The sequence below is a fragment of the Cyanistes caeruleus genome, chromosome 5 (genome assembly GCF_971803275.1).
Source record: "Cyanistes caeruleus chromosome 5, bCyaCae1.hap1.1, whole genome shotgun sequence".
Taxonomy (NCBI): domain Eukaryota; kingdom Metazoa; phylum Chordata; class Aves; order Passeriformes; family Paridae; genus Cyanistes; species Cyanistes caeruleus.
In genome coordinates, this window is record NC_141705.1 from 38532126 (window position 1) to 38757132 (window position 225007).

A 225007-nucleotide genomic window follows, 5' to 3' on the forward strand; every position below is an offset into this window, starting at 1 on the left:
CTGACTTTGGAGACTTTTTTTTTTAATGTAATGTTGATAAGTTGTATCTCTGGTAGCTTTTTATTTTGTTTTCTAGGAACTTTGTTCCTTCTAGCTCCTCTTCCTTTTTTTTTTGACTGACCGATAAATAATTAAATCATAATCAGCAATGTTAAAATCAAAATCAGAGCAAGCCCTTTGGTAAGGTTCTGCCAACCTGTATGATCAGGTATGCTAATGTGATATAACCAATCCCCTCCTATTATTCATTTGGACCCAATTCCAGATCTGGAGTCAAAGCAAAATTCTCCTCTGGTTACTGGCCAGGTCTGTTTTAAGATTGAATACTTTCCTGAAATTGCATACACATATCAGGTCCCTCAACTCTGAGATCTGTAGATTTTGGCAGAACAGAACCATTTAATTATAAAAGTTCCAGTGAGCCTCGAGAGTGACCACTCTCTGTGGTGGTGCAGCACACACTCAGCCTGTGAGGTCAACAACAATTTCCTCTGTTAGGATAAATTAGGTGTGCCACTTGCACCCCAACAGCACAGCAAAAGTGCAAAACAGATTCCCCAGGTGGACAAAGCTTCCATCCAATTAATTTAATTTTTACAGTGGTGCAAAAGCAATCTGCTTTAAATGAAATATAACGCTGCAATATTGTGTTAAGGATCTGATTTGGCTCTCACCCATGCTTAGGTGAACTTGCTGTTTCATGGGTCTCACAGCAAGGCAATATTACTCAAATGTGTTGTAGACTATAACCAAAGGCCAGCAGAGAACAGAAAATCTGCTGTGTGTGCACCTACCTTGCTTTATTCACTTCAGCTTGACCTCCACAGCTTGCATGTAAGGCAACCATTTTAACTGCTTTCACTGATGACTTTTATTCTTTATAAACTTTTTTTCTCTTTTGTTTGGGGGTTTTTTAAGGACATGAGGAAAGCCTCTCACGAATGTACCTTGCTTTCCCTCTTATCTGAGCGTGATATTGATCACAGGATTTGGTGAGCTACAGACTTAAATTCTCCAAGAGCCTGTCAGCCATGCAGGCTGTACCAGTACATTCCAGAACGAGTACATTCCATCAAAAAAACACTTCATGCTGAATTTAACACTAAAGAATAATACTCAGCAAGACACCAGCTCTTTATGTAGTTAAGAAGAAAACTTTACGATATGCTCCAGGAAAAGTAATTTAAATCCAGTCAAAAAAATGCCACAGTCAAAAAAGTTTGTGTCAAATAGGAAGCAGAAAAGTATCATCTTCACCCTGATGGGAATGTTGCCAGTAAACACACTGTTACTAGACCTCAAAGCTGGAACTGCACATGTGGAGAGCCCACACGGCTTTTCACAATTTCAAAAATCAAAATAAATTATTTTTTCATTATTTTCTTATTGTTAGGCTATTTATAAGGCATAGTTCTCTTATAAGGGAGGAGTTCACTGCATATGTCATTTTTCATTGCATCAGGAAAAATCTCTTAGGACTTGTAAATAGCTGTTTTAAATAGCATCTGATAGCACCACGAGGCACTGGCTAGGATTATGGCCAATGAGAAGATAGAACCCATATGGTTCATTTATCACCAAGATAATCATTAAGAACACCTTCTGCATTTTCACCACTCTGAAGCATATGAGATATACAAAGGAATAACCAATCAGAGAAATAAAATCTAACTTTGTATTTGAAGTTATGGCAACTAATCTCTTCTGACTTCTACATATTCCATGTGAAAAAATCCCAGAAATGCTGTGCTCAAGAGAAATGCTTTTGAGTATTGACCATAAAGACCATATGACCATAAAGAATCACAGGGTTTTGGAAATACACCATAACGTGTTGCCCGCAGTCCAACCTCTTCTTCATCCATTCCTGCTGCACTATTTAACATAGGATAGCAGGATTTATACAGGGGCTCTATGAATCAACAACAACAAAAGAAACCTTTCCAAAAATGAATGATCTTGGCTCAACCCTGTGGTTATTAGAATAATCCTAAAGGGGAATAAGAAAGCCAAATTTAGAGAAAAGAAAGGCTTTAGCAAACAGAGAGAGATAATATTATGGGGAGACCAGAACAGAAAAGTAGAAAATAAGATAGCATGGAAACTTGAATTTGCTCTCAGCCTCAGACTTTCCCAGCTCCTTTTGATTAACCATGCCAGGGAGACAATGATTCTGCTGCTGCTTGCTTTTCCTCTTAGAAATTCAAGCACTGGAATTCCACCCAGCTGATAGATTATGTAACAGCATCAAGAATACACATTTTATTTTTTTAAGTTTAGTAATATCTCTGCCTGAATTTTGTAGTAAATGACCTTGGAGAAAATGTTTGTAGTTCATTTGTTGATCAAACAATGTGAAAAATAAGCCAAAAAGACAGCAGAGCAGCATTATAAAAAACACAGAAATTATTAAGTTTTTGAACTTCACACACATCAGCTATCTAAAAATATATATATATATATATATGAGTAATAACAGGGTTGTTAAAACAAGCACAGAGACCTATACAGACATTCGGTTTTTATTTTTATAAAAAAAGGTCAGATTTATTAGTGCCAATGTATGTTCATAGAAGGAAACAAAAACTATGCTAATTTGAGTAGCAACTTACATCAAAGGTTATCAAAATAATATTTCTCGTAAGTGAAACATAATATTTATTTAAACTTGATTCTTGCAAACTAGAAGTCCTTGTTATCTGTCTATGAAGCCTTTAAAGAAAAGTTGCTACAGTCAAACAGGGTCCTGATAGAACTTGGCACATAAAGAAACAATTCCATATTCACCCATACAATACCTCTCACTCTCCTGGAGCACTCATTCATACAATACTTACATAATGCATATACATTATGACTAGAGCCATGTTTGGCCTAAAGCACATAGAATATCTCAGTTCTAAATGTAACATATCTCTACATCAAAAGCAGGTCACTGTATTTACAGCAGATGATCTCTCTCTGCAGATGGGGCTTTTGCTTGAAGATCCTTTTGTTAGCATATACTAAGATGCTTGAGTTGTCAGATTATTTATCAAATTAGAAGTGTATCTACAGGAAGATCTGTCTGATTGTGTGCGAGGATTCTAAGGCAATAATAGTAGTTGTTCCACAGGAATAGCACTGCCATTGCAACCCACTTTCCATCGGAGCAGTAAAGCCTTCCTTCTCCAGATGCAGCCAGGTATAGTGAGACATTCATGATCTGCAAACTGTTGGCTCAAAAGTCTAAAACTTCTTGGTTTGTTTGTTTTTTTTTAATGTTCATGGAATAGCACCATAGGAATTCACACTTCATATCAAAAAAATCCTGGGTCTGTTGTTTTGTTTTGCTTTTTTCACCATCACGGGTAGTCTTACTCTTAGGAAAAGAAACTAACAAAAACCTCTTTGGGAAACTTGTCTTTTGGATGCTATTGCAGCTTCATTTCAGAGTAACTGAATCAGGCAAATAGCTCATTCACAAAAAGGTCCAAAGAAATAAAGCTTAGCAGTGGTTTCAAATGTACTGCTGAAAACAAATTCAGTAGGAGGACTTTCAGAGGATCCTTGACTACTTCTCTTTCTCATGGATACAGATTTTGATTCAGGACAGGTTTTAATTTCAGTCTCTTTCTATATTCAGTGCAAAATAAGAGCACATCATCAGAGATAGCTTACTTAACCAGTAAACCAAACATTTTCAGATGCTTACACCACTAAAATTCAGTCAACTGGCGATTGGTCACTAGTGATGACTGATGTAACAGTTCAGAGTTCTCAGTCATTAGTAAAACAAAATACTCTATAAGATCAGTTATGTTTCAGAAGTAGGATTTTCCAGTTTCAGAACACTGACAACCTGATATGACAGGTGAATTTGTAAAAAATACAGAACAATGCAGGAAGGCCCTTCCATTTCATATCTTCTTTCAAGTCCTTGTACGCACTGTATGCAGGATTCAAAGTCAAAGCAACTAGAGGGACAGTATTTTGAGTGTGTGACCTAAAAGAGCCTCTTTTCCTCCTATACACCATACAATTGTCAGAAGGAAGAATGGTCTGCAGGGTCACTTCCCCTGAATGAAACTGATTGAATCCACACACGGCTCTAGCAAATATACTAAACCATAAACAAAAGCTTTTATACTCTCCCTGCATGCCAAGTCCTTTCACAAGGTCTGCAGAGACAGTCAAGTATGGAGCCTGCACATCATCATCTTGACTATTCCACTGGGGTAGGTGATTTTATTCTTTTATTTATTTCAGTCTCTGGTCTTATAAGCCAGCATTTCAACTGAACTTATATTAAATGTTTGTGCTAATAACTTCAGTTTTTAAAAAAATGACACGCCTTCCTTCCTTTTCACTGTGCGTTCTTTCTTTCTCACTCTTCTTTTCTGGCGTAGAGGTTCTTGTGTTATTTTTTGGTGTGCATGCTATCTGGGTATTTTATACTTCTGTATCGTATATGAAATCCTTTCTTGTTGATTGTATCATCAGTGTGAAAGTGAAGCAAAAGGTACTCTCTTGCTGAATAAATTTCTTCTGGTGGCTGAAATAAATGAATGAAAAGAAAAAAATTATCTGTCCATTCTTTGTATTCATTCACTACTTTTTTTTTTTCCTTATGAATATTTCTCTTTTCCTGCTACACCACATCATGTAATTCCACTGTGTCTCATACAATGCCATCTGACATCATCAGACAAAATATTCCATCTCATTGTGCTCTCAGTTATAGGCTAGGAATTTTAGAGGCAGACTGAGGAAATAACCTAAAGTCCTAGTTTTTCTCTAGTTCTGCTGGAGCAAGAAAGTGACTGAGCAGGACCATATACAATATTCTAAATTTAGATAAATAACAGAGGCCAATACCTATTTTCTATCTTATTCTTCACAGCCTTCATGATGTCCTTTTTTACTACTGAAGCACATTGATCAGAAGTATCAGCTGAATTACCAAATCCTCCTTCTAAAGTTGAGAAGGCAGTAACGTGTACTAACAGACATGTTTTTCCCACTCCAGTTTGGATCATTTTGATTTTTATATTCAATAGCTTTTCTACTGAATTGCGTCTATCCTATGTGGCATCTGAAGCCATTCATTTACATCTTATCAAACCAAACCACCACCACCGATGCTCAACCATTCCACCCCAAGCCCCCAAAAGAAGAAAATAATTGAGCCCATTTTTTTGTTCATTTCCCTTCTACTTGTAAAATACAGTAACTTGTAAAGAAAAACATTGTTTTGTGTAAACTAGTAGAGTTTAGACTCAGTTGTAGCATTTCCCTTAGAATACATCCCCTACAGCTCAAGTGGAAGCACCTTTTGTGCATCATTACTTAGTGTTCAAAAATGCACTAAAAGGATTTAAGCCAGTTTCCAGGTAACTTGTCTAAGATGTTTGATCCAGCTCAGAGGCTGAAAAAAGTGACACATAATTACTTAAGAACTCTTGTCATCTCGTGTAGAATCTTTGAAGCCTTTTATTTAGGCAAAGATTAGATGTTTGAAAGTGTGCTTGCACTGGCACACATATAAGAATTGATGAGGGTTTGTGGGATCATTGCACCAGTTTTCACAAGGCAGGCAGCCAACGGACCAATAAGTCTAAAATGAGAAATAGGATACAGCACTTTCAGGGTGTCATCTGGCCAATTTCCTCCATGTCTCACTGTTAAAATGTTTCAGAATACATATAGGATTTCAAGGTTTTCTTAAGGCCCATATTAATCACCCAAGTTAGGAGCACCTTTTTTCCTAAAATCAGATTTAAAAGTCAATGAGTACACTATAAATACTTCCCAGATGCCCCTAACTGCAAAATGTGGCTTCTTTCCAATTCAAAGAACTTTAATGTGATAATTTTCAACACTGGTGCATTTCCTTCTATGTAAGGAAATAAAGCTGTTAAATTTTCTTTGTGTGCTGGTAAAGATGCCAGCTACTTAAAGCTTAACATAACATACTTTGGTCAAAAAAATAGGTAAGAATAATTATTGACGAAAATATTTCAATATTGTACTATAAGCCTGCAAATTTATACATTAAAATCTGAAGGAGATAATCTAGCATCTTCACTATAAGGTGTAGAAACTAAATCTCGCGACTCGTACCTTCCTCTTACTCATTCTGTAGAAACGAAATATAAAAAGGTTTATACCTAACTTACCCCAGATCCACAAAATCGACCAAGTCTCACTGCTGTCTTATCATGACCATCAAAAAGCTCCACGTAATCATAGCCACAGTCTGCCTCTTCCTCAACCTCGAAAGTCTGGAACATTAACTCGACGCGAGAGCCGCGCTCGGCCACCAGCAGCCAGTCGCAGTCTGCCTGGACCGGGTAGTTGTTATCACCAAACTGGGCGTGCGAGTACAGGTCCTTGGGCTTGAGCTCGGCTTTCAACCGACCGCCACACTCTAAATGGAGGGAAAAAAGAGATGAAGAAACTCACTCAGTACAAATCTATGTTTTCTTGTCATAGATGCCCAATCTCATTCAGGCTGAGTGGGTTCTAACGCTGCAAGCGGTTCAACCAAGCTGAGAGCAAAGTACTACACAGTACGACTGTAACCCCAATCTGAGTTTCCTTATGTAAGCTCTCTTCTATAACTAGAGAGACCTGAACGTAGTTCATCATATTCAAGTGAAAGACAAAGACAGGGAGCACCAAAGGAATGTGGCTCTAGCAGTATGACAGTCTTTGGGTAGGCACTGGAAAGGTTCCTGTGGCCAGCAAGGCAGTGGCTGTAAGGGTACCCACATTTCAGTGGGGACGCTTCCACAGCAGTTAATGACACCATTTGCAAGTGACAGGGGAGGGATCAACTCCAGCACACATATAATCAGTGACTGAGTGCAAAACTCTTTTGTTTCACAGTAGTGTCAGCTTTAACCACAACTTAGCACCAGCTCAATACAAAACACCACCGCAAAGTTGCTACCTTGTTTGCTGTGCATTCCATGAGCAGGCCTTTCTCTGCAAAAGAGTGGGCTAGGAGAAAGCTACTGCTACCAGAGAAAGTCTTGTAGCTGAAAGCTTGTTCTTGAGGCAAGCCTTTGGCAAGAGAGCCATGCCTTTTGTCAAAACCATTGTTTTAGCATAAATCTCTGCTTGTACGCAGTTGCAAAATGGATGTAGGGCTTTAGAGCTTGTTTATAACTGCTCAAAGAGTTTAGAGTTTAAATACGACTTAGTTTTAGTGTATAGGTGAATAAGGTGTACAATATATAAATAAAAGTGTTACTAGAACCCAAAGAAGAACAGGTGAAAATTGTACTTAAGAGAAAAAACACTTTGTTTCCAAAATGCATCATGTTTCCAAATGGTGGGTGGAGGTGTTTTTACTTTACATGTACACAGATTGCAATACAAACAGAATCATTTCATTTTGGTTTCTCATCAAGAACAAATCATGTCTCACAGCACTTGATAAAAACATCAAGTGCAAATGAGCTTGAACAAAATACCGAGACTCACAAGTTTAGATATCATTTTTATAAATAAACAGATAATTTTATCTACATTTAAAAATATGTAGTATTATTGACTGATCATTTTAGAGTAAACTAAAACAAACAGCAAGATTCAAATCTTTCTAAACTTTGGTGAAGAGACACTTTGAATTTTACTTCATGGACTCCACCCACACTAAACATGATCTATTGCACTATTACATTGTGAGGAGTCACATTTCAGCTGAGAGTTGATAATGGTAATGACCAAATCCTTGCTCTTTAAAAAGAGTGTTTTTCTTAATAGAGAAATGAAGGAATAAAACCAGGAAATAAAAATTATGTAAGTAACCTGTTATGCATTGTCAATTTAATATGGAATTTTTCACTCTTAAGGAACAAATGAGCACATGATAAAAAATTGTCAAGAAAGATAGTTCAAACAGTTATTTCTCATTGATATTCTAATTTACTATTTATTCCCCCTATTCTGAATTTAATTTGCTTCTTTTTTTTTTTTTTTGTGTTTTTCATTTTGTTTGGGTTTTTTGTTGTTTTTAGGGTTTTGTTTGTTTGTTTGTTTTGGGTTGAGTTTTTTTATTGAGGGGAGAGGAGGTTGTTTTTGGTTTATTTTTTGTTTTTCTGGACTCTTGCCAATATTAGGAACATCTCCCTGCCTCAGACACCAAACAGCTGCAAACAAGAAAACTTTTAATGAACTGTCTGCATTCTTTCCCTCTGCATGTTACAGAGGACAGGAGCTTAAAGGAAAGTTGTAGCCATACAACCACAGAAAATGGCAATTCCTCTTCCCCTGCCCTTTTCTCACAAATTATAGCCTCATATTTTAGAATAGAAATTACAAGCCAAATTTTCATTTTCTTAAGAATTAAGCTGCAGTTTCAGAAGTCTGCATCCAGCCTGCACAAGGAAGCACTGTGCTGGGACACGTGGGCCAGGCACAGAGCAGAGCAGAGCCACGCAGCTCCGCTTGCTCAGCCTTGGTAGCAGAGCTAACCCATCACGGTTCCCACCGTGCGGGCACCGCTGCCCTGCTGCAGGCTGGATGTATGCCTCTGACTGTAAGGAAATATGTCCAGCTTGTAAAATGATGGTGATCTGGTAGCTTCAGTGAAAGACTCTTTCTAGATCAGCCAAGGCACAAAAACCCCTCTCATGTTTCATGACCTTTCTGGGGACTTTTAGGCTTCTTCTGATCATAAGAACGGATTGAGCAGTAGTTTCCTGACTGTTTAACAAGCCAGACATTTGGGAAAAGCTTAAACACCATCTGAACTAATGAAACAAGGTTATAAATTTGATTCAGCACTCCCATACTGAATTATTACAGCTATTCTGGAAGTAACACAGGCCTCTAAACTAAGTGACATCTGAGATATCCAAATTTGTTTGAGACATCCTCCCAGCACTGGCAGATATGAACAGGACCTACAGTAGATCTGCAGCCTCCTAGAGCAGTGGCTGGAAGCCAGGCACCATAAATGAAGCTGTCCAGAAGAGAGCTAGATGCCTGAGTTAGGGCAGATAGATCACTCCCTGAGCAATGATATTTAATGTTCTGGCAGGAGCACTTTTATGAATTCCTCTTGGATGGGTTATGCCTTTTCTGAGAGGGGAAAATATGATAGAATCTTCTAAAACTCTGTTGCACTTTCAAAACAGCATTTTATAAGTTTTGCTCCACCCAAGGAAGCTTTTCTATTCAGTTTTTTTAAACGTTACTGTATTTGCTGCTACATTTTTATCCTGTTTTCTGAAATATTAAATGGAAATTTTGAAACTGGATAGCGCTTCAAGCCAAAAAATGTCATAGAAGGGAAATCAACATCATCGACAACCAGTGACTACTGGAATAATAAGGGCCCATTAAATCATGCAGATGCCAGGAATGCAGCAGCAGAGACAGCTCTGGTCATAGAATCCAGCTACTCATTCACTGCTGTTGTGTTACAGCAGTCCTTTCACTGAGTGAGTTCTGCCAACACGTTGCAAGTGACAGTAGCAGTGTCCTCAGCACACCCTGGATCAAACACAACCTTCTTTTGCACTCCATCAAATATTATTATTATTAAATAATAATTATAAATAAATAGTAATAGTCTACTTCCATTGCACGCCATCAATTATTCTTTTCTAGAAAAGATGAGCTAAGGGAATACGATCCTCTGCCCATGCACTTGTATGGTATCTGTTCATTCACACATGTGCCCACAGCACAAATTCTCACAGAATTCTCACAGAGCATTTGTGTTTGGCTCAAGACTGGAGGAACACGCTGCAAGACCTGAGTTGTCCCTCATTCAAACACTACCTCCAGGTACATGGCCAGTGATGAGGGTGTATCTCAGGGAGCAGTCTGTGCAACAGCAGCTGACAGAAATCAATGTCCTCTCTTAAGGATGTAAACATTGTTTTTTATTACATTCTTAAAATCTGGGTAGATTCTATTTTATGCCGTTTCTCAGAAAAGCACATGCTTTGTCCATACTGTGAATGTTTTTATACTTAAGGCACATAAAATTCAGCAGATGTGAGGGAAAATTCAGCAAGTCATGACAAAATTTGCAATCTTTAGAATTTAGGGGGTATACATCTGAACTTTATTCACATACTGACTGCTCTAATTCTGCAAACTGAAAGTGAGGACAATAAATGAGACAGCAGTTTTACACCACCTGTTCTAACAAGAGTTTAACCTTTAACTATATACCCTGAGGTAATTAAAAATGGGTAATTATTACTTCTATTTTTTCATCTAAGGGAAAATGTTACTGTAGTAGGAAAGGCAAAACACTTCATACTTGTAAAAGAGGATTTTCCACAAGAAAAACAAACTGAATTACAGGTATCTACTTTCACTTTCAAGGCCCAGTTCATAAAGATTTCATATCATGTTGTCTACTTTCTTTCTCTGAAAGGGAAATTAAATTACTAAAGATTTTGAATTATTCAGAAAAAATCAGAAGGAAAAAAAGACAAAATGCCAGCATTGATATATATGAGGATTTTTTAGATGAGCATCACACATCAACTTGATGGATACTTTAGCTCATATCATATTACATTAACAGTGACTCATCACCTTGATTATTCTATTAGTAACTACTACCTGTCATTAAACCTTATCTCCAGGCAAATATATTTATGAAATATTTTCTGAATTATTTATTGCCTGCATAAATAAGAATGAACTCTGGAAAGGAAAGACAGACATTATAATTGAAGATTAAAATAAAGGCCAAGAAACCCGAAATCCCCTTGTTTTACTTCAGGCACTGGATGTTCAGAGCTTCAGCACTAGAGGCCACTGTAAGCCAAGCAACACCGGGGGGAAAAATCTGCACGCTGAAAATGTCACAAAAACTCTATTAATGCAATTACAAACCATTGTTTCCAACTTCAGTGACTTCTGCCAAACAAGAAAATTGAATGGTAAATATGAAGAACATTATATTCTAAAGGTCCTGTGAAAGTCTTCAATGTTGTTCTTTTCTTATTCTTCTTTGGTTTGTCTTTCCTTTTAAGCACTACAGGAAAGAAATATCTGTTTACATGAAACCCAGGTTTTTGTTTAAGTTAGAACAGGAAAGCAATGGAAATGCACCACATGTCCCAGTTAAGTGCTGTCATTACAGATACAGTGAAAAGATATTTAATCTTTTATGATCTCAGGTCATGAATCGTGAAGAACCTCATTTCTCATCTGACTTTGTTTCAACACCTTTTAATTTCTTACCTATGAGAGAAAAACAGGGAAAAAGCAATATCTAAAATATTAGAGAATATTTTCTTCAATCTCGAACTTTTCCTACTGGGCTTAAGGCTTCATTAGATGCAGCTGTTACTCTGTGAACTCATCCCTTTCCTACAAAAAAGGGTCTGTGTATCTACCACTAAAGAACAGTGGGTAAGTTATTGGTAAAAAGCATGTCCTGATTTCTGACCTGTAGAGTGAGTTGCTTGGAAGCCTTTTCTTTGAACTGATGCATCAGAAATGAAGCGGAGAAACATTTTGTTTCCAGTAGCAATGAGAGGATCTGGTATTTTATTGCCACATAAGCGTCCCAGGATTGGCGATTTTTCACTTTCACCATCAAACACTTCCAAGTGGTCATAAGCACATTCTTGATGTTGTTCTATTTCAAATTCATTGAATGTCTAGGGAAAAAAAAAAAAAGTAAAATTACCCACTGTGGTTTGTATTTATACAGTACATACATACATACATATATATATATATGTATATATATGCTATAGAATACAAGGATGCAGTTAAAATGACAGATTTAACATTACTGCCTGTACAAGCCTGTAGATTTGAATAACATTGATCTTGAGAAAGTGGAATAAAAGTTAAGACACTGAACTTCAAGAGTCCATCATCCTTCATACAGAAAGGCATTAGAATCTTTATAACCAACTACTACCTATAAGAGAATATTAAATCTAGAATACTGCTGTCTTTCTGCTGAATTTGAACTGTTTTTAGGATTATTCCAAATTTCACAGAGCATTCAAAACAGCATAAAGTCAGAAATTATTGCTTCCTTGCAGAGTTGAGAATTGATTGAAACATCTGCAAAACATAATGGCTCCCCCCGCCCTTTTTTAAAACCTACATCACACTGCAACTAAAGCCTCTGAAATGACTTTTCCACATGAAGGTTTATGCATTAGTTATATTTTCTAATCTATTATCTAGAAATCTATTTTTTTTTTTATTACAACTTAATGATGTTTTAGGTTTCACCCTTCATGCTAAGGTCCCATTTTTGCTAGCAAAAGCATTGTGAAAAATAATAAAATTGTGTTAATTGTTCATTAGAACCAACTTCAGGCATTTCCAAAAAGTGTATGCCATGCCTAACAGGGACTGTTAATATGGATACAACCTGCATTTCAGATCTGGAAGAGACTAGAATGATGTAAACAAACTTATTTCAAGGGGACATCTAAGATTTTTCAGATAAGACTTTTTTGACCAGGGCTTAATTTCAACAACAACATTGATGCTTAATATCTTAATTTCCCCTCCTGCAGACACTGTGAAAGCAGTATACATCTTTGTGAATTTTGTAGATAACAACTTACAATTTAAGGTGAAATTCAAAGTCTATTTTGTTCAACAAAATAGCATAAAAACACCAAGTACACATGATTTCATAAATAACCATACAGATGTTTATAAAAATAAAACAAAACAGAAAGCCCCAAACAAAACCCCATAACCCAAACAGAAAAGGATTAAGAAACAATAATTAAAAAGAATAAAACTGAACTATTAAATACTGAGCAAATATCATTATTAAGCATTCTCTCTGGTACACCGTAACAAATCTGACCTACCAAATCATTTGTGGAACACAGAGTGCCAAAGGCAATGGTAATTTATATTTAGAGCTGACCTAAAGAATATGATAAAGAGCTAAGACAATTTTTTTTTTCCTGGAGAACTTCAATATTTGGAATAACACTTGTGTTTTGTGAAGAGCTGTGTGGATGCAGATCCATCCCACTGTAAAAGTCTGAGGTTTACATTAAGGGACTGAAACTGCAGAGGCAATGAAAACAGCTGTACTGCAATTGCTCCTACTGCTCTTAAATTGTGGTCAGCCGTCCTACTTTTATGATGCCAACTATGTGTTGTCATTTATACCCAAGTAAAATCCAACGGATTAAGAAAACCCCAGAAAGCTGAGAGACTAACTCTCAGTAAGGGAGTTCATTAAACACAGTATTGAGTAAAGCCAGCCTGGAATCAATGGGAGCAATAGGATGATCCAAAGGCAGCCTGCAGAAATTAGTTTTCTTTTGGAGGAAAAATTTATCTGTTTTGTTCACTTCTCAACAGCATGAAAAGAAAACCCAACAAAACCAACACTCTCCAGGAAGCATATCTCACTATGAAGTGTAAGACACACTAATTATTTGTAATATTTAGCTTCTTACTGGGATTCCTAAGACTACAGAAGCACAGGTATATGTTTCATTGTGTCCCTCAAACATGACCAGAAAAAGTCCTAAATCTGTTGTGGGTATAGCAGTTGTTTCTAGCAATTCCAAAGAGAATGCAAGGAACTTGCTTTTTACAGGAAAATCAGATCTTAATATGCATAATCTTTTAAAATCTCAAAATGCCTGATATTTTAAAACATCCAAACACTCCAGTTTTTAAAAATCAGCCAGTTCCTTGCAGGTTTGAAAGAGGAGAACTAACACAAACTTCCCTTAAAGTTAAACATAACTGAATAGTTGTTGCCAACAGAGTTCACAAATGATCTAACAAAGTTGGTAGTGTAATTAAATCACACCCTCTCTTCCTGGGACAAATCCTTTTGAATTCCTACCTCACCATGACTATTTTAATCCCATGTGATTTGTCTCCTTAGTGGGAACGGTGTTCAGAGAGGTCACATACAGCTTCTGACCATCCAGCCCTTTCTATCTACACCACTCCACCGGGTAGATGTGTTGGTGGCACTTAGGGACAGCTGCCTGGATGGGACACTTAAGTCTGTCTCTTGGAAATATCCGGCTGATTAGCTCATGAAAATCAGTCTCTCTATTAGGTACATTTTCAAAGCCACCTTTATCTACGTGTTTCATTTAAAAGTTCTGAAGTGCATATCCATTCTTCCACAGGCTTCTTAACTGCACCAAATACTTGAATTTAGCCTGTGCAGGAAGAGCCTTTTCAATGATTAGCAGAGTGAGGGCAATCACAACAAAAGATTAGTTTCTATAGGCACAACCCTCTCAAAAGAGAAAGTACAGCCTCACAATTCGTGTGGTTTGTTACCATGAAGCAACCATTTCTCTTCTTGTTCAATTTGAGCAAGAAAACTAAGAAAAGTAAACTTAAAAACAGCATGAAAGAAAAAATAATGATCCATTGTGGAATTATGGTATTAATATTATTCAGATGGGACCTTGTTGTACTACACAACTTAAAGATATTATACACACATCATTTAGCAATTGACCCTAGTGGTTTCCACAGAAGAGCAGATCTCAGACTCTAAATCTTGGAGATATTGTTGAAAATTCTATCTAGTAAAATTCTGACAATTTTTCCAATTCCATTGTCAAAAACCAATTTTAAAAGAACTTTTCTTTGCAAAGTAGATCATGGAAAATTTCACTGAAGATATCTGAATGTTGGAATTTTGCCTGATGTGGGTATAAGTATTGGAAAAACTTCTAGAGTAACTGTATATATGCTGTATATACCTGGCTGGCTTTACTTTATTCACCCAGTATGAAGAATACATTCTCAGAAGCAGCAGTATGAAGGTTGCCTGAATTAGCAACGTATTTTTCACCCTTGGAATGGACAGAGCATGCACACCACTCATTCTCCACCACCACCTTCCCCTCCCATACAGTTCAACTGTTTAACTTTTGGTGGACAGGGATCAATACCCAATCCCACAGCAGCACCAGTAACAGGAGTGGTTTAGCCCCAGGGTGCAGCCAAGCCCCATACAGCTGCTTGCTCACTGCCCCATCAGTAGGCTGGGGAGAGAACTGGAAGTGTGAAAGATAGAAAACTAGTGGGCTAAGATAAAGACATTTTAATAGGTAAAGCAAAAGCTGTATCCACAAGTAAAGCAAAACAAGGAATGAATTCACTGCTTCCAATGGGCAGGCAGGTGTTCAGCCATCACACAGGCTCCATCACATGTAAGGGGTAATTGGGAAGACAAGCACCATCACTCCAAATAACATCCCCTTTCTCCTCCTCCCCCAGTTTGATATCCTGAGCATGATGGCATATAGTCTGGAATATCCCTGTGGTCAGTTGGGGTCACCTGTCCTGGCTGTCTCCCCCCAGCCTCCCATATACCCCAACTTCCTTGCCAGCAGAAAAAGCCTTGGTTCTGTGTAAGTCCTGCTTAGCAATAACAAAAACATCTCTGTATTATCAACACTGTTCAGCACAAATCCAAAACACAGGCCCCTACCAGCCACTGTGAATAAAATTAGATCTATCCCAGCCAAAACCAAGACAAGGGGTTAGGGTTTGGCTAAGGTCAGTAGTTATGAGATTGCAATATACCTTTCATCCCTGCAAGAGTATTGGCTATTGCTTTTACCTCTGAAACAGAGGCATCTCTCTCCTTAACTTTATTTGCTCCAAAACAGTTTAAAAATCAATTTATGAAGTTTAAATATATGTATTTGTTGTGGCTGACCCGCAAGTAAACTGCTGAAGAAATACTGGGGCTGAGCTGAAAGCAAAAATCCCATGGACAGGACTGTGCCTCATACAGTGGCTACATAACCTCAGTAAACCTGCAAAGCTATCCAAGCTCTGGTAGGCTTGTCTTTGGACACCAGCACTGTCCTCAGCCAGCTGGACACAAAATTCACAAATCTACTGTGGGCTGCTCTTCTACTTATGTTAAAATTTGAGGCCACTTTTAAATGAGAAATCCAGATACTCAGGGCTTTTGTATAATTTTTCCTAAAAAAAAAAAAAAAAACAAAACCCAAAACAAAACAAAAAAACCACCAAAACCAACCAACCAAAAAAGCCAAAAAAGTCCAAAACCAGGAAAACATGTACACATGTACACATATGGACAGTTCATAACTCAAAATTTTGTTTTCTATATATTTGTGGAATTTGTGTAAACGGCCTCTGCCACATTTGCCAAAACTCTGCACATATTTTATGAGTTGCAACAATGGTACAGTAAAGTCTGACAGGAGGAAAGTGTTCCTCCTGCCTTTGCTGTACAGAGTACTTCCAATCACCATAAACTTAAATCACAACTCTATGATATTGAGTAGTCCCTGTTGGCCAGAAATGGACAGGAGTCAGCAAGTTTTTAAAAATAGTTTTCCTCTGGGATGCAAACTGACAGCAAAGTTTAGTAACAGTTTTGTATCATTGAGCAGTCATTTGAGAAGCTGATTTGATGGAAGAAAAGCTAAAAAGGAAGGGAAGGCAGAAACTCACCAGTTTGACCCTCTGTCCAGGGGTGGCACTGATTTCCCACGTGCACTCCTTCCTGCTGGGATACTTGTCAGGCCAGTTGGGACTCGTGATGATGCCATTGGGACTGTGGATCTTCTGCTCACACTCAGCTGTGCCAACAGTGATAGCATCAGTTAGTCTGCACTCAGAGGTAGTCAAAAGGTACTGTTTTTGTCAGGGCACCACTAAGCGGAAAGGATTTTTAGGAAGATAGGTAAGCATGCTTTTCCCCTCAGTCCTGTGTTTTAGAGCATCAACTCAGCATGTTTCTTTATGGATTATTGTGAAACATACACTTTACAATGTATGGCTTTTTTTCAGAAAAAAAATCTTATACAGGAATAAACATAAGATAAATACTAAAAATAAATCAAGTATTTTCCCATTCCCCTCATTCTACATACAAGTAAGTGTGTAAATTCATATGAAAAATCTCACTACACCAACTTGAAAGGAAATTTCTTGGACAATTTTTTTTTCTCTTCTTGGTAATTTTCACTGCAGCTACAAAGCAATCAATTTGTAAAGCACGGTTTCTAGGTATACATATACACAACTCAAGAACAGCTAAGACTAAACTGTGAATATCTACAAAGAACAACTTAGTCACTGACTTTGGAACTAAACCACTAACACCCAGAACTAAAAGAAGACATTTTTTTATTTGGTTCTAACAATCTCAAATTGTGCTCTAAATATCAGAGAATTATATGAAAATAAAATATTAGAGTAGGCACGCAGCATTCCAAAACCAGTGAAAATGCAAATGATTCTCAAAGGGCATGACTTTACTCTGAGATTAAATCCATGCTAGAAAACATTAAGATATTACAGCAGCTCACATGATATTGCACAGTTGAGGTTCATTTGCAGAGAATTTAAGTCACAAAGCCTATTGTTTCCTTGAAGGTAGCCACACCTTGAGAGAGCCAAGAGGAATAGAGATGCATAGGGCTTTGACTGGGACTTAGATTGTCTGAATATGTTGCCTAGAACAAACCCAGAAAGGGTTGATATGGTTCTAACCTGGCTGTGGGGATACTAACTGCTTCTGATAGCAGCAAATCATGACTTTACCAGGCTTCTCTCCAGAAACTCTACCCCTGCCTTAGATATATACTTTATCAGAGCTTTAAATAATCTACATTTCACAGAACTATTGAAAGTAGCGCTCTGTGCCAATGATGGCAAGTTTTCCAAATTTCATTCCTGTGGACCTCAAATTCAGCCCACACAAATGCTGGGGATGGAGAGGATGGGAAAGGGGAGGGATGCTGTAGTGCTTCAGCCCAAATATCTAAAACCCCATTCCCAAGAACTTTTTTCCTTTATTTTGTTTGAAAGGAGAGCTGCAGAAAGCTTTCTGCAAGACAGCTGTGTAACCAACCACTCCAATGCCTTCCTACTCACCTTCCTTGCAGTCATGTTTGTTTTCATGTAGCACAAATCCATTCCGGCACTGGCAGACGTAGCTCCCTACTGTGTTGATGCACTCATGCTGGCAGCCACCGTTGTCCTTTGAACACTCATCCTTGTCTACAAAACACACAACAAGCTCAGGTGAGCACACAGCAGCCAGCAGACCCTGCTACCAAGAGGAGCACAGAGCCTGAGGCTGAGCAGGATGAGAAACAGCACAGTCACTCTTCCCAGTAAGGCACTTCTGTGGTGCCTCAGTTCTAGTCACTCTTTGCTCAGCCTGCAGCCTTGCACTGTGGCACAAAGAGTCTGTCTCATCTTTCTAGGAAATGAGCATTGGTTCCTGAGGGAGAAGAACTCTAGTAAAACAAACAAGCTAGAACAAAGGAGGAAAGATATTCACCAGCTTTTACTCTTTCAAGTGGCCTAGCTGGTAAAAGGTTCATAAATATCCAGTTTTGTTTTATTAAACAATGGTAGTGTAGTTTATGGACAACACAAATTATTCCAGCTTTGTACAAATTCCACAATTTAATGGTGATATCTTGAAAAGAACATATAGATCAAAAAAGACTTCAACTTCTACACATTAAACATGTAAGAAGAGAAAAATTTCACATAACTTTTTCTAATAAACTGGGCTTTTTTTCCCTCAGCAGAGTGACAGTGTGCTTTTGATGAATCTGGACATTACAGAACATCACAAAAAGAAAAACATGTCATTGAAAGGAAAAAAGAGAAATTGGCATTAGTTACTTCAAGAGCTACACTATAGCATGCAGTTCTGTTTATTAACATATAATCCTTCAAAAGAGCTTTTAGTGTGTTAGAAATAAAGCAGAGAGTAGTGGAGGAAATATGACCTGCATTAAACAGCTACAAATTCATTGCATGGACAAAAGCCAAACTAGATTAACAAGCTGTCATTGCAGCAAGAGGCCTCAGCTGCCACGCTTCTATGTCATTCAGCTGTTCTTGTTTTAGGTGAGGCTGGTCCCTTTAAAAGAGGCAGACTGCTCCTGACACGTATATACACATATACATGTGTATATATGTGTATACATGTGTATATATGTATATACATGTATACATATACACATATGCATATATGTGTGCACATGCATATAACTATAAATGGACACACACACACAGATGTATACATTCTCGGTTACAAAAATATATGCATATAAATATATATAAACACACACATATTAAACCTCCCCTGTATTTCACTAAATGTGCCATTTCAACAGGCCAAAGTGAGGGGGAAAAAGAGTAAAGGAATTTTGGTCATCCCAGAGGTCTGGTTGCTGCGGGTTGGAATGCAGAACATTTACACCCTTCAGTCTTATTTACCTTGGAAAGCAGCAGTTAACATTACCTCCAAACAGGGCAACATGATATTTCAGACTTCAGCAGGTACAGCAAGAATTTCTAGAGATTAGAAGCCACTATGGATAATTTAAGACTCTTTTCATTGTCTTACTCATGCATTTTTTCCCCTGCCCTTACTGATGGCTCATATTCAGTAACACAATTAAGGAAGTTTGCATTGTAATTGCATACAAGTCATCTTCCTCTGCCTAAATGTATTCAGCACTTGACCCATTGACTTGAAGGTCTTTCCATAAAAAATCAGCCTCTACTTAAAATACAAGATGATAATGTTGTAATAATACTGTAATGTTGCAATAATATTGTTGTAATGATAAGATGATACAAGCATCCACTACATTTTGTACTGTAAATCTCAAATTGGTTTGCATTAAAAGTTTCTGGAAGCTTTCTGCACACATGAATGGATCTGAAGGTAAAGAAACAGTTGAAAACATAGATACCTCTTGGAACCATCCATTCAAAGAGATACTACTTGTCATTTTGATGATGGAAGGAAGCATAGAAACTCAACAATACACTATTTATGCATCTTGCAAAGCAAGTCCCTGAGATAGAAAACCCGTCATAATTTTGCAAAAGCAAGCACTATCATAAATTAATTCCACAATGCAAGTGAAGAACAGTAACAAGCAGTTGAGAAATAGAACTAATATGAACAGGAGTCTTCAATATTCCCTCCTAAGCAATAGTATGTAATTTTCCACCAGAAATAAACAAAATAAAAGGAAGGCAAGCTCAAAATGCATTCAAATTAGGTTTTCAAGTACAGAGTAGGTTCATAAATTCTAAATAAAAGCTCTGTCCATTTTCATCATCCACCAAACTCTGTGAAAACACTGAAAAGTATTTTAACATTAGATATGCTTATATTCTGTAAAATAATCTCTTAGGAGACAAGTGCACAAGCAAATTGTCCCGTGTTGGATGTCCTCAGAAATGAAATAATGGACAGAAGGTGGAAAGGAGAAGTTTTGGAACACATTTGAACTACAATAATTACTTGTACATAGTTAATCAAGGATGCAACTGTTGAACAAGCCTTCCTCACACTTCATAATTGAGAACAGACTTTCTGTCAAATTGATTGCCCAGTTTAAAAATTTGTGAAAAAAAAACAAAAAACAACAACAATTAGTCTGTATTAGTTACAAGAACAAATGTTTTTCCATGTAAAAACAAAGCCATTTGTTATGCTGACAGATGGAAATGAGTCCCCCCAATTTTGACTGGATACTTTCTTTCTTTTCTCATTTCAGTACTCAGAAGGAAAGATTCATTCTCAAGAAAATGAGAGATTGAATCATTCTGAGTTCAAATGGTCATACCTCTGAGACCCTCAGAGGCCACCAGTCTGTGAATAATATGTACTCAGTATGAAGGGACCTGTATTAAGTCCTTGCAAGATTCAAAAACAAAAATTTTCTCTTTGCAGGCAGCTTTCTTGTCTGTGGAAAAAAAGGTACCAGGATGGCACCAGAGATGACTTTGTGTTCAAGGCTAGAAACATCCTACCTTTCTCTTTTTAACTGCTCAATGAATCACCCCCCCAAGAAAAGGTGTCCCGACAAACCTCATTTCTACATTACATCAGAATCCATGTATATTTTGAATGTTTATGCAAAGAATCAATCATGTTTCTTTAAAACACTGAAGTAAGTCTGAAACTTATGAAAAATGGAAGCAATTTAATGTCAAACTATGACTAATCCTTAGGTTATCTTCTCAGAAAATCAAAGAAAAAAAATAAAGGTATTTAAATATATATATATAAATATAGCTATATATTTATCCTTTTGGAGTTATTTAATATTTCTATAGTCTTACAGTGTGCTGAGTCCTCAGGGACTTACTCCTAAGTCTCGGTCTTATAACAAAAGCAGGAGACAGAGGAGGACAGAAGAAACACAGAGGTAGAAGAATAAAAACCTAATAATTGGAAGTTTTTTGTTTAGAAGCCAAATATCCATTTCCAAGAAGTTTTAATAAAAAGTTTTTTAAAAAATAATATAGAGTGACACCCTAAGTTTCCTCTCTTTATCAGAGAAACTTGACTATAAATATACCATAGAGTCTCTGTAGAGCAGCTAGATCCCTGCAGAGACTCCTAACTGAACTTTCTTCAGAACTCTCCCATCAAATGTAAATTTTACAGAACGTTGAAAAAAATTTTTTTTCTCACTTTCCAGTAGAACCTGTCTGGCTGTTAACACTATTTTACAGCCAAAAATATAATTACATGTTGTCTTGTAACAACATAAATACCTTCCTAATGCAGGTCATCTGCTGCCCTGTGTCACTGTTTGCTTTCACAGTTTATCACAGCAGGTTTCAACCATCCAAAAACTGCTTTCTGTCGTCTAAGCTGGAGCTGGGCCATGCTTTTTCATCTCTAACTGTGGTGCAGAATTCATCGCCAAAAGAGTTGCTGAAGAAAAGAGTAGATCTTTGGCTGTGCTTGAAGAACATTTTACAGTTCCTAATCTTTACACTAATTTGACTTATCCACCCTTCTACCTTGCTGAGCATTGCATATGCCCTTTATTGGTGAATAGAGAGCAAGGTGCAGTGTTTTTTACTCATTACATCTTTTTTCAGTATGTCTTTATGACTAAGTGCTTACACACCTGTTGTGATTTAATTAATAATATTGGTAAATCCCTGCAATCAAGTTGTATTTCTGCTCAGATATCACTCTAAAATTATTGGATACTTAAGATTAATATACATATAAACAGGCAAAAAACCCAACACTTCATCAGCTTAAAAATTATGTCATCAACTCCCAAAAGTCACAATACTTGAAGTCTCAAGTCTGCTCTTCACTGACAGATCAATAGTGTATTATGCCCACATTAAGGAATTCAGGGATAAGAAAGTCCTGACAGTCCTAAGATCTCTGATTAATTATTTGGAGATTACATCTTCTTTTTAGAAGTTCTTCTAAAGAAGAACTTCTTAAGTTCAGAAGTTTTATTTGTCTCAAGCATTATAAAATCTGTTTTAATCAGAAAACATTGTTAATCAGGGAAAGCCAGATGACACAGAAGAATGGAATCTGCTATAAATTATAAAAAATGGAAGATAGTTGAGAAGGAATAAAATTAAATACTCATATTCAGATATTTGAACTCATATCAAATGCTGGCCGGAGGGAATTATGAAGCACTCAGTAAATTTATACACTTACAGATTCAAAGACTTTTATATCAAACTATCTTTTTTTTTTTTTTTGGAAAGGGATTAAATTTATACCATATCTAGGACATATCACATATTTCTATTAATTACAAAACACATTAGTTCAAAACTATTCCCAACTAAAGAATTTAGTTTGTGATCAATGACATCACTTAAACATTTCTTTTGTCAACTAACTTGTGAAGGAAAGGTAAGAACATTTCATTCAGAACTGAAGTATATAAGGGAAATATCAGTTCTGAAGAATTACAACCCGATGCTTTGTAATCCATGACCTTTCAGTCTAGTCTTTCCCCAAGATACAGCGCTGGTGGAACCCACTCATTTAAAAAAAAGTCATTTGAGCAAAATATATAAATGCAGGTATTTGTTTGAAACCAAAATTTAACTGACTATAGATGTATAAATGACCAGGATGTCCAGAAAACACAACTTCTGAACCACAGAGCTTATATGAATTACTACGCTATTATTGCCAATCTTATATGAAATATCTGTAAGATTTCATTTGCAGTTTTTAGAACTTGAATATGTCAATATTTGTTCCTGTAAAAAGCACAAGTATGTGACAATTCCTGCTGGCACAACTAGACCTACATAAAATGACTAGTGGTTGGCTTCTAGGAGGAAGCTCTGTTGTGTGCCCATATGTATTTATTCATCAAATAATGAGTAAAACTTGAATGCTTCTTGCTAATGTAAATCACAAATTTAAAAGTATAAAGTGTTACTATGGGTAAAGATGGATCTTTGGAAGATTATGACCAGAGAGATATACTTAAAAGAGATCAAATGTTTGTTATGTCTTTGTATGAGACAAAACACTTTTTTTAGTCTTTCATAGCTGCTTAATAAAAGTATCAAAGTAGTCATAATGAGAAAATACTGAGAGTCTAAACTGTTTCCTTTGGCAGATATTTTTTCACTTTCCAAACGACATCCCTTACACATTATAAAGATTCTTATTAGCCATAGTTATTAGCTATTAACAGTAAGCAATGAAATACCATTTCATTTCAGTGTTGATAAAATATTTTGAGCAAGCAAATGCTAATAATGGTCATATATTTTACTACATGCTAAGTGTAATCATGATTCTCCAGATTCAGATTTTTTCCCTGCTATCAAAAAATCTGGGGCACAATCTAACTCCCAAATTCTTCTGTTTAACATCTGGTCTAGGGAGGTGGGCAGATGGGACTGGTGTTTTGTGTTGTTTTACACAAGGTAAGATATCCATCCTCGTGTGTTTGTGTGTGTGTGTAAACACACAGGAAAAACACAAAACAAACTTTCCCAACAGACACGGAGAGGTCTCCAGCCAGGGCTAGATTTCTATATTCCACTCTCAGTGGGTAATTGCAGAGGCCACTGTTAAGCAAATATTGCCTCACATCTTAAGCTTCACTCTTGTGTAACTTTATCCAACAGTATAAGTCCTGTATGATATAAACTTCCACCGCTCTGATGCCCCTCAGTAAAATTACACTCATAAATAAAAAGACACAGGTCTTTTTGCAAGATCAAGATCTTAAACCCTGTTCTTCTGCAAAACATTAAGAAGTGCAAAGTTTGGCACAGATGTACCCATAATGTTAAACAAATGTTGTACCACAAAGTGGTAATTTCCCAACAAATGGAATATATTAAGAGACTTGAGTAGAAAAAATACAAGCGTACACAGTGTGCAATTCGTATCACTTTACAGCTGGGATCTGAAAAAAATAGCTACAAAACTTAGGATAAAAGAAATCTAATAAAAATATAGAAATACAGTAAATTTTCTCTTGTCCTCTGTATCTCACAAAGTTTACTAGCTTCTGCTGTTATTTAAGTATATACAGATACGTGAAATATATATTCCACAGACATTACAATTCGTAATGGTATTTTAAGACAGGAGAGGTTTATATTTATGTAAATAAAACTAATTCAAAGCTACCAGGAAAGCCATCAGCAAAGAAGCCACTCACACCAAAATTGTGGCTGCTCCACCTTGCCAGTGAACGCCCAGAGGCACTTAGAGATATACAAAGGCACTTTTCTATACCTGAGAAGAAGTGTGCCTTGAAGCCTTTTTTTGAGACAGTGTTGTCAGATCGGAACTCAATTCGCATGTTGTTGTACTGAGAGGTGATAACTTCAGGCACTTCTGTACCGCAGAATTTACCGTGGAGTTTGGAATCAGAAGAAAGGCCACTGCGAATCTCCACATAATCGTACTTGCAAACCTGAGAAAAGGAAGAAAGAAAAAATATTTGGCTAGCCAAAATAAAAGCGTGAAGCTGTTTACAAATATCAGAATTCTGATTGGTATATATATTGCTGCTGAATAATAAATGAACAATACCCTTCTTCACTTTCTCCTGTTTCTGAAAGTATTTGCAAATTGGTTGATTTTAGGTGAGAATATTTTAAGGTTATTAACACATAGCTATAATATGAATTACCTTCAAACTTACATTTTTATAGATGCTAACCTGTGTTTAAATTAGAGATGCTTAGAAGCATTTCCGCTTAACGTAAAAAGTAAATTTACTTTTGCTGACAATTCCATTGATAGTAAACTAAATCCAGAAACATTCATCCTGAAAATGATACCTTATCTGCATGCTATAAACCACATACCTCAAGCCTACAAACCTTCTACTGCTTGCATTTCAAGGATTTTTTTAAATATTAATTTTCACTTAGAAAATTACAAGGTAAACTTTCATCATTACGTATTTAAGATATATTCATTTATTTACAAATATATAACCTTCCACTATTAAAACCATGCAACTTTCATTAACAGTAGCATAGCTATAATTTGGAACAGGATGTATGCCATTTTCATTAAAAGGTTAAAAATAAAGTGATATAATGTAATAAAAACCCCTTATGCAAGGCCTACTTCTCATGGTAATACCTTCAATGCATAATCCCTTGGTCAACTTAAAGCCATCCACCCAAAAACTTCTAAGCTTCTTAGGCTCAACTATCAATCATTTAATCAAAAATGTCCCAGTTGTCTGCAATTAATAGCTTAAGGGAGAACATTGGCCAGGAGGATTCATACAGAGCTTATATTGGTCCATTAAATCCAAGTTGTATTTGAAAAATTGCAATTTCTAGTAAAAAAAATGTCAGGGGAGCTGGAAGGGAACAATAAAAAAAATGTTTCGGCCTTTGTTGTTCTCTCTGTGAAATTTTGTCTGTGAAAATTTGTCATAATTTCCAGTTGGTTTTAATATAATATATTGAAGATGCAGATTAAACTTTTATTGTTACCGGGAGAATTTTCATATGTGGCAGAGTTGAAAAGTGACTAATTCAGTTGAAACTCTTTCTGTACAGTAGAAAGAATACAAAGATGCATAAAACTTGAGTTATTACCACATGCTGATCTAGATTAATTGGAAGACGTATTTATAATAATGCATGTGATTTTCAAATATAGCTCACTACACTGATAAGACCAACCAATTTCAGCAATAAAATAGTGTTGAGTTTTTATGGTTGCATAGCTTTAGATCAGAAATCAAATGTAGTTTCAGATAGATCTAACGTCCTCTATACTACATTGCACTGAAAAAAATTTGTAAGTTAAACTGCACAATGTGAATGTAAAATATTAAAATTGTAATTGTCTAAGATATATGGTCTAAACAGAGCACCTATAACAATTTTTTTTAAAAATTGAGTACTTGATAAATGTATACATTTTATATCTGCACTCAGACAATATATTAGAATTTTCCAGATATGTTTCTTCTGATTTTCAGAGGCATCTATCCTTAGTACTACTATTTAACAGTATGGAGCCAAGACTAAGTAACACATGAGATGATCAAACTCCAATTTCAGGTGTCATCATGGCTACACCACTGCCAGCGGCTTTAATTGCTGAAACACATTTAGAATTTTTCTTTCTGCTTATGTTACACATCTTTTATGACCTTAGAAAAGTTACTTCATTCCATGCCAGGTGTTTTCCTTGTAAATCTTGCTCACGTACCAATAAAGTACAAGAAAAAGGTTTTTATTACTTGTTCAAATGGTAATTAAATTTTAATTCTTTTGGACTTTTAAGCTTTTATTACATCTCTTGCAGTTCTAGTAATAATGATTACAGGACCTGAATGTAATGTATATATCACTGAAAACTGGAATTTCATGGACTGGAGAACTCACTCCAAAAAATTACAGAGGAAAAAAAAAATCTCACATTGCTGCCTCTAAAAATAATATTGAGGTATTTTGGAGAAACCATAGCTGGTTTGGTTCTTAGTTATAAATTAAACTCCAGGTTTTGTCCTTTCAAATACCTCTGCCCAAAAGGTGGGCCATCTTTATACTAACCACATTGCTACAAATTTATTTAGTCAGAAATAACATCCTGGGATTTGTGTTCTTAATGCCCTGTAAAGAATGTGCATATAAACTCAGTGGTTACAGCATGTTACGACTGGAGTGTGGTGAGGGAATTCAATGATATGACAGAGAACTGCCTACAAAGCAGAACAAAAGCTGAAAAGGATGTTGAAACCCACATTTTACTGCTTCTCATCCAAAAAGCATTGCAACCCCCACAACTTTGTTTAAAGCCATAAAGAGCATCCTTCAGCACATGGAGGGCTCTGCCCTGTTCCTACTCCTACCTGTGCAGAAGATCCCCCATGCCTCTGGGGGCTGCCCAGCTCAAAAACTGCTGCTGTTCTATTGGGCCTTATTTCTGGTACTGCTCAGTTCAAAATATTCCCCCAGTGAGATACTTGTGATTTATATGCTCCCTCACTCCATCACTAACCACAGCTTATGTGTATTCTTTGTAGTCAGTCTGTAAAGATGATTTGGTTTCTCCAGATTTTCTTCTCTTGAATTCTTTCCAATACGCTTCAGCCCCATTTGCTCTGTTTTATTTTGTTGATAAAAAAAGTCAGCTGAGACTCAGCAGAGAACATTTTTTAAAATTTTTTGTAATACATATACATTTAGATGATATGTAAAAGAGAGCTATTCTTTCCATGTTTGTTTTGAAAGAATCCAGAAACGGTCCCAAAACGAAAACAAGAATATCCATGCTTATTGTCAGCATATGAAAGGTCAGCAAGGGTTTTATAAGACAATATCTATTCTCAAATGCTTGTGAAACCATTTAGCATGTAACAGATTGTGCAGGTCTTTGTTCACGGTTACTTACCTCATTCCCTTCTAACTCAAAAAACTCAAACTTCATCGAAATACGGTATTGCGTTGGGGCAACCACCTGCCACACACAGTTTTTGTTTGGAGGGTACTCTTTTGGCCACCCTGGTGTGGTTATAGTCCCATTTAGCTTCGTCAGGAGTCCTCCACAAGCAGCTGTAAAATAAAAGAGAACATCATCTCTTGACTGACAGTGTGTTTTACTATAAACAGAAGCACACTGAGAAGAATCAGTCATTACTCATTACTTATATGCAGCAATGCCCAGACAGACTAATCAGAACCTTGCTTTATCACGCTTGGTGCAAACAAAGAGAAAGAGACAGCCTCTATCTTGAACAGTTTGCAGGTTTGTGGTCAGAGATAAGTGTCAGGACTACACAAGGCGTTATCATATTCATTCTTTTCCCTTCCCTCCAGAGACTCTGGTTATTCTCTCCCAGCCTTTCCCATGCAAGTCCTCTGACCTCACCGCCCTCCCCAAGACCTTGACCACCCTTCTTCCGACAGAGGGATACATAAGATGTGCTTCTCTCTGTGGTTGCTGATGTGGAACCAGCCCTACCTGTCTCAGCTCATCTGGCTGTAAATGCCTCCCATAACCTACCAGGTAGGGTCACTTCTTTAGAAGAGCAGTCATGTACATGTCAGTCACAATTACTTTTGCTGAAGCATGGATGTTCAATTAAAAGAGAAAATACCTCTTATTTACAAATATAAGCCAAATAATCACCTCCATAAAACAGAAAAATACTGTACTATGTTTTTGAATGCAGTTCAACTAGCAAAGGATAAACTCATTAATCTTTTCCATCTGTGCAATTTTATTTTTTTTTTAAAGGAAAGTAATGGGATTTAGAGAAGCTCTCCATCACACTCTGCTACATTGATACCATTACAGCTCTGTGACAGCACTGGAAATCATCCACAAATCTCTTTCCAAAGAGCTGAAGGGGGTAGCTCTTCTGAACTGCTCTCTGCTAACACTGGATGCTTTAAAACCTGGCTATTCCAGTCTAGCTGATGATCTCACATACTGCATCTACTCCATCTAACACAGCCAGGAGAATTCACCAGCCACTGTGTCAAGGCTCATTTTGTCAGACACACACCAGTGTTTCTCCTGGTCCCTAGTTTTCCACACAGCACACTTCTGGGTATACACATTAAAGTAATCTGATGGGAATGGGTGGACTAAGACCCTGGGTCACAACTCAAAAAAGTTTTTTTTGTATCAAAAAAAGAGACTGTACCCGGATGACACAAGCTGCCCCCTCAAATGATCCAGTCTGGGTCAGAGATTTCAGTCTCTGTATTTGATCATAATTCCATTGATCCTTGAGGCATGGGCAGGAAATGTGGAAATAGTGAAAAAAGAAAATCTTAATGCTTCCTAATATGCTGCCATTGGTGGAGACTTGGATTGGAAGACCATAAAGCAAATTTCAGTGCATGTCAACACTGAAGTGAAGTATAGGGCAAAGTTTCTGACCTAGAGGCTTCTGCTCGTGTGTGAATTAATACAGCTAGCTCACCCCTCAAAGGCCCAAACTATAATGAGGAAGTAAGGTTCACAGTGACTGCACAGTAATTTTGATTCAGCAGTCCCAAGAATTATCTACATACAGTGAGTGCCACCTCAACAGGAACAAACACATACACACTTTAAGGGATTGCCCAGGTTTTTTGTTCTACACTGCACTGCAGTGCTTTGAGTGACTTCTTTTGACAGAGTTGCTTCACTGTTTGGGTGCCAGGAAAGTATCTCTTTTCTATTTTTCAGAGGCATAGAGAAGAGTATTCTGAAGTAATCTACTCTAATATTCTGACTTGAGTCAGCAAGCAGACTAAACTCAATTCCTTACCTAAATTTGGGCTGATGATCCAAAGATGAAACCTCTGTCTTCATGGCCCCCCCCTTAAACTTATTGTCTTATTGTCTGCCTAATATGCAGACATCTAAACAAATTATATTTCCAATGTTCTCATTACTAAAGGTGGGGGAGGGAGGAAAAACAATCAAAAAAAGCTCAACCAGGTTGATGTGAGCCACAATTTAACATGCCTTTAACCTAGGACTTTCACCAGCTCACATAAACATACAAAAAACAAAAAAACAAAACCAACCCCACATATCCAAAAGCAAAATAACAAGAAAGAATTTCAAAGAAACTAGACGAAACTACCCCAAATTGCGAAAAATAATGAATTAAAGCCAGGAAATTGGAAAAAAGATAGACCAATGAATTTCATCAGAAGAAAACCAGGACTTCAAGGACTCCAGTTTTCGAAATCCATTCCCTAGTCAAACAGATTATCTAAGAATAAATTTGTGCCATCCTTTGATTTATTGGTGTCTATGAGCAAACATCAAACAATAATTGGTGTGTAATGATCAAGAGCTTATGGTTCTCTCCTTTGATATGAAATATGCAGAGAATGCAAAATCTTATCTCAGTTCAATCCTATGTTTACACAGACTTCCACTTATCTCTTTCTTTTTCTCCAAATGGTAATTTGAACACATTTTGCTCACCCTAAGAAGTAAGAAAAATTCACAATGTGACTAGGAGTGGGAAGGATTACTCTGAGCTTTGAGCTAAAATAGAGGACCTTGCTCTTCTAGACCTGCCAGCTTCTCAGGCACATCCCAGTCAGAGGTGGTCAGAGGGATCATTAAACACTGATTCTGAGAAAGTAGCACATTACTCTACTGGTAACTGTCTGCTTGAGAAACTTTGCTATGGTGAGTATGAATAGTGTCAGAAGTGATAAGAAGTCCTGCTTTGAACCATTCCTGATTGACTAAGAGCAAAATCGGAAAAATGAAATTGCTGATATGGGACGAACTGGGCTCTGGTATCATTTCTAAAAAGACAGCACTGTTTTTCTGGGTTGGGTTCCACAGATTTCATGGTGCTCAGGCAGAGCCTAAGAAACGTGTCACATTTCATTCAGGCAATGGCACTCTGAGAGCTTTAAGAGCCCCTAAGACAGCAATATTGTACCTTCACAACTCTTCTTGTCAGGACCAAGCTCGTAGCCAGGATCGCAGGCGCACTGGTAGCTGCCCAGGGTATTTACACAGCGCTGCTCACAGCCACCATTGTCAGGTTTGGCACATTCATCTTCCTCTGCCAAGACAGGGAAGAATGCAAAAATGTGTTAAATAATTACCTTCCTCAGCTGTAACTGCTGGCTCAGTATTAACCCAGATACCCATACGCATGCCATTATAAGATGCACTACATAAAACACTGTGGTTGCTGGCTAGAGGATTTTCAAATGCTAAGGTGACCTGCAATAGAGAAAATAAAAATTTGTCCTTTGTGGGGTGTGGGTGTTTGGGTTTCTTTCTTTTTTTTTTTACAATATCTACTGACAGCTGCAGAACTAATTTATAAGCACTTTGTGTGCAGCATACAGTAATTCAGGCAGCCATAATCTAAAGATTGTACAAAGTATTGAAGGAAAGATTGAAAATCCACAGTAGGGTCACTTGAAGGGCACTTTATCTCCCTCAGAATCAATCTGTACATTATCCTGAATTCATACTCAAAAACAGATTAACAGAATCCTCAAATCCTAGGTTTTTATTCTACTGATATTAAAAGGAACAAGATGAATCAGGGCTGGGGGAGGGAAAGGAATTGTGTGTTCCTCTACTAGCTCTGAAATGTACCCATGAGAGTCATTACTGAAATATTCCTTAGATGCTGGAATAGTGTTTTCTTACACCAGGACAAGTAATTTCCCAGGAAAAAAAAATCAGAACTCCTACTCTCATGCCTATAGCCCTCAGAGTTAGAATTTTCTACAATGAAAACTATCAGCTAGGATTAGAAAAGCCATGGTTTGTTTTCAAAAGAACAAAAAGGTTTTCCTGGTGGCATGACCTGCATTTCAAGCATCACCATGGCCACACCACTGCCTGTGTTCTTGACTGTGCCACCAGCAGCACCATGTGCAAATTACAAACTTTCCATGTATCAAATGCTTCAGGCATAGCTGCAGTTGTATGATACCCTCCTCTCCCCAAAAACACCCATAGCTGAAGGAAGACTAGGAGGTTATTGCTCAGTAGGATTTCTGATCTGGTTTTTTGGGCTTTTCCCCTGCTTACAGAGAGTAATAAAATGATAAAGCAGACCAATCCAGAAAATAGATTAGAAAAAAGCTGACAAGGTTTAGACAAAGTAAACAAAAAAACAGGAAAAAAATCCATTTGCAATTATACTGTTTATATTTGATAACACAATGTATAAAAAGTGCCACTTTTTGACAAAATCAGATATGCTTCAGAGCTAAGTTGATTAACTGAACCTTCAGACAGTAGAAAGTTGTGCTGAGTATATTCCTTCTTTGGACATATTTTACTAGGAGATTCAAAAACCTCCATTGTTTTGTTTTGAATAAATTGTATGCCCAGGAAAAAATATTTTAGAGAAAATGCAGTCTATTAGTAAAAAAAGATTGATAAATATTTTTAACATCCTTTCATAATTTTTCTAGTCCAAGAAGAATTGATAAACTGTTCACAACTCCCAAAATATGAGTTAAATAAGTTTTACTATTAAAACTTATTACCAAAACCATTTTAAACTAAAATAATTTTTAAAACTTACCTTTAAAAAAGTTAGCTGCAAATCCTGCTTTGTTAACAGTTCCATCAGAAACAAACTTCATCCACAGGGTATTAGAGGTAGATCTAATGTCTTCTGGCTTGTCGTAGCCACAAAAGTGACCAATTAAAGGACTGTTTTCATTTGTTCCATCTCGGATTTCCAAGTAGTCATATGCACAGTTGTCATGTCTCTCAATCTGCAAAACACAATTTTCAAAGTGATCTACCTGAACTTGATCATAAAAATCAAATATCAGTCAGATAATAAATAGAATTTAAATGTTTCAAAGTTAAGGTTAAAGTCTCTGTTTAGGGTTCAAGTAGCAGGAAGATGAACGAGCTTCACTGAATTGATTTTAACTACACTTGTCTTCTACACAAAAGAAAAAGAAATATTGAAATGTTACTAAGGACACAACAGTCTAACTGGGAAAAAACCAGTAACTATGAAAGACATGCTCACCTCTAAGCTTCCTAGTGTTCTGTCAAACTTCTACTCTCACCTCAAGTCAAGTCCTCTTTTCTCATGTACACTCAACTAAAGAAGATTAATGGCTCAGCAACAAAACAGGTCAGAAATATTCACTGTTTTAGCAATATTAAAAAGCTCCATTTTGATCAACATGATAAGGTTTTTAGAATCTCCCTTTATCATCCAGAGTAAAATTTTGTACTTTTCACTGTTCACTGATATTGAAGGATAAAGGTAAAAAATTGTGGTGCGTAAGGAATTCGATGCTTCTGAAGAAGTAGATCCAAACACACGTCTAAAATGATCAGCTCTTAAATTACTGATCTAATGATCAGTAGTCAACAAAACATAGGACAAAAAGAAACTCATTTTTCTGTGGCTGATGTGTCTAGTTTCTCTTGCACAATTCCTGATCAGGTATCCTCTTGATTTTCTGGGTCATCAACTGAATCTTTGCCGTACTGATGGAGAAACCTGAAACTAGAACAAGTGAAAATTTCCCTTTCCACTTAAACTTTCTGCTGGATGACACTCAAACACAGACTAATACATGAGTGGGCATGTGTGTACGTCTACTTGAGTAGTGAGCCTTGTGCTCTTTACATAATACTGTTTGCAGAGTCAATCGGAACAGGGATTGCTCCACAGGGGAAAGGAGCAGCAGCCTAAATATGACCGTGTCCAGAAGCTAGATAATTTAAAATGCTTGTCTTTATTGAGAGTGTGTCTTTCTCAACAGAATCAGAAACTCTCTTGTGCTGGGTCTTTTTACTGCTGGAATGCTTCACATCACTCAATCTTATTTATAAAAGAATCAACTGGATCCAAGCATTCAAAAATAATTCCTATAAGAACACTCTTGTTCAATGAACTTGCTGAATTGGGAGGAGCAAGTTTAGGGATGGAGAGGATGACAGGATCACAGTCAGGTAGAAGGGCTGGAGAAAGTCCCAAATCTAAATTAGCACATCCACATTCTGTTAAATCAATAAGGAAGTCTAAACTAAGCCCATAAAAATCTACATTTGATCTCCAGACTGAGTTTTTCTTGCACCTAAGCTTCATAGTAAGTAGAAGAATCCACTGGTTCTCTGCTCAACTTGTGCATCATGACCAACACAAAGCTCAGAAATCACCACAGACTACAGAGCTTTCACTTATGTAGGAGGGAAAATTTGGGGGTAAGGAACTGTTTCATTTTATGTCATTTTAGTGGCATCAAAATACGTCACTCACATACAATATTTCTCTATCTTCCCAACTTTCCAATTCTTCAGGCATCTACATGCATATTTTTCTCCCACCCACTCCTCCATCATTAACTATATTGCTATTTACTGTAATCTCCTAGATGTTTGCTCAGGAATTGCTTTGGGACAGAGTTTGGGAATGAGCGATGAAAGCCAGGAAGATCTGGGATGCAGCCACCGATTGCCAATTCTAGTGGCAATTGTATGCAAGTAATGTGGTACATGAGCACTGGTAAGTTTTTGACAATACCAATTCCAAATTTTCATTAATCTATATAATAAACTCACTACATCATATTCCAATTTGAAATAAAGTCTGCCTTGTTATCTCAGTAAAAATCGAGAAGTGAATTGGTCCAAAGCTTACTAATATCAATGAAGGAATTGTGCATTTTCCCTGCACATGTGTGGTCATTTCAGCACTCAAGATATTTAATTAACATAATTTTTTTCCATGTTTCCATTTCTTATGGGCAACATGGGAATTATGATTATCCATCAGCCCAGTGTTGCTGTGAGTTACACTTGCCAAATTTCTATTGAGGCGAATTAGTAATTTCTTTTCTGAGGATCACTTTATTTTGGGCAGAAGAGAACAGCTAAAAACACATTTTGTTATGAAGTTTCTAAACTTCCTAAGCCTGTAAGAATCAACCAACTTGCAAAGTGCTATTGAGTTTCAGAAAAACCTATTTGAAAGGTGGCTGTTCTACCATATTCATTATATTTAGTTTACTACTAGTGCAAATGATGCCAGTATTATCAATATTAAGGGATTAAAGGGCTACACCTATTTATAACTTAAAAGGTAAGTATTGTGGTTTTGAGAAATTGCTAATCAATGAAAGAAAATATTATAAAATTTGGGGTTTTTATCTGTACCTCAAGTTTTAAGATTATGTGATACTATCATCTGGGAACACTACCATAGAAAGATCTATTACATTTGCAATAGTCTCTTGTTCCTCCTGCTTCTTCCTATATTTTCTGTATATCTTTCTTATTCTTCCTACTTCCTATTTGTTCTTTGAGGAAAGTCTCTTCCAGTTAATGACAGGACCCCTGGTGAGTCTGGTTGTAACTGGACTGATCCCATAAATCTTTTTTACTGGACCACTAAAATTTCACAGGATATTCATATGATGCTACATGTTGATGAGGAGAAATACACAGAATGCTAGCAAATTTAAAAAAAACCAAAACCCCATAACTAAAAACTCTTTATATAAAAATGCATTTCCTATGGGAAACTGAAAGAGAGCCTCGGCTCCTGAAGACCTTGGAGGAAACCTCAAATTTGAATGGCATCAGAGAACTAAGTTGAGAAAATGACAGAAAAATTACTAAAGAAAGCACATAAGAGCAAGAAAACACTATGAAATCTAGAGAAATGGCAAGCCAGAGACTTTCTCTACATCCTTTCTCAAAAAGACCACCACATAGGTAGTTTCAGATTTAGAAAACAACAACTAACCAAACCAAAAAGACCCAAACAAAAACCCACATAAAAACAAATACACACTCCAGAGTACCTTTGTATTATAGCACTCCTCCAACAAGAAAAAATAAAGATCAAAATCAAAATCAAAGCAAGCAATCAAAAAAATCCCCTAAAACTGAACAAACAAAAAATGGAGAAAAAAGGATATGAAGCACAAATATGGGAGAAATTCTACTGCAGCAAAAATCTTTATTTTTTGTCATTGTTCATTTTTTTGTTTATAAAGTCAAACTGCAATACAGGTAAACATATGTGCCTCAGATTGTAGACTTCAGTCATACAAGATGGTAAATATGCCTAGTGAAATCAGAAGATCAGATAAATTTTATTCCCTGATTTATGCAAAAATAATTTAAATGATTGCTATCTGCACAGAGTTTAGCAAGGTCACCCAAATGAGAAAGATTAATATGAATGTGCTCTACAAACCCTCTGGATTGTGTTAGCTGGTGAGACTGCATGCCAAAAAGAGTTCATAAATAAAAAACTCAAATAAACTAACAAAAAACCCCTCCTAATTTTCAAAGAACGGTTTTATGAAGGTGACTAACAATGAAAAAGATGGAGTTACCAGTCCCAACATTTCTACTCTGACACAGACAGTGGAAATTATAGCAGCCAAATAAGAAAGTGTAATCCTGCACTCAGTGGAAAATGTGTTGCCCACAGCAGGCAAAACAAGATGACTCATTGATACAGTTGAAATTCTCAGTTTCCCTAGTGCTTCCATTTCAGAATGAAGGTTATTTATACCATTATTTTTTTCTAGTATTACATAGGGATAATGAGAATTCCTCTTACTTAACTGTACCTTTCAGAAGACAGAGAAGTAATTTTCTCACAAACACACTGCAATAACTCTCTGGCCTGACATTTACTTTCTTCTGTCTCAGCTGGCACCAAGAACTGTGATTTTTAAACAGTTTTTTGTTTTACTGGGCAGTGCACCAAGGATTCAGTCCAGAGAGGGACTCAGTATCAAAAACCAGAACACCTACCTTCAAGAGCTGGGAGCAGAAATGGAAATCAGAACCAGTGGTGAATGTCCAGAAACTCCAGAGCAGCTCCCAAAGCAACTCCCATCCTCAGCAGGGAGCCCAGTGGATGAGCAGTAAGAGATGCCACAAAGACAGATATAACAGCCTTGTGCCTGTCTGGGCTGCCTCATTTGGTGCTCAAGGGCATCTTGCCACTCTGGAATTACAGCTCAGACTCTCCCTGGAAAAGTATTTCAAGTCCCTACTGTTGGAAATTTTTATGTTTTTCTTTTCAAAACACATGAAGTATAAGCCCCAACTTGAGACTGTCTCCTGACTATATTTCTGCTCAATTTCCTCTTTCTTCTTATGAGGTGTTAGTCCACATGTTTCACCTCTAGAGAGTGCCATAATACTAAACAGTCCAGAAAAAACTGGACTTCCTAAGGCCTTAATCACCTGTCACAATAATGAACAATAATGTTCTGCTGTTTGCTAGTCCTTTGCTTCTAGTTATTTCCTTCATGGTAAGGCACAAGCATGCCATCTTCACACTTGTAAATAGTCCCTAACTTGGTGATTAGGAAAAGGTTCTAAAAGATAAGGAGAGATGGAAGTTTGATTCTCCCAGCAGTGATACTGAACTGAGTTCAAGCCATAATGCATCATATACATGGACCATTGCATCCCAACCAGATATTGCAGCAAGCCTCTTGCAGAGGAATAGGGCCATTTCCCTCGTCATCACATTAAAAAATGCTGAGCACCAATGACAGACTAGAAAACTCCACATCCAGTCAGTAAATTACATATAAGGTACTCAAAACCTTCATTTTCAACAGGAATTAAATAGAGACTAACATATTATGGCAAGTAATCTTGAGCCAGGTCATGCAGACTCAGAAGATCAGGAAATGCTGATCTTGTCTGCACTAGAACTGACATTAACTGAGTTTAAAATTTAAAAAAAGGGAAAAGGAAGTAGAAGGTACGAAATTATTAAAACTCCTATACTTTACATTCATAACTGCTGATAAAGTCTCATTACCTTATTGTCTCACACTCTAATCTTTCTACCAGTCATAGCAAAAATGTGCTGTAACATCAAAGTCTGTCTGCAAGACTAAAGCATCAGGTTGGAAATTATAGCTATGTTTACTATACCTGTGTTTATATCTATGCACAACATAAAGCAAAAAATTTAGATTTAGAAGTGTTCTTCCTGCCCTTACTGCTGAAGCATATTCAAATAAAACAAATTAGCTCAAAGTATGCTACTAAATGTATCTACAAAGTTCAAGTTGGTGTGTCATGTAGGAATAAAACAGATACATGAAATCCTACTTTTTCTTTTTTATGTGATAGTTTACCACTGTTTAGCAATGTTATACACAGCTTGACATGACACAAGTATGATGACTCACTGTCAAATAAAAAAATATTTGTTTTCTTTCCTCACTAAATATAGGTTTGTGATCTGAATATTAGCTTTAGGGTTTTTTCCTTTTCAAAGCAGAAGCCAAAAAACACAGTGTTTTTTTTTCTCCAGACACATACTCATTTTTGACAATAAGATTTAGCAAAGATAAAAAGTCCTGGTTAATTCACAGAATACTGAAGTAGTCCTTCTGAGTTGGATTATGTACTTGGTAAAATGTGAATATCTTCAGTAATTTAAACATTCTAATTCAAATATTAGTGATAACATAAAAAACCTTTAATTGTGAAAATTTCTGGGGAAGAGAAACTTTCATGGATTCTGGAGTTAATTTTTCATAGAGGATTCTTAAATTAATTCACAGGTTTAATAAGTGTTGCCATAAATTTAACAGTCACTTAGTCACTAGATGCTTGTCTGAGATTAGATAAAAGGCTTTACCTCGAATGCTTGAAAGGTTAATCCTACATTGTAGTTTTCTGACACTGTTATTTTCCACACACATTCCTTCATTGGTCTGTAGTCGTCAGGATAATTGGGAGACTGGATCTGGCCTTCATTTTTGTGAATTTCACCTCCACAAATAGCTGATAAAAGCACAACAATTTACTGTCAGTAATGACATTTTCTGTAATGTCCCCATGCCCAAACAGACATCATATGCTCTCATTCTCAAAACTAATAATAAAATTGTTCTGGAAAGTACTTAAATCTACCAAGGATGAATTATTGAAAACACAATTGATTAATTAATTTAAGCCATTATATGTATTTCAGTTAGCAAATATAATTTAGCATTTCTAATAGCTCTAAACATGTCTACAGTGTTGAGGATGAATGTGTAATCATGGATAATCTGAATCTATACATTCTACAGAATATATTTAAAAGGTCAAAATAATTAAATTTTTATTCACCCTTGAAATATACTTAATAAATATTCTTCATTAATATTTATTAACCTCTAGAAAGAGACAAATGAAGGCAAAATCTCTCATTTTATAATGATCTATGCATTTTAATCTGCATAGATTAAATATGAAGAATACTTCAAGCTTTCATGCAGTTTGATGAAACAGTTAATAGAAATAAAAAGTATTTTCACGAAAAACACAGGTTCTATTTTAAACAGGTGAATGTTGACTTGCTAATACATCCAATGTGCATGGGTGCCTTTGTTAACTATTCCCAGAGTATGTGGAAAATATGAGACAGATTTTTTCTAAAGGATAAACAGAAAGTACACACAGAAATCTTTGCAAACACTAAGCACAAGAGTATGCATATTTAGTTAATTAAAGACTGGTAAAAAATGTTTATGATTATCACCAGTGATTTCCCTGAAAATGAGCTCAGCAGAAATTAGTAATCTGATCACAGGAGGAGTTTCAGAATGCCCTGTCTAGTAGCTTAGCACCTACTGTCTCTTAGTGATGAAATACTAATTTCATATATTAATTATGGTGGAGGATGATGGATATCCAAAGGTTAATATTTTTCTTCCAGAATCAATTCCATTTTAATGCTATAAGAGGCTTACCTTCATAAATTGCCGCAAAACCTTTCCCAACCCAGTTGCTGCTGCTGCGGAACTCAATCCACATCCTGCTGTCGGTGGATGTGAGGACTTCTGGCAGTTTGTCACCACAAAACCTGCCTAAAAACATGCAACCAGTAACTGCATTTTCTGCCGCCTCTGAAGCCAAATGCTGCAAACATTTATACAAGTGTTTAACATTGTAAGCAGAAGTAGCAGAACCAGCTCAGTGGAACTATTCATACGCTTATGGTCAAGCACATGTGTTTCTGCAGATCAGGACCTAACGCACAAAGATTTTATTATAAAGCTTTCAGAACGCTTTGCTGCAGTCAGGCTCACAAGTCTAAGTATAAAACCGATGGGGAATTAATGAAAAAAATTATTGTTAGAGATTGTTTCTATACGTACAAACACATGAGTTTTGGAAGGGGAAAGTCAGTACTTATCTTAAGAAAACAATGCAATGTACATCACAGTAATACAGCTCATTGTGCCTAAGGGCCAAAGAGATTTAAAAACATCTAAATGACCTATTCTATATAACCCTCTTAAATTCTGCATAGGTAGGAAAAATTTCTGTTTTTCTAGTTGGTAGGGAACAGGAGAAGAGGACAATTACTGTCTAGTCTTAACTGTTCTTTATTTTCTGTTCAAGGCCAAGAAAACAGACATTCCTGTTAGAGAGCTGTCCTCTGTATCTGCACACTAGCATTATGGGGGGTGAAATCTTCCCACCAATGTCCTGAATTAGAGTAGGATGACTGCACCTTTTACATTTCAGTTGCAACTCAAATTTAATTCATTATTGCTTTGAGTGTCTCATCTCAAGAGCGAGGAAGGACACCCAAAGAACAAACAGAAGCAATCTACTCAAAATCTTAAAGGAACAGACACAGAGCTTGTAAGAACAACTCTACAGCAGGTGCATGTTCTCATCATGTGACCTATGAATTTCCCATCACATGCTCTGCAGAGTTATCTGTAAACTACTTCCCTATTTCTCTGCAAAAAACCTATGGCAGCTTCATAACTCAATATCCGTAAGCGAAGCAAAATCTTGCACATTTTGCAGTTGGCATCTTTCCACAACTGCAGCTGCGTAACGGCAAGCTGCAGTGAAAGGAAGGCTTGAAGTCAAGGCCATTTAGAGGGGCGTTTTCCCCATCCCCAAGTTTAGACACATTCTGGACACCTAAAACCCAAGAGGTTTGTTGTGGGTTCAACAGCAGGTCCACTGAGCCCAACGAGTGTGGTGCAGTGGACGGTGCAGCATTCAACAGTTGCATACCAAGCAGAGAGGATTTTCTCCAGTAGCCATCTCTTACTTCAATATAGTCGTACCAACAGAGACTGCTCTTGTAAAGGTCCATGGTGGTGAAATTTAAAACAATCTGCAATCAGATGAGAAGGTCTAAATAAATCGTGTGTGGTAAATAAAAGAAAAACAATCCCAACAACATTCTGAAGAACTGAAGCCAGAGTGGGCACCTGTAATGGGATTCCAACTATTTAGACATTTTATTATCCTCTCCTCAAGTATTTCTTTGACTAAGTAAAGGTTTCCTGGGAACATGAAAAGTTTATTTAATCTTATATATTTGAGCAGATTTAAGACAAACTACTCACATTTAATTGCTCACAGGGAGTTTTTTACTGAGAAATAAAAATTTGAGAATGCTAATTAGAGTAATATAATTTTAAGTATGCTACTTGATAATTCCACTGCCAATTCCTCTTCCATTACATTTTGACTATAATCAGCACTAACTATAATCAGCTGCAAATAAAAAAAATTAAAAATCATTGTTTTATTTTGGTTTCTGCTTCTCCTACTGCTGTTTTGACAAGATATTTTACTCTCTGACCCATAAATGTTGACAATGTTGGACAATAATTCTGAAAGCATTTTCACTAATAGGAAATGGTATACTATTAATGGTATCCCTTAATGATTCTTAATGAAACTATAGTAAAGCTTTTTATACAGAAATCTGAGCTCTGCACAGTTCTGGAACTTTTGAACTTGGACTCCAAGTGTTATTGAGCATATCTAAACAGGCATATTTTCTATACTCACTACAAGGACTACCCTTATATTAAATTACATTACCCCTGTTTTCGAAACATTAATCCTAAACTGTCATAAATTTACACTTTTAACACAAGGAATAGGATTCGTCCTGACCACACATTGACACAATAGCTACAATTTAAACCCTGACTGATTGGAATAGTCTTATCATCCTGTCCTTCAATTACAGGTATAAATCCAATAGAGCAGATTAAAAGTTATTCATATTTTTTATCATAAAATAATTCCCAATAATACCTTTTTATTGGATTTAGGTGCATTTAGAAAAACAATTAATCTTCTTCAGAATCAGTTCCTCAGTGTACATAAATAAATATTTCAAGCTAACTGAAATTTCTCTCTATTCACATTTGAGCATAGAATTGGTATTATCTTAGCTTTGATCCTAGAAACTAGCAATTGAAACCGCCCTTTATAAAACAAACACAAACTGCTTCACAGTAGCAGATACCTCACACTGCAAAAATACATTTCCATGGCAGCCTTTGGAGCAGCTGTGAGTGTCAGTTGAAAGGAGAGGAATTTACCCCTAGCCCAGTTACAAGGAAAAAAAATTTAACACCATAACTGGAAAAATGAACCACAGACAGTCAGATAAGATGGTTTAGTTCCATCTCAAACTTCTGTTTCATGCAGTCTTTCATGGATATTTAACCTGAGGGACATTTTGCCTTTACTACTTGGGCAGTCCTTCAGGAAGATGAAGATATAAATGCACAAATATTACCAGAATTCCAAAACCACCTATTTACCATGAGAAATATGAAGAGCTTCATATGCTTTACTATGCTTCAGTTTTTTAATACATTTCCAAATCCTATTTGAATCTACTTCAGAGGATGGCAGAGAGATCATTCTCTCATGCACACAGCAATTCTCTCTCCATGGCAGAATTTTTCTCCTTCTACTCTTCCTTCAAATAAAGAGACTACACCAGCTGCAAAAGTTTTGTTCTCCTCAAATCATCCACTTTGCAGTTCAGATTCCCTCTAAACTCCTACCTTCTTTTTTTCCTCAAAACATAAGTAGGTATCTCTGCATTTAGCCATACTGCTTGGAAATCCTGCTGCCCTCATCAGTCTCATCCTTTTCCAGCCATGCCAGCTTTACCCCCTCATCTGTGCAGTCAGAGGGGTTCACAAGGGGAAGCCCTTTTTCTTTGCCCTGATGAGATGCAGACAGCTGCTTAAACTAATCCAGCTGGCTCTGCTGGAAGCAGAGCTACAGAAGCCACAACCTATACCTCCTTCATTGCTTCAGCTCCTCAGAGCCTGGAGGTCTCTCACCAGTCTAGCCACAAGTTTTCTTTTTTCCATGACACAGCTGAAACATTGCATTTCTTCTCTGTTCTGTGTTTGGAAACTCACCTTTTTCCAAGCCTTAGTTGCCATGATAGAGTTGGCAAATGAGTGGTTTCACTTAGGTGTGATCATGTCAATGTCTCAAAGTGATGCTGTCTAAATGGAAACGGTTACAATTTAATGAGCCTCCTCAATGGCCCCTACTTTTGAAACTACATGAAATAACCTTCACAGCCATTTCTCACTCTGACATGCCAAGGTATTTGATGATACAGCAGTTTCTTAACACTGACCAGAATTCATTAGCTGTACATAGGCAGAACCCCCAATCTGTCACAGCATGATTTCTGGTCATGAACCAAACAAGTTTAAATATATTTAAGATTCTGATTTGCTATTCTGCAAAGTATTAAACAGAGCTACAGACAAGGCAGAGCTTGTTCAAGGGGACAGGATGGCTGAGAAGTTTCCCAGGGAAAACAATCAATGGGTACTTGTCAGCACAATTAAAGAATTATTGATTCCACAGCAGATTCAGTTGCAGCTTCCAAGAGAATATATCATACCTCCTACTGCCTTAGATAAAAAAGCACAAAATATACAACCTGTAATATGAACCAAGGTTTCTGCAGGTGGCGTTTTTTTACCCATACCAATCAAGGATTTTCTGGCCTATTTTAAGTCTCACAGAAAACATTAAGGAAAATTGAAACGTAGCATAATCTATTGAAAAAGGCAGACTCAAATAAAACACTGCCACAGCTGCAACTCTCCCTATGCTGATAAAATTTCTACACGCCAGGAGGCAGGATTCACCCTGGCTGGGGGCATACAGCATTAACAACACCATCCTCCCTCTGAGACTTTTCTGTGTACAGGTACACTGAGTACAGCCTTGACAGCTACAGTTTACCATGCAGTCTTAAGTCTCAAAAGCAAAAGGTGAATGGACTCCCTTGTTTTACTAATAGGAACACATGTATTTTACATTGGTTTGGCTATTTGTGATGCCTTGCGAATAAAGGGAATTCTACAACTAGTGCATGCGACTGCAGTCCCAGCCTTCATTAAATTTCTTGTCATCAAAGATCAGAAGAGTCCTTACTTGCAGAAAGGACCATGGATAGAAGTAGTCCAAACTATGCTTACATGGCAGAATGCTAAATCTCAATAAGTAAATAGAAGAGAGCTAGGCAAAGCCTTTTCAGTTTAGTTTTAGGTGACTAAAGTGCTCACTGACCTTTCAGAACACGACACGATGCACTTACACATACTCTAATCTCCACACAATATTCCTGAGATTTATCAAGGCCAAAGCAGCAAAGGAAAAAAATATGTTTAATTTTCCCTTCATTATATGAATGTGTTCTGCCTACTGAGAAAAATCTGGATGAAGTATAATGCTTGTCCAAGGTATCATGATATATGCATTAGCTAATATTTAGACCTCATGGCTGCAAGTAGGGTTCTTTATCTAAAGAATATCCTATGGGAATAGCATGGACAGAACAGACGTTTTGATACTAGCACAAATATAATTTATTCTTGCTGAACTATATGAACTCTAGAGAGTTGGGGGAAATAACAGTGCCCTATGGACATGACTTGTCATGCAGAATTTCAACTAGAAAATTCTGCTTATTCTGCCACTTTTGGGGCAGGAGATAAATTAGGAAAGGAGCCAGCCCTCTCACGTTGCTGACTTCAGTACAGGGGCTTTCCCCCACTAATATTTTGTCCAGTATAATACAGCTTCAGTGGTGGTGACAAACACAAGACTTTTTATTATATTACAAACATATTAATATTACACTGGTGTCTATAGATAGGCCTAGACCAAATTGGAGTATCTTATAAATACTTAAATATCAACATTAACTCACACATTAGTATTTTTTTCAAGAGCAAATAATTGAAGATGAACACACTTTTTTTAAATTATTTTTTTAATGGAGCGGCAGGAAAAAAACCTAAGACGTTTTTGTTGTTATCACAGTAATGTCTAAACACAAGTGATGGGGACATAAATTTACTATCTAGAGTAATTTTCATCCTTTGCACAAACATTCTCTTATTCATCTCTTCATTTATTTTCCCTGACAACCTGCTGAGCCACCCTTTTCCTCCCAGCAGAGAGTGTTTAGTTTTCCTCCTGTCACTGGCTCTTGCCCAGAGGAGGGCAAACACTCTCCAAATGACTTTGCTTTCATTCCCCACAGTAGAAAATGCCCTTACAGCTCCTCAGGATCTATTGGAACATCAAGAGTATATATTCTTGGTGTCTACCAGGACCCTGACCTGAAAGAAACATGGAATAAAGTAATATACTCAGAAGAAAAAAATGTCTATTTCATGCATAATGGGAGACTTCTGAGACAAATGACTGAAATATCTGGGGGCAAGTCCTCGGTCTTCCTATTTGAACTTGCCAGTACTGAATCTATTAGATTCTATATTTCAAATCTTTGGATTCTGTATTTTAGTCCTTAGTATTTGTCTGCTTGATATCAGCCAGTACTTCATGTAAGGAAACTTACATCCTTTTTCCTGCATATTTTGTCTCAGCTGAAGCTTTTTATCACTCCCTCTATCCTTTTCTGTTTTGAAACAGCCTGATATTTGAGTCAATAATTTAAAATAAGATCTAGCTAGCACATTTTTAAAGTGTACACAAGAAGGACGGGTTTTGTTTCAGTAGGATGACACATTTCTCTCCAAACTTTCTCTCACCAAGCCCATTTTTTCCCCCGCTCTTTTTCCCATAAAATTAATCCCCAGAAAGTAAAACTATATGTACTAGAAGCAGTTCCAGGGAACACCCACCATGACACTTTCCTTACCAATTTTATTACAGTTTCATCTTAGAAACACCTTATTGAACACACTAATAACTTCCATAGTTACAGCCCAGCTATCAGCCCCATACAGCTCAGTCAGCTTTCCATGCTTGAAAATGGGCTATTCAGGAACCTGAACCACCTCTTCTACTTTTATATTGAACCTTAAATTGAACTGGGAGCCAGTTTTAAAGGGAGCTCATGGTGCAGACATACAGCAGATTAAAATCATGCCTTTATTTCACATGGACACCCATGGAATCGATGATGTGGTTCTAATGCCACAGATCACAGAAAAGTCAACAGTACATAGTCCACGGTCCCATTTTTTATGACACACCATTATTTTCAATTAATATGCATCTTTTAAGTTTAAACAAAAAGATAAATAATTACAACATTTTGCTTTGAATATAGCATCTGTGTCTTGATAAAGGAATGTTAAAATACCTTCTCTCCTGGGGTCACAGAGATTCTCCATATGCAGTGTGTGTAGGAAGGATAACCATTTGGAAATCCAGGAGAAGAAAAGTTGCCTGTAGATTCCTGCAGTGTTTCTCCACAGGCTGAAAGAAACAAATTACAGTAAAAATATAAAATTTAATGTGCCTAACAGAGAAAAATGCATCTTTCCAATATCTACTCAGAATACATTTAACTCACTGCAGATGCAGAATGGAAAATAAACTAGTTAGTTTACAATTTATTCAAAGCCGTGATTTTAAGGCAGTCTGACATTCATTCCATTTTGTGCAGGATGTTTTTATTCCATGAACTATTTCACTTGTGTGTTGTCTGCTGACATAACCAAAATTATGGCAGTCTTAAAAATATCATTGCTGTCAATCAACTGCAATATTATACATAGAACTCTTCGGTAATTGAAATAAAAGTTAGACATCCTTTAAGAACTAAAACAAATGCTAGCACAACATGACTTGCATCAAACTGAAATTTTGTCAGTGGTTTCATTAATTTAGTCCTTTACCCACATGAAAAACTGATTTGATCTAAACTCATTTATGTTGGTAGGGAAAACTAAATCCTTTATTTGACAAAGTCTCCTAGCAAAAGGGATTTGTAGAGATATGAGTAAAAAAACCAAAGCAAATATAAAGTCTTAAAATACCAAAGGCTTTTATACTCTTTATTACTGAAAATTTTAGCAACCTTCTCTCACCTGTCAATCATGCTGTTAGATGCTGGTGGATGTTGGCTAATAAATCATCTTCACACTAAAATATAATATGGAAGTTACTGCCACTCTCTACCATTAAAACTGATTTTGGTAGGGTGTTGCACCTTAGTCAGTCATCTTTTTTGATCTTAATTTTTTTCACCCACTGATTTTGCAGACATCATACAGATATGAATTTGATATTATCTCATGACTAACAGTGTAATCAGATCTGCAGTGCTTCCAAATTACAGGGCTACCATTGCCAGCAGGTGAACAACTCTGTCATCAAAATGCCAATGAATTATAAATGTTCTGGAAAATCTTTAAATAAAAGAGGACAAAGGAAAGGATTGCTTATGACAAGGTCAGACAACACAGCTGTAAGGGCTGTTTTGTTAAAATGCATCTAAGATGTGATCGGACAACTACACTGTTATGTCAGGCGTAAATTACATTTGAGGCATTAAATATGCACTCTGACACTCAAATGGTTTTCATGATGATGAGAGAAAGAAAAGATTGGCATGGCCCTCAAGAAGCGTAATACCTAAAGCCACCATCACCGTGTCCTTTAGGAATGAAACATGTGAAAAAAATTTCCTCCCTTCGTTTAAAAAATGTGGTTTTATCTTTTAAAAATTGCAGGCAGCCACAGCAAATGACATTTCTGCACAAAGCCTTTTCAGTGAAAAGGCTATGTCTGTCATTAACCACAACTTATTTTTAACACAACAATGAATGTAAAGTCATTTAAGTTGCAGAGTCCTGTACTGGGTTCCCCCGGAGCTGGTGAACTGTGCCATAGCTTAGAGTGCATAAGGAAAGCACGTCAGAAAAAGCCAACAGCGAAATTGTTGGAGTAGAGGACAGAAGGGTCCAAAGATGAGACATCCACAAGAATCCAAGCACTCCTCTCACTCTTTTTAGAGCCCTCTCTTATTCTTCCCTTTGTGCATCGTTTCATTAAGACTACGCTGGAACATTCCATGCTTCATATACAGAAAATGTGTACAGACCTAAAACAATGGCTTTTAAGTTGCAAAAGGAATCATGGAACTTTTTCCCCCACCCCCAGGAATTACAGAATAAAGGTATTTAATGTGAAAATTTACCTTATATCCTTATTACATTCCTGGGATCCCTCTATCAAATTTAAATTATTTTCAGAACTATCTCTAAATTTAACAGAAGCATAAGAAAACTTGTAAGTAGATTGCTTCTATTAAGAATTAACACAATCAGAACTTATAAAATGCACTTGGGCTTTATGTGTTCTGCCATATTTATCTTTTCATTTTAAATTCTTGATTACTCAAGGGAACTATAACAGGAACAGCTTATGCCAATCATTAGTTGAATTATTTTCTATGGGATCTGAGCTCTAGGCTGGCTTCCAAAGCTGCAGTAGACAGGGAGATATTTGGGAATTTCTTGTTGAAAAGCACATTTCTCAATAACGGGAAACAGGTAAAATTCTATCACTAGAGAATGTAAAGGTTTTCTTTGTATTTGGACTGTAGCAACTGCAGCATTCATGACTAGGCTTATAAAATAGAATATTATAATTTTTTTGTACTGTATAATGGCCCACTAGTAATGAAATACACTTTGGGAGAAAAATGTGGAAGGAAAATGAGCGGTAGGGGCCACACACTTAAATTTCATTTTGTAGTTATTTTAATATATTTCAAGTCAGAAGATATCAATTACAACTTCAATCTTATATGGCTGTGTTTTATAAAGCATCTGTACATTTTTATTCCTTTGTTAATCGTTAACATTTTTCAAGGCTTTCTCTTATGCTTTTTCCTCCTTTCAAATGTCATGCCTTATATCAATTTTACTAGGCTAGACCACTTGCAGAAATGCCACTTTAGCTTTCCCCACACACATACTCTAGCCATAAAAGCCACTCTCTTCTGTTTTATAGCTTGAGAAGGTTAGACATCTAATAAGACTTTCCATGGTTAGTAGAGGGAAACTATTTTTGCTTCTCCTTGTAAAGATTAGCAGTGGCTGTAGGCAGCAGGTAGATTATGTGCTTATACAAAGCAATTCCAGCCAGTGTACTCTGCAACAGTGTTTAATTACACAGCCTGTGTGAGACACCTCTCTGGGCTGGCCTACACACATGGTCAAGTCCCATCAAGGATTACTGTGAAATCTGCAAATGATAAAGCCCTGATCCTTCAGGACACTTAGAGAACCAAGTCTCATTCCTTTGTACATAGCACTAGCAAATGCATACTACAATTTATGGTTAATTTGAGTTCACACTTTTCCTGTAAGTTCTTTAACACTTAGACACAAGTCTGTACAGCTATATATATATGGCAAATAAAGCCGCCCCAGAGCCCTAAAAATGCCTGCTGCTGATCATGTTCTTGTTAAGCCAAAACTTAAATCGGTTTACTACAACTCAGGGTCTTACTATTGACTTGATTCCTCTTTATAGTTATAGGGAAACTGTCTTAATATAAAAACCCTAATTCTCCTTATGCAGTGAACAAAGGCTGACTTTTGAAGGTGAATATTCTTTTCGAATCTAACAGGGATGGCAGCAAGTTAAGCCTGAGGAACAGTGAGAACAGCACAAAAAAGAGACAGTGTTCAGCTTTCATCTGCTGCTTTCTACACACACTGTCACAGACCCAAGCAATTTGTAAATTTGCTGAGCTTTGTCCATCCATCTTCTCTTCCTCTAAACAGATTTCTCCCACCAGTCCAAGACTCCTTTCCTAGCCAATCTATGCAGTCCCACTCTACTCGCTCATTTTTTTGTCCTCTCTTTTGGCATATGAGTATTTTTCTCCATCATTTTCCTTTCTTATTCTATTACTCCTATAAAATTACATATAAATGTTAACTATAACTTCTGTATAAAACTGTAGAGGCAGACCTGTGCTGAAATTTTAGCAGCTAGAAGAAAACACATTTTATCACTCAGACTGTCTGAAAACCACTGTAACACATCCAGCCTCAAAGTTCGAGTTTTATTCTCAAATACCAAGACACTCAAAATTCAAAATCAGATTGGCAGAGGAAGGACTTCAACTTAGTTGTTTTCTTTCCCTTTATTATTCCATCACATAACAATATAATTTGGTTTTAAAATGTAACAGATCCCTATCAGCAATTATGTTAAAAACAAACCAAAATTGCTGTTGCTACATTTTAGAGACCTGGCACTTACCCTGCTGCTGAAAGGCACGTTATCAAATCTCACTCTTTGGCTTCACCAGTCTCAAAACTGTTTCTTGGTCAGTAAGCCCCTTCCTGAATAATGACCCTGAATATCCTGACTAGCTAAAACACCCTGGAAGACTCAGCTGCTTCCCTGCTGTGAAGATCACCTGTGTTTTCCCAGCAACCCTGAGCTCAACTTCATGTTCATGGGCCCCAGAAAAAGACTTGGACCTTCAACTGTTTGCAGAAATAATTAGAACTCTAAACAAAACATGCACAATACTATAAAATCCTTTATCGTAAATGAAAATGCTGGAAAATGCTAATTAAGTCACTGTTTTCTGCATTTTCATCATATTGCATTTAAGGCAGCACAAATGAACACATGAAATAATGCAGATAATTATTAAGGATTGAAATATTCACTGCTATTTTATCATAAGCAGGCATCATGATTAATATCTTTTGTCTGAAAGAGAAAATAAAATATAGTTCCAAAAACAACACAGTATGAGAGATTTTATTGCTATATACTATAATGATCACTTGATTCTTTACATAAAACCAAAATCTCTATGTCTGTCTGAATTATCAGTTTCAGTATTTGCTGGAAAATTTATTAGAAGAAAAGAACTGTGCAATTTTCAGAGATTTGCTTTCTTTATTGGATTCAGTTTGGGTTGTGTTATTCAGCTACACAGCTTCTATTAAACATATTAACTGAAAAACCAGCATTTTAAATAGTATGCTATTTGACATTTGTAGAAAAAACTTCTGCTTTTTTTCTCTGTCTTAAAACTGACTTTCTTTTATGGCATGGCTCATCTAAGTAAGGCTGGAAAGACAATTTGTTTTATTCCAAAGTTTGCAAAGCTGGGTGCCAGAAAAGGAGCATAATCCTTTAACCACCATTCACCAGTGCTGCAAAAAAATATCTTACTTTTCAAGTGCACACTGCTACTGAACAACCACATTGGTTTTGCAATACTGTGAAATAAACTTTCAACAAGACTTTCATGACATTGAAAGAAATTTGAAATTTGAATGAAAAGGATATTTTCTCTGAACAACTCTTTGAACATTTGCAGAAAATATACTTTGCATCTTCTAAAGTTCTGAAAGTGCATATTAGAATATTACATACATACTAAAAGACTAGTTTATAATTTCTTTCCTTTTCTTCTCTAAGTCAATATGATCTTTAGATACTACAAAACTAGCAGTTTTACTTTTATAGACTATTATTTCCTCCAAAATGTCTTTTATCAAAATATAATTGTGTATTCTTTGTGTTTATGAAATTGTTGCTTCTCTATATGCTCTCATTAGAAACAATGCTGCCAAGTGTGTCATTTTTAAAGCACTTTCTGTACCAAAAGGAAAGAGTAGAAATTGTTCCCAAGGGAACAGCTGTTAAAGAAAAGGTGTTTAAGTGGTTTCTGCTCTGGCAGGCCCAGAAACTCTGTGCATGTTCTCAGAATATACAAGACTAAGATCCAGTGTACTTACAGCATGGAGGAAAAGTGTATTTCAGCTGTACAGTGTACACCAAATGCACATCAGAATCCCCAGATCTTCAGTAGATCCCATTGCTGCTGGTACAAACTTGAAGCAACTCCATTACTTTAATTCTGGTCCCTTTCTTTACTCTTTTTGTATTGACCAGTTGGTTAAAAGTGGCACTATATCTAAGATGAAACAGTTCCTGAGATGTCATTAATTCCCATGAGGAGCAGTAGGGATGTAGGCCTGTGTGGCACAGAGCTGGGATGTCTAGCCTCCCTCAAGGATCTTGCTGGTAAATTCTGAGATGCCATTTCTGAACTTCTTTGGTTGACACCAAAGGTTAACTGTGGTATCAGCAGTAACTAAAGCAAGGAAATTAAAACCTTTTCCTTTGAGTTTTCCACCATTCAGGCAGCACTTAGTGAAGAAAGAGCACTAGAGAACAACATGAACCAGAGTCTCTTGGTTACTCCAGGCTCGCCACTGATGTCACTGAGGCAGACAGCAACTCTACCACATTATTTTGAGATAAGAAATTAATATGCATTCAAATTATAGGATGACAGAATTAGGCAGAAGATATTAAAATTGCAAATTCATCTGTTAAAAATGTAGAAATTTTGTAGTAAAATCTAACCATCTAATCCACACAAGAGTTTACAATCTAGTTGTCCTCACTTCTTCTATTGACAAATTTTGAAAAAACATAATGGATTCACAGTCGAGTGCAATAATTCACTTTGCTCCTTCTGCACTCCACTTGAATCGAAATAAAGGACTCCAGCCAGTATGCAAACCAGAAGTGATATCAAGCATCTTTTTCTAGATGTTGAACAGCTAAGAAAAACAGATTGAAATGTCATGTTGTTTCATACAGTTCATCTGTCCTTAGGTGCTTTGCGTTCCAGTGACCTTATCCAGAAGGTTTTTTTTATGATTTGATTCCTGAGCAGCCTATGTCAGTTGCCAACACAGAAAGAGAATATTGAGCAGCTGACTCAAAAAGTTTATCATTCCTCTTGAACAACAAGTCAAACAGTTGCTAGTATGTGTTTTTTGTTTGTTTGTGGTGCAATACCTGGACATCTATACAGCTTTCTTGCCTGTGCAATATCTCCTTTACTTAGACGGGTACGCTGGCCAATGGCAGGTCGTATACCATTGTCATCACGGGAAGGGAGAATGGTATCCAGAAACATGCCCCTAAAAAAAATAAAAATAAAAATAGACCCCAAAAACCCCTATCAGGTTTCTGTCATAAAACTCTCCAAGTTCCATGAATGTACACCTGTTTTGTAAATCTGCTTTTTACATACAGCATAAATAGGAGGGTAAAATACAGCACTTTAAATTCAGACAGCATGCCGTAAAATTCCTCAGGTTGGCAAACTTTATGTAAAGTTACCAAAAAAGAATCTTCTCTCAGTACATCAATTAACATATCAGCTTTTATATTTCTGCTAAACAAGAGGGAGATCTCTTACTACTGTTAAGACTACACAGGGAAAAGACACTGCTGTTAAGTTATTGCTACATGGAAAAAAAAAATTAAAATTGCATTCAAATACATAAGTTAATCTTTGGCAGAAAATTCTTAATCACAAAGTTTCTATTTATAACAAAGTTTTTATGAGAAGGCCTATAGTCTGACTTACAAGTGAGAGCAGGTAAAGTCAAAAACATTTGCCAATCATGATTGTGTTAAGTGTTGTAAGACATTTAACTCCACTCTAGCTGCTGACACTTTCAAAACAGAAATGCTTACTTACCAGCCTTAACTTGCCTCACAATAAAATATATCAACATACCATATGTGATTTTAGTGACATTAACCTTAAATGACAAGGCATCATAGAAAAGCACACTTGTTCCAAATGTGCAGTTTATTCAAAATTTCCGAGATTTTAAATATGATCTAAAATATTTTGGTATTCTAAAATAAATTTTAATAGAGTAAGATACAAAATTACATTCTATTATCATGTTGAAGAATTTAAAAGCACTCAAATCCCATAAAATAGATGTTAACAGAAGAATATGATTCTGTAGTCTCTTTTTATTTAATTTTTTTAATTTTCACTTGTATACCTGTAGGGCTTTTAGTGAAAAGTAAAACCAGTACTTTCAGACATAACGTAGATCCAAAAATTAATGAACAGCAAGGATCTTTGTAGTTAGGAATACCATTTAGAAATGTTTTTTAAATTATAATAAATGAACCATTTTGAGTGTTGCAGATACATACTGCTCTCTTTATCCAGTCAGATTTTTTGAGGCATCACCAGAAATTCTGCAAAGACAGAATCATCTCAGGATGTTACCCTAAACAGTGAAATAAACTACATATGGCATTAATCAGTTTCTAGAACTAAGGCACATTATTCTTTGGAAAGTGATTGCATCTATAAATTATAATTCAATTTTCCATTGAATTTCAGCACAACATCAAATTGATGCTTCTCATACTTTGAAAAACTTTGAAAACAATCCTCTCTTGAGCGTCTTAGCACTTTAATGAAAGAACACACTGTAAGTTTTAATACAGCATGAACAAAATCACTGTGTAGGACTAGAACTTTATGATGTTTTGTGACTACTTATCTGGGTGGGCAAAGTCTAACAAACAGCTGGTAATATGCCTCACTGTGCATGACTCACGCTCGCAGGATGAATTAGTGCAAATCAATACCTAGCCTCAGGGGTTTGCTGGTTTTAGACAGTATGAAGTAACACCCCCTTGTACCTTGGGGCAGGGCATGTCTACTCATGGCACTATCAGTTTTTGCCAGCTTGGAAAGTGGTGAGATCAGGGGCAACAAATCAAATTACCTTGATGTTGTCATTGCCCTAGGACTCGAGGGGCTTCTGTCTTGTTCAATTACTCTATTTTATACAGGTTCTTATAATCTCTTCCTTAAGGTATTGGTATGTGTAACTGGATTAAGCAATGTGAGTAATAACTACCTCATGTGGCTCATTCCCATGCTCTTCCAGGGTGAATTATGTGTATGCTGAGTAATACAGCCTTTGGTTGGATTTTTATTTAATAATACCATTTATATTGAGAGAACAAACCAAAGAAATTTTCAAAAGTTGGTAAGGTTTTAGTGGCCCTCAATTTATTTCAAAGTAGCAGATTGTCTAGTATTTTTGCCTTAAAATGCATGAATTGGAAAAGAAAATAAAACAACAACAAATAATTAAAAAAAACCAAAAAAACCCCAAAAAAACCCACCCAAGCACATAACTTTCAAAACTAATAATTTTTGCTGGATGTTTTTGGAGGTGTCTTTTAATTTTACGTTTCTCTGGTATTTTTAGAGGATAATTAGTTGATGAAATATAATAGGAGACTTCTTCAGTTTTTCTCCTGAGTAGGGCTGACTTATAGGATCAGTTCATGGTACAGCTCCCCACAACCTGCATCCTTTCAGAGAGAACCCCATTCAGTTACTAAGGAGCTGAGAATGGATCAGCCTGCAACAGGAAAGAGCAAAACCAGGAGAAGTCTTCATAATAAGGTTTTGATGACAGTAACAATCTGTACAAATAACAGAGAGGAGGCTGGAGCCTCTGTTATAAATGCTTGACTGCAGTCCTTAGCAAAGTCTGTGGCTTGTGTGGTAGATATCCAAATAACCTGTGCTCTACCTGCACAATACATAGTTATGAAAGTCTACGCATCAAAGGAGATTTGTCTTTCAAGAACAGATCATGTTACCCATAACATTCCTAATCATTTCATTCATTTGATTTTTCTAAATTCAAATTTTTGTGGACAAAAAAAAGAAAGTGAGTATCATGGAAAATGATCCAGTTTCCAGTTTATCTTGTCTGAAAATGTAAAGGACTGTAGAAAGATCAAAAGGCTGCTTTGAAACTGAACAGAAAAGAAATGCATTTTCAAATATAATTAAATTATTTTGAGTTAAAATAAACAAGCTGTGCTTTGACTGCTGTAGGAATTCTATATCGCAAGGGACATTTTAAGGGATTTCAAAATACTTCAAAAAAGCATAGCTCTTAGCATTCACAGACAGGAATAGAATTAAAAGTCAAAAGGTATAACCTGAGACTCCAACCTTGAGAAGGTGTTCCTGGCATAGTGCATAATGCTGTCAAAGTCATATGGTTCCCCAAGGGAGTTCACCTCTCCAGGCTCCATCTTCAAAAAGTTATATTCCTGACCTACAAATGATTGATAATTATAGATTCTTTAACATCTTTTTTTTCTGTAAAGATAAAAACTAATCAGGAAAAGAAAACCAACAAAGATCCTAACTCGATGATATTCATAAATCTTTGCCATTTGGGAGAAAGTGCGTGACTTTATAATGCCCTCTTAACTGACAGGGCAGACATCTTCTGACACACACATCAAATTTGTATATTTGGATTCAGAAAGACTAGTCTCATGCAACTGACACATGAAGGTCCCACACATCATGATGTGCTTCATGTACAATCCATAAAAATTTCTGGTTTGATTCTTAATTTCTAAAAGAAATCGATTTGACAACAAAGACTCCAGAATAACACTCCTCACATATTAGACTGCATATTAAGAGTCTAAATTATGATACTAAATCCAGCACTAAACTACTGGATACTGGAGACTTTGCTTCAGCAAAGGCTGCTCTCTGAAGCTTCATGTAATGCAGATACTACAAAGTCACATTTTCAAGATACAGCTGTTGCAAACTGACAAGAGCAGAACAGGAGAAAGAGAACTATACTTAGTTCATAATTCCATACCCTAAGTTCTTTGACCTAATCAGTACATTAGCAATACAAAGCATCCCTTGCTCCAGTTCATATTCCCACTGGAGTTTTACAAAAAAGCCCTGCAGTGACATTAACATTTTAACCTGCATAAGCTGCATAATATAACAAAACCCAAATGTGTCAGTGGCCATGGCTTCCTGATCCCATTTAGTGACCCTCAGGTTCATGCCACACCACATGAAGAGGTTTCAGTCAGAAACCAGAGAGTCTGAAAGGAAGAGAAGGCAGCTGAAGATGGCACTCCAGCTGGTTTTCTTATCATAGTAAAAGAAAAGGGGAAGGGCTCTTATGGCATCTGCACAAGTCAATAAATACAGTGAGACAAGAAATCAGGTTAAACATGTATGCCCTTTAAGGACTTTAGAGACTTAAGGGAGTGTGTGTCAGCTGCCAGTCTCCTTCCAAGTCCTAGATGACGTGGCAAAGATTCATCATATCTCAAATATATTTTAAAATATTTTCTAAAGCAGCAAATACTCCAAGCTATCATTGGACAATTCCTGATTTCACCCTTTTTTAAGCATAGAATTCCTGCAATTCAAAATCAGTGTGTCTCAAAGATCATACACATTTACGAACACTGCAAATGAAACACGCCTACCTCCCTCCCATCTTCTCTTCCCAACACAAGGGCACAACAGTTAGGGTGGCAAAGAGCTGACAGCCACAGTTTAAAGCTCTCAGGTTCCTCAGATACTTTATCTCAACAGCACCAAGGTCACTGACTAAAGCTGCATGTTCTGTAGAGGGTTAGGTGAATAACATTAAACTGCAGGACCTGTGCCTGGCTGTCACAGATGCAAAGTCCTTCACCTTACCTCCCAAGTTGAAGCCTCTTTACCAGCTACTGACATATTTCTCCTTATCATTCACTAAAGCCTACAAGAGAAATGTCCTTCCTCAAGCACAGAAATATGACTTTTAAAGAGGCTTAAGAGCAGTGGCTTTTTTCAAAGTTCTTGAGCATGATTGTTATTTTGCTCATTCTAGCCCTCAATTTTAATGGCTTGCTACTCAGCCAGACCTTCGGAAAATATTATACTATAATTTCAGTATTTATTTGTAAATCAACTTGAGATCAGTCAAGGTAAGAGAAATAAATGCTATTTCAGCTATTCAGCACTTAGTTCTAATAGAGTTGAGCAGATGAAGGAAACACCAAAAAACACTACCCCCTGCCAAAACACTTATCAGAATATCTCACCAGGTTGGATGTTTTCTCTAATGATGCTGACATGGTCATCACGGTCTGGTCGTGTATGTTCATGCCAAAAACCTATCACATGACCCAGTTCATGGACAACTATGCCAAATTTATCACAGTTCTTGCCAATGGATATAGCCTGAGGACCATTTCCCCTTCGACCCACATAAGAACAGCACCTGTAATTATAACACAAACACAGATGAAAGTTTTCATACATATCTCTACACACAGAAAATTCAGTTAAAACTTGAGAAAATAGGATATAAAAATTCAGAAGTAAAGTGCACAGTGTAATTTCGGGTGTCTTACAAACTCTAGATCTTCTACAAGGACATTTTCATGTTCATTATTCGAAATGCTTATGAATGGGGCCTTTTTGATATTATTCAGGGTCTTAAAATATGTTAGCTTTGATCAAGAGAATTCTCACTGTCATGACAATCTCTTCAATCATTCTATAGAATGACATGGGAACTTGTTTTCAGCAAAAGAATAAAACTAAACAATGCTCTGATGACAGTATGCATCATCATCTCTTGGTGGGTCATTGATAAAAATGTTTAAAATGACAGGTTGCGGGATAAGCCCCTGTGATACTGTAATTTCAGTCACAGCTTGAGTCCAATCCATTTACCACAACCCTTCAAGCCCAACCATGCAACCAATTTAACTTACGTAGTTTACCATTCACCTACTATCCTGAAAAATCACCTTGGAGATTCAAAATGTTTAAACACATTTAATTCCTGTAACTTAGTTTGCAGATAAAAATTTTTATGATCTTAATACAACACATGATGGCAGAGCAAGGGATTGATGAGAATAAAGTTAGGCTAAGCACATTTAAAAGGCAGAAAGAATCCTTTTGTTTGAAACAATTTAAACACTTCTGCAGAGTCTTCATGTTTGTCACTGTGTGGAAACTCTAGAGAGAAAAATTACAATGCAGAACTAAAGAACATTAATGATTATTTATGGCTTAAAAAAATCGACAGGTTATTGAGACCTAAAATTGCATTTAACAAATTTTCAATAGTTTTAACATGTCTATTTTATTGACTTCATATACACTGCATGCTTCAGCAAGAAAAGATATATTTGGTGACCTAAAAATTTGTCTATATATTCAATATTGTTTTTTCACAGTGATACTTTGGAGATGAACAGATATAATGGAAAAAGTGAAAAAGAAATTATTATGAGTAGTACCTTCTCTGATGTCTCCTGCTTTGCTCCTATTGACACTATTGATAACAAGGGCAAAATATTAAAACAAGAATTTAACTACAGTTCCTTTTCCTGTCCTTCTTACTTCTTTCGGACCAAATGATGGAATACCTTTTTAAGGCTGTATTTTAGATCATTTCTGAAAGCTTTTAGTAGCATTTCATAAATCAAACAGATTTTTAGGTGTCTGACAAAATAATTTGACATTTTTCTCTTGTAGTAAGGAAAAAAAAAGGTTGAGCATTCTCAAATGTGTTTAATAACTGAGGGTACCTCATCTGACAGATGGCTTTTTCCAGAAGAAAATAAATTCATAGCAATGTTTTGCATAGAATTCCTCTAGATTGTCTAACACTGTATATCTAAACCCCAACATATTGGGAATTATTTTTTTAAAGCTAACCTGCACCTAAAAAGTAAGCAGCCAGAGGGTGAGAGTTCCCTTACACAGTTTACTTGACAGATTTCAAGAACTCCCTAGAAAATATAAAGAAATTTATTGAGTGTTTCTTTACATGCCAAGGAAAATAGAATTAACACCAAGTCTTAAAATAACAGCAGCAGTTCACACTTACAGAGGGTCATTAGGATTTGTTAGGTTGAATGTCTTGTCAAGCACACCAGATACATCCAATTAAGCTACAACAATTTACACAATTTAAAACAATTTAAACAACTGCACTGAGACAAAGTATAAGGAAAACTAAAATTAAAAAAATCTATGAAGTAAATTAATTTGTAATATTATGGGTTCGACCCCAGGTGTGTTTGACATAAAACCAAGATCTCCGTGCTGTATGAGCAGTTGTCACACCCCTTAAACTGAATCAACTGGCAGGTTTTAAAGCTCATCTCTTTAATCTTTATTGCACCAGACAGCATTTGGAGACAGTAACTATTTATGAATCTCTAATTCCATTTAATCAGTCTAGCTGATTAATGATGGTGAGCAATGAGAAACAAATGACAAAGAGAAAGTGAAATGAATGAAACAATATGTTCATTCTTTAAAGTAATACTATTTCACAACTACTGTCAAAAATACTCTTGATACAAAGGAGGAGAGAATCAGGTAGGGTCGATGTCCTTTTTTGAAAAAGCTGCACCCTTGAAAATGTGACAATATAAAAATCATCATAGACCACAACATCAACTTGCCATTGCACTGACTGTATGAAGGTGTGAATACATTTCATAAGCATACTAGCATCGTGTATGGTCACCTTTATGTTACACAAAGCAAGAAAAAGAGGTTCACAAAATTTCCAAACAAAATCTCACTTAGGAGGCAGAGCATTTTTCTTGGTGAGAACACTCCTTCAATCACAGATATCACTCCATCTCTACAAAGGAGAAACTGGCTATGATCTGGCTTGAAAAATTTGCCTTTTGTCAGGGAACAAGATACAATGGTGGTTACTAAATGTTCTGATTCACTGCTCTAAGAGGACTTGTGATGGCAGAAGTGTCTCCTGCTTCTTTTTCTGACCAGAGATGATGTCCACCCCAGTACTACAACCAGCACTGCTAACAGCTGTCCATCCCAGTGTGTTTTTATAAACCACCCCCAGTGTTCGTGTCAGCGCACCGTGCTCTAGACTGGCAGCCTGTGCCTTGCTCACACCATTCCTGCAGGCCACACCACAGCCAGAGGGGAAGCTGTGCCAGCTGCCAGGGTTATTCAGCACCTGAGAGCACAAGTCGGCCTTCCCCAGGCACAGATTATTTAGCACAACTTTGGTGTCTTCTCATTTTTATAAGCATGATTAAGCACCTTTTATGACATGTTCTTTAGCTGAAGTACGCTACAACAATGCACCTCAGACAATGAATTTATCAGTTTCACCGACTTTAAGTTTTAAATGCCTTTTTAATACACTAGCAAGTTCAAAAGAGGTTAAAACTCTCTTCACTCTACAGTATTTGGGGAAGCATATGAAAGAGATTTGAATTTCCTTTATCTGTCAAACACTTAGACACACTTAGAGGATACAGTAGCAATTGCAATAAGTCATCTGAATTTTGTCATAAAAGTTGTTTAACGCTTCTAATGAAGAACAAATTGAGATCAAAGGCATGCTGAGCTACCTGAACAATATGAATAATTGTTCCTTTATTTTTTGTCCCACTATGTAAAAAGAAACTTGATCCTGTACACAATAATATTTATTAATACATTGTGACTAGATGCCATCCCAATATGCTGGCTCTTTTTTGGCTTTTCATAGAGAGAAGTATACTGACTGAGTCTTTGGGCACTTCCAGTTTTATAGGAAAAAACATAAGGATAGAGAAGCAGTAGTGAACAAAGGGTGTTACAAATCTGTTACCGATTACAGTTTTATTTGCCTTAATTGATTAGATGCATAAATACTTGCTGTAGTTCATATTAGTGCTAGTGTACACTGCTTGATAGTAGAATCACAAACACTAGTATCTTAATACTTTATTCTTAATTTCACATCTGCAGTTTATGGATACAAATGACTGTCACTAATTAGAAAATTTCTAAGTACTGAGTTAGCGATTCAGCTATATTATGAAACCATATTTTAATAATTAACTCTTATCAAACTCAGGTTAAATAAACTAGACAAGCAACTTTAAGAGATTGTACAAGAGATCTGGAAAGGGAAATACAGAGCTACTTGACATCTTAAGATGTGGAAAACCTTGTAAAGACTGCAACCAGTGATGGAGTGTCCCTGCTGTAGAAAGAGCTCTGACTCTTATCCAGAATAACATCCCAACCAACCATGTGCTGAACATGGCAGCTGTTGAGAAACAGGGAGGCACTTAGGGAGTGCTTAGGTACCTAAGAGGACAGAGAGGCTACAGGTAATATTAATTAGCTCCTGCACTGGCTCAGCAGAAGTAATGACTCATCTGGACAAACATGCCTGAGTTTTGGTGCTATCAAAGAATGCTGTGGACTAGCTGAAAAAAAATCTCAACGAGCAGTGTGATTAAAGGTCTAGAAAACACTATTTACCCAGAAAGATTAAATTAATTAGGTGTTTTCTAGCCTACAAGAATATAGAACGGAGGGAGGACTTGGTATCAAGCTATATAACAGATTTATTCAAAAAGTAAAAGGAATTTCTTTTCTATGAACATAGGGAAAAATTTTAATGTCCTTTAACTGCAGTAAGAAATATCTGGTCTAGCCATGACAAAACAATGCTGCCCAAAATTCCTACATTTCTCATATTAAGGATGCTGAAGCAATGCAATTCCTAGAAGGCTGTGAATTAGTAAGTTCTGCAGGTTTTTAGAACCAAGTTAGATAAGAATGTATCAGCAACAATATAGGAATAGCTATTTCTGTCTTAAGAATACATTAGACATCTTTCTGAGATCCCTTGCAGTCTTATGGGCCTATGACAATCAAAACTTATCTCTTGTTCCTCGCTGATACGGAACCTCTCAACTTTAAGAAAGTCACGTATCTCTTATAACCAGCTGCTATATTTCAAATATGCTTTTTTAATCACTGCCCTTCTGGGATGATCTTCCCATGAACTGCTTCAAGATGTAATGCATTACACTCCAAAATATCCTTATTGTTTACAAAAGCTCAGAAACACTTCACTTGCCAGTGTGCTAATGCTGTCATATGAGACTTTTGTAGATACTGCCACCTGAATTTCCACATATATGACCAACCACTTTGTTCCGTTTAATGTGTTATGTTTTGACTGTGTGCTCTTTGGGGCAGGGTTTATCATTTAGCTTTTAATTTCAACAGCACTAAGTACAATAAAGTCTCCGCCATCTGTGAATGTTAGCTGCCATGGTAGTACAAACAATACTGACACAATGTGCTAACAAACCAACACAGCAGGGTGCCATGGGAAAGAGCTGAAGATTAGTTTCAATGCGACTGGCCATGTAGCAGAAAGTGTTTGCAGTTGGTTTGGTGTCACTTTAGTCTGGGCTCTTTCCGTGGAAAATCCTGCGTCAGCACTGGATGCTGCTGGCTAGTGCACAGCTCCTCCTCACCCAGAAAATATACATCCCTATTTATCTGGATATTCCTGAAACGACCCCTGGGCCCCCAGAAAAATCATTCAACTGCCCCTTCTGTTTGGCCTGGCTTTATTTCATCAGTGATGGACTTTCCATAGCCACACTCTTCTTTGGTTTTATTTTAAACTTGTTACAGCCTTGGTAAATTATTTGTATTTTGCGAAGTACCCTTGAAAAAAACATTAACGATAAGGGATAATATAGACTTTGGAGGTGGATACTGAGCATATTCCAACCTTCTGGGTAAAGCTAGTTATAATCCAGCCTTCCCCTGAAGTGATTTGATCTCATGAAATATCAAACAGCTTAAGGAACAGTTCTCTGGTTAGAGAGATATTTTTGTCATTTGGCTTTGGGTATTTTGAAGTTGTAGAATTTACATTTGGCAGATACCCCCATAAATCTCTTTCAAAAGTGCCTGAAAACACATATTTTTCACAGTCTTCTGTTTAAATTGCTTTCTGTCTCCATGAGTGCAAGAGAACTGTCATGATTATTCTCTTCTTTCCATTTTTCTTCCAGCTGTGTGTCAGTATCCCTGAATCTTATTTAAAGGGTGGATCCTATCTCATGGGTTGTGTTAACTAAAATCATACCCATGCTGGCTCAGAGCAAAAGTTCATTTCATTTGGCACTGTTTCTCAGGGGGATCTACAGCAAACCTACAGTGGCACAAGAACATGACAGGAAACCATGGAATAAGCTCCCCTGCTGCAAGGATCTGTGGCTCAGAGACCTTCCAGGGCAAAGGCAATGCCTTTTAAAAGTAGCCAAGGAGTAGGTTTTATTATGTTGTCCTATACCTTAAGAAGAATACAGTGGGTGCTTTAAACAGATAATTCTACATGTAATTTTAGAGGCTGTAAATTAAATACATTCAGGATCATTCCTACAATGCAAGGAGGTCACAAAACTTTTTTTCACTACTCTATCCTATTATGATCCAAAAGTTGGCAAGCAAAGGGCTCAACGATCAGGAAGCCAGTAAGATGGTGAGCTGTTTACTGCAGAGCCTGCAACTCAAACAGGAGGTGACTGTCAGAAGTACAGAATTTCCATGGGCACTATGCACTCTTCTTCTTGGGAAATAAACATAGTGCACTCCAAAAGTTCACTGAGCACTATATAAAATTAAGAATTCTGAGTGGAATAAACAGCAAACATAGCTGAGGCATTTGTGAGCAGTAATATCTGAAGATGGAACATGGTGACTAATGGAAAGCTGCACTCATGAGTAATAAAACCTGTTCTGTTCACTTTTACAAATGAATGACCCAGAAGAAAGGATTTGCAAAATGGCCATAAGATTGGTGATTAAACAAATCTGGGCATGGATAGTCTAGCAACATGAGAGTTAAAATTACAGCAAACAGCAATTTTGCTGGAAAAGGGATGTGGGGTAGATGTCCATATTTAATTTGACAGTAAATATGTGACATGGAAAAATCAAAGAATAAACAAATCATAAACCTGGAATAACTTTAGAACAACACATATGAACACTGGAAGCATCACAGAAAGAAAAAAATAAAAGTCTTATATCTGTATGCATTTATATTAAGATAATTTCATCTAGAAATAGACAAAAGAGGTGCAGCTTGACCAAGTTACCACACACACCCATTTGAATGAACTCAGAAGCCAGGCAGAACATGAGCATCATTTAAATACAGCAATTATCTATTCATTTTCCTGTGAAGCATCTATTCCCTTGTGAGTGCAAAGCTGACGGACGTGGCCAAAGGCTGAGAGCAGGACCATGTGTTCCCACAGGCGCTCACTTACCCACAGGGTCTGTAGGTGAAGACAATGTAGCTCTCCTCATCGCTGCGCTCGATGAAGGTGACGCAGGTGTACTTCTCCCAGTGCCGCATGGCCTGCTTGAACATGGCGCGCTGAGTGCCTGCAGGAACAATCCAGTGAAACCACGGGTTTTCTCTAACTGCAGCTTCCTCCTTACAAACAAGACTAGGGATACAGGCCTGGAAGCAGCCATTGAATCATAAAGCCCTCTGTGTGTCCCTGTGGTCCCATGCACGGCAGGATTCCAGCTAAAGGGATAGTCAGGCCATCAGTTTGTGATAATGTGTGCGCCTGCAAGGGGGGCTAGCACTGCCTGACACACCCCTGCAAATATAAAACCTGCAATAAGGATCACAACTATGCTACACCAGAGGAAAACAGCAGAAGAAATAGAGTGTTGCTTATGTGCCTGCATCAGCAGAACATTCACTAAGCAATTTCCCAGATGAAACTATCAAGTGAACCACATTGGGGGGAGGAAAAAAAAACCAGAAAGAAAAAGAACAAGCAAAATTTGGTAACTTTACATTATAGCTATTTATCTAATAGAATAAAAAAAAAAAGTAAAAAAATCCTACAGCCTTCAAGTCTAGACACCAGTTTAATCTAAGCCATGCAAGTAGGCATACTAGTAAAATTGTTTGATTAAAATAAGGCTGTCGTGAACAGGCACCAGTCCCCTGTTCTTTGCATCAAAATCTCTCAGAAAACAAATGATCCACCAAAAGTGGCAAATTCAGAATTTGGTAAAAGCACACCTAGATATTTGATCTAAAAATGAGAAATATATCCAGAAAAGGCCAGAACTATCCCCTAGATGCAGGAGCATTCAGGCCAACTCTGAGCACAGAAGACAACTTCAGAGATCAGAGCAATAGAATTTCATTGCTTGACAAAAGACAAGGCTTATTGACAGAGGCAGCATGTGAGAATGTATCTGTGTTGCTTCTCAGCTGAAAAATCCACAAAGAGGAGTATTATTTGACAAGAATGTGCTAGCAAAAATACACTCACCTTGCAGGTTACAACATAGGATAATTAAACAAAAAATCTAACCTTTTTAGAACTTAAAGACAACAAAACCTGAAAGTTCATAAAAATGGCAAGTTCAAATCACACCATATTCTAAAAAATAAAGGCTATTCCATTCCATCTTGCCCTTTTCTTTTATCTTTAAGCAGTTTTTTCCGAGCTTTAGAATTTATCTTTCATTATGAAAAAGGTAAAATGTTTAATATGGTGCTTTCATTCAGTTTACTACGATTATTTCTGAAGACAGTAATCCTAAAGCAAAGGTCACATTTGGTACAGTACTATTTAAATACCCAAACTGAAAGCTTGACTGTATCTCTCAGTTTGAAAGGAGTGACTCTGGTTTCTCCATATAATATGTGTGAGCATTTGCATGTTTTTCGGTTCCCTGTATTATCATGCACAATAAATAAGACAATATTTCATATGTTTTCCCTTATTTGTTTGCTTTCCTGTTTTTGTTTTAAATTATCTTTTATATCCACATTGATATTGATACATTTACATTTTTCAAGGATAACAACTGTTACAACTTTTTCTACAGTTTTCTTCTAAGATTTTTTTATATAGGGTAGCCAGTCTTTCCTTTTGTCATATACAATGTCTGTGTGTACCTATCTGAAAACCAAATTGAGGAGTACAAAACACATTTGAGTCAGTTTGTTAAGTGAAATCAGTTTAGAAAAATACATATCACGCCAGTTAAACTGAAGATATTCTTGTGCTAAATATACTGCTTTAAAAAAAAATAAATTCCTTGACATTTCATTACTTAGGCTCGTGGAAACAAATGCACAACAAGAAATATTAGGTAAAGAAATAGAGCTTCCTCTTTCTAAAATGTTGTTATACTTTTTTTATTATATAGCTTGCCTTTGAAAGCAATTAAGTATTACTAATATTTCCAAAACAGATGTACTCCAGGCCTGTTCCAACAGAAACCCTTCTAATGATTTCCATAGCACGACTTCACTTCTAAAAAATAAAATAAAAATAAAAAAAAAGGAAGGAAGGCAATTTCAAAAAATTACCTTTCCTCTTTTCACACAAAGCACAAAGCTTACCAGTGAAATTTCCACCTATTACATATGGAATGACACCACCTGGCCATATCCTTTCTGTTCGTGATGTAGCAGCTCTGGGAAATCGATTTTTCTCATTTTTCCCTGAGAATTTTATGGTAGCTCTTCCTTTAGATGTATTATTTTGCTCAAAACCTGCAATGATAATTAAAACAGTGAATGAGATCACACACACACATGAAAAAAGAGAGAAATTTTTTTCTAGCAGGTCAAACTCAGATTTCTTTATGCCCTTTCAAAGTAGGACATTGCTGTTATGTGACACTATCATCACAAAGTTTTCTAAGACATGAAGTCTGAATCTTCATTTTTTTGAATATAACTAGGGTAACAATCTTGCACATATGTTTATCAACTGGAATGCGCATTGCGTAAGTGCCTTTAAATTTCCTCATTTAATAAAATATTTAAGAAATCACACTCCCTGTGGTTTTGGTGCTGTTTTTTTGCATTTATTTTTTTTCTGGCTTTTGTTTTGGTCTGGGTTTCTTTTAAATAAACAAGGATTTTTCCAGCAAACAATGACAGCCTTTTGACAGACTCAAACTAATCAAGACATTCACTACCCCTTTCACTTTTATTGTATGATCTGGAAAAAGCAAGTACATGACCATCTGTAAAGCATGGACAGTAATAAATCATACACTGTTCATAAACTAACATTTGGAGACCCATGGGTAGGTTTTACTCATGGCTGGAATTTCTTTACAAGAGAAAAAAGTGTCTACCATTTTCAGGGATACTACCACCATTCATCCCATTACAGGCGAATCTTTCTAAATCAGCTGAAACCTACTGTGAGAACAGAAAAGGATAAGGATAGTTAGACAAGGACTTGGACAGATCAGGTGCTTCTTCTGAACAGTTTACAAGTTAGTTTGCAGATCTGGGTGGTCGAGCAAAATGGATCCCTTGAAAGGTGATTAGCAAGTCCTACTCAGTGTAGTTGAAGCCTTATGTCTTATTCCTGTAGTGGAAGACCACATTTTCCCTCTGTGAGAATCCCCTGTGGTACCAGCTGCACTGAAGTGTTAATGACTGTGTCAGAATCAGGGAGGATTCCAGGGCAGAGTCATGGTAAGGAATGTTGGCATAGCCCCAAGGCTGAGAGAGCAGCAATAGGAAGAGAAGAAGAGGCTACAGTGTGAGGCAGGGAGGAAGCTCTGATATGTGCGACCAAAACCCTGCTTTTGTGACAACCAACATGTAACTTGAATTATACCAAGAATTCTAGTGTGTAAATGAGAATTACACAACAAATTGCACACAAAGTGTCTGCAACATAGGCAGACTCTTTACAGAAAAACTATTTTTACACTTAGTATGCAGTCATTACTGAACCACATCACATGTTTATTTAGACATTTTACCATTACAAATTCTTTTTATTGGTGCTCTGCTCTTTAGAGGTCTAAGCAAGAAATTTATTCCAAATTGCACCCAAAAGATGACTAGAATTTATGCAATACTAAAATTTTAATTTTCCATTAAAGAATGAAGGTTTTATATCATAGCACCTCCACAAAGACAGTTACTGTGCTCTGATTAACACAATGTGGTGCAATTACAATGGACTTTCACACACTTTCCTTTTTGAAGTGACATTAAAGTGATGTCTTCTTGCATCAAATATAGAGTGTAAACTCAGCCAGAATTAGGGGGATTCCACTTCTATATGCTGCTCAATTATGCTACATTCAAACTGACAAGGGTATGATTAATATAAAAATATGTCTGTTGTGCATAACACATAACAAATGCTTCAAACACAGTATGAATCATCAGAATGCCCCACCTGGATCCAGAAAAAAGTAAGAAACAAACAAAATTAGCAGCTTTGCAGAATAGTCTACTTGCAGTGAAAAGACACTGTATTGACATTAGTTAAGCCAAAAACTGTGAGCACAGCCATAAAACAAAGTTAAGCAGTTTTTAATATGACATTAAATATGTGGTTTAGCTTTCTGATTTCATGCTGGAAGAAGAACTCTAAGAAAATGGAAAAGAAAATAGAACAAAGAGCTAATCTCTTCATTACTATTCTTGCACTAATAATTTTATAATTTGCTTATGCCAATACAGAAAGACTTTAAAGTGTTAAAGCACTATCATCATTAATGTTCATGATACACTATCACATCAGGCAACTTGCTAATTTAAACAGTGAAAATACCAGAGCCAAATCTTCTTATCCTCTCTATAAGCTGATAGAGGGCACTGCGTTTTTTTGACATTCCATGCTCTCCAAAGCCACCTTTAAAAAGAAAAAAAAAAAAAAGAAAAGAATTTTCAGAAGTTAAAAATGTGGAATTTTACACATACAGCAACTATATTAGCCTAGAGAGGCATCCTAAAGGAAGCTTCATAATCTTCAATAATTTTCATAAAAACATTTCAAGTATTCTTGACAATTCAATAAAAACACATGATTAGCTGAAAATTTTTCTAATATGCATTCCATGAATGTAAGCCAACACGTCTTTGTTATTCAGGCAAGTCATGACAATTACATCATCTAATTATTATTTGGAGCTTTTTTCTTCCTGGTGACCTTGACATCCTCAGAGCCATATTGATTGACAGCTAAAAGGGTTACTCTCAAAGAAATTTCCTGAATGCATGCCACAGTCTTCTCATTTCAAGGGAGAGGAAGGAGAAAAAGCAAACAGCCAAAGTTTCATCAGAAAACAAACAAACAAACCAACCCAGCAAAACTGATGCAAACTTAATATGGTTAATTTTGCCGTGAAATATTTGTTTATCTTCGCTAGCATGGAAATGGATGTCAATGCATTTTTAAGCTTTTGAAACATCTCACACTGGTGTATATTGCAGTAAGACCTGGCAGGTATATATATATGTCTGTGTGATTACAGCAGTCAATGAAAATCTAATCTAGGAAGTAGTTTATTTTAACATTTACCATGCCATTTACAGAAAAAAAACACATTTCTGCATTTACTGGATACACCCTGCTACATACTCCCTTCACAAATAAAACTTTTGTGGCTACAAGTGGCTTTTCAAACGCCAGTAAACCAGAAACAAGAACACTGACTACATTAGTTAAATTAAATAATTCAGAATTGCTCAAAGTTTTGTGATTTTACAGGTTTGCAATAGGCTGTATTTTACAAGTCACTATTTGTTATAGGACAAGAAGTTTCTAAACTACTTTTACAGCTGAAAAAGTAAAAAGATAGAAAGAAACAGACCATTAATACCTCCAACCACCACTCAAAAGGCCTTTCACAACTTTCCATAAAAACTTTTAATACCTATGTGGAAAATATATTTATTAAATAGCAACTTAAATTCATATTACAGATGAGAAAATTCCATATAAGGCAAGTGTGTGTGGCTGCTCATTGAATAACAATGTGCCTAATTATTTGGATTACACTGTCACATAGCTGCTGGCTCCCTTGAGAAAAATTTTCCAAATTTTTAAAAACATTTTAAATAGATGAGGTAATAGATCAACACATTCCTTTCCAATAAGTTATATGGTAAGTATAATATAAAGTGCAGAGGATATAACATTGATCATCATTAATTTGTCTCTCATGCTAACATCCATCTTATAAAAAAAGGTTTACAGCTAACCATTCCAAATAAATACTAAAAAATCATTAAAAGCATCAACTGTCAAACATAATAGAAAACCCCTAAAGAATCCATTAGTAACTTAAAGAAAGTATTATGCTGTATTTTTAGGGAAAAAAAAAACAACCTCAAACCACTCATTTCTGTCTTATTGCAGCCTGTGTATTTCATTTACTGAAAAACCAAAGAAAAAGTCTCTCACCCTCTTCTCTAACTAAGCTGTCTTAAATGCTACCTTGCCAAACCACATTGACTAAAAAAGTTTTAATTCCTATTCGCTGCATCTTCTCATAATTCAGGCTGGATAAGGAGGATACTTTTCACAGCTCTGACTTATAAAAATATACACATAAATGTTATCAGCTTTATTGTTGTTTCTGTTTACAGTGATTATGCATTTTGCTTGGAGAAAATGAAATATAAAAGGACAGAGCCATACTCCAAGAAGCTCACAGATTATCTGACCCTGCAAATCCAGGCAGATAATCCTCACAAAAAGGAGCAGTCACATAATGTGAATCAGAGCCTGTGAGCCTCAGGATTTTAATTAGAGTTGCAAAAACAACTGTGATTCCACCACTTCATCCTGATGGTTTACAACCAAGTGTCTAATCCTTCTACCTGATGTCACCTTTAGTCTGTGAAAATCAACCACAAAGTGTTCAGAAATCAAGCTTACAATTCATTGTCATTGTTATCTGTAACCAAGATTAAAATTTTGTTTTCTAGATTAGATATCTAACAATCCTTTTATTCCTTTTCCAGTTGCAGCCTAATATTAATGAGCTAGTTGGAAATTTGCTCTTTTGGAATTAAGGGGAGAAAAGCACCCAATGTCAAGTTTACACATCAAGAATGTTGTAAATTCAGAAAAATAAATTACATATGTGAAGTGTAAATTTGACTTCTCCAATGCTCTTTTTGGAAAGATCAAGAATGTTGAGAGTTCACTGAGAGCAGTGATGAAGTCACTAACTTAAGAGAGGTTGTTCTCTAAGGCTTAGTCCCACTGATCATCATAATTGCATTGACTCTTGTTGTGCAATAAAGTTAGAAAAAACTGATCCAAATACATTAGCAATACCTGACAGGGTGATTCAATATCCTGAATAGGATACCATCCACAAGAAAAGGTAATGTGCATATCACAAAACACATAAGAAAGTAAAAACTAAGTAATAGAATATTAAATATTATTTTAAATCTGCTTAGAAATGTATATTTTTGTGTGGCAATTTAAAAAAAAAAGTAGTAACTTTGCAGTAAAAAAGTAGAAAAGGAAGAAGAAACTGGAGTCAGCAAGCCAAAGAAATCACTTGGCTGCATCCACTTTAAAGGGAAATGACCAATGTTGTTCTACATTTTTTTCAACAAAACTAGCACCTGAGGCATCTTCAAAGGCAATTAAAACTGTTTGTTTGGAGGAGTGGAGAAGAGAGGACTAACTCTATTAACATTTTAAAATCCAGTCCAGATCTAGAAGTGATCAAAAATTTTTCCTGTTTCGGTTAAACAAGTGAATGTAAAAGGATCCACTTTATTTAAAAATAAATTTTCAAGTTGTCATGATAACACTCTAATCACAGCATCTACCTAGAATGAGTACAAATATTTTTAAATATATCAATATTGAAAGCTTTAATTCAAAATTGCTTCTTTGGTCCAAAAATTTTTTTCCACATATCAGGAATAAATTAAGGTAGCTCTGTTCAGGCACACATAAATCGTGCTTAACAGAAAACAAATTTCAATAATAAATGTTTACATTTTCTAATAGCATTTTTTCCAGACTTTTCCTCAATAAGCTGGCTTTTTTTGTATCATAACCTGAAAGTTTACAAGTTTTCAGTTACCAATTTGCAAATCACAGCCTGAAAACAAATATTTTTAGTCATTAGACAGACATCCATTTAGGCATGGATTATGTTTTCTCTCTTACAAACAGACATATTTACACATAAAATCTCTTTATATATCTGACTATCCAGCTGCCTCTGTTAATCAGATTGCAGCTCCTGGTGCTAATGCATTGTGTGTTAACAATAGCACAGAAATGTGTATTAAAATGTTTTTTAGACTAGGCAAATCTAGCAAGGATGACACATTCTAGCATTTCTTCTAGGTCTGGGTACAGAACTGGATGAAACAGTCAAAAAAGCAAAAGGAGAGGTTGCAATGCCAGACTTCCAATTCTGCCTCCAGGATACCACACGTGTTCTCCATAGTGTGTTTGGGCTCTGCTACCAGGAACTTTCTGTGATGAAATCAAAGCTTTGTACAATTTCCTTTCCCACATGACCACCTGCAGAGTAGACTCTACATTTCCTACCAGTTTCTGCTCCTCAGTTCAACAAGATATTTTTAAACAGAGATGCTGGAATGAAATTAAATATTTTGCTTCTCTTTTCCCTAAAGTGAATCTATAGTCTTTGTTTAATAACTTCTCTAAGTGTAAACTAATGTTATCCAAGACATTATACTGACTTCCCACATTTAAAATACAGACTGCATTCTAGGCAGAATTGACTAACAGGACAAATAAATTAAAACAAGGTTGAAATAGCATACCTGTATTATGGCCAAGTCTTTCATTGGAGTGCTGCGTAAGGTCAATCGTCCTGTCAATTTGAAACATTTTTAAGTCTTCATCATCTAAGGCAATATCTCCCCAAAAGACAGCTTTAAATAAAAAAGAGCTCAATTTAATTAAAGAATTATTTGGACAATAAAGCCAATCTGAAGAATAAAATGCCATGTTTACAACCTTCGGGAAAGTATACAACAAAGATAAATAGATAGATAGATATATAGATATATAGATATATATCTATCTCACACATCTTTTCCTAACTGATCTAAATTTGTATATGAAGGAAAAAAGAAAACTACTTAGTAAAAGACAACTTATTCCAAAAGCTTAGTCTATTTTGTTTCTTTGTACATTACCTAAATGCAATAACATAAATGTGATGTCATTCTATTATTATTTTTCTAGCATGTAGTTTTCTCTATGTAAATACAACAAAGCATAAAAGACACTGAACATTTGAAGTATGAATTAAAATATATGCATTTCATTTACATTTCCTAACATCTTACTGAAAATAGTAATTATTTGAAGGAATTTTTATTATGTTTCAGTTGCTTTCTATATTGCATTATGTTTTGCTCAGATGATTAAGTGCATCTGTTTTCTGTTAAACGGAGAAAAGAAAAACACTTTATGTTTTATTTTCCTCTCAGTTCATTTGCATGTTTTCCTTTTATAGTTAATCTCACCATTAGGAAGCCTTCAAATTCTTTACTTTTCAAAGCTCCAATCTTTTTTAACCTTCCTTTGGTCTTTCTCCTTCTCTCTTTTAATTTTCTTTTGCTCTATTTTCTTTCAGGTTTTTTCTTTTCTACTTTTTCATCTTCCCCAAGATATCTCTACAGCTCAGTGGACCATGATACAATCCCACTTCCAAGAACTTGGGATCTATAACCTCAAACTTTCATCTCAGCCTATTTTGCTGAGATTTTAACCTGAGATTTCCCTGCCAATTCTAACTTAGCATTAAAGCTGAACTCAACAGCTATATTCTCAATTGCTGTGAATGAAGTCAACAGAGCATGCACCAATTAACAGGAGCCAGAAGTGGTTGTTCATCATCTTTTTCCAAATTCCTCCTTTTCCTGCTCTCTGTGTCAATAGCTCTATTTTCTGTTTCCTCAGCATCAGAAAACTGGATTCAATCTCTGTCATCCTCAAATCCTTCCCTTTTTTCCAGGGAGACATCACTAACTGCTTGGTTGTTTCTACACAGCTCAACAGCAAACTGCTTTCTTCACTTCCACCCAAATAAATCCTAGTCCAAAGTCCAGCTGTTACCAAATCAATCTCTCCAGTCTTCCTCCATTCAAACTAATCATAAATATTATTGTTATTTATAAAACAGAAGAAAGTTGTAAAAGGAAGAAACTATTAACATTTCTATCTCTAGAGACATAGTGTGCCCCAGCAGAGGTCACACAGATTGCCCACACCAAACTCGATGAAGTGCTGAGGCTTAGTAGCAAGGCCATTTTTCTTTCCTGGTGATATTGGGAGTTAATGAAAGGAAGATACCAAATTAACAATGGATGATGCAAAAGATAGCCCACTGACAGAAATGCATTAGCAGAAATCACTTTGGTTTCTGTGTGTAATACTGATGTGTAAATAGGAAAACTCAAGGCAAATCAAACTTCCTACTAATAATAAAGTAGAAAAAAACTTGGTAAATATCTGCCCTAGTCCTGGTGATGCATCTTTATCACTTTTACCACTTCACTGTGGTAATATTCACTTAAAAATGAAAATACAAATAGAAACACTAATCTGTGTGAATTGTCTGACATAGAAGTACCAATTTTGTGTGTACATATGTAAAATACACTTTAGTGTTCAGGCAGTGTGTAGTTGTTACCTTAGAAAGGGAAAAAAAAAGGTATTTTTGCTGAACATCTGTAGCATTAGCTAGTTCTGGATTAGCAACCAAGGACAAGGTTGAGTTTACCAATAATATAACCACAATAATATAATAAATGCTGATAAATGTGTCACATAACCGTTAGCAACTATGTGAACAGAAGCAGCCACATTCTCTGACATCCTAAAGAAATATGACTAAGCACTAACATCAGAAATAGATAAGATTATTTGATTAAAATATAATGGAAAATTTGGAACTTTCTTCAGGCCACTGTTTTTTTTTTACTCAAGGCAATTCTGTTTTGCAGAAGGCAATAACCATGCCAAAACACAGAAACCTTGACAAAACTATCTCATTCAACTTTAGCAACAATCTAGTAAGTGTCACTTTATTTCTACTGAACTAAACCTCTGATCTTCTGAAATAATCTAACTTTACCTAGCAAAAGAAACAACAGTTAACTGGATGTTCTCTAATTTCAATGTAGTCCAAGCAATCAGCAACTGAGACAAAAAGCAGGCTGACAACTCTTTTTTAAAATTACACCTTTTTTCCAATGAAAGGTCTGCACTGAATATTAATTCTGCTTTTCAAAGCCTAAAGCACAATCACAACAGAATTAACAAAAAAAAAAATATTAAAAATTATCTCCCATAACTACTAAAAGCATCCTTTAATTTTTTAGATGCCAGTTTAAGTGTCAAAATATTTTGTAACAGCAGAAGACCATAGTATTATCTCCTGCCTTAAAATTTTTATGGCCTGAAACTATCTGAAGAAGTCACTTCATCATGTCACAAACCAATGTTAATGTTACAGAAAGCAAGCAGAGGATTGTTTGGGTATGCAAGGCATGATATTAAAGGCTTTGCTGAGAGCATGTTAGGATTAAGAGCTTTAGTAACTCCCTCTAAGGAACTTCTGACAGACTTGATCAGTTCAGCTGTTCACTCATTTTTCACACACATTCAATTCATATTTTTCATCTGCAAAATTAACAAGAATCTGATAGTCAATTGACTAGGCAAGAAAACAAAACTGAAACAAATGCATAGAAAACTTTTGAAGTGATCCAAACAGAATTTAATGTATCTCTACTTATTTAAGGTTGTGTCATATTATCTCTTATCCTACCTATTTATTCAGCGATCACAAAAACAGATGTCTTTTTTGTTTAATTTGAAAATGCAATATTGACAATAAACTTAAGAAATACCTGTTGAGAATCTGAGACTGTATTAATTGCAGAGGAAAACATTTCAAATAGCTTTTATTTTATAAAGGTTCTTAAGAAAAAAGAAAATGGACTGTTTTCTTCAATACTTGATAAAAACAATACCCTGTCATACCAGATTTCATGCCAATTAGGTTTTACTTCTTTTCTACGTTTATATGTTTTTTATGGCTACAACATGATGCACTTATGCAAATTCAACCAGAGAAAACACATGCATCTATTTCAGAAAGGTGGACAAGACCTGGTTATGCACTAAAGGCATGTTTTCCTGTAACAGTGGTGAAGGATTTTTATGGAGCAGTGAAAATGGAAAAGACACTTAACCAGCAGATGCAGATCTGCTTTCACACAACTCAAAAGCTCTCAGTTAAACAGCACCTTCAAAAAGGTATTATTTTATTTAAAAAGACAAAACACTGCCACGTAAAGCAGCTAAATTTGCAACCTGTAACCTATCAGTTCACAAGCATGAAAACAAACAGGAAAATAAGTAGGTTGTAAAATTTATTTCCCATCCAGAGAATCACACCTTAATATTGCCACACAAACCATATCAATAGAAAGGAAAATTAAGATTATCTATAAACTACAGGAATTGCAGCTGTGTTCTACTACTTGTATCAGGATCTGTTTTTTCATGATAAATAATTAGTATACATATGCAAACTTCTCTGTGCTAGTCTACTGTCTCCCAAAAAGACCATCACCACAAAAATACACAGTATTCCAAAGGAATGAAATATGCTATTAAGGACAGGAAAGAAACATAAATAAATGTATATACAAATTTTCAAAAAAGAGATTTAAACTATTTTGTGTTTATAGATATACACACATGGTATGAGTCAATGAGCATATACAGTGAGAATAAAAACGTCTTTCACAACTTTCAAAATGTCTGGAAGAAAGAAATTATTTGCTAAATACCATAGGGCTTCAATATGTAGTATGATGGCTCATTCTAGGATTTGAAATATCAATTAACATGCAAGTCTGCAAAATATAGAAAGGAGTATGTTCTTACAATTGCAATAACAAAATTATCTACTTCAAGCTTCATCACAATTTCTCCTACAATTATTTCTTTTTAAAACTAAAATCATAAGCAGACATTTTTTAATAAAATATATTCCTGCTAGCATTCATACCAATATTAGTAACAACATAAAATGCAAGTAAATTGAGATGGCTAGTGCTTGTCCCTAGAGCACAGCACCACAGCCAAAGAAAACCAACTTGACCTTGAGGTAGGTTGGGAGCACTCAGCACCCAACACCACCCAGAAACCATTCCCAGAACCTGATTTGCTCTGATGACTCCACAGGCTAGAAACATGTTCAACTGAGACCTTCTCAAACTGAGATGTAAATTGTCAACTTGCCCTGTGAGCAGAAGCAGAATTTTGACAAAGGAACTACTCCTATATTGAGAAGATACCAATAAAAGGATTAAGGCAATACTTGAAGGCATTTCAAAAGCAAAGCCTCAAATTTTGGTATGCTACTGGGAATGAAAAGCACAGAAAGTTTGTGCTTTATCCCCATTGCAGAAGCTGCCAAGAATGGACAACAAAAAATATTTATAGAAATACTAAAGAACTGCAAGGCACAAGGAAATCTGAAGAGGTCCTTTAACACCATTAAAGGTGGGATGCTCAACAAAGACCAAAGCCTGATCAGTAAATCATGCAGTAGGAGGTGCCAGAATGTGTGCTGGGCAGCTTCAGGGCAGATATTCATCTATACCCACATGTACAACACTTCTAGTTAGCAGACTCTCCTACAGCTGAGTCATGGAGCACTTCCCTGGAACAACACAGCTATGTGCACTATATTCTGTCTTGGTGAGTCACTCTATTCCATACAACCCATTCACAACCCAAATAACTGCCTCTAAATCCGAACAGAAAATGGAAAGATTAAACCTAAGTAAGTAAAGACAATTTTACCTCATTACAAAAAAAGCAACATACACTGCTGCAACCCACCTTATTCTATACTGCCATTGTCTTCAAAATATTTTAGTCTTTCTATGATTTTTAGGTGCAATACACTTTTTTTTAAAAAAAAAATTATCAAACTGAGAACAAGACAGGGCAAATAAAAAGCCAAAGATCTTGTGTACAGCTGTGAGCTTAACATTGCATGCCTTTCCCTGAATTCTATCATTGTTCATCACAAGTGCTACCTTCAGTTGTAACTGTGCAATAAATTTCCATGTTGCCATACAGAGCTCACAAAACTTTCAAGAGAAAGTTAATTTAATCAAGTGCTGAATAATTATCCAAATCTATTTGCCTTTTTATTGGACAAAATATGACACAAAAGAGAAGCTAAGTGAAACTTTTAACAGCATGAAACAGAAGACCAAGGTAGGCTACTTTCAAAGACACATGAAAAAAGAGTTAGCTATTTCATGATTTTCAGCATGCAGCATTTCCAAATCTGCACAACTTTAAGAAATTGTCATGGAAATAACAGATATATACTGAGATAACTTATATACTTGGAAAAGCTCACATGGGCATACCTGAAAAGGATGCAACACCTCTGACAGGCTGCTTCCATGTTTCCACATAAATTATATAAAATAGCAAGTTCATCAACACTCATACCGATTCTACTTTTCAAACTCGCAATCAGAAAACAATTTTCCCTAAGGAATGTATCATTTCCACTTCTATCAGAAAAAAAAAAACGATGACAGAGTACTTTAAACATCTCCAGACTGTACACCAGCTAGGAATTCATTCCTCCATACTTTTGAATGTGGCCTCCCTTGACAACAGCTCACATGGACACACAAAACTATCCAGAAATCAGCTAGCTTCTATGTGGTAGTGATGTAGCCTTAGAAGAAAAAATTGTAATGCAATTTATGCAAATCTTGACACTATTTACACATTGACAGCATTAGCTGCAACTCACCATTGTCTCACATCCATCCCTAGAAATCTTCCCAGTGTTCCCCATGCACAACATTTTGGCTTCCTTCCTTCGACCATGTCCTCACATTTATAGGAAGGATGAAGATAACATCCCTATTGGGGTACTCAGGTGCAATAGACTTGTATTAGATATCATTAAAATGAGAACAAGACAGGGCAAATAAACAGCATGCAACAGGGAACTAACTCCCTATCATAGCTCCCAAGTTACACTCCTGGAGCCCATCTGAGGTATGTAGCATTTCACTACAGCCACTCCACACTATTTTCCAGGAAATTACCACCAAACTGACCCAACTAGGACTGAAAAGTAACCAGGTAGGACCTGACTGTGTGGACACAAAAACAGCTGTAGAGCCAAAGGTAGGAGAAGAGAAATAATTGCTGGCAAGCCATCCACCCTCCCATAGAGTGAACTCATTCCAGAGAGGAGCACAGTGCAGCTGGGCTATGGGGCGAGTAACATGCAGCACTGGGGCACGCCCCGGTGTTTTCAAAGCAGGAAACACCTCTGATACAAAGCAATACTCATAAGGAAAATGGAATAACTGTGACACCCTGTATCTGAGTAGAACCTTCACTTACCAAAAGAGACACCTGTAGAGCTTGATCTCTTTGAAAGGGGGCACTAATTTGCTAAATATACTTCCTCGTGGCACAGATAAATCTCAATTTGCAGGTATCCATTTACTCTGAGCCAATTCCAATTTTTACTTTGTTCTTAATTTCAAAATAGTGATTTTTTTCAATTTCACTTTCCTTCTGCTTAGTTTTATAGTGACAATTTTCATATTTCTTTAAAATTACTAAAATTTTTTTAAAAATTTTAAAAAGCAAAGACAATTCTGACAGAAATTGCAATCTTAGGATTTTCAAAGGACAAGTTTCACTCCTAAAATTACTGCAAGGTGTTTTGAGGACAGACTCTTCAATATTGCAACAGCTACTCTGTGAAAGGTTTTGTTCTTGGTTAAGCTGCTCAACCTGGCAAGCTTCCTGACTTTCAGCAACTATTTTCCTTTTTTATGCAAGATCATCATCAACACCACATGTGCTTTGTAGCTGGTAAAATCGACTCCTCATGTAATAGGTTAACCACTGAACTGAAGGCAGAGGACACTGCTCAGCAAACAGTAAAGGTGTCTGCACACTCTTGGCAAAACAAGCAGCTACACCGGGAACTTTCTTCACCACTCAGAACTGCCTCAGGCCAGATATCGGCAAAACAAAACTACAGACAAATAATCTCAAGGAGACCAAATTACCCGACTTACTATTAATATTTCTTATTGTAATTTTCTACTATTTCAAGTTTTGAGTACACAGAAATAGAAGGTTAATAAAAAATAAATTGTAACATGAGGCTTTCCTCAGAGCAGTTATTAACCACTTTGAAAGGAAAGCCATAGCAAGAAACCAGTGACTCTTGGGAAGACCCACGAGTACCAAAAATGCAGGGTAATCACAGCTAATGTTTGTTACCACATCAAATGCTGACCTGCTTTATATGAAACCACATGCAAGAAAACCATCATTTCCTGGGCCCGTTACTCCTTCTGCCACTGAATAGCAGAGGAAGTAGAGAAAACAATTCTCCATCTTCCCAGAAAAGTGGCTCATCACCCCTAGCAGAAACCATTGCAGCCATATTAGCTGAACTTCAATTTAGTGATAGCTGACAGTGATTTCTGGCATATGAAAAGAAGGCTGACAGGTCATGTGGGTTTTTTTGCTGTCCCCAGATATCTGCAAATGCTGACTTCTTCTGCTATAGGTAACTTTATTAAGGAGGCCAGAAAAATACACCAGGGGACAAATTCAGATCTATGATATCACAACAGCCATAATGACTCCAGTTAGTCCTGTGTGACCACTACAATGCTATAATGTTCACCTTCATTTTACTTTGAAATTCTGTTATCCTGGATAGCCTTAGGGTCAAGATCTACAAAATTAATTATATTGCTAAGCTTTCTTATGATAGAAAAAAAAGAGACTCCATGAGGCAAAATTATCACTCTTAAAGTAAAACGTTTTTTCAGATATTGAAAACTCATAAACATATCAGACTGGAAAGAAAAACTTTTTTTTTTTCTGAAATTAATAAGATTTTAATTATTTCATTTACTTAGATAATGGGGAAATTGATAATTTCAAAAATAAGCCACATATAGATGAATGGAAAAAAATCCTTGTTGGAAAGAAAGTTGTCAGTCTGAGTGTGCCACCTACAAGAAACAGCTGTTAGGGCTGAGACAGACACAGCAGCTGCTACGAGGCCTCCCCAAACACAGAAGTCTCAGACTTTTTCTTTCAAACCTCAAGAAAGCAGAATATCAGCACCAAACCAAGGGAATTACAAGCTAACAGATAATGCATGGCACAAGCCAAAAGATTAGTTTAAGTAGCTAAAAAGATAGAGGTAAAATCTTTTATATGCTTTTCCAATCATCATACTTTAGAAAAGAAAAAAGGTAACCTCCAAACCATCCTGTGAGATTGAGGTATTATTGAATTGTAGGGACTTCAGAGAACAAGATTTCTTTCAAAGATGAAAAAAAAGAATTAATAAAACATTTATGAATAAATAGACTAATGCTGGTAAGGGGCAAATCAGATTTGATCTCAACTTCAATTTAACATTCCAGCCTTTCAGTAACATTAAGTTACAAAATTAAGAAAAAAATATTGTTTCTGGTAAGATGAAGGATTAAATTTATATACACTACAGGAGAATAGTAGTTCCCTGGTCTTACACCTCTGTAAGCATATTTCTCTGGGTGATTTCTTCTTCCACAAACACCAAGGCAAGTCAGATATGAATGGCTCCCCCTGAAAGAATCCTGGTACAAGGACAGCACAAGCATGGCCGAAGCCAGCTGCACAGCAGCCCTGAGGGGGAAGCAGCAGCAGCAGTCATCTGGAGAGAGGAAACAACCAAAAAAAATTTCAAAAAGGAATAGCTACTTAGATAAGCTATCTGGCTTTGGCAATACCAGTCTTCAAGAAATTCCAGAACCATAACATCTTCCCTCTAGCGTTACAGGTTGTTACCATGGAGTAGAAGTGAAGGAGCTCATTAATTAGGGAGAGAACTCCCCTAGTAATTTTGTTGTGCTACAACAATAAGAGGCCACAGCAACACTTTCTTTATAACTTGGCATCAGAACATAATAAGCATGTCACAATAATGTTACAATAAAGCAGCACTGATATATGTGGAAATCCTCCCCTTCCACTCATTCATGGGAAATGAAAAAAAAATGTAGTTCATTTTCTCACAGACAAAATCCCAAGTAGGCTAAAGTAGTACCTCAAAACCAGAAAATCCTGAATAATCATTAAATGCAACCAAAGATTTATACAGAAAGCCAAATGGTACAGAAAGGAAAGTGCATATCTAAGGGATTATCTGGCATTCTCAGGATCAAGGTTGTCATCATACCACATGTAATAAACATTGCTCCATTTGCATCATCTTATATTTAAACATGGGGCATTATTAAACTCTATATAAATAAATCCCTATTATAGGTTTCAGAAGTGATTTTCATTATCAGCTGCAGCTTCCTGTTTCCATCATTTTTGTCATGAGCTTCACTTAAGTCATTCCATCTCATATTTTAGCACATCATTCTGTGACTTGGCTCTGTGGAAAAGACAAGGAAAAAGACTAAATAGCTCTTAATGCTGCTTTTTTTTGGCAGTCATCCAGTGCTTAATACAGTGAGTTCTGGGTATTGGACCAGGGCAATTCTACATTTCTGTCTCCATATTCAGTAGTTGTCTTCTACCACATGTTTTTTGTACCAGAGTACAAATCTTAGTCAATAAAGCTAAAAAGTTGAAGCCAGATTCCTTAACTCTGTATCATCCAATTCATGTAATCATTTAAAATAGAAATGATGAGTCTCATGCATCACAAGTATTTTCCTTGCTTGTCTTTGAATACAGTTTCCTCCCTCTCCCTCCCCCTGCATTTGTAATTTAAGTGGTTGGGTTTTATTTTCCCATGGAGACTCTGCACAGCTGCTGATTATTTTTTGGACACATCAAGTAAAAGAGAAAGTGAAAAATTATCCTCAGAGTTAGTGAGGTGACAGTAAATGTACAGTGGAAAAGTATTGATGTTGTCCAATGCCTAATACTAAGTTATTAAGTAGAATTTAATACTTGGTGCATCTGATTCTTACATAGCATAATATTCTGAGCCATTTTAGCCATAAAAATACTTGAGACAGAACTTATTCCATCAGTGTAATATTTTGCCTCTTGATGGATACAATGAAACCTCATTTCATCTTTGCACTTATTTGCTTGCTCTTGAAAAGCACTATTCAGCATAACTGCTAAAAGCTTTTTTAAATCCTTGTTTCTCACCAGTAAAGAGTTTTAGCCTTTTGCAAGCACTCTGCTGCAAGCCAGCAGAATCTCCTCCCCGTTCTGAAGAGAATTATGGAGCCAAGTCCACACTTACTCATTTCCCAGTTTTTGGCATGGTGGTAATTCAAGCGTCATCCACAGAGCTTAAGTGGGGGAGGTAGGGGAGAGGACAATAAAAAAACCACACAACTTCAGCTTTCTCCTGTCCCTCTCACTTCTTTGCAAGACTCTATTTATCCCCAAACCTGTGAGGCTGCAACCACTATTGCCAACCCCAAGGCTGCCACAAATTTATTAGGTTAAATTGTGCATATTTACAGTAGGATTTACCTAAGGACTTACAGTTTGCTACTTGTTTGCAGCTGATTATCAGGCTGATGCATCACAAGGGAAATAAGATAAAATCAGTCCCATGGTGAGAAACACCTGAGTCCCATGAATTTAAATATAGACCGTTCTGTGGTGTAAAATGTGAACTTATGTGAAGAATTTCACAAATCTCGAAAGAAAGCAAACAGTTATACTTTGGTTAGGCTTTCTATTGCCATAAAGTCAGTCTCATGCTGATCCTCATTTTACAGGGCATTTTAGCTTGCATGTCAAACTGAAACACCAAAGGGACAGTTCAAATAACAGATCCCAACTTGTTCTCCATGTCAATTATTCTTCTCTTCTTGCCTTCATTAAGCCACTGCAGCTCCTTCTGTACTGCTCACCACCAGATTTCACATGCTCCTTTCTAATAGCAGCCCATATGTTAGCAGCAACAGCGTACCAGGGTCCATTTGCCATCCCACACGCAGACACCGCTTCTCCCTTTTCAACTACAACAGCCTTAATTGCAGCTGCTGTTTGCACGAATACAGAGAAGACAGACACCAAGTATTAATTTTTTTTAATGGATTTGTTTCTTAATTAATGAAGATGTTTCTGCCTAAATTAGTCTCAGAGTGTTTTCAGATGTCTTTCAGTACAATTCAGCAGCTGAAACAAAGTACGTGAGCCAAACATGATGTTTCTAGCCAGCTCACCCTGGGCTAGCATGGTCTGCTGGCTATGAGGGCTGTGTCTTTTGACAGCAACACAGTGGTGACCTTAAATAACCTCTTAATATATCCCTGGAAATAGGAATTACACAAGATGCTGAAAATACTAAGCTTCTTTCAAGCTCAGAGAAAGTACAAATATTTAATATAGCTAACATTCAGAGAAAATATGCCAAATTAAATATTAACCTTTTCAGAGGATTGCTGTTTAGCCTATGGCATTAAGGGTCTAATATCTCAAATTTTCTTGGCTATTAACATTTCAGAAATGGAGAATTGGAGTAGGTTCTTTAACTCACAGATGATCTTCTTTCTTTATGCTTTCAAAGCAAACAATTCAAAAATAAACATCAATATGCAGAAAACCAAGGAAAAGCACTTAACCAAGTAAAGAGCAGTCAGAAAATATGCTACTATATCACCTACCCCTAAAAAGTAGACCATTTATATTATTACTGTGTTTAAGAATCATTTTCATTTAACTCTTGGACATGGCGCTGGAGAAAAATCCTATATTATCAAGAGGCATACTCCTGTAAATATTTGAGAGACCTGTGCTCCACACGTGGGAGGGGAAAAAAAAGCCAGGCATACAAAACATACACTTTCTTCTACCCATTATCTCTCCTCATGAATTTTTGTCTGTAAATCATAATCCTCAATGTCCACGTTTCTCACGTACAAATTGTGTCAGTACACATACTTGTTTTAAGTGCTTCCTCAAGTTAATACAAGAGGAACTGAAAATAGAATTCCTAATAAAGAACAAAACAGAAGGATTTGCTGAGCCAGTGCTCTAAAGCAGAGCTCTTTAAGGCACTGTCTTTGCATATAAGAGTGCTCAAATAATACAATGTATTTTGGGACAGACAGTATTACAGGTAAATGATCCTGGGTCACTCCCTATTTTTAGAAAGTAATGCTTTAAATTTTCTATTCACAACTAAAATATCCAGGACTGTCATTTTATAAAAACTGAACTGTTTGAAGCTCTTTTAGGAATACAAGAGCTCAGACTGTGGATTGGTAGTATGAATATTGCTTCAGTTATCAGAGAGCTGTAAAAACACAGCCCTCTTGTGAAAATCGTAAGTTATTCAGTTATTAACTATTGCCCAAAAACTCCGATCCCAAAAAGAAGCTACTTTATCATGACTATTACTGGTATAAATATATTTAAATTGACAATTCATCCAAATTAGTAATATAAAATATAATCTTACAAGTTATATTTTATATAAAAATATAAAAAATCATATAAAAATTCATCTATAAAAGTGTCAACTAGAAGCACCTTCACTACTGTGACAATCAGTGACATTTACGATTCATAAATTTTTCTTGCACTAGTTCTGAAAGTATATTTCTTTCTATCCCTGAACAGGAAAAAAAGAGCAATATTTAGACAGCCAGCTTTTTAGTACAATCAGGAAATACATCACCAGAATATTTCAGAAATGCCATACTCATTTTTAACTGAAGGACTGACATATTAATCTTAGAACTAACAAATACCTAAGAAAGATGCAAGGCAGAATAAGGATAGACAAAAAATTGTTATGTAATCTACAAGACAATGTCAGGAAAAAAAAAAAAAGAAAAAAGAAAAATCCTGTACTACAGGACTTAATTGGTTTTTTTATGGCAGACAAAAGTAAGAAGCATAACTTTGGGTTGTGCACATAGCAGAAAACTTTGTGTCTTTGTGGCATCCCAAAAGCTTCTAACTTCGATGAATGTGTTAGAAAATCATGAATGCACAAGGGACACTTCAGAGAGCAGTAAATGACCTAACACAAAAGTTGAGAACAGAAGACATCTTCATGTGCTAAAATGACTTCATCTGTTTTCATAAAACATGGGAGGAACATCTGTCAGGACAGGAAAGCATTCTGGAGCAACTTAAGGCATCAGAGCTGAAACTGGCAGGAGGGATTTGGGGGTTGGATTTTTTTCTGAATGGTTGTTTGTCTTTGACAAAGGGTACTTCACATTTCTGAGACTTGGAGAAAGTGAGCTAGAACCTCAGAGCTCAAGACTGCATAGAAAGGATTGCAAGGTTCCTATAAATCTTCAGGAAAATATAGTAAATTAAAGATCTATAGAGTACAGATTTTAGGAAATGAAAATAAGAACTTACAAAACACCTATCAGTGCTGCTCCACCTGCAACAGTTCAGTCCATTTGGAAGAAAACACCAAAAAGCTTCTGAGTTACTAAACCAAATACTTCTATTCCCAGTCCTATACCTGAGTGACTTGATTGATCCCATCTATTTTTGTCAATTTGTGATCGCAAGAGGCATTTATTGGATTTGCACTAAAATAAGTTATCTTGGTAAAATGAGACAAACATCTCAAGGAAATATGCTAACTCCACAGGGATCTTCCAGTCCTAACAAAAAATCTGAAAGGCAAAATGCAGCAGCCTTTGCTGATGCCCCAGCCTGAACAAAGTGCAGTGCTAACTGCAGGTGAGCTGGTGGTGACAAGCACCAGGGCATTTCTGAAGCACTGATGCTCTCTAAGGAGCACCCATGGCCCCCGGTTTCAGCAAAGCTTCATGTGCCACCACAGAAACATAATTTTGCCTGACAGTTGTCACAGGATCAACAAATATTGTTTATTCGAGTTTTCAATCAAGTATTATTAGTTCCAGCATAGGAGTATGAAAATAACCTTTCTTTCTAATGATTACATTGTTTTCCATTTGGTTAATGGATTTTTCCCATTCCCCATAATTCAAAAAGAGACTAACCAAAAAGAGTGACTTAGATTTTAGTTCTACCTTACTGGAATTTCCTTTCAATTGCAAAACATAAACAATGAGTGAGTAAAAGTAGAAATTATAAGAAATGATAACCTAGCTTATGAACAATATACCTTTTATTTCCTTTTCCATGTTACTTTCAGTTTCTCTGTATAATAGTGTCCAAAATAAAAGTTTAATCATATATTCAATCAAATTTTTCAAGGAATACCCAGAAGTTCACTGTTTTAACAACACAGAACTTACCAATACAATAAAAATATTATACTTTGAAGTTCTGCTAACAGAAATATGCAACTGGTTGAGCTGCTAAATTCAAATACCTGCTGGCACACCAACTTTGTTGCATAAACCTTCCCATAACTTATCAAGAACCATTTTGAAAACAGTACATTCCTCTCACTGCTCCTACTGAAAACTTTTTTTCTGTGAGTCTTTCAATTAGAAGCTGACCTTTCTTACTTGGCTTTAGACCTATTTTTTTAAAAATCAGTTAGCACTACCACTCAATTTTCATAAACCAATACCAACAAATACAAATGTAGAGACCATTCCTACTATAAGAGTTTAAAACACATCAAAAGCCAGAGTGCAAAATTGTGACAATATCACTGGAATTTCTACCATGCAATAAAATTCTGCAAGAGCATTTAACTGATAGTATACTTCAAATAATAATAATAATAATAATAATAATAATAATAATAATAATAATAATAATGTTTTATTATTATTGAAATCTTAGTGCACACAGCAAGATACAGAGAGCTTAAAATTAGTAGCAAAGTAATGAAGATAAGTGGACTTTTAGAGAAGGGCATGATGCCAGCTGGAGCCAACTTATCAGAAAAACTTCACACTCAAAGATAAAATAATTACTCTAATACTTCTAAATCTCTAGCTTAATAAAAGAGGGATGAACTAACTTTAATTTGGTAGCTATATCGCACTTTTATTTTTTAAGCCACTATCTTCATATTACTACCATTAATTAAATAATTCATATTAAATTGATTAAAATGTCCTTTTGACAAAAGAAGGCACAATTAAGTACAAGGAATTATCATTCATCTGCATCTACAGACTTTCAAGTTATCTCTTAGCTTAAAGCCATACAACCATTTTTCAACTAGAAAAATAAAGAGAAACATTTATGAAAAAATCAGCACTTTGAATGGGGCTACAGTAACTGTATACAATGAGAGACAAGTTGTAAATAAAAAGTGACCAGGACTTCTTGCTAAACTGAAACCACAACTTTTCAAAACAAGAATAACAGCTAACCCAGGTGCATTTTAGAAAACTCATGCATTCAGAACAGGGGCACACAGGTGCATGTACCTGTGAAGAATGTAGGTCACATTGTAGGTAGCAGATGTATCCTAGAGAACAGAAACTCCCCAAAAGGACTGCGAGTTTGCATGACATACAACCTCAAAATCAACAGTTTGGTTCAACAGCAGCCAAGAAGCAGAGCATGCCTTGACTGCCAACTGAGAGGCCACCCTCTCACTGTTCATACCTCAGCCCACCTCATCAGAGAAATATTAGGCATGTGGATCAAACAGAACCTGCCTGGTATTTAATCAAGTTGGCAAGCAATGGAAAACAACAAGGGAGAGAGCTGGGGAAAAGGCCAGGGTTCACTGGGAATGCAGCTGGAGAGAAACAAGAGAAATTGCTAATGACCCACTCACCAGTATGACACGGAATTAGCAGAATGGTGAATAATCGGGCAAACATGATTTTCAGGGCAACATTGTGGCCCCAGAAATGTAAGCTATTTTAACAAACAAATGGTATAAAAGAACAGTAGATATTTCACCTGGCAAACAAACTTTATAGGCCATTGGCCAAACAGTTAGAACAGCTTTCATATATGCTCTCTCAACAGAACGCTGACAGGCTGGAACAGGTTCACAGGAGATTTGGGCAAATGATTTTTCAAGGTATAACGAGAGACCTGAGGAAGTCACTAGATATATATATATAATGTAACAGAAACAATGTTAAATTATCTGATCACCATTAAAATAGTAAAGAGAAGTTTACTCACTGTGTGACTTCTCTTAGTCCTGCTGACAAAAGGCAAAACCAGAATTTGATAACAGGACAGATCAAACTGGACATAGCACACTATTATGGAATAAGGCATACTGGAGCTGGGAAGGCATTTACAAGGTAGCAATGATGATTAACTTTATAATCATTAGTCATTGCTCCTCTATTTCTTGTCTCATCAAGAACGAGACTGTATTCCACATTCCAGAAGAAATGAGTTGCAAATATACCGTTTGCCACCTTAAGACAGTAGAAAGCAAAGAAATTGACAGAATTGTAGTAGGGAGTCAAAAGTATAAGTGCTTGATGTGATGGTTACAATAAGCGAATTACCAATTCAAAACACATTTTATGGTTACTGAACTCCAGTCCCTGGGTATAAAGGTAAGAGAAACAACTGTCATTGCCCTACAGATCTCACAGAAGAGTAAAGCCTCTCCTTGGAGGCAGGACAAAAGACACAGTATCTGGAAAAGAGACAATGAGAAAACAAAATTGCTCTTATACAAGTTTATCAGAAGTAGCAGCCAACAAAAGTTAAGTAGTTTCTTAAACAAAGAAAACAGCAACATTATCAAGTTCTGGAACCGCAAATTATCTCAATTTCAAGAAAGCTGTACGTAAAACCTATCTGGCAGGGGCAATCAAAGTAACAGCTCTAATAAGCTTCATCTCTGAAGACCATGTGGAATTTCTTTTGTCTCTTTCAGAGGATAAATTTCACACTTTTTTTTAATATTAAGGTCAAATATACACTTTCCAGTGCTTTCAGAAAACCTGCTCTTTACTGTCTGTACCTTATAAGCAAACTTCTTTAAACATTTTGATGTTTAACAAATGTAGAAAATGCATCCCAGCAGTCACACAAGGCAGTTTTCATATGGTGCTTTAATTGACACACACAAACTGACAGAAATTTTTCCTTCTCACTGCTTAGTGAGAGGTCAGCACAAACACACTACCAAGACAGCCTACGTTTCATGGATCTGGTTTCTTTGGGTCTGTCCTTGGTGCCTGATGTTTTGCAGAAGAATTTAAATTCACCCAAAAATGTTTTAGGGTATTTGTGGCAAGCAGAGAGCCAGTGAGCATTCTACAGCTGACAACAAAAGCTGTTACCACCAAGAGGCGGCTGTGCCACTTCAAACCAGGTTTGGTACCAGCTGGAATAATTTTGCATGTTATGATCAGCATGCTTTTCCCACCACATTCTGCTTTGGGTCTACAAAATGCCCTAAAAAACCTATATAAATTCTGAATTGAAAAGACAGGACAAATTCTTAACATCTGGTTTCAGTTGTTTCAGATGCATTGACATAAATATACATTATTTTTCTGAATGGCACAGGAAATGACAGTAAAGATTCACAGTAATCTCATGATCCTTGAGTTTAAGGTAATCACAAAAAAGACACACATAACAAGATTTGACTTGTGGTAAAGTTGTCTGAAAAGCAAAAATCTCTTGGCTATACATGATGGACAGATAAATGAACTGTTTTGATCTTGTGTTTTTCCTATCATCCTATTTGATCTGGCAAAGTCATCTGTCAGTGAAGCAAAAGCAGCTTTCAGGAATGGAATCTTTGGTATTTTCCACTGGGGCAGAACTCAACTTCTGAGGCAATTCTGTATTATGATAATCAATGGGGTGAAATTTAACATGGAGCACTGTACAAACAATATTAACAATGCACCACTGAAGAAGGTATTTACCAAAATTGCAACTCCCAGAAGCACCCTCATCTTCAGCAGAGAAATACTAAAACAGTGCAAAAAATATCATGTCTGCACTTGGCAGGAAAAAGACAAAGACTGAGACTTTGGTCTGATTAGTTTGAAGGAGAATGTAGCTTAGGTTTGGAAAGAAAATAGAAAAGAAAAATCCTTGACAGAAATTTGTGTCACCATTAAAAAAAAAAAAATGACACAAGAAAAAATGTCAACCAAGTTTTAAAACATTACAAATACTCAGTGATAGGTAGCTGCTGGAGAAGAATGCTTGGTTTCCTACCAATAAGCATCAGCTAGATTACACTAGTGTGCAGCTATGGACACATCTTTTCCAACACTTGTGTCTGACAGTCCTTGCTTCTTTAACAGTCAAAAGCACACTGTTATCACATGTAGGTATGATGTGCTATTGAATATTATGACTTTGACATTCTTCAGAATAATGTAAAGGCAGTTTGCTTTCACAATAAAATGTTTTGGGCATTCTTCTGGCTGGTTTTTTTTTTTTTTCCCCCTCCGACTACATGGAATTTCTTCCCTGCTATGGAAACATTTTGAAAATTGTCTTTCACTTGGTTTGGGACAAAATAACATTTTGTTCTAATCTTACATAATATCTTCTGTGTGGATATACAACAGGATTTTGCTTGCAGTAAAATGTCTTAAAAAGCAAAACACTCTTGGAAGAGAACACTCACTATAATGAAGTATTATTCAGAAGTACCAAGGCATTGGTTTGATGGTGTATTTTACACTATAGTTTCAATCTGTCAGCAGATCAGATACTTAAAAGGAGCATATCCTGCATCCAGTTAAATGGCAACAATTTTTAGCACTTCATATACTGACTTCTGTTCCATTTCTATTATTTCTGTCCTCTCTTTAATTACAGAGAAAGATTACATCTGAAAAATCCATGCCTGTAGCAAAAATATGAAAGTTAAATTTAGGTACATGTTATGCAAAAACAGAAAAAAGACTAGTCCACACTAATTATGCTTTAAGGTATCAAAATAATTTTTTTAATCTTCTGCATTTTTACATTTTTCATGGGTCTTTTCCTTTTTTTCCACTCACCAGACAGGGAACAACCACAAAGAACAGTCTTTTTACTTTTTCCCTACAGAAGTCTTTTCAGCAGCACCTATGGCTAGAATAAATTTCATTTTTCTCCCCTGCTCACTTGCATATTTCTGCACACAATTTCACTAAAGCTAAGTCTTAGTAGGAAGCATGAATGAAGAAGAGTGTGTGACATTTACAGCTAAGTGGCAGGATGCAGACTACCAGGAAAAGATAACTAAAGTCCATGGTGAGCACTTAACAAACGTAAGCCAGTTTGGCAGAACCTGACACTGTGCTGCAGCCGGGAAACTAGATAACAAAAGGTTGGCAATGTGCACTCTGCTCTTTAATAGAAAAGATAGTATCAGATAAGCTGACAGCCAAATATTCACATCATGTCTTTCCTCACAATAACATGGACAGGAATACCTGGCAATACTAAAATTTAATGGTATTTTGTTTGGAAGAAAAATTAATCTGAACTGTATGCTCAGATGACCTTTCATTTAGATAAAATTGAATTTAAAAACTACTCTTTCTGAAAAGAAAGCAATAGTCTAACTCATTAAGACAATTTTCTGTAAAGATGATAAGTATCTAGCCATTGTTATACATTTCACCACTATAAAATGTAAGACTATCTCAAGAGTAAAACTCATAGAGTTTTCTGCCAAAAGACCTTAGCTAATGAATTCAAGAAACAGATATAATACTAAGGCTGTTTTGCAAATACAGCAATCTTCATGGTAATGTTTAGTTTTCCTTGTACCCAAACTTTGTTGAGAATGCACATTTGAAACAAACCCTTTGGAGGAGCTGAAACTCTCCCATCTCTCCCATAATATTTTACATAAATTAATCCCTTAAAGAAAAGGTAAAATAAAGTACTGCACTGTGCTTCCGGTTTTTGGATCTTGTATTATGATATACTATGATTAGGGAAAAATACTCCACAGCAAAAGAATCTAAATTTAGATATAACAGATATACACTTCAAATCTTTTCTATTGTAGGATTATTTTTGAAAACAAAACAATTTGCAACATTGAGGATTGTGTCATGACATGCTTCTATTGTGTATTGTTACAAAACAGGTTAAAATTATTTTAAAGAAATTTCCTAGCTTTTGCCTTAAAGAGTGAAAAGTCAGTTTCTAGCAGGGCCAGCAGCAAGGACCATGTACCCATCATGATGGGTTTCAGCCTGAAATTACAGGAGAGACTTCTGTCAGCTGAGATGCAGCAAGTTAACTGGAAATTGAGGAAGGCCTTATCCCAGAGAAGGAGATGGCTCAGGGAACTGAGTGCTACCTCCAACGTCAGTCAGGGGAGCCACAGCTCAATTTATCCTGCTCTTTCCTGGAGATGGGATCAGTGCCACATATCTGTGAACCCAAAGGAAGGAAAAGAGACTACGGTTTAATGGAGAAAGCCTGGTCAGTCTGTCTGCTTCTCCAAGTTTCCCAGCAATTGTGAGAACCTTTTCTCCCAGCAGGTACTCTGACAGGCTGATGGAGCTAAGGATAGGAGTCACTAACTTGCTTCCCTCCAAATCATATTGCCCTGTCAGCTCCCAGCACAATGTAGTCTAGTGCTTTGGTGGCAGCCTCGCCCTGGAACAGCCAAATTCAGACATGGATTTGGCAGGCTGGAACCAGTTTCCTGAGGAAAAAAAAAAATCAAGTGAAGGGAAATTTGGTATCTAAATTGAGCTGTTTAAACTCAATTAAATCTGAATAAAATTGGATGGGAATTATGAAGAAGTGGTTTTCTAGCTCCAGGGGTTTTTTCCCTCTAAATTTCAAAGATCTGCAATGTAATAGCTTTTCTCTATCCCATCCTCCCGCAACAGTCAAAATAATCTTAAAATAGCAAAGACAATTTCTTGTCTTTGCTCTACAGACAGGTGTAGTGATCCTCTCCAATTATAAAATTATGGTATGAGGATTTGGATTGAGGATTGTGCCCTTATTCTTTAACTCTGCAATAATGCAGAAAGGGCAAAATGGACAAATGCCAAAACACAGATTACAGCAGGTGACAGCTCAAGAGATCTCTTCAGCAGCAAAGCCCAACCTTTCTCTGAAATCAGTAGTTAAAATCCATTCTAGAACCTATCATGGTCAGCAGACATTACTACTTAACTATGAGGAAGCTTACACGTAGTGCATTTGTGAAGCTCAGCGCACACTATCCAGTACTCATGTTAACACTATAAATAATTGAGAATTTTATTGGCAGGTTCATCAGATTCTTCATCACAACAGCCTAGAATTGCCACATAGGGCACTTCATGCTCTGGATCACTTCCTAACACCTATAAAAATAAGAAAAAAACAAGGCTACAGTGAGAAATTTGTGTATACATTTTGTGTACCTAACCTGGAACTATAGTGTAATTAATATTTTATCAATGAGAACTTCTGTACTAAAGTCTGAGGAAATGGGGCTTGTTCTTTCATACTTATTTGATTATATCTATTTGATAGCCTGAAAAAATTTGTAAACAAAGTGAAAAAAAAAATTGCAATTTATTTAAGCCACAAAGGTAAGCATAATTGCTGTCCAAGACTTGCTCTCTGCTCTCTTCTAAATGCTAACTATGAAGTACAGTCAGTGATTTACACAGTGTTTGTAGATTCACACAGATTTTACAATTTTACACAGATTTGTCTTTGTTGCCCAAAGTGATATTTTTGTTCCAAGTAACTGGTGAATGGAAGAACAGACAGGCAGACATGTGGCTATGAATGCTCAGAGGACTGAAAGCAGTAACATCCAACTGACACACAGTCTTTCCTCAACTTTCATTGCACAAAACAAATGTTAGGACATAAACTTTTTCTTGTACACTATTTTAACTCTGTGCCTCAGTTTGGTGCCTCCATCAACTCTTCTGAAACTTTGGATGAGAATACTCAGTTTCTTGAATTATTTGAAAATATTAAAATACATACTTGATTAGTTATTCAAATTATCAACTTTCTTGAATCCAAAATAAATTTGAAATCAAGGAAAACAGTAGTTACTACCTATTACACAGAAATAGTATTAAGTGTGGATCAAAAGCTAACTTCCAGGAAGTACACAACAACTGTATAGAATAGCAAGTTTCATAGAAAAGTTAATGTCCATGTAAGTCAGTGTAAGGCTGGCATACATACATTGAAGAAGCCTTTCTTCCAAATTTACTGTTATTTTCCATATTTGCCATACATGCAAACTCTGAGCATTCACCAAGCAAAAAAAAAAAAATAATATACAGTTTTGTCTATTACTTGCTTTCTATGGTTTAGTAAAACAGTTTTTGGAACTACCATACTGCTGTTACTTCCACCACTGAATAAAAAGTGGGATATCCCACAGTCCCACCCCACCAGCCACATCACCAAACACCTTACACACTACAAAATGCTATCAGCTGTTTCAAAGAGCTCTTTGCTTCCCATCTGCTTGTCAGGATGAGGAGTTGGCAAGACTAACCCAAAGTCTTGGGTTATCTCTTCTTTAAAATAAAACGTTGTCTATTTTTGTGAAAATAAGTGCTTGTTTTCCTTCTTGTAAGCAAGAAAAAGTGTTTAGCTTTTGCCATATCATGTTTACTTCTGCTATGAGGACAAAGCTAGTGCTGGAGCCAAGAAGAAATACGTAATACAAAGGAAAGCTATTGAGGAATAAATTTGTCATGTTTTCTTTTCTTTAACATGACATTTCTTTTTCTTTATCTGTTTCTAAAATGGAATATATTTATTTTTCTTGAGTGAGTGTGACTGTGGAGCACATGAGCCTGGACTTACTTCCACTGACTTAAAAACATCCTTTGAAAGTCTCTAGGTCTAATGTTAAACCTCTGCTAAATTACTGGACAGGAAGTAGATTATAAAAGGGAATCTTCAGGTGGGCCTCAGAAGGTCTATTTGAACATCTCCTCTCCATTTGTGTGAATTCCAGTATCTGGACAAACTTCAAAGTACCCATCCAGTTTTGCAATAGCTCATCTCAACCAGTAATGAAAGACTTGACTCTCAAAATGGACATTTTACAGACACAGAAATCTTTGGAAAGAGTACCTCAATACCATTTTTGTCTTGTAGCCCATTCATCAATGTAAACATACCAAGGCCTACCAAACATGCAAAAACAGGGAAAAGTAAAAACCAGAAAACAAAAGGGTCGCTATGCCTGCAAAGTGAAGAAATGTCCAGTGCACAGATATTTGTGCTCCAAACTGTTGTCCTTTATAAAGGAAACTCAGAGGAAAAAAAAAAGTATCTGTCTGTATGGTATTAAATCAAATAAAAGTTATGTGAACTCAATTGGTAAACAGGAATTTTATTGAAATTCATAGAGTATCTGATCACTTACTTGGGAGGTTTAGCTATTCCCTCCAAACTCAAGAGTGCCCAAAGCGCATCTCACTTCATCACAAACATATCTATACCCACCTTTCCATCAAGTAGAAAGAGCAAACAGGCATTTTAGCCCCAGGCCATACATCCATGTCTAATGCAGATGACTAACATAGGCAGACCTAGGGACTGACTGATAATGTCTCATCTCCCTTCAGCTCATTATGTCAGGATGACCAGTTTAAACTAAACTCCCTTCTTTTACAAGGCTGGCCTTAAGAGAGATAGACTTTATCTTGAGTGTTACTAATGTTTTACCCCATTTCCACCCCAATATTTTTCAGATGCAATAGAGAAATTTGATGCAGTGTTGTGCCTTATTTATTCTTGCAGCATAATTACATTCTACAATGAAGGCACAAGTGGCAGTGTAACTTATCTTCAGGCAAGTGGCATGTGAGCAAATCAGAAAATACAAGGCTATATATACGTGAGCATGTGATTTTTAAAATGAAAATATGAAACACCCTAAAATACTGGGTTTGAGTTCAAAGATACGTCTGCATTAAGTTCCTATAAAAGAATTCTGCACATTTCAAGATAGAAATTACCTCTGTTTTGTCTACTTAAATGATGTTTCTAGGATTTGAAATGTTAACCCAAAAGTGTACTGAAACTGAGGAAACAAATCAGTAGCTTCATTTATTATTACTATGCAGCAACCTGAATACTTATAGGTGCTTGCCAAAATTATGTCTTAGTCTCCATCAAAAGATTAAGACATAATTCTCATAGGGGACTGTGCAATTACCACTTACTTAGATAATTAGTAATTCTGGCAAAAAAAGTCTGCATGGGACAGAATCTTCCCTGTAGATTTTTAGACTAATTATATAAAAGTAAAAGACCAAGCAATTAAAAACTTGAAAAAATACTCAGTATAAAAAAGTAGCACAGTTAACTACTTTTATTCTGATTTCTGTAATTGCTGTAAAGAAAATTTTAGTATAGCTTTTATTTTAAGACCATATCTTGATTTAATTCTGAAATTAATTAAGCCACACATAAAACTCCGTATATTAGAGAAGTTTGTTCTAAGGGCCTGTCAGGAGTTTTACCAGTTACTCCAGTAGTTTCAGAGACATGAGGAAATAGAGCTCTCATGGTTTTCTTGGTCTTACATTGACTGCTAAGTAAAAAAAGGGGACCAAAGCAAATAAATCTGAGCATGTGGCATGTGATTATCCACTCTCCCTGTCATTCCCTTACTGTTTCAATTTGCTCCAACTTGCTGTTTTCCAGACAAACTTCAAGCGTGCTCATAAATGTTGGCTCCAGGGACCGCTTCCCAACAGAAGTGCAAACGTTCAGATCCCACCAGCTCAGTTCCCGAGAGGCTCCCTGGTCTCTCCTGACACGGCACAGGGCAGGCAATGCATGCCCACATACACCCTTCATCTCATGTATAAAAACTCATCACTTCAGTAGGACACAGCACAGCCCATGCCCTATTTTCATACTTGAAGCCAACAAGAATACACACACTCACAATCATCAATTTCTCTCCGAAACAATGTTGGGACTCATTATGAAGCTGAAAGATGACAAAAATTGCATTTTCTTCTGTTCTTGAAGCTTCTGAAAATGGGTCTGAACAGCAGCAATATGCTAAAGTTCAAGCAGGGTTTAAGAGACAAGAGTATTTCTTATGAAACTTAGTGGAATCCTTTGATATCTCTGGGTACTAGATTGTATATTTCCAACAAATGAGCTGTTTGTTTTCAAAGAAACACTGCTCAGCCTAATTAGCATTTTGAAAAGTCTTTAAGGCACTTGGACGAAAAGCAAGATCTCATGTAATTTATGATATCACATCATGTCTTAATTGGCAACACTTCAATTACTTTAATTTAGAGAATAACCTACCCACTAAATTTCAATTTGCCTAATTACAAGGAAGAATCATTCACTATGCTGCTAATGGAAGATAGATTCTCAAATGACACACTCTTGTAGGTGAGACCATGTAGTTTACCTGGAAACTATCTCCAGGAGTGCAGTATTTCAAACCACAGAATAAAACTGTTTGTTGTTTGTTTTCTTTTTTCTCTCCAGAAAGGTATTCTGCAATTAAGTGCAAAAACGCTTAATCCTCTTACAATTTATTAATCCATTTTATTAAGAATAATGAAGATATCGTTACATTTTTTCTTGAGCATATCAGGTAGGAAAAAGTTCAATAAAACTACATTTTCAGCTAAAATAAGTAAAATGAAAACACTTTAAACAGTGCCTTGAGGCAATAGTCTCAGAAACATTCACTTAATCAGCACTCCTAAACAAATTTACTTAACTGTATTTCTCCATTACCATCTACTGTGGGAATCCTTGGCTTAATATTGTAAATCTCTGAAAAGAAACAAGTTGAAAGGCAAATAGACTAGCACATAATTGACAAAGTGGTCAACATTTAAAGACAGGTAACACCAAAATCAGGAAAACTAGGTATAATCTCTAGTCTCTCAAAGCAACAAAGCATCCTTACTGCTCCAGGAATGAGAGAATTAAAATAAATAAATGAGAACAGCCAAAACACAGTTTTTTAAAGGGGAACGATGGTTCCTTTAAAAGGGGAAGAGATGATGAGCAGAGCAGAAAAGATGGGCTCCAGCCCAAACATTATCATAAGTGATAAACAATAGGGACTGGAAATCAGAAACTCCTCCATAGTGGGCAACAAGCTCTGAAAGCTTCCATCATTTCAAATTCAGTGCTGATAAGGATCAAGAAGAAAATCCTTACTTTTAGGAATGTTTGCTGTGATCTGTTTCTTGAAAAAATGACAGCTATGGAATGAATCAAGTAACTGCTGTGAAAAAGTCATCAGTTCTGCAAAAGGCAACTTCTCTGCCAGCTGGTATTTAGGAGGCAATTTTACGTGAAGAAAAACAAAACGTAATTTACAGAATACATTTATCCAAATTCACAAAAAGGTAAAAAGTACTTATTTTCCTGGCTGTAAACAATTTCTCCTTTTAGACACACAAACCCACCAGTATCACACCTGATTTCAATTTCTAAATCTGAAAATCATTCTTAGAAATCACGTGTGGATTATCATTGTCAAAATCCATCATGTGGATCCATGAGAAAAAAATTCACCCACTAGCCTATTACTAGGAATTATTTCAAATTTATTCAAATTTATTATTATTAGTGAATACCTAATCAGAGTGGTAAACAGACGTGATACAGAAAAGGCCAGATCCTTCTGAGGTGAACCTTCAGCAACATTTTAAAGATATACAACTTTATGACCCTTTCAAATTTCATATTTCAATTTAATATTCATCCTTTAATATAGTTAGATTGGTCCCTGAGAAACTTGAGCTAATGGGTGACATTCCTGCCTAAAGCAGCAGATTTAAAACTATGTGATCTTTAAAGTCCCTTCTAACCCAAGATATTCTAAGATTCTATGATTAGTAGCGACCTTCCAACCCATTTAACAATAACAACTTTGTACAGTTTGTTCTAAAAAAAAAAACCCAGAAAAACTCAACCAAGAAAAAGCAACAAAAAACAGCATTACAAGGGTGAAATTTGCACATATTAAAATAAACTGATTTTATTTTTATCCTCTAAATACACAAATATATTGATCTCTATGTATAGCTATAAGCACAAATTTTACACCTACAAAGTTCACATTAAAAATTTGGTCATGTAAATATTTACTTTACATTCCCACTGACTGCAGAAATTTATTCCACGAACTGTTAATCAGTGGTTCCAAAACAAAGATGACTTCAAGCCTGATCTGAGAAACACAATGCAGAGAGGGGTATGTAATCTCTCTTTGAACCAAACACTGCACATCCAACTAAAGTACCGAGATAAACTGTGATCCTGCAAATATTTAGTTACAAGAACATCCAATGGAACTGGCCAAGGATGTCAACAGAAGCTTTATTTATTGACTTTAGGTAAGTGCCCACAGGACAAAAATCTGCTTATCTTCATTGATAACACGCTTAGAAAGTCAGAGGAACCCAACCACGCCTACCACTTCAATTTAAAAGCACTCACCAGGCCCACCTTAGCTGCTCAGATAATTTGACTACAGCTGCAGAGCAAGTGGGAAAACAGTCACAAGCACAAGCTTAGCAAACATACAACTATGAACTTCATTTAGAGTGGTTAGGAACAGAAACTTTTGAAACATCTTATCTCACCAGGCCCTTATTCACAGCAAAAACTTCTGTTTTGTCAGCTAAACTGGATCAAAATGTGTTTGACAAAGTCTTCACTCCAAAAATTAAGGGGCTTACTGAAGACACCCATGTAATTAAAAGAATTAGATTTCTTTCCCATACCTACAGAATAACAGATTTAACTTAATGCACATAATTTGAGTTTTTATAATGAGTTGCTTCAATAATTAAATAATTCAGCTGCTTTCTCCAATCTTTCTTTGAGTTTATATAACTAATTCAGCCTCGTTAACATTTCACACACTCTGCCTTAATCAGATTTTCTCTCATTCCACACATGGAAGCACTGCTGATAGAAATCAGACATCTGAACAGAAGCTCACATCATATTTAGTCAGCATACTTGCAAAATATCTCAATTTTGAGATGCACTCTTTACAAAGCATTTAATTCGATCCAAAACCAAACTAATTTAAATTTCACTGGAATCATTATCTATGCTATCTTGTTCTCTACTCTGCCAAATCAGGTCACCTCAACTGTAGCATTCAGTCAAGTCTTTCTCTTGGCTTATCCCAAAAAAAACCCCAAACTGTATGTCCTAAATGGTAAGCAGGTATATAACCAAGTATTATAAAGTTCAGCTGAGAATTTTATCTCACAAATCACACCTATGTATTTCCAATGTGTGTTTTATTGCTCATATATTCTAAAATTTTGAAAAGTCTCCTAAAACAAAATGTTTGTGGCAAATTAAACTAAAAAAATGCAACTCTTCAGACATACTTGGTAGGAGACATTTTTTAATTCAGCTGGGTAGATAAAAATAAGTGTATTTCTTCACAAAACCTACTTAAGAAAAATCTTCCCCATCAGAAAATAAGCTATGCATGATATACTGTGATTTCACTATTAATGACCTAGTGCTTCACATCAGGGAAAAGCAAAAAAATTTCCAAACTATGGAAGCTCAGGTAACATTTGATTACATACTACTTCTTCTCTCATCTAAATCCATTAAGTGGCAACCAGTTTATTATCACTGCCATTAACATTTAAGATGTTTTGTCTTCCAATCATCCTCTACAAAGCCCCTCAGTACACAAATGCACAAAGAGAGATTCAGCTCTTGGCACCACAGACAGGTAAGGGGGAGGTGAGCTGGCAACCTCTTCTTTCATGCCACATCTATCCTTAGTTGTTCTACCAAGGTAAAGCTAACAAACCTATCTTAATCCATAATTTCCTACTGTGTTTCCAATAAAGCATTAAGGAGAAGAAACTTCATAGAAGAACCTTCAATTTTATCTGAGAGCATTGTTTTAGCAACAGATTTGACTAATTAATGCTGTTTAAACACCAGGTTTGCCTGAGTTCTTTGGTTTAAGAATGCTTTATGTTGATTTAACTTGGAAACATTAGCATGAGGTGCTCTTAAATTGAAGAAAGAATGTCTAAAGAAGGCAAGGCCTTGTTTGAACTGATCTCTAAACTTAAGTGATTTAATCACTACACTTTTCTAGTGTACACAAGGCCTTTGTGTTACAGCAGCCCCTTGAAAAGGGGCTTCAATGATACTGAGAGAAGCTTGCTGGACCAGGAATTCAAAACGAGCTGCAGATTAGGTACACAAGGCTTTGTTTGATTACTCCCTCCTAACCAGCTTGCTTTATTCTAACAGCTCCTAGGATAGGATTATATTTGCATGACAAGTAAGAAGAGATTTTTAACTATTCTGTGTGGAGAAGTGGATACCTATTGTGCCACTACACTTAACTATAACATTATAACTTAGGCAAGCCAAGGCTGGATAGGCTAATATTTTTTTCCAAAATCTATGCAGCACCACATGGACACACACACAGAAAAATAAAATAAAGGCGTTACTCAGAAAATAATTTACAGTTAGCAAAAGGGATTTCATTTACCACAGTCTATGCCTAAGCAAAACAAAAGGATATCTTTGTGAAAGGAAATTTCACATACAAGCAATCTGCATAATGAACTTTTCTCCAGTAGCACTTGCCTTTTTCTGTATAATAGAAGCCTGTGTGGATGACAGTGCACATGCTCCTGTTATAATGCCCTGGGAGAAAACCATAATTCAGTGAGGCAGGGCCCCACCTCACTTCCTTTGCTGACAGGTGCTTGACAGTCCTTGTGCCCAGGGCATGCAGCTGTGGCTTCCCCTCTCCTCCTGCAACACTTAACTCTATTCTCACCAGCTGCTGGACAACCCAGGGTGGCTTGTAAAGACCTCTATACACACCTCCTTTTCAAGATTCTTCAGCGTTTGAATCTCACAGTGGTTTGCTTTCAGGCTGCCCAATAATCTCCTTTCCAAGTCTTTTAATAGCTTTTTCAGATTTTATATTTGTGTAAAATATGAGGGATGGGTTTGTTAATCTTTTGTTTTCTTCCTTACTGTTCTATTTACTTGCTTGAATTTTCACATCCAGATCAATAAAGATAAAAATTAAGGCTTTTTTTCTCCCTTTTTCCCTATACCTTTCATCCCTGTACCTGTTTGCTCACAGATTTTTCTCTCATGCTTTTAATTTTTCCCCTTTCACCTCACCTTCCTTGGTAATCAATAAAAAAACATTTTGAATGCCTAACAGCAGAGGGGAACCTCCTTTCTTCATACAGAACACTGATTTAAGTGTAAGGATGCACATAAAACACAGTTTAGCACCTGCACAAGTTAATGGGCACAAATCCCAATTCTTCTTGCTATATCAGATCATTCAATTATTATCAGAGTATATTCCTGCCTTATTATGCCTCTTCTTTTTCACTTTCCAGCAGATTTTCAGAGGCAAGACAGTCTCCTCTAGTACAGAGCCATACTTTACCTGGGTCTACATTAAAACTGAACATTTAAAAAATCTAGTCAGAAGTCCTACATTTTTCTTCTAAAGTATTAACCCATGAAATAAGTGTTTTCTGTGTAAATCTCATTTGCCTTCCTTTCTAGAATGGAGCCGCATCAGAAGAAGGGAAAACGTAGCCAGCTCAGAAATGAAGCTACATGGGACAACAGACACATTAACAAAGGATTTGACATGTTTTTTCCCAGGTTTTCCTACTTTGCCACTTATCCTACATCAGCTGAGAGAGGTCAGAGAAACCATACCACCAGTATCTTCCTGGTGTGACTGGGATATCTTCTGCTCTCTGCAGGCTATCCCTTAGAGATGAGGCAATCAACAAACTTCTGCAAAAAGACTTTAAAAAGATAACAGAGGTTTCATTGCCTCCTGTGTGATTTGCACATGGGCAAACTACAGTTCTTTTGATGGAGGTAAAAATCCCAGTTCATTTTTGGCTCTTCCCTGAACTCCACACCCACCTCTGGTGTCAGCTGTGGTTGAGGGTGATCAGTTTGATCCAGGGTTTGGCACTGACCTTCTATAACTCTTCAGTACTAGCATATTTGGGTACTTTCCATCACCTTATTATTGTCCTGAAATATTAATTTAGTTTTTTACATGAGCAAATTATCATTTAATTTATTGCCAGAGTGAAAAATTCAGGAGTCTGGACTACTATTTATTTATTTGACCTGATCACTTCCCACAGATGGACATGGTGCTCTACAGATAAACAGTACATCATGCCTTAAATGGGCCAAGGAGATGGGTAGCAAAGATTTTCCTGCTTTCACACTTGATTTCATATATATAGCACTTCGTTTTCTTTTGTGGCAATATTTTGTGTAGTTAAAAGAGGTTTTCTTCATTGTGAAAAGCTGTTTCTCAAGCTAAGGAAGACTGGGAGGAGGGGGTTCTGAGAAGCTAGGAGGAAAATAAGTGCTTTGAGCAACTCACAGTGATTTCAAGAAAATTGGACAAATATCCCACTTATGGAAGGATGGAAAGTATCCAAACCCAACACTGTAACTTGCATAATGCATCCTTCTAAAGAGACAAACATACAAAAGCAGAAAACCACAGCATTTGTGAGCTCCATTTACTTCATTAAACCAATGGAAAAACTATTAATGTCAGCTTCATGGAAACATACTCTTACTGAGAAACTTGTCTGTCTTTTCCTTTGTTTTTCAGCCAATACACCTGCCCACAAGACCAACATGACTTGTAAAACAGTTCTGCTCTAGTTCACAGACCTGAGCATCTTAGAGAACGTCACCCTGTATTTTCAGACAGCAGTGGAACTGGGAATTTCTGGCATAAAATAAACAATAACTGACATATTTCATGGAAGTTTTGTCTCCCCACCTAGAACCGGTGTTGGAATACTGCCACAAGAATGGTAAATATAATTGGAGCTTATGAGGCCAAATCATCCAAATCAGCTCCTAACAGAGTCCCTGGAAGAAATAGTCTAGCCAGAATTTCCATTTTTGTCAATAGCAACATATTGGAATATGCACTGAGTCACCAAAGCTGATCTTTCAGGCCAGACATCCATCTATACAAATATAGAATTTGCCTGGGCAGAGTTTGCAAGAGATCATTTTTCCAGATGGAGTGCAAAATACATTTCATTTGAGGCCCTCAGGTACTATAGAAACAAAACCATTCTAAATAGGTTCTATTTTTATCCCTGCAATGGCATGAATAAGGTAGAATAAATAACTAGGATGAGATTGTAGACAATGTACTTCACAGCAAAAAACAGAGCCACAGGGAAGCTGTTCTTCTCCCCTGAGCCTTCAGATCTCATTTCAGCAATCACCTTCTTCTCAAAATTGTTTTTTCATCCACTACATTGGATTTCCTGGACTCAAGCCAGACCTAACTGTGAAGTTATAAGCAGCAGCTGTCTGACCACAAAGTTAGTTAAAATGACCAAAAGAAACCCCAAACAACTCCACTGACACACATTACTGCCTGCCTCACAATGTATTTTAGACAGTATTACCTATGTATGCCTATAATGATTTACACTGCAACCCAGTGACACCCAGTATTTTCCAAACTGTGATGCTGACCAACACAAATTTTTATACTGTGTCAGAACAAAAGTATTTAGGACAATTCATTAGTTACAAGTAAAAGGACAAATTCTGGCTGTATAGAAGACAGTAGTGAAATTTCTCCCAAGCTTCTAAGCTAAGACTAAAAGTGAAGTAGTAAATAAACATCTGACCAGAGCTTCTGACTCACCACAGTACTTGTATTGTTTCACCCCACACAAGTCGGTCTGCCTTTATACAAGTGTCTTCCTCAGAAATACCTTCCTGATTCACAAATAGTTCTTCAGGATCCTGACTCTTCAAGAACTCCAAAAACCTATCACTTCCATAGATTTTCCAAAAACAAGAAAGGAAAAGAATCTTTTGTTTCACTCTTTCTTCCTTACCACCTCATGGGGAAGGTCCCCCACGACGATTTCCCCACCTGCTAGCAGTTTATCATGGCCCTACAGGCAACAGATCATCCACCAGCCCTTACGGATGGTGACATCAGCAGGAAGGAGTTTTTTGGGACTTAACAGGCAATAATAGTAAGCACCTGCCTGCAATAATCTGTTTATTGCAGGACCAACTGTGTGAAAACCAGGTCACTTCTGAATACAGAAGATGATGTAGTAGGGGCAGGTAACAGATTCTTGTGACTAAGGGTTCATGAAGTCTTGCCAAGTTTAATTAAAACCCTTAGGGCTTAAAGCAGGAAACAAGTTTCCCCTGTGATAAAGGAAGAATCAATTCTCCCCTTCTGTTTTGGAAAAAATAACAGAGGCAGCTTCCCAGACAGACTCCAGGTATCAGGTGCCTTTTTACACTCTAAGATGGATAGAAGAGAGAAAGCATACTTAGTCAGTAAGGTGCTCTAGGGAAAGACAAAAGATTGCACTGGCTAAGAGGCTCACAGCAGTAGCCACCAGGTCTGCAAACCTGCTGAGTGCTCGTGCAATGCTCCCAGTTGCACTCCTGTTTCTTCCAGCAGCTGCCCCAGGTACAGTGCAAGAGAAAGAACCACCTGCCTTCAACTGTCAGAGCTGGTAGGAAACACTAAAAGCTGTTTATGTCAGCTATTGTATATTTTATTCCAGAAATTCTTGCCTTAGGAAGATTTGTGGGTAAGGAATGAAAAGATGAATCAGTGCAGCGTTTCTCCTCCTGGTTTTGTCCATCATGGTCACATTGCTGTGCCTGAAAACACCATGAACATCTGATTTGTTAACATGCATCAGTAAATTCACTTTTTTTTAAATTTAGGATGTGTTTTAGGCTCCCTAGACTTCCTCTACAATACAGGCAGTTGAATATTACATTCTAACTATATTAGTGGTCAAAGGAAAACACATCTGTCCATGGTTATTTTTGAAAGTGAATTGAAGATAAAATTTTAACCAAAAGAATCTGTCATACACACTTCTGCTGTAAATATCTCTAGTTTACACAATAGTTCTGAGAGAGCAAAAAGTACTAGTGGGATATATAAAAGAGTTGTCTGAAAGGAAACCAAGAGCTTGCGTAGAAGGCATGCTTCAATAAATGGATAATGTAAAGATTTTTATTAAACCACTCTTTTGTTCAGTAAATTTTTTTGCTGTTAAAGTTATTAAAAAGCTTTTACATGATAAGTTGTCAGGATTCTATAGGAAAAAAACCCCTGCAAACTCAATAGGAGGCTGTCATAAATGTCAGTGCTAGGCTGACACAGGACTATTACTTTTTTTTTTCCCCTACCATTAATTAAATCCTCAGTATGACAAAATGTACACTGCAAGAGCAAGTGAAAAAAAAAATACAAGGAAAGCACTGAATGAATCAATTCATTATGCATGTATTCACTACTAAGGTCTTTTTTTATTCTGTTACTTCCCCTTCTAAACCTTCTGATTAAGCTTTACATTAAGTCAGACAAGCTGTCTCCTACGAGTAACAAATATAGGAGTTTTGCTATAATGATATGCCTTTTGGTACACCAGCACTACACAACTACAATTACATTTCCACCAGCCAGATGATCAAGGAAACTTTGTGCTTTCTGTAAAAAAAAAAAAAAATTAAAAAAATCCAAGGATAAGAGGTAAAAAACCCTGTGAAATGGCAAACACATTTGAAAGTGAAATATGTAAGTAAGCAGACAGTCATGTATGTGCGTGATTTTTTTTTTAATATAATATAGAGTGCTGGTTAGCAGCTTAATCACTTGAGAGCAAATGATTATTCAGCATCAATAACCTCTATTATGGGTTGTGAATTTTTTTAAGTTGAAAGTGCTTAAATAACAGAACAAGTTACTGGGGAAAAAAGCTTTTTAATAAATCTAATTTCACATGCATTTATACACTTTTTTCTGTAACTAAGAGGACTTTAATTTGAAAAGATCATGAGATAAAAAAAAATATTTTCCTTAGCCTTTGTAACATTTTATTTCACAGATTTGTTGATTTCAGGTTTAAATAATGTATACAACTCTAGGTTAAATCTTTGGACACCTGTGAGGGAGAAAGAACAAAGGAATACTCAAAGCCTCAGGGAATTGCTATATTCTCCCTTTTAGCAATGAGATAAAATCCTGGAAGATTCTGACAGAGATGCAGAATAGCACCTGCATCCAGCCCCATACCCTCAGAAAAATTAGTGATGTTTTCACTTATTTGCAATTGTTGCTGCTGAATTGGGGCCTGAAGAAGAAACTGCAGAATAAAAGAGCAGATGGAAACCCCAGAAGAGCAGATGAAGTACTGCCAAGAGTGACTGAGGTGAAACAGAGCCAAATATTTTTATCAGCTTCTAAAAGAAGACGTTTTTGGTAGTGAGATCAGAAGCTGAGCAATCACACCAAATTATGCTCCAACCTGAGATGAAAGTTTTAAATTTGTTCTTACAGACAGTATAAACAATAAAAGAAAACCATAATAGGAACTTTTCTAAATATACTGAACAAAACCAGAGACAACCTTATAACTTGAAAGCTCTATAGAAGGGAAGTCCACTGGAAAACAAAATAGTACTGGATAGATGGGAGATGCTTCACAGCCATTCTGTTTCACAACAGTGAATGTGGTTTGTAAGATGAAAGTTATATTTCTGTTATTGCTTATCGGGGTCTTTTTTGTCCTGATGGAAAGCAAAGATCAGACCTACACTAAAGAAACTTTGCCTGATTATTCCGAGTTTTTAAAAAATTATTTTTATTTGTTTAGTAAGTTCAAGTTTTTATTGTTGCTGTTTCCATTAATAAATCTACATCTTGGGCAAACTGAAAGATGATGCCTGTTTCCAGACTACTGGTGCACAACAGCCTGACTCCATGAGGTGCACTCCTGGGAAGGATGGCTGAGAGGGCAATAAAAGCTTTCAGAGACTGTTCAGGAATGAACATGTCTAACTCGAAAAGAAACAAAAAAAAAATCATCTGTCCAAATTTTCATTCACCAAAAGCAAATGTAAAAGATTTGTTTCTGGCAATATTCCCCTAAAATATGAGGAGACAGATATCTGGGAATTCATTAAAGACCTCTGTTAAGTATTTAAACAGACAAACCTAAAAAGGCTCTGTACACAGACAAGAGCCTTTTATTGATTAAAAAAAAATTAAAATACAATATTTATTGTTTGTCAACAACAAAACTACATATTGTCCTGAGTGGAAAAGGAGGAGGACCAGTGTGGAAAACAAAATGTCTTTGAAAGTGAAGAGCTGTAACATTCAAGTTTGAACATAAAACTATCTGGAAAAATGATTAAACCATAGAGAGGGACCCTTATGCTTTAGAATATGCCATTTGTACCAAAACCTGTCCCTGACATGCAAAAAGAGCGACTGGCTGTGTGTGAGAGTTGTAATGAATTCTAGCTTTTTTAGGAATTACCCAGCAACTGCACAGCAAAGGCATCATGTAATTTTCCCTTTTCCATCCAGTTTCTCACCCTTCTACAGCTCATCCCAGCCTGTTACTCAGTTTTTTCCACGCTCAGGTTCTAAGAGTCTGAGCAACAGGAACTCCATCCCACAGTGCCAAACCTTCAGAGTCACCAAAAAGCCTCAGATTTATGGTGATTTCATCTTATTCCCTCTGTATCAGGGAATCGGATTCCCCAGAGAGCAAATGTTTTCACTGGGCACTGGCAGCAGGCAGCACAGGCATGTTACTCACTGCTGCTGAAAGCCAAGAACTACACAGCTAGATCTGAGAGCAAGACCCTGAATGACAGATCTGACACAGAAACAAACAGCTGTTTCACTAGTTACCTTGCTTGGCATAACGCAACTGGAAGTGTTTTTTGCAGAATCAGAGTTGGAAGGGACCCACAAAGACTGAGTTCAAACCCTGGCTGCACAGGAACACCTTAAGAACCACATCATGTGTCTGAGACCACTGTCCAGGCTTGGTGCTGTGACCACTTCCCTGGGAGCCTGGTCCAGTGCTTAACCACCCTCTGGGTGAGAAACTTTTTCCTAAACCAACCTAAACCTACCCTGACACAACTTCAGCCCATTCCCTGGGGTCCTGTCACTGGTCACCAAGAGCAGAGATCAGTGTTTGGCCTTCCCCTCATGAGGAAGCTGTAACTGCAGTGAGGCCCCCCCTCAGTCTCTTCTTCTCCAGTCTGAGCAGACCAAGTGACCTCAGCTGCTCCTCATACGGCTTCCCCCCAAGGCCCTTCACTATCCTCGTGGCTCTCCTTTGGAGGCTCTCTAGTAGCTTAATGTCTTTCTTATGTTGTGATGACCAAAGCTGCATGCAATATTAAAAGGCTCAGCTGGTGAGGATGATTTTTGGGCAGCCCAAAGTGAATATTCAACACCTCTGTACACTCGAGGGTTTGCTGACAGTGACTTTATTGACCTGGTTCTCTACCACTTTAGAGCAAAAGCCAAAAATATATATAGTGAGTGTAAAAATCTGCACCAAGGGAAACATAGGCTGGATATTAGGAAAAAGTTTTTCATGGAAAGAATAATAAAGTACTGGAATGGTCTGCCCGGGGAGGTGGTGGAGTCACCATCCTTGGATGTGTTTTAAAAAAACCTGGATGTGGCACTCGGTGCCATGGTCTAGTTGTGGTGTCAGGGCTGGGTTGGACTCGATGATCTTGGAGGTCTCTTCCAACCTCATGATTCTGTTGAATTCTGCTGTTAATACTGTATATACAGTTAAAAGAGGCTGTCCTTTACAATGTGTGCAGAAGCATAAGCAGTGGGATTTGAAATAATCAAACCAAAAATTAATGCACATGAAGCGCCTGCAAAATCTGAACCGATGATTACAATTTTGGGCACTACTGATAAATGAAAATGTGGTTTGGAAGACAGAAGTATATTGCACTTCAGTGGAGAATCTTCATTCATTCTTCCACAAAACAGTTCATCAATGCATCAGCTGAAGAGTAATTTATTATTATTATTATTATTAATTGTTATTATTATTACTACATGATCATGTTTTTTTGTTTGGATGAGATATGGGAGACCACTAATTTTTCCCTTGCAGTCAACTCAATTTCATCAAAACTATTAGTGTAAGATATTTCCAAAACATATTTGCCAGTGGATGTTAAGCCCATTGGCTTAACACTGACTTAAGTAAGGACAAAACTCAAGCTTTAAGCAACAGGAGAAATGTTAGGTGGTACAGCTACTGCTTACAGAGGCATTATTTTCTCTTTATGAAACATAGACTTGAAACAATGTATTCAGCAATTAATTTAGTCCTTGCTACCTTTATCAACATTTTCACTAGTACTTGGGGTTCACTTTGGAATGGCTTGTTTTGTTATAACATGAGCTCCTACACTACAAACATTTCTGCAAGTACAGTAAATGGTTTGAAACAAAGACATACTTTGTCTCCAGGAAAAATCTGTGTGCTGCATAGATCAGTAAGCTCTTAAAATAAGTCATCTTCAAATACAAAGTGAAAATAAAAAAATACAATACAAAAATACGTATTTTACTCCTTTAATTTAATATTAGCCTGTTCTGCAAACCAGTGAAGTGGCAGGCAAACAATTCCATAAGATTTTACCTAGAACACATAATGACAGCAAGTTCCCATTTTTCCTTTACGTTACCAAATTATATTAAACCTTCACAATTAAAACCCAGGTTCATGCACTTCTTCAAGTTACAGTTGATATATCAAACTGTTTCTGTGCCAACATATACTATGCTAGATGTTCCAGCACCCTCAGTTTAATTGACCTTATGGAGCTGACTGAGAGTGAAGTCTTGCTTTGTAACCACATTATGTCCATTTTGACAACACAAATGAAGCAGACATTCTATAACCCAGACTTGCTAATGTTTTAGTACAGTAAGTATCTCAAGTCTAAGTTGATGATCTAAAAAAATTCAAATTGCCAAAGCTACCCAGAATGTGTAAGAATTAAAATACAATGTCATTTATATAAGCAACAACTGGAACAAGAATTTTAGAACTACCCAGTTTCTTACTCTTCTAGCTTTGCTGCTGAACAAAAACTTGACGGATCTAGTCAGGTAAACTTTAACAATCTTCTCCTCTTTGGGAATATTTTTTTACTCAGTTTATACCTATATGCCTGTGATGAACTGTCAAGCTTTCCTCAAAGTCATGCCACTGAGTGCACCAATACTGCATTTTCTTACTAGCTATATCCACAACAAATTAATCCATAGGCCACTCTACATAAAGAAACACAACTCCCTCCCACAAACTTGCAGTACCATTTGTCTACTAAAGACTTACTTTCTCCCACATTAGTGTCAGAAAAATATCAGGAAGAAAATCTGTGCAAACTTTATTTTAGAGAGTTCTTTGAGGAAAACAAAAAAAAAAAAAAAGAAAAAGGAAAACACAGCAAATTCAGGAAAGCAAAACTCTCTAGGGTAAATTATAGATGTGATATGAAATCATTAGACTAATCTTACATAGTGAATACAGATATTAAACAGCTAAGTATTAGGATGAAATACAATAGTGGCAAAGCATAAATACACCTGAGTCCCTAAAAGGTAAACCTTCAATACTGTAACCAAATCCTTATTTCAAAAGTCAGGATGAAAATAATATAAATAGTTGAGCCAAATTCTGTCCTGCTAGAAGGACAACAGCTGAATTTGCTAGCTTATAATTTTTTTTTTCTGAAAGAACATCTACATTTAACTATAGGAATTCATTTAAGACCACAGAAGGTGAGAAGAGTTCTCTTGAACAGAAATAAAAGTACAGTGAATTGAAATAAATAATCAAAATAATTTGGAAATATGTATTACGCTGCTTTCTGCACCTTTAGTGGTCTCCCTCCTTGGAGCTCAAAAACATCCTCTCATTAAGGAGGGTGGGGGTCTTTAGTTTTTCGTTTATTATGTGTATTATATGACACCTTTTTAAAATAACCGGAAAGTCTTAACTACAGACACTGAAATACACCCATGCTAACAAAACAAATCAATATTTCTCCACTGTGTTAGTTGAAATTTTACATTTTGTGCCATGAGCGCAAAGAATGAGGAATTTTTGGTGGCATCTTACCAGTGACTCTCTGAAAACTGTGGACTGGCACAGAAATCTCTCCATCTTTCACTGAATCAGGAGGAGATAGGAAAAGGACATCTGGGAGGGAACTCTTAGGTGCAACAGAAAGGACAAGGTTGTATTGCTGCTCAGGGAGAGGAAGCAATGGGAATAAATGAGATCTCCAAACTTCCAGCTTTCAAAACCATGACCTTAATATCAATGAACTGCCATAAAAAAGGAAGTCTCTGCTTTCCTCCTGTAGCCAACGGATAGAAAAGGCCATCCACTATGTCTCCACTAGTCTCAGGATGCACAGGTACCAAGGTTAGGAGCACTGATTGTCAGCCAATGGCGTTAGAAAGAAATGTTAGAAAGCATTCAGCCACCTATACAAAAGGGGTCTGAAGACAGACAACAGGATGGGCTGGCATGATGAGCATAATCCAGCAGTTCTACTTCCTTGGGAAAAAAAGCCCCAGCAATCTCAGCATCAAGCCTGTATGGCACAATTGCATCCCCACAGAAAGCTGACAGTTGTTTCAGCAGCAGAAGTGTTGTTTCACATCACCTTCTGTGCTGGTACAGCACCAAAGTCATGCAGAGTAAGTTTGTATGGAAATTCAGGAAAGCCTGAACAAGGAACACAGAGAAAAATCCATGAGACAAACTAGCAGGGGAAAGAAAACAAGATGAAACAAAACAAAGCAAACTGAATAAACCAGAACCTGATCAATACTTTCTTATTTAAATATACCAGTAGCATTAAGTATATTCTTTTTTCCAAGTATGCCCAACATTTCCAGCTGGCCAGCTGCTTGTCACTCTTGAAAGATGACACTTACAGAACACTAAGTATGGTAAGCATTTCACTGCTCCAGAGAATTAAGAGTATTTTTCTTCTTGGATGCAAAACAAGACAAAAATTATTAAACACTGTCCCATATATCTTCTATTATAAAAAAAGGCTATTGGGAAATGGTGTATATTTCGCCAAGTTTCCTTTGAGTCAGCTGCAAGGCTCTTACTTGCCAAATGTAGTTAAAATAGAAAGTATAGAAACTGACAGTAACAACTGAATCAAAAGTTTGATGCTGCAGTTTTAATTAAAATCAGAGCTAAGAGAAGATACTGAAAGTTTTGGGGGCTAATATACCTGTTAAAGAAATGTACCAAAGACCAGAAATAAAAAAAGGAAAAAATTATTTAAGCTTTTCTCTATGCATAGATTATGATAGATGCATCATCTATGGCATTTAATGTCTGAAATTTGTTTTATTCTATGAACAAAAATCTTTATTAACTTATTTATACTTTACAATAAAAGTATATTTATAACTTTAGCACATAAACACTACTTGATGTGCTGAAACTATGTGGAAAAAAACCAGAAAATTAGTTATTTAGTTGAATTCATATCTAAAAGCATCTTATTTTACACGTTTCTGGTACATTTTACTAGGCATGCTACACTATTTTCATTGTAGTAAAATCATGTACCAAATATGAAAATCCTAACATACTTGCAGTTCCTTAACATCCCATGGAAGCTTACATTAATAAAATGTCAATGCATCTCTTGGTCTCTACCACAAAAAGAATTTTCCAAGATGTACAAAAGGACACCTGAAGCCTTATGGTATTCCTGGACTTTCTAAAATTCACTCCACCAGCCCCAAGGAACTACAGCAAGTCCCCTGCAGACTCAGGAGGGAGCTGCAGGATTTATTCCGGAGCATGGTGTGGCGTGCAGCCAAAGGAGTCATTTAGCAGAGTTTTTGGCCAAGCAGGAAAGTGTTCCATTTCTTCTGCCATTCATTGAGACCCATGAGGAAACTGAGACAGGAAGTCAGGCTTCCAGATAATAGGAGTGTTCCTAATGATGTCCTTTGGCTCGCAGCACAGAACAGTTCCTCTATGCTCCCCCTTGCTACAACATCTCTCCATATAATTTCCTACTGTAAAGGGGGAACAACAACAACAAAAGCTTTTAAAATTAGTTTTTCTTTGCAACCAACTCAAAGATCCTGGTTAAACTACATGGATTAATTCCTTCTTACTGTGTATCAACAACAACTGTTTGTTTTAAAACAGATGATCATGCTTGGGAATTTTTCTACTGTAATGTCACTTCAAAAAGATTCTCCCATTTCGATGCCTGCATACATATGTGTGTGTATATATATATATATACATACATATATGTATGTATGCATGTGTGTATACATATATATGTGTATGTGCATATATATATATATATATATATATATATATATATATATATATATAAAACAAAACACCAGAAAAACAGTTACACCATGATTACCCCGTTACCTCTTGACTGCACTGTAATGGACTGTTGGAAAAAATACACCTCCAGTAAGTTTCAGTAAAGTGACCCCTAATACAATTTTTCTTCAGCCTTAAATTCTGACTTCACTAAGGTGAACGCCATCATGAGATGAATGGCAATTCATCTCATGAGAAGTAACAAGAGATCCTGAGAGGAAGTACAGCCTAAGAGTTCGGCCTTATACATTGTAAAGTATTTAGTATTCATACATGAATGTGCGAGGACACAAAAGTAGGTTAAAAAATTAAAACACTGCTTTATCGTAAATGGAAAGAAACCCCCCAAAAATCACCTTCATTGGTGATTCACTATCCAGAGTGTAGCTCCCTGCTGTACAGCCCACATCATGGCCCACCTAACACAACCCAGGGTCTGTAACACATCATTGCTGCAGGTTCTTCTTCATCCCACCTGTTGGATTTGCTGTATCTCATGGCAGGGTATGAGGCAGTGCTATTTTAGCTCGGGTAGTCCAAAGAGATGAAAGTTTGCAAGGAAGGTAGCTTCCTTTTCTTAGACCAGTCTTGCAGAAAGAAAAACAGTAACTTCCTGACACAAAATCTTTATAAGCCAAGGCATTTTACCAGGTGTAAGTGTTATTGAACAATCCACAGTGTCCAAAAGCAAAACCAAAAGATCTGTGCAAGAACAATTTATCCATATTTAACTGAATGACAGCTTGGAATAAAATACCACTAGGAATTTTTATATGTGTATCATTAACAAAAAGTCACTAATTTAGCAGCAGATAAACTACAGAGAGCAGTTTGACCTGCAGGGAAAAAGCCCTCACAGAAATTTCTGCTGGAAATCATCTGTGGCTGCAGAGGGCTCAGTACAGGATGATTCCCCTATCATTTGCATGTCAGCTTTACCTGATTACCTGACTTTGCCTAGCAAATAACCCATACTCTAAGCACCTATCTTGCCTTAAACACTGATACCCATGACTCCTCAGCCAACAAGCAGGAAGGGAAACTAAATCCAGAAGTGATTCTGAAGAGGGCAGGAAGGAAAGATGTAGAGCGTGTTTGGCTGTCCCCTGGGGGGCAAGGAATCCCTGCAGCCCCATTAGTTCAGGAGCAAATCTTACACATGCTCCTTTCCAATGGACAGCCAGCTGTACAAAGGGTTTATTTCCATATCACTACAGCATAAAAGGAATCATAACTGAGGAATTACACAAAGAATGACTGGGAATGTTAACTTTTTTTCCATTAGCACTTGCAAGTGCATCCAAAATCTTATCTAGGTCTTTGCTGATTTTGATGAGACATCATCTGCTTCTTGGAAGGAGAAAAACATTTCTCCACTGATAAAATCTAGGGTATTTCAGGTCAACGAAGTCAAACCAGATTATGTGAGCAGAAACCAAGGGTCAAATATTTTTTCTTCTTCTATAAGATTATGTAGTTAGAAATAAGGATTACTATTTATGTTCATTTTTGTTGATTTTTTCCTTATGGCTGCTATTTAGTCGGACCTTGCTCATAATTAGGAAAGACAAACAAAATATTTGGAAAGACTTGATTATAAGTGTAAGTAATTCAGGAAATTATTTGATTTCTTGTACAAATTTGAACCTATAATGTCTAGATCAATAAATCAGTAAAAATACATTATATGTGATGGAACGCTATACCATACACCAAATAAATCTAAGACACATTATTAAAAATCTCAAAAACTAGCCAAGAAAAATTAATTTTGTCCAAGTTGATAAAGATTGTCATGACTTTAGCTGGCTCTCCACGTTTCTGATTTAAAGAATCATAGAATAGGTTGCATTTCTCACTAACATTTCAGCTTTAGCTAAAAGATCTGTATATCTCCATAAACACATTGCTGGTCTAGGAGGCATCTTTGAATTTGGCTCTCTTCCATAATGCAAAAGGAAGCGTATGTTATAAATTCTCTTTACTCATGCCTCACTTCTGTAGACACACTGACTGTGATCCATCAGCACTACAATCCATATTTAATTCAACTTCTTCCAAATTAAAGGTATTATGAATGAAAACATCCAAAAGGCTTGGAGTAGGTTTCTGTATTTCCACCTGTATTTCATGTGTGAAAGGTTTTCACCCTCAAGAATGCAGATAAAAAACTGGAGGAAAAAAAAAAAAAGAGGAAACCCCTCTCCTACATTCTCTGCTCTCTATCACTCCTGCAATTTAGTGATCAAAGGACAAAAAAACTGTAGAAAGTGAACCTTTTCATGAAGGGGAAAGATTTTTCTCCTTACTTCTTTCCCTTATCAGGTAACTCTAGAAAAGTCTGTAACTAAATTCAAGAACTTTCTTCAACAAGAATTGTCAGTCAAATCTAGACTCATTTATCACCTGCAGGTCTCACTCTGGCCATGATTTAAGTTCAACACACTGAGGAAACAACATCAGAAAGAAAACTCAAGTTTTCAGAACACAAAAGTAACAAACTATTTGGGCAAATGCAAGATTTGCAGAGTTAGGCTATGGTGTAAGGTTACTTAGTTCTGCACAGTAATTTAAAGCTTTTCCAATCCATCCAAGCTACACATAGCTCTGGGGAAATAAAACAAAAAAACTTTCTGCTCCCTTCTCATTTTGCCATTAACCAATTCTTCAATTTATTACATAAATGGGGATATTAGTACACCCGTTCCTCATAGTTTTCTGAGATCTCTTTAGTTTCCAACAGCCTCTGGATTAGAAAATGTGTTAATTTTGGGATATTGAAAATCACTGAAAAAACTTTCAGGGCTTGTCAAACTTTACCTAATGGTACATGATTGACCTCAGTTTCACATGCCTGCTGTATTTTGTAACAAATGGCTTATTATCTTTACATTTCAGATTTACAGATAAGAAACTGTGTATGCAACTGCAACCATCATGTTCATCAGCATCTTTAGTCATTTATCAGATTGCCCAATTAATAGAATATTCAGCTATGACAAGAAGAAACCTATCTCTAAAGGTTGAGAAACTGTTGCAGTAATCAAAATCCAGTCTTATCTCCTGTGGCTTCTCATAAAGAGAAAAAAAGAAAATCAGATGCTCTTCAAGCTGCTGGATTTTTTTCACACCCCAGTCCAGCAAGAAAGAACCTGTAATCACAAGGTCACTGAATGCAAGATTTCATGATACTCTTGTGTTAGTGATGACAACTATAGAAACTGGGGCAAGAATCCAACTGCCTTCATTGATGTGCCTGCAATGCATGTGAGCACATGCATACAAGCAAGCCATAGCCCAAGTACACAGAAATAAATTAGTTAGCTCTGCTTATTACCTACTTACCTATAAACACTATCTCTAAAGTAGCTGGACACGTTCTCACTGAGTCCAAAGGCCTCTAGGTCAGATTTACACACAAGTTACCTTGGCATTTATAAGTGGGGGAAAAGAAAAAAGAAGAAAAGCACCCACACAATCTGTACACATGACTTTAAAGAGCCTCTATAGATACTTCTTTAGGCATCTATGCTTCAATGGGAGCTCCTTATGTGGTCAGGTGAGCGTGTGCATACGTGTGGTTTATAGATAAACGTGTACAAGTGCTCCACTGGACCCATACTAACAACCTATAAACATTGGTGAATGCAGTTTTCTTCTATTGTTGGTCAATGTGTTTACAGTGATATTGAGCTTTGAAATTCATTCACATCCCAAAATAGCTAAATTGCATTTATCTTTTAGGCATGCTGCAAGACATGCGTTTCTGACATAGCACTTAGGGAGGGCTGAGGAACAAAGGAACTGCAACACTGGATCATATCCAAGGTCCTGTCTTTGACAGCAGTCACCACCAGCTGCTTCACAGAAAGAAACAAGAATTTGCAGTAGGTAGACAGGGATAATCTTGCCACATATTGGGGCTCCTCCACTAAATACTGGGTTGAACTCTGAAGCCTGAGGTATATATCCATTTGAAAATCATTACTGTTATCATTTCTAAATATCAGCCCTTCAGATACCCCTGCTACCTATGTAAATGTCATATCATATATCCAAATACTGACTTCATGGAATGCTTTAGATTTCAATCTAAAAAAGAGTTGCATAAAATCCCCACGTCTCCTAGTCTCAGTTCTGAATTTTCCACTTCAGAATTTAAAAGACTAACAGAAGTAGAAACAAATATCTTCTATTTTATTTTGTTGTGTTATTTCTGAAATTGTTCATGTTCATCATGTTCCTTCTCTTTCATCTTCTCTTTGCTAACTTTAAATATTTTTACCCTGTTTTCATTAAACAGTTTTTCCAATAATGTAACCTTGGGGGAATTAAATACCCATGCAAACCTGGTTCCTTAGCAATTTACAGGCTGAATTAATACTTTTTGTCTAAGGGTTTATTGTGGGTTATTCTTTAACAATTTCTTTTTCCAAGCATAAAAGATTAATCTCTGTAAGTTATCAGAACATAATGCAATTATGGCATATCAGTAACAACAGAAAAAGGATTCCACAATTCAGTTCTGAATCAATAGTCTTGAAGCGTTCCATAGTTAAAGACCGAGTAGTTTGTATTATGACAAAAGGATGGGCTGATAGACATATCAAAGATGAACAAAAATGAAGAACATAAAAAAATGGATAACATGCCTTCAACATGGTGCTGACAATTTTTCATGGAGACACACTACGCTCTTCATTAGAAAAGGGCTAAGCAGGTTGCCTGAACACAAAATACCTAATTTATCCATTTCTCTATACATTTATACAAGGCATGAAGAATTATAAGTCTGGAAACAGTTGTAAACTAGTGTGGCATAACCTACCTACAAATAAAGCTGAAGTAAGAGCATGATTGTAAGAGTACTGTTGAGTAAGGGAAAAATGCAAGTACAAGTGAAAAAGATGTATGCTAATTTGTTATAAATATAAGGACATTTTACCAGATGGAGAAATTGGGCAGTTCATCGTCATGTTCTCACACCCGCAGAGTTGTTCTAAAACTACTCCTCATGAAAGCAAATATAATTCACTCTGCAAGTAAACTGCTTAAGTAAATCTTGATATTATATAAGGACCATATGAAATTATTTTCTTTGCTTATCTGAACACATCATCTAGAAACATTGGAAACTCTCCCTTTTTGGCCACTCTTTGGACAATCACTGTGCCCTAAGCAAAATTCTTTGTACACTTTCAGGAAAGTGGAAAAGTATTGAAGGTCTTTAGTGCTACAATGCCCATGACAGCAAGAACGTACCTAAGTAGCACCTATTAAAACATCAGACACCAATAAAATTGATTTTCTTTTGTTTAATAACAATTAAACTTGTTGCTAGGAGTATATTTAACTGCTGTTACCAGCGTGAGAATAATGTAACTCATCTGTGCAGCTATTTTGTTCCAACCTCCCCAGCTGGTGTCCTTGTCCCTTCACTTCTTACAAGAGCTGATACCTAAATTCCACCATACAATTTACAATAACCAAGAATCAAAATGTGGCTGGAAAGGTACTGGCACCTTTCAAATGCAGCAATGAGTCTTTGTCATTCAGTTTCTGTAGGAAGACACATGAAATTCATGAGGGCAGCATGACAGAGAATTTCCAAAGTCAGATTTAAATGCACTGAAAATTAATTTTAAAATAAACATCCTTCCTTTGCAATTTTATATCCTTATTTTGCTGATTATTTCCTGATCAAGCATCACTTATAACCATCAGAATGAAGGAAAAAATTTCAAAAATCAATTCTAGTCAATTATTGATGGGCCTTTTTATCATGGAAGTATATATAGCAAAGAAACTGGTTTAATAAACACTGCATATCCTATTAGGCATCGTATTTCACGCACCTCAAGATAAAAATAGGAGTTATTTTAGAATAATATTGATTTTTTGGCATTTTGGTCTTGACAATCTCTGTTTAGTAATATTAAAAAGAAAACCCACAAACCTACATTTTGGAGCATTATTGCTCTGTAAGAGCTATCTGATTGTGCTCAAATATTTTCAAACATCTGAAACTCATTTATAGCCACTCAACATTTGCACTTGCAGACCATTAGGTGGGCAAAACTCCCCCCAGAAAGCCATGTGAGAGTATCTGTTTGAGTGGGAGCTGCCTCCGTAACAGTCTGCAGGAGAAATCACTCACATGGGTGGCACACCAACACTCTGAATGTGTCCACACACACACTTCCCAGCTCAACCTGTTCTGACACAGTACTATTTATACAACCTTTACTCTCCAAGTACTGAGAGTCATCCTATTCCTGCTGACCAGCCAGGGACTGTCTTCACATCCATGAGTCCAACAGAGAGAGAAGGTTCATGTATGTGTTCTGTATAAACATTTGTAGCTGGATATTTCAGGACTGGCTGTGCAGTGCTTAACAGATCATTGCAGCCCACTGAGCATCCAGCACGAGGCCTCTGAGAACATGCTGGTCACACACAGCCCACTCATCTTTCTCCTCCCCCTCATTTCCAGCTGTGAGCACAGGTGCCCAGTTTCTTTGCTACAGAGCTATCAAAGCACTAGAGGACAATCTTACAGAAAGCCTGATGATGAACTAGAAGTTATGTTTGGAGGGAATAACTGGTAATTGTAAGCAAGAGAAAAACACATCAAGGGAAGAATACAGGGAGGAGTAGAAGACTGGTCAGGCAGCAGAGGGGAAAAGCTGAAAAGCAAGTAAAAAGTGCATTCAGTGGAAGGGGAATCCAGAAGCAAGGGAACTCGCCATAGTAACAATGAAAGAAATTATAGGAAAAGAAGTAGGAGATGCACAGCAGACACAAAGAATGAATATGCATTAAAACACATTAACAGATTGGCCATTAGCTCTCAGCCAAGAAAAATATCCTGACAAGACAGAACTAAAAATACACAAAGATTTCTCTAGTCACACTTTCAGTTCTGTTACTCTGAAGAGATGTAGTAGGGAGGTGGAAAGAGGTTCCTTCTGGTTAAGAATGGGGGGTATGGACTGCATTCAATAATGACTGAAACAAGTAGATTAGAAAGATCCTAAAGAGGCTGAGAAATGCCTGAAAAACCCTATGAAATGCTGCTCATCCAACTGAAAGCTTTGAAAGGCCAAAACTTAGTTTTGCTCTGTAATACTGCTCTTAGAATATATCTTTTCTACAGATACATATTAAACCTAAAAAGTATATACCATAATATTTTTCCTAAGTTGAAAGCCAGACTGTAAAAAGCTATTTCAATTTAAGGATAAATACATCTTGTCTAAACAAAGACTAGAGATTTCTTCCGTTGTTTATTCACTGTTATAAAATTTAGACTATTATAATGCATCCAGGAAGACGAAAGAGAAGTCTTTCTCTCCACAAGGTCCACTGTGTTTGTGAAAACCAGAAGTTAAATCTCAGATCTTACAGCTTTTGCATTTTACAGACCTTCTGTCACTACCACGCACCACAGACACAATTTTCTCTCCAAAAAGAAGTGAATGAAATTATGTCATAAGCCTATCAACCCCATTGTCCAGAGGGGCAATCAGAATGACATAAGGCAGATGTCCAGGTGTGGTGAATGTTTCAGAGCTTGCCTTGGGGACTTGATTCCAAGCTCAATTAGATTTGTTAGTCAGACTCGTTTTGCAGTGATGTAATACTGCTCCTTGCAGGTCACTCGTTTGACACACCGGATATATATTCAGAAACAGACGCCTATGGAAAGTGGTCTGGACATGAAATTTAGCCTTCAGTGTGGAAGGATATTCACAAAGTTAGAACATAAAGCATATCCATTTAATGTAGTTATCCCAGAGTTTCATACTAAATTAATCTTTTCAGTGAAGCCAAGGACAAAAAGAACTTGATGTTCTCACAAATCTCTTTCAAAGGTGTTGTGATACCACATTTAAGGCCATAAAAGATAAAGTAATGGTGGAGAATTCTGGGGCAAAAAAATCTTTAAAAGCTAAATTTGTCAGTTGTCTTATTTACCCTATAAGTTTATCCACAGCAGGATGGAAACCAGTTGGGAAGACTATTCAGAAAAGCTTGTTTCTGTTTCAGCTGCCTACACTATGCATTTACTACATGAACAGTCACAGTTCTGTCAATCTGGCAAGTGATATTAGCAGCACAACCTCTATATTAGTACAAACTGCACAATATAGCTTTAAGAGTCTACTACATGACTGAACTATAAATATGAAAGATCTTGATTACCTAAATCATGCAACAGATTCAAAATATATAATCAGAGGCTTTAAGGATCTTCCTATTACCAGAATGCACAATTAGAATGATTGCAACTGAACACGCATCCCAGAGCACAAGAGGGAAACTAAAATAAAAATGTAGAGGTATAGAAAGCTGCTGCTACAACATCAGGAAACAATAGTCAGACTACAGTTACAAATGACACTGCATAATAATTGTACTTAACGTTTACCATCAATCATTCCTGTTCAGCTACTTTACAAATAAAAGACATTACTAGGTTTGATGCTTCAGTGATGTGAGAAATACTAATTTCCCTGCTATGGACAATCCAAACTTTTTTTATTATTATTTATAAAGTAAACAAACAAGTTCCTTAAATTCTCAAAGGAGGTAGAAATGGACATGTAAGGACAGTCTGTCTTAATTTTCTCTAATTCTCAATCAGGCAGGCATGCATTTGACATACAGAATTTGACATACAGAATTTGTTCTTAGTCAAATAACTGCATGCTAATGAACTTTCAAGATATAAAGTTGTAAATTTAATTGTCTTTAATATTCTTTCTTTTGACATTTTTATCTAGCTTCACTGAGGGAAAAAATAAAAGCAATTCATGTATCATTTGAAAGGAAAAAAAAAACCCAATTAACTGGGTTTTGGCAGGGGGAGTAATCCAAACTAACTGCAGTGAAAACTGTAAAAGTTTCATTTTCCTTGGGAGAATTTCCCCTAGTGCAAGACAAAATTTCTGGTGCGAAAATAAACCAAAAAATCCAGGCCCACAAAAGGGGAAAATAATAGTCCAAGGAACTCAGCTTCAAGCTTATTCCCCAAATCTTTAACATTTGTTTTAGTAAGTGAAATACCTCACAGAAGAAATGCTAAGAGAGATTTATTTATCTGAGGACAGACAGCTGTCCAGAGGCTGAAACAGACCTCAGCACTGTGGCTATACAACAAAACTAAGACTTCTTGCCTAATCTCCCACAGTTCATGGTATTTTAATTGGAAGTCCACACCAGAGTACACCCACTTTTTTTATTTGCTTTGTTTTGTTTTAGGAAAACAAAGTTGTTGAGAAAACAAAACAAAAGCCTTCAAGAAACCTTGAATATCAACTAAGTGCAGTCTATGAACAAGTATTACAGGATGGGAAATGATTTTTCTAGCCATCTCACTCTCTATATATTTCAGCTGATATCCTGAGTAAGTTATAAATTGTGTTAAGAATGGAAAGGATGGAAAACCTTCAGGAATCCACAGATAAATGCAGGTGCATGCTGCAATCTGAAAAGTCTGGTGATGCTCCTTGAAATCTAACTCAGCATTTTCCTCTTTGGAGTGATATTTGATTATACAAATGCTGATCTATGTCCTTAGATTTAGAGTATGGCATTCCCAGTTTCACATCTTCTAGCAAATCAGATCTTGAAGATGAACTAAGAATGCCTTACACTTGAACTCGCAACGGTAAACACTGAGGGCAATATCCTGCAGAGAGACACAAGGAAATATCCGAGACATCAGAAGCACAGAAACTGTGTTACATCACATCCCGCTGTTACAGTGTGCCAGCATTCTTGTCTTAAGGAGGAGTAGCATGACCCAAAATTCACACACAGGTTAAAGGTCTGCAGACAAAGCTACGGGAAACCACACAGCTCATCAAGCTCTTCTGCACAATGTCAACAGCTTCCTTCCAATGGTTCTTTCCCCAACAGCATCACAACATTTTTCCAGGCCCTTCTCTTCCCTGAAGTCCAGGGGTCCCAATGTGCTGGCTTGACTGCTGAGACTGTACTTTGGGGTTGTTGCAAACAATAGCTGCTCTTTTAGATGCAAATCAGTTCCAGAAACACCTCCTGGTTCTACAGGGCATCCAACAGACACCTGTCATCTGTAGATTTTTCACAAAGCTGGAAGTATTGTAAGAAATGTACTTTTCAGCCTCTATTACATCCCACACTGTGCTGCTCCCGGGAATTTTAAGTCAAAGCAACAGTGTGATTCTAGACACATTCACTAAAATGATCCCTTCCTTGTGAAAATATTAAAATACGCATATAGTACCTATAAAAAAATCCCACAGAATACCCACACAGAACCTTTCTGAGGCTGTCACATTGTGTTTCTGGTAAATTTCTTCCATTTTTTTTCACAATAAAACAGGAAGAAAGGGACCTACCAAAAGAACATTTATTCACCAGAGGTAGGTATCATAGACATATAGAGTTATGACTTCATCTAACTATGGATCTGATGCCTCATGTATTTCTTTCTGTCACAAGATTATAAACGTAGTCTGTGCAGTAAAAACAAAGCAACAAACACAACTCACCAGAGAAAACTTGAACTCTAGTAACTTCCAAAATACAAGTGAAACAATCTTGCATTAGCAAGATGCAATTTGCAGTAGGTCAAATTACTCTAGCATGTCTAAAATTTGCACAGGTATCGCTGGAGTTTTTGAAGCATATCATCAGGTAAAACCAAAAATTACTTTGGGTCTTTGCTGAGTTGCAGAAATTCACGTATATCTGGCTCCTAACACTGACCCAACTGAGCAGCCTGAACAGCTTAAATAACAAACAAACAAACAAAAAACTTTTACAGCCTCAGCTGCAGGCCCTCAACATGCAGTAAAAGCGGGTGTTAATTATATCTACAAAGCTTGCATACCTTGGGCGTTATCTCAGCAAGGATTCTCTTATTTTATCCTGTTACCTTGCACATAGAGTGACACATAAATTAGAGTGTGAACATCTCACACCCCTGAGTGTGAAGCCTGGCTTTGTCCTTCTCTAGGACCCCACTGTGGAACCCATCCTGATGGCAGAGATGAGTAAATTTACTCCTGGGAGTCCAAAACCCAGCCCAGACAATAAGAGCAGACCTAGGGAGAGCACACACTTGGGCTATGCTGTTAAAAGAGGCTGAGCACCCGCTACTCCCAGCATCTTTGATCAGGCACCAGTACTTTACAGGCTGAGATTAATGGAGCCTTTAAGAAAGGTCTAGCAGGAAAAGTAAATTGGGAAATACTCTTGGAGGATCAGCTTTCATTGATATATAGGGCTTTCAATTTGTTAAAAATTATGGGTACCTGATACACACCCAGTGTGCAACAGTGAGGTGCATTTTTATTTCTGAAGAATTGCCACACAATAAGAAGTAAACAAAAAAAATGTGTTTTCTTTTACTGGATGGAGAACCTCAAAGTGACAGCTTTTAAGACTAAGAAGAACTACACACAGGTAACTCTTTATACACCTACCTGTCTGCCATCCCTGTAGTACCTAAGCTCCCTATCCTTGTGAAGCAGCACAAGTAAGAGCTTAAATAAAATGTTTCTGTGGGCCAAATTTTCCAAACAAATGCTTCTTTCTCCAGGCAAAACAAAGTGATGGCAGAGAATTGGCAATGCAGATCAAATTGCAGTCTCCTACTGTTGTCTTTCTCTCATGCATAACCTCAAAACAGTTAGTATCATGAATTATAATTGCTAATTATTCCCACTATGAAAAAAGAATCCCACAGCAAACTGAGAGTAAATATGCATTTCTTATTATATGAAATGGTGCATATGAGTCTTCAAGAATTACAGACCAGAAGAGTTCAGGTTAACAATGACCAACCAGTTACTTATACTCATTTGTGAGTGCTAATTGAGGAAAAAGTACTGTTTTGTTTGCAGTTGCTTCTGTTCTTTTTGAACCTGAACATTCTTCAGTTATAAGCAAGTCAGACCTAACAATTCACACTTAGGAACAAAATATTTTTGTGATTAGAAAAACAGAGTGTCTGCATATTGGCATATATGTACACCACATTCTCTTCAATAAATTAAAGAAAACCACACAGCTATAGTGAACACAACCTTTGGCTGAACTAGTTTTCAGAATATAAAATAACTAATTAATGCAAAGGAGGCTGCTAGAAAACTTGAGCGCTTGTTGAACAATAGAACTGTTGGGCATGGACAACCGCTGCTGTTGATAACACCTTGGGGAGGATAAAAAAGCATCACCGAGGTACAGTTATCTACTGAAATACCAGTGGACGCAGTTCCTGAGGTCAATTCTTGTCACTGATAACTTCAATGGGCGAAGGATTGTATCTGGTACTGAAGAGGCTGCGGTTCTGTATCAGCGGGATAAACATTCTAGAAAGCCACCGTACAAAGTGAGGAGCGGCTGTAGCTCATCTCTTCCCGCACGGTTTGGAAAGGGATGTGTCGGGCTGGGAGCGGGCGGGAGGCAGGAACGCCGTGGAACACCGGCCGGGGTTCCGAGAGCGGGACGCGTGGGCTCGCCCGGCTGAAACCGCGGCAGACACTCGCCACCCCCGCGGAACCCTCCCGCATCCACATCCCGGGCCCGCCCCGGCCCACGGGAAGGGGTGCCCGGCCGGGGAGCGACAGGTTGGGATGGAAGAAGGCTGGAGGGAGGCGGAGGCGGCACCGCGGGCCGGGCCCCGGGGGAAGCCGCCACCCTCTGGCGGAGCCCGGCCCGGCCGCTCCGTGCTCCCGGTGCTGCGGGGCACAGTCCCGCCCCGACACCTTCGAACCCCGCCGAAATGCTCTCTGCAACTTCCGCGGCTCCGGCGGCGCCGTCACCCGAGCGCTCCTCGGCCGGCACGACGCCCCCGGGGCCGCGGAGCGCTGGCGGCCGGGCCAGCCCTGCCCGCCGGGCCAGCCCTGCCCGCCGCCGCGCCCCTCTCCCAGCCCAGCCGGAGACCCTAGGGAAGTAAGTGGGAAGTCCCAGAAAAGCAGGTCCCGGGCACCTTCCCCAGCTGAGGGGGCTGGACGTAGGGCGCCGGCTGCGCTCGCCGCCGCTGCCCCGGGAGGGAGCAGGTGAGGCCGGGACTCCCCCTCACGCACCCCGCGTAAATAAAGCCGAGACAAAGTCACCATCTGGGGAGGGGGCGGGGAGCTGCATTAGACGTGGAAGTCACTTACCGGCTTTGCAAGGATCCTTATAATCTATCGCCTCGGTTTTATCCTCTTCAGTGAAATCGTAAGTGTAGTCATAATCGAGGCCAGAGCAGGAAGAAGGCTTCCCGCAGACAGTCCACCCGGCCAGCCACAGTGCCATCCTCCAGCAAAGCATCTTCATCCTCCCTCGGGCGGAGAGGTGGCGAGCAGGGCGAGGGTGAACTAGGCGGCCGGCTCTGCTGTCCACGCCGGCTTGGGAAAGGAGGGTAAGGGATGGAGAAACCATAGGTTTTGGGGGAGGTTGGTATTTTTTATCTTCTCCACCTGGAGTCTCTTCCAAGAGACGGTGCTCCCTAGGTAGCCACAGTCAGACGGGTGCGACACAGAGTGAGGAGCATGAGCGCCGCTGCCCCCCCTGCCCCCTCGCCGGGGAAAAGTCGCTGGGTGTGTGGGTGGGCGCAGGGGGTGGACTCAGGCCGGGAGATCCTGTCTGTCAGGGCTTCCCCTCGCCTCTGTCAAAGCCCAGCCAAACTTCCCGCGGAGGAGGAGGCGGCGGCGGCGGCTGCTGCCCGCGTCCCGCTCCGCGCCCGGCCCGCGCCCCGCTGCGCGCCCGCCGACCGCCGCGCCGCCGACCCCGGTCCCGCTGATGCTGCCAGAAGATGGATCCGGGCTGCACATCAGCAAACTACCTCGGGGAAAGGGGGAAAGAGAAAGAGGGGAAAAAAAAGAAAAAAAAAAAAAAAGGAAGGAAAGAAAATTAAAGGGAGCGGGGAGGAGGGAGAAGGAGGTGGGGTGCACTCCAGCGAACCGCGGAGCTCTACTGATGGGAGGCAGCAGCTATGCTGGAAGGAGCAAAGTGTCAGAGCTTCGCCCCCCTCTGCACGAACACTTACTCTAAGCTCTGTCTCTGGCCTGTCCCCCCTCCTCCGTCCCCCTTTAACTTACGAAAACCTTACAGGCAACTAACACACAGTCGTCAGCATCCTGCTTACTTATTCATACAGTCAGGGTCAGGATCCGGGCTGCTTCTGATCTGCTCCCTTGATAGTGTGTCTTATGGAAACACACGCGCATTCACTATACGCCTCTATCTCCATATAGCTTTCTCTCTAGATAAGCAGTGCATGGCATTTAAACAATAACAACAACAACAAAAGGATAGAGATCAGATAAAACAATGCGCAGATCGACACCCGGCAGCCAAAAAAGGGCCAGAAAATGGGTGATGAGGAGGACGATGAGAAGAATTAACTACAATTTAGGAGACAGGAAAATAAATCAGTGTCTGTATATTTCCCCCTCTGCTGCTGCTGCTTTGCAGTGTTAGCCCCATGAGCTGAAGGGTGGGGGTTAAGGAGCGAGGGGGAGGGGGAAAGACAAAAGTTTAAGAGCCCACAGTTTGTTTAAAACAGAAGAAGGCATTATAAAAGGTCCACTGGTCTCCAGAAGTTCAGCCAAGCAGCTGGGAACCGGTTCCAAAATGAAAGTAAGAACAAACAAACAAACAGGGGAAAAAAAAAATAATCAAGGCAAACAAAAAGTAAAATCGCAGCATGCAGCAGCAGCGCAGAGATCTTGCAGCCGGGCTTTCCTGCTCTCACGTGGATCTCCAGGAAAGTGGAGGTGGAGGTTTATTTTCCAAGTGAAGTTTCCGCGGGAGCCACCGCCCCGCTCCGCGGTGTCCTGCCTCGCCTCGCCCGGCCCCGCCGCGCTTCAGCGCCGAGGAGCCCCGAGCTGCCGCCGGCTGCGCGGGGCCGGGTTTTGTTTTAAAGCCCGAGAAGGGATCAGCGCGCAAAGCCTCATTTCAGCCGATCAACCTGGAGAGGGAGGGGGAGGAGGGGTGGAGATACGTGCTGCTGGAATAAAATGAGATCAAGCGGGAAAAAAAAAAAAAAATTATACGTATAGATATATAGGTAGCTAGAGATCTCCCTGCCTGCCTCCTCCCCTCCCCCGAGACGGGCGGCTCCGATCCTGCAGAAACGCCTGAAACTGTTTCAGACCAAGGTGAGACTTTTCCGTAGCAAACTCTACTCCTCCTCCTTTTACGAGTTTCCATGGAAAAGGGCGGGGGGGACGACGAGGGGCGGGTAGAGGGGTGTTTCTTTTGCTCCCGTTTCGCCGGGGTGTCACATTTAACACGGACTTTTGAAAGAGCTGCCGCGGAGAGGTGGCTGCGTCTTTCTCTTACGTCCGAGCCCGCACAGGCTCGCTCTCCCCGCAGCACTTCCCGGTAGCCTTCCCTCCGTGGCAGGGGTGGAAATCCGGAGCCAGTCCCTTCCCCTGGCTGTGCCGGGCAGCTCCAGGTGCCGCGGGGGGGCCGCGCCGAAAGCGCTTACACAAACTCCGGGTGGGCACACTTTGCTTTCGCGGGAGGGAGGGACGGAGGGAGGGGGCACAACTTCCTATCGCCGCTGTCAAGACTTAGCTGGCCCCAAAATTCGGGGTTCGGGTGGCTGCAAAAGCCTCCTTTGGAATGACGAAACCTGTAGTGCCTGCCCGGGCACCCCGCGTCTGCCCCTGCCGTCCTGCGAATGAAGGGTTAGTGCTGCTATAGATGGGCACCCTCGGCCGGTCATAACATTAAAACTGGAAAGGTCGGTTAAGACAGAGCTAATAGGAGTTTAACAATATTAAGAAGTCTGGCACCGAGTAGCGTCAGTGTCTTTGAAGTGCTTCCTTATATTTTTGGCATCTAGGTTGTGTCCACATTACTCCTAAGTCAGGCTTGTTGCTCCAAACTTGAAAGCCAAGGAGTGGGTAGCTGCCACTGAAAAGGTGCAGCCTTCACTAGGCTATCTTTGTCCCAGCAGTTCAGTTTGCTGTGTGTCATAAAGCCTTCAAAAAGCAACGCAGACCAGATGAGAGAAAAGCTTGAGAAACTTGTGGCCTTTCCCCTCTTCCTCAATACACTTTCTATGACCAGCCACCTCAGACACTTGGAACTGACTCCAAGTTATCAGAAACTGTTTCTATCAGTTTCCCTCAGAGCAGTGTCGAGGCTGATGACTACCTCTGCTTGCAGTGTCATGGTTTGATGGCCTGTGGTTTGCTAAAGAAACCAGCCTGATCCAATCTGAAATATGGTTTCTGTTATTTTTCATGTCCGCAAAGGAGGCAGCTTATTTTGCTGCATGTTATTAATTACATGTTCATTTGGAAAAGTGGACCTCCCTAACCTGGTTTTGTTACTTTGCTTGCTCTGACTTCATGTATACACACCTTTAAAAAGTTAATTTTCTTTTCTGTGCCTTTGCACCTCCGCTCCAGAAAGAAACTGTCTAGCAAGCATATGTTTGTCGACAGCGCTTTAGAAACACTGATTTTGCTGATTGCTTTACAGCCCAAGAAAAGGAATGTACAACATGCAATCCTCAACATGCCAGTCTCCCAAGTGAGGAGATTATTAGAGCCTCTGCAGCAGGAGATTAACTCTCCCAGCAAGGTAGGCACTGACGTCACCTTCAGCCTCAATCTGCCCCGTCCTCAGCATCCCCAGCACAGGCAGAGCAGCACCAAGCACTCACAGCCATGAGGACAGCTGGCCTTGCAGAGCCCTGACTAAGACAGGAAACAAACTCAGAAACGCTAGATGGGAGTCATGCAGAAATCTGGGCACATGAGTGCTGTAACAAATGTGTGTATATGTCAGGGTAAAAGCTGTTTTCTGCTTGTAACCCAGAGCTACACGTTAGAATTACTCTTTAAAATATGCATTGCAGCTCTGCAGAAACTATTCTACATTGCTTAGGTATTAATATTCCCATCAGTCACATAATTAGAAAACTTTCTTTATATTAAAAGAATTTTTTTCCTAGTAACCAAACTGTTCCATATTAAAAAAAAACTTTTTCCCTAAGTAACCTGTTAATTATTCAACCTAGCTCCTTTCATGATGCAAATTTTTGAAACATTTTAAGTAAAAAATATTTTTTCCTTATCACACATTCATGTCTACCATTCCAAAAAGCTCACAACTCTGATAATCCATCTGACAACACAGTCAATCAAAATCCATCCTACAGCCGTTTCCAAAGAAACGAATACATAGCCAGGAAGACAGAATGCTTAAGCTGGAAGGAAACCAACCAAAGGAACACAACAACAGCAACAACAAAGCCATTTTCCCTTTTCTTTTAAATATACTGATTTGTAGGTATATTACAGGGACAGAGATAATGGTAAATGTAGTTATGTTAAAAGTGGTGGTGTTTTTATATATATATATATATATATATATATATATATATATATATGTTTTTTTATTATTATTATTATTGTTTTTTAATACAAAAAGCTGGAGGCTTTTCAGCTCTTCCTACACAAAAATGAAACAGCTAAAAAAACCAAAAAAAACAAAACCTTTAAAAAAAAGGACAAGTATGTACCAAAGACAGACACAATCATAGAACTAAAAAAAATACATATGAAACATCATTGCTCACACCTCCTCCTCATTCTTTGGCTATCTGTCTGCTGCTTAGGCCTCCATCTAGCGTGGAGTTTTAGGTGGGTGGACACAATGGGCTTATTCACAAACATCAAGCTCAGCACATGCCTAAGGCTTTGAAGGCTGAAGACCATGGTGGGTCAGCTCCTTGGGACCAGGACTCATGGGGATTTTCATGAGGCTAAAACAGAGAAGTTCTGCAGAAACTGGTTACCTTCCTGCTTTATCTTCTGATAAACATATTCTCTCTGAGGTACCTAGAGCACTTCTGAAGCAGCTGTAATTATGTTTGCCCATTCCCCAAGTGGTCATTCTGAAGGGAAATACTGAAGCTGAAAGCACATTGTGACAAATAAAGTGTCTATGTAACAAACATGCATATACACAATTGTAACACTATACTGAGAGAGCCATGTAAACTAAAATTAAACTTTTAACAGCAGTGGGCTCACCAGAGAAACCATATTTCTCCCTTCTCTCCTACATGCACTCACATATTATAAGTTGTTCACTGCATGTTCACATACAGTTTTTTCCTACAAACCTCTGTGCTTAATTAACAAAAAGCCCTTCAATGTTATGTTTTTTGTTTTGTTTTTATCTTTTTTTTTTGAAAGCACGCCCCATGCTTTATTCATTATGCATTTATTTAGATCCTATTCTGCATACAGAGTTAGTAATTTCCTCATGGGCATTTTATGGAGCTTGTTGTTACAGTATTCATGGGCTTCAAAAATATTAACTATATTAGTTTCATAATACACCTCTCAGATGAGGAGATATTGTGACAGGATATGAATATTACATTTGGGAAACAGCTATAGATTACCTGATTTGATAGCTTGTAGACCTGTCAGGACTTGGCACTATAGAAAAGCTTATTTCTTCAAGGTCTGGTTTCCACTGCTTTCAGTTGTAGAAATTTTAGTCAGTGACTAACAATCTCTAATCAAACCCTGGAGTTTTCAAGCATCTGAAAATGAGAAGCAAATTATCAAGAAGTGTAATTTAAAAGCCTTGAACCAGCTCTATCAAGGAACTCTGTGGCAGAGACAAGAACGAAGACATGAATTTCAAACTGTTCAGCTCTCTTAAGACTTTTGACACCCCTTGTCTTCCCATAATTCTTCTTCTTCAATGTTTCCTTCAGTTTCTAGAATAAACACAGCCAGACTCCTGCCAGCAACAGCCTATCATTAATGATACCCACATAATTCAACCACTGCTTTTAATCTTCTGCTCCTCAACAACACAGTACCTGTTAGCTTGAATATGTCATGCTGTGTTTGGCCCAGCATTTGAAAAGATGTGTATCTCTATTCACCACTGGATTTCATGGCAGAGGAGAGAATCTTGGGATCCCTTCCAGATTCTGGGAGAGGGTGTTTTTAAATAGCACACTCCCATCTGCTTGCTTCCCATGTCCATGCTTTGCCTTATCTTGGCTTGTTATTTCAAACCTGTCTTCATTCCCTCTTCAGTCTTGGCTGCTCCCACTTCTGTTTTTCTTATCTAGTTAATGCTAGTGTTTGATTCTCATCCCAGTGCCAGCTGCCCTAGTTGCACTTTTCTTTAATCTTGTGCTGGGACTTCTCACTCTGGGATTCATCTTTAGCTATGCAGGGTTCTTTTGTTGCTGTTGTTTTTGCTGTTGTTTTGTTTTCACTCCCTTTACCTTTCTGTCTTCTCACCCAGTTTAACTTTTAGTTATGTTGACATCCACCCTCCTTATCTATTCTTTACTCCAAGTGTGTACCACAAAGCTGTTCTTGTTCCTTGACCATATTTTCCAGTTGCAGAGGGAAAGCCCTCGCTCCAGTCCATACATTGCTGTTCAGGCAGTTTTTGCTTGTTTGCTACCTTCCATCTACATCTTCACTCTGTAACTTCTGAGGCACAGTTCCCTTATGCAAAAAATTTTGTTGTCCCAAAATACATCTATCATTCCCATTGCTGACTTCTCCTGATCACACCCCATCACATCCCTTTCTCAGGAGCTATGTGCTGGCTCTACTATGCTCCAAAATCAGTTCTTCCTCCCCATCTATTCAAGTGAGACAACCTTCCCATCCCACAGGTATGACTGAGGCAGATTAAGCATCTGAAATTACAGCTTCTTCTCAATTAAGTGACAGATCCAAGCAAGGCACTGCTCAAAATGATCACGTGCAGGTGGCACACTCGGGTAAGAGACCTGTTAAAACTGCATCTGTTCAAGGCTGGTTGTGGCGATGTGTAAGTCCATACCAAAGGTGGTGATGTGGAAACACACCAATGTTAACAGGAACAAAAGGATACATCTCTTTACATAAGGATGGATATTCTCCTTCTTTCTATTCTGCTCAAGATTTACCTACATTTTCTACAGGCTGAGCATAATGAAACCCTTCCAAAAATACTGCTGTGATTTTTTTATTAGGATCAAACTCATATATTTCCATGTTTCATTTTCAGATACCTCTATCATTTAAGCTAACATTCTGAAAGAAAGATTGATGAAGAAATTAAAATTGAAAATCAGCTCATAGCTGACACTAGCACAGAAAATGTCATACCAAATCTTCACAATTAAGCAAAGGTGTATAAGCAAGCAACTTAAAAAAATACCTACCAGCAGAGAGTGTCAAGAAAATTTAACATTAGATACCCAACCAGGTTATGTTTATAACATGGTTTGTGTTATGTTCTCTCCATTTTGAATCCTCTAAAAGCTGCGGAGAGCAAAACCACATTGATAACATATACTGATGTTAAAACAAGTAATCAAGCAACAACAACAAAACCACTAGTGTACTACTTAAATTAGAAACTGTTCTGTGTTTGCTCAGCATCCCTGCTCCTCATCAAGCAATAAATCAATTTGCAGTAGCTGTGGACAGCTATTTAAACACAGGGCCAGAAGAGCTTAATTGTTAAAGCAGTGTTCAAAGCTAGAAGGTATAAGGTTAGTATAAGAGGTCATATTAAATATTCACTTTTCTGAAAACAGCTGCATTCCAAGTATTTGGAGACATCCTGACCTTCTCTTAATTAAAAAAAACAAAGTCTACGAGCTTTGAGCTTAGAAGAGCTTAGCTTGCAGTTCTTCAGAAGACAGATAGAGGTTGCCAGATGAAAAACTGGCATCTAAATGTTTGCCAACTTGATTTTGTTTGGTTTAGTTTATTGTCCAACATCAAACAAACAAACAAACAACACCCCACCCCACTCCCGAAAACCAACACCTCACTATCCCCCAAAACAATAGCCAAAAGCTGTTTGGTTTGAAGTTTATGTTTACAACTTGAAATCTTTCAGGATCCAATTCTCAACTTTGTAAGATGCTGCTCCTCGTCAAAGTTGACAGCAAATTTGTGATTGACTTGTATCAGATCTGATCAGGGTCACTTATCAGTCATCATTCTAGACACTGGTAACTGGTAAACATAGTTTCTTTGGCAATTCTATGATAATGTAAGCAAAATATAAAAATTGTCTTACTACTCCCAGACCTGTTCTTCTACAGACAATCGTTGCTGTCAGACTCAGAAGTGACATTTGTTATTAGACTGACTAGGTGTACAGGGTTAATCTTACCCTCCAGTATTCAGCATACTGTCACATAGCTGGGAGTCAGTGGATGATTTTTGACAGAATAGAGCCTCTAATGAGCCTGATCTTTGGTGACTGCTGAGCATTTTGATCTTCCATTCATTTCTAGAAGACGAAGCAGCTCAGCACCTTGACTAACAGGAGTCAATGTTTTGAGCTGTGTGTCATGCAGATGAAAAACCTCTGGTTTAGTTTACATTGTAATTTATCATTTATAGCATCTCTGGCACTTAGGGCAGAAAACATGTAACACCGACACTGGAGGTAAGGAATCAAAGAAAATAGAGGAACCTTGCCTTAATTGGGTTATTACATAGACACAATGTATTCTTCTAGTTCTGGCTCCCTGAAAATAAATAAGGTCTATCACCAGCACCCGGGAAGAAGAATGGCAATTGTCTTACAGGAAGCAGCATGAAACTATGATGATACAAGCACTACCGATGACAGAAATATTGTCCTGTAGTTTTCAGCATTGTTTTAGTGGTGGTAATACTTATAATACTTATAAAAGTTCTCTAAGCAGCAGAGAACTTTCACTTTTTTCAACACTGTCCAACATATATATTTCTCATTAATACAGGTAGTAACATACCCACTGAATTCTGTGGGGCATCTATCAAAAAAATAAAAAAATAAAAAAATCCTCACCTACCTAAGGTGTCTTACTTGTCACTTTTTTCTTATCTTCAGATCATAAATGTCTATGGCAAAACTAATTTAATTGTATCCACATTATCCAGCCCTCTCCAAAATTATTTGCACTCTGCTTATTGTCAATTCTTTACTACAATAGAACATTTTCCAGCAAGAGCTTCTTTTGAAAGAAGGCACTGATGCACCATGCAGCAATAATTAATAACCTCTGTCTGGAGAATTTAGGGATTATATTGTATTCTAAAGCTGAATGCTCTTTCACTCACCAAGGTGATAGTTTTGTGCAGGCACAATCAATATTTGCTGTAAATAATACATATTTCACAGTAATTACACACATATATATGGAATACACATATATTTTACAAATTGAACTTAACTTGCAGCCATTTTAGTACAATTTTCCTTCAGCATGATTAGAGTATTAAGCTCTATCTATTGGAATTCATTTTTTGCCCCCTCACCTCAAAGCTATATAATTTGCAATTCTAGAGATGTCACAGATGACTGACTAGAGATAGCTATTGTCAATTGAGGGCACATATATATGAATACTCAATATAAAGGACCCAAACTAAATTCTGAGACCAAAGCACTTCCAAAATTAATTCCAGAATCTGGAACCAGCATTTACATAAATTTTTTATCTTTCCAAGAAAAGGGTGAAAGAGGTCTCAGGCACCACTTGTGCATGCATAGTTCTGTGTTGCATTTAATAGAATCCATTCTCACTGCGAAAGCAGTGAGTATTTTCTGAAGAGTCAGATTTATTATACATTCTCCAGACATACAGGTTTGTGTTTCCCATGTGCTGGCAGGAATGCCCTTGTCAGATTACTCACCGAAGACTTGACTTTATGAGTACAGGCTTAAAACATTGAATATATGAACAACTTAGAATCTTCAAGTATGAAGCATAAGAATCAAGGTGTACGTTTCTATTTCTGTTTATTCTTTATTATATATTTTTACCTGCAAAACAGGTAAGATTTTTTTTTTAAAAAGTATGTGTGTGCATGTGTATTTTATTTATTAAAGAATTGTATTTACTATATAAAAACTGCACTTAATTTCCAACGTCTAAAAATCCCCCTACCTTTATATACCATAGCCAAATTTATATCTGTATGAAACCTCTTTTTCAGTGAGTGACATGGGTAGCAGTTTACAGGACAGACATTGCAGATAAACTTTACACAAAATCCTAGCAGTGAAAACAGTCAGAAATATTCCTGGTTTAAGACTAACATACAGTAAAGCAATAGATCATGACTTATAAATGATTCAAACAACCTTCATTTTGTGAGAAACTCTCCTACTACTGCTTTTCCTCCTTTTTAAATGTTTTCTTCTCTCTGTATTATTTTCCTGCAACCTGTCACAAATATGCTGAAATCCATTCCTTTGTCACTCAAACTCTCTTTCTGACAGAAATTGATAGTCAGTTCATTTTTATCTCTATAAGTAATTATTTCTTTGGCATCAAATGTCAAACTATTGAATACAGGTTTTTATATTTGCATATTTTGTTTGATTTTTAATATAGCCACTTGATGTATTTGTAACAAGTTCTCTACTCCTGTCCAAGTTCCATTCACTTTAATGAACAGATCAGTTTGCCAAGTGTCTCCATCAGCAAATTTGGATCTCTGGTTGCTATCACTTGTTACGTTTCTTTCTCTAACTTCCATTGTCGGTGTCACCACAGGAACAGAATATCTGCTTTTTTGCGAAATAAAGATATAGGAACATGTCTGAGGTTTGGTTTAAAAAGCAGTGGCAAACCAGAAGAGGAACCTCTCTCCTGAAACTGAATCTATGATTACATTTTTGTATCAGAACATTTACAAAGGAATCATGTTGAAGTAGCCTACGTTAGGTCTTCAGGGAGTGTACACATAATGGAGTCGATCAGGTAATTAGCCAGAGAAGTGATAAAACACCACAAGCAAGGATTCTGTGTGAAAGAGGAGACTGGCACTTCTAAATAAAATTTATTACTAACTTTCAACAGTGAGCACTTAATGAGCACAATATAGAACACACTTCCTGACCAAGTCTCCTGTTCATGTCCAGGTTAAGGTCTGCAACAAAAATAATCTCACTTGAACCAGCGATAGGCCTTTTTTACAGATTACCCACCACATATAGTTAATAGTAAGTAGATGGGGTCGTCTTCCCAGACTCAGCCCTCCTGTCCTGAGCCGAGCTGGGTTTTAGCAAGCGCCAGGACCACCCGGAGAGAGCGCAGCGCACCGTCCCGACACTCGCTCGTGTTTTCGCCCAGCATGCAAGCGATGGCTTTGGAGGTAAGGTGCAGCCTTGTGGTGGCATCCCTGCCCTCCGAGCGATTTTTTGGCATCCTGCGACCCCTAGTGAGAGCCGGGGCCACCCCTGCCCCCGGGCCGAGCCGCCAGCACCGGCGGGCTCCCGCCGGGCACCGGCTGTTTCCAGGTCGCGGGCAAAACATCTCCCGAGGGATTTCCATTTCCCCCGTTAGCTGGCTGAAAGCTGCTATAAAAACATCATAACGCCGTGCCTTTGGTTGCTTCGAAACAATGCGCTGATTGTGCTGCAACTTCACAAAATGCTGCTGTAAACTCTCAAGGCAGCGGAGGGAGAAGCGAGAGACAGCACTCATCTTCTACATAGCACCCCAGGAAAGAAAGAAAGAAAGAAAATTGCCGGCTCCACTTCTGCTTAATTATCCTCATGTAAAGGCCTAAGCCTTTGCAAATAGAGACGATCAGTAGGGAAACGCATTTGTTTGCCTGCTGGTGATAGGAAAACATTGGTGAGAAGTTAGTCTCACAGCATGCAAATTTGCAAGCTAAGCTTTTTGCTGTTGTCATCATGCTCAGATCCACCAGAACAATGGAGTTTACAACAATGATTGGTTCTGTTCTAAACACATACATGAATTAAAAGCTGAAAATGTAAACACGCAATTATTGAAGAGGAAAGGGTATTTCTTAACTTGATTCAGTTCCCTCAGCTAAGATCAAGTTGGCATACTTGGTTGCATCAGAATGTGTGTTTGAATATGCAGACAGTGGTAAATATCAAACTGTTTTCTGTACAGACGTAGTGTACACACACTTGTAGGGCTACAGCTACAGCAGGAGAGGGGGCAGTCTGCTGTTTTAATTCCTACAGTTAATAAACAAACCATGCAAACAATTCTACCTGATGCTAAAAATAAACACGCCAGAACTTTAATATTGCGATTATCCAATGGAAATTATAATGCACATAATACCACTTTTTCAGTGGGGAGATCTTGACTGTCTTACTGGGGAAGCACTGTTATCTGTCAGATTAAAAGATTCCAGGATATGAAATGCACCTGGTTTTCAAAGACACATATTATTAATCTCTTGTGATATATTCATTTCCAAAGAAGCGGTAGAGGCTTAGAATGAGGGGGGTTTATTCAGTCTTTTACATCAAAATAATTATGGCTTTCCTCTGATGAATAGAATTGCCTTCTGATTCCTAGGGTTTCTAAAACCCACTAAACTCAAACTGAAGCCTTCTAGTCAGGCTTCCTAGAAGTTTCCATCTGCTTACAACCAAAACTAAAAGTCAAAGACCTTCAGCAGTTCAGATTTAAAAGCCTACTTTGAACTCACTCAAATAATTTTCTTTGAGAGCTGAAATTCTCACAGATGTTTGAAATTCTCCCAGAGGTTTGCATAATGGGAGCATGGGTAATATGAATGTTAAACAAGCCTGCAACTGCCATCTTCTATTTTTCCAAAGTTTCTTTTACATGGTTTAGTACCTCCTATCCATTGCTCACTTTGCTAAATCACCACTCTAAGCAACATACTGTCAAGCCTATAAATTGCCTCTGAGAAAATGACTAGTGTGGAGAATTCATTGTTAGTTATACTTCTTTTATGTATTTAAAGTACCTATCTATTATATACTTCAAAGGAAAGAAAGGAGTTCACCTTTCTGCAGCAGTATGGTGAATATCAGAGCTTGCATAACCCATAATAGTGCATTAGTGAACAAACAGTCAGTAAAAGAGTTGTGTCTCTTCTACAGAATCTCTCCTCAATCTGCTGGGCTAATTTTTCTTTAACTTTGCCCCACATATGAGCAGCCTACTACACAGAAGTTTTTGTAGAACTGTTTGGCTGAGCAGAGAGGCTGCAAACCCTCTAAATACCAATATAATCCTGCTGTGTCACACTGAGAGAGGGGAGGGCAAACACTCTGTCAGAGACAGTAAACTTGATTCTGTGCAGCAATGTACATCAGGCTGATGTCTTGGTTCAGGCTATCACATCCTTCACTGCTGAACTAATCAATTTTTTGAAAAATATTTTTATGCAATTCAAAGTGCATGTTATTAAAGGAAATGATATATTTTTTTAAGCATATTGTTTATGTTCAGATTTATGTATCTTATTTACTAAAGACTGATCTAAGCAGAAAATAAAGATCTATTTTTTTCTGAATTGTTATAAAAGCTTCCTATGAGTCCCTTGTTCCTTTAACCAAGTAATTCTGGAAATTCTCACAAAAAATGCAAATTGTAAGTTGATATTTACATACATTCTCTGTAGGTGTCAGCATTGCTTTATATTGTTGTAGAGAACTGTATTTTTTTCTTCTCAAAGAAAGAAGACATGCAGACATATCATTTTCCACATGCATGACAACTTTTACACTGCCAGTTTGTCTTCTACCACCTATGCCAGGCTAAAAGATTCACTAATATATTGCACACATGCAACCAAATGTACAGCAAGACCTACATTGTTTTCCTATGCACCCATTTGAAGTTTTTAAACTTCTTTATTATAGTTATTTTTCAAAGAACTATCAACCATATAGATATAAACACAAGGCTTGTGTAAGCTTTGCAAATGTTTCTCAAATCTTGCAAGGAGCAACAGTTCAGCTAAATAAATGCTAAATAAATTGTGAGCCTACCTTTTCTACACAAACAGTAAATTGGACCCAAAAAAGTTCTTTTGATTTTCTAGAGGAATTCTCAGAAAGCCACTACAGGGTAAGTATTATTTAATACTTTCATTCATAAACTTATCATACAAAAGAAAATCTACCGCTGAGATGTGCTGATAATACATTATTGAGATGAATTATCCACGCAGAAGAGAATCGTACTACCGTACTAGAAGTGAATGACCTTGGAAGCCAAAGCAACAGTAATTGGATGAAAATGAATTGTGCAAAGTACAAGGTCATAAACAAAGCATAACAACAAGAATTGTTTCTGGGATCTCAGGCATAAAGAGTTATTGAAGAATGATATTAATTAAATAGTCAAACAAAATTATTATCAACCTCCTATACCCATGAAAGAGAAACACAATCCAAGCATCTATGAGGCAAGATATTTTCAATTAAAAAAAAAAAACTTAACACTGATGACATTATTACAAGCTCAAGTATATATGAACATTATTTGAAATGGTGCATATATTCCATTCTTTTTATCAAAGGAACAGAGAGCCTCTTTTCAAGCAGGCTATTAAGAAAACACTTCAAAATCATTTGAAGGAATATCTTAGCTTCCTATAAAAGTAGTGGAAAACAAATTAACTACATAAGGAAAAAGTCAACATGAGCAGAAAAATCTACAAACTGCTCAAGAATGATATTAAATCTGGTACAGAGGGTCTGACACCACTGCCCAAAAGGAATAATAAAGGAAACAATCCCACTTACTTTTCAAAGAGAATTCAGAAGAGAACATATTACTTGTCTGCTTGGTCTAAGAGTGTGATGGAATCTCCATCCCAGGGAAGCCTGAGTAGCCCAATTGTTCATTTGCATTACAGATTTGAAACTGGTGCTATACCTTTATCTCTTTGGGCAGTCTCAGCTGGTCTGAGTGAAATGGAACAGATGAGAGTTTGTGGGTTTTTTGCAGTGGTAGTCTCAGAATCTATTTAGACTGGAATTATCCTTCTTCACTACAAGTGAAAAGCACCCTGATTACAGAGACTTCTCAGGACTGGCTGGCTTACAACCAACATTTTTGAGTTAGGGAATTTAATTTAGGTGAGGATTTCACATCGGGCATTTACTTAAGTGCAAGTTTTTACCTATATATTTCCATTAACACCCTCTTTAGGAAACCTAGCCTCTTAAGATTTGTTTACGTATACCTTTTTGTCTTCTCTGGCCCCCTCCCACCATGTCTCTAATAAATTTGTCCATAAAACTGTAGAGCTACACTGACTTATTTTTAGGTCATCCCAGAAGTACTTAGGAGGTCCTATTAATGGCACAGTAGAATGCTGAGTTTTCTATAACTCTGTGGCTGCAGAATCTTGTCTCTATCACAGATTTGCCCTTGGGCCACAGAATAAACAAAGAGAGTATTTATAGCCCTTCTCATACAAAGAGATTTGATCATTCAGAAAGAAGGCAATGAATCGCACAGAACTCTCTATATCCCCAGGCTAAGTACTAATATTAGTGTTAAGGAAAAGCTGATGTCACCTGATCTGTCACAGTATCTCCATTTGTATATCTCTGGGTAACAATGGGCCAAAAAGGTTAACTATTATTTTTGAATTAATTTATTTCAACACAGTGCCATTGTCATGACAGATTTAGAAATACTGGCCTCCACCTGAATTACATCAGATTACTATAGTTGATACAGGATATAGGAAAAATCAAAGTAACATTTCTCAGAGTTCATCTAAAGAAAGTTTTAAGGAAACAGATGGCTTTGACCATTTGGAAAAGGCCCATAGCTATTACTCTTAATAAGAGAAGCAGCAGATGAGGTAGAAGTCATCCTCCCCCTCTTTTTTTTTTTTCTTTTTTTTTTTTCTTTTCAGGCTGTAATTTGATTCTAATATAAGTTCCAGAAGATTATTGGAAGATTCACATCTTTTTGTACATAAGCAGGAAATCAGAATAAGCTCTGTGACTTAGCTGGCTTTCTCAAAGTCATTCTCTACCCTCTAAATCCAATATCCTTGTTTTGGAGAAGTTTGATTTAAGCTACATCTTACAATGTGGCACCCAGCAGAGCTTTGCTTTGTTGAGAAAACCCCTGGCTGGAAGCCTCACTTACTCAGCTGGATTGACTCCTCTGTGGCTCAGGCTACTTGTGCTGCAGTGTCAGAGATATTCCTCTCTCCCTCCGTGCTGAGTACACACACTTCCACAATCACAGCCACATCCGGACCCTCCTCAACCCTGGAACAGTCTCATAAAGCTCAGCCTTTATTATCCCAAACTAAGGTTGATTGCTGTAGATAAAAACTTAAGTAAAAATATCCGATACAAGTTTATGATTTTGCCTAGCTTTTATGATTAACTTCTTTAAAAGCAAGATAACCTTTTATGACTTTAAAATATAATAGAATCCAGCAGAACTATCAAATTGATCTCACTTTTTGTTACCTTTTCCTTTATTGTTTGCTGTAAATCCAAAATCCAAATTCTTACTAAAAATTTTAAAAAAATTATTTAAGCATTCAAATCCTTAAAACAAACTGCTAAAAATTCAGAGTAATGACAAATTGGATAAATGTTCACATGCAAAGAAATATTTTTCGTTTAGTAATGCATTGCCATGTACGTTATATTGTGTCATGTAATAGGTGAAGAGATAATGGGAGTATTTGCTAAGTAATCAATAGCTTAGAAAATAAGAGTAAAATTTTGGGAATCTCAGGTTGACTTTCCACTGTAAAACAATAAAGTGATTTTCAGTTCAGTTACTTCAAAGCATGATGACTAGAAACCAATAATATCTTAGCAAGGCAGGAATCCCCTTATGAGTTATGACATAGAGATCCTGTTTGTACTGCTGTGAGGGTCAGAGTTGAAGGTGTCAGAGATAAGGACGAAAAAAAAATTTGGTCTTATGATACAATTATTTGGAGAAAAATCATATTCACATTTTAGCAATAATTCATCTGAGCAGACTGAAGCTTGCAGTGCAACTTAAAAGTGCAGTGTGGACCCTACTCTTCATTGATTAGGCCCATACAAAGTAAAATCTAGTTACACAGGAACAGAGGCCAACTGGATTACTTCTACTTTGTTCTAGAATGAGGAAAAATTAGTTGTGACCAATCATTGTAGCACTGGCTAAATTCATATCTAAAAGTAGGTGTTGAAATGGAAACAGTAATCACAGTGAGATACATGGAAAACAGATCAGATGCAAATTGAATCCTTGAAAGCTGGTATACCACTTTAATTTTAGTTATGATTTTAAAAGAATCCCTGACAATGAAAATAAACTAGATTATTTCAGAACTTTGTAAAAGAAAACAAGTCCTTCACAGAGAGTTTGCAGCTACTGTAGTAGGACATAGATCTGAGTGTCAAAGACAAATGCACTTTGCCATAATAAATCAGGAAACCTGTAATTAATGTGTTTGGTAATTTGCACTACTATTTCATACCCATAGATACCAAACACTAACTTACTCCTAGTGACTTTTTCTAGTTTTCTATTTAACAGTTGACTAAATGTCAGATATGTATATACAGATAACTGCTATTAATACTTCAAATGCTATAATGAGTGTAGAATATGGTGTACTGAAAGATCAAGATACATTTATACGACTCCCTTGCAAAACAGCTTTTAATGTGCTTGTACATTACATTTTCCCTAAAGTGCAAAAATGAATAGTAATCACGGGATTCAACACTTTGTTTCGTATTGGTAGTACAGAATGTGGATCCATGCCCTCAGACTTCTCAGGAAATTAGGTGTTTTGCTCTGTCTCTCCCAGAACAGTACCTCACAGGACAGTGACAGAAACCCATTCTCCAGGGCAACACAGTTTCCTCAGCTACAAGACCACCCTTTCTTTTCTTGACATCCCAAGTCATTTGAAACACATATCCCAACTTCCTCAACAAAACTGAGATGAGTCTTGCAAACAACAGACTCTTTCACTGTGTTGTGCTGATTCATTCCAAGCACTGTTCATCCTGCACACTGAATGAGGCATTCCTGTGGGAAAACAAAGGATGAGATCATGTAATTAAAGACTATCTCATAATGTACACAGGGTTTGAACTATAATGGCCTCAACAATCTTAATTCTATTTCTTAACTCTTGATTGATTAAGAGGTTTTTGTTTCCTAGATCAATAGTTATGAGCAAAGACATTTTAAAATAACCAAAAACTCCAAACAAAAAAAAAATAGCCATATGGAACCATACCAACTACTGCTTTATGGTATGCAAGGAGAATTACCAGTGGATCCAACTGGAGTGGAAAACAACAACACTGCTCCTTTTGTTGAACATTCTATTCTCAATCTGCCTATCCATTAATGTTTATATGTTTTCCAGAGATTATTCAATTTTAATGTAATTCTGGCAGATAATCCCACCTTCTGATTCCCACCAGATTGCAGGCTTGCTTACTCCAGAAGGATGCTGACGAGTCTCCTCATATTTCTCAGGCCTACCTGACAAACACAGAGACCCTACAGACCTCTTTCTCTGTCATTTCTCTTCTGAGTGCTCTATCAAGTCAGACACAGAATGGTCATTCTGTTCTAAAGGAAATCTAACTTTTTTAGGAATTCTAATTTAAAGACATTGAGTTGCTGAATCTCTCCCAAAATGGATGTCATTCTCCCCTCAGCACAATTCTCTGGTACATGTACATCCCATCTGGAAGGTGAAAGCCTGAAACTCAGGCATTCATTATTCTTTGGCCATTCCCAAGAGCTGGATCTTCTGCAAGCCTTGACAGCCATCCCACAGCAAGAGATTATTTTGAAAAAAACATCCCTCCTCCTTGAAATTCCAGGCCTGGAAAGCACTTTGCTTTGAAGCTGCAGAGAAACAGATTTCAGATGCTCACACCTCATGCTTTCTGTCTCAGCAGAGCAGCCTTCCAGCACTTAGTGCTTCTGGGCAGCAGCACTGGCAGCACTGATCTGCAGGAGCAGGAGCCCAGGGCAATCCCAGCACAGGCCTGGCAGAGTCCCACAGCACCCCAACACCATGGGCAGAAGAGGGCACTGGAAGCAGGGCCTGGCACAGTCCCACAGCACCCCAACACCATGGGCAGAAGAGGGCACTGGAAGCAGGGCCTGGCACAGTCCCACAGCACCCCAACACCATGGGCAGAAGAGGGCACTGGAAGCAGGGCCTGGCACAGTCCCACAGCACCCCAACACCATGGGCAGAAGAGGGCACTGGAAGCAGGGCCTGGCACAGTCCCACAGCACCCCAACATCATGGGCAGAAGAGGGCACTTGAAGCAGGGCCCATCCAGGCACTCCAGTAGGGAGCAGCTGGAGATGAGACTTGAGTTAAGGCTGCAGCAGGAAAACAGGAGGGATAGAGCTAAGCAACAGACTGCCTGCGGTGCAAGGGAAGGAGGGATGGACAGACAGACAGACAGATCGACCTAGAAGGGTCTGGAGTCTCAGGTCTGAGCTTTAATGGAGCCCCAGGGCCTGTAGGCAGAGTGTGTGTGGGTGGGGATCCCAGGTGGGGCTGCTCAAGGACCCTAATGCCTGCTAGTGCGCTCAGGGCATGAGGAATGCTATGTTCAGTGCTGGAGTTAAAAACTAGGAATAGAAGGGTCTTCAGAGCCTCAGCATGTTCAGTAGTTTGCAGCCTCAAGAGGAGGGTGTAAGATTCTATGAATAATTCCCATTTGTTGGTTTTTTTTCCCATATTCCTTTGGAGCTTTGTGGCTAATATCACTTATTTAAAGGATTTACTCTTCCTCTCTTTCTCTAGTTATATTTTGACTTCTATTGGCTTCATTTGTTTGAAGCCATATCCTTCCTTTCTCTGTTCTTTTTGTCTCCTTTGTTCATATTTTATGTTAGTTGAAATGTAAACTTCTGGGGACTGCAGTGCTGAACAAGTTCCTCAATTCTAGTTGAACTCATTAATGTTGGGAACGAGAGCCAATGGAGAATAAAGGATGTAAAACCTTTTGTTCCTCACTTCTGGAGGTTTTTCCATCTCATGTGCTTGGAACTCCACTTCTAAGAACCACTGCTAAGTTTTTCTAGGGTGAAGAGCAAGTGGTGAGTTGCACAGCAACACAATAAAGCAGTGTGGCACTGATGGTGAAAATTGTTCCATAATCAATTGAACCTTAGGGCATATTAGAGTGCTCTTTCATGAGTGTTGCCAGAGCACCTTTTTTTTTAAGATTTCACACCAGAAAGCACCATCCTATATTGGATAATTTCTGACACAAAAGGTAGCAGGTCATAGTTGTGTTCTGTTTCCTTTTCCATGTTTAGAAACAAAAAACTGCTGGAAGAGCAGACAGGAAAATCTCAGTGTGGAAGAGCTTCATTTGGTTTACTGATGCCACACAACCCTGGACTTCAGATGCTCTGAGCATCCAGAGCAGTACAGATACATTGTGAGAATCAAACAGTTACACAAAAAAATCTATGTTTACCTGTTACAACAAGAAATGGCACCCAGCAACACAGCTGATACACATCATCTCAGAGCAATGGGTACAGCACCGGGGTACTCTGCTGAGCTCACCCCTGCTGTCACTCGCTGCTCTCTCCCAGTACAGTCGCATGCAGACAGTCATGAACTAGTTCACTCACTCTCTGACCAAGCACTGCACAAGATTTTATTGTCCCAAAATTCTTTGGAGATTCAGAAGCTGACCCTCTCAACCTCTCTATGAAGCACATCCAAGCAGGATTTACAAGCTTAGACACGGTTCCCTGCTAACATGGTCTAAATGCTTTACAGACCACGGAGTGAACAAAGTGGTGTCATGACTTATGTGCTTGTACTTGGACAGCTAGCCAAGTGCTAGAAAATCCAACCTTAATTAAGTTGTTAAAACAAGCTGTTAGAGATGCAGGATTTGACTGCTTACATAAAATAAATTATGCTGGTTAGATAAGTATGCTTATCATAGCATTTTTACATATCTTCATTATTCCAGTGGACTGTTTCCAATCTAGTAACATATTTCTATATATTTTCAGTAAAGCCCAAGATACAGAGCAAAGCACTCTGGGCTTTCTAAGTGAGAAGATGATCAAAATTCATAAATATGCATTTAGTAATTCATTCAGTCAGTGCTAAATGAAACCCTTTATAAAGGCTTTTCAGAAACATTCAGCATGTGAGGTGCATTCATTAACGTGGTGTAGCAGATTTGGAGCAGCCAAGATTTGGCCTAGAGCAGGAATGATCAGCTTCCTCACTGCTGGTTTTACTAAAAGAGTCTTCTGATGATAAAAAGTCTAAAACATCTAAAGAGCTGCTGTTTTCCTGGTCCTCTTTCTGGTGCAGAGGCTGTTCTTGAGAGAATTTTGAAGTAACTAAACTATGATTCTAGTTAGAAAGCACTCACACAAACTCAAATTAAATACAATATTGAAACTATTCAAACATTTGATTACACACAAAGCAGAGGATATATTTTAGTAATGAATAAATCAGAACAAAATGGGGTAAAGGGCTCAGAAGAAAGTAAAATTCCCTTTTTAGTAGAAATTCCAGAGGAGGGCCACGAATATGATCAGAGGACTGGAGCACACACCTCTCCTGTGAAGAAAAGCTGAGAGATGGAGCTGCTTAGCCTGGAGAAGAAAAGGCTCTTGGAGATTTTGCGACAGATGGTGACTTTTACCAGGGCCTGCAGTGACAAGACAAGGGGCAAGAGTTTAAAACTGAAAGAAGTATATTTAGATTGGTTATAAGCATGAAATTTTTTACAGTGGAGATGGTGAGGCACTGGAGCAGGTTGCCCAAAGAAGTTCTGGATGCCTCACACCCAGAAGTGTCCAAGGCCAGGTTGGATGAGGTTTTGAGCAACCTGAGTAGTGCAAGGTGTCCCTGTCCATGGCAGGGGGCACTGAAACAAGATGGTCTTTAAAGGCCCTTCCTACCCCAACCATCCTGTGATTTTCAGATTTTACTCTCTCTATCTTTATGTACATGAGATTTTGTATTATGGTCATGCTTGTATATATATACTTTGATAATTATAAAAACATTTAATTCACCACTTCAACTCATCTTATGCTTTTAAATTAATTTTAAAATTTCTTTCATATTATAAATGCATTTTAAACGTATTAATTATAAGCTACTCATTCTGGGATCAGTCAATACTTAGCAAATTTTGAAATGTAACTCTGGGACATATACAGTTCACAACCGAGTTATAGGAAATTCTAGTATATACAAACAATAGATCAAATCGTGTCTCAGATAATGAAATAGAGTCTGCCAAATATTTTTTGCCTAAAATATAGCAATTGCTTTGTGTTCAGGTAGTGAGTTTGAATTGCTAAGAGAGCTTTAGCAAGACAATAAAAAGCAGGATTTAAACAAATCTTCACCAGTTTTCATGGTTGTGTTTTGATGCAAAATCCATGTTAGAATAAAAAATAAACAGCATTATATTCCATTTTACTTGACAAAAGGCAGTATCCTAGCAACTAGACATCAGAACTTTTCAGTGCAAACACCTCGACCCTTTACTGTGTCAAGCAATAAAAAGAGAATAATAAAATTCCAAACTTGCAATAAATCCTAGCATCAAACCTGAAAATAAAACGTCTCAATGATACATAATAGATTTGAGCTCATTTTTTTTCTGGCAGAAGTATATGCTGAGATAACTTCCATAATACAGTTCTGTGATTGGTAAGGCCAGAGAGTTTTGCATTTTTTCCCTTTTAGGACTCCAACTGTGAGTCTCTAAAACCTTATATATAAGGTTCCTTCTGATGACTTTTATTTAATATCCAGCAACTGTATTTTTCTGGACTTGTTCCTCCTATTTAATGTGAGCTGTCAAAAGCCTTGGTTGTGGTCCTCCCCTTTGCTCCACCCTAAAATAACACAAACTGTCGTTAATACATGAGGATACTTGATAAGTATCAGGGAGTACAGATCCCTGGAACATCTAAAGAAAGTGCCAGAAGTGGGGCACATGTCACAAACCAATAAACTACAAAGCCATTTTATAAAGCCAGCTGTACAATAGAAGTACATTCATTTAATGTCTCTTCCATGCTTTCAAAGCACTTACTGATTTAATCAAATGAAATCCTATCTCTACCTTTATCATGTACTACTAATGCCTGTTTCTAGAAGACCATCAAAATTGCTGTTAGCTCTGAAATACTTTTTTTGGGTATTGTACAATATGTACTCATTCTGCTCTTATTTCTGGTTTTATTCTGTTTCCATAAGAGAGGAAAAAAGTTAAGTGATTTGGATAAAGAGGCTGACACCAGGATGCATTTCATCTGCACAGTAATCCATAGCAGCCAGAGCTCACAAGGAAAACGTGGATTGAGATTTTTTTCCTCTTTGGTTTGAGTAGGGGTGAAGACTTGAATGTGCTGACCATCCTCTCCAGCAAACAACAGGCTGAAATGTATTTCCAGTAAATTCAAAACTGCTCACTGACCCATTGTATAAAACAGAATAGGACAGAGGAAGTTAGCTATAAACATTGGTGCCTTTGCATGAGAAGGGCACACAGATTGAGGGGGAGGGCAGGCTGAGGGAGAGAATCTGGGAAGGCCAAAGCCCAGCTCTGACAGTATTTGTGTCAGGCACGTCTTGCAAATGACAATCAGAAGGAACTGAGGGTTCAGCTTCTAGGTAGGTTTCCAGCTCAAATATCACAGGGTTTGCCAGCCAGATCCCCTCAGTTGGGCCTTCTGCTCTACATGCTGGGACGTGGGCAGAGGTTAGCCGGGGAGAAGGCTCAGCAGCACGTCCGGAAATGGCTCTGGCTGGATCTGAGAGCCAAAGGTTACTCGCTGCTCACGTGCTCGGTCACACTGACTTGGAAAAAGGCCCCTCTCTCCCAGTAGGATACTGCAACCATCAGGTTATCAGGCAGTTTCCATTCCTCTGCACACAGCTACTCCACTGTGATTTAGAAAGCACCACATTTACAACAAGAGAATATACTACATAAAATTAATGACCTAGGCAAAATTGATAAAGAAGATCAAGAAAGTGTATGTATTTGGCAATGACTAATGCAAAAATAAAATGTTTACTAGTGGAGGTAATTGAAAGGCTTATTCTGTGCACTGCTGCTTTCTGTCTGGAAAGAAGAATGAGATACTCCGTCCTTATGGAAGAATGAACTTTTTCAGAGTGGACTAGTTACTACAGAATATGTAGAAAAACCTTATGCTATCTAGAGTTAAATATGTTTAAATTCCACATAGGACTCCCAGAAGAGAATCTGAGAGGATTTCAGCTGATTGTTTTTATTTTCTGAGACTTTTTAATAACTTGAGTCAACGTCAGAAAACTGGAGCAGTACCAATATTCCTTTGCTGTTATTCCAAAGGTCATGCAAGATGAGCTAGGGAACAGAAGGACAAATGGTCTGACGTCAATCCAAACACACAGAACTGAAACAGATAAGATGCTTCATTTTTATAAGGTATTATTCATACTATAACACAGCTATGGAATCATTCCCTCCATCAGCCCGATATCTTCCCAGGAGATGTCCATTTCAAAATGCCTGGCAACCCCAGGCTTAAGGCAATTGCTTGGAAAGTGGGAAAACTTTCTTCTTACCAGGCTGAGGGAGGAATCTGGGCTCTTTTCGTGTACCCCAAGTAGGCATGCTAGCACTCAGACATACAGGAGAACCACCTCTTTCTTGAGCATCTCAAGCCAGCTTTCTTATGTGTGTAGTCAAAAGAATTTGGATGTTTCAGAAAATTTCATTATAACTGAAAATATTTGCCATATATATGATATATTAAAATTATCCAATTTATGAGTTTGGATATAAGAATAATAACTGTAATACCTATTTCAGAAAATCCTTCCCTAAAATTGATCAGCAAAGGTTCTTGCAATCACTATGTGTTTTCTTATTTAAAATAATTTCTAAGAAAATTTTAATATGAAAATTTCCAAGTCCTTCCACATCCAAACTGTGCAGTCGATCTGCCCATCTCACCTTCGGGCAGCTGTAATATTGTTTAGTTACAGCATATCCTGCTTCCACACTCACCAGCCATGGAAGAGAGTATAAATAAATCCATTTATGAGCATGTCTGCAAATGTGTGCACACACAGGTGTACTACTTCCCAGCACATCTTCCCTCTGCTACCTTATTCTTTGCCTTCCTTAGCTGTACTTGTACTAAAGACAGGAAATGTAAGTACAGGTGCTTGGCAATCTAATTTAAGTAACTGTTTTTTTCTTGAATTACACAAATTACATTACAGCTTTTCAACCTTATGTTAAAGTATCACTATACTACTGAAATATATTGCAAATTTATTTATTGCTATTTATTTCATTCATGAAGTTCCATACTGGCAGAGCACGTAGCAGAAGTGATCCAGGCTCAAAACCTAATTATGGAAAATGTTTTGAATATTGAAAAGTACTTAAATATTTTTAAGTAATCTAAAGTAATTCTATCTATGTTTTTTATCTTGTTAATTTTTAAAAAACCACTTAATTACCCTGAAAAAAATAAAACACAAATTTCCCTGAAAGAAAAAGTCCCAGTAGCACTAATAGTTGTGTCATCTTAAAATAAACTACATTTAACACTGATCAGTAATTAATGTTATAGAGGTGAAACTGTCCAGAGGTCCAGATCTACAGAGTTTGCATAAATTCTATATAGAGTTATGTCACAAGTCCAAAACTTGGGCTTCAGCTTATGAGAGAAGCTAGGTATTTAAATGAATTTTCATAAGCCTCTAGGCTCTCAATTTGCCTTGAAATCAAAGAAACTTAGGGACATATCTAAATTTTGAGTATATTCAACCCTTTGTTGGATTTATTAATACACAAGGGCCATATATTTATAAGAACTTAAATAAGTTAGAATTCTAAATCCCGTGACTTTAAACCCAGATGGGAATCAAAACATTTATGGGTTTTTTTAACTTCTGAAAGGTCTTTCTATTCAATGTAATTTCTGATTACAAGAACAGATCCTGCTGTTGGACTATAAGGTCATTGGTCCTTTATTTCAATTTATGCCTTTTAACTGTAAGGATCTGAACCTTTTCTTCTAGTGGAAACAAAACCTTTGTGTAAATTTGTGAACCTGAATACTATTACAATCACCAAACTATTATACCTTATTTATGATTAGAACCAGTAGAAATAATAAAAAGTTCCTTTATTTAAAACACACCTGGAAAAGTAATTCCAAGAGCTTTTTATTGTCTTGTTAAAGTAATGGTTTTCAGCCACTCTGTACATATGAAACCTAGAAAATAGACAGAATTTCTTAATGAAAAATGCAGCATAAGGAAAGCAGATTGCTACCTATGCATGTACAATGTGAGGTTTTGAATCTCCCATTTTAGGTCTCTCCTCAGCAATGTTGTCTCCCTGCCTCCTGAAAGAAAAGCTCTCTAGTGCCACTAGAGAACAATGCCAAACAACTTCACTTTCCCTGCCTTGTAAGCGGAGCTGTCACTTCCCTCGGGGTGTAATTGTGAAGTCATTCCACCCTAAAGCAAAGCTATACCTGCAGACAGCTCCCACCACTGACAACTGGAACAGTGGCGGTGGCTTTTGGCTTCTGGTCCCTCTAGGAGCTATGCCATTGGTACCTGGCAGCCTCCTTGGATCAAAGCATAATAAGAACTATCTCCAAGAAAAAAGAATTTTAAAACAGCCCAGCACCTACTCCTATCATTCCCTATGTCTTACAATTCCCCAGAAGTGGGGGAAACACTGCAATTGCTTTATGTTGCATCCCCTGGGTTCTACATCCATATCTCACATCTGCCTCGTCAGCAAGAACAGCAGACTAATAATTCCTATTTGCATCCCTCTATCCTCACTGTCTCTTCCCCTCTCTCCAGGGAGCCCATTTAATAGTGCAGAGCTCCTTTGATCTCTGTATTCCCAGCTTGAACAAAACAGCTGTGTAACTTTGCAACTGCATCTCCTGTTCCTCCAAGAACTCATCCACATCATTTTCCTGCCTCTTTTCTGAACATGTCTAGTCAGAAAAGATCAATATGCAAGACAGAAACACTTATAAGCTCATATACCATTACCACTTCCCCCCTTGATCAATCCCAGAAGCAAAAGTCATGAAACTCTGAGACAGCACAGTAGAGAGAACCAGTTGTTACAAACTCAGCTTCACTTTATATTAATGAGGCTTTCTGGCTTTGTTAACCTTGGCTATAAAAGAACATTGTTGTAAAATAGCCTCTGAAACATCCAGCCAGAGCCAACGCTTTGCACCTGTGTGCAAAATCTTTATCACTTATATTATCTTTATCATTTATATTTATGCATATATTTCATAAAGACATGTCTGTGCACACAATGATAAAGGTGAAAATACAACAAGAAAGCAGGGTCTTTGGCATAGTGAACCCTCATATGACTTGAAAAAGTCAGCAGGTGGTAGCTCTATATGACTGACATCTCTGATCATCTGTTTAAAATGTCTTTGGTAGGGAAGGATAAGAAAGAAAATACTTGATGGGTAAAGTGTCCTGCATTTATTTATTTGTTATTTGGAAGAAAAGTAACAGAAGTAAAGAGCTTGTCTTCTGACCAACAGGGTGAAAATTTGTTTGCTACTTGGGGAAAAAGTAAAACAAGAAAATAAAAGAAAAGAGACCATTTGCTGTATATCACCAATTTGCTCTTTCTCTTTCAGGCATGAGAATATTATTAGTTTTTTGTGAATGGAGTTTAATCATCATGACAATGTTAAGGTCTAGAAAGTAGTACACATGCAAAATTTGTGAACATGGATATAATACAAACAGGACATTTATACATTGCTTTTAAACCACAAAATAAAAGTCCACATTTATTTTGATAAATATTCCTGTCTCCTATAGCCATTTATTTCCTGCAAGAATTGTTTACTTGAAGTTCACTGTAAACCTTGACAAAGCAGAGAAATTAGAAAGCAGAAGGAATCTCTTCTGATTAAAATAATATTATTTTTAAAGTGTTTTTTCTTCAAAGGAAAGATAAACAGTTTCCCAAATGACTACCTCCCCTCCTACCAGCATCATGTACTGGCTCCCATGGAGAATTAAACTCAGGACCTTCAGAACAGATGGCAAAGGCCTTATCTACTCTCCTACCACAGCATGAGGCAATATAGGTTTGCCTGATAATGCACTCACAAGGAGAAAAAAGTTTATTAACCCTTCTTAATATATTTACATCCACCAAACAAATGTTTTTAATTTTCATGTACACACTTTGACTTCTGCAGGTTAATTTACAAAACCTATGCTAAGTATTAAACCTGAGATACTAAAGAAACTGTTTTCATCTTAGTGCTATTCCAGCTGTACGTTTTGTCAAATCTCTGGCACATTTCATTCTCTGTCTTTAATTAAAAGACAGTCAATTTTCAGCATTTATTTTAATAACTTCAGTGTTCATTTCCTACGTATTTCACATCTTCCTTACACATTTGTTCTTAAACTACACCACAGCTTTTACACTGCTTTGGCCTGTGCTATGTAATGAGCTCACAGCGGTTTAGCAGATGAGTAAGCTCAGTTCTGACACTGCATGAGCCCAACAGCTCCTTTTGCTCTATCCATTTGTCAGCTGCCCACCTACAAAATTCTTACAGAAAAAAAACCAATAAAATATTTCCTGAAAACTATGAAAAATATGTAGACATCAGACCAAATCAGCTGCTCTCCTGAAGCCCTTTTCCTTTTCACTTAGTAATCTATACCTAGTTAAGACTCAATTCCTGAGTGTTCCAGCTTTTATTTGAATGCATCAGTCTTAAAATTTGACACTGTTCTGCATATTATTGTATTAGTCAAGGTTATATTAAAAAATATTTTTAATTTTTAGTGGTTTGCAAAGGCATCAAAATTAAATTTAGGGTGATCTGTAGGCAAGAGGGAAAAAACAGTGAAAATATTTTGAAGTAGGGAGTGAAAATCGGTGCCTGATGATAGCAGATCTGATGGCCACTGGAGTGCTGAAGGATATGTTGATGGGCTCCCTATGGTTTCTTCTAAAAAGCTATTTATTTACACAGTTTCATTTTTTCCTAGCATCCTTGTTGGAACACACAGGGAACGAGAAAGACATACACCTTCTTTACAGGGAAAAGAAAAAAAAAGACAAAATAAATTATTGAAATGTTGACTCACTATTATTACTACTAAGCCCAGTATTTTCGCTGTTTGGATTACAGCAATAGGAGCTGAGGTTTACAAAGCTTGTTCTAATTAACTCACACATGTTCTTTCACAGAACAGTAACTACAATGGGACCATTCAGCTGTTTACCAACAAATAAACAAAACTTACAGGAATGTACATGACTAGGTGAGAATGTCTGTGGTTATAATCTCCCCATATAAACATTGCCTGTGTATCAAAATAATTCTGTCATTAGCTGGAAAGAGATGAAGGTCTTGTTTATCTAAAGAAATACTATTGTTCTTTTTATGAACCAAATAGCTCAGAGCTCCCTGCAGCTACCCTGACTCTGTACCAAATAATATCCATGTCTTCTTCCTACACTGCTCTTGTTCTGACATTTCCTTGCAGCCAGGAGCCCTGCCTTTGTTACATGTGATGGAATCCTCACGATTTACACACTCAGTGAGATTTCACACTCCATTAGAGGCTAACACACACATTGACATAAGGAGTAAAGACTGAGCAATGTCGCCCTGAAAACTCAGCTTCTGAGCTTGCTGACATAGTTTTCTAAAGACTTTCCCAGGACAGTAACTGTAAACATAGATATGTGTACATTCTTTTCGTTACATGTCTTGTGATGGGCATCTCTCATGGCCAGTGCAGTGAGAAAGTGTTATCCTGACCATCCAGTCCCTGGCCAAGGTCAGAAGCCTATAAATGCTGGGAGGAAAAATAAACTCTGCTCTTCTTTTCACCACACCTCGACCTGTGTCCACGTGATCTATTGATCTTCAGTGGTAACAGAGCAAGGCATTATAGTAGCAAAATCTAAAGCATGTCCCAAAAGAGGTATCTGGAAGTGCCCTTTATCAAAGTGTTCAATGCTCATGCATTCTTTAAAATCAGAAAATTAATTCCAGAGTTGATTAGTATAGTTTTATCCTGATTAATATGGCTTTTAGTTTTGAGAACTAAATACCTTGAGAATATAAAGAAGTTAAGCAAAATATCTTTAGCCAGTTGTTGCAGTCGTCTACCTCTAGGAAACTGTACTGTTTCCACATTACCCAAACACCTTGATTAGACTGAGCAAAGGTATCTGGAAAACAGTTAGCAAAGCTGCTGAGAAAAGGAGGCTTTCAGCCCACACCTTACATTATCGCTTCTGGGAGAATATTTTTCCCATGTTTGGTGCCAGGGTGTAATCTGTGATGAAAGGAATAAAAAAGGGAAAGGAAAAGTGAAAATAAAGGGGAAAGAAAGGTAGAAGTTGAAATAGTATCATAAACAACAGCCTGCCAACATTGTTAGTTTTTCAAATATTTTTTAGAATATCTGTGATGATTTATAATTAATAACTTGGGAAAAAGAATTAGCATAGACTCCCTACATAATACATCTAGGACAAGCACAGTTATTTTTAGTTAAGACATAATTTTTATATCTTGCTATTTGGATGAATGTCCTCTTTGGTCTTTGTATTAGTGTTTGGTCCACCCTAAATACTACAAGTATTTTCCTCTTTGTGAACTTTCTATTGTGTTCTTCCACAATAGAAAGGAAATTGGGGATGAAAGAGAAAGAAGGCTGGCCACAATGAGACTGGCCATGTTTTCAGCTGGGACACTAACTCTTCGAGACTGAAAACTTCTTGGCAAGTTTATTTCCCCTTGTGTGATTTCAAAATGGAAGTTCTTGAAGGTATCTCTTGTAAAACTATTAGAGGGAGTGAAAAAAAAAGGAAAATATTTCACAAGTAATGAATCCCTACTTTCAAAGCATGCATGCACCTTCAGTATCAGAACAATCAACTCTTTAAATAATAATAATAATAATAATAATAATAATAATAATAATAATAATAATAATAATAATAAATAATCCTTAGTTTTTAGCCCTGCATGCACAGATTTTGTTTGACATTTCCAAATCCTGATCCTGTCTTTATCTTCAGCAGAGAAGAGCCTTAAGACATACTTGCTTCTTCCTCTGAACATTATTTTCCCCTTTCTTTTAAACATTAAGAAATTGTCTCTAATTATATAGATTCTGTAATGCAGTTTAAAAAGTCCCATTAGAAAATTGTGCAGAACTGAAGGCAAGAATAACTCTTCAGCTCTTTCAAAACTATGTATGCATCCCCATTGGCTTTTCCCTTATGATCAGAAACCAGCCCAGGAAAGCATCCACAGGTAGCTATGCTCTTTGTAGCTAAATTAAACTTGCTTATTCTTTTTGTCTTTTCTAAATGCAGGAATTTTTTTACCAGAAAACCTGTTCAGTAAATACATCTATAAATATTCTTACAGCTCTGTCACATGAACATCTTCACTGCCTGGCCAAGGGTGCACTAGGGCCTGCAGGGGTACAGCCTGACACGAGAGACCAGAGTCAGACAGTCAAGAGCACCAAGAGCAGGAATTTGGCTTTTTGCAACCCATTGTTATCCCCCCACCATCTTCTTCCAGGCAAAACAAGCAAATTAGCTACTTCAGGATTAGATCTGGTAGCATGGTGCAAGTAAAATTGTATTGCTGGTAACTGAGTTTTCCTCAGAAACATGTTCAAGCATGACAAGGAAGAAGAAGGAAGCACATTGAGGCCAAGCACCAGATTTGAACAGTTGCACAGCTGACACAATGATTCGCTCAGGGGGAAAATGGTTTAAGGCAGGAGGCTCTCCAGCATGCAGCAACAGGCCAGATCTGCCTGCAACAAAGGTTTTGGAGCATCCATAAGGCTAAGAAATGAAAATTATTATAATGACCAATACATATTCCCTTTCACCTATGGGCATAGTAGAGGACAGCAAGAAATGAGAAGGCTTATTTCATTTTATGGCTTAAAAAAAGTTATTTTACAAGTCCATGTAACTGGAAAATACATTTTTTTCATTTTTTCATTTTATTTACACTCTGTAAATAAAAACATATGAAATATAGTTAAAATTCGTGCTAATTACTGCAGAGATTGTGATACTATTCTTATGACTGTATTAATAACATTTTTATAGTAATTTTTGAAAGTACTTTGCATCAGAAACATTTCCTTATGCACAAATTTTACAGTTATATCTGTTTGATATACGAAATTTGAGAACTTAAAAATAAAGAGAAACTGCATTAAATCATTAACACACCAAATATCTATTTGCCATTTTGATTATTTCATTGTTAGTAAGTGCAATATTTCTAGACCCTATAATGTTTATTAAAAGTACTTTTAATTCAAATGGGATTCTCTTCCTTCCCTTTATCTACTTACATTATCAAAATGCCATGAATTCAATAAAATTGATATTTAAAATATATATTATATATATATATATATATATATATATATATATATATATATATATGTATGTATGTATGTATGTATGTATGACTTATTAATGTAAAAGCCCCAGAATCTGTTTATCTGTAAGGTATTTTTTCGAAAATATGAGGCTTCATCGGAGTTTGGCATACCTATCATCTGGAAAGATACTCCTTTTGTATGTTCCATTCATTTAATAGAGAATAAATGAAAGGTATCCAGTTAACAGTGGCTGAACTGAACAAATGAAACATCTGCCTTTGTGACAGAATTATATTTTTAGAAGCTGTGTCTTCAGCATAGTTTTCTGTGACCATAACAGACTTGTCTGAAAAGGGGAGAAGGATATGAGTTGATCACCTCTAGGGTGATCAGCAGCCAGGCCAGTCAACAAACCACTTGGGGCCCTTGCTATATTTTTTAATCAGGAGGACACCAGTAACTATGTGGCATAGTTTTTACTTTTTTTTCTCCTCCTCCTCTTCTAAGAATGGCTGTGAGGAGACTTATTTTAAGGACTCAGTCCCACAGAAATCAAAGACAAACAAAAATTTTATTTCTTTTTTCTGTCTTACTTTTTTTTCATGTGGACCACTGTGCTTATTCTCTAAGTATCTGAGAATGCTGGGATATAAGGAATGGTAAATTATTTTTCTTATCACAGTACATTTTTCAGTCAAGTGAAGGTGAAAACTCAGCTCCAATCAAGTTTTAAGACAGAATGGAGTATCATGTTTGAATATCAATATGAAGAGATATCATATTTTTTCCCTAATTATATTTATGAATAGCCCCAGCTCCATATATCAGAGAACTCTCCACAGATCAAACCCCCAACCATGTTTATGCCTCTGTTAGTTTTCTCACTGTTTACAATTCTCCCCATAAGTGAGCAAGGTTTTATCATTTTCAGCCTGTAGAGGATCGCTCTTCCACAGATGCTACTATCTCAAAAGTTATGTAGTTTATGGGCTGCATTTTCAAGTCAAGAAATGTGTTGAGTATCACCTGTCAGCACTACCTGTAATCAAAAATTTCTTGAAGCTAAGAGCTTAACTCTAATAGTTTATCAAAAAACTGAGATTTACCTCTGTTTTTGTGATTGTTTATTGTGTGAGCTTTAGCTTTTACTACCCAAAAGCAATTTAGTGAAAAAAAATTCCCCAAATCTGAACTACTTCATAATAGTCTTCATAAAGATTCCAAAATATTATTTTGACTGAGTTGCTTTATGATGCAACTGCTGACCAAATTATGCCAGGCCTTCATTTCATCTGGGCATCAGAAATGAATGACTCTCTTTTTGGTTTACTTCCAAAGTTTCCAAGATTAACATGTTAATAATTAAAATATTTCCTTCTTTAGGTCTTCTGCCACAACTGTGGTAGAAGTCTGACTGTCCTGGAAAGGTATATGTGACTATCACACCACAGCTGCCGACTCACAGCAGGGATTTTCTCCCCTAGAATTTCATTTCCAGGACCAGATTAAGAAGCAGTAGCCTACAACAGGGAGATTTGCTATCCCTGTTACCAGTCCCTCTGCTTCTCTGCACTTTGCTGTAAATTTATAGACACTAAAAGGAAAAAAATTATATAAACACATAGAATCACAGAATGGCCTGAGTTGGATGGGACCTTAGAGATCATCTAGTTCCAACCCTCCACACCTGTGGAGAGGGATACTGCTCACTAGGTCATAAAATAAAATACATCGTAAAAATAAAAACTGAGAGGTGCATTATGTTAGCAGTCGTTGGCTCAGTCAGCTGCCTCTTCAGAGAATACACTGAATAGACAGAATCTCTTACAAATAAATTATTCCCTGAAAGTGTTGGGTTTTGTGCATGCAGCACACTGTAATCAAATCTAGGCACTTCAATGTTTATTGTATTAGCTATAATGATATGACAAGCAAAATGCAAGTCCATTATATACCAGCAGTTCACAGCCAGTATTGGTTATCTCAAAATGAGAAAGATGTGTCTGGAAAGCCTGCAGGAAGGGAAATAAACATCTTTAATACAACTTTTGGCAACAAACTTAATATGAAAATGCATTTTAAATTGCATTTATAATGATGGGAATTCCTGCTCACAAAGACATATTTTGCAGAGAAGCACATATTCCATCTGCCTGGGCAACGTGAGGACTCTCAACGCTGAGCAGAGTGGAATGTCTGACTCCAGCTCCTTTCTCTAGTCAGGCTATGCACCAACTTTGATGAAACACAGCAAATTTGTTTTGATTTTGTGTTTTATTTGAGAAAAATAAATGCAAAGTTGTTCTGTGGGGCTCCCATCATGTGTTAGTTACCTGTGTAAAACCTTCTTTTATTGTGAGAGTGAGCTGCTGAGGCGCGAGCTGAGGCTTAGTTTTGGTGCTCACGGAGGGGACAGAGGCTTTTCCAGCAGTAGAGAAGCAGGCAGGCCTGGTGGCTGAGTGTGAGCTGCTCACAGGTAACCAAAGGGTCAGACACTGTCTGCACAGACTGCTGAGGTGAAACACTGAGTGAGAAGGCAAAACAAGGCTACTGTCAGAGCAAGGAGCAAGTCCATGTATCCTAGAAGGGCGAGTCGAGAGCACAACCCAAAGGCAGGGAAAGGGGAAAATAGGCACAACACTGGGAATTGCTAAGAAAGTATTCATGAGCATGAAGCAAAGCTAGCTGTCCACAGCAGGAGCTGGATACAAATGGATTCTATGGATGGGGATGCAGGTGAAGGATCAGGAGACAGAACAAGGGGCACAGCTCAAGACATTTGCCAGATGACCACTGGTGTCTGCCTGTTAATGCTGTGGCTTTGAGGCAGGAGCCTTTATTAACTCAGGTTTTTAGCAGCCCCAGTAACTATTAGCTTTTGCCCAGGTTTTTCCTTCCTCATCTGAATAGAGACTTGTCACAAAGTGACACTGTTAGAACAGTGTTGCAGAAAAGCAGTGAGAAGTTGGAGCTTCTCACTGACTGCAATGCACTGTAATTTTATATACTGTAAAATATAAAACTTACGCCTACAATCACCAAGCCTCATACCTAAGTACAGATAATATCTTTGGGAAATGTCATTATAAATTTAAAAAGTCTCCTATAAGCAACAACTGGGATCATATAACATTGCACAACACAGGATGTAGAAACCCAGATAGTATGTACATATTTTCTTATATGTATATATTTCAGTTCATTCTATTTCTGCAGTATTCTGTTTCTATGATTAAATTTTCTCTTATAGCAATATTGTTTCCATCTATCTTGCTATCTACTAATCTAAAATCACTGCTATTTTGAAGTTATTTTTCAGTAAACTGTAACATTTCCAAAGGCTAGAATTTGAATATTTCATAACCATTACACAATAGTGTCATACACAGTTCACTGAAGAGATTTCATAGACATCACAGCTATAAAATTCATACCCCTTACTTATTAGTGAGTCAACTTATTCTTTGATGCCCTGCTGAGCTTCTGAGGCTACATGTTTATATATAGGTCTTCCTTTTGTATCCCGCTCAGTCTCCCATACAGTAGAAAAGTATACAGAAAAAGCTGGTGTATCTTTCAGAACAACAATTAAAATAGCACTATATAGAAATGGGCTTCTGCATTCACCCAGGAAAGCTCAGCCAAAAATGTTCAATTTTCAGTAATGCCATTGGGTTCCTACCCAATCTATGCAACTGCATGAAATCTATGTGAATTGCCTGAAGCAGAAAAAGCCATTCAATCTCCATTTTTAATTCGGATTCTTTCAACCCTGAATTTGTGAACTCTACTGCTATCTTCATTTCATTGTCTCACATTTTTCCATTATAAAGTTCCAAATTCTATAGACACACAATTTCATTTCCAGATTAATTAAGAAAAATAAATTACTACCTCATAATTCCTCTCCTTCCACAAGATTTGTGGAAGAGGTTTGAAAACCTTCATATTCAGCTTTCATAAGCTAAGCTATTCCCTAAAATCCTTTGGTATCAGAGCAATTGCACAAGCAGAATGAATGAATCAAAAGGAAAACCATGCCCTGTTCAGAATTCATGATGCCCTCAGGAGTAAATGGAATATTCAGACATGTCTGTAAGGGGAGAAGATGGTATCCTTGATGGAAGGACAGAACTTTGCTGTACTTGTCGTTATCACAACAAGTGTAACCATTAACCATGCAAACAATTTTTTTTCTGAATGTGCATGCAAAGACAGACAGTATCATGTAATTACACATCTTCACCCAGTAAAGAACAGTCTTGTCTTCCATCAAGAAGAGCTTTTCCATGCTCATACTTTCAGTTTTATTAGTAGGGTAATATTTAAAAATTATTTAGTTCTTTCCTTTCTACAATGACATTTAGAAGAAAGCAATGTTAATATCAGAATCTGAAACAAGCATAATTTTCAGGAGTTCTCTTTCAGTTGCTTAAACATCTGAAAACTGAAAAGCAAAATTTTCTTATTTTTGAGACCTGAATTTTAAGATAGAGGAAAAAACATTACTTGCTTTTTATCTTTGAAATAGATTTTTTAATTTCTGCTGGAATGTTCAATATATAACACTGCAAGCACACTGTAGCTATACAAAGACTTATTTTCATTCTGTGGAGATGGGAAGGGGAACCCAAAATACAAAGGAGAAAGGAGTTAGGAAAAAAGGCTGACCCTAAAGAAGAAAAACTTCTGTTTTTCAAAGGATATCCCTTATGCTGACAGTCTGCAGTAGTTTGATCTTGCTAGTGTCAAGTCAAGTGAACCGAGCTGGCCAAAGAAAACGCAGCTGATATCATATTTTAGCAGGTCACCAAGCTTTTGGGGGTGAAAAGGAGAGAGGCGGTGAAGCTAATCCAGATGAGATACCTAATCTTTTGTTTGTGTTCCACTGTGATAATGTCATTTCAGAGTAACAGTAATAATGAAAAGCAAGGAAGTTGAAAAAAAGTGGAAGGACAGAAAAAAAAAAGGGGTGGCAGAATTATTTGATTGTCATTTTGTTTTGGCAGATAACAATGCAAAGTTCAAAGGCTATGAATCCTAATAAAAAGTTTCTAAAACAATGAACTTTTGATATCAATAGTGTACGTGTTGAAGGACATACTAAGTAGTGTTAAAAGGGTGTTCAAATAAGAATGTCCCACGCCATAAGTAAAGTAACAAAAAATGGCAAGAATGTCAAAGGGAAATGGTTATTTTGCTCTTATCTGAATACAAGGTGTAAACAATTTTCTCCCTGTCACCCTGATGATTTTAACTTTCAGCTTTTCCAACTCAATAGAAAAATTAAGGAAAGATTCAGAAAATGCATCCACAGCTGAAAGAATGCCGTAACATGTCAGGTTTTGAAAAATTAATCAGATTTTTTCTGAGAACTATAATTTCTGTGCATAGCACCCTTACTCTCACATCATGCTATGGAACTGCCCATTTGTAGGTCATGTCAAATATTTTACATAGATTTTAATTTGCTCTGTTTTCATAAAAAGTACTTAAAGAGAATCTTATTAACTTCTCATTTATAAAGGATACAAGAAAAACAGTCATTCTGGAGCTCTGTAAACAAAGTCAGTTCTTTTGAACAAATGCTACATTTTCATTTCTTCTTTAAAACAAGAAGAAAAGAATACTCATTTATAGATAAAAGTATTTAAAGGCTAATACATATATTTATTAACAGTCTCTTATGAAGTGTAAGTTGATTTTGAAAATCCAGGCTTCCTGAAATTCCCATTTAATGTAATTTTTAGAAGCAGCTTAGGATTCTGTACAAAGCATCTGACAGAATGAAGAAAAACTGGGTGTTCACTGTTCAGTCAATGAGGTCCAGTAAGTCCCCAGAGCTCCTATTTGCCTGCTCAGCTTGTAGGACTGTGATGAATCATTTAAAATACACATAGGAACTAGTGAATAGCAGTAGTTCTATTAAAATTAACATCTCTGAGGATCATTTTCTAAGATTGAATACGTCAGCAATGTTAGGTTAAGAATACCTCTCTAATGATTTTCCTTGCAGATTTGAGGCTTCTACTGTAAACAAATAACTGTACTATATAATTATTTTTTTTATTTAGTCATATTTTAGTTCTGTAGTCCCTAGTATATATTGTCCCTAGAAGAACATTTGCATGGCCTATTATTACAAATCAACATCTGCAGCTGTAACACATCGAGTCCCTCAGTAGCATTTAGCAGTCTATACAGCAGTTTTTTGCACAGTTTAAATGTGATTTACTTTTAATGTTGTTTTACTTCAGCCTTTCCCAGGCACAATGAAATTTTACTTCCACAATTTTACTTTTATGCTGTGTTTTCGCATGTGTGGCAGATTGAGATCTAGAGGCATGATTCTGTGTGTAACATATATTTTGTTGCTTATTTCCCAGCTGATAAAGAACATTTGCATTCCAAGAGTTCCCTTGTTACCATTCAGACATGGGTGAATACTGCGAAGTAAGTACTCAGAGATATGTATTACAGTAAAACCATGAATTCACCTCAGTGGTATTTATGACCTTTTGTATTTATTTTCAGAAAACATGTGAGTATTTTTTTAGCCAAAATGCTTGAGGAAAACAAGAAGTCTCATGAGTACTTGTACAAAGGCTCACGCCTAGCAATGTTCATTAGAGCTTTCTCAAACCTCTGATTTTCCTTCTTCAGTCGTCTGGTCACTGACCACAAATATTAAGCAGCAAAGAGCTAGCTGAAACAGAGAGAAATCTTAAATCTTGTCTGAAATGAACAGCTCAGATACATCCTTCGTTCAGTAGTTTGTGGCCTGTAATCCATAACCGGTCCGGAGATTACTTTCTGTCTCCAGGGAGAGTCATCTAGTCACCCAGTACACTCTTACTTCATCTGCTACACTGCACTCAGGCAAAGCAGGAATACAGAATTCCCTGTCCTATTATTTTGCATTAAACAATTCTTGTGCAAACATGTCTCTGGAAGGAGACAGGATGACCCTTAAGTGGCGCTACATAGCGAAATGGAAAACTTGCCACTATAGCAAGTAATATGTTTTCTCCCCTGCTGAAAGCTCCCAAATGTGTCTGTCTTTACAGATAATTCATAAAGGAAAAGCAGCTGCTGCTATTGACAGTTTGAGCAAAATTTGCCCAGTGCATTTCTTAATGAAAACCTTTTAATCTTAGCAAGGATTTAAAAAATGACAAGATGACTGGAACTGGTTCAAGGGACTTGAATTAACTAGACAATTTAAACCATCCTTTTTACACTTTAAACTCACAATTCACACTTTTCAAAAGATAAATTTGACATCAGTTTTCCAGTTCACTAACAAGGACATTCCAAACCTTCAGTGTATTTTCCCCAATATATCTGCATATGTCATGGTAGAATTATTAACAATTTCAGTGAAATTAGATATTTGGGGTGAAGACTGCAGTATGTAATTAAGCTACAAAAGGAGAATAAAAGAGTGTGTGTTTGCATAAAGAGAATGCCTCAGCTCAAATTCATGAAAAGACAGACATCCAGACTGAAATTGTTTCCCCATCATGTAAGAGTAGCAAAGCACACATAGCTCTGAAATATATATTGACCTGAAGTGCTGCCAATGCTTAACATCTTAATTGCCATATGAAATTGCTAAATATCACAATTTATATACATAAAAATGTGTATATTTAAGGGCATGAGAGCAAAATACAATGTGAAGTATATTTGGACTAGTATCATTCAGAGTAATGAGGTTCAATTCATCAAACGCACTTGTGAATAATTCGCGCAGTTCAAGGTATGTTTTTGCATAAAGATTGACCTATTCATATGTAAATATCCTCCTAAGCATAGTCACCACATGGAGACATCTATTTTACTTTACTTTGTTCACTGATTTATTTTATTACACTATGGTCAAAATTTAGAGGGTAAATTATTGACAGATGTTAAGCTTTGCAACGTGGATCTTACTTGAAACATCGAATGCAATTATGAAATGTCAGCTTCTACTCTTTACTTTTATATTCTTGTAAACTTAACAGTTAAAAATAATAAAAAAGCCAAATAAGTTCATAGCAGATATTTCATATTCATGCCATGTTTAGTATTTGTTCAGCCCAACCTCACAGACACAGCCAAGTTGTAATTAATGTCATAACATAGAAATTAGGCCAATTAGTGCTTAACACTGTTGGCATGGTCTGATGCTGTTATAGTTTTGTTTTTCATTGATTTCTAGTACGCTGAATTTGATTGATGGGGTCTTTATTGTTTTTAATGATGAAATTTAGCTGTTCTCCAGAAAAGTGTCCCACACTCAGATTTGAAACAGCATTACCAAGTTTTAAAACAAAATTTGTTCTTCTCTCTAAAAACTCCAAACTTGGAGCAAAAAACCTTAAAATTTGATGTTTATTTTTATGGACTCCTAGCAGATCAAGCTATGGTTTTTGCAAATAAAAGGAAGAAGCAGTAACAGGTACTTAATTGGCTGTGTTTGGATAGTATTTAAGCATAGCCAGTGACTGGTGGCATCCTATGAGTATCCACCCAGTTAACAGACTGGATCACAGCAGAAACTGGAAATCCACTATCATTAAAATGTAAACAAACAAATTTCTGCAGCCTTTGGGGCATAAAATCCTCAGTAATTCCAACATGAATATCTTTGATTTTCTTGTGCTCACAGCTTCTCAGACTGCAGTTATTTCAGTGGCAGTTATGGTACACCACTGCTCCCTATGCTGTGTGGTCCTCGCAAATAATGCATGAAAAACAGAAGGAAAAAGAAACATTACTGTGACAACCCAGTATTGGCAGAGATTTCTTCAAAACAGGGTTTTTAAGACTCATTCTGTGGTCCAGACATTCCACTATTACTAGGAAATATAAATCTGTTCTCTTTGCGGGGAGAGAGTATTACAAATTAGTTATCCTTCCACAGACAAAAGACTTTGGACACTCCTTGCTCCACTTAAATCAAAATCTTTTCCAAACCAGATCTTCAAACAGACAAACGTCTATGTACTACATAACAACAACAAATAAAGCCCCCACTTCTTTGGTTTTCAGTTTTAAATGAAGGACACCGAGTTTAACAGACATACACACACACACACACACACACGAGATGAACCTATCTCCCACCTCTGTTCTTATATATTAATTTTCTCTTTCCCTGCAAGTGATTTTCAACCTTCCCCATTACTCTTTAGAATAGATGGAGAGTATCTAAAGACAAAATATTTGATGTGTAAGCTGTAATTCACTTCCATAGATTAGCAAAAGGCTGTAGAACATATTACTATAAAATTATAGAATTTTGTTGAGAACCTTGTCCTAGACTCATAAAATCTCAGAATGGTTTGAGTTGGAAGAGACCTTAAAGATCATCTATTTCCAAACCCCCCTGCCGTGGGAAGGGGCATGTCCCAGTAGATCAGTTTCTCAGAGCCCATCCAGCCTTGCCTTAAACACTGCCAGGGGTGAGCCATCCACAGTTTCTCTGGCCAGCCTGTCCTGGTGCCTCACACCCTCACAGAGAAGAATTTCATCCTAACATCTAATTTAAATCTACTTTCTTTCAGTGTAGAACTGTTACCCCTTATCCTGTCCCTAACCTTCTTTTGCAGCTGATTTTTCCCTACAGCTTCATTGAGCTGCATTTGCTCACCACCCCATCCAAGGAAAACCTGGTTGGCTTGATACGTGACAATGTAGTAGTCATACTCTGTTACCGCAGCACAAAAGTGCATGCTAATGGAAATTTCCCAGCACCTGTTTCTGTGAATGCTAAAGAAACTGGAAATGTGGGAAATGAGAAACTTCAGTGAAGAAAAAATGCCACTTCAATGAAATCTTTGTTTCAAGCCTTAAAGAAATGATCACCAAATCCTGCATATAGTTTCACAAACCCAGGAATTACACTGATAGGTAGGACACGTGCAGAGGCACACATGTACACACAGCATAGGTCTAATCCATTCAGGGTAGAAGTAAAACCTTGCTAAATTTAGGTAAGGACCTTCAATTCTAGCTTAACATTCTTTAAACTGTGCGAGCCACTCATGATTTATTGCATGATCTTAGCAGAAACTATCAGTAGAACTATGCTCTTTGTAGTCAGAATTGTCCATGTCATGTTGTCATAATATTAATTGTACAATGTCATATACAAAACATATAAACTGTTATTTTACTGATTTCTAAAGCTTTTATGGCTCTGATGTCCAGAGGCGAACTATAGTTAAAATACAGGAGAGATCCAAGCTTGTTCTAGAATTGTGTTCTATAGAATTCCTGAACAGAAGTGCTTTCTCTTGCCTGATCTTCCAAAACAATTTTGGGGCACACGTCAATTCATATTGCAATAGTATACCCTTTGCCAATCATGGCAAAGAGGTGTCAGAGTGAGTTTGACTAACATTCCAAGGCATGGTACATGTTCCTGTCCATTTTTATGATTTAATAGGTATATTATATTATAAACAATAGAAGAAAGTAAAATTTATAATACCATTTTCATTGCCCATATTTCTTCCCAAGTAGAAAACTAATAGCAAGGAAAGCAAGAATCAAATGCATTGAATTTTATTTTTTTCTCTTTTAGCACAGTAAAATGTCATTTATAGAATTTTTCAGGATTTTAAGTGTGCCATTAATCTCTTCAGACACAATAGTACACTAAGAAATTTTTTAAAATAAGTGGAATCATTAATATCCTTCTTTTATGATGAATATAATAACTTATTTTAGATAACTGACAAAGTATACAATACAATAAAATAATTTACTTTTGTTTAATTTCATCACAGCTTCCTTTGGCTTGCAGAGAAACTCCAATTAGCTACAGAGTGTTTTCAAATACGTTTCAGAGGCAAAAAAGAAAGTCTGCTAGAGCTATCAAAATACAGTTCTTTCTATTCTGTTTTCAAGTATTTATTTGGTCTTGGAAATGGTAGGACCATGATTCTGTTAAAGGAATGGCAGTATTTTAACCTTTTTTAGCCACTGAACTTTTACATTTCAGAGGCGTGAATAACTTCTCTGGGAACTATTACAGGAACAAATGAGTTCTTGAAGGCACCAGGAGCTGAGGAGGCACTTTGCAAGAGTAACCCTGTGTCTGTTTGCTGTAAGGATGACACCCAGTGAACATAAACAGGTAAAGAGTAACTTCTGCTCCCCAGCTGAAACTCCTGGCATGTCAGAAGAGAAGGTGGGCAGGGCACAGACTCACATCCACTTTGTGCCCAAGGGAGACTCAGGCAGTTGAATCCTAAATTGTATACCACAATTTCCACAAAATCCCAGAAACAAGCCTGCCCAGCACCATGTGATGCCTCTTTCTTTTATAAACAGTAAACAAAATCAGCTCTAAATTGGCTGAAACTGTAAATTCTGTAATTGAGGGGTGGCATTGGTCAAGTCCAGGCAGCTGACCCTCCCAGAGCTGCAAACAGATGGCTAATGACAGCCTAGGACATCCAACCAGCTCTGACAATTTGTCACATTTCCAAGCTGTGGTGACAAGTAGTCCCCTGACACCTGCTGCAGCTCTCATTTGAAATCCTGAATGTTACTGATAATCTCAGCTAAGGTAATTTTCCCCCCCCACGGTGTTATAGCAGATGATTTTCAGGTGGCTATTTAAAGCAAACTTCTTGTCTAAATTAAGCATATGTATATGTGTGCTGGATGAGAAAGGGAAGAAACCTCACAATGAATTATGAAGTTATATAACAATTTGGAAAATAACTTTGTATCCCAGACACCCTACAATGGGTTCCAAGAGAGACATGTTGGAGTTACAAATTAAAATGCTTTGGCATTTTTCCAGGCAATAATTTATCTTCCTGGGGTGAATCATTATTATTTACTTGGCTTAGGTTATGTTGTAGGGTCATTAAAAAACATTCTGGTTTCTCCCCCAGACTGCAATAGCTTGCATTTATCCAGCTGCAACTACACACCACACTTTTAAAAATTGGTTCAATATTGGCTAAAAATTGATGATGTAGGCAATTTTTATGATCAGTTCTTTGTGACTGATTAGGAAAAAAAAAGAAGTGTAGGCAACTTTTATGTTTGTTCAAACCCTATTAAAATAACACTTTTATCTTCCCAAACCATAAGTGAAGCGTTTGCAGCGTCGGGTCTGACCCTGATCTTCTGCATATTCTCTGCTTAAAGGACATGAACAGGAAATGGTCAGCTTAAGGACACAATGAAAGGAAACACAGCAGCAAAGGTTTCACTGATAACATGTGATTTGAAGTCAGTGAGCAGATTCAGTCAGTCATCCAGCTGTTTGGGCCAAAGTCTATACAGCACTCTGCTGACTCCTACAAGACTGTGTCACGAAAACATGTGGAAGACTGACGCTTGACATGGGCAAGGCAGGGAAAGCAGAGAGCTTTCACATCATCAGATGCTGTGGCTCAGTTATTTCATGCCAGAACCAAAGAAAATTATGCTGGTTTAGAAATATTTGTTTTTCTAAGAGCTAACTGGGCCAAATAGAAATAGGATGCTGATGTGAGGGTGTATCCATATGTCAGTGCATGAGTATCACTAGGTGTAATGGAGTTCAGGTCAGAGCCAGAACTGCAAAGTATTCCACACCCACAATTAAGGACTAATAGTATTATTTTTTATTTTTCTTTGAGGGAGAGAATTTTCCAGAAGACATCAGCACTTTGGATAACGAATGATTACAGTGTGTTTAAAAGGATTTATAAACTATAAACTTAATGCAATTTGTAATTTCTAAGTAATTCCTTTCTTTCCTCACACACTCAGCAATAAACTTGCACCAGCCAATAATTAGAAAGAAATCTTTATTGAGTGTAGCAAGGAAGGGAAAGATTTTATAAGTCTTGGATGATGTGCTTTCTTACTGACTTTAGAAACATAATTTAATCTCATTTCTAATTTTGAATTGTGGTAATTACAAGCCTTGTGCTTGGAGAAGAATTACATCCTCTATATTTTCCAAGACATGTTAAACAAGAAAGAAAACACCCTGAATTTTTTTTGAAAAAAAAAAACAAACATTAAAACCCTAACAATTTCTTAAAGCTTGCTTAACAGTGATTTCAGAAGACAACCACTTCCAGGTTATGCAAGAGCATTAAAAATGCTTAGGATATTGACAATTTATCAAATCATCAGGCATGTTTCTATGTCAGCATTACTGGCTATTATTTTTCCAGTCCAGAATGAACTAGCTGGCCAAAACCAAAGTAATTAATAGCCTGGCCACTTGAAGGGATTCTGGAAGACTCAGGCTTCAGACTCCGTCTTCTACCTGTCTCAATGTTTCCTGTTCTGTAAGAGCTGTACCATCTTATCCATTTTATGTATTTTTCTATTAAATACCAATATTAAGACAGATACAAAAAAACACTATACACTAGAGAAAAGAAACCTTGAGTATAAAATCCCCCACAGTCTAAGGAAAGTTTTCTACCCAAGAAATGAGTTATGCCAGAATGAATCAATACTTATAAGAAATTCTAAAAGGTCATGTGAATGTTCCACAGCAAAATTGTTGTATATTTTAAACCTCAAATCGTTTTACAAATAAAATTCTTGTTTTCCGGCCAACCCTTCTCTTAAAACAAGCAGACTTGTAAAATGAATTGAATATAGAGTTTTACTTTCTGCTATTAATTTAAAGGTTCTATCATGAGTGTTCAGAATTTCCATAGCCTGTTGTGACCCTGGGGGTCTTAATGAAAAGTGGCATTAATGCTAAATATATGTTTTATGTGGGGGTTTCCAAGCACCATAGATGATAAATTAATGTGCTCTTTACTCACAAAATTTGCTACCTATTTGCATAAGAAAGAAATTGGAGATGACAACCTCTGATACACAGCACTTTTACTTTTATACCCTCAATATATCTAAACTGTGTGGGCACGGTCAAGAGAGAAGAGACTGAGCAGCAATAAATTAGATGCATGAAATTAAAATCTATGTTAAGAATATATGTTATGTCATCACTGAATAAGTCTTTCAATAAATCCAAACCCAGTCAAGAGCTTTTTTTTCCTATTTAAATTTTTTTTTAAAAGAAAGGGATGAATTTCCAAAGCTCAGGGAAAGCCACTTGGTGTAGGCAACTCTATTTGCATTTCCATTTAAGATCATCCTCCCCCCATTTTGAGTCAAGCACTAACCAAGAGTTTAGACATAATTCAGACTAATATTTTCTAACATGAACACGATATATTTCTCTTATAAGGTTTCAGACAGTACTTTACCTCTGTTTAATAACCTGCTAGTTTTTAGAATACCATATGCATTATTGCAAATGTTCTGTCTTGACAATGATGGGAATACTCGGTTACCAGCATATAAAGCAGTTGAATCAATATTGTGAAGAATACCCCCATTTGCATGAAAATGTTCTTAAATCACCCTCCTTTAATTGCTCTATCAAATGAATGAGATCAACATTTTAAGTGGCCCAACTGTAGTCCTGTTAATGATTTATCCAAAGTCCAGTTTTAGCTGGCATTGCTACTTTGGAAACAGGATATCTTGAAGCTATTAGGAAGGACAGAATATGTATTATCAATGGTTTGATTTTTTTTTAATTCCCATCTAAAAACTATGAGATACTGGTGGACCTAACCTGTGTGTATAGTTGTGCTGGTGAGGGTGAGGTTGGCAAATGGACAACTTTCTCCGGAGGAAGACCAAAGGAAGTCTGAGGAAGACTGACACAGGACATTAAGAAAGAGAAATATTGGATAGATTCCATTTTTATGACCATTGCTCTACAAAATGTGTTCTACATGCAAGACAAGGAGAACAAGTTTGGCAGCATTCATTAAGGATCTTTTGCTCCAGGAGATGGAAGGTGGCTAACATAAGACAGCTGCATCCTTTACTGTAGGAGACTTTCACAATTCATTTAGGCTTTTCCTCAAGTGCCAGATTCTCAGCTCTGCTCTTGACTCCATCTGTCACAATTTCCTCCCCTGAGCTTTCCATTCCTTCCACAGAGTATCATCTGCCAGTATGCATCGTCATTTCTCCTAGTTCAGCTTCCACAGCGCACCAAGCTCCACGCTATCAGCAGGCTTACAGATGAACAGCTTAGAGCTACAATCAGAGGCTTATAGCTTCTGCAGTAGAGTGCAAATAGAGCAAAGACTGGCGTAAGTGGAGACACTTATGGGGCTTGTTTGTCCTTTTATATTGGAAATGCTTGAAGGAGCTTATTTGCTAGTTTTCAAGGAAATAGCTTTGAAAGCCATGCTGTGATTAGCACACAACATGAGTAAGGGCCTTTGCCTCATGAGGACCAATGTTGTTGAGGTCATGATTATTGTCTTTGTCAATGAAAACATGAGTAAAGCATTCAAAGCTGGACCGAGGCAGGTAACTTTAACAAACAGTTCATTTACCAAGAAAGCATGGTTTCACTCATCCCAAATGACTAATCAGTTTGGATCTAATATATTGAAAATTTTCAGCCAGAAAAGCTTTGCTTTTCCAGAAACTAGATTTATGGAACAGAAAGGAGTAAACTGGATAAGCTATTGGCTAAGACAAGCCAAAATAAGTGCTCTGAATGTGAAAGATGATCAGGATTCAATGTTCACCTTTGGAGGAGGGGATCTTGCTCTGACCTGTGCTGGTGGCTGCAGTGGTTACAGGTGTCCTTGTTCTTCACAGAAAACAGCACTCTTGTTTGTCCAAGTGACTGGCCATCTAGTGAGGCACTTAAACAGGTGCCCTACACACCCTGAACACACTTATGTCTTAATACTTAAAGCTTTAAAGCAGATTTAAAGAGCTCATGCCACAGGGACTAAGAAAAGCTCCCACTTGACAACCTGGCAGCAGGGTAGTTAGGGGAAGGTACCATTGCTACCAACTATTACCCTGAATTTGGCAGAAGGTGATGGAGACACTGAGCCATTGTGGTAAGTTTCTAACATTTTAACATTTATTCACTGGACTGGTGTAAATGTTGCCATGGAGGAGCAAGAACAGCACTTCTGGCCCACAGCCAGTGCCATCAACTTTCTCACATTTCATGCCACTGATGTCATTACTAATGCCATCTCTAGCTCAGCACCTTATTTCTCTTGGGACTTTAACAATTGAAATAGTTATTCCCTCCAAAATGCTGAAACAGCAGAAGCTGACATTTCAGGTAGGATGTGCCTGTCTAGAAGGAGTCTTTTACCCCTGAGCAGGGTTTACCCATGGACCAGGGCTACAAATACAGCCCAGCTGCTCCTAGGTCCATTCAAGATCTAGCACAAACCTGGCACATTTCTGTTGCATCACCAGAAATCTGGAGAAAAATACAGCCCCACTTGTAATGTATAGGAATTTGGCAAATTACTCTAAAGAAAAACAAAATAGTTGTCCCATTGTTCCAAAGTTTCAGTCTTGCCCCTGACTCCAGCTCCCAGACACTCCATCTATGCCATCTCTCCTAATCAGGAGTCCACATCCCTCAAGCACAGTATTCAAGGTTTTTGAAGAAGCACAGTTCAGATAAATACTTGGCCTAACCAGTGGTTTTCTTCACAGGCAATCCCTCAGCTGTAATAGGCTATCCTAACACTTGTATACAAACCCCGAGACCTATTGATTCAGCAAGGAATAGTTTGGGAAAAGTTCCATGTTTCCTAAGGTTTTCCAGTACCTTCCATTTTAAGCCTTCTTCCTGGACCTAGAGACAGCACAAGTGTAATAGAGTAAGGTTCATTATGCCACTATTCCACATCCTTCCTGGCTGCAGCTTAATTGTCATCTCCCAAACTGTTTATTAAGAATTGCTTCTCATGTATTCTGGATACATCTTCCAAATAGCACACTCAGGTTACTCTTTTGAGCAAGCATAGTAAGCACTTTTTTCAGGGTTTTTTCTGCATAGTTTATCACTGAACCTTTTTAGATAGCCACAGAATCCCTGACTTTTGCCAGCTTTAACCGTACAAGTCACAGTTTTGATTTTTCTTTGTAAGTGCACCCTGGATTTGTTGTTTATGCAGCAGCTTAAATTCCTTCCAAATAATCCATCTTTATGCCACTTTGTGTTCCTTTCACTGAGGAACTGTTTTCCTAGTGTCCTGAATTTTTTTTTTCTGTGAATCCCTTTGAAACACCTTGTTCAAGTGACAGTGAAAACCCAAAAAATCTAGTAAGTGATGCATGAATCTTGTTTCTTCAAATAGTACCTACCAGAAATCTGCAGGTTTATCAAGCATACACAGTTAAGTGGCCTTATCCTCAGCACCCTTCCTTCTCAGAAATGTCCCTCCTTTTATGAATGTTTTTATAATTCATTTTCCCCCAGTAACTAAATGCATGGAAAGCTTGAATACTTCTGTTCTCTTCTTATTATTCTCTTTCCAAGAAAAACACTATCAAAGGCTCTTCGCTCACCACATTTGTCTTCCACTCTAATACACATTCCTCCTTCCCTGAGATCAAAGGTTTTATGGACTTCTAATCCAACCTTGGATGTGCTTATTATTAGCACCCTCCTGTGTGCCTTCTAAGATAATACCTAGTCATAAGTGGCTCATGTACCCTTCTAGTGGCAATGTTCCTACTTGTGTCCTGAATTTTAACCTACTGTGTATCTTCTGAGGGTTTTCCTGCATTTCACTGTCACCCTAAAGCCTCTATTTTGTAGGAAAGCCTACTCATCTCTCACTGAAACTGCACCTACTTGGAGCTACAAAACATTCATCTGAGTGCTATAACTGTCTTTTTTTGTTCATGATGAACGTTACCTAAATTTACAAACTGCATCCAGTGCATTTCATTTTGCAGATCTTTGACTTGCATAACTGGTGTTGGTTGCCATGCTGAAGCCACGCCATGCTGGTACTATATAGCTCAGCTTTATGTTTTGAGTCCCTATGTTAGTTCTTTGCACATAGGAACAGGCTTCAAACACAATATTTGTTTTCAGTCCTTTCAAAATATCTCTTCCACATTCCACACTGCTTCCCTACCCAGACTACAGTACTATAGCTTCACGGGTATTTTTATCTGCCTGTGATAACAGAAAATTATTACATAGAATATAACTTTAAAAAATAACATTTCCTTCAGTATTTTCCTTCTGAGTGGCATTCATTGCTTGAGCATATAGAATCAAGCTTTCTTTGAATTTGCCTCACTTCGCTTAAAATTTACCAAAGAGTTTCAACTAAAATGGGACTTTTATTTGTTCCATTCTCCCATATGAGATATTTTGTTAATTTCTATGCAACTGGCAACATCTGCTTTTCTGTGGCAACCACCTCAGAGTTTAAGGTGCAAGAGAGATTTTTCCATACCATTCAAATCTACCAGAATTGTGCTGGTTTGCTAAAATCCACTCAACCCAAGGATTCAAGAGATTATACAAATACTTTCTCCTAAATTGAAGAACCCCACTCAACCTGAAGTTCTTTTGTTCTTGAAGAAATACTTAAGAACGTGAACCCTCCTCACACAAAGCATGGAGAGGTTCAGTGAACTGAATGTGTTTAAAATATCATTTTTTAAGCCCATGCCTTGATTTCTCAGTGCTTAGAATAAGAATAGCTGTAGCTACTTGGAAAACTGAGATAGATACCCATGACTTTTTCATCTCTGTTGTGAAAGAGTGAGAAGGACATGGCTCTCAGTCATGTTAAACTGTTGCTCTGGGATTTGCAAGGAAGCTGCATATAGAGATGATGTGCTTAAGCACCAGCAGCTGCATTCTACCTTCTAATAAACAGTGTTTCACAGAGAGAGACTATTAAAGTGATGCTGCAGAAACCTGTAGTGAATGCTGGCAAGTTTATGGGCAGGATTTAAACTGTTGCTTTTAATTTAGAGTGAGCCTCAAAGGTTTCAAATCTGATTACATGAGAGACCACCTATCTTGCAATTGATTCTGTTGTATTAGTGGTCAGAAGAGGAATTCAAGTTAATAGCCTAGTCATATAGGCAGAACAGACTTGGCAGAAGGAGATCTGGGGGACAGCTTTGAACTCTGCAACTTATTCTTCAACTGTAAAATGGGGATAATAATGTTCCTCTACCTCCCAGCAGGGTGCTTAGGCTAAATTCATTATTAGATATTTTCAGTAATGCTTCTGTTTATGTTTCCAGGGCAATGAATAGGGATGGGCTGGAAAACCCTTAACAATAAAACTTACAGAGCTTAAAGGGCAGTGGGAGCTAAGGGGGTCACAGCACTTGTGACAGGAATTATTATCTACTAGATAGTAGTTGTAAAACCCGGTAGATAACTCCCAGTCCAATCAGTTCTTGGCAACACAGTAATAAGGCTTCTCTGATGCAGGCTCAGGCAACCACCTAATAAGAGGAGATACTTTATCTCATCTTCAGGAGGACCATTCCTAACACTGACACTGAGGAAAAAAACACCTCTCTAAGCTGTGTGGTACACTGGAAAAGCAGGTGCTTATCGTCAGCTCCATCCCTGCAGCCAAGAGTATTTTAGCCTGCCAGGACTGCATATATGTTCAGGATGATAGCAATGGGATTCCTTGCAAATCCCATCAGTCATTAAAAGATAAATCTCCACACATGGATTTTAAAGTTAAAGAAAGAGCTCAATAAAGATCTCTTCTCCCAACAGTACTTTGCACAGGAGCCCCAAATTTCACCCTACAGACAGATCCCTTCGCTGTCTAATAAACTAACCAGAAACCTCTACTGCCAGCTCCTAAGGTCAGCTTTGGGTCAGGCTGCACTTGAGGTTTCGTGAAGCTCAGAAGACACTGGTAGGGAATCTTCATTTTTTCATGTAACTGGTAAACATAGCATCCAAATACTGAGTTTCTGAGTCATCATACTGAAGTGTCAATCAAGCCATATTCTGCACAGGCATAGCCTAGTGCTTGTGGAAGGATGTCAGGCTTGTGGAATCAGCAAAGGGCTGAATCTGTCTTGGCTGTTTGCCCTGAAGTCCTGCTGTTTGAACAAGAGGGAAAGCAGAAGGAGTAAAATGTATGATACAAAGTGTACTCAGCCTCCTACTAGCACAAAACTTTTTGGTCTGTATTGCTACATTTGTTTGATAGACATCTGATTCCTTCACTTTCAGCAGCTGCTCAAAAACCTGTTAAGAACTGCAGCTACAATATGTTATGTTCTGATGTATATTCCTCTCTGACTTAGGTGGCATTTCTTCCTGATGATATTCAAGGCTGGATGGAGAGCTCAGAGTTTGAAGATGAAATCATAAAAACTTTCTACATTTGAATGTCAGCAGAAAGCTATAGAAAGCAAGGGTTGCTTACTGCATCCTCTATTTTTTGCTTGACTCTCGCTGAATAAAGGAAAAGCTGTTGATCTTAGATATAGCTGGTATACACCAGTGCCTGCAGCATATTTTTCCCTGTATCCCGTGTATTCAGAACACAGCAGAGGTTAATGAGCTAGAGAAGCAGGATATCTTGCACTGAAAACCATGTTAGCAAAACTGTTAAATGAGCCTCCTGGCACTGGGTGGGCCAGGAGCTCCCTCAGTAGCATGTAATGCATTTCACATTGGCACACCACGCCAGGAAATCCCATTTCCTCCTTTCAGAGAACCGAAGCACACATTGCCAGCACGCTTGATTAAATGGTTTCTACTAAGGTCCCTTTTTATTTATTTATTTATCAAGAAAGGGTTTGCTTTCTTGATATACCTGAAGAGGTCCAAAACTAGGACTGTCATCATCACCTATCCCTAGTTTTTTACAATAAAACTCATCACTGTTGGGTTTAAACAGCAGCAATTCAGTTTAATTCAGTTACTAGACGTGTCATGAGTAGAAATAAATAGTGATTTTGTTCATGTTTTTATTTAGACTAAGTGTGGTCCCTAGGCTTCTGGCAAGCTGTCAATATAGCCATCTGTTTTGCAAAGTTTATGGATCTCTCTAGAAATAGACAGCCCAAAGCTAAAGTACACTAAGGATTTATTTTTCTTTGAACCACCTGCTGTAGATGAAGAACAGTCAGATTTCAATAGGACACTGGCTTTAAGCCCCATATATGCCCAAAGTCAGACCAACTTCAGGATGCAAAACTAACTTAAATTAATTTAACTTATATTTTCTTACAACTCAGCTTCAGCAACTTGCTTATAAATTTATTATATCTATTTAAAAACACACATACTAATACAGGTATAATAAGATAGAGAGAGAGTAGGAGATCTGAAGTCTAGAGCCAGGTCACTTCAAGATCTTATAAAATACCTGCTTCAAAGAGCTTATATATTCAAAAATAAACATAGCACCTTAAGTATATAAACAAGCAAGCCATGATGAAGACAGACAGTATCTGATATGAAATGTGCAGATTGCAGGTTATCAGTAAGAGCAGATGTCATTCTTATGAGCCATGAAGGGAGATAAAGCAATCAAACCATTATAGAGACTGAAAACAAATGCAAGAAAAACATTTTTTATGGTATTTTTTTTTAGTTGGAATTTCTCAGCTATCTTATCTTAATAGCATGTTACACCTCAAATGCCTCCCTGATTTCAATATAGCTTACTCAATTCTAAAGTGACTGTATGCCATGCCAGTTGGAATTCTATTACATTTTGGACATAAACTAATGTGTGAATTGAACCACAAATAAATGTAAATTGAAAGTTACTACCTAAAATAAATTAATTACTACATCATATAAAAATATAAATTGAGGGCCCAGTACTAATGGGCTTGGTCCTGCACTCTTGAAACAACTGCCTAGGGTGTGGCTGAATCTAGATTTAGTAGATTTAGGGAATTTTTTGACCAACATGGCTGAAGCAATTAAAGCCTGTTATTCATTGCTTTTCCAAAATGCATTTGGACAATTTTGTCATTGTTCTTAATACATTATCTGCCCTTAGTATGCTTTGAATGTCAAGTAGCTGCTGTCAGGATGGAAGAAGTTGTGCTCAAGATCTCAAAAGTAGACGGGAAACCCCACCTAATGTAATTGTTTTATTGTATTGCCAAAGCCTAAAATGTCAGCAGCACAGTGACGATGTTCTTAAATCTGAAGCCATAGAAGTGATTTTATGGAAGTTTGTTTTAAAGGGAAGTACTTCTAACAGTGCCTGAGGATTGGAGATGGCCTTACACTAAGCTAGAAACCAAAGTGATGAGAGCCAAAATGACAGTTTCATTGGATACTGTCTTAAAATTGAGAAATACAAGGAGTACAATTGGTAATACAATTTTTAACAAGATGTTTGTGTCAATGCAATAAGCCTATAAGCCTATAACCTGTACTGCTGCTTTAGTCTCTGCAGTTCTGAACCACATGAGCCACTGTGGTCCCTTCTGACTGTACCCATTCTGATTCAGTGAGCGTGGAAAGGAAGAAGATTAATGGAAGATCACTCCTTTGACTTAAATTGTACCTGTCTGAAGCTGTTACTATTGCACTCTTTTGCTTTGGCCATTCTGATGCAGCTGACTTGTGGTCTGTTTCAAATCCAATTGTAATCCATGTTAGATTTTCCAGTGGTTTTATTTTGTTTTGGTTTTTCTCTAGATCAAGTCCCATGTGGACTTGGGTTTCTGCCACAAGGAAATTGGAATTCAAACTCGTTTTTCATGCAAAATCTATCCCTAGTCAAAATGTTTAGAAACATTTTGGTTTCTAAAGCCATAAGGTAGAGAAAAGATGCTCAGTTTTATTGTACAGATTTACAGAAAAAAATGCTGAGTATTAATAGCACCATGTGATCCTTATGAAGTTGATACCCAGCAACCTCCAGCTGCTTATCTGAAGATATGGTAAATAAGCCTCTACCACAGAAATTTTCATTTGATGGTTCATTTTCAAATATGATCTACTCTCCTTCCCCATTCAGATTTCAGTAGCATCAAACCTCTGGCACAATGACAGCAATCAGGCATGCTGGTGCAATAAATTGCAAGCTGTCAACAGCAATTCAGGCTGGGTGGCAATATCAGACCATATAGGGCCAGATCTGCTACGGTTTTAGTTTTCATGTCGGGTTTCAAACCATCACGTCAACATTAATTCAATCTTGATTAGAGTTCTGTTTCTTCCTTGGCCATTGCTAGCTTTGTAGTTCTCCTGCTGATGTCAAATATTGGACTCCTACAACCCCAGAACTTAGTTCCCATTTGCAATTGTAGACTTTGCAGCTCCTTGATGCAGCCCTGTGTAGGGGGTGTAGTAAAACAGCAGGTAGTGGCTATTCATAACTTACTGAATCACACTCCTGCCAAATACCTCTTCTGAGTATATGGTCAGCCTGTTACTGTGTAGAAAATTACACTTCCCCCTGCTCTTGTTTGAAATATGCGTTTATTTGACATTACTCCACAGGCTACTATTCATTCAAGTATATTAGAACTGAAGAACTATGCAAAAGCAAGTGCTGGAAGTTAATTAGAAAATAATCCGTTAAAATTGTCTTGCTAAAAAGACATAGCATTTCAAATCTTTTGTACTGATGCCACCTTGAAACTCACATCTGGAAAAGAAAGCTTTTTTGCAAACAAATGTTTGCTGCTGATATAAACAAACTGTGAAATGCTAAGACCAAGAAATCAAAACTCTATTTCCTGCATCATTGAAAATCTAAATGTTTCTGGTGTGCTATTCACACTGAGCAGCTTACCAGATGTGATTTTGAAAGCATTTCAAGGAGTCTGAGAAATGGCTCAGGATCTCAGACTTCCTAACTAAGCATAAAAAATGGATTTTTTTTAATCCTTTTATAAAAAGTTTAAAATGCAGATGAGCAAATGAGCAAAATAAATGGCCAGCCAGAAAAGAAAACATAATGTGCTCTTTTTACCAACAGATGGACAACAAGCCTGTACAATGCCTATATAACTCCTACATAACATGGAGATACTGAGCTTTTAGAAACATCCTAAATTAAAATTAATTGCTTGCTATTATCCTGAAAGCTAAGAGCCTAAGCTTCAGTAAATTTAAGTCTTCTCAACTAGCCAAACACTGATAATCCAAAGGCCTTATTCCCTATTTTTGTTTAGGTAAAAGGCTTTTTACAGACTGAATTATGCATGCATTGATTTATTTCATTGTAACCTCTTCATTCATGTATCATTCATTACATATTTGTTACATACCCTTAATATTACCTAGCTGTCTGGATAAGAAGCTACACATTTAGAATGCTTTCACTATAGCAAGTTGGTTTTCATATTGTGAAGAGTTTGTTTTACACAAGGGCGAGGAGACAATAAAACAGGTAATAAATGCAGTGGGCTCCTTCAGTTGCCCAGGTGATACCTGAACAATCTGAAAGGACACGCTTCGTGCATTGGGAATCTTCATGTGCTTTCAATCTTTTGCCACCATGGAGTGTTCATAACTTATTTCAATATTAGTGGGGTTTTTTAATACTAATCTGTTATTCAGCCCGTTCAAATTGCGATGTGGAATCTACACTCTTTTTAATGAAAATGAGTATGTAAAGAGGGCCCACTATGAAGAGTTTGACTGACTGGAGTAGCTGGCTCCACCTAATACAATTACAGCAAACTCTTGCAGTACAGTTCAATTGTTTTTCTTACTGTACACATTTAAGTCCACTCTGTTTATATCAGCTACCTTATGTTTCTATCAACTTTCTTGCAGCTATTGTGCTTTGTTTCTGTTTCTTCAAGACTGTTTTGTAGAGCTGATTAGAGAAGAGAAGAAACAGCAAGTTGATTTTCGGTATTTGTAGGGCTTTTACTATTAGCACTGTTGCAAGCATGCCTTTCACCATCTGTTGCTGTATTCCCTCAATTGTTGAAGCTTACTAAACAAAAGGGAAATAGGAGTGGAATAGCTCCATCTCCAGTTATGAACTATGATTCCTCTTTTTTGTGGTTACTGTGTGACAAGACAGATGAGTAGAAGGACTGCAGCTCTCCAGTGGAAAAACATCATTTCCAGCTTGGACAAGAAGTGACTTCTTCATGAACAGATGTGCAACCTTGATAAAGCAAATTAAATCATAAATACAGCTTGCATATATGAGTAGTCTTCAAAGACCTATGTTAGTCATTTCAGTTGTCTCATAGACATTACAAGTAATTGTCATGGCACAAATCACAGCCTATTTTCTACTCTAGATCAACAGAAAATGGTGTAGACTCAAAAGTTTGAATTCAGAATGACTAAGAAGTGTATGTATTGAGTTACTCAAACACAGTGAGCTGAATTATAAATGAGATAAGTTTTATCTTCTAGGTTCAACTGGAAAAAAACCCCAAATACTGTGATTTATTCCATCAACCAAACATAATCTCAAGCGGAAGTATCTGGCCTACTAAACTACTTAGACATATTTATTATTCCTGTTCCTGTAGTAAATCACCTTGACTTCAAAAGGGAGGGAAGGTGAGATTGGCAGACACAACAGTGAGGGTCTTGCTGTCATACCATCTTTTCTTTAGATGTTATAATCTTATAAACCAAAACAAAAGCCAAAACAACTGAGTTACTACTTTTTAATAAGCACAGCCCAATTTATTTTCCTACATAAATTTTGTGCAAGTTTTGCAGAAATATAGGTGGCCCAAACCCCAGATTTATGGTTCTCCTTTCATGCAGTGCTCTCACTGTAGACTTTTAAGCGATGTCAGCTGCCAGTGTGATGTGTGCAATGCTTACAGAGCTGTGTTGCAAGGGGAGCTCACTCCTGGCAGCCTTGCTGAATGCCTGTTAACCAAGCACATTTGGCATGGGTGTGCCTGCTTGCCTCATTACCCATGAGTAAATAAAGGACATCTGAACTACAAGTTTAGGGTGAAACCCTGGACCCAATGAATTGAAAGGTAAAATTCACATGGGCTACAGTGGAGCTAGGATTCCTCTCTCCTAACACCTTTCTCTACCTCAATAACAAGAATGTCCCCTTTTTGAGGACAGATTTAGCACAGATCCTTTTTGCCATCAATTGGAAGCATCAGGTTCTTATAATCAGAGACATGACCACACAAATTTAGATGCAAAAATCAGAGCACATCTGCTACATGATCATCCCATATGCACATTTTTCACTATTAGTAAATGAAATTAAATAATTTATTCCTTGTTGAAAAATTCGTATTTTTTATTGACTCAGAGAGTGTAAATGGGCTGGTATCATGTGTTTGCTGGTTTTCTACAACTATTACTACTGTGTGGGAGTAAGAGAATGCATATAGATTATTACTATGGCGTATTTGATGTGTTGTATATTGTTACTAAATGGTAACATTTTCATTTGCTCAAAAATTCAGAATTCATACTACTTTATAAGCCAGTCCTTTTAATTTTGTTTTTTTGAATATTTGTACTCGTGTAATTATAAACTTTCACTTTGAAAAAAAAAATTGACTTGGAAATCTGTTATTAATTGTATATCCAATTATATTAAAGTGAAAATCTTGTTCACAAAAAATAATTCCAAAAATATTTTCAGCAATCTTTTCTGGTGAAAATAGAATACATTTACACAAAGAAAGCCCATTCTTACCAGATAACTAGTGGGATATGTCAAAAGAAATAACCTTAAACAAGAAGGAAACTGAGAAACAAGACAAAGGAAACAGGTACTAGAATATTTCATTTAGAGACTATATGACAAGTCCATCACAGACCATTATTTATAGGTCACTTTCCTGTCAGCTGTAGGATTCCTGGCCCTAATCATGAGAGTCAACACAGACTTCCGAATAAAAACTTCCAATGTGATAGAGATAATTCTGAGCAAGACAAAAGATACATATGACCATGATTTACTTCCTCTCTTACATTTAAAATGATGAGCTATCTCTGTAATAATTCCTCGCCATTAATACTGCTGTTTTCTGTTGGCACAGACAACACCAAAAAAAACATTTCTTCAGCAAGATCTTGAGCCTTGCTGAAGCTGAAATTCAAGTCAGCAAGAAGCTTAAAGAAAGTATATAGTTAAGTATATAATTTTGTTAAAATACCTTGTTTCTAATTTATGCCAAATTGGAGAACTATTTACCTCTCCCATGAGTTTTTGCTATTCAAGACATATGAATTTCATTTTCCCTATCTTTGTTGGAATTAAAAGAGAAAAAATATCTTTCTTTTGTTCCTGGTTTTGTTTGATGTGAAGATACTTGAAAAATAGCAGGTTGTCCATGGGAATGTGGGCCAAGCAAACTGGCTCACACTTCTGGTCTAAAGCTACACAAAGAGGGCTGGGGCTGTGGGGCAGGTCTGGAAATTACTTCTGTTCTTGTGTTTGGGCAGAAAACTGAAAGCATCCTATGTCAGTCTGAAACAAACCAACAAACAAACAGAAAAATCTTTTTTTTTCCCCAGACAGGCAAAAAATGGTGTAAGATCCTTACAAAGGCAATCCAGAACCTTCCACTTACACACACCAAAGGTGGCATTTAAAACTTACTTTTTAAAGTAAAAGAAGAAATTTAAAGATGAGAACCAGATGCCTATAAACCAAATCAAGAAGCTAGACAACGTCTCCCTACTCTAAATGAAAGTCAAGTTTTGTCACCTTCAATGGTTGAGGCTGATTTTCAGCCTCAAATGGTTTTTAAGTGTCCACTTTCCTGTATACACAAGCAGTAGTGCAGGATTGATACAGATTGCCTCTAAATATTGATTATGTAAATATTATGTTGCTCACTAAGAACAGTAAAAGTTTTACTTCATTCTTTTCTCTGAGTTAGAGAAAGGTGAAGAGAGCAACTTTTCCTACCTTCAGGGAAAGCCCTAAAAAACATGACACTATCTAGGGGGCAGCAGACCTGAATTAGTACATATTTTTATATATGTGCAAGCTAATTATAGTTGGACAGCAGGGAGAAAGATGAAAAAAAGAGACAAAATTATAAAGTGCTATTCAGTTCTGACATTTCAGAAAAAGGAATCTGTCAGCAAATTTGCATTATGATTTATCAATTTCCTTCGTTCACATGTTCCTTGTAGTCTGGCTTTAGATTTGGACTTGGGCAATGTGCCTTAGGTTACACTATAATGTCTCCTCCTAGGAATTCCACATGACAGCATGTCTAGGTCACTGAGGAAACTTATCTCTGACCATCCTCTGATGACTATCTTGCATGACTTCTGAAAAAAGCCTCACTCCTAAGACCCTCTAGTTACAAGTGAAAAAACTCAGTGGACAATCTATAACTTTGATAGTCAACAAATTTTTTTTAAAATTCTAATTAATGTCTGAATGCAAAGATTCACAATGTTGTTGTTTTAAAAGCACTTGAGAAGAAAATAAATTTACACAGTGAAATAAACCATACAGAAGTTTTTATACTAAGCTTTAAAGACTTTTTATGTTTACTATCCTCTATAAATTCTGTAACAAGCATTCCATAAAACAAAGCCAAAACCCCGTTTAAGGAAATGTACTGCTTCCATATGACAGTGTTATGTTGGTGCAAAACACAGATGTTCTGACACAAGATCAAACAACCCTGCTAAATTATCTTCTAAGTGCCCTGTAAACTCCCTCTTGCAAGCTGGGTAACTTCTGAATGTTGCAGTAGAAGGACCCTTGCATGAAAGTGGTTATGCTCAGATCAATATCAATTAAATCCATTGGTTTAAAAACAAAAAACATGTAAAAGTCTAAGAGTTACAGAATATATAATTTCTAATATATATTAGAAATTATTTATAAGCCAGCTCTTTATGTTTTAACCAAATAACTGGATAACAGTAAAAAAAATGAAACTAATTAATTGATTTCTTGAATGGGGACAGTTCATCAGCTTTAGTGCTCAACACCATCTTTCTTATAAAGCAACTGAGAAGTAGTCTCAAAACCTGCTGGTAGACCTCTACCTTCTGACTAATAAATGTGATTAGCAAAGAAACTGTCAGATGTTGCAAAATAATTAATTTTTGACAGTAGCAAAACAATGCAGTGTGAACTAATGGGAGCCAATGTTTAAGCTAGCAATTTTTACTCATAGATCTGGATTGGCCAGAGGCAATGGGAAAAGTGGATCATAACTTCGCAGGTGCCTTTTAAAAACACTTATTCAGGCCCACTTCTGCTGACTGAATGTTGTGTCTTTACTACTGGGGCAGTTTCTTTCACTTGCAGAATGTGGCTTAACTCCACCCAAATGAAAGTATAATTATTCAAAACACATTTATATTCATAAGAGTTGTTATAACATGCATTTGTAGTAAATATTTGTTTGGAAAAAGAGATAAAACTCATGTGTGAAGTGGTTCCATGATTAAAAATAAGACCCAAGGGTTGTTTTTAGTTTTTCATCAAAGATGGCCCTGCAGAGATCCAAAGCTCATAATGCACATAAAAAGTGACAGAAATTTAAACAAAGTTTATTCAGGAGAAGGGTTTGACCACACAAGAATTTGAACATAACAATAGCCACTTGTTTATTTGAAAAGATTCATTTCAAATGTTGGCTGTAGCAATCACCAAAAGAAAAATCCCGTTTAGCCATCAAAGGCCATAATGAAAAACAACCATGCAGAACATGGATGTTCTACATTTAGGTTCAGTTTCCTCTGGAAAATCACACTAGATATTAGGTTTTTTAAATAAAAGGCAGGATTTATCTATGTTGTCTCAAGATTTATTAATTCATTGAGTGACAATTTCAAACAAGACTTTTCCTCAAAAACTCATATTAGAAGTTAGGAGCAGGTGACTCAACCAGAACAAAGAAGACTTAATTTTGCTATACAAGAAATACCACTTACAATATCACTCTAAAATACCTTCACTACTTACAAGCCAAATCACTTAAAAAGGTGCACTACGTACATGGAATTTTCCCTGGAAATGTGTCATGTAAAATAATTATCTATGATGGTTGAATTATTTTTCAGTAAAGCTCTACCTGTTGAAAAACAATGTGCATTATTTATCAGTTTTCATAATAACAAACTGTTTCATGAATCTGGGAGAAGGTCTCCCAGGAAATAGGACATTCCTAATGACATCCAGCTCCAATGCAAGGCAACAAATCCCTGAGCAGGAGCAAGACGAGACCTTCCTGTTCCAATTGCCCTTCCATATCAATCTATCAGAAGAGAAAAACTTCATGTTTTCTGACCTACATCCTAAGGCCTGCAATTTTACTTGGAGAATAACTTAAAATCATGTGTTTGCACTCAGGAATATGATGTAATTTAATTAAAACTTGTCATCTCTTGTATGAATTACTTGTTTATATGATATTAGAACAAACAAGCTAAACATCCAGAATACTGAGGCCCTTTAGACACAATCTCTCTGCAGCCAGTTTTAAAATCTCTCTCTTCTACTTAGCTGATCTTTGGTTACAACACAGAGACTCAACTTCTGTACTGAAATACAAAAAAGTGAAAATAATTGTTTCATAATGGCCAGCTAATTGAACAAAACTCACCAGCCTTGCCCATGACTGCTAGTGAATGAATCAATGATTAATGTTGGGATTCTAATGCAGAGTCCTACAAATTTCAAGAGAAAAATAGAGAAAGAAGAAAAATAGTACCATCTTCCATAGCCTAGACTGGATGTTTGATTGACATTAAAAACACGATAAAATAAAATCCCTTGCCTGCCCATCCTTCTACTTTAGCTTATTGTGATAAGAAATATCATAACAGATAAAAGGCTGAAAGAAATTTCTGAGGAAAAAAATTTCATTGGATAGAACTTGTGTGCAGAGTCCTTGAGACCATCAGAATGACAGGAGAGCACAATGGGGAGAAACTCCCCAGGGAAGTGAAAATGTTCTAAAAATTATTATGTGCAAATAGCAGCCTGAAGCATTCTCAGAAAAAAGGCAAAAACTGAGATGCTAGACAAAGAATGGAGAAAGGGACAACCAACATATTCTGCAGGTAAAAGGCATGTAATTAGTAGTGAAAACATTCAAGGTACTCTATGCTTAATGGTTAGTTATTTGAGTGGTTGGGGGGATTTTCTGGTTTGGGTTTTTTTCATCTAGTGTACTTCAATAGCCTGTTTTAGGGGCTTTGTTGCAACTGGCTCTGCAAGAAAGAAATTCCCTACTTCATGCCTTTTGTTCCCAGACAATTTCTCTTTCTGGTTCTTTCTGGTCCAATTTATATTGAGGTCACTTTCTCAGAAGCCCAATGTTGAGTTCCTAATGCTAAATGGAAAGTCTAATGACTTCATTAAATTATTTATAATGGCTTAATCCTCTATTTAAATTTAGAAATATGTTTTTAAATCGTGAAAGTACTGATTGGTAGCCTGGTAGAAAATAAACTGCAGTCCTGTTGCAATAGGTATTTTGCAGGAGAACTGCTACTGATGTTATTCTATGTCCTAAATGCAAAAGAGCTTAGAGACAAAATAAACTATTTCCCATAAGTATAATTTATAGGGAGTATCTCTATTCAGTAAGAGATAAAAAATATCTAAATAAAACATCAGTTTGACAATTTTTTTCCAGACGTATCTAATTTAAATTTTATACTGATTTAAAATAACAACTTGAGTGGAAAGCAAACATTTTCATCTGGGCATCAGTGACAATTTAATGTTCCCCTTGGGTTTGCTAATAATGACAGCAACTTTTTGTTGTTGGTGGCTTTTTTTACTGGATCAAAGCCAAGTTGTATTTTTTTAAGAAATTGTGATTTTTTTTCTTGTTCTGTAACAAAAATTTTCCCCATCTGGGACAAAGAGCCACAACAAATGGTGTATACATTAGTGTAAAATTCAAGGGCAAATATAAAATTGTTAAAGTAATAAAGTGTGTAAAACCATCAAAGCTAAGTGGCAGTGAAGATAGCAACAGTGTCTTTGCAATTCCATGCCTGTGCCATGTTAACATATTCACAGCAAGCTGCAAAGACGATTTATAATTATAAGGTAAACAAAGATTCAAGGCATGATGTGTTCCCAGCTGCACTATAGGGGGAACTTTTTGTTCTGTTCCAGTTCTGGAGTAAAAGCCAGCTCTCAACTTGAGTGGATATCTCATGGGCTGCACTATATGGGGAACTTTTTGTTCTGCTCCAGTGCTGGAGTAAAAGCCAGCTCTCAACTTGAGTGGATATCTCATGGGCTTCAGAAAGAATTGTACCTGTTAATGCCAAAGCTTCCTATGGCCGGGGACATGACGCACGTCAGAGAAGCAGTTGTAACTATGAATCAAAAAACCCAGGGGAACCTCAGCTGAATACATTGGGCAGGAAAGGACTCTGTTGGAAAGTTCTTAAAGTGAAATATTAAACCAGCTAAATTGTAGCTCTTGCAACATTCTCTAGTGATAGCTAAGATAATAAAATAACTTCTTTTTTAAATAACCAACCAATTTTTTTATTGTGCCAATGTCCTTTCAGCCTTTAAAAAAATCATATTTGCTTATTTGAGCACAATTGCTTTCATGAAAGCAAATTATGTCTGAAGTCCTATCTAAGCATTTGATAAGATTCCTGTCTGCAGCAAAATGCATTTACAGCAGTTTTTTTGCAGAAGACCACATATCTTCCACATAGTTGGAAGATGCATTACTGCCTTCAGTAGGGCCTTCAGACCCCATGGTCCAGCCCTACATGCAAATCACGGGCACATCCATACTGGCAATGTTTCTGTTTACAGGTAAATTTCTCACCTAGGAATCTAGCCATGCTCAGGCAAGTCTCCTGCACCTATATTTTATCCATATTCAGAGTTTAATTCTTAAATATATCTCCAGCAACAGAATTCCTGTAAGCATTTCCCAAGTTAAACCCATTAATATTCCTTCAGGTATTAATTTTCTTCTGCCGTACAACTTTCTCTGCCTTGCCTGATGAAGCAGCGGCACATAACACCATAGTGTATAAACCCTGTGACTGACACAATACAGAAATGACAATGACAAGTGAGTGCAGCTGCAAGGTGCCTTGGAAGCACTCTGAAACCATAACCAATCACAAATCCTACTTGGGCAAGCAGCAGTTTTCAAGCCACCCACAAAAGCTCCGCTATAGGTGAGAGGGTGGTGGCCATGGATCCATCACACTCCCAGGCTCCACGCAGAGCCAGCCAAAGCTGTGGATGGCACACAGCTGCCTGCACTGCGCTACTGTCCCCAGTGAGCATTTACAAGCAAGGGAGAATATTCTCTTTAGGTTGCTTCTCTTCCATGACAGCCACTTTAAGGTCTCCTGCCTACCAGCTCATGACACTGCCACTGTCTAATTTCATTTTATAGTCACCATGAAAAGAGCTCTTCATAATCTTTTAATAACTGAATATAAATGGCTTTACCAGCTTAGGCTTTTCAATATAGTGTCTTCACCTAAAACTTGCCATTTCTTTACCTCAGCAAAATACAGACAAATTTATCAGACAAAATTAGGTGAAGAGCTATTTCAGTTTTATTTCTGATGATAAAGCATGAGCCATGAGGGATTACAGAGTACATCTCAGTGGCTCAAAAAGACATGGCAGGCAGGCATGAAAAGAAACCTTTTACAGTAGAAATAAGGTTTAGCAGTAGTTCTTCATGCTGAATAGAGGCTCAATGGCAAGAACATCCTTTTATTATAAAATATAGGAAGGTCAGGACCTAAGCACAAAACAGCAGGGATATTTCTGGCTCAAATGTCTAGAAAATGGAGAGGAGACTCTTGTGGCATGGATATTTCTAAAGTAATTTTATTTTATTCAGTAATGCAATAAACATTTTATTTTTTTTACTAACTGAAATGCAATAAATAGAACCAGTGATCTTAGATCATATTTATTTCTCATACAAGAGACTTCACTTCCAGCCTAACAACTCATGGAAGAAATTAATATAATTTGTGTAAAATGCTACCCCTAGAAAGGGTATTTGCATGGGCTGAATCCAATAAAAACATACTGCTGTCTAAGCAGTGATATATTTGAGCAGCTGTATAATGCATTGGGATATGTTTGATCACGGACTTTAAGGATGTTATGGCAAAGTTTCAATTAAATACAGTGACTTCATCTCAATCTCAGCCAATTTAGCACTTCCACATCTTTTATTAGGGGTTTGTGATCTGACATCTGCTAACTAGTTACAGTCCACTGGCCAATGGAAATCAGTGCCTCAGTTCTGAAATGATGTAGGAAATTCTCCAGCTTCAGACCAAATAAAACTCCCCCACACCCCACCCCTAAAATATTCCTAGAACAGAATAATAACTTAATATGAAAATTACTGAAAGGTGATCAAGCACAGAGAAGCTCATGAAACTGACCTATCCAACTCATCAGTCCCCTCAAGCACGTGGAGCAATGTTCCTCAATGGATGGGATAGATATAACCATAAAATAAGTATATTTTGTAGTTCTCAGTAATATTTCCTTTGAATAACTTCTCCTAAAAGAGAAATAAATACATAGAATCTGGCACTGGACTAAAGGATAAACCATATAATAGTCTACCAATTTATAAGGTTTTCAAGAAAATAAAAGCCCCCAACAAACATTACTGGTTTCTCATATGACTCTGTGAGCTCTTTTAATGTTTTTGGGAGTTAGTTACTCAGTTATTGATTGGTGGGTGGGGAGGGTGGTGGGGAAACATACTGTTTTATTCTCCCTTTCCCACAGGAAGCAAGCTTTAAAATTATTTTTAAATGTAATTCTATTCTATACATTTTTGATACCTGAAGCTTAGTTCCAAATACAAAATAGGAACAACTATTGTCTATATTTTGCATTGATGATTCTCATTTTTATCACCTGCATCTAGAAATTAATCTCCTTTTTTTTTTTTTTGTCTTTTAAATGTTTTCTGATTGTCTTGGTGTGAATGGGGGTTTAAGTTTCTTGTTAGCCAGACACATTTTTAAACTTCTAAGTTATATTCATTGACATTATTTATTTAAATTCATCAGAACATTTATTTAGCTTTGTGTTAAATTTGGAGTCCTGTTCTAACACTTTCCTTCAACCAGACTATTTTCTGCCCAGCTCAACTTCTTTATGTATTTTCGGTTCTTCGTGTCTTATAGGTTGTCCAACTGGACACTGGTTTCCATGAATATTTTTTCTTTTGAATTCATGGTCCTTGTCACTTACAACAAAAAAGCATAAAATTTTCAGCAACTGTTACTTTTAAAATTCCAAACATATAAACTGATTGGCATGAAATATGATCACTAGTACCTGGGTGACTGCTGCTTCAAAGTCAGTGATTAACTCTTTTCCATCTTTCTGAGTGGGGTCAAACATTTGGTAACACCCTTGGGGACAACAGTTTACAGAATATCACCATTTAGAGAATATCAAAGGAAAATTGGCTTCTTGTCAATACAGGACCTAATACATCACCTAAGTTTAATTTACTACTCAGAGGGGATAGCTGGAAATTTGCCCAGAGGAAAAAATGAAGAACAATTTTAAAAACCAACCAATTAACCAAAAAAAAAAAAAAATCGCCAACCAATCCTAAAAACCACAACTGTCCAGTATTAAAGTGTTTTACTCTGAAGAATTAAGGGACACTGGATTCAGGGCAGGCTCCAAGAAAATCATGGCTCAGGCTACACTTGGGCTCTGACTTTGAGCAGCCCAGGCATTCCTTCTTCCCCGCTTTTCTTCTCTGATTTTTTTACAGGTTAATTCACTTGAGGCTATCTGTTGCAAAGGATTCAGAATCTGAAAAATCCAGGACTAGCCTGGAGCTCTGTACCACTGGTGGGCAAGAATTCTTGCTTGACAATGGATATGCTTCAAATTCTCCTCAAATGAGACTGGAAGTGAAAAAACTTCAGAACTTCCTACTGCACACTGAAAAGTTCACAGAGATAAACCACACAATAATTCCAGTTTAATAGCATCATTACTGCAGATAGTTGTATAGCCAGAATGCATAACAACTTTCCTTTAGGGAAGACCATGCATGGTAGATGTTTTCAAAACCAAGTTTTCTTAGAACTTCTGGCTAATTTCTAGCAGAAATTAGAAAAATTATGACATACATACAGTTCAACCTAAAATCATCTGAGCAAAATTTTAATGAAGATTATAGGATTAGAAAACCTACTTTGCATCTCTCAACAAGACAACAAGATCCAGAATGCTTGTTTGTAGCTTTTTTTTCCCCGTAGACATTGATGGTAGATCTTTCAGAATCAATTTTTCCTATTTTCTAGTGACCTTTTGGGTGCACATTCTTAAGCAGCCAAACTTGAGACGTGCTTAAAATACCAACAGCCAATCAATCTCCATTCTACTGAAACACATAGCTCTGAGTTATCAGGGTTGCTTGTAGCCTTAAAATCCAGAAGCTCTACTGGTCGTTGTTCAGTCGGAGGCAGATTTTAAGGCTCGGTGAAATATAATCCATGGAAAGTCATTCTCAATAACATGGGGCTGCAGTTATCTTCTTAACACCTATTAAGTCTTGGTTTTATACCTCATAACCTGATCACATGTCAGACAGGCATGGTGGGGCATAGCTGATGAAAAAATTTGAATTCCTTAGGAGTTTAAAACTCTTCTCCCATATAGAGAAAGAAGGAAAGACATTTCTGACTGGGCGAGATGGCCATCTATTTCATGCAAGACATAAACACCTGAGTTGCATTAAACATGAATATTTCATGTAGAAGTGCCAGAAAATTATTGTTGAAATAGTCATATACATGCTTATTACTTACAGAAATTTAGTGCAAAAATAGTTGTGTATTATTTCAAATAGGTAGGCACACTTTCTTGAGACACCTGCACTGGCAAATAAATTCTTACATTTGTGTATTAATTGTGGGGTAGTGAACTGAAATTTAACTGCTTGCTGAGACAAGTTGATGTGAATCTGAGACTTTACATGTGCAATTCATTTATGTGGCCTCAAATTTTCAAGGGAGAATTAATCAGGGAAAACTGCCTGAAAAACATTCTTCAAGCAATCATTTTCGTTCCTTGGGAATACATAAATGATACCATAATGTTCACATATTATTGTTCAGATGGCCTAGAATTACTGATCCAGCATGTAAGGCTTTATAGTAAAGAGAAGAGTTGTTGTCTGTCTGACCTAGAAGCAGAAGCTCCCTTAAACTGAATAGACTTTAAAAATTCTCTTTTACCAAGTTACACAAACACAGATGATTTGGCTTCTGGATAGTGAATGACAGCCAAAGAATACTGTACTTGGGGACTTCAGTGTGGGGTGGAGTTAAAGTATACAGAATACAGATTTTGCACTGTAGTGCAGCTAGCTCTCCATGGGAAGATGGCCCTGGTGAATTCTGCAGGAAGACATAAGGCTTATTTGTATTAAAATCCTGTGAAAGATGTTGCCATTCTGCATGAGTTTTATGTCTTGCTTCAGCTTTTGACCTGTAGGTGTTAAAAATCTAATGGAAAGGCCAAAAATGTCAGTGACATTTTCATTTCTGAATGTCTTAAAGGAGACTTTTTTCTAGGTAAAACTAAGCACAATGTAAGTGGTCAATATTGATCACTGCACATTCAATTGCTATTTAAGTTCCTAATAATGTGCTACATTTCTAATACTCTACATTGCAATACCTAAATGTGGACAGAATTTTGTTAAGACTAGGTATGAGGTAGCTTTAGAAATGGAACTAAAAAGAAAAAAAAAAAAAAATCATCAGGCTAAATTAATGAAATAACTCCATGATAAACAAAACACAGAAGTCCCTGATTCCTCAGAGAAAATAACTGGCACTTTGTGAAACAAAATAAGAAACTGAAAAAGCCTTTCTCATCCCAACTAAGCAGCTAACACCACTTCAAAAGCTGTATCAAGTGTCAGTACACCACATTAATAGGCTGCTTAAAAAGAGACATGGACAAGTTACACAGCTCCTTGCGGTCTTCTCTTGTCAGAAAAAAAAAAAAAAGTGTATCTTCAAAATGTTTGAGACTGTCTGGCAGAAATAAATTTCAATTATTTATCTCTTTGTTGTCTCCTGCTATGAAGCCAAATATAATTTATTTCATGGCTCATAAGCCATTACTCAGCTAAGTTTTCCATCACGGGAGTAATTTAATTTCTTGGGTGTTCTAAGTTACAACAGATTTAATTTTACTGTAAGGTTCTTCAGTGGTAACAAGAATAAAACCTGCTCATAGCTGCTGGTAACAGGCACTAAATGTAGGTCAGATCAGCAGCTGGAGCAGATTTCTATAACTTAATTGATATAAATGGAGCTACTTTACTGAGTGGTCACTGCTGAGTACTTACTGGTCTTTAAAGAATTGAACCTGGCAATGGAACAATGACAAGGTGACCAAGTAAATCTCATACCTTATGGCCTTAAAACACTTCCTGTTCATCTACAACTCATTTATTGCAAAATTATTTAGAAAATACTTGAAAAGTTTAAAGCTAGATATTGTTTATCAAACAATAGTTTGCAAGAAATTACAAAACATTGGAAGTACAAATGTTTAAATATAAGACTTCTAAATTTGTGTCATACTCCCTTTGCTTTGATACTAGCTACAATTAAATGAATAATGTTCATATTTTCTCCTTCCTTTTGTCTTTTCAAAATCTCTCCATACTTTCAGTACAAAATGGCAGTTTCAAAAGTGGGTTTTTTTCATTTTTCCCCATAATTATTTTTCTAAACGTGGCAAAGATTTGAAAAGTCAAAATAAAAGACAACACATACACAACAGCCCCTGATGACATAATTTCTTCTTCTTTTAATGAGAGAAAAAAAGAGAAAACAAAAGTTAAAACTGAAAACATAGGGTTTTAAAAATAAAATTATGTACATTCTACTGTAGTTTTCCATTAAAAAAATAATTAAAAGTGGTATTTATCAAGATATTTCCCAAAAATAAGCCTGTATTATTCCATGAAAAAAATGCAATTACTTTTTCAACTAAATCTAATTTAGCCTGAATTATTCCTCATCTATTCCTATCAGGAAAATATTCCTGAGTTGCTATGAAAACCAACCACATACACCAGCAATATTGAAAATTATGTCTATATCAGTGTCAAAATGCAGTGGTAATCTGTGAAGAAGATACTAGTCAGTCAGGTAGTTGATCAAACTGAGTGCTTAATCCCTTCACCATTTGAATTTTAGTTCTCACTTAACTAATGATAAGATGAAAGTAGACTAAATAATGTTTCCTTAACTCCAACTGAAAGAATTTTTTCCTTCTAGTTATACATTAAATAGTACCTATTTTAATTCAAAGGGCAGCACCTTCCTGAATTTTAGGCACTTGCCTCGGTTGCACTACTGGCAATTAAGAAAATACCCATTCTTTGGCTTTGAAATTGAGCACAGTCCATCTGCTGGGCATTAGAATTTCCAATGCTGAAAGCTATCATCCCTTTTTTACAGGAGTCCAGTACAGAACTTCAGTTTGTGACCTGTCTCCTCTGCAATGAAAGATTTATACAGGATTTGTTCAAAAGAGAGCTCAGGGAATTTTGACACTTCATCTGCTGTGACACCACATATGTCTGTGTCACTTTCATACCATTACAGATGCATTATTTTTTGTTTGAACATCACAAGTACCCAAGTGTGTATAAACAAAAAAATATATGTCTTACCCTAAAGGCCTAGTAACATACGTCATTTTTGGTGTAAATCATTTCAATTTGTAAGGTATTAGCAAAGATGTGTTGAGGAAAAAAGCATTTATAGTCATCAAATGAGATGATAATAGAATTACCAAGAAAAGCAAAAGACTGTTCTATCTTTCCAGTCTAGGCCCAAATTGAAGCAACACTACTTTTTCTTTCTGTCCAGAATTCTGTCATTAAAAATGAGAACTGTATTAAAAGAGGACAACACTTGCCCTCATTTGTGCAGCAGATTTAAATGAAAAACCAGTTACTGCTATAGGGCACAGAGCCATCAGCATGTCTGGAACCATTTATGCAGATATTAGAAGATGAAGAGTAAGCCATTATCCACCTCTTTTGTTCAAACATTTATCAGATGATGAGCTAAATGCCTAACAATATGCTTGCTTTCCCTGTAGCAGATGTGGGGAAAATTGTGTTTTCCAAATGCATGAGTGTGAGCTAGAGAGGAGACTCAGCTGTTCCAGCAGGCTGTGGTAAAGGAGACTGAAGCTTTTGTCTGTGGCAGTGCTAAACTAATTCTACAGAGGAAAACAGTATCATTCTGTACAGAGAAATGTTGAGATCTTCACCAGCCATTTCTAAGCACAGCAGCAAAACCTGGTAATGACAGCTCTACATTTCTGACACAATGCTGCTCTAAACAAAAATGCCAGTTTCTTGAAAATTACCAAAGTCTAAAAACAAGTTTCTAGCTTTGGGGCTTCAGTACTGCTCAGAAAATGGGCTCTCTAATATCAGAAGTGCTTCATAAGGACCATTGTTGAAACTCTTCCTGTACTGCTCCTGTTTTCCCAACATCTTCTAAAAGCTGTTGAAAAGAGTCTTGATTTCCTCCAAACAAAATCTTGGACCTTCTACTCCTAGTGAAACTTCACCACCTTATTTTGCTGTTCTGTTTGAGAAGAATTTTTTGTGCATGTGTGTATAATTCAGGAAACTGTGATTCTGGATCTGAATTAACCTAGAATCCTAGGCCATTCTCAAAATTACTGGGAGTGAGTAAAGTATGTCCTGATAGAGTGGAAAAAAAAAAAAAAATCCCTAATTTGTATGTTAAATAATATGAAATGCAGCTGTCGTAGAAATCCTTGGACCTGGAAGACTTCAGCTGCAGGCTCTCAGCATGCTAAAGACCTCAGAGAGATATAAAAGTTGACTTCAAAATTTGTTCATGCTTCAGTACATTATAAATGCCTCTCATTACTCAAAATAACAATATAGCAGAGTTTTTCAGGCATAAATCCAGATTGAAGTTGCAATACAAAGTCAATGTTTGCATAATACTCTGTCAATTCTTGATAAGCGCATTTCTTAGGGATTCTTGACAGTGTGTAGGAACACAGAAATATGAGATTGGTTCAATGCACATTTTATTTTTAATCATTGTCCAACTTTAAAGCTATTTTATATGTGCAATATATCATGGCTCTTTTCTATATAGATGATCCTGTCCTGTTTACTTCAGGAAAAGTTATATAGTGCACTCTGTAGGATACAAATTGAATGTGCAGCAAGACAAAAATAATAGGATCAATATTGTCATTTCCCACAGATTTATAAGGATTTAAAAGTAATAGTTCTTTCAAAACTGGAACAGACTTTAATAGCTTAGAGCAAAATGCCTACATGCTATTTGAAACCTTGCTGGTTTGTGAATATTGATCCAATATAATTTTTGTATGTGCTTCTATGAATAATTTATAAGTGCCTCAAGCAGTAGCTAGATGCTTCTGATGGAGAAAAAGAAGTCTGTGAAATACATTTTTTATATTACATATAAATGGATTGGATGCTGAAGTACAAGGTTAGCTCCAAGAGTGTTTGAAGCCTGTGAATACACAAATACACAAAGTGTCAGAGTATCATTTTTTATGTGAGATCATTAAAAATGTGGTAGCAAAGAGTCTAAAGACATTAAGATGTGAATGAGGGGTTTTGAAACCTCTTGCCTCTTGGTTTAGGAATGCAAGGACAAAGCACTGAGATACGATTCCCAGGAGCAACCTTCAGTGATGTAGTGATGAGAACTGCATGTGTAGCGATGACAGCAAAACCTGCCTTCAATGAGCAGATTTTATTAATTAAATACTTCGATAAACCCCAAAAGACTCACAGAATTTTAAGCACTTTTGCACTGGTCAAAACGTTGAGGGAGAGATTTACTAAACATTGGAAGTGGGACTGCCTGCCCTGGCCAAGATGTTTTGAGTATATCTGCACTGCACAGTGCTGTATCATGGGAGGTTCTCTGAGCCATTTTGGTACCAGGAGTGAATTCTGGTGTTCCTGCATGGCACATACAACAGCCAGCTACCTCTGTCTGACTCCCCACCGGCACTGCTAAACTGCTGTGCTATGCTGGGGGACAAAATGCTTACTGTCAGGCTGATTTCCATGATATTTGTTCAAGTCAAAATGGCAGGTGAAAATCAGTTCAGTAACCTAATAACTATGAAATTTTCCTAAGCATCTGATGCTTAGGAATCCTGCAACCTGATGCAGAATCCAAGTGCTGATCTGAATCACTGTTCAGCTACTGCCTGTGCCTGTTTTTTGAGCTGCTGTAGTAGCTTTGTGCTGCATTAACACTGCCACAGTAGAGTATCATTTACCCATCTCCACAGCCACCCAGCGTGTTTCTATTCCTTTTTGTCTGGGCTTCGTTCTAAGGGGAAATACAGAGGTAGCATGTTAAAGTAATGCAGGTACTAACAAGAAGATTAAATGTGCTGGTGTCCTAAACATAGAATGTGTCAGCACAACCTGCTGCAATTCCTTTTTTGCAGCCTGCCCAAAATTAATATGTCAGTGTGTCTTAAAACGTGCTATGTCCTTCATGTCCCAGCACAACCGAAGGAGCCATCCACCAGGCTCCTTCCCCTCACACACAGTGTGTATCATGACTGCCAGAGACCAGAATCCTGCACAACAGGCCCTACCTGCAACTCCAAGTCTCCTAGGAACATCTCCAAGTGGCAACATGAGAACGCATCAGCAGAGCTGACACACACGGATTACTTCAACAACACCGCGCAAGTCTGAAGCTGAAAGCCACGTGCAGGCTGAGGGATGTCAATCAGCAGTGGGGTACAGCTCAACATTTCCAAGAATTCCTGTGGTGGAGATGCAGCTTGTCATAATCTGAGAGCATTTCTGGTGAAGCTAGAAGTCCATATGCCAACATCAGGGCCTGGAAGACAGAGCTCTGGGTATTTCACCACTGAATCAGAAAATGCATTTTTCAACTGGTAGAAAGCCACCTTCCTGTCATTCCAGTCCTCTGAAACAATTTATGAGAAAGCTGATGGCCAAAAGCACCAGAGTCAATAAGGCTGGATCCTGTGCTTATAGAATTAGGCTTTCAGAGACCCCCTGGGCTCTCCCACAGCCTTGTCAGTCTCTGCAGGGAGCAGGACCTGAAGATACACACCTCAGACATCCTTGAGCTCTCACTGTCCTGCTCAGCCCACTGAGGGCAAGCACTGCTCAGTCCTGGCCCAGCAGGTGTACATGAGGGTCTCCAGTGCTGCTCTGGGACCACAGGAACCAGGGAAGAAAGGGGTGTATTTCTTGCTTGTCATACAAAAAGACGCTGCTTTTCACCGTGTGCTGTTGTCCCTTATGAGGAACATACTACAACAAGAAAACTGTTCCTCTCATAACTTCCATTTGACTAACATTTTTCTATGAATGGCCTCCTCATTCACTTGGAAACTAAATTTACCAAGGTTTCATATTTGATCTTAGCAACTACTTTGAGTTTTGTTTTAAAGAAGTAATAAAAACAATGAATAGGAAAATCAGTATTACTCCCTTTTCCTGGAAGTGGGTTTTAGACAATCAAATTTCAATCAAGACCAAAGCTTGTATATATAAAATTTAAAAAATAATGACAATCAGACCTGTGGAGGTACAAATACAAGTTGAATCAGGAAACATGGTATTTCAGATCCCAAATGATTTGGTTTTAATTGTAAATAACACGAGAGTCATGCATGGCTTGGTGCAAAAGGAAACTATTACAGAGCAATTTTTAAAACCCTATCAGCCAAATTATGTGTAAAGGAAATTTTGACAGGATTTAGCTAGCCAGTGAACTTCTTCTACACCCATCAGCCAGAATCACTATTGGCCACGCTCTGGTTGCCAAAATGATTATGTACTGGTGAAAGAGTATGCCAATAATAACAGTTTGAGTGGGGCTAAAAACCATTACTATGGACTGTCTGATGTGCTGAATGCACATAAAAAGACTAGTCAACTTACAAAACAGTAAATATTCATCTTTTAAAGGTGCAGTATCTCACACATCCAACTGAAGTTTAAAATTAGTTTTCATTTCAGCAAGTTTTCCTCTAAAGAGATCACAGTTTGACAAGGTCAGGTGTTGTGAATGTGTATAGACTGCCACATATGCCTACCTTATATGTTTGTTTCTCCTCATGAGCTCTATCTTCTTCTACTCCAGAGCCATGCTTTCCTGTGATTTATTGCTTCCATTGTGTTCCAGAAACCTGCATTTCTCACAGGACACTAGGTTTCTAGATTCTAAACCTCAGAATACAACATTTATCAAATATGGATATAAAACAAAGATTTCTGAATGTAACATCAGGGCAGCCTAGGAGGTATTTCTCATTAGAAGTTTAGAAAAGTGGAAAGGGAAATACGATGTATGTTTAATATTTACTCTGATATGAGCACCTTCTAATACAGCTTCCTTCTACCTTGTATTTGTCCTGAAAATCTCAGTAGAGAAAGAACTATGTTCAAAGATTGTTTTGATTTCTCATAAAATTAGGTGGGTTTTGATTTTCTTCCCTTAGATGCAAAGATGCAGCTGAAGAGAAACATAGGCTGGCAGCTCACTGGCTAGCTCATACATCAACTGCATGTTTGAAAATGAGATTGGAAAGGGATTACTTTTAGACTCTCAGAGAGGAGGTATTGTAATGGAGGGGTCATGTTTCTACTGCACTGGTGTACGTCCCTCCAGAGAGATCCATCCACCACCTGTAATGCTTGCTTGACCTCCAGGAACACAGAAATTTCTTATCAACAGCAGCTGCTGCAGAGAAAGCCCAGAGACAGAGAAGGGGTGTTGTGAAAAAACTCCCTGTGAACTATTTACTGAACTATTTACTGGCACTGGTGTCCAGGTAGGACTACCACTCCAACAGTGCTGATTCCACAGCTGCAGAGCGGCTGCTGAGGAAAGTAGGGCAGGACACACTACACCTTGGTCTCTGCTTAGTGCTAGAGGTAATTTTCTCCTGCCTTTGCAGGAGGGCTGGAGTGTTTCAATTAGCCAGCTTAATGTCCGTGATAAGGAAATTTTAAGAGCCATATGCTGTCAAAGCTACCAAGGACAGCCTGCAATGACAGGCTGACCAGTGCCATTTATATTTAGGGGCTTTGAAGACACCGTGCTTCAGCCCTCATATGATCAACCGTGACTATTTGCACAAGTGCTCTTAATAAAACTCTACCTCCAGATTCACAATAGCAGCTAATAAATTAGTAACATAACATCTGCGTTATTTTTGGGTCCTTTCTACAAAGCATTGTTCCTATAAACATAGTTGTAAGCCATTCCCACAGAGGCTAACATGAGAAAGAAAACAGGCACAAGTAATTATGGAGAAACATCTGAGAAAAGTGCCAAATGGTATTGCAGCCCAGTGTGCCTGTGTGGGAGAAGGTAGAAGAGAGGTCGGTGCTGCTGGAGCCATTTTGCCTCAGTTAGGAAAGAAAACAAGTTACTGGTTGAAAATTTGTACAGATGGGCTTCCATAATGGGAAAACCTGCGCTGACCTTAATATTTAGGGACCAGAGCACAGTGGACTTCTTCAGGGGGCAGGGAGAAAGAAGAAGAGCTCTCAAAAGGAGTTTCAGTGCAACATTTAGATTTTTTTTTAATTAGAAGACAGGAAATAGTTGCTCATCCTCCTTTTCTTCTAATCATGCAATACAACACTAAAGAAATAAGATTCAAACTTGTCCTAAGGGTTTTCATACTTTTTCTTTCTTGTTTTTCATTGTGTCTTCAGTAAAAATATGATATCAATCATACAGTAAGCTTTTCTCTCAGAAGTGCTATTATACACGGTACGGTTAGGAAACATATCGGACACTCTGGTATTTCCATAGAAATAAATACATACTGAAGTAGTATCACAGAGCATTAGAAGGGATAAACCAATAGTTTAAGCAAGCTTCTGAATGTTTTTTGAGTTTGAGTCTCCTTTCCTCACCTAATCTGTGTCAATAATATTAACTAAAAACAGATTTACAAATATTTATCATGTAAAGCAGAAACACATGCAAGACACTTCAGAAAGCACTGTTCAGCAATCCAATATTTGTTTTATTCAGTTCAACACCGATACACTGGGATCTGTGCCAAGGTTATGCATGTTGTTGAATGAATCCCAAAGTGTCCTTTTCCGCTATGTTTTGAATCCCCATTAGTATAGTTCACTGCAACAATAAACCTCACCCGCTTCTCACCCGCCTGGCTCCCTGTGGAGCAATACACGCTTTGCTTAAGAACCTGCATCCACACCAAACACACCAATTATGCGTTCCCAGCAGAAGACTGGCAATCATATCAGGCAGACAAGAATTAGCACAAGTCATTTCAGATGGGAACACCACTGCAAACACATATAGCAGATAGGTTCTCTCTTTCAAAACACCAGCGAAACCATCGTGTAGGTAGGGCAGCTACCAAGAGGAGAACTTGATGCAATTACGATAACCTTGGGGAAACCCAAGGCTGATGAGTTTTGCCAAGTTTCAGAAAATACAGGGGAAACCTATTTCATTAGTAGAACTGGATGGTTCTAGTGAGATTAATTTTACAAGCAGATTTCATCAGCACAGAAGCAAATCCTGCCTCTTTCACACAGAAATAAAAGCAGCAGAGCTAGTAGAACTCATCTTTTCAAGACAAGTATGTGTATATCACAGTCTATCCCAATGCTCTGCTATTTTCATCAGTGAGTACAGAATAACTGAGGAGCTGCCAAGCAGTCTGTGGGCAAGGATTACCCTCTCCCAGGACAGGCCATCCAGAAGTCCTAAGGATTCTTGAATGTTGCAAGTCCTGCAATAGCTAATAGGCTCATGCTTGTTCTGCTCAAAAAAATCTACTCAGAGAGGTTTATTTGCCTGCTATAAATAAGAATATTTAATCCACTCAATATGTTTCTGTGGTATCATCACTCATATTAATATATGGTGCATAAAAAAACTTCACCTGTTGATATAAAAACTAACTGTCATAAAACAAACAGACTGCAAAATCTGCTTTCTTTATAATAAAGAGAAACTCCACCCTCGCCCATCCCTAACTTGCAACCCTAACTATTTTTATTCTTTCATTTGAGAACATATGAGCTCCGGTACTCTCATGCCCCTTGTGAGTTCACCATCCAATAACCTATCATCACCCAGTAGTGATTCACACCCTGAAGTTAGATTTAGTAGTTTGAAAATTCATTTCCAGCAAAGTTCAAATGAAACAGGTCAAAGGGACACATCACTGGTAACTCTGAGAGCACAGATGTTTAGCAGAGACAAGTTAAAATTTCATGCTGGCAGTAGTTTAGCCTTTGAACTCACAAAGAGTATAGTCTGTTTAGCAAGAGAGTATTCATGACAATTTCATTTTCACACATTTGTTTGAGTCAGAAATACTTAAAACATGAACAGGGTGGTTTTGGTTGTTGTTTTTTAAAGTGAGAAATTGCTTGGTAAAAGTAATGAGGAAAATTAGTATTTTGGTCTGTGTGACATATTCTATTGAACAAATGAGACAGGGGTGAAAGAATTCGATATTTTTATCTCTAAAACATTAATACTAATACCCTTCCATACTTCTGTCTCAGTAAAAGACTTAAGTACCTGCTTACGCTTCTCAGCTAAAGAAATAAGTTCTTTGTCAGGAGACTGGTAGAAAGTTGTAAATTAGAATGCAGAATAAAATATAAGTATTAGTCACACTGAACAATTCTACTATGCTAATACCCTAAGTAAAAGTGTTGAAGACACCCCTATAAAACTACAAAAATTATAATCTGACATATTACCTTCTATGTTCTGCAGACTCTAAAAGCATTACAGCACTTCCTCTCTTCTTGTCTGTTCCTAGCTCTGTGGCTGAGGAGCAGGGCTGGCTATGAGAGGCCTGCATCTCCTACCGAAATATGACACTCAGTTCTTTGGGGATTATGCCAGGTCCCTTTGAACATTATTCCCACCCATCAATTGCAACCCTCATTGAAATATTGCAGTGCTAAATTCCTTGTGAACCACATCGAACTCCTGTGGAGAAGAGTTATTAAAAGATGCACCTTCAAGGATTGATACCAGTTAACAAAACAAGAGAAGCCAAAAATAAAGGGAAAATTGTCCTTGCCAGAGGAGCATTTAGTCCACTGTATAAACACTAACCTCTTCAATAAGCCCAAATAAAATGCATAGGATCCTTCTACAACTGTTCTGCATGTTCGAAAGGTCTGGTTTGCATAACACAGTGAGCTTGCTATCACCTTTCTTTCTCCAATTTAAAGCACATTATAATATGACGTACATGAGATCAAAAATAATACAACTTTATTTGAAAGCACTTATTTCATAGAAAATTGCAAATAATTTTCCTTGTAAGTTATCTACTTTTCCCACAATGTATAAGGAAAACATTGAGTGCATTCAGTGTATATACGAAAAAGATCCTGGATTGTGTCATCTTTCTATTTTGCTGTGAATATACAGAGAAACATGATTCACTTCCCCAAAAAAATCAGGGGAGCATCAAGTGCAGGATAATACTTCTTTTTCAAGCAACATAGCCTGTGAAAAGTGTAGCATTCATCATTAACTCAGATTTGAATTGAAGCAGTTAGAATATTGAAAGATAATATTCTCAGATAATAATTTCAAATTTTGAATGGCTGAATAGTGGAGGACTACTACTGATAGAAGGAACAGCAATGTCTTATTACTCTAAAATCTGGAAACTGGAACACCTTCCTCACATGTTAATATATTCAGACATCTACTTTGATCTGTATACTGCCTAAGAATTTAAAGGATATAAACACATCTTATGCCTTATGCCTCTCCTTGTGAATGGCACTTAAGCTCCTTTGTGATTTAAGGCAAATCTGTTGGACAAACTTAAAATAGTTTCAATATTTTCTATTTGGTTTTGATTGTACACAAAAACTCTCCTCTAATATAAGAAATATTTTTATACATCCTGGAAACCATTACTGTAGGAGACGGGAAGAAGGGGAAGGAGAGAAGGCAGGTCTTGGTCAGTTGCTGGATAACATACTATAAAATTACTAAGGGGACAAAATTTCAGCAAGGTCTGCTAAAATAGGACAAGAGATAATTTTAAGATGAGGGTAGACAGCTTTAGCATGGGTATAAGGAATACATTTTTCTACAGTGAGTGTGATGAAACACTGGGATGGGCTGCCCAGAGGGGTGGTAGATGCCCATCCCTGGAAACATTCAAGTCAGACCAGGCAGTGCTCTGAGCAACCTGATGTAGTTGAAGATGCAACTTCACTGCAGGGGTTTTGGACCTTTAAAGGTCCCTTCCAACCCAAACTACTCTGTGATTTTGTGCCATGCTCTGAATGTCAATATATGGCCAGTAACAAATGAGCAAATGGATAACTCAGTGGCCCCAGAGCAAAGTGAAAACCCGGCAAAAACTTCCATATGATATCTCAATCTCTGGATTTTTATCATAGGGTGCAGCGAGATTCCAGGAAGAAATCCTATGACCAAAACAAAAGGGAACTTGATTCAGTGTTTTTGAAGATGGAGTCTGCTCTAATGAGTAGCTTTTCTGCAGGACATTATTTCAATCTGCTGCTAATTGCAGCTAACATAGCATTTCTCTTCGTTTTTTTGTTGAAATGTCATCAGGTTGGCTGAAAGTGTTACAAATTTTCTGTTGTTAAGAAGAAGTGGAAGTTAGATATTTTCTCAAGTTTCACCATTCTAGCAGTTAAACGTAAGGAAACACAGAGGCCTCATGGAAATAGTTAATTTCTGAGCAGTAATAATTTAACATGTATCTTATTTCACAAGATGTTAATGTAAACCTGAGGGTGCAATTATGCCCTTTAAAATATTTTTCTTAAAATGAGATACTATTTAAACAAAGGAATATTAAACACCAAAATTAGATTAAGCTGAACTGTTATAGTGTATTAAGAAAAAATACCAGAAAGCTAGCATAAATCTGATCCAGAGAAAAATGAAGTTTGTGGCCACCAACCAATAAAAACTCTTTGGACTGTATATTTTTTATAAGTATTCTGGATTCAGAAGAATAATTCTGTTTCTTTTCTGCAGCCCAGATACTAATTGGAGTCCATTACCACTTTTTTCAACAGGAATGCTATGATTTCTCCAAAACAAAAATCAACCTCTTGAAAGTTTCACATTTCATTGTCACTTTGTAGTGTGGTTTCAAATCCCATTGCATGAAAGGCAAGACCATAAATATTAAAATGGAACAATAAAATATTTTCATGTATTCCATTACAGTCCTGGGAGGCAATGAAAATGCTGAACTTTACTGGTGTCAAGGAGATTTTACACCATACAGCACCTTGCAAGACCTGCTCCTTCTTTTCTTTACACATGGTAGATAACTGTGCAAATCTAGCAGTCAATGGAAATTGGATGAACATATCAAAATCTCATTAATATATACCATGATAAAGGAGAAAAACCAACAACTCTAAAAAAGTACTTGTAGTTATGTGAATAAATTATCTGCTCATTGACCTAGTTTCAGTCTAGTAGGGAAATTCAGCCATATCCAACGGGGGAAAAAAAAAAATCAGGACTTAAATATAGTCAAAACAATTTTTCAATTGAAAATAACAATTCAATAATAATAATAAATAACAATTTAAGCTCCATGGCATCTTTCATCTGATAATTTCTTACTAATATCTTACTACACATAATATTTATTCCCTTTTATATAGGAAAAACATATACAGGCACACTAAAAACAGTAAATACAGATGCCAGTACCCAGGCTGTGACTGAAGTATTTCAAGCACAATTAAAGTTTCTTCAGTTAAACTGTACTAGGGACTCAATCTTTGAAGTTTCTACCACTGCCTTAGTGAATTGATTCCCCTTTTCTGAGGGATTAGGAAGCAGGATATACAGAGTCCCACAGAGGTGTCAACGAAAACTGTGGGGAAAAAAGAGTGTAAAGCCCTTACCTTTTCTCTATCTAATCAGAAGATCTACTTCTTAATAAGAAAAAACAAGCACAAGGCTGAGGATGATATATGTAATATGTAAGAACGTATTACAGAGGTTAGAGCAATCACAGTGGTTCACCGTACACTAGCTCAGTCACAGAACTATCCTTTTCTCATGAAGATATTTTACTTCCTCAGAAAAGTAAAATCAGGGAAAAAAAGCCCACAAAGTCAGAAAACTTTTGAAAATAATGGGATTCTAGCATTTAGAAAGATTAAACTGTGCTCACTTATGTGAGTAACCTGTAGGGGGACGATCAAAAACCTTTACTCACACGAGCCACAGCAAAGTATTCAGAAAGCAGGAACTTAACATGTCTAACCTAATAAATAAAAAAACCACACAGCAAGAAATAGACAATATGAACAATTGTACCTATTGGACAATAACTGCAGGTCCCTTCAGCTGACAACCATTAACTAAGCTGACAAAGTATGGATAATGTATTGTAAAACTACACTGAGAAAACAATGTTTTTACTGTAAACTTTTCTGCTTTTCATTTTGTTTTGGATTTTTTTTGATGAATTTATAACTTTGTGTCACTCCACAATACTGAATTGAGTACTTCATTCCTGATTTTTGCAAGTAAATTTTATAAGGAGATTGATTTTAAACACAAATATCTGGATACAATGTTTATAAATAATAAAGCAGGCACTTCTACAAAATAGTATCACCAGCTGAAAGCACTGATCAAAATGTAACTTGATTTTTTAGAGATATTTACTAGAGATAAAATCCCCTCTAAACAGGCATTAGTTTTGAAAACTGAAGTTTGAATTAAAAAATAAGTCAGTCTGGGATCATTTTAAGGTCTGCTGTTGAAACATCTCTTGTGGGTTAGAAACAGAGAGGGAAGTTTGAGAGAATACTGAAGTGTTAGAGGGCAGCTGCTTAAGTTTAATCTATCACATAACAGATGAAAATTCAGATGTCAACATAATAGATAAGAAAGAAAACGGGCTGATTAGATAAACAGATCAGTAGATCGTTTAGAGTCAGATGAGATGAAAACATTTCAATTTATGTTCCCTAAGAGAATTATTTATCTTGGCAAAGGGCTGACAAAAGTTTCTATATGAACAATGTAGAAAACCTGACATAGCTCCAGTTTAAAGACAAAAAAATAAGACCAAATATAAAGTCTGTTCAGTTGAAGGCAAAATTTTTATTATATGGCACCAGAACTTCACACCAAGGCCATAAAATGTGAGGAAATGCCATTATCCAGAGCAGACCTATCCTGGCATGGCATTCACTTCCTGACTAGAAGACTCATCCCATCTAGTTAAAGCCCAAGCACCCAGAGCTGAGTGGGAGCTAATGTTGAAGATGAGAGCTCCAGTACCTCTTGAGGATTTGGTTTTAATATTCCACTACCTGGCAGGCCCTGGAATCCACGTCTCCTTGCCAGAGGCCCAGAGCAGTAATACAAGACTGGGTAGGATTCAGAGGTCTGACAATACCATGGGGCAAAGCTCTGGCTCCAAATATGGCCTTCCAACTTGACAAGATGCAAAGGAAAAGAGGGTGTTTTAAATCCCATTAGTCCTTCAGATCGGAAGCAGTTGTAAGAGAATTACTCTGAAATAAATCCTGTAATATTTTTGTGGGAAAGTTCAAGGGCTGAAAAAAAAGAGTGAATTTATGTTAATTCAAGCCCTGAACTAAAGAATACAATGTGGGAGATGTGTTCAGACTGAAACCAAATGGATATTTTTTGAAGTTCATTTTTAAAAAATAAATAAAAATAATTTGTCTTCCATAACTTCAATATTATGCATAGAATTTAAGTTCCATTTTTATTTGTAATAATTAGTGTTCATTTTAAAAGCAAATTATACTTTCAAAACAAATACTTCAAAGTTGCTAAATCAGAAAAAGAATAAAATACAAAGGTTTTTCTGAAATTGTTTTTTGGGTTTTTCTTTTTTGAGGGATGGTGTTTTAATATCCTTATAAACTAGCCATGGTGTAACCAAGGGCTCACTGGACTAAATTCTCATATTTATATATTATTTTTTATGTTTATGTATATATTTATATATTCTTTCATCTTCTTTCTATATCTCTTGCACAAATGCTTCACACACATCATGGCAGTCCATATGGCACTAAATAGGGAAGCTTAGGCAACAAAACTGAGTCCACAAAGTCCCTGAGGCATGAGAGAAGCATTGCAGCAGCAGCCAGTCAGTTGAAAAGCTTCCTGGATACTAACAGCTAACATCATGGCAGGAACAAGACACACAAAGAAGGAATTTAGCTACAAATTGAAGGAGATTTTACTGGAAACCCCAGCCCAATCTGTCATTTTAAGACTGGCAGTGGCCTAGAGGTGGGATGGGTGGAAATCATACCTTCACTGAGATGAAGAGTAGAACTCTTTTGACTTTAATGACTCCGGAATGATACCTACATCCTTTAGCACAGACTTTGTTACATGTGCTTTCCTGTGATGCTGTCCTTTCAATATCATAGCACTTCAGAGGCATTTACCACTATAATGTATGTCAGAATAGAAAATATAAAGTAATGTAATCCAAGCATTCACTGCTGACAGTAAATGACTCAAGTTTTTTCCCAAAGCAGAGGTTTTATCCTCAAAACAAAGATTAACTTCTGACCTTCATAATTAATCAGCCTTTAAAACTCTGGTAGTACAAGGCATCCTTAAGAAAATACATTTCTTTCATCTCTGTGTGCTGGTGTTACATAGCTTTTCCTGAACAAATTGGCAACTTCTGACTCACTCATATTTATGAGAAAGACTCTGAGTAGGCAACTTCTAGCACTGGTTCTCAGCATTATATTTCCTCCTCTATGAAAATAAGGAAGTATATTACGTAAGAAAACAACAAAAGGGGAATAACTTATTGCCCTTTTGGGTAGTCTGGGATATTTACAAATCTACATCCTTGCTGACACAGTAAAAATACAAACTAGTAATCTTGAGAGACTTACTGTCCCCAGGGCAACACTGTTTTTAATTCTTTTATTGTTATTTATCTAGTCATGGGAGAACCGCAGACTGGAAGGACTCAGTTCATTTAATTCGTGTTCCATCCATAAATGAGCAGATAAAATTTACAGCAAGACTTCTGAAACATTTGCTTCACTTTTTGGAGGACTGTCAACTGTTGTATATGCAACAGCAGTACTGAAAAGACGCATATGTAATTTTGTTTCCTGCAAGTTCTTCCATTTATTAAAAGGAATATTCTCCATTTCTGTGCTGCAGGAGCACTTCTATCCCCAGCCAGAGAAGAGCTCGAGGTAGTGCTCAGCACCTTCTCTGGCTGCAGGGTCCTCACAGCAGAGGGTTTTCTCCATCTGTTAGTTGCCATGTTGCAGTAGTGATCAGTATTTTGCAAACATCTTCAGGAAGTGGTTATTCAAACCAGGAGATTTTATTTAAAACCAAACCAAGCAAAAGTAACCACTTCCCAACCCTTGCCAAACCTGGACCTCATAGTTAAAAATCTAGAAACCACAAAACTGATAAAAAAACAGGAGCCAGTGAAAATGATATAACACTTTTACAGTAAAGCTCTGTTTTTTAAAGTAAGCCAGATCATTCTGGAGGGACTGTGACACATTCAAAATCAAAATCCATCTCCCTTGGAAAATGACAGAAAAACACAAGTCCCACTGGTGGTACAGGTCCCTGTCTTTCTGGCCACTTCCACTATTATTCACTCAGATGCTATATCTGAGTTTGTTCATCTAAGTCATGGTTATTGTATGTGTGAGATGAAAAGGTCAGTATGAGCCAAGAACATCTTGTGGCTCTTGTTTGTTACACTTCATGTAACAAAGTGTGGTTAGAGTTTTAAACAAGAATTTTTCCACAACTCTTTACATTATTGTAGAAATGCCAAAAGGGCAAAAAAGTTGCCATAATATTAGCAACAATTTTTTCAGTTTTGTTCATTTCAGTGATAACCGTTTTCATCTGGAGGACTGAATCTCTGGTGTGTGCTTCCTTTTATAGATTTTAGAGCAGAATTTAATTTTTAACTTTACAATTGTGTATTGAATAAAATACTTATTAACTTACTTCTTCATTCAATTTTTTTTTTTAAATTACAGTCCGGGATAAAAGAATGCACGCCCTTTCCCTTTAGAATTGGCCACTCCTAACCATTTTTGAGCAAAACCAAATGCAGCACAAAATGCTTTCCCAGACAACTGAATTTCACTAGCTCCATACCAATGAAATTACAACGCCCTTTTCTATTTAGAGAGCAATAGCCTAGAACTACCTGAAATAAGCAGAATTGCTCATGATAATACCACAGATATCATGCTAAACTTTTGTTCCTTGTGCTCCAAATGCACGTAAAGCAAATTCACAGCTTTTGCAATGAGCAGCACAGCTCACTCCTATCCTCCTGACTCAAAAATTATGTAGGTGATTTCCATGCTATTATTAAAGACAAATAAATTTACTAAATCTGAATTTGCTATTATGAAAAAGTACTGATAAACCAAGACATCAAATTCTGATGTGACTCATTTCCTTCCTAGTTTAAAGTACTCAGATGACTAAGGACACAATGGCTACTCACAAACTTGGCTGTAGGGGAAATACTTCTACATTTAACACTTAGAAATTTTTTCCCATCTAAATAAAACCATCTGACATTTCAGAGACACCTCTGACCACACCTGTAGTTTTATACCATTACTCTACATACCATGAATAAGAGCTGATCCAGCCAGTGAAGGAAAAAACCCAAAACAAATCAACCCCAAAGAACTAAGCCTGCTACTTACACCACTGGTATATTAATAGGGGTCCCCTTTGACTGTTCTATACAAGCTCTGTTAAAAACCTTCCCTCAGCAAATTTCCCCTTAATAAAGGCACAATCTCAAAAGAACAGATGATACGCTTGAGAAATGTTGTGCTCTCAAATTAATCCATATTCCCACTAAGATATATTCAAACATAATTCAAACTTGCTAAGATATATCCAAACATATCCATAACCCACTTTTTATTGATTCTTTTTAAAGGAAATTAAAATATTTTCCTTATACTTCTCATGCTTATGAAGCTACAGTACTTTTGATGTCAAACTTACTGGAAAAGGTGAACAGTGCCATGACAAAAATATCTACAATAACCTTATATGATTTTGAAATTGCAGGTTAGAAATAGAATTTCTGAGCTTTTCTTGTCCAAATAGATAGGATATTAATACCGAGCAATGTTAACATGTAGAACACACTGCTTGATATGAAATTTATGCACTTTTTTACCAAGCAAGAGAACATATATTTTCTACAAAAAAAAAAAATTTCCTTCCATTTAATTTTACTTTCTTTTAAAAAATTGTTTCTATTCCCCCTTTACAGTAATAAGATTTAGATTTCCTGAATAAGGACTGAACCTACATATTTCCTTATTTATAGCTCAGACACAATCAGTATATGATCCAGGTGTCTGGCCCTTAAAAGAGGTTTTATGTAGTATTTTTTTTTTCCTAAGAGTAACTCCAAGTTATCCATAAGTTTTCTTACCTTCAGAATGAATTCATTAATAAGAGAGAAGTCTCACAAATAATCAGATGATAAAATATTTGGCATTAATGAAATATATGTAGAACTGGTTTCACAGAATTAGAATCAGCCATTATGACACATTCATCAGCTTTTAAGCATTATATTTCACAATGATTCATTTTAGTATACCTACTATGTAAAATGAGTAGAAAATCTGAGGGTCAGAACTTGTTATCATGACCATCAAGTCAAAAATATGTTGACCAATCTTACCTCAAAAGTGTAAAAAGTCAAGAAGATTGACTTGTGAAATTATGACAATTATTAAATTGAAAAAATATACAAAGAAAAACAGCTTGATTTACTTAATGCACATCTGGCTGTTAAAAGATGCTTGCAGTGGCTATATTTATTCATTTACCAAAACCTTTGAAAACATTGCCTTTTTTCTTCAGTTTATTTTGACTTCTTTAAGTTATGCCACTTCATTATTGCTAAGAAATACCGCAGCGAATTCAGAGGATGGTGAGGAAAACTCAGAATAAGCCTGATGATGAAAATTTTTATAGTATAATAGAATATTCTCTCTTTTGCTGTGGCATTCTTCATGCAGCTGTACTGATCTTACTTTATCTGACACCTAGCTGTGTCTACAAATACCCGTAAATCTGACCATCCCCTTTACTTCTTAAGGTATTTCTTCAGCATTCTGCTTTCCTGGTGTTCAGAACCAAATGTATTCATGCAGCTATTATCACATTTAATTATACAGAAACAAATACCATCACTGCAGCTAAATAAATCCTGTCTCTCCTTATGGCAGGTCAAAGTTCAGGCCATATATGGCTGCTAATCTCTATGTTGTATCATAAATTTTTCTTTCACTAGAAAAATTTATGTTGACTTGCATTTTCCCAGACTAACTCCACCATCTCTTCACTACCAAGAAGATGTTAAATTGCACTTTTTGCATAATTCCCTGGTGCTCCAGGTTTTTTGCCAGTAAAAGCACCTAATTTTCTTACTGCCCCAGTAAGAAACTACTGCCTAGACCATAACTAGTTTCACTGACTGCCCAGTAATAAATAAACTTTCATTAACATTGTAGATTTATAGGTTGCTTCAGCTTATAGATGGCATTAGTAAACACAAATTTCTCCTTCATTAACCATTTTTCTCTCTGCTGTTTCTGCTTTTTATGAGAAGTGTGTGGTGGTGTCACGCACTGCTACACACAGATAAGCAGTCATGCATTCGCAGGTCTTATATTCAAATTAGCACAATGAAAACATTCAGATTGTAAAATATGTGAGCGTGCTGTTCAGGTCACTAGCTCCCACTGCAACTAATTCTCCCTCACAAGAAACGTGTGCTGGGCTTGGAGAACAGTTTGGAAAAGTACTAGATGAATGAATGATTTTTTTTAAAAAAATTTGAAACTAGACCCAAAAACAAAACAAGAAAAAAACCAATTTGACTGATTGGAATGAAACCACCTGTAAAACCTATCCCAACCAACAGAAATCCCTAGTGACCTGAAAAAGTTGCATTTAATCTGGATGAAGGCATGTTTTAATGTGGAAGTATTTTCTTTAGCTAGCAGCCCTATAATTGCATGCTGCTTTGAAGATTTTTGTACAGTAAAGTTAGACTTTGACTGTATGAAGAATAAAACTGGGCCTCTCCTTCTGCGTTAGGTTCAATTTCTACAAATCAATAAAGCTAGCTCAGCAAGAAGTAGAAGTAATTAAAATCCAAATCCTGAACCTTTCCTTTACCTCTCCCTCCCCTCCTCATTCCCCCCACTGAAAAAAAAAAAAAAAAGAAAAATCAGGCAGTTATGTTTCTGCTTTCCAGATGTGAACAACTGGATTAAATTCTATGGAGAGCTTTTAAAAAATCATAACAAGTCAATGGGTCACGGTCTTCACAGCATAAAGGAAAAAAATGTTAAGGCCTCATTGCTGAGACAAGGCAACATGGCTGCAGCAGCTGCAAGGTCACAGAGATTGAAACAGAACCGTGGAAAAGAAACCACAGACACAAGAATGACAGCAGAAATTACTTGTAATTTCTTTTTTTTTTCCAACATAGCGATGGAAGAACTGCATTCTTTTCTATAGCAAAGCTGGCTGGATTGCTATACCAGCAAAATTGTTTCTCCTTGCTTTGGGAATGAAAAGGCTGTCCCACCTCCGTGAAGAGTTTTTGATATTTGAGTCAAGATCATTGAAAAGATTCAACAGAGCAAATAATGCTCTCTGAAACTTGTGAAGATTTTTTTTTGTGACAGTTATTCACAGTGAAAATAAAAGTGCCTGGGATGGAAGAACAAGATAGACGACACAGGAGATGTTAGCCAGAAATTTCAAAAGCAGCTTTCCCTCACCAGCTTGGATTCTTCCTGCGAGTTCTGTGAAAGGCAGATGAAAGATGAAAAAAGCCTATACTCTCAGCAGAAAGGTCTGATCCTTCTCCCCTCCCTTCTTTTGAAGAAGCTAAATAAAGCTAAGGCATGAGCAGCAGCCTTAAGGTCCAGAGTAAAGCTGCATGAACACCACAAAGCTTTGGAAAAGGTATTTGAAGAGGAAACATGAACTCATTTAACACTTTTGACTTGGGCTTTCTGTGAACAGTCTTAAAAATAAAATTGCTGATTTTATCCATACAGATGCCTTTGATAAATAACTAGATTTCTTTACATGATGAAGTATATAAATAATGCTATATTTTTTAAGTAAACCAGCATATATATGATCAAATATAAATGCAATTTTTTTTCAAGTAAAAATCAGTTGACTTGCCAAAATCTGAATTCCAACACGTTCAATTGTTCTAGTTTTTATACAGTGTCTGGGACTTAAAAAAAGGAAAGACATTTCATAAGCCCTTTTATTGTCTTGTACTGAATAAAGATAAGAAATACAAAATCCACCACTAAGTAACCGGTTCTTTTTTATATTCTTGGGTTTTTTAAGGAACTTTATATGCTCAAATTCATGTGAAAGTATAAAGGTATAAAATGTACCAAAAGTATACCTTTCTTTATCCAGAATTATATCTGTCTAATAAGATACTAAATTGATTAGTGAACAAATCATACTGCTTTGAGTAACATTTTGCTCTATATTAACTTGCATCCAATGCACAAAAAAATAAATGTTTCTTGAATGTCCTTGATGCTTCTGCAATGAAATTCTGTAATTACATAACCCCAATATGTTTATGGTTTCTAACTATAAGAATTTATTGTAAAAAATTACACTTCACATCAATTAACTGTTGGACTTGATCATGTTAGTGGTCTTTTCCAATCTAAGTGATTCTATGATCCTATAATAAATAATCCTGTTGAGAAGATACGTAACAGCAACACTATTTCATACTAAGCTCCTCAGTTTTTAAGAAGGCTTCAGGGAAAAATGGCTAAAACCATAATCACTTCAACATGTTCTTTCCACTGGGCTTTTCCCATTTGAGGAAAGAGTTCTCCTACAGGTAGAAAACAGACAAGAAATTCTGTCCTTTGTGGTTTTGCATTTGAAATGCTAAAGGCTTTCTTATGTTTATAATAAGAAGGCTTTCTTATCATTTCTATAGGAGATAGAAATCACCTGAGTTTTTAAATTCTTAAACTGAAATTCAAGTTTTAAGTTAGTTACCCACATTCAAGGCCAGATCTATCTGTACATGGGTCACAACTCACTGCCAGCAGCCATACTCACTAGCATTTTATGCCTCTGTCATGACCTAAGGATTCATCATAATTATTTTTTAATTCCATTTCTGAAATTTAGTATATACCTAGCAATTTTGCTATATGCTCAACTTCATTAGCATGCTCATTCCTGAGAAATCTTAGATCATGTAAAACTGGCAACAGCTGGTTTACAGAAGATCAGTAGCAATGGTACTAAACAAGGACAATTCATTGTCCATAACAGTGTTATTTTCAGAAGCATTTGATTCTTGACCAACCAACTACTTCTTTCTATGTATCATTCATGCTTAGCCATTAAGATACAAGGTCTTACAGGATCCAAGGTCAGGAAAAGTGGCATGTGGAAATGTGATGTGCTTGCTGAGCCTCAAGCGAGGGGTGGAAATAAAGCAATACCTAAGATTTATTCACATTTTCATGGTAACAAATGTCAACTGCATGTATTTGCTGGCAGGCAATTTAAATGGAGACAGCTATGGGGCAAAGTAGAGCATCCTACTGCAGAGTCACAGCTCTTCTGATACAGGAGTTCAGGCTTTAACCTCATCTGACTCAAACTGGCTTATCTTTTAAAACTCAGCCAAGAAATATGTTAATGAGATACAACAGGAACTCCTTTTAATTTTAAGGGCTGCACTGTGTTACATGTTTTGGATTTGCTACTTAAATTTCGAAGGAAACCTGAGTATGATCAAACAACATCTATGCAAGCATGACAACTGTAAGTGCTTTGCCCACTGTTCAATGAAAGGGATAAAGATACTTAACTATTTTTTAATTCTAAATAGAAATTGAACTGAAATTAGGGAAATATATCCCTGACACAGAGTCAGCTCCAAATAATGTCAAGAGCATGAGAAAAAACTTTTCTGGCAGAAAGCTTGTTCATAACATGATCCCTGTGTACAGAGCATTATTTAGAGTTTTTTGATCAGCTTTGATTTAAAAATATGAGTAAACATCAGTTCTGTGTGAGACATATAGGTTAGTGTTTCACCCTCTGGCAATAATTTGAAGTCCTATAAGACTAGAATTCAATCTGTAAAAGAAACATTTATTGTTCAATGTAAAGGAAACAGCCAATCTTCCATCATCACCCTCATCATCCTTCAAATTCAGCAAGGTGTAGTCTGAGAATAATTCAATCACACAGAACATTATACTGGTCTGCTATTTTGATTTACTTTCTAAATTTGTGAATTACCTTTCAAATACTGTATTTTCAGGAGTGCCTTTACAACTATTGTGTCACTTGGAATTGAACTCAGGTCTACCACTGGCAAGTAAATACCACAGACATCAGTTCAAGAATACATTTAGGGTCAAATTTCAATTTGATGTGGGTTCTAATCTTTAAATCAACCTCATGCTAAGCCACTGCAAAGAAAAACCAGAATTTCTCTGGCCTTGTTTCCATATTAATACCTTTCTTCACTAATGACATACTCTTGAATCCCATGCTAAAAACCTTTTATATACATTTATGCTTTTCCCTTTTTGAACAAACTTTTCACCTGTTTTCTGCATATTACAATAGTGAAGTTAAGCAAAAATGTTATTTCATTTTGGCATTTTTATTAAGAGAACTGAAAATGTCATGTGAGATTGTGAACAACTGTGGTTGGGCTCTGGCAGATGTTTTAAATCTCAGACCAAAAAAACTAATCGGAAGGTCGTTAACAGAACTAACAATTTTAAAGCAACTTGCTTCCATATGTCTGATGCAGAAAAAACTTTCTGACAATATTAGAAAGTTAATCTTTCTTGGCTCTCTTCATCTTCAGCAGAAAGTTCTGACTGCAGATCAATGAAGCTCAAACTTAAATTAAGCTGACCAGCAGCAGGGTATAGCTGAACCAGTAGCACAAAGAGAGGCTATTCTTACTTTCGGCTCTGTGAGGGATCAGCTAGAGTCTTTCCTTTCACTCTGGATTGCTCTGACATTTGAGGGATATTAATAATTTTCTTGACAAAACTCTAAGATTGACCATACGTATAGTAAGTGCTTAGGATCCAGAAATCCACTGAGGGAAATGACACTGGACAAGTATTATATACTAGTATTATATACAAGTATTATATTAGTATTATATACTAGAAAGTATTTTCTTTCCTACTTAAATAATTATTTTTACAGACTTTCTTACAACTCACAAGATACTTGAGGTACTGACCTTTTTTGATTGGTTTTAGAGCTCTGATCTAATAGTGTTTCTAGTCAGTGCTACACTGAATTTCTGCTACACTGAGGTTTGACCTTTCATGACAAGATCTTCCAGTTGAGTACAGATTAGATGATAGGCTAGGAATCAAACTTCAGAATTATTTCAACAGCATCAATCTCAGATTTGTCTTTAAGGTGACATACAAATTATATAGAAGATACTTGATTGTACACAGCTTAAACAGGAACTTTCTTTTCTGAAACAAAATGGTGTCTAACAGCCTGCTGGTAAATGCAAGCATGTGCCTTAAAGCAATGTCAAAAATGTCAGGAAAATTTTGAGTTTCCACTAGAGTTAATTTGATTAAAAATGGTTGCCTTGGATTTAAGTTATTCAATAACTACACCAGTAGATGCATGAATGTCAAGTGGAATGAAAAGATCTTTTAATAAGGGTGTTTTGGGTAAGTCCCTTTCTTCAGGCAGTTATTCTGCTCACTGTCAGCTTTCCAGCAGGAGAAAAATGTCCTTGCTTTAACCTTGGGCAGCCAGCTATTTTCCCTGTACTCAGTAGACAGCTGGATTGCAGTGCTGAAGAAAGAGAAGGAAAAGGTCCATTGGCAACAACTATCATTTATCAGAACAGTGAGAACTCGTTGGGGGAAATGGAAGGCAGCCATCAGCACCAAACTACACAGTATCAGCTAGATCTGCAACTTCACTTTAGCACCAAGTACAGAGGTTGTACTTCCTATCAACAGTTAGGCAGATAAAAAGGATCAGGGAAAATAGCAAACATATGTCTTAGCAAATACAATGTGATCACATTTCTGCTAAGTATCTGGGTGGAAAGCTGGAACTAAGAAAATTTCATGAGAACATTCAGAGACTGCTTCTGTTCCAGCTTTTCCAGCTCTTTGCCTCCAGCTCTCCAGTTGTATTTCCTTTCCTTTTCCTATTTTTCATTCATCACCTTTTTTTTTTTTTGTTGCTAGTCAAAAGTAGCTTGTTTTGTTTGGTTTGGCACTTTTTTTCAACAAACTAATAAGAAAAAAGATTGAACAGAAATTTTCCCAAGTATTTCAACAAATTATAAACAGCTCCAGTTGTTTCCAGGCTGAAAGTCAAATAGGTACAGCTAGTCTTCCTTCAGATGTCAATCTTTTCAGTTTCATGCATCCTTGCTGTAAACCACCATCCCCATTAAAAACATAAATGAATGCATTTGCCATCAGGAAGAATAAGTGGTACAGTCCTAAACTATGGAAATCGTGGAATGGATAAGTAAAACACAACACTACAGAAATACTTTGTGTCCTTAATATCATCTATAAGAAAATGTTAATTTTGGGGAAATTTTAGAACAATTTTAGAAAAATTAGAAATGGTGTGGGGAAATGGACACATTTTTTCTATTAAGAAATAGCTAGCTTATTGAAGTAAACTTATGTTCTTCAGGAGAAAGCATGCAGATACACTTGGTAGAAATGGAACTCTTCATAAATCCAAAGACAGGACAAAATTGAGTTCCAAACTGGAAAATCTCAAATATGGTAATTTTAAAATTGATTCATTACAGAGTTAAAATCTTCTATTCTTCTATTTTTTGGACCTCTATGCATCTCAGCTAACAGTCTTTTTCCCCTAACACTTGGATATAATTACAGCTTACTGATTAGAGGAGTCACCTTTTCTGCATGCCAAAAGGACTTGGTACCTTGGCTCATCTGCTCTGTGTTCACACTTGTTGGGGTCACCAATCTACAAACAAGAGACTCCAGCTGCAACAGAGATACAGAACCAAAGCTCTGCACTAATGTCATGATTCTATGTCATAATAATAAACAATCATATCAATGGGGAACCTTAAAAAATACCTCCACATTAACTATTTCTGTTTTCTTCTACTAATGTCAACCATCACAGTCATTCCTAATTTATTGCTCCCAGAGTTGGGTTGCATAGGCAAGAAGGTCCAAATCAATCAAAAACCCTCAAGGGTCTAGAAAGTCCCTTTTACCAAAATACCAAAGAACCAAGATTTTCATATTGACATTAGGAAAATTATTGACTTGCTCTAAGGCCCTGCAATGTAGGAGTATGGCATATACTACTGTATAATACCATACTGGGTAATATCTTCGAAATTAAATTAGCTGACATACGGTATTCAATATTTCTGTGGAGATTTGTGCAACAAATAAGAATTCCCTAAATTGAAGAGAAAGGCATCTAAGAAAAAAATAATTATATTCAC

The 225007-nt window shown here is 37.1% G+C and overlaps 1 protein-coding gene and 2 long non-coding RNA genes across 24 annotated transcripts; 1 reads left to right on the forward strand and 2 right to left on the reverse strand.

Moving 5' to 3' along the window:
• Window positions 1-2506: 2506 nt before the first annotated feature.
• Window positions 2507-128874, reverse strand: TLL1 (tolloid like 1). Of its 22 annotated transcripts, none has more exons than XM_023924919.2 (22): window positions 105954-106017; window positions 105720-105851; window positions 72898-72947; window positions 68897-68977; window positions 66706-66858; window positions 64592-64709; window positions 57548-57726; window positions 55641-55746; window positions 52637-52761; window positions 46137-46252; window positions 40745-40847; window positions 39457-39573; window positions 38358-38503; window positions 32280-32475; window positions 30663-30788; window positions 27650-27810; window positions 24515-24695; window positions 17860-17985; window positions 16432-16559; window positions 11411-11624; window positions 6159-6409; window positions 2507-4534 (listed from the first exon to the last, which is right to left on the reverse strand). In XM_023924919.2, the coding sequence occupies exons 4-22, from the start codon at window positions 68955-68957 to the stop codon at window positions 4400-4402; spliced, it is 2742 nt and encodes a 913-aa protein (XP_023780687.1). In that variant the 5' UTR covers window positions 68958-68977; window positions 72898-72947; window positions 105720-105851; window positions 105954-106017; the 3' UTR covers window positions 2507-4399. The 22 variants fall into 22 exon arrangements, with proteins under 22 accessions (XP_023780687.1, XP_086747219.1, XP_086747220.1 ...); XM_086891093.1 differs by having other exon boundaries at window positions 72898-73008; XM_086891094.1 differs by having other exon boundaries at window positions 72898-73008; window positions 105720-105845; window positions 105954-106011.
• Window positions 103748-105535, forward strand: LOC147653053 (uncharacterized). The gene is made up of 2 exons (XR_015287442.1): window positions 103748-103891; window positions 104655-105535. It is a non-coding gene; the product is annotated as an uncharacterized LOC147653053 (long non-coding RNA).
• A 15643-nt stretch (window positions 128875-144517) lies between the features above and the next one.
• LOC147653054 (uncharacterized) lies at window positions 144518-147596 on the reverse strand. The gene is made up of 2 exons (XR_015287444.1): window positions 146979-147596; window positions 144518-146110 (listed from the first exon to the last, which is right to left on the reverse strand). It is a non-coding gene; the product is annotated as an uncharacterized LOC147653054 (long non-coding RNA).
• Between the last annotated feature and the right edge of the window lie 77411 nt (window positions 147597-225007).

Bases quoted from the DNA above. Each gene is read 5' to 3' on its own strand.
- TLL1 (XM_086891088.1), bottom strand. From the start codon at position 128,721: ATGGTTTCTCCATCCCTTACCCTCCTTTCCCAAGCCGGCGTGGACAGC. The intron at 40,848-46,136 runs GTATTTTAACAT...ATCTGATTGCAG, and splicing joins CTGTGACCCCAGGAGAGAAG to ATTGTTTTAAATTTCACCAC. The intron at 30,789-32,279 runs GTAAGTTTTAAA...CTGTCTTGGCAG, and splicing joins TGCAGCTAACTTTTTTAAAG to AGGAAGATGAATGTGCCAAA.